The 257,288-nt window shown below is 39.4% G+C and overlaps 6 protein-coding genes, 1 long non-coding RNA gene, 249 other non-coding genes and 1 pseudogene across 266 annotated transcripts in view; 5 read left to right on the top strand and 252 right to left on the bottom strand.

Moving 5' to 3' along the window:
- Positions 1-7,543: 7,543 nt before the first annotated feature.
- On the bottom strand, positions 7,544-15,057 carry LOC103910762 (uncharacterized). Of its 2 annotated transcripts, none has more exons than XM_009300750.5 (3): positions 14,913-15,057; positions 13,299-13,449; positions 7,544-9,979 (listed from the first exon to the last, which is right to left on the bottom strand). In XM_009300750.5, exons 2-3 carry the CDS (start codon positions 13,381-13,383, stop codon positions 8,988-8,990), a joined length of 1,077 nt encoding a protein of 358 aa, XP_009299025.2. In that variant the 5' UTR covers positions 13,384-13,449; positions 14,913-15,057; the 3' UTR covers positions 7,544-8,987. The 2 variants fall into 2 exon arrangements, with proteins under 2 accessions (XP_009299025.2, XP_073803898.1); XM_073947797.1 differs by lacking the exon at positions 14,913-15,057 and adding an exon at positions 14,042-14,082.
- A 4,067-nt stretch (positions 15,058-19,124) lies between these two features.
- On the top strand, positions 19,125-26,571 carry LOC100537572 (uncharacterized). Its single transcript, XM_003198415.7, has 3 exons — positions 19,125-19,164; positions 19,484-19,628; positions 23,987-26,571. The coding sequence occupies exons 2-3, from the start codon at positions 19,544-19,546 to the stop codon at positions 25,048-25,050; spliced, it is 1,149 nt and encodes a 382-aa protein (XP_003198463.4). The 5' UTR covers positions 19,125-19,164; positions 19,484-19,543; the 3' UTR covers positions 25,051-26,571.
- A 3,711-nt stretch (positions 26,572-30,282) lies between these two features.
- On the top strand, positions 30,283-51,841 carry LOC110437841 (uncharacterized). The gene is made up of 4 exons (XM_021475648.3): positions 30,283-30,312; positions 30,871-31,020; positions 48,681-50,251; positions 51,142-51,841. The coding sequence occupies exons 2-3, from the start codon at positions 30,936-30,938 to the stop codon at positions 49,730-49,732; spliced, it is 1,137 nt and encodes a 378-aa protein (XP_021331323.2). The 5' UTR covers positions 30,283-30,312; positions 30,871-30,935; the 3' UTR covers positions 49,733-50,251; positions 51,142-51,841.
- A 13,199-nt stretch (positions 51,842-65,040) lies between these two features.
- Positions 65,041-65,122, bottom strand: trnas-uga (transfer RNA serine (anticodon UGA)). Its single transcript has one exon. It is a non-coding gene; the product is annotated as a tRNA-Ser (tRNA).
- A 4,554-nt stretch (positions 65,123-69,676) lies between these two features.
- On the bottom strand, positions 69,677-69,795 carry LOC137493836 (5S ribosomal RNA). The gene has a single exon (XR_011013810.1). It is a non-coding gene; the product is annotated as a 5S ribosomal RNA (ribosomal RNA).
- A 58-nt stretch (positions 69,796-69,853) lies between these two features.
- On the bottom strand, positions 69,854-69,972 carry LOC137492131 (5S ribosomal RNA). The gene has a single exon (XR_011012103.2). It is a non-coding gene; the product is annotated as a 5S ribosomal RNA (ribosomal RNA).
- Positions 69,973-70,030: 58 nt separating this feature from the next.
- LOC137492130 (5S ribosomal RNA) lies at positions 70,031-70,149 on the bottom strand. Its single transcript, XR_011012102.1, has one exon. It is a non-coding gene; the product is annotated as a 5S ribosomal RNA (ribosomal RNA).
- Positions 70,150-70,207: 58 nt separating this feature from the next.
- Positions 70,208-70,326, bottom strand: LOC137492129 (5S ribosomal RNA). Its single transcript, XR_011012101.1, has one exon. It is a non-coding gene; the product is annotated as a 5S ribosomal RNA (ribosomal RNA).
- A 58-nt stretch (positions 70,327-70,384) lies between these two features.
- LOC137492128 (5S ribosomal RNA) lies at positions 70,385-70,503 on the bottom strand. The gene has a single exon (XR_011012100.2). It is a non-coding gene; the product is annotated as a 5S ribosomal RNA (ribosomal RNA).
- A 58-nt stretch (positions 70,504-70,561) lies between these two features.
- LOC137494127 (5S ribosomal RNA) lies at positions 70,562-70,680 on the bottom strand. Its single transcript, XR_011014102.2, has one exon. It is a non-coding gene; the product is annotated as a 5S ribosomal RNA (ribosomal RNA).
- Positions 70,681-70,738: 58 nt separating this feature from the next.
- On the bottom strand, positions 70,739-70,857 carry LOC141383544 (5S ribosomal RNA). Its single transcript, XR_012404567.1, has one exon. It is a non-coding gene; the product is annotated as a 5S ribosomal RNA (ribosomal RNA).
- A 58-nt stretch (positions 70,858-70,915) lies between these two features.
- Positions 70,916-71,034, bottom strand: LOC141382300 (5S ribosomal RNA). The gene has a single exon (XR_012403228.1). It is a non-coding gene; the product is annotated as a 5S ribosomal RNA (ribosomal RNA).
- A 58-nt stretch (positions 71,035-71,092) lies between these two features.
- On the bottom strand, positions 71,093-71,211 carry LOC141383341 (5S ribosomal RNA). The gene has a single exon (XR_012404355.1). It is a non-coding gene; the product is annotated as a 5S ribosomal RNA (ribosomal RNA).
- A 58-nt stretch (positions 71,212-71,269) lies between these two features.
- Positions 71,270-71,388, bottom strand: LOC141383425 (5S ribosomal RNA). Its single transcript, XR_012404442.1, has one exon. It is a non-coding gene; the product is annotated as a 5S ribosomal RNA (ribosomal RNA).
- Positions 71,389-71,446: 58 nt separating this feature from the next.
- LOC141382299 (5S ribosomal RNA) lies at positions 71,447-71,565 on the bottom strand. The gene has a single exon (XR_012403227.1). It is a non-coding gene; the product is annotated as a 5S ribosomal RNA (ribosomal RNA).
- A 58-nt stretch (positions 71,566-71,623) lies between these two features.
- Positions 71,624-71,742, bottom strand: LOC141382297 (5S ribosomal RNA). Its single transcript, XR_012403225.1, has one exon. It is a non-coding gene; the product is annotated as a 5S ribosomal RNA (ribosomal RNA).
- Positions 71,743-71,800: 58 nt separating this feature from the next.
- On the bottom strand, positions 71,801-71,919 carry LOC141383340 (5S ribosomal RNA). The gene has a single exon (XR_012404354.1). It is a non-coding gene; the product is annotated as a 5S ribosomal RNA (ribosomal RNA).
- A 58-nt stretch (positions 71,920-71,977) lies between these two features.
- Positions 71,978-72,096, bottom strand: LOC141383336 (5S ribosomal RNA). The gene has a single exon (XR_012404350.1). It is a non-coding gene; the product is annotated as a 5S ribosomal RNA (ribosomal RNA).
- Positions 72,097-72,154: 58 nt separating this feature from the next.
- Positions 72,155-72,273, bottom strand: LOC141383768 (5S ribosomal RNA). Its single transcript, XR_012404804.1, has one exon. It is a non-coding gene; the product is annotated as a 5S ribosomal RNA (ribosomal RNA).
- A 58-nt stretch (positions 72,274-72,331) lies between these two features.
- On the bottom strand, positions 72,332-72,450 carry LOC141382296 (5S ribosomal RNA). The gene has a single exon (XR_012403224.1). It is a non-coding gene; the product is annotated as a 5S ribosomal RNA (ribosomal RNA).
- A 58-nt stretch (positions 72,451-72,508) lies between these two features.
- Positions 72,509-72,627, bottom strand: LOC141383759 (5S ribosomal RNA). The gene has a single exon (XR_012404795.1). It is a non-coding gene; the product is annotated as a 5S ribosomal RNA (ribosomal RNA).
- Positions 72,628-72,685: 58 nt separating this feature from the next.
- LOC141382295 (5S ribosomal RNA) lies at positions 72,686-72,804 on the bottom strand. The gene has a single exon (XR_012403223.1). It is a non-coding gene; the product is annotated as a 5S ribosomal RNA (ribosomal RNA).
- A 58-nt stretch (positions 72,805-72,862) lies between these two features.
- On the bottom strand, positions 72,863-72,981 carry LOC141382294 (5S ribosomal RNA). Its single transcript, XR_012403222.1, has one exon. It is a non-coding gene; the product is annotated as a 5S ribosomal RNA (ribosomal RNA).
- Positions 72,982-73,039: 58 nt separating this feature from the next.
- LOC141383545 (5S ribosomal RNA) lies at positions 73,040-73,158 on the bottom strand. Its single transcript, XR_012404568.1, has one exon. It is a non-coding gene; the product is annotated as a 5S ribosomal RNA (ribosomal RNA).
- A 58-nt stretch (positions 73,159-73,216) lies between these two features.
- LOC141383302 (5S ribosomal RNA) lies at positions 73,217-73,335 on the bottom strand. Its single transcript, XR_012404315.1, has one exon. It is a non-coding gene; the product is annotated as a 5S ribosomal RNA (ribosomal RNA).
- Positions 73,336-73,393: 58 nt separating this feature from the next.
- Positions 73,394-73,512, bottom strand: LOC141383624 (5S ribosomal RNA). The gene has a single exon (XR_012404650.1). It is a non-coding gene; the product is annotated as a 5S ribosomal RNA (ribosomal RNA).
- Positions 73,513-73,570: 58 nt separating this feature from the next.
- Positions 73,571-73,689, bottom strand: LOC141383655 (5S ribosomal RNA). Its single transcript, XR_012404685.1, has one exon. It is a non-coding gene; the product is annotated as a 5S ribosomal RNA (ribosomal RNA).
- A 58-nt stretch (positions 73,690-73,747) lies between these two features.
- LOC141383654 (5S ribosomal RNA) lies at positions 73,748-73,866 on the bottom strand. The gene has a single exon (XR_012404684.1). It is a non-coding gene; the product is annotated as a 5S ribosomal RNA (ribosomal RNA).
- A 58-nt stretch (positions 73,867-73,924) lies between these two features.
- LOC137492211 (5S ribosomal RNA) lies at positions 73,925-74,043 on the bottom strand. Its single transcript, XR_011012183.2, has one exon. It is a non-coding gene; the product is annotated as a 5S ribosomal RNA (ribosomal RNA).
- A 58-nt stretch (positions 74,044-74,101) lies between these two features.
- LOC137492126 (5S ribosomal RNA) lies at positions 74,102-74,220 on the bottom strand. Its single transcript, XR_011012098.1, has one exon. It is a non-coding gene; the product is annotated as a 5S ribosomal RNA (ribosomal RNA).
- Positions 74,221-80,031: 5,811 nt separating this feature from the next.
- Positions 80,032-80,150, bottom strand: LOC137492125 (5S ribosomal RNA). The gene has a single exon (XR_011012097.1). It is a non-coding gene; the product is annotated as a 5S ribosomal RNA (ribosomal RNA).
- A 58-nt stretch (positions 80,151-80,208) lies between these two features.
- Positions 80,209-80,327, bottom strand: LOC137494014 (5S ribosomal RNA). The gene has a single exon (XR_011013989.1). It is a non-coding gene; the product is annotated as a 5S ribosomal RNA (ribosomal RNA).
- Positions 80,328-80,385: 58 nt separating this feature from the next.
- Positions 80,386-80,504, bottom strand: LOC137493961 (5S ribosomal RNA). The gene has a single exon (XR_011013936.1). It is a non-coding gene; the product is annotated as a 5S ribosomal RNA (ribosomal RNA).
- A 58-nt stretch (positions 80,505-80,562) lies between these two features.
- Positions 80,563-80,681, bottom strand: LOC137493442 (5S ribosomal RNA). The gene has a single exon (XR_011013415.1). It is a non-coding gene; the product is annotated as a 5S ribosomal RNA (ribosomal RNA).
- A 6,346-nt stretch (positions 80,682-87,027) lies between these two features.
- On the bottom strand, positions 87,028-87,146 carry LOC141383665 (5S ribosomal RNA). Its single transcript, XR_012404696.1, has one exon. It is a non-coding gene; the product is annotated as a 5S ribosomal RNA (ribosomal RNA).
- Positions 87,147-87,204: 58 nt separating this feature from the next.
- LOC141383151 (5S ribosomal RNA) lies at positions 87,205-87,323 on the bottom strand. The gene has a single exon (XR_012404127.1). It is a non-coding gene; the product is annotated as a 5S ribosomal RNA (ribosomal RNA).
- A 58-nt stretch (positions 87,324-87,381) lies between these two features.
- LOC141382866 (5S ribosomal RNA) lies at positions 87,382-87,500 on the bottom strand. The gene has a single exon (XR_012403809.1). It is a non-coding gene; the product is annotated as a 5S ribosomal RNA (ribosomal RNA).
- Positions 87,501-87,558: 58 nt separating this feature from the next.
- On the bottom strand, positions 87,559-87,677 carry LOC141383631 (5S ribosomal RNA). Its single transcript, XR_012404659.1, has one exon. It is a non-coding gene; the product is annotated as a 5S ribosomal RNA (ribosomal RNA).
- A 58-nt stretch (positions 87,678-87,735) lies between these two features.
- Positions 87,736-87,854, bottom strand: LOC141383883 (5S ribosomal RNA). The gene has a single exon (XR_012404942.1). It is a non-coding gene; the product is annotated as a 5S ribosomal RNA (ribosomal RNA).
- Positions 87,855-87,912: 58 nt separating this feature from the next.
- Positions 87,913-88,031, bottom strand: LOC141383849 (5S ribosomal RNA). Its single transcript, XR_012404906.1, has one exon. It is a non-coding gene; the product is annotated as a 5S ribosomal RNA (ribosomal RNA).
- A 58-nt stretch (positions 88,032-88,089) lies between these two features.
- On the bottom strand, positions 88,090-88,208 carry LOC141383742 (5S ribosomal RNA). Its single transcript, XR_012404778.1, has one exon. It is a non-coding gene; the product is annotated as a 5S ribosomal RNA (ribosomal RNA).
- A 58-nt stretch (positions 88,209-88,266) lies between these two features.
- Positions 88,267-88,385, bottom strand: LOC137494851 (5S ribosomal RNA). Its single transcript, XR_011014795.1, has one exon. It is a non-coding gene; the product is annotated as a 5S ribosomal RNA (ribosomal RNA).
- A 58-nt stretch (positions 88,386-88,443) lies between these two features.
- On the bottom strand, positions 88,444-88,562 carry LOC137493934 (5S ribosomal RNA). The gene has a single exon (XR_011013909.2). It is a non-coding gene; the product is annotated as a 5S ribosomal RNA (ribosomal RNA).
- Positions 88,563-88,620: 58 nt separating this feature from the next.
- Positions 88,621-88,739, bottom strand: LOC141383879 (5S ribosomal RNA). The gene has a single exon (XR_012404937.1). It is a non-coding gene; the product is annotated as a 5S ribosomal RNA (ribosomal RNA).
- Positions 88,740-88,797: 58 nt separating this feature from the next.
- Positions 88,798-88,916, bottom strand: LOC141383695 (5S ribosomal RNA). The gene has a single exon (XR_012404729.1). It is a non-coding gene; the product is annotated as a 5S ribosomal RNA (ribosomal RNA).
- Positions 88,917-88,974: 58 nt separating this feature from the next.
- LOC137494884 (5S ribosomal RNA) lies at positions 88,975-89,093 on the bottom strand. The gene has a single exon (XR_011014828.2). It is a non-coding gene; the product is annotated as a 5S ribosomal RNA (ribosomal RNA).
- Positions 89,094-89,151: 58 nt separating this feature from the next.
- LOC137494895 (5S ribosomal RNA) lies at positions 89,152-89,270 on the bottom strand. The gene has a single exon (XR_011014839.1). It is a non-coding gene; the product is annotated as a 5S ribosomal RNA (ribosomal RNA).
- Positions 89,271-89,328: 58 nt separating this feature from the next.
- On the bottom strand, positions 89,329-89,447 carry LOC141383653 (5S ribosomal RNA). The gene has a single exon (XR_012404683.1). It is a non-coding gene; the product is annotated as a 5S ribosomal RNA (ribosomal RNA).
- A 58-nt stretch (positions 89,448-89,505) lies between these two features.
- Positions 89,506-89,624, bottom strand: LOC141383824 (5S ribosomal RNA). The gene has a single exon (XR_012404878.1). It is a non-coding gene; the product is annotated as a 5S ribosomal RNA (ribosomal RNA).
- A 6,618-nt stretch (positions 89,625-96,242) lies between these two features.
- LOC137491096 (uncharacterized) lies at positions 96,243-120,882 on the bottom strand. The gene is made up of 3 exons (XM_068220184.2): positions 120,833-120,882; positions 120,338-120,480; positions 96,243-99,686 (listed from the first exon to the last, which is right to left on the bottom strand). The coding sequence occupies exon 3, from the start codon at positions 99,520-99,522 to the stop codon at positions 98,389-98,391; it is 1,134 nt and encodes a 377-aa protein (XP_068076285.1). The 5' UTR covers positions 99,523-99,686; positions 120,338-120,480; positions 120,833-120,882; the 3' UTR covers positions 96,243-98,388.
- Positions 120,883-122,865: 1,983 nt separating this feature from the next.
- On the bottom strand, positions 122,866-128,780 carry LOC110439537 (uncharacterized). Of its 6 annotated transcripts, none has more exons than XR_011011094.2 (9): positions 128,710-128,780; positions 128,206-128,296; positions 127,488-127,537; positions 126,804-127,102; positions 126,436-126,566; positions 126,024-126,154; positions 124,737-124,808; positions 124,189-124,276; positions 122,866-123,066 (listed from the first exon to the last, which is right to left on the bottom strand). It is a non-coding gene; the product is annotated as an uncharacterized lncRNA (long non-coding RNA). The 6 variants fall into 6 exon arrangements; XR_002458495.3 differs by having other exon boundaries at positions 122,867-123,066; positions 124,633-124,808; positions 126,804-126,911; XR_012402287.1 differs by lacking the exon at positions 128,710-128,780 and adding an exon at positions 128,071-128,101 and having other exon boundaries at positions 122,867-123,066; positions 124,633-124,808; positions 126,804-126,911; positions 128,206-128,288.
- A 9,794-nt stretch (positions 128,781-138,574) lies between these two features.
- Positions 138,575-152,688, bottom strand: si:dkey-65l23.2. 4 transcript variants are annotated; one of them, NM_001100052.1, is made up of 15 exons: positions 152,580-152,630; positions 151,828-151,848; positions 151,651-151,695; positions 149,469-149,492; positions 147,267-147,301; positions 144,306-144,503; positions 144,070-144,184; positions 143,895-143,995; positions 143,659-143,712; positions 142,362-142,426; positions 141,302-141,563; positions 141,094-141,147; positions 140,214-140,425; positions 139,010-139,169; positions 138,769-138,889 (listed from the first exon to the last, which is right to left on the bottom strand). In NM_001100052.1, coding segments are annotated over exons 5-15 (1,338 nt in total). In that variant the 5' UTR covers positions 147,268-147,301; positions 149,469-149,492; positions 151,651-151,695; positions 151,828-151,848; positions 152,580-152,630; the 3' UTR covers positions 138,769-138,773. The 4 variants fall into 4 exon arrangements, with proteins under 4 accessions (XP_073802802.1, XP_073802801.1, XP_068072036.1 ...); XM_073946701.1 differs by lacking the exons at positions 144,070-144,184; positions 144,306-144,503 and having other exon boundaries at positions 138,575-138,889; positions 149,469-149,489; positions 152,580-152,688; XM_073946700.1 differs by lacking the exons at positions 144,070-144,184; positions 144,306-144,503 and having other exon boundaries at positions 138,575-138,889; positions 152,580-152,668.
- Positions 152,689-165,374: 12,686 nt separating this feature from the next.
- LOC101886494 (uncharacterized) lies at positions 165,375-180,610 on the top strand. Of its 2 annotated transcripts, XM_073947516.1 has the most exons (4): positions 165,375-165,414; positions 166,381-166,530; positions 175,653-175,712; positions 177,709-180,610. In XM_073947516.1, the coding sequence occupies exon 4, from the start codon at positions 177,873-177,875 to the stop codon at positions 179,586-179,588; it is 1,716 nt and encodes a 571-aa protein (XP_073803617.1). In that variant the 5' UTR covers positions 165,375-165,414; positions 166,381-166,530; positions 175,653-175,712; positions 177,709-177,872; the 3' UTR covers positions 179,589-180,610. The 2 variants fall into 2 exon arrangements, with proteins under 2 accessions (XP_073803617.1, XP_021331301.3); XM_021475626.3 differs by lacking the exon at positions 175,653-175,712.
- Positions 180,611-199,362: 18,752 nt separating this feature from the next.
- Positions 199,363-199,436, top strand: trnai-aau (transfer RNA isoleucine (anticodon AAU)). The gene has a single exon. It is a non-coding gene; the product is annotated as a tRNA-Ile (tRNA).
- Positions 199,437-199,869: 433 nt separating this feature from the next.
- On the top strand, positions 199,870-199,958 carry trnar-ucu (transfer RNA arginine (anticodon UCU)). The gene is given in 2 exon segments: positions 199,870-199,906; positions 199,923-199,958. It is a non-coding gene; the product is annotated as a tRNA-Arg (tRNA).
- A 14,769-nt stretch (positions 199,959-214,727) lies between these two features.
- Positions 214,728-214,846, bottom strand: LOC137492109 (5S ribosomal RNA). Its single transcript, XR_011012081.1, has one exon. It is a non-coding gene; the product is annotated as a 5S ribosomal RNA (ribosomal RNA).
- Positions 214,847-214,904: 58 nt separating this feature from the next.
- LOC137492108 (5S ribosomal RNA) lies at positions 214,905-215,023 on the bottom strand. Its single transcript, XR_011012080.1, has one exon. It is a non-coding gene; the product is annotated as a 5S ribosomal RNA (ribosomal RNA).
- A 58-nt stretch (positions 215,024-215,081) lies between these two features.
- Positions 215,082-215,200, bottom strand: LOC137492107 (5S ribosomal RNA). The gene has a single exon (XR_011012079.1). It is a non-coding gene; the product is annotated as a 5S ribosomal RNA (ribosomal RNA).
- A 58-nt stretch (positions 215,201-215,258) lies between these two features.
- LOC137492106 (5S ribosomal RNA) lies at positions 215,259-215,377 on the bottom strand. Its single transcript, XR_011012078.1, has one exon. It is a non-coding gene; the product is annotated as a 5S ribosomal RNA (ribosomal RNA).
- Positions 215,378-215,435: 58 nt separating this feature from the next.
- LOC137492104 (5S ribosomal RNA) lies at positions 215,436-215,554 on the bottom strand. The gene has a single exon (XR_011012076.1). It is a non-coding gene; the product is annotated as a 5S ribosomal RNA (ribosomal RNA).
- A 58-nt stretch (positions 215,555-215,612) lies between these two features.
- Positions 215,613-215,731, bottom strand: LOC137493649 (5S ribosomal RNA). The gene has a single exon (XR_011013624.2). It is a non-coding gene; the product is annotated as a 5S ribosomal RNA (ribosomal RNA).
- Positions 215,732-215,789: 58 nt separating this feature from the next.
- On the bottom strand, positions 215,790-215,908 carry LOC137492103 (5S ribosomal RNA). Its single transcript, XR_011012075.1, has one exon. It is a non-coding gene; the product is annotated as a 5S ribosomal RNA (ribosomal RNA).
- A 58-nt stretch (positions 215,909-215,966) lies between these two features.
- Positions 215,967-216,085, bottom strand: LOC137492102 (5S ribosomal RNA). The gene has a single exon (XR_011012074.1). It is a non-coding gene; the product is annotated as a 5S ribosomal RNA (ribosomal RNA).
- Positions 216,086-216,143: 58 nt separating this feature from the next.
- LOC137492101 (5S ribosomal RNA) lies at positions 216,144-216,262 on the bottom strand. Its single transcript, XR_011012073.1, has one exon. It is a non-coding gene; the product is annotated as a 5S ribosomal RNA (ribosomal RNA).
- Positions 216,263-216,320: 58 nt separating this feature from the next.
- LOC137492100 (5S ribosomal RNA) lies at positions 216,321-216,439 on the bottom strand. Its single transcript, XR_011012072.1, has one exon. It is a non-coding gene; the product is annotated as a 5S ribosomal RNA (ribosomal RNA).
- Positions 216,440-216,497: 58 nt separating this feature from the next.
- On the bottom strand, positions 216,498-216,616 carry LOC137492099 (5S ribosomal RNA). Its single transcript, XR_011012071.1, has one exon. It is a non-coding gene; the product is annotated as a 5S ribosomal RNA (ribosomal RNA).
- A 58-nt stretch (positions 216,617-216,674) lies between these two features.
- Positions 216,675-216,793, bottom strand: LOC137492098 (5S ribosomal RNA). The gene has a single exon (XR_011012070.1). It is a non-coding gene; the product is annotated as a 5S ribosomal RNA (ribosomal RNA).
- A 58-nt stretch (positions 216,794-216,851) lies between these two features.
- Positions 216,852-216,970, bottom strand: LOC137492097 (5S ribosomal RNA). The gene has a single exon (XR_011012069.1). It is a non-coding gene; the product is annotated as a 5S ribosomal RNA (ribosomal RNA).
- A 58-nt stretch (positions 216,971-217,028) lies between these two features.
- Positions 217,029-217,147, bottom strand: LOC137492096 (5S ribosomal RNA). Its single transcript, XR_011012068.1, has one exon. It is a non-coding gene; the product is annotated as a 5S ribosomal RNA (ribosomal RNA).
- A 58-nt stretch (positions 217,148-217,205) lies between these two features.
- Positions 217,206-217,324, bottom strand: LOC137492095 (5S ribosomal RNA). Its single transcript, XR_011012067.1, has one exon. It is a non-coding gene; the product is annotated as a 5S ribosomal RNA (ribosomal RNA).
- A 58-nt stretch (positions 217,325-217,382) lies between these two features.
- On the bottom strand, positions 217,383-217,501 carry LOC137492093 (5S ribosomal RNA). The gene has a single exon (XR_011012065.1). It is a non-coding gene; the product is annotated as a 5S ribosomal RNA (ribosomal RNA).
- Positions 217,502-217,559: 58 nt separating this feature from the next.
- Positions 217,560-217,678, bottom strand: LOC137492092 (5S ribosomal RNA). Its single transcript, XR_011012064.1, has one exon. It is a non-coding gene; the product is annotated as a 5S ribosomal RNA (ribosomal RNA).
- A 58-nt stretch (positions 217,679-217,736) lies between these two features.
- Positions 217,737-217,855, bottom strand: LOC137493648 (5S ribosomal RNA). Its single transcript, XR_011013623.2, has one exon. It is a non-coding gene; the product is annotated as a 5S ribosomal RNA (ribosomal RNA).
- A 58-nt stretch (positions 217,856-217,913) lies between these two features.
- On the bottom strand, positions 217,914-218,032 carry LOC137492091 (5S ribosomal RNA). The gene has a single exon (XR_011009257.2). It is a non-coding gene; the product is annotated as a 5S ribosomal RNA (ribosomal RNA).
- Positions 218,033-218,090: 58 nt separating this feature from the next.
- LOC137489902 (5S ribosomal RNA) lies at positions 218,091-218,209 on the bottom strand. Its single transcript, XR_011009264.2, has one exon. It is a non-coding gene; the product is annotated as a 5S ribosomal RNA (ribosomal RNA).
- Positions 218,210-218,267: 58 nt separating this feature from the next.
- Positions 218,268-218,386, bottom strand: LOC137489899 (5S ribosomal RNA). The gene has a single exon (XR_011009261.2). It is a non-coding gene; the product is annotated as a 5S ribosomal RNA (ribosomal RNA).
- A 58-nt stretch (positions 218,387-218,444) lies between these two features.
- On the bottom strand, positions 218,445-218,563 carry LOC137489896 (5S ribosomal RNA). Its single transcript, XR_011009258.2, has one exon. It is a non-coding gene; the product is annotated as a 5S ribosomal RNA (ribosomal RNA).
- A 58-nt stretch (positions 218,564-218,621) lies between these two features.
- Positions 218,622-218,740, bottom strand: LOC137492086 (5S ribosomal RNA). Its single transcript, XR_011012058.1, has one exon. It is a non-coding gene; the product is annotated as a 5S ribosomal RNA (ribosomal RNA).
- Positions 218,741-218,798: 58 nt separating this feature from the next.
- Positions 218,799-218,917, bottom strand: LOC137492085 (5S ribosomal RNA). Its single transcript, XR_011012057.1, has one exon. It is a non-coding gene; the product is annotated as a 5S ribosomal RNA (ribosomal RNA).
- A 58-nt stretch (positions 218,918-218,975) lies between these two features.
- Positions 218,976-219,094, bottom strand: LOC137492084 (5S ribosomal RNA). Its single transcript, XR_011012056.1, has one exon. It is a non-coding gene; the product is annotated as a 5S ribosomal RNA (ribosomal RNA).
- A 58-nt stretch (positions 219,095-219,152) lies between these two features.
- LOC137492083 (5S ribosomal RNA) lies at positions 219,153-219,271 on the bottom strand. Its single transcript, XR_011012055.1, has one exon. It is a non-coding gene; the product is annotated as a 5S ribosomal RNA (ribosomal RNA).
- A 5,809-nt stretch (positions 219,272-225,080) lies between these two features.
- On the bottom strand, positions 225,081-225,199 carry LOC137492081 (5S ribosomal RNA). Its single transcript, XR_011012053.1, has one exon. It is a non-coding gene; the product is annotated as a 5S ribosomal RNA (ribosomal RNA).
- A 58-nt stretch (positions 225,200-225,257) lies between these two features.
- Positions 225,258-225,376, bottom strand: LOC137492080 (5S ribosomal RNA). The gene has a single exon (XR_011012052.1). It is a non-coding gene; the product is annotated as a 5S ribosomal RNA (ribosomal RNA).
- A 58-nt stretch (positions 225,377-225,434) lies between these two features.
- LOC141382290 (5S ribosomal RNA) lies at positions 225,435-225,553 on the bottom strand. The gene has a single exon (XR_012403218.1). It is a non-coding gene; the product is annotated as a 5S ribosomal RNA (ribosomal RNA).
- Positions 225,554-225,611: 58 nt separating this feature from the next.
- On the bottom strand, positions 225,612-225,730 carry LOC137492078 (5S ribosomal RNA). Its single transcript, XR_011012050.1, has one exon. It is a non-coding gene; the product is annotated as a 5S ribosomal RNA (ribosomal RNA).
- A 58-nt stretch (positions 225,731-225,788) lies between these two features.
- Positions 225,789-225,907, bottom strand: LOC137492077 (5S ribosomal RNA). The gene has a single exon (XR_011012049.1). It is a non-coding gene; the product is annotated as a 5S ribosomal RNA (ribosomal RNA).
- A 58-nt stretch (positions 225,908-225,965) lies between these two features.
- LOC137492076 (5S ribosomal RNA) lies at positions 225,966-226,084 on the bottom strand. The gene has a single exon (XR_011012048.1). It is a non-coding gene; the product is annotated as a 5S ribosomal RNA (ribosomal RNA).
- A 58-nt stretch (positions 226,085-226,142) lies between these two features.
- LOC137492075 (5S ribosomal RNA) lies at positions 226,143-226,261 on the bottom strand. Its single transcript, XR_011012047.2, has one exon. It is a non-coding gene; the product is annotated as a 5S ribosomal RNA (ribosomal RNA).
- Positions 226,262-226,319: 58 nt separating this feature from the next.
- On the bottom strand, positions 226,320-226,438 carry LOC137492074 (5S ribosomal RNA). Its single transcript, XR_011012046.1, has one exon. It is a non-coding gene; the product is annotated as a 5S ribosomal RNA (ribosomal RNA).
- Positions 226,439-226,496: 58 nt separating this feature from the next.
- LOC137492073 (5S ribosomal RNA) lies at positions 226,497-226,615 on the bottom strand. Its single transcript, XR_011012045.1, has one exon. It is a non-coding gene; the product is annotated as a 5S ribosomal RNA (ribosomal RNA).
- Positions 226,616-226,673: 58 nt separating this feature from the next.
- LOC137492072 (5S ribosomal RNA) lies at positions 226,674-226,792 on the bottom strand. The gene has a single exon (XR_011012044.1). It is a non-coding gene; the product is annotated as a 5S ribosomal RNA (ribosomal RNA).
- Positions 226,793-226,850: 58 nt separating this feature from the next.
- On the bottom strand, positions 226,851-226,969 carry LOC137492070 (5S ribosomal RNA). The gene has a single exon (XR_011012042.1). It is a non-coding gene; the product is annotated as a 5S ribosomal RNA (ribosomal RNA).
- Positions 226,970-227,027: 58 nt separating this feature from the next.
- Positions 227,028-227,146, bottom strand: LOC137492069 (5S ribosomal RNA). The gene has a single exon (XR_011012041.1). It is a non-coding gene; the product is annotated as a 5S ribosomal RNA (ribosomal RNA).
- A 58-nt stretch (positions 227,147-227,204) lies between these two features.
- LOC137492068 (5S ribosomal RNA) lies at positions 227,205-227,323 on the bottom strand. Its single transcript, XR_011012040.1, has one exon. It is a non-coding gene; the product is annotated as a 5S ribosomal RNA (ribosomal RNA).
- A 58-nt stretch (positions 227,324-227,381) lies between these two features.
- On the bottom strand, positions 227,382-227,500 carry LOC137492067 (5S ribosomal RNA). The gene has a single exon (XR_011012039.1). It is a non-coding gene; the product is annotated as a 5S ribosomal RNA (ribosomal RNA).
- Positions 227,501-227,558: 58 nt separating this feature from the next.
- LOC137492066 (5S ribosomal RNA) lies at positions 227,559-227,677 on the bottom strand. The gene has a single exon (XR_011012038.1). It is a non-coding gene; the product is annotated as a 5S ribosomal RNA (ribosomal RNA).
- Positions 227,678-227,735: 58 nt separating this feature from the next.
- On the bottom strand, positions 227,736-227,854 carry LOC137493510 (5S ribosomal RNA). The gene has a single exon (XR_011013482.2). It is a non-coding gene; the product is annotated as a 5S ribosomal RNA (ribosomal RNA).
- Positions 227,855-227,912: 58 nt separating this feature from the next.
- On the bottom strand, positions 227,913-228,031 carry LOC137492065 (5S ribosomal RNA). Its single transcript, XR_011012037.1, has one exon. It is a non-coding gene; the product is annotated as a 5S ribosomal RNA (ribosomal RNA).
- A 58-nt stretch (positions 228,032-228,089) lies between these two features.
- On the bottom strand, positions 228,090-228,208 carry LOC137493926 (5S ribosomal RNA). The gene has a single exon (XR_011013901.2). It is a non-coding gene; the product is annotated as a 5S ribosomal RNA (ribosomal RNA).
- Positions 228,209-228,266: 58 nt separating this feature from the next.
- LOC137492064 (5S ribosomal RNA) lies at positions 228,267-228,385 on the bottom strand. The gene has a single exon (XR_011012036.1). It is a non-coding gene; the product is annotated as a 5S ribosomal RNA (ribosomal RNA).
- A 58-nt stretch (positions 228,386-228,443) lies between these two features.
- On the bottom strand, positions 228,444-228,562 carry LOC137492063 (5S ribosomal RNA). Its single transcript, XR_011012035.1, has one exon. It is a non-coding gene; the product is annotated as a 5S ribosomal RNA (ribosomal RNA).
- A 58-nt stretch (positions 228,563-228,620) lies between these two features.
- On the bottom strand, positions 228,621-228,739 carry LOC137492062 (5S ribosomal RNA). Its single transcript, XR_011012034.1, has one exon. It is a non-coding gene; the product is annotated as a 5S ribosomal RNA (ribosomal RNA).
- Positions 228,740-228,797: 58 nt separating this feature from the next.
- LOC137492750 (5S ribosomal RNA) lies at positions 228,798-228,916 on the bottom strand. The gene has a single exon (XR_011012723.2). It is a non-coding gene; the product is annotated as a 5S ribosomal RNA (ribosomal RNA).
- Positions 228,917-228,974: 58 nt separating this feature from the next.
- Positions 228,975-229,093, bottom strand: LOC137492061 (5S ribosomal RNA). The gene has a single exon (XR_011012033.1). It is a non-coding gene; the product is annotated as a 5S ribosomal RNA (ribosomal RNA).
- A 58-nt stretch (positions 229,094-229,151) lies between these two features.
- LOC137492059 (5S ribosomal RNA) lies at positions 229,152-229,270 on the bottom strand. The gene has a single exon (XR_011012031.1). It is a non-coding gene; the product is annotated as a 5S ribosomal RNA (ribosomal RNA).
- Positions 229,271-229,328: 58 nt separating this feature from the next.
- Positions 229,329-229,447, bottom strand: LOC137493607 (5S ribosomal RNA). Its single transcript, XR_011013582.2, has one exon. It is a non-coding gene; the product is annotated as a 5S ribosomal RNA (ribosomal RNA).
- Positions 229,448-229,505: 58 nt separating this feature from the next.
- LOC137492058 (5S ribosomal RNA) lies at positions 229,506-229,624 on the bottom strand. The gene has a single exon (XR_011012030.1). It is a non-coding gene; the product is annotated as a 5S ribosomal RNA (ribosomal RNA).
- A 58-nt stretch (positions 229,625-229,682) lies between these two features.
- LOC137492057 (5S ribosomal RNA) lies at positions 229,683-229,801 on the bottom strand. Its single transcript, XR_011012029.1, has one exon. It is a non-coding gene; the product is annotated as a 5S ribosomal RNA (ribosomal RNA).
- Positions 229,802-229,859: 58 nt separating this feature from the next.
- LOC137492056 (5S ribosomal RNA) lies at positions 229,860-229,978 on the bottom strand. The gene has a single exon (XR_011012028.2). It is a non-coding gene; the product is annotated as a 5S ribosomal RNA (ribosomal RNA).
- A 58-nt stretch (positions 229,979-230,036) lies between these two features.
- LOC137492055 (5S ribosomal RNA) lies at positions 230,037-230,155 on the bottom strand. Its single transcript, XR_011012027.1, has one exon. It is a non-coding gene; the product is annotated as a 5S ribosomal RNA (ribosomal RNA).
- Positions 230,156-230,213: 58 nt separating this feature from the next.
- Positions 230,214-230,332, bottom strand: LOC137492054 (5S ribosomal RNA). Its single transcript, XR_011012026.1, has one exon. It is a non-coding gene; the product is annotated as a 5S ribosomal RNA (ribosomal RNA).
- A 58-nt stretch (positions 230,333-230,390) lies between these two features.
- LOC137492053 (5S ribosomal RNA) lies at positions 230,391-230,509 on the bottom strand. The gene has a single exon (XR_011012025.1). It is a non-coding gene; the product is annotated as a 5S ribosomal RNA (ribosomal RNA).
- A 58-nt stretch (positions 230,510-230,567) lies between these two features.
- On the bottom strand, positions 230,568-230,686 carry LOC137492052 (5S ribosomal RNA). Its single transcript, XR_011012024.1, has one exon. It is a non-coding gene; the product is annotated as a 5S ribosomal RNA (ribosomal RNA).
- Positions 230,687-230,744: 58 nt separating this feature from the next.
- LOC137492051 (5S ribosomal RNA) lies at positions 230,745-230,863 on the bottom strand. The gene has a single exon (XR_011012023.1). It is a non-coding gene; the product is annotated as a 5S ribosomal RNA (ribosomal RNA).
- Positions 230,864-230,921: 58 nt separating this feature from the next.
- On the bottom strand, positions 230,922-231,040 carry LOC137492050 (5S ribosomal RNA). The gene has a single exon (XR_011012022.1). It is a non-coding gene; the product is annotated as a 5S ribosomal RNA (ribosomal RNA).
- Positions 231,041-231,098: 58 nt separating this feature from the next.
- Positions 231,099-231,217, bottom strand: LOC137492048 (5S ribosomal RNA). Its single transcript, XR_011012020.1, has one exon. It is a non-coding gene; the product is annotated as a 5S ribosomal RNA (ribosomal RNA).
- A 58-nt stretch (positions 231,218-231,275) lies between these two features.
- LOC137492047 (5S ribosomal RNA) lies at positions 231,276-231,394 on the bottom strand. Its single transcript, XR_011012019.2, has one exon. It is a non-coding gene; the product is annotated as a 5S ribosomal RNA (ribosomal RNA).
- A 58-nt stretch (positions 231,395-231,452) lies between these two features.
- On the bottom strand, positions 231,453-231,571 carry LOC137492046 (5S ribosomal RNA). Its single transcript, XR_011012018.1, has one exon. It is a non-coding gene; the product is annotated as a 5S ribosomal RNA (ribosomal RNA).
- A 58-nt stretch (positions 231,572-231,629) lies between these two features.
- On the bottom strand, positions 231,630-231,748 carry LOC137492045 (5S ribosomal RNA). The gene has a single exon (XR_011012017.1). It is a non-coding gene; the product is annotated as a 5S ribosomal RNA (ribosomal RNA).
- A 58-nt stretch (positions 231,749-231,806) lies between these two features.
- LOC137492044 (5S ribosomal RNA) lies at positions 231,807-231,925 on the bottom strand. Its single transcript, XR_011012016.1, has one exon. It is a non-coding gene; the product is annotated as a 5S ribosomal RNA (ribosomal RNA).
- Positions 231,926-231,983: 58 nt separating this feature from the next.
- Positions 231,984-232,102, bottom strand: LOC137492043 (5S ribosomal RNA). Its single transcript, XR_011012015.1, has one exon. It is a non-coding gene; the product is annotated as a 5S ribosomal RNA (ribosomal RNA).
- A 58-nt stretch (positions 232,103-232,160) lies between these two features.
- Positions 232,161-232,279, bottom strand: LOC141382285 (5S ribosomal RNA). Its single transcript, XR_012403213.1, has one exon. It is a non-coding gene; the product is annotated as a 5S ribosomal RNA (ribosomal RNA).
- Positions 232,280-232,337: 58 nt separating this feature from the next.
- On the bottom strand, positions 232,338-232,456 carry LOC137493965 (5S ribosomal RNA). The gene has a single exon (XR_011013940.2). It is a non-coding gene; the product is annotated as a 5S ribosomal RNA (ribosomal RNA).
- Positions 232,457-232,514: 58 nt separating this feature from the next.
- Positions 232,515-232,633, bottom strand: LOC137492179 (5S ribosomal RNA). The gene has a single exon (XR_011012151.1). It is a non-coding gene; the product is annotated as a 5S ribosomal RNA (ribosomal RNA).
- A 58-nt stretch (positions 232,634-232,691) lies between these two features.
- Positions 232,692-232,810, bottom strand: LOC141382284 (5S ribosomal RNA). Its single transcript, XR_012403212.1, has one exon. It is a non-coding gene; the product is annotated as a 5S ribosomal RNA (ribosomal RNA).
- A 58-nt stretch (positions 232,811-232,868) lies between these two features.
- Positions 232,869-232,987, bottom strand: LOC137494157 (5S ribosomal RNA). Its single transcript, XR_012403211.1, has one exon. It is a non-coding gene; the product is annotated as a 5S ribosomal RNA (ribosomal RNA).
- A 58-nt stretch (positions 232,988-233,045) lies between these two features.
- On the bottom strand, positions 233,046-233,164 carry LOC137492177 (5S ribosomal RNA). Its single transcript, XR_011012149.1, has one exon. It is a non-coding gene; the product is annotated as a 5S ribosomal RNA (ribosomal RNA).
- Positions 233,165-233,222: 58 nt separating this feature from the next.
- Positions 233,223-233,341, bottom strand: LOC137492176 (5S ribosomal RNA). Its single transcript, XR_011012148.1, has one exon. It is a non-coding gene; the product is annotated as a 5S ribosomal RNA (ribosomal RNA).
- A 58-nt stretch (positions 233,342-233,399) lies between these two features.
- Positions 233,400-233,518, bottom strand: LOC137492175 (5S ribosomal RNA). The gene has a single exon (XR_011012147.1). It is a non-coding gene; the product is annotated as a 5S ribosomal RNA (ribosomal RNA).
- A 58-nt stretch (positions 233,519-233,576) lies between these two features.
- LOC137493854 (5S ribosomal RNA) lies at positions 233,577-233,695 on the bottom strand. The gene has a single exon (XR_011013829.2). It is a non-coding gene; the product is annotated as a 5S ribosomal RNA (ribosomal RNA).
- Positions 233,696-233,753: 58 nt separating this feature from the next.
- Positions 233,754-233,872, bottom strand: LOC137493819 (5S ribosomal RNA). Its single transcript, XR_011013793.2, has one exon. It is a non-coding gene; the product is annotated as a 5S ribosomal RNA (ribosomal RNA).
- Positions 233,873-233,930: 58 nt separating this feature from the next.
- Positions 233,931-234,049, bottom strand: LOC141382282 (5S ribosomal RNA). The gene has a single exon (XR_012403209.1). It is a non-coding gene; the product is annotated as a 5S ribosomal RNA (ribosomal RNA).
- Positions 234,050-234,107: 58 nt separating this feature from the next.
- On the bottom strand, positions 234,108-234,226 carry LOC137492173 (5S ribosomal RNA). The gene has a single exon (XR_011012145.1). It is a non-coding gene; the product is annotated as a 5S ribosomal RNA (ribosomal RNA).
- Positions 234,227-234,284: 58 nt separating this feature from the next.
- On the bottom strand, positions 234,285-234,403 carry LOC137492172 (5S ribosomal RNA). The gene has a single exon (XR_011012144.1). It is a non-coding gene; the product is annotated as a 5S ribosomal RNA (ribosomal RNA).
- A 58-nt stretch (positions 234,404-234,461) lies between these two features.
- Positions 234,462-234,580, bottom strand: LOC137492170 (5S ribosomal RNA). The gene has a single exon (XR_011012142.1). It is a non-coding gene; the product is annotated as a 5S ribosomal RNA (ribosomal RNA).
- A 58-nt stretch (positions 234,581-234,638) lies between these two features.
- Positions 234,639-234,757, bottom strand: LOC137492169 (5S ribosomal RNA). Its single transcript, XR_011012141.1, has one exon. It is a non-coding gene; the product is annotated as a 5S ribosomal RNA (ribosomal RNA).
- Positions 234,758-234,815: 58 nt separating this feature from the next.
- Positions 234,816-234,934, bottom strand: LOC137492168 (5S ribosomal RNA). Its single transcript, XR_011012140.1, has one exon. It is a non-coding gene; the product is annotated as a 5S ribosomal RNA (ribosomal RNA).
- Positions 234,935-234,992: 58 nt separating this feature from the next.
- LOC137492167 (5S ribosomal RNA) lies at positions 234,993-235,111 on the bottom strand. The gene has a single exon (XR_011012139.1). It is a non-coding gene; the product is annotated as a 5S ribosomal RNA (ribosomal RNA).
- Positions 235,112-235,169: 58 nt separating this feature from the next.
- Positions 235,170-235,288, bottom strand: LOC137492166 (5S ribosomal RNA). The gene has a single exon (XR_011012138.1). It is a non-coding gene; the product is annotated as a 5S ribosomal RNA (ribosomal RNA).
- Positions 235,289-235,346: 58 nt separating this feature from the next.
- LOC137492165 (5S ribosomal RNA) lies at positions 235,347-235,465 on the bottom strand. Its single transcript, XR_011012137.1, has one exon. It is a non-coding gene; the product is annotated as a 5S ribosomal RNA (ribosomal RNA).
- Positions 235,466-235,523: 58 nt separating this feature from the next.
- LOC137493769 (5S ribosomal RNA) lies at positions 235,524-235,642 on the bottom strand. Its single transcript, XR_011013744.2, has one exon. It is a non-coding gene; the product is annotated as a 5S ribosomal RNA (ribosomal RNA).
- A 58-nt stretch (positions 235,643-235,700) lies between these two features.
- LOC141382280 (5S ribosomal RNA) lies at positions 235,701-235,819 on the bottom strand. The gene has a single exon (XR_012403207.1). It is a non-coding gene; the product is annotated as a 5S ribosomal RNA (ribosomal RNA).
- Positions 235,820-235,877: 58 nt separating this feature from the next.
- LOC137492164 (5S ribosomal RNA) lies at positions 235,878-235,996 on the bottom strand. The gene has a single exon (XR_011012136.1). It is a non-coding gene; the product is annotated as a 5S ribosomal RNA (ribosomal RNA).
- A 58-nt stretch (positions 235,997-236,054) lies between these two features.
- Positions 236,055-236,173, bottom strand: LOC137492163 (5S ribosomal RNA). The gene has a single exon (XR_011012135.1). It is a non-coding gene; the product is annotated as a 5S ribosomal RNA (ribosomal RNA).
- Positions 236,174-236,231: 58 nt separating this feature from the next.
- LOC137492162 (5S ribosomal RNA) lies at positions 236,232-236,350 on the bottom strand. Its single transcript, XR_011012134.1, has one exon. It is a non-coding gene; the product is annotated as a 5S ribosomal RNA (ribosomal RNA).
- Positions 236,351-236,408: 58 nt separating this feature from the next.
- Positions 236,409-236,527, bottom strand: LOC137493541 (5S ribosomal RNA). Its single transcript, XR_011013514.2, has one exon. It is a non-coding gene; the product is annotated as a 5S ribosomal RNA (ribosomal RNA).
- A 58-nt stretch (positions 236,528-236,585) lies between these two features.
- On the bottom strand, positions 236,586-236,704 carry LOC137492161 (5S ribosomal RNA). The gene has a single exon (XR_011012133.1). It is a non-coding gene; the product is annotated as a 5S ribosomal RNA (ribosomal RNA).
- A 58-nt stretch (positions 236,705-236,762) lies between these two features.
- LOC137492159 (5S ribosomal RNA) lies at positions 236,763-236,881 on the bottom strand. Its single transcript, XR_011012131.1, has one exon. It is a non-coding gene; the product is annotated as a 5S ribosomal RNA (ribosomal RNA).
- Positions 236,882-236,939: 58 nt separating this feature from the next.
- Positions 236,940-237,058, bottom strand: LOC137492158 (5S ribosomal RNA). Its single transcript, XR_011012130.1, has one exon. It is a non-coding gene; the product is annotated as a 5S ribosomal RNA (ribosomal RNA).
- A 58-nt stretch (positions 237,059-237,116) lies between these two features.
- Positions 237,117-237,235, bottom strand: LOC137493889 (5S ribosomal RNA). Its single transcript, XR_011013864.2, has one exon. It is a non-coding gene; the product is annotated as a 5S ribosomal RNA (ribosomal RNA).
- Positions 237,236-237,293: 58 nt separating this feature from the next.
- LOC137493878 (5S ribosomal RNA) lies at positions 237,294-237,412 on the bottom strand. Its single transcript, XR_011013853.2, has one exon. It is a non-coding gene; the product is annotated as a 5S ribosomal RNA (ribosomal RNA).
- A 58-nt stretch (positions 237,413-237,470) lies between these two features.
- On the bottom strand, positions 237,471-237,589 carry LOC141383396 (5S ribosomal RNA). The gene has a single exon (XR_012404413.1). It is a non-coding gene; the product is annotated as a 5S ribosomal RNA (ribosomal RNA).
- Positions 237,590-237,647: 58 nt separating this feature from the next.
- On the bottom strand, positions 237,648-237,766 carry LOC137492157 (5S ribosomal RNA). Its single transcript, XR_011012129.1, has one exon. It is a non-coding gene; the product is annotated as a 5S ribosomal RNA (ribosomal RNA).
- Positions 237,767-237,824: 58 nt separating this feature from the next.
- Positions 237,825-237,943, bottom strand: LOC137492156 (5S ribosomal RNA). Its single transcript, XR_011012128.1, has one exon. It is a non-coding gene; the product is annotated as a 5S ribosomal RNA (ribosomal RNA).
- Positions 237,944-238,001: 58 nt separating this feature from the next.
- On the bottom strand, positions 238,002-238,120 carry LOC137493615 (5S ribosomal RNA). Its single transcript, XR_011013590.2, has one exon. It is a non-coding gene; the product is annotated as a 5S ribosomal RNA (ribosomal RNA).
- Positions 238,121-238,178: 58 nt separating this feature from the next.
- LOC137493964 (5S ribosomal RNA) lies at positions 238,179-238,297 on the bottom strand. Its single transcript, XR_011013939.2, has one exon. It is a non-coding gene; the product is annotated as a 5S ribosomal RNA (ribosomal RNA).
- Positions 238,298-238,355: 58 nt separating this feature from the next.
- Positions 238,356-238,474, bottom strand: LOC137492155 (5S ribosomal RNA). Its single transcript, XR_011012127.1, has one exon. It is a non-coding gene; the product is annotated as a 5S ribosomal RNA (ribosomal RNA).
- Positions 238,475-238,532: 58 nt separating this feature from the next.
- On the bottom strand, positions 238,533-238,651 carry LOC137492154 (5S ribosomal RNA). The gene has a single exon (XR_011012126.1). It is a non-coding gene; the product is annotated as a 5S ribosomal RNA (ribosomal RNA).
- A 58-nt stretch (positions 238,652-238,709) lies between these two features.
- LOC137492153 (5S ribosomal RNA) lies at positions 238,710-238,828 on the bottom strand. Its single transcript, XR_011012125.1, has one exon. It is a non-coding gene; the product is annotated as a 5S ribosomal RNA (ribosomal RNA).
- Positions 238,829-238,886: 58 nt separating this feature from the next.
- LOC137493888 (5S ribosomal RNA) lies at positions 238,887-239,005 on the bottom strand. The gene has a single exon (XR_011013863.2). It is a non-coding gene; the product is annotated as a 5S ribosomal RNA (ribosomal RNA).
- A 58-nt stretch (positions 239,006-239,063) lies between these two features.
- On the bottom strand, positions 239,064-239,182 carry LOC137492152 (5S ribosomal RNA). Its single transcript, XR_011012124.1, has one exon. It is a non-coding gene; the product is annotated as a 5S ribosomal RNA (ribosomal RNA).
- A 58-nt stretch (positions 239,183-239,240) lies between these two features.
- LOC137492151 (5S ribosomal RNA) lies at positions 239,241-239,359 on the bottom strand. Its single transcript, XR_011012123.1, has one exon. It is a non-coding gene; the product is annotated as a 5S ribosomal RNA (ribosomal RNA).
- A 58-nt stretch (positions 239,360-239,417) lies between these two features.
- Positions 239,418-239,536, bottom strand: LOC137492150 (5S ribosomal RNA). The gene has a single exon (XR_011012122.1). It is a non-coding gene; the product is annotated as a 5S ribosomal RNA (ribosomal RNA).
- A 58-nt stretch (positions 239,537-239,594) lies between these two features.
- Positions 239,595-239,713, bottom strand: LOC141383939 (5S ribosomal RNA; annotated as a pseudogene).
- Positions 239,714-239,754: 41 nt separating this feature from the next.
- On the bottom strand, positions 239,755-239,873 carry LOC137493718 (5S ribosomal RNA). Its single transcript, XR_011013693.2, has one exon. It is a non-coding gene; the product is annotated as a 5S ribosomal RNA (ribosomal RNA).
- A 58-nt stretch (positions 239,874-239,931) lies between these two features.
- LOC137492147 (5S ribosomal RNA) lies at positions 239,932-240,050 on the bottom strand. Its single transcript, XR_011012119.1, has one exon. It is a non-coding gene; the product is annotated as a 5S ribosomal RNA (ribosomal RNA).
- A 58-nt stretch (positions 240,051-240,108) lies between these two features.
- Positions 240,109-240,227, bottom strand: LOC137493670 (5S ribosomal RNA). The gene has a single exon (XR_011013645.2). It is a non-coding gene; the product is annotated as a 5S ribosomal RNA (ribosomal RNA).
- A 58-nt stretch (positions 240,228-240,285) lies between these two features.
- LOC137492146 (5S ribosomal RNA) lies at positions 240,286-240,404 on the bottom strand. Its single transcript, XR_011012118.1, has one exon. It is a non-coding gene; the product is annotated as a 5S ribosomal RNA (ribosomal RNA).
- Positions 240,405-240,462: 58 nt separating this feature from the next.
- Positions 240,463-240,581, bottom strand: LOC141382277 (5S ribosomal RNA). The gene has a single exon (XR_012403204.1). It is a non-coding gene; the product is annotated as a 5S ribosomal RNA (ribosomal RNA).
- Positions 240,582-240,639: 58 nt separating this feature from the next.
- Positions 240,640-240,758, bottom strand: LOC141382276 (5S ribosomal RNA). Its single transcript, XR_012403203.1, has one exon. It is a non-coding gene; the product is annotated as a 5S ribosomal RNA (ribosomal RNA).
- Positions 240,759-240,816: 58 nt separating this feature from the next.
- LOC141382275 (5S ribosomal RNA) lies at positions 240,817-240,935 on the bottom strand. Its single transcript, XR_012403202.1, has one exon. It is a non-coding gene; the product is annotated as a 5S ribosomal RNA (ribosomal RNA).
- Positions 240,936-240,993: 58 nt separating this feature from the next.
- Positions 240,994-241,112, bottom strand: LOC141382274 (5S ribosomal RNA). Its single transcript, XR_012403201.1, has one exon. It is a non-coding gene; the product is annotated as a 5S ribosomal RNA (ribosomal RNA).
- A 58-nt stretch (positions 241,113-241,170) lies between these two features.
- Positions 241,171-241,289, bottom strand: LOC141382272 (5S ribosomal RNA). The gene has a single exon (XR_012403199.1). It is a non-coding gene; the product is annotated as a 5S ribosomal RNA (ribosomal RNA).
- Positions 241,290-241,347: 58 nt separating this feature from the next.
- LOC141382271 (5S ribosomal RNA) lies at positions 241,348-241,466 on the bottom strand. The gene has a single exon (XR_012403198.1). It is a non-coding gene; the product is annotated as a 5S ribosomal RNA (ribosomal RNA).
- A 58-nt stretch (positions 241,467-241,524) lies between these two features.
- Positions 241,525-241,643, bottom strand: LOC141382270 (5S ribosomal RNA). Its single transcript, XR_012403197.1, has one exon. It is a non-coding gene; the product is annotated as a 5S ribosomal RNA (ribosomal RNA).
- Positions 241,644-241,701: 58 nt separating this feature from the next.
- Positions 241,702-241,820, bottom strand: LOC141382269 (5S ribosomal RNA). Its single transcript, XR_012403196.1, has one exon. It is a non-coding gene; the product is annotated as a 5S ribosomal RNA (ribosomal RNA).
- Positions 241,821-241,878: 58 nt separating this feature from the next.
- LOC141382268 (5S ribosomal RNA) lies at positions 241,879-241,997 on the bottom strand. Its single transcript, XR_012403195.1, has one exon. It is a non-coding gene; the product is annotated as a 5S ribosomal RNA (ribosomal RNA).
- Positions 241,998-242,055: 58 nt separating this feature from the next.
- Positions 242,056-242,174, bottom strand: LOC141382267 (5S ribosomal RNA). The gene has a single exon (XR_012403194.1). It is a non-coding gene; the product is annotated as a 5S ribosomal RNA (ribosomal RNA).
- Positions 242,175-242,232: 58 nt separating this feature from the next.
- On the bottom strand, positions 242,233-242,351 carry LOC141382266 (5S ribosomal RNA). Its single transcript, XR_012403193.1, has one exon. It is a non-coding gene; the product is annotated as a 5S ribosomal RNA (ribosomal RNA).
- Positions 242,352-242,409: 58 nt separating this feature from the next.
- On the bottom strand, positions 242,410-242,528 carry LOC141382265 (5S ribosomal RNA). The gene has a single exon (XR_012403192.1). It is a non-coding gene; the product is annotated as a 5S ribosomal RNA (ribosomal RNA).
- Positions 242,529-242,586: 58 nt separating this feature from the next.
- On the bottom strand, positions 242,587-242,705 carry LOC141382264 (5S ribosomal RNA). Its single transcript, XR_012403191.1, has one exon. It is a non-coding gene; the product is annotated as a 5S ribosomal RNA (ribosomal RNA).
- Positions 242,706-242,763: 58 nt separating this feature from the next.
- Positions 242,764-242,882, bottom strand: LOC141382263 (5S ribosomal RNA). Its single transcript, XR_012403190.1, has one exon. It is a non-coding gene; the product is annotated as a 5S ribosomal RNA (ribosomal RNA).
- A 58-nt stretch (positions 242,883-242,940) lies between these two features.
- Positions 242,941-243,059, bottom strand: LOC141382261 (5S ribosomal RNA). Its single transcript, XR_012403188.1, has one exon. It is a non-coding gene; the product is annotated as a 5S ribosomal RNA (ribosomal RNA).
- A 58-nt stretch (positions 243,060-243,117) lies between these two features.
- Positions 243,118-243,236, bottom strand: LOC141382260 (5S ribosomal RNA). Its single transcript, XR_012403187.1, has one exon. It is a non-coding gene; the product is annotated as a 5S ribosomal RNA (ribosomal RNA).
- A 58-nt stretch (positions 243,237-243,294) lies between these two features.
- On the bottom strand, positions 243,295-243,413 carry LOC141382259 (5S ribosomal RNA). Its single transcript, XR_012403186.1, has one exon. It is a non-coding gene; the product is annotated as a 5S ribosomal RNA (ribosomal RNA).
- Positions 243,414-243,471: 58 nt separating this feature from the next.
- LOC141382258 (5S ribosomal RNA) lies at positions 243,472-243,590 on the bottom strand. Its single transcript, XR_012403185.1, has one exon. It is a non-coding gene; the product is annotated as a 5S ribosomal RNA (ribosomal RNA).
- A 58-nt stretch (positions 243,591-243,648) lies between these two features.
- On the bottom strand, positions 243,649-243,767 carry LOC141382257 (5S ribosomal RNA). Its single transcript, XR_012403184.1, has one exon. It is a non-coding gene; the product is annotated as a 5S ribosomal RNA (ribosomal RNA).
- Positions 243,768-243,825: 58 nt separating this feature from the next.
- Positions 243,826-243,944, bottom strand: LOC141382256 (5S ribosomal RNA). Its single transcript, XR_012403183.1, has one exon. It is a non-coding gene; the product is annotated as a 5S ribosomal RNA (ribosomal RNA).
- Positions 243,945-244,002: 58 nt separating this feature from the next.
- On the bottom strand, positions 244,003-244,121 carry LOC141382255 (5S ribosomal RNA). Its single transcript, XR_012403182.1, has one exon. It is a non-coding gene; the product is annotated as a 5S ribosomal RNA (ribosomal RNA).
- A 58-nt stretch (positions 244,122-244,179) lies between these two features.
- LOC141382254 (5S ribosomal RNA) lies at positions 244,180-244,298 on the bottom strand. Its single transcript, XR_012403181.1, has one exon. It is a non-coding gene; the product is annotated as a 5S ribosomal RNA (ribosomal RNA).
- A 58-nt stretch (positions 244,299-244,356) lies between these two features.
- Positions 244,357-244,475, bottom strand: LOC141382253 (5S ribosomal RNA). Its single transcript, XR_012403180.1, has one exon. It is a non-coding gene; the product is annotated as a 5S ribosomal RNA (ribosomal RNA).
- A 58-nt stretch (positions 244,476-244,533) lies between these two features.
- On the bottom strand, positions 244,534-244,652 carry LOC141382252 (5S ribosomal RNA). Its single transcript, XR_012403179.1, has one exon. It is a non-coding gene; the product is annotated as a 5S ribosomal RNA (ribosomal RNA).
- A 58-nt stretch (positions 244,653-244,710) lies between these two features.
- Positions 244,711-244,829, bottom strand: LOC141382250 (5S ribosomal RNA). The gene has a single exon (XR_012403177.1). It is a non-coding gene; the product is annotated as a 5S ribosomal RNA (ribosomal RNA).
- Positions 244,830-244,887: 58 nt separating this feature from the next.
- On the bottom strand, positions 244,888-245,006 carry LOC141382249 (5S ribosomal RNA). Its single transcript, XR_012403176.1, has one exon. It is a non-coding gene; the product is annotated as a 5S ribosomal RNA (ribosomal RNA).
- A 58-nt stretch (positions 245,007-245,064) lies between these two features.
- LOC141382248 (5S ribosomal RNA) lies at positions 245,065-245,183 on the bottom strand. Its single transcript, XR_012403175.1, has one exon. It is a non-coding gene; the product is annotated as a 5S ribosomal RNA (ribosomal RNA).
- Positions 245,184-245,241: 58 nt separating this feature from the next.
- Positions 245,242-245,360, bottom strand: LOC141382247 (5S ribosomal RNA). The gene has a single exon (XR_012403174.1). It is a non-coding gene; the product is annotated as a 5S ribosomal RNA (ribosomal RNA).
- Positions 245,361-245,418: 58 nt separating this feature from the next.
- Positions 245,419-245,537, bottom strand: LOC141382246 (5S ribosomal RNA). The gene has a single exon (XR_012403173.1). It is a non-coding gene; the product is annotated as a 5S ribosomal RNA (ribosomal RNA).
- A 58-nt stretch (positions 245,538-245,595) lies between these two features.
- LOC141382245 (5S ribosomal RNA) lies at positions 245,596-245,714 on the bottom strand. Its single transcript, XR_012403172.1, has one exon. It is a non-coding gene; the product is annotated as a 5S ribosomal RNA (ribosomal RNA).
- A 58-nt stretch (positions 245,715-245,772) lies between these two features.
- On the bottom strand, positions 245,773-245,891 carry LOC141382244 (5S ribosomal RNA). Its single transcript, XR_012403171.1, has one exon. It is a non-coding gene; the product is annotated as a 5S ribosomal RNA (ribosomal RNA).
- Positions 245,892-245,949: 58 nt separating this feature from the next.
- Positions 245,950-246,068, bottom strand: LOC141382243 (5S ribosomal RNA). The gene has a single exon (XR_012403170.1). It is a non-coding gene; the product is annotated as a 5S ribosomal RNA (ribosomal RNA).
- A 58-nt stretch (positions 246,069-246,126) lies between these two features.
- Positions 246,127-246,245, bottom strand: LOC141382242 (5S ribosomal RNA). Its single transcript, XR_012403169.1, has one exon. It is a non-coding gene; the product is annotated as a 5S ribosomal RNA (ribosomal RNA).
- Positions 246,246-246,303: 58 nt separating this feature from the next.
- Positions 246,304-246,422, bottom strand: LOC141382241 (5S ribosomal RNA). Its single transcript, XR_012403168.1, has one exon. It is a non-coding gene; the product is annotated as a 5S ribosomal RNA (ribosomal RNA).
- Positions 246,423-246,480: 58 nt separating this feature from the next.
- On the bottom strand, positions 246,481-246,599 carry LOC141382239 (5S ribosomal RNA). The gene has a single exon (XR_012403166.1). It is a non-coding gene; the product is annotated as a 5S ribosomal RNA (ribosomal RNA).
- Positions 246,600-246,657: 58 nt separating this feature from the next.
- Positions 246,658-246,776, bottom strand: LOC141382238 (5S ribosomal RNA). The gene has a single exon (XR_012403165.1). It is a non-coding gene; the product is annotated as a 5S ribosomal RNA (ribosomal RNA).
- Positions 246,777-246,834: 58 nt separating this feature from the next.
- LOC141382237 (5S ribosomal RNA) lies at positions 246,835-246,953 on the bottom strand. Its single transcript, XR_012403164.1, has one exon. It is a non-coding gene; the product is annotated as a 5S ribosomal RNA (ribosomal RNA).
- Positions 246,954-247,011: 58 nt separating this feature from the next.
- Positions 247,012-247,130, bottom strand: LOC141382236 (5S ribosomal RNA). The gene has a single exon (XR_012403163.1). It is a non-coding gene; the product is annotated as a 5S ribosomal RNA (ribosomal RNA).
- Positions 247,131-247,188: 58 nt separating this feature from the next.
- On the bottom strand, positions 247,189-247,307 carry LOC141382235 (5S ribosomal RNA). Its single transcript, XR_012403162.1, has one exon. It is a non-coding gene; the product is annotated as a 5S ribosomal RNA (ribosomal RNA).
- A 58-nt stretch (positions 247,308-247,365) lies between these two features.
- On the bottom strand, positions 247,366-247,484 carry LOC141382234 (5S ribosomal RNA). The gene has a single exon (XR_012403161.1). It is a non-coding gene; the product is annotated as a 5S ribosomal RNA (ribosomal RNA).
- A 58-nt stretch (positions 247,485-247,542) lies between these two features.
- On the bottom strand, positions 247,543-247,661 carry LOC141382233 (5S ribosomal RNA). Its single transcript, XR_012403160.1, has one exon. It is a non-coding gene; the product is annotated as a 5S ribosomal RNA (ribosomal RNA).
- Positions 247,662-247,719: 58 nt separating this feature from the next.
- On the bottom strand, positions 247,720-247,838 carry LOC141382232 (5S ribosomal RNA). Its single transcript, XR_012403159.1, has one exon. It is a non-coding gene; the product is annotated as a 5S ribosomal RNA (ribosomal RNA).
- Positions 247,839-247,896: 58 nt separating this feature from the next.
- On the bottom strand, positions 247,897-248,015 carry LOC141382231 (5S ribosomal RNA). Its single transcript, XR_012403158.1, has one exon. It is a non-coding gene; the product is annotated as a 5S ribosomal RNA (ribosomal RNA).
- A 58-nt stretch (positions 248,016-248,073) lies between these two features.
- Positions 248,074-248,192, bottom strand: LOC141382230 (5S ribosomal RNA). The gene has a single exon (XR_012403157.1). It is a non-coding gene; the product is annotated as a 5S ribosomal RNA (ribosomal RNA).
- Positions 248,193-248,250: 58 nt separating this feature from the next.
- On the bottom strand, positions 248,251-248,369 carry LOC137493770 (5S ribosomal RNA). Its single transcript, XR_011013745.2, has one exon. It is a non-coding gene; the product is annotated as a 5S ribosomal RNA (ribosomal RNA).
- A 58-nt stretch (positions 248,370-248,427) lies between these two features.
- On the bottom strand, positions 248,428-248,546 carry LOC137493421 (5S ribosomal RNA). Its single transcript, XR_011013394.2, has one exon. It is a non-coding gene; the product is annotated as a 5S ribosomal RNA (ribosomal RNA).
- A 58-nt stretch (positions 248,547-248,604) lies between these two features.
- LOC137493542 (5S ribosomal RNA) lies at positions 248,605-248,723 on the bottom strand. Its single transcript, XR_011013515.2, has one exon. It is a non-coding gene; the product is annotated as a 5S ribosomal RNA (ribosomal RNA).
- A 58-nt stretch (positions 248,724-248,781) lies between these two features.
- LOC137492235 (5S ribosomal RNA) lies at positions 248,782-248,900 on the bottom strand. The gene has a single exon (XR_011012207.1). It is a non-coding gene; the product is annotated as a 5S ribosomal RNA (ribosomal RNA).
- A 58-nt stretch (positions 248,901-248,958) lies between these two features.
- On the bottom strand, positions 248,959-249,077 carry LOC141383306 (5S ribosomal RNA). The gene has a single exon (XR_012404318.1). It is a non-coding gene; the product is annotated as a 5S ribosomal RNA (ribosomal RNA).
- Positions 249,078-249,135: 58 nt separating this feature from the next.
- On the bottom strand, positions 249,136-249,254 carry LOC141382228 (5S ribosomal RNA). Its single transcript, XR_012403155.1, has one exon. It is a non-coding gene; the product is annotated as a 5S ribosomal RNA (ribosomal RNA).
- A 58-nt stretch (positions 249,255-249,312) lies between these two features.
- LOC141382227 (5S ribosomal RNA) lies at positions 249,313-249,431 on the bottom strand. The gene has a single exon (XR_012403154.1). It is a non-coding gene; the product is annotated as a 5S ribosomal RNA (ribosomal RNA).
- Positions 249,432-249,489: 58 nt separating this feature from the next.
- On the bottom strand, positions 249,490-249,608 carry LOC141382226 (5S ribosomal RNA). Its single transcript, XR_012403153.1, has one exon. It is a non-coding gene; the product is annotated as a 5S ribosomal RNA (ribosomal RNA).
- A 58-nt stretch (positions 249,609-249,666) lies between these two features.
- On the bottom strand, positions 249,667-249,785 carry LOC141382225 (5S ribosomal RNA). Its single transcript, XR_012403152.1, has one exon. It is a non-coding gene; the product is annotated as a 5S ribosomal RNA (ribosomal RNA).
- A 58-nt stretch (positions 249,786-249,843) lies between these two features.
- On the bottom strand, positions 249,844-249,962 carry LOC141383146 (5S ribosomal RNA). Its single transcript, XR_012404120.1, has one exon. It is a non-coding gene; the product is annotated as a 5S ribosomal RNA (ribosomal RNA).
- A 58-nt stretch (positions 249,963-250,020) lies between these two features.
- On the bottom strand, positions 250,021-250,139 carry LOC141382224 (5S ribosomal RNA). Its single transcript, XR_012403151.1, has one exon. It is a non-coding gene; the product is annotated as a 5S ribosomal RNA (ribosomal RNA).
- A 58-nt stretch (positions 250,140-250,197) lies between these two features.
- LOC141382223 (5S ribosomal RNA) lies at positions 250,198-250,316 on the bottom strand. The gene has a single exon (XR_012403150.1). It is a non-coding gene; the product is annotated as a 5S ribosomal RNA (ribosomal RNA).
- A 58-nt stretch (positions 250,317-250,374) lies between these two features.
- On the bottom strand, positions 250,375-250,493 carry LOC141382221 (5S ribosomal RNA). The gene has a single exon (XR_012403148.1). It is a non-coding gene; the product is annotated as a 5S ribosomal RNA (ribosomal RNA).
- A 58-nt stretch (positions 250,494-250,551) lies between these two features.
- Positions 250,552-250,670, bottom strand: LOC141382220 (5S ribosomal RNA). Its single transcript, XR_012403147.1, has one exon. It is a non-coding gene; the product is annotated as a 5S ribosomal RNA (ribosomal RNA).
- Positions 250,671-250,728: 58 nt separating this feature from the next.
- Positions 250,729-250,847, bottom strand: LOC141382219 (5S ribosomal RNA). Its single transcript, XR_012403146.1, has one exon. It is a non-coding gene; the product is annotated as a 5S ribosomal RNA (ribosomal RNA).
- Positions 250,848-250,905: 58 nt separating this feature from the next.
- Positions 250,906-251,024, bottom strand: LOC137492222 (5S ribosomal RNA). The gene has a single exon (XR_011012194.1). It is a non-coding gene; the product is annotated as a 5S ribosomal RNA (ribosomal RNA).
- A 58-nt stretch (positions 251,025-251,082) lies between these two features.
- LOC137492221 (5S ribosomal RNA) lies at positions 251,083-251,201 on the bottom strand. Its single transcript, XR_011012193.1, has one exon. It is a non-coding gene; the product is annotated as a 5S ribosomal RNA (ribosomal RNA).
- A 58-nt stretch (positions 251,202-251,259) lies between these two features.
- Positions 251,260-251,378, bottom strand: LOC137492220 (5S ribosomal RNA). The gene has a single exon (XR_011012192.1). It is a non-coding gene; the product is annotated as a 5S ribosomal RNA (ribosomal RNA).
- A 58-nt stretch (positions 251,379-251,436) lies between these two features.
- LOC137492219 (5S ribosomal RNA) lies at positions 251,437-251,555 on the bottom strand. Its single transcript, XR_011012191.1, has one exon. It is a non-coding gene; the product is annotated as a 5S ribosomal RNA (ribosomal RNA).
- Positions 251,556-251,613: 58 nt separating this feature from the next.
- LOC137492218 (5S ribosomal RNA) lies at positions 251,614-251,732 on the bottom strand. The gene has a single exon (XR_011012190.1). It is a non-coding gene; the product is annotated as a 5S ribosomal RNA (ribosomal RNA).
- A 58-nt stretch (positions 251,733-251,790) lies between these two features.
- Positions 251,791-251,909, bottom strand: LOC141383550 (5S ribosomal RNA). The gene has a single exon (XR_012404573.1). It is a non-coding gene; the product is annotated as a 5S ribosomal RNA (ribosomal RNA).
- Positions 251,910-251,967: 58 nt separating this feature from the next.
- On the bottom strand, positions 251,968-252,086 carry LOC137492215 (5S ribosomal RNA). Its single transcript, XR_011012187.1, has one exon. It is a non-coding gene; the product is annotated as a 5S ribosomal RNA (ribosomal RNA).
- A 58-nt stretch (positions 252,087-252,144) lies between these two features.
- On the bottom strand, positions 252,145-252,263 carry LOC137492214 (5S ribosomal RNA). Its single transcript, XR_011012186.1, has one exon. It is a non-coding gene; the product is annotated as a 5S ribosomal RNA (ribosomal RNA).
- A 58-nt stretch (positions 252,264-252,321) lies between these two features.
- LOC137492213 (5S ribosomal RNA) lies at positions 252,322-252,440 on the bottom strand. Its single transcript, XR_011012185.1, has one exon. It is a non-coding gene; the product is annotated as a 5S ribosomal RNA (ribosomal RNA).
- Positions 252,441-253,646: 1,206 nt separating this feature from the next.
- On the bottom strand, positions 253,647-253,765 carry LOC141383920 (5S ribosomal RNA). The gene has a single exon (XR_012404988.1). It is a non-coding gene; the product is annotated as a 5S ribosomal RNA (ribosomal RNA).
- A 58-nt stretch (positions 253,766-253,823) lies between these two features.
- Positions 253,824-253,942, bottom strand: LOC141382217 (5S ribosomal RNA). The gene has a single exon (XR_012403144.1). It is a non-coding gene; the product is annotated as a 5S ribosomal RNA (ribosomal RNA).
- A 58-nt stretch (positions 253,943-254,000) lies between these two features.
- LOC141382216 (5S ribosomal RNA) lies at positions 254,001-254,119 on the bottom strand. Its single transcript, XR_012403143.1, has one exon. It is a non-coding gene; the product is annotated as a 5S ribosomal RNA (ribosomal RNA).
- A 58-nt stretch (positions 254,120-254,177) lies between these two features.
- LOC141382215 (5S ribosomal RNA) lies at positions 254,178-254,296 on the bottom strand. Its single transcript, XR_012403142.1, has one exon. It is a non-coding gene; the product is annotated as a 5S ribosomal RNA (ribosomal RNA).
- A 58-nt stretch (positions 254,297-254,354) lies between these two features.
- Positions 254,355-254,473, bottom strand: LOC141382214 (5S ribosomal RNA). The gene has a single exon (XR_012403141.1). It is a non-coding gene; the product is annotated as a 5S ribosomal RNA (ribosomal RNA).
- A 58-nt stretch (positions 254,474-254,531) lies between these two features.
- LOC141382213 (5S ribosomal RNA) lies at positions 254,532-254,650 on the bottom strand. Its single transcript, XR_012403140.1, has one exon. It is a non-coding gene; the product is annotated as a 5S ribosomal RNA (ribosomal RNA).
- Positions 254,651-254,708: 58 nt separating this feature from the next.
- On the bottom strand, positions 254,709-254,827 carry LOC141382212 (5S ribosomal RNA). Its single transcript, XR_012403139.1, has one exon. It is a non-coding gene; the product is annotated as a 5S ribosomal RNA (ribosomal RNA).
- A 58-nt stretch (positions 254,828-254,885) lies between these two features.
- On the bottom strand, positions 254,886-255,004 carry LOC141382211 (5S ribosomal RNA). Its single transcript, XR_012403138.1, has one exon. It is a non-coding gene; the product is annotated as a 5S ribosomal RNA (ribosomal RNA).
- Positions 255,005-255,062: 58 nt separating this feature from the next.
- On the bottom strand, positions 255,063-255,181 carry LOC141382210 (5S ribosomal RNA). Its single transcript, XR_012403137.1, has one exon. It is a non-coding gene; the product is annotated as a 5S ribosomal RNA (ribosomal RNA).
- Positions 255,182-255,239: 58 nt separating this feature from the next.
- Positions 255,240-255,358, bottom strand: LOC141383029 (5S ribosomal RNA). Its single transcript, XR_012403994.1, has one exon. It is a non-coding gene; the product is annotated as a 5S ribosomal RNA (ribosomal RNA).
- A 58-nt stretch (positions 255,359-255,416) lies between these two features.
- Positions 255,417-255,535, bottom strand: LOC141382209 (5S ribosomal RNA). Its single transcript, XR_012403136.1, has one exon. It is a non-coding gene; the product is annotated as a 5S ribosomal RNA (ribosomal RNA).
- A 58-nt stretch (positions 255,536-255,593) lies between these two features.
- Positions 255,594-255,712, bottom strand: LOC141382207 (5S ribosomal RNA). The gene has a single exon (XR_012403134.1). It is a non-coding gene; the product is annotated as a 5S ribosomal RNA (ribosomal RNA).
- A 58-nt stretch (positions 255,713-255,770) lies between these two features.
- Positions 255,771-255,889, bottom strand: LOC141382206 (5S ribosomal RNA). Its single transcript, XR_012403133.1, has one exon. It is a non-coding gene; the product is annotated as a 5S ribosomal RNA (ribosomal RNA).
- A 58-nt stretch (positions 255,890-255,947) lies between these two features.
- On the bottom strand, positions 255,948-256,066 carry LOC141382205 (5S ribosomal RNA). Its single transcript, XR_012403132.1, has one exon. It is a non-coding gene; the product is annotated as a 5S ribosomal RNA (ribosomal RNA).
- A 58-nt stretch (positions 256,067-256,124) lies between these two features.
- Positions 256,125-256,243, bottom strand: LOC141382204 (5S ribosomal RNA). The gene has a single exon (XR_012403131.1). It is a non-coding gene; the product is annotated as a 5S ribosomal RNA (ribosomal RNA).
- Positions 256,244-256,301: 58 nt separating this feature from the next.
- LOC141382203 (5S ribosomal RNA) lies at positions 256,302-256,420 on the bottom strand. The gene has a single exon (XR_012403130.1). It is a non-coding gene; the product is annotated as a 5S ribosomal RNA (ribosomal RNA).
- A 58-nt stretch (positions 256,421-256,478) lies between these two features.
- On the bottom strand, positions 256,479-256,597 carry LOC141382202 (5S ribosomal RNA). Its single transcript, XR_012403129.1, has one exon. It is a non-coding gene; the product is annotated as a 5S ribosomal RNA (ribosomal RNA).
- A 58-nt stretch (positions 256,598-256,655) lies between these two features.
- Positions 256,656-256,774, bottom strand: LOC141382128 (5S ribosomal RNA). The gene has a single exon (XR_012403055.1). It is a non-coding gene; the product is annotated as a 5S ribosomal RNA (ribosomal RNA).
- Positions 256,775-256,832: 58 nt separating this feature from the next.
- LOC141382201 (5S ribosomal RNA) lies at positions 256,833-256,951 on the bottom strand. Its single transcript, XR_012403128.1, has one exon. It is a non-coding gene; the product is annotated as a 5S ribosomal RNA (ribosomal RNA).
- Positions 256,952-257,009: 58 nt separating this feature from the next.
- On the bottom strand, positions 257,010-257,128 carry LOC141382200 (5S ribosomal RNA). Its single transcript, XR_012403127.1, has one exon. It is a non-coding gene; the product is annotated as a 5S ribosomal RNA (ribosomal RNA).
- Positions 257,129-257,186: 58 nt separating this feature from the next.
- Positions 257,187-257,288, bottom strand: part of LOC141382199 (5S ribosomal RNA) — a 119-nt gene continuing 17 nt past the window's right edge. Inside the window, exon 1 of the ribosomal RNA XR_012403126.1 lies at positions 257,187-257,288. This exon is cut by the window's right edge and continues 17 nt beyond it. This is a non-coding gene — a ribosomal RNA (5S ribosomal RNA).

The raw sequence follows: 257,288 nt of genomic DNA, 5'->3' as shown, positions 1-257,288 counted from the left end.
AGATGCTGAAAAGGAAAATGAAAGGCACTGAAGAAGAGACTACAAAAAAGTAAGATCTGAAGACAGTTTCAAATGTGGGTTCTCCTCTTTTTTATACTATATGCAATGTGTGACTTGCTGAAAATTGCCTGTTTGAACTGCAATGGACTAAGAGAAATGGAAAAGTTTGAGAGGGTGATTAGAAAGTTCAAAACAGATGTAATTTGTTTGCAAGAAACACATTGGTCAAATGATAAAATGAGTGATATAAAAAAAGTTTGGGGAGAAGAGATTTATGTAAATCATGGAAGTCAGAGAGCATGCGGTGTGGCGATTTTGCTTAAAAAGGGAGGAATACATAATGTAAAGCAAATACATAACGATGGTAATGGTAGATTGTTGGGAATAGACTTCATGTATTACAATGAATCCTTTAGATTGCTTAATTTATATGCTCCTAACATAGAAACTGAAAGAAAAGAGGTTTTTAAAACAATGAAACCACTGTGCACAGGCAACTGCATAGTAGTTGGAGATTTTAATGTTTGGTGCACAAGGCTTGATGTGTCAAAAAGTATTAATTTTAAATCAGATGCATCCAGAAGATACTTAAATGAATTAATGCAAAGTGAGAACATGGTGGATGCCTGGAGGGAGGAGAACCCATTCAAGAGGGAATTCTCAAGAAGGCAAATAGTATTAGGGGTTTTAAAACAAAGTCGTATAGACTTATGTTTAGTAAAAAGGGAAATATTGCAGTATGTGAAAAATGTAAGTTATAAGTTTATTGAAATAGGAGATCATGCTGCTATGATGGTAAAGATGAGTTTAAATTTAGAATCAAGGGGTGGGGGGATGTGGTGCCTAAATGCAAGTTTATTAAAAGAAGAGGCATATAGGGAGAGCATTGAAAGATGTATAAGGTATGAAATGGAAAATCCATTATTTGAAAATAATGTATGCGAGTGGTGGGAGGATTTGAAAGAGAAAATAAAAATAAGAAGTATACGATATTCCAAACAGAGGAACTTTAAGAGAAAAATGGAGATGGAAAACATGAGAAATAATTTAGAGAAAGAAGCAGAGAAAATAGAAAACAACCCTGAGTACACAAAAGAAAACTTTCTGAGGATAAAAGGGGTATTGGAGATGTATGAAACAGAAAAATGTGAAGGTGCAAAAGTGAGAAGCAGGGCAAAGTATGCACTTGAAGGGGAGAGGTGTACAAAATACTTTCTAAATTTGGAAAAGGGAAAGCAGAGGAAAAATTACATTACAGAACTTAAAAATGAAAATGGTGAAAAGATAACAGATTATGTAAAAATATTGGAAACAGTACAATTATTTTATGAAAGACTTTTTTAGAAAGAGAATACAAAACAGGAATATGTGGACAAAGTTTTAAATACTGTAAACGTTAAGTTAAGTGATGAAGAAAGGGAGACATGTGAAGGAGATATAAACATAGAAGAAATAAAACAAGCAATAAAAGAAACAAAAGTGAATAAAAGTCCAGGGTCAGATGGGTTAACGCATGAGTTTTATAAAACTTTTGAAGAGATATTAACACCGATACTGATGAAATTATTTAAACATATGGAAGAAAGAAGAGAGATACCAGAATCAACAGGTTTGGGAGTAATCACCATACTTTACAAGAATAAAGGCAGTCCGCTAGATTTGGAAAATTATAGACCTTTAAGTCTTTTAAACACAGATTATAAGATTCTAACAAAAATTTTAGCTAATAGAATAAAAAGAGTAGTGCGAAGCATAATATCACCTAATCAAGCTTATGGCATACCAGGGAGGGACATCACTGACACAATATGCACAATTAGAGATGTTGTGAGCAGCATGGACAAAGATGGAGAAGGAGGATTAATGCTATGCATTGACCTAAATAAAGCATTTGACAGGGTAGAACACAATTTCATGGAACAAGCAATGAGAAGATATGGGTTTGGAGAGAAGATTTTAAATTGGATAAAGCTGTTGTATAAAAATGCAAAAAGTTGTGTAAAAGTGAATGGAGTTTTAACAAACACCTTTCCATTGGAAAGATCAGTGAGGCAGGGATGTCCGTTGTCAGCGATGCTATACTCAATATCTATAGAATCGCTGGCAACACTAGTAAAGCAAGATAAGGAAATAAGAGGAATTCAAATACCATATGGTGGTGTGAGTTTAATTCATCAGTACGCAGATGATACAACGTTCACAGTAAGGGACATGAGAAGTATAAAACGAATAATGAATCATATAGAAGTATATGGGAAAGCATCAGGAGCTAAAATCAATATAGAAAAATCTGAAATAATGAGTATAGGTGGGGTGGGGTTGAGTGGGTGTGATATACCTTTCAAAGTTGCAAAAGAACAAACAGTGATTCTTGGAGTTAATATAGGAGTGAATACAAAAGAAGCAACAAATGCCACATGGACGGGTATCTTAAATAAAATTAAAAAAGTTTTAGGATACTGGAAATTAAGAGAATTAAGACTAAAGGGCAAAATCACAGTTGTGAATTCATTGCTTCTAACTAAATGTAACTATATTTTAGGTGCAGTTGACTTACCGGTGTGGGTTTTAAATGAGATAAAAGAGGTTCTGAATAATTTCATATGGGGAGGGAAAGGAGTCAAAATATCCAACAAAACATTAATAGCAGACTACAAAGAAGGAGGTTTAAAGCTGATTGATCTTAATATTAAAAAGAAAGCATTAAGAGTGAAAATAATGAAAAAACTCCTATATGGTAATGAGAAATTTGGGTGGAAAGGTTTTATGAGAGAATATTTGAGTAAAAGTAGTGGATGTGGAGAAGAAGGGGTTTTCATGTCTTTAAAGAAACCAATGTATGAAAACATACCTGTATTTTATCAAGAAGTATGCAGTGCTTGGTCTGAATTTGTAATGGAAGTGGGATATGAGTGTGAAAATATAAATCAAATACATAAGCAGCCAGTATTTCTGAATCCAAAGATACAGATGAGAGGGAGGATGTTTTATAATAGACTGTATATGAAAGCTGGAATAAGACAAGTAAAAGACATGGTATATGAATTTGTCAAAGGTTTTTTACCAAACAGAGCTATTTATGACTCTGTGGTGGAGTGGGATGATGAAATAAAAAAATCACAAGTAGACTCTGTTTGTGAAAACATCAGAGTTAGCTTACCAAAGAGATGGGTTGAAATGATTGAGAGAGAAAGTGCCAAACCAGGAAATTGGGGAATGCCAGAAATGTTTATTGTCAAAAATGGTAAAAAGATATGTTTATCTGATGTAATAACAAAAACTATATATGGAATATTTGTGGAAAAGGAAATCAAACTGCCTGCATCTGAAAATGTATGGCCAAAATTGTTCCCAAATTTAAATGTTAAAACAATTTGGAAAAATTTAAATGTGAAATATAACAGCTTAGACTGTGAAAATTTGGATTTTAAGTTACGGCATAATAGAATATACACAAAGGTTGTGATTCATCAAATAAACAGAAATGTAAACAGGGAGTGTGATGTATGTAAGTCTGATCCAGAGACCCTGATGCACATTTTCTTTGAATGTAGGGAGCTGGGATTTTTTCATGAAAAACTGAAACAACTGATAAAAGACAATGGGGGAAAAAATGCACAAGGAAATGAATGGAAACAACTGTTCTTATTTGGAGAAAATACAAATTGCAAAGAAAAAAATGTAAATTTATGTAATTTTTTTCTGAGTCATGCAAGGTATGCAATATGGGCAAGGAGGAATATGGCATATTTTGAAGCAAAAATAATAGACGTGAATGTCATGTTTAAAAGTGTAGTTAGAAAGAATGTGTATTTAATGTGGAAATATCTAAGAAAAGATGTTTTTGAGGAAGCTTTTATTCATGAAAATGAGCTTATAACGGTAGACCACAAAAAGGGATTGATGCTTAATTTTTAAGTTGATTGGAAAAAATAAGATGTCTGATATGCTAGATATAAGTGAATGTGAAATGTCATGTTTATGATGATTTGGTATCAATGCATAATGTACAGATTAATCTTTGTATATGATTTATGAACTGTTTACATATGATATATTTTATTTTTAAGCTTTTTTAATAAAAAAAAAAAAAAAAAGGAAATGCCCGATCTCATCTGAACTCGGAAGTAAAGCAGGGTCGGGCCTGGTTAGTACTTGGATGGGAGACCGCCTGGGAATACCAGGTGCTGTAAGCTTTTCGAAGTCCTTCATTTGGCAGCTGATACACCTCCCCATGTCACAGCTTCGCTGCCATTATTTTTTCTCGCCTTCAAGGGCATTGTTTCTGTCGTTGCTGTGTCGATGCCAGCTGAGCTCCCTGGTGCTGCGCCTGTTTTAAATAGCCAACTCTTGACAGCCTCTCTCGCTTACGGCCATACCACCCTGTGCATGTGTGATAGTGGTACATTCCAGGAAGTGTTTGGCTGCAGTTGGTGAGAGAGGCTCACCAGATTTTCTTTGTTTATTTTTGTTTTTGTCTTAAATACATTTTTGTTAAACTTTTTTTGTTTGTTTAGTTTGTCCTCCCAGCAGCGTGAGCTGTTCGGGAGGAGTGTTTTTTATTTAGTTTTTTTTTTGCAATGGACGGATCTACGGTGACAGACCTGGCAATGGCGGACGGAGTTGAGAAGGCAAATGACAATGGACTGGACAGACGACAACGAAAAACAAACCAATCGGAGAAGGAAGCAAGGAAAAGGATTTATCTAAAAGAAGCAACTGTAACAGTGGACATAGGACAAGCAACAGAGGTGAGAGCAATGGATGTAATAAAAGCAGTGACGGAGAGGATTGGGGATGGAAAGATTTTGGCCGTAAGACCAAAACACAACAAGGAATATGAAGTAACACTTGAAAGAGAGGAAGATGCTGATGAGTTAACGGACGAATTGACTATTAAAGGGATAAACTGTGCAGTTAAGAGGCTACAAAACCGTGATTATGTTGTCTCCTTCATGCATCTGCCTGTCTATGTTGCTGATAAAGATATTTTAGACAAATTGGATCATTGGGGAGTTTGTCCCATTTCAAAAATTAAAAGAAGGTTTTATCCGGGCACAAATATTGAAGATGGGACGAGGTTTGTGAAAACCAGATTCCCCAAAGAAGTGGCGTCCCTCCCGTACAGCACAAGAATAGAGACAGCAGAAGGTCCACAATACTTTAGGGTGATGCACAGTCATCAGGTGAAAACGTGCAGGCTGTGCATGAGCCCAGATCATGTGGTAAAAGACTGTCCTGATTTTAGGTGCTACAAGTGCGAGGAAAGGGGGCACTTCGCAAAGTTTTGCACTGCTGTGAAGTGCCCGGATTGTAATAAGGTTTTAAATAAATGTGAATGTTGGATGGGGGAAGAGGAGGAGGAGGTAGAGCAGCAGGTAGGCAGGCAGATGTATGAAGGAGACAATATCCAGTCAGAGGACAAAACAACAACACAAGAAAAAAGAACAGAATCTGAAAGTGAAAAACTACAAGAGAATGAGACTAATGGAATAGACAGAGTCACGGAACAGGAAGGGACAACATGGACACAAATGGATATGACTGACAGTTTAAAGAGTGTTTTGGAAGCAGCAGAATTGAGAGATTCGAATAATAAAGACTTAAATCAAGGACAACAGGAAGACACATTTTGGACACAAATGGACATGACAGACAGTTTTCAAAAGGCATTGGACACAGAGGAGACAAAAGGCCAAAGTATTGACGAGCAAGCCGATTTAGAGGGACATTTACAAAACGATGGAAACAAAGAGACACAGGGGAAATCAGCAAAAAGAAGAAGATCGTTAAAGATAAAGCCTAATTTAGAGATTGCAAGAAAAAAACTGCTAAAAGATGAAGAAATAGAATGCGCAACTAAGTATGAGTTGCTAAAAGGGCTTGGAAGATATGGACTGAGATGATGTTTTTTATGAATGTTTTTATGTCTTTTATGAATGTTTTTATATTTTTTATGGTTTTAGGAATTGTGTCTTTTAATGCAAGAGGGCTTTTAGACATCAGGAAATTTGAAAAAGTGAAAGAAATGTGTAAACGAGAAGATGTGATTTTACTACAAGAGACAAACTGGAGGGAAGAATGTATGAACGAAATAAGAAAAAGGTGGAGTGGGGAAATGTTATACAATAATGGGGATGGGAGACTAGGGAGAGGAGTTGCAATTTTATTAAAAGAAAACAGTGGGGTTTTATGTAAAACAATCTATAATGACAAAGAGGGGAAGTGTATGATATGTGAAATGGAGTATGAAAAGAAAAAAGTAATTATGGTGAATGTTCACGCCCCAACAGAGGAGAACAAAAAGAAAGAGTATTTTAATGTACTTAGAGATTATTTGAAGAAACACGAAAGAGTTATTATCATGGGTGATTTTAACACTGTTTTTAGTAAATTAGAAATGGCTGAGGGAATGGTTTTTAAAACGGATAAGGGGAGAAAAGAACTAAAAATATTGATGGAGGAAATTAATTTAATTGATGTGTGGAGAGAAAGGAATGAACAGACAAAAGAGTACTCAAGAAGACAGATAGTGGGGAATTTTTTTTGTCAAACAAGAATAGATTTTATTTTATGCACAAGAAATGTTGAAGGGTTTATAAACAAGATTAAATATGAAGAAACAAGTCTGAGTGACCATAAGCCACTTTTTATGAATCTAGACTGGAGTAATGTGAAAAGAGGGCCAGGGGTATGGGTTTTAAACACAGCGGTTTTAAAGAATGAAGACTATGTTTTAAGTGTAAAGGAAATTATTCAAAAGGAAAAAGGGAATGAAATTTATAATGAAGACAAAAGAATGTGGTGGGAGAATGTGAAGTATTTAGTTAAAAAGTTTACGATAAAATATTGTAGACAATTACAAAATTGTAAAAAATATAAGGAAAAGGAGCTGAAAGAAAAACTAGAAAACGAATTGAAAAATGAGAATGGAAAAAAATATACAAAAGATAAAAGAACTGCAAGAAAGATTGAAAGAAATGGAGGAGGAGAAATTTGAAGGTGCAAGATTAAGAAGCAAAGCAAAATTTACAGTAGAGGGGGAAAAGTGCACTAAATTTTTCTTTGATCTAGAGAAGAGAAGAGGGAAGTTAGAAATGATTAGAGAAATAAGGAGCAAAAATGGGAACATAGTAGAACAACATGAGGAGATTTTGGAAGAAATAAGATCATATTATGAGAAATTGTTTTGCACAGAGGGAATAAAAGAAAAAGAAAAAGGGGAATTACTAAATCTAATAAAATCAAGAGTAGAAGAAGGGGAAAAAAGAGAATGTGACGAGGAGATAAGAGAAGAAGAAATAAAAAGAGCAATTAGTGGATTGAACAAAAAGAAAAGTCCAGGAATAGATGGGTTGGGTAGTGAATTTTATATTGTTTTTAAAGATATTTTATCTAGTATTTTAAAGGAAGTATATGATGAAATTTGAGAAATCATTAAATGTTACGGTTTAATTAAGTTGTCCGGGGAAAATAAACGTAACACTTATAATATTAAATTATTTCTGAGTAGATGGATGGAAAATACACCAGGACACCAAAATTTACATTCAATTCATTTATTCCTTTTATGAGGAGAAGAAAAATGAAGCCAACAAAAGAGAGGCTTACATGTGTGCGCTTTGTACAATGTATATATAATAATAATAAGAAGAAGAAGAAGAAGAAGAAAAAAAGAAGAAATACAATCAAAAGTTATAGGGGAAAAAGGAACTAGAGTGGCGCCAAAGCAAAGAACTAAACAAAACCAAAAGCCACCTAAACTAGAACACAAGATCCCCCTCTAAACTTACTAATAAAAATCAAAATGTGAAAAAGAAACTGAAATCTTCAGCGTTTGCGAAGCAACACCTAAACTCCCTGAAATAATAAGCAAAAATACAAAATGTGGCGCTCACCCACTTACCTAGTGTTTCTGAACATTGAAGTTACCTACGGGCAAAATGTATGTGAAGTGGCTTAGTAAACTATTCCCTTTTCCCCAAAAAGGAATGATAAACTCTTTAACCATGACTTAATTTACATTGATGTAGTTATTCAGAAACACAGAACAGAGCATACATTATGAACAGCAGCAAGGGAACACAAACCAACACGCACACACATAGCACTCTGAAAAACAAGGCGGGCTGGTCGAATTTAAAGTCCGTGGAACGAAATCCAATTGGTCCACGAGGAAACGCCCTAATGAGGAGTGACAGGCTCGGGATCCAATCAGCAGGTACCTAGTAGAGAAAAAGTAGCGGAACAAAAGGTGATAGGGCGAGACAAAGAGCGAATGACAGTCGAGGAGATGCGAAGAGAGCGAAGGGAGATAAGCAAAACAGAGAGGGAGAAGGCACTAAAATACAAACTCCCACGGACCGTAACAATCATCCTCCAGCCCTGGGCTACCTCTCGTAAGCAGGGTAAGAGAGGAGTTTGAGCTCAGGTAGATCTTGATGAACTCCCCCGACTTGTTTCTGTTCTAATGACAGATATCCAGATGGCTATAGGGAGATATATGGCTTCTAAGAGCTTGACTACGGTGCCAATTTAGAATGTTCAGTTTACTTAGGTTACGTGTTTTTGGGCTGTGGAAGGAAACTGGGGAAAACCCATGTGAGCATGGGGAGAATAAGCAAACTCTCCACAAATATCAACCAGTTCAGTGAGGGCTCTTCTTGCTGTGACATTCTTGCTGTGAGGCAACAATACTAATCACTGGGCTGCTGTATTGCCCATTCTAGAAAGGAGGAGGAGTAGGGGTGGGAGGGGAATTCTTCAAGATAAAGATAACTAAGGTTAGAAACTCTGGTTATTAATAGTGAGTTAGGAATCGTCTGATTGGTGAATCATGTGTTGGTTAATGTGGAACCAGCCGTGGACAATAATAAGCATGTGATCCTCTCGAAAGTAGTTTATAAATAAACCTCACGTCAATGAACAGCCAAACTACATGAAAAGGCTGCTGTTATGAATATACTCATGTTTGTGTGGACAAGGCCTTAATTTTGAGGACTCTGCTCTCCATTGTGAAGCTCCATGTGATTGCTGAGGCTTCTTTTATGTTTAAAGCCCTTTCCACACTCAATGCATATAAAACGCTCTCCTGAGTGAGTCTTCATGTGGTTCTTTATGGAGTATTTGTGTGTGAGACTCTTTCCACACAGATCACATGTGAACACTATGGTTCCAGTGTGACCATTCATGTGGTTCCTGAGGTTAGCATTATATGTGAAGCTCTTTCCACACTGCGCACATGCAAACGGCTTCTCTCCGGTGTGAACTATCATGTGGTGTTTGAGTGTGCTTTTATATGGGAAACTTTTACCACACTCTGTGCATGTGTAAGGTTTCTCTCCAGTGTGAATCCTCATGTGGAGGTCAAGATTTTGTTTTTTAACAAAACTTTTACCACACTGTGTGCAAACAAAAGTTCTTCCTCCATTGTGAGTTCTCATGTGGACTTCAAGGTTGCTATTTTGACTATAACTTTTTCCACACTGAGGGCAAGAGTAAGGCTTCTCCCCAGTGTGAATTCTCATGTGCACTGTTAAGTTTCCTGTAGTTTGAAAGCTTTTCCCACACTGTTGGCATGTGTATGGCCTCTCTCCAGTGTGAATTCGCATGTGCACTGTTAAGTTTCCTGTTTTATGGAAGCTTTTCCCACACTGTTGGCATGTGTACGGCCTTTCTCCAGTGTGAATTCTCATGTGCACTGTTAGGTTTCTTGTATTATAGAAGCTCTTTCCACACTGTTTGCAAGTATAAGCTTTCTCCCTAGTGTGATCTCTTATGTGAACATCAAGCTTTGGCTTCTGACTGAAACTTTTTCCACACTGTTTACAGCTGAAATTACACCTAAGTTTGGATTTCCGAGGTCTTCCACATGACAAAGTCTTTTTCGTCAGTGTGGGTTTTTCATCAGTCGTCATGTCTTGCTGTATCTCTTCCATTTCATTCTGTTGATGAGTCTTTTCTTTCAGCAACATCAGGTCTTAAAAAAAAAAAAGAAGAAGTTAACTTTAGTATGAAGACTCAAAGCGATAAGCATGAAATGGATGTTTCACCCACAAATATAAATGACCATACCATTTACTCTCTCATTTGCTTTTAAACAATTCCTTTCTTCTGGAACACAAAGAAAGCTAACATTTGTTTTCACAATATCTTCTTTTGTGTTCAACAGAATGAACAAACCCCATAAAGGTTAAAAACCACAAGAGGTACAGTAAATGGTGAGGCTATTTTCATTTCTGTTTCATAAATATCTTTAAAGGGTTCCTATTATGAACCTTTATTATTATTATTATTTTTTTTTTTAAAGAAAAACTTATTAATATTATTTTTTTTATTTTTTTGAAAATAAGTCTTTGGTGTTCCCAGAATGTGTCTGAGGTTTTGGCTCAAAATCAGATCATATTTCTTTGAGAATATTTAATTTTGGTGGTCTGGAGGAAAACCAAGCTCTTTTTGCGCCTGTGGCTTTAAATGCAACTGATCAAATGCACTCGCTCTGGATTACTCGTGTTAAGTTCCCTCATGTGTATCTTCCACATGATTTAAACATTTTAAACTTGCTTGGAAAACCCGATTGGAGCAAATCCTGCATGTTCATAGCAAGTGCGCATAATTTACTCTTCTATTTGTGAGTTTGGATTATTGTATATAACTTATGCAAATATTTCCTAGTACTGAGTTGAAGCTGGTTTAAAACATATGCTGGATAAGTTGGTAGTTCATTCAGCTGTGGCGACCCTTGATGAATAAAGAGACTAAGCCAAAGAAGCTTAGCTGAAGACCTGCGTCGTGACATTTTATATACCTGCCAAGATGCAGAAATGCCATCTCAAAAGGTTACCTGCTGTTTGTCCAATCAGGGACAGTGGCATCTTAAATATACAAATAATAATGTTAACCCAGGGTTTGCCAATGTGAAACGTCTGTTAATGAAAACCCAGGATTATTTTATAACCCCTAGGGGCTTAAATTGGTTCTATAACAGTAAGTAGTTGCCATGGTAGCACACAACATAATCAATGCATCTGTGCTCAACCTTCAGGGTTTCATGACAGTAACGTGCACAAGCAAGTTATCTGGATTATTTTGACTGAACTCAGATTAGTTACATCAAATGATTTTCGAATTTCTGTTATGGAACCAATTTAAGTGTGGACGATTAGTTCGGCTCACTGAAGCCAGGTTTTCAACTTTAATCTCCACTTTTCTAAACCACTTTCATGAAACAGCCCCTGATCTCACATGCTATTGTTTTAGTGCTTCAGTTGCCTATTGGAGAAATGACCAGGAATAACGGTAAAAAAAGGGTCACACTACTTGCTCTACAAACAAGTGTATTCATGTTTATTCATACAAAGAAAAATAATAAAATAATAAAATATGACTTTGCAACATCAAGCAGCATTAGGCATGGGCAGTATAAGATTCTGACGTATGATAACCTTGAATAAAAATATCATGCTTTCACAGTATTGTGATTACTGCTCTAAAATATATTCTTTTAAATGTCTAGGTATAAAACAAACACTTTTTTTCCCCTTTAAGCACAAAATATTTTCTTTCGAGAAATATTTATTTATTATATTTTGGAGCAGTAATCATGTCAGGCTAAATCATTCAAATGAATCATTGACATCTGTTGTTTTCATTAGTTTCAAAAACAGATTGCTTTACGATTTGAAATGACATCTTTAGATATCTTTTCTGCTGGAGATACTATCTTAAAATGTAAAAAAAAAAAAAAAAAAAAAAACACTTGCATCCAGTTGAAGACAGAATTCAGAAGGGGCTAATAATTCTGTCCTTAAAATGGTGTTTAAAAAAACTGAAAATTTCCTTACTCTGTTAAAAACAATTTGGCAAATATTTAAAAAAGAAAAAAAAATCAATGGGGGTGTGGGCTAATAATTCTGACTTAAATTTTGGCGGTTTTAAAACCTTGACTTTTCCAAACCAGGCTACACCATGAAAGGAGTTATCATCCCTTGCGTAAGCAGCATAACAATGATTTTAGGATCTAAAAATTATTTCTTTAAAAAAAGTGTCAAACGCAAAAATTCAATGGCTGCGCCTGCTGGTACACAAAGAATATGGTCAATACTGACGAACTTCACACTCAAATGTTTGCATATCATCAGCATGCTGTAATCCATTTCTTAAGCAGAAAAAGTCATTTTTAGACTAGTTTGTTGGCCAGTTGTAGTCAGTGCAATGCTAAACGTTTTAGTTCCACTATAATTTGTTCCTTTTGTCTCACGTCGTCCCACAACAACATAAATATAGTTTAGAATACTGTACAATGTTTTAAAATAATTATTTTAGTATTTATTTAATTCCGCATATTTAAAATTGGGGGCATCCATGACACACTTTTTACACAATAGCTGGTAATTAAGTATTAAGAGTATAATAATGATGTAATTCTAACTCAGATACTTTCAGTGAGAACTAGTAACATCTACTAAAATCCAAGTTTAACCCAGAAAGAAGTTGAGAAAAAAGGGAATTGTGATCAATGTGACATATGCAAATGAAAAATACTAAGCCAACACTATCACTGTAATAGCAGATATCTTCTTAGGAATATTGTAGGTCAAATATCGTCAGCTCAGTTAAACTTTTTTTATATAGCGCCAGTGCTCAAGGATGCTTAGAAGAACAAGAAAAGCAAAATGAACAAAACAATTAAAATGTCCTGTTTAAAATAAATAAACAGAAACAAAATAACTTCTATTTAACACTTGCTTCAAAAGTTTCTTTATATGAAAGTAATAACAAAAAGAAATCAAAGTAAGTCTGAGCAAGAAACAATTGCCACAAATGACCTGATTAAAACTAGTATTCCATTTCTTATAGTGATGTATTGTTAGAATGGAATGACATTATGCTATTTAATAAATTAAACCTTCGGTAATACAATTATTACACACTTTTCTGTTACTTTTTAAAATCTTTATATTGTCAGCTCAGTTAAACCTTTTATTAATTTATTGTTTTTATTTATTTTATATAGCGCCAGTGCTCATGTATGCTTTACAAACAGTAAAAGAGCAAGAAAAGCAATAACATTAAGAAGATAGAGAAAATGGAAAACTAATAACACATAAAAGAATGACAAAAGACACGAGAACAAGTGACGAAAGAAACTGATTCCTGTCTTTCAATGAGTGCTTATGTGCATTTAGGAGAACTAGGCAGCACACTCAGGGCTGCAAGAATGGATTTAATTTAGTATTCTTATTATTAAAATATATCTGAATGAGGATCAGATTTGGTGTTTGAGAAAGAAAATCAACCTGTTTGTTCCTGCAGATCTTCCTGCTTGACTGTGAATGTTTCTTCAATCTTCACATCTTCACTCTCCTCTTTAATAAACGCCATCTTTATAACAGTGTGGAGATCAGTCGCTTCAGCAGGAAATTTTCCTCTGCTTTTGGACAATTTATCCTGTTTAAAATGAATAAAACAAAAAAAAAAAGTCCTGTTTAAAATTAATAAAACAATGAACAGAAACAAAATAACTTCTCTTTAACACTTTCTTTATATGAAAGTAATTAACAAAAAATCAGGTAAAATAGTAAGTCTGAGCAAGAAACAATAGCCACAAATGACCTGATTAAAACTAGTACTCAATTTCTCATATACAGTGATGTTTACTTTGAACAGAATGACATTATGCCTATTTAATAAATTTAACCTTCATTAAAACACTTATTACACACTTTACTGTAACTTTATTCAAACTTTATTCAGGTATGTTCTTAATTGTTTTGTTTGTTTGTTTTTTTATTTTATTGTCCGCTTACAGCAATGTGTAGAACTTTTTTTTTGCACAAGACAAATTTCCTCTTGTGGACAAATAAAGTTTATCCTATCTTTATTCAAATAATAGTCCTCATCACTGTGATTAAGATAGAACAACGTTGTATAAAAGGTTAAAATAATATTGTTAACAGCAGGTACATCATTTATCGTTGAATGAAAAACCTGAAACTTTAATCAATCAGTTTTTTATCTGTGCAAAAGCTTTGACACAAACCTTTCTCCAGTTGAATCACAGTGCGGTAGCGGCACAGTCTTATGACATCACACACCACACCAAAATAAAAGTCTTTTTTGTTTTGCTTAGTCATGACTTATTGATACATTTCTCACACCTTTTCTTTTCGATTTTACCTCATAACATTCTGGCTTTTCTATGAAATGTCACACTCTATTGGTGCATGTAAATATGCTGCTTTTACATCCATGTCATGAACAATCAGATTTTCTTTGCTTTAACACTCTTACACTAGTCATGTTAGCAGTTGGAGAAAAGACTTATCATAGTTCTCTTTGGCAACATACATTGTTTTTGCAAAAACCCATTTACCCACTAGACCTTTGCCTTCAGGTAGGTTGGTGAGAGCAAAAGTTGCATTCTTTTAACAATTGCATTTCTTCATCCATAGCTTTAACCTATTCACTTGCATTTACTGATGTAACCACGTCTTTGTATCTTTGTGGTACATTACAAACAAGTAAATAACAATAATCTATGTTGATCACATCACCTTCAAAACCACAAGCATAATCGCTTAAATAAGCTCGCAGGATTCTAACTTCTGGTTTATCTTCCACCGGTTTGTCTAAAATGAGCTCTTCCTTGGCACTTTGTGGGCTCAACTCTGGGTCTAATTTCACAGACACTCCAGGACTTCCTGATCTCAAAATCCTCCTCTACAACTGGAATCTTTGATTCAGAATTTTTATCAGATACAAACTGAACAAGTCTGTGTTTCTGTACTTTTTTCATGTATGCTGGACTAAATACAACGTTGAACAGTGCATCCACGCATGTATAGATTTTACATTTTATAATGTTAGCATTCAGATATTATTTGAGTGTAAATTCAGCATGTGCAACTTACGTTTCCAGTCCTCAATGAAGAAGTGGGATGAAAAAATGGCCTCAGTGGGCTTTTCTTTGTAGGTATTTGGTAATAATCGCAATGTAGAAGTCAACAATCGTAGTTTGTCCTCAAAAGTTGTTCTCTTTTAGCTAAATAAGCTAATGAAGCCTCTGTTAGGAACCTGGAATATATAGGTACAACCCTGCTGAGCTACTGGATCTGGAATGTGATTGGATAAGACTCAATTGGCCCCCATTAATGCTGGCATAAAGATGCAAATGAGCAGTGGAGAGCAGTGAAGACTCAAGACACATTACAGTGGGGGATGGGAAGTTCAGCAGCTTTACAAACCAGTTTTACAGAGACATAATGATGTATTGGGAAAATAAGTTGAATTTAGCCATCATCATTTGTTTTGTTGCTGTTGCTTTATAGGACTATTGACTATTGAAGCTTATTTTTCAGTTTGGCTGCTGCATTTTGTAGTTAATGTTGATACACTTATGTTGAGGTACTTTGATATGAAACACATTTCAATTATTTTTTTTCCCAAGCCTGGTTAAAAGGTAATGCAAGAGTTGTGTGTTGTTTTTGTAGAAGCTTCTCAGAGTTGCTTGGTTGAAGTCTTTGTGTACTTGGTGAAGACCAATGACTGTAAAAAATATGGACGACGCGACAGCCCTTTTTCCCATTGAACGCCTTGAGGGCAAAACGCCTGCTTGACGGGCACAAACTGTCGCAAAAGACTGCTGAAATTGGAGCCAGACATGCGCAGAAGGATTGTCTGATGGAGCCAGAGGAGGAGCCGCGAAAATGAGCAGAGTCGAGCTTCCAATCAAACGCTTTATGTAAAATCAACTACGCCCCCCGAACTTCTCAGCATGCGTTTGCTGTCATATCAACACAAATGGATGTAATAACGTTAACAAATATGAGGGTTTTATATATTCAATCGCGCCAGCTCCAGGCCGCAGCGCATAACTTACTCGCGGCGTCGCGGGCTGATTCCGGCTCGCATGCGGCAGCGCCGGCTCGCTCGGCCGCCGCATCTGGCTCGATTGACTCGGACTGGAATCGGGCAGTGAGTCCAGGCATCCGGAGTAGGTCCAGCAGAGGTAACATTAGTCAGTCTGAGCTCTAAGAGATAAGTCTCCGGCAGGCGAGAATCTAGCCGGAACTGTGTTTTGCTATCTGGGTGGCTAGGCGTGTATCAGCAAACTAATAAAGCCCGAAAAAAAGCCCTGAACTTAGCGAATAAACAGTGTTCCACCAGGATCATGTATGTCAGAAACTATAGTTTACTGCTGAACTCATTTTGTCATGGTAAAATAACACAGAAATCGAATAATAACATTTCAGTCTACTTCAGTCTCCTGCCGAAGCTCAGACGCCACGCTTTGAGAAACTGTCAATCACAGCTGTGTATCACGATGACACGCCCAGCATTAAATTACTGCTAAAAACAAACTGTTTACAAAAATGAAGATCTGCACCTATTTCAGCACAATAACCAGTGCCTTAATCGACCAGAACTATCTTTCGGGACATTTTATTGCAAGTGTAATATTTTTTTTTATTTGGGCTCAAGTCTCCTTCATTAACACGGAGGAGGCGGGCTTTATGACTTGTACTGCAGCCAGCCCCCAGGGGGCGATCTAACGGCCGAAACCTTCACTCAAACGTAGGCTTGCGGCACACTTGGTGAAGACTCAAACCACACTGATGTCTCAATACACACAACTACATTCACTTATATAATAGTTATGTGAGTCTTATACTATTATACTGTGATATATTATCATTCGTTAAAAGAAACAATTTCTGAACTTCAGATTGAGGTTTTATTTGTGTAAAGGTCAGTCAATATATTGACATGAGCTAATATTAGCAATGTTTTAGTTATTTATCTATCACTGAACTTGTTCTTTATGTGAGTTTAGAGTCCTTTATTTCTCTTAAAGCACATGCAGCTCATTACTGGTTTCTGTAAGACTGTCAACACACTCTTAACAGATCAATTATTTCTTCCAAAAGTCTCTATAGATTGTAACAATTAAAATGTAGCTTGTTTCTGTGCCAATTTTGTTTTCTTTTCTTCGTTTTTAGGTTGAAAAGAACATGTGTGAGCAGCTTAGCTCTCTCGAAAGCCTCTTATTCACCTGGTATGTAACAAAGATGTTTTTCGCTCTAATTATTCCTTGTGTTTGTGCATACATATGCATAGACATTCACAAAAGCATATATAAGATACTCTGTGACAACTTTTTCCTTTTAACACAGTAAAGTGATCACATACTGTCCATTTTTTTTTATCTATCATGCATCTAAATATTTATAATCACAAAATAATTATATAACAAGTTAATTTATTGTATAGGCAGTGTATACAGAGTAATTCAATGACAAGAGTTCACTTTCATATCTACACAATGCAGAACTTTTAATGTGATTAACCTGCTCCACCTACACCAACTACAGCATTTCTCAGACGTCTGTTTGACTATGGTATAATAACAGTGGTGAACATCACATACAACAACAACTGCACTTACTCCTGTAACTTGTTTGCAACAATGAATTTTAAATATCTGTCACATATTCATTTAAATAAATGGATCATCATCATGTGCAGTCATCTTTATTAATAGCCGCCTAATAGGCCAGACCATTAACTGAATAGGATCGTTTTACATATATGAAACCTGTTAACAGGTATAGCTGTTCATGCCAATATCAACTTGATAGCCTAAAGCAAATTATATGAACAGGACCTGCCTTACATCTCTTAAGACAAATAATCAAAGGTGTCTATAACAATACATGCTTGATTGCCCAGATCATTACAATCGCTTTATCTGATTGGTGCCTTTTCACACATTTAAATATAACAACCATTTGTAAGCATAGTTCTTCACCAATATCAGTTTAATACCTCAAATAATTATACATGAAGGCATCACAGTGGTGCAGTGGGTAGCTGGTTCGAGCCTCAGATGGATCAGTTGGCATTTCTGTGTGGAGTTTGCATGTTCTCCCCGTGTTCGCATAAGTTTCTTCCGGATTCTCAGGTTTCCCCAAAGTCCATAGACATGCGGTCTGTGTGAATGAGTATGTATGCATGCTTCCCAGTAACGGGTTGCTGCTGGAAGGGCATCTGCTGTGTAAAGTATGTGCTGTATAAGTTAGCGGTTCATTCCACTATGGTGATAATTATTACTATGGTAATAAAGGGACTGAGCCGTAAATGAATGGATATATGAGTAATATCATCACACGAGTATCAGTGCTATCAGTTTTTGTATTTCTATTTGTTGTAATGACCTGTTGTTATTGCAATGAAAAAAATAAAATAAAAATAAATAAATAAATAAATAAATGTGGCTGTATAATAGCAGTGGTGGAATGCGTGTGCTATAGTGTACACTAGGCACTCGAGAATGATTGTCTGAAACCTGTTGTTTCAATCTCCTGAGAACTCTGCTCATCTTCAGAACGCAAATGAAGACACTTTAAAAGAAATCAGAGAGCTCCTTCATCAGTCATAGACAGCAAGAGATCTGAGATGCTCAAAGTCCAGAAAAGGAACCAAAAACGATGTCAAAACACGTGACTTTTGTGGTTCAATTGTAATCGAGCTCCAAGAACATTTTGTGTGCAGGAAAATGTGGAAAAAAGCAGCCATTTTCAAAGTAGGAACTGTTGAACCATATAGTGTTTTTTTGTAGTTTTTTGCCCATGTATTCTCTTTATTTGCATTCAGCAGCAGAAACTCAAACAGATTTGGAACTAGAAGATGAGTAAATGACAGAATTGTATTTTTTTTGTGAACTACACCTTTAATGCTTCTGTAAGTAAAGGTAAATTAAATTTTACTGAAGATATTGCTAAAGAATGGCAGGAAACATGGAACACAGATAATAAGTGACGACAATTCATGTGGAAAAAAAGAAACCCTATATAGGCCTATAAAGTTGTAGAAATAGAAAAGAAGAGGTCATAATTATGAGGATGAGATTTGTACTCAGATATTAAGAAGTAATGTTGTTGTAGACATACAAGTCATCATAAAGTGGATTAAAAAAGTTAAGAAAATGTTTGGATTAAAGGTTTGTGTGAGAGAGAGAGCAGATATAGTGTAAAGTGAAAACCATGGGAGTAATGTATCAATAGGAAAGTGTCAAAAAAGCTTTAAAAAAAGACTTTTATTTTGGCGTGGCGCATGACGTCATCAGGCAGCGCCGCTTCACCGCTGTGATTCAACTGGTCAAAGGTTTGTTTGAAAACGTTTACACAGATATAAACCAATTTAAAGTTAAAGTTCTAAAGTTTTAAGTTTTTTATATGGTGCTAAATTATATTCCTGCTTTTGGAAATATTATTTTAACCCTTTATACAACGTAGTACTATTTTATTCTGAGTAACTGATGGCTATTGTTTGAATAAAGTAACAGCAAAAGTGTGTAATAAGTGTTTTAAAGAAACATTTTACCTGATTTATTTTTGTTAATTACTCCCATAAAAAAACATTGAAGCAAGTGTTGAAAAGAAGTTATTTTGTTTCTGTTCATTGTTTTGTTCATTTTAAACAGGATAAAGTGTCACAGAGAAAAACTCCTGCTGAAGCGACTGATCTCTACACTGTTATAAAGATGGCGTTTATTAAAGAGGAGAGTGAAGATATGAAGATTGAAGAGACATTCACAGTCAATCAGGAAGATCTGCAAGACCAAACAGGTTGATTTTCATTCTCAAATACCAACGCAGTCATTTGATCCTCATTCAGATATATTTTAATAATAAGAATACTAAATTAAATCCATCTTGCAGCCCTGAGTGTGCTGCCTAGTTCTCCTAAATGCACATAAACACTGATTGAAAAACAGGAATGAGTTTCTTTTGTCACTTTTCTTATTGGTTTTGTCATTCTTTTTATGTATTATTAGTCTCCCATTTTCTCTACCTTCTTAAGGTTATCAGAATCAGAAAGAGCTTTATTGCTTTTCTTTTTCTCCTGCTGTTGGTAAGCGTCCTTGAGCGCTGGCGCTATATACAATAAACAAAAACAGTAAATTAAAAAAAGTTCAACTGAGCTGACGATGTTTGACCTACAGCAGGGGCGGACTGGCCATCTGGCAATTCTGGCAAATGCCAGAAGGGCCGGACCATTTTTTAAATGTGGGCCGGTCAGGTTTTTTTTTTTTTTTTTTTAATATGTATTGTTTTTACATGCTTTTACAAGCTTTTATCTCTTACAAGATGTGATATTATGATGATATAATAACAATAATAATAATAATTAGAACAATAATAATAATAATAAATGTTGCGCATTTGGTCCAATCGGCGACGGCCGGCTGGTTTCGAGAGGGGCCGACCCAATCTGAGGTTACGCGGCCGTAATCAAAATCTAGCAAGAATGTAAAACAAACAATAAGTGCCACACAAGCTAATTGTCAGAGATGTGCCGTAAAAAGAAAAGGCGGTGCCGAAAAGCTCAGAGAAAGAGCGCAAAAGGGCTCTAAAATCAGACGCTGCCAAATGCATATTACTAAAATATTCTCGAACATTCGGCTGCTGCATCGGAGGACAGTAGCGCGGTAGAGGAGGTAAGAAAACAGAAAATGTACGTCTAAGTCATTATACTAAAACATACCAAGTAAATGTCTCGCCATTCACGCTACTTCTGACAGTTTGTGACAGTGCATTAAACACAGTGACTACATTGTGTTTAACAGTTGTCAGCTTAGTGTAGAACTCCCCCACATTTTAATAGGTCATTATCAGCAGATAACGTGATTTCTGGTATACAGACTGCTGTATGCTACTAGGAATATATTCTAACATGCTAAAGAACCTAAAGCTATAGCCACAGTACTGTATGCATTTGTTGTGAACTCTGAATACATAGCTAGACTTTAAACTAATACATTAAATACATGCATAGGTTACAGTACATAATCATCTCATTGTCAGGGAAAATGAGATTCAATCTATCCAGAATTATTTTGACTCTTTATTCTTTCCACAAAGTTTCCAACAAGTACTGAGTATGCAAGTGCTAGCAATCACTTTGGGTATCCTTGTGGGTTGGTGTGGTCTACAACAAATTAAAATAAACAAATTAAGGAATCAGAAAAAATAATAATACAAATAAAGATCCTAAAACACTTCCATGTACAATCAACAAGGGGTATGAGATCCCTGGTTGCTAGACACACTTCAAAATAGAAGCTCATGTGAGCCATTTTAACACTGTGGCTCTATTTAAAAATAAATTAACCCTATGATAGGAGCCTGTGAATGTGTATCACACACAGACACACACACACACACACACACACACACAAATGGAGATGCAGCACTAGCAACACTTCAGCATGATTTCACAAATAACTATATATCATGAAGGATTAAAAATGTACAAATCTGCTGGTACACACAAATATTGCTGCTTTTTTTCAGTTTTGCTTTATATTCTATTCATTTCGGTGCTATTGTTATTACTTAATTGTATTAATTTGTATACAGGGTTTCCGCAGGGTCTTAAAAAGTCTTAAATTTAAAAAAATATATATATATTAGGCCTTAAAAAGTTCACTGAAATATTGTGTTGTATGTCTTAAATCATTTTAAACTGTTCTTAATTTCCCTCTATCCAAGTAAAGCTACCCAATCTGGCCAAATCATTTTTTTTTATTGCAAAGAGATTCAGTTTATAACAGCTGTTACATTATTTTCAGCAAATTCTCCAAATTAAATTCCCTAATCATGGAAGGAAAAATAAAGCAACACATCCCTTTACATTATCTTCAATTAATACAAAAACTATTTACTAAAGTTACCAGACCATTAGAAAAAATCCTTTGTGTTTAGCCCTGTATAAGTCTAAAATTGTATTTATAATGGTCTTAAAAGGGTCTTGAAATGTTTTAAATTTGATTTGAATAAACCTGCAGAAACCCTGGTATTCAAATGTTCAGAGCAGTCAGTAAGAAAACATTTTGCTGCAATCTTTACATCCTATACAGTGTTTATTAACTAGGGTGTTGCCAATACCAGTGCTGTGAGAAAGGATGCTACGGTAGGCCTAGCAGAGACAGGGAGGAGTGTGGTAGAGGTAGAAAAAAAACAAAAACATTACACACTGTACTTTGGGTTTGTAGTTAACTCTACAGTAGAGGTGAACACATGACAAAAAAATGGAGTTAAGTCTACATAGTTACATTTGAACTTAACTGTAGAACAGGCCATAATTGTAAATATTTATTCTTTAGGTCACCTGTAATTGTTTCATAAGCACATGTTTATTCAAAACTAGAATGAGTCAAGCCTAGCAAAAGCAGTGATTCAAATAATGATGACACAGTGACTGTAGAGACCAGCAAAAAGCATGGACACAATAAGAGTCAGGCAAGGGTGAGGAACAAGTATAATCTCAGACAGCCATACAGGCATATTAAAATTGCAGAGTCACAGAGTTAAAATGGATGAGAAGATGTAGAATCAGACAATGTGTTTACTGTCAACATAGAAACAAGGAGAAGCCAACATAGTCTATTGACCGTGCCAATAAACAACAACACTTCAGAGAATGACAAGTATTTGTGAATAAAAGTATTCTGAATGTAGTGCTGCATGTCCATTTGTGTGTAAAGGTGTGTGTGTGTGATACACTTGGTTACTCCTATCATAAATAGCAGACAAATGGTAAACAGACAGCACAGGGATTTGAAATTATTTTAATTTAGTTTTACTGTATGTATGAATTTGTTATAAACGGGTTGTTTTTCTTCCAGTCACATACATTAAATGTTTAAATATCTATTACATATATGGTACTGCTTATATTATTTCACTATCTGTACACCAGTATAAGTAGTGAATGTGCGTGTCTATCGGTGGGGCTGTGTCGGTGTGGTCATGCGGGCTGGTGTGGCTACAGTGCCAGGGCTGAATTTTTGTCCCAGTCCGCCCCTGTCTCCCGGTGCTCACGTGGGTTTCTTCCAGGTTCCCCGGTTTCCTTCCACTGTCAAAAAACATGCAACTTAAGTTAATTGACTAATCCAAATCGGCACCATAGACATGCTCTTAGTAAGTAATTATCTCTTAAAAGCAATTACTTTCTGTTTATTAGCTACTACAGCAGACGAGTTCTCGAGATCTACCCGAGCTCAAACTTCCCTTTCGCCTTGCAAATGGGAGAGAGCCTCAGGCTCGAGGATCATTAAGTGTAAACACTTAAAATGAATGAAAACAAGTTGCAAAGTATGTCATCTTGCCATCTCCTCATCACTCCAGTTTACAGCAAACCTGACATTAATCATTTGCATATGTCCATTCATTAATTTTCCTTCGGCTTAGTCCCTTTATTCGTTAGGGGTCATCACAGCCGAATGAACAACCAACTTATCCAGCATTTATTTTAAACAGTGGATGCCCCTCCAGCGGCAACCCAGTACTGGGAAACATTTGTTATATAAGTTATTTACAAGAATGCAAACTCACAAAAATAAGCGTAATTTATGCGTACTTGCCATGAACATGCAGGAATTGTCTCAATCGGGTCTTCCAAGCAATTTACAAATGTTTAAATCCAGTGGAAAATGCACAACACACAGCATGAGTAATCCAGAGCGAGTGCATTTGATAATTTACATTTAAAGCCACAGGCACAAAAACAGCTTGGTTTTCCTCTGACCCCCAAAATTAAATCTTCTGTAAGGTATATGATCTGATTTTGAGCTGAAACCTCAGACACATTCTGGGAAGACTTATTTTACATCTTGTAAAAAAGGTTTTATAATGGGAATTCTTTAAAGAGATTGTTGACGCAGAAATTAAAATAGCCTCACTATTTACTTTCCCTCATGTAGTTTTAAATCTTTACGAGTTTCTTGGTCCTGTTAAACACAAAAGAAGATCTTATGGAAAAAACGCTGGCTTTCTTTGTGTTCCAGAAGAAAGGAAATGTTTAAAACCACATGACACAGAGTAAATGATAAGGTCATTTTTATTTGTGGGTGAAACATCCATTTCATGCTTGTCGCTTTGTGGCTTCATTCTAAAAGTTCATTTTTTTTTTTTTTTTTAAGACCTGATGGTGCTGAAAGAAGAGACTCATCAATGGAATGAAATGGAAGACAAACATCAAGACATATTGACTGATGAAAAACCCACACTCACTAAAAAGACTTCATCACACGGAAGACCTCGGAAATCCAAATCTATGTGTAATTTCAGCAGTAACCAGTGTAGAAAGAGTTTCAGTCAAAAGCCAAAGCTTGATGTTCACAATAGGGAGAAACTTTACACCTGCAATAAGTGTGGAATGAGTTTTCCTAAAATTCATGGCTTTAAAGCCCACATGAGAGTTCACATTGGAGTAAGGCCGTACAAATGCCAACAGTGTGGAAAGAGTTTTACGCAAAATAGCAACCTTGAAGTTCACATGAGAACTCACAATGAAGGAAGAATTTTTACTTGCACACAGTGTGGGAAAGGTTTTGCTAAAAAACACAACCTTAACATCCACATGAGGATTCACGCTGGAGAGAAACCTTACACATGCACAGAATGTGGTCAAAGTTTCCCATATAAAACCACATTCAATAGCCACAGGAGAATTCACACTGGAGAGAAACCTTACAGATGCACAGAGTGTGGTAAAAGTTTCACACATAAAAGCACATTCAATAACCACAGGAGAATTCACACTGGAGAGAAACCTTACACATGCACAGAATGTGGTAAAAGCTTCACGCATAAAAACACACTCGATAACCATAAGAAAACTCACACTGGAGAGAAACCTTACAGATGCACTGATTGTGGTAAATGTTTCCCATATAAAAGCACATTCAATAACCACATGAGAACTCACACTGGAGAGAAGCCGTTTGCATGTGCTCAGTGTGGAAAGAGCTTCAGAGCCAAAGCTAGCCTCATGAATCACATGAATGGTCACACTGGAACCATAGTGTTCACATGTGATCAGTGTGGAAAGAGTCTCACACACAAAGACTCCATTAAGAACCACATGAAGACTCATTTGGTAGAGCGTTTAAGATGCAGTGAGTGTGGAAAGGGCTTTAATTGTAAAAGAAGCCTCAACACTCACATGAAGCTTCACAATGGAGAGCAGAGTCCTCAACATTGAGGCCTTGTCCACACAAACACGGGTATATTCTAAACGGCAGCTTGTTCATGTAGTTTGGCTGTTCATTGACATGGTTTATTTATAAACTACTTTTGAGAGGATCATGTGCTATGATTGTCCACAGCTGGTCCTGCATTAGCTAACACACCAACCAGATGATTTCTAAACCACTATAAATAACCAAAGTTTCTTATCTTAGTTATTTTCCACCTATCCACACAAGTGGATAAGTTTATCTATCCACACAAGTCCCACAATGATAGTAACCTGTTTAGCAGAATATATTGACAGTTCTGATGTTGTTCTTTTTTTAGAAAATACTTCCAAATCAGGAACACATGCTCCTATTCTTGTAACCCCTTATCTGGGTCTTTAGATCCATCAGTATACATTTGTGTATTTTCCAGCTATAAGCTTATACACATTTGGCTTATAGTACCTGATTCCTCCCATTCATTTCTTTTGTCCAAGATCTCAAGATTGATTTCAACTTCAGGTATTATCCATAAGGGGACTTCACTCCATACTGGGCTTTTATTACCCACTATATTAAATACTTGGTGTTTTATTTATTTATTTATTTTTTGCTATATTATGTATATTCCATCCAAATCCTCTTCCTCTATTATTAGTATACTCCCAACAATCTATTAAAGATTCTTTTACAATGTTATCTCCAGCATAGCTTTTAATAGATGACCAATACGCCAGCGCCAATTTCTCCCTACGCAGATATAATGGTTATTAATTTGTTTCCACAATCAAAGCTTTAATCTGTGTTGATTTTACAGCTCCTATACACATTCGAAGTGCTCTATATTGGATCCTATCTAGTCTTTTTAAAATGGTCTTTGATGCTGCCGCATATATTATACACCCAAAATTAAGTACCAATCTTATTAAAGCCTGATACACTGTGAGCATTAATGATCTCTCTGCTCCCCCTTCTTTGCCTGCTAATGCCCTCATTGCATTTAATGTTTTCCTACACTTCTTTTCCACTTTCTCAATATGATTTTTCCATGTGTACCTGCTAGATATTTAAATTCTTTAACCTCTCTCCGCCCCGGACAGAGCACCATGGGTGGGATATTTGCCTGAACGCTGATCAGCGAAAGCTGATTGGCTGCCTGTATGTGGCTTAGAGAAAGCTGATTGACTGCCTGTAGGCGCTCGGTGATAGCTGATTGGCTGCCTGTTCCTTAAACAGTCTCTTGACAACAGAGGGAAACATTTGTGGACAGAAGATTCATTTGTCTTCTTCAGTCTCTTCAGAGTAATATAACATTGTTTCTGTGCAATCCCTGATTGTATAATACCTTTAGTCAAGACCGGCCCCGAAGTTTTTTTTTTTACATTAATTTATATTTGACTGCACAAATCTTCTCAGTACATGTCAAACAAAGACATTCCCTCAATTACTAATAGATCTCGGATTTCTTTACCTGTTTGCGTGAGCTTTTGGAATATATTTAAGTGACAGAATGGTATGAGTTTTAAATAAATTCCTCTTATAATAAAGTTGGTGAAGTCTCTACTCATAATTGCTCTCCACTAAATCACAACTTGTTCAATCTAATAATAATATTTCCTCAAATGCTCTTTACTGTATTCAGTCTGAAGAAAGTCATTTGCTTTGGGAGTATACTTACTATCAAGTGTTTTGCGTTGACTTTTCCAGTTCTCCTAAAAATGCTATCATCCAAACTTTTGTATCCTTTAAAATTGTATTTTTAGTTACTCTTTGAAACTAGCCTTCTTACTATACATGCATTTATAGCGTCTTTCTACATTTGGCATCCAGAGATTTTGATATGTATGTGAACTCTATTAATTACTCAAAAACATCAGAATGTTATTGTGCATTATGTCCATATAGGACTGCTTCAATCTTGTGGGACATCAAAGGCACTTTATAGTGATAATGACCCAGTTAGTGAAACTAAAACATGTAGTAGTAATGGGTACTTTTTACTTAAAGGGCACCTATTTTACCCCTTTTCAAGATTTAAGATGAGTCTTTTGTGTTTCCAGAATGTGTCTGTAAAGTTTCAGCTCAAAACACTCATCAGATTATTTGTTATACATTTTAGAATTTTGGGATTTTCTGCTTTAAACACTTAGTCTTAGTTTATTATATAAATTTTAAAATTGTGTTCAAATGTTCATATTAAAAGTTTTGATCAACTTCAAATACTGAAAGTCTTTGTATGTGAGAGAGATAGCAGATGTTGTGTGAAGTGGAAAACGAAGGAGAAATGTCTCATGTCATGACTGCAAATGTGAGTAGCAAAAAAACTAAACAAAAAAAGACTTTGCCAACAGATTAAAAACAAATCTTGATTCTATTATTTCTGAAACTCAGTCTGGGTTTATAAAAGGCCGCCATGTTTCTAATAACATAACATTAGTTTTGGATTTGCTTGATTATGCTGATTCTATTCATTCAGATGGTCTCATTCTTTTACTTGATTTTTATAAAGCCTTTGATACGGTTGACCACCAGTTTCTGTTTAAAGCATTGAGGTTTTTTGGATTTGGGGAAACTTTTGTTAACACTATGGGTATGTTTTATAAAGTATCAATAGTTCAGTGATTGTTAATTTTAATACTTCTAATGGATTTGATATTTTGTGTGGTATTAGACAGGACGGCCCAATCTCTTCCTTTTTATTTTTATTAGTGACAGAGTTGCTATCCTTAAGCATTGTGCAAAATCAAGATTTGTAAGAAATTTCTGTTTTTGAGAGGAAGATTAAGATTTCACAATTGGCAGATGACACCACTTTATTTCTAAAAGATGACTCAAACGTATCAAAGGCTTTAAATTTAATTTCTGACATCTCAAGTGTTTCTGGTCTAAAGCTGAATATCTCCAAATGTGACATAATGCCTGTTCATAATTTGAATTATGAATATATAGAAGATATCCCTGATAAATCCACAATTAAATATTTCTTTATTTTTGTTATTAAAAATCTTTTAGTGAGACAGCACTTGAATTTTTGTTACAATGGGACCTGTCATTATATGGAAGAGCTCAAGGCAGAGGGTCTTTCTCATTTTGTATATGCGACTTTATCTTTATTTGTTGAGAACAAAGTGGCCAAATAAATTAATACTGTTATCTTAAAATTTATCTGGAAGAACAAACCTCATAAATTGAAAAAGGAAGTTCTTTCTAATAGTAAAGCAGAGGGAGTGTAAATTTATTAGATTTTTCTGACACCATAAACATTTTTAAATTAATTGGTAAGAGATGCCTAACCAATCCAACGTCTATTTGTTTTTTTATTCCCAACAATTTTTTGGACAAAATCTGTAGTCTTTAGTTTCTTCTTAAATGTAACTATCTTCCCTACAAGCTATCTTTAGCTTTGTCTAAATTCCACCAGCAATGTCTGCTTGTTTGGAAGCTTGGTTATGTTCACAATTTTTCTCTCTACCGATTTTTCTTATGGAATAACCGAGATATTACAATCAAAAACAAATAATTATTTTTCCAAAGTTGGTTTCAAAATAATATTAATTGGATCCTTTGGTAGGTTATAAATGGTTCACTAAAGAATGTTTTCTGCATCATCAAACAAGAACTTTGTTTAGCTTTGTGCGTCAAATTTTCCAATTTAAAAGGAAAATTTCTTCTAGAGGAAAGGTTTACTGGAAGTCTTTGGTTAAGGATATAGACTGGAATAGAACCTGGCTTTTACCTGGGTAATATTGCATTTCCAACGAGACAAAATAAATACATTTTAAAATTTTTGCATAAAATCTACCCTGTAAATTCTAGTATTTACAATTTTTTGGACATCGACAGCTTCTGTTCTTTCTGCAAACAAGCAGAGGAGACACTACTATAGTGATGGCCAACCCTGTTCCTGGAGAGCCACCTTCATGCAGATTTCAGTTGCTACCAATATCAAACACACCTGAACCAATTAATTAGGACCTGAACACCACGAGATAATTACAGGCAGGTGTTTGATTTGGGTTGCAACTGAAACCTGCAGGAAGGTAGATCTCCAGGAACAGGGTTGGCCACCCCTGCACTACATATGTTTATTGATTGTCCAATATCCAAGCAATTTCGGTCACTTCTGAATTCTCATATATCTGCTTCTGCCAATGCTGTGAATTGCTTTAATCTAAAAGACAATTTTTATTATAATAACCCAAAAGCTAAATATCTGGAACACATCATATATATATTTTTAATCTTATATGGCAAATTTTACATTCACAAACAAAAATTCACAAATAATTACCAATCCTTTGTTCATTTTAGAATAGAATTTATTTCCCTCCTAAAATCACTTTATCTTATTAAGAATTAAAAAAATCTAAGATTCCTGAAATATTATGCAGATGTATTTAAAGAAGATTCTCGATTTTATTTGCTTTCCTTACAGTTATTTGTTAATGTGTCATTCTAATTTCATTCATTTGTTTAATTTAGTAATTTTATTATTATTATTAATAATAATACTTTAATTGTATTAATATTTTTCCCTTTCTTTCTAATGGTATTATTTGTATTTGTATGTGGTTTTAGATATTTTTTCTCATGACTATGTAAATTATTGCTCTTTTCAAAGATCTGTCTGACTTTGTTATGATGTTCTTGTATTGTCAGTTCAAGCATTAATTGTTAAAAAAAAAAAGTGAATCAACTGGAGAAAGGTTTGTTTTAAAGCTCTTACACAGATATAAAGCGATTGATTAAAGTTTCAGGTTTTTCATCTAATGATGTACCTGCTGTTGACAATATTATTTTAACCCTTTATACAACGTAATACTATTTTACTCAAAGTAAAAAGAACTATTGAACAACGTACGTGTATTAAGTGTCTTAATGAAGGTTTAATTGATTAAATAACATAATTTCACTTCATTCTAAGTATACATCACTTTATATAAGAAATGGAGTACTAGTTTTAATCAGCTCATTTATAGCTGTTGTTTCTTGCTCGGACTTACTGGATTTATTTTTGTTAATTACTCTCATATAAAGAAACTGTTGAAGAGAAGCTATTTTGTTACTATTTATAGTTTAATTTATTTTAAACAGAACATTTTTATTGCTTTGTTAACTTTTAACAGAATAAAATGCCCAAACGCAGAGAAAAACTATATATAATAAGTCTTGACTCATGACTAAGAGTAAGTGGCAAAAAAGGTTGAAAAAAAAAGACTTTTATTTTGGCGTGACTTGTGACGTCATAAGCCTGCGCCGCTCTCGCGCTGTGATTCAACTGGAGAAAGGTTTGTTTTAAAGCATTTAGCTATATATAAAGCGTTTGATTAAAGTTTAAGTGTTTTCATTCAGTGCTAAATTATGTACTTGTTGACAATATTATTTTAACCCTTATACAACGTAGTACTATTTACTAAAACTTACAGAAATGAGGTCTATTTTTTGAATAAAGATAGGATAAACTTTTTATTCCGGAGAGCACAATTTGTCTTGTGCAAAAAAGTTCTATAAACAGACAATAAGATAAATAAAAAAAAAAACAATTAAGAAGATACTTGAATAAAGTAAAAGTGTGTAATAAGTGTTTTAATGAAAGTTTAATTGATTGAATAGCATAATGTCATTCCATTATAAATATACATCACTATATATAAGAAATGGAGTACTAGTTTTAATCAGCTGATCAGTGGCTATTGTTTCTTGATCAGACTTATCTGATTTCTGTTTGTTAATGACTCTCATATAAAGAAACTGTTGAAGCAAGTGTTGAAGAGAAGTTATTTAGTTTCTGTCCATTGTTTTATTTATTTTAAACAACATTTTATTGCTTTGTTCATTTTAAACAGGATAAAGTGTCCAAACACAGAGAAAAACTCCTGCTGAAGCGACTGATCTCCACACTGTTATAAAGATGGCGTTTATTAAAGAGGAGAGTGAAGATGTGAAGATTGAAGAAACATTCACAGTCAAACAGGAAGATCTGCAGGAACAAACAGGTTGGATATCTTAATAATATATACTGATTTTCACTCTCAAAGACCAACTCAGTCATTTCTTCCTCATTCAGATTAATAATAAGAATAGTAAATTAAATCCATCTTACAGCCCTGAGTGTGCTGCCTAGTTCTCTTATATGCACATTAGCACTCATTGAAAGAGGAATGAGTTTATTTCTTGTTACTTGTTCTCATGTTTTTTTTTATCATTATTTGTATGTATTATTAGTCTTCCATTTTATCTACCTTCTTAAGGTTATTGCTTTTCTAGTTCTCCTTCTGTTTGTAAAGCATCCTTGAGCACTGGCGCTATATAAAATAAACAAAAACAGTACATTTAGAGAAGTTTAATTGAGCTGACGATATTTGACCTACAGTATTCTCATAGAAGATATCTGCTATTACAGTGATAATGTTGGCTTAGTACTTTGTACTAATATGTCACTGTGATCACAATTCCCTTTTTTTCATCAACTTTATGGGTTTAAACTTTTTTCTAGTAGTTGTTACTAGTTCTCACAGATAGTATCTGAGTTAGAATTACATCATTATTATAATAACTAATTACCAGGGCTATTGTGTCTAAACAGGGTTTCTGCTGGGCCTTAAAACGGTGTAAATTCCAAAATCCAAATTTCAGGCCTTAAAAAGTATTAAATTTACTGAAATGTTGTGTTGTAGGTCTTAAACCTTTTCTTTTTAAAGGTCTTAATTTTTCTTTGTTCATGTTTTCCTACTCAATCTGGCCAAAACCCATACAATCACCAACAATCCATCTCAATACAACTTTAAACTTTTCATTCAAAAAGGTCATTTTAACTCTATTTCTCAAAAAGGTTTAATTAATCTAACTTGGTGAAACCTGCAGAAACCCTGGTTTAAAATATGTCAAAAATCGTGGAAGCCCCCAATTTTAAATATGCTAAATTTGCTAAGTTTGTATTGTTTTGTTTTTGCTATTATTTTTATTGTGTTTTTACCTGAACTGATTGTTCTAGCTGTCCTGTACGGTGACCTTGAGCGTCATGAAAGGCGCCTTTAAATAAAATGCATTTTTATTGTCTGCAAGTTGTTTATTGAGATTAAAATAATATTTAAAAAACAAACAAATTGAAAATGAGATAAAAAATATATATATTTATATACACACACACACAGTTGAAGTCAGAATTTTTAGCCCCCCTGAATTATTAGCGCCCCTGTTTATTTTTTTCCCTAAATTTCTGTGTAATGGAGGGAAGATTGTTTCAGCACATTTCTTAGCATAATAGTTTTAAAAACTTATTTCTAATAACTGATTTATTTTATCTTTGTCATGATGACAGTAAATAATATTTTACTAGATATTTTTCAAGACACTTCTATACAGCTTAAAGTGACATTTAAAGGCTTAACTAAGTTAATTAGGTTAACTAGGCAGGTTAGGGTAATTAGGCAAGTTATTGTATAATGATGGTTTGTTCTGTAGATTGTCGGAAAAAAAAATTGCTTAAAGGAGCTAATAATTTTGTCCCAAAAATGGGTTTTAAAAAATTAATAATTGCTTTCATTCTAGCCGAAATAAAGAAAAAAAGAAGAAAAAATATTATCAGACATACTGTGAAAATTTCCTTGCTGTTAAAAATCATTTTGGTAATATTTAAAAGAGAAAAAAAAATTAAAAGGGGGCTAATAATTCTGACTTCAACTGTGTGTGTGTGTGTGTGTGTGTGTATATATATATATATATATATATATATATATATATATATATATATATATATATATATATATATATATATATATATATTGTTATAGCAACCTATGTGACTGCTTTGGGAAATAACCATCATTGTAGACATCACAGGATGACTGATTGTGAAGGAACGTGTAGTCTGGCACATTTGCTACCCACGACAAGTCAAGATTTAAAAAGAAAAAAAAAATTGCATGATCTGACGTAGTGACTTTCATAAACGACAGTAAAAAAATCATGTGATCTGACCGGGGCTTTAGCTGTTGTATTGGAGCCGAAAGAATTTATAAAGTAAAATGTTTGTCCTTTTGCAAAATGTCATTTCTTTTCTGCAAATTAGATTTTTTTTTTAAATCAGCTTGATTCTTTAAAAACCAAAAGCAGTCCCCGTCAATTGTTTTTTTTTTCCATAAGATACACCTTTGTGACTGTTTTATTTTATGTGTATAGTCTTTAATGTGCTTTTTAATAATTTTATTCTTTTCAAAGCAGCACACAGACGCAAATTTATCCTTTAAAACGTGGCATGAGAGCAATGCACATGCAATCAATTCCTGATCCTTTGCACACATTTTTAAAACAAAAGACAAGATAATTTAATTACTTTCAATGTGCTAAATATTTGTTAAACGATTATTTAAAAAAAAGCTTGTACACTTATTTAAACTGTAAAACTGTCGGCGCCAAAAGCCTAGTGGTTAGTGCTTTGAAACATAGCACCAAGGTGCTCACGGCGACCGAGTTTGATTCCTGGCTTGTGGTCCTTTGCCGATCCTTTCCCTATCTATAATTACCACACTTTCCTGTTTGTAAAATCTCCACTGTCCTATCCAAATAAAGGTGAAAACCCCTAAGAAATAATTATATATATTAAAAAAAAAAAAAAACTAAAACTGAATAAAGTGCATGGTAATCGGAAATAAAGGAAATTAGTAAATTAATCTATTTCATTATTTAATGCATAAAATAGGCAAGTCTTTTTATAAATTGAGGTAATTCTGAAACTTTAAATTGCATTTTCTTTTCTTATAAATAATAAAAGCTAACCTGAATACCCGCGTGAACAGGGCCACAGTGACTTTTTTATTTTTCATTGAAACAATTGGATAGTGTCTTCTGTCTACATGACTGGCAAACGCGCCAGGAAAAAACTGCTAAATATCTGCAAATATTTTGTTAACAAATGTTTAGTAATGTTAGTAATGCATAGAAAAATGTGAAACAGATTTGTCCTGAGCTCATTAACCTACTGATGACAGCCACTTTAAGATGGTTTTTAAGGTGATTAATGAGGTTTGTTGTGTTACCTTGGGAAGTTTGGACTGAACATGAGCAAAGGCTACCTGATCACCATTACATTCCTCAAAAAAAATACTTGCAATCTAGATGCAGTCACCTCATGCTTGTGTTGCAGTACAATCCGTAAACTCCACTCATTGAAATAATGGCTTGGTGTTTAAACTGTAAAATCATGACAATATTTAAATCATTGATGGTGGGCCAAAAATATCATTATCGTGATGATAATACTTTATTTATTTGTTTGTTTATTTGGCTGGGACAGTGTACATTAATTAGCATTTCTACCAATGCACCAGAATTAGCCCGAAGGCTATTTTTCATCTTTTGTCCCAAAACAACCTAAAAAAAAAAACAATACAAGAATTAAACAATTAATCAAAAATAGTTAAAAAGTACTAAAATAGACATGGTTATATAGATGTTAAAAAATAATATTTAAAAATTAAAGAGCCCATATTATTCAATTCAATTCAATTCAATTCAGCTTTATTTGTATAGCGCTTTTACAATGTAGATTGTGTCAAAGCAGCTTCACATAAATGGTCATAGTAACTGGAACAGTGTGGTTCAGGTTTTAGTGTTTAAGTTCAGTTCAGTTCAGTTTAGCTCTGTTCAGTGTGATTTAATCATTACTGAGAGTTCAAACACTGAAGAGCAAATTCATCGATGCGTAGCTCTACCAGTCCTGAACCATGCGAGGCAGTGGCGACAGCGGAGAGGGAAAAAAAACTTCACCTGATGGGAGTGAAGAAAAAAAACCTTGAGAGAACCAGACTCAGTTGGGCACGACCATTTTAATTTCTCCGCTGGCCAAAAGTCTTGTGCAGAACTTCATTCGCCGTGGTTTATGCTGGAAGATGGCCTCAATGAAGACTCGTCTGTCCCTGGAGCGTCGCTGGAATCAGACTCATGTTCTCCACTCCCCACGACCATCAGCGCAGCAGCAGCTCAGGATATGGCCTGGTCCCGGATATGGAATCCTTGGTATCATCACGTCGCTGGTCTTGGATCCAATCAGTGACTCCGCCTGATCTGAGGACCTCGGGATGAGTATCCCCAGGTGAAAATAGAGAATAAAGAGAATAATTAGCATAGCTGCTGTTCATAGTTTATATAAGCAAGATGTAGAAGCCAGTGTGGAACCCGCTAGGTGATGCATTGAGTGTATGCTTTACTAAACAGATAGGTCTTTAATCTAGTTTTGAACTGGGAGAGTGTGTCTGAGCCTCGGACATTACCAGGAAGGTTATTCCAGAGTGTAGGAGCCATGAAAGAGAAGGCTCGACCTCCTTTACTTGATTTTGCTATTCTAGGTACTACCAGAAGCCCTGAATTTTGAGATCTTAAAGAGCGAGTTGGTTCGTAGCGAGACAGAAGGTTGGTTAGATAAACAGGAGCTAGATTATTTAGAGCTTTATAGGTGAGAAGTAATATTTTAAATTCAATACGAAATTTAACAGGCAGCTAGTGTAAGGAGGATAAGATTGGGGTCATATGATCATATTTTCTAGACCTGGTCAGAACTCTGGCTGCTGCATTTTGTACTAATTGAAGTTTGTTAATAGAGGATGCTGGGCAGCCAGCAAATAGAGCATTACAGTAATCCAGTCTCGAACTGAAATATACATGAAATAGGGTCATATCTTGGTTGTAAGGGTCTCCAACAACAGTTTAATATGCATGCAAGGTCAAAAAACACTTTCATGGTCTTATAATCTGCATTTATTTTTACCTAATTATCCCAGCGACTCCTGTATGAATCGTTCAGGGATTCATTTGTTCCCAAACCCCTCCTTAGCGCGAAGCTAATCTGCGCTGATTGGACCGATGACAGTCTGTTGCGATTGGTCGACTGCCTTCAGTCAGAGAATGAAATGCCAAACAGCTAATCAGCAATATAAAAGTAATCACAGTTCATACACGCTCGATAGTGTAGGCGTGGATTTTAGCTGCCAGTGGGTCAATGTAAATACAGACTATGGACTTGAAAATACAGACGACTGACTATTTTATTGAGCAAAAACTCCAAAAACAGTTGAGGAGATCTCCTAGCTTCTCACTCTGCTCTTTTCACAGACACACACACACACACACTCACACACACACACACACACACATACGCACTTAACCCTGCTCCGGACGACAACACGCGCACACACACACACACACACACAAACACACACACCTCCGGACGACAGCGCGCGCACGCACACACAGACACACACACTAACGTTACTCCCCGTCTACGGAGCTCCGTTAACGCAGCACGCGTCGCGTTTTTAACGTGACTTTGCACACGATAAGAGAATATAGCCAGTTAACCTGATACAGTACACGCAGTTACAAGTAACAAATCACAACTAAATACATTTGCAAGCTAGAGTAAACGAGGCAACTTTAATCGCACGTACTTACACTTGAGAAATGGAGGAAGAAACCCATCCTGACGTCTATCAGTAAGTTACTGATCCTTCCTTTAACAAACGCTGATGAAGTATTCTTTGTAGCATGTAGCTTCCAGAAGTTTCCAGTAGTTTCCAACTGCTTGGCTATAATGCTGAGGTTTCATCTTTGGGTAGAGACTCAATATATCCATCTGCAGTGTGACTTCAATCGACCGGCATGTTTGTGTGTGTGTGTGTGTGTGTGTGTCTCGGTTTCTGCGTCAGAGGGCGGGGCCTCAGGTTTGAAATCTCCCGGGTTTGCGCGTGCACGTGAATAACTTGGTTTCGTTCGTACGTCATGGCGAAACACCTAATGAATCCGTATCAAGGCGACTCGTTTGAAGCACTATGAGTCGACTCTTTTTTTAGATGAATCAACCGTTTTTAACACTGTACACTAACAGATTTAAGCCTTAGCTGGATACTCCACTTCACTTAGAGCTGTGTTACACACTACATGGAGGGGAATTTTCAAAAACCCATAATATGGGCTCTTTAAACTAAAACCCCATTATTTTGTAATAGAGATAAAAATAGTTGAAACACATTTAAACAACAGATCATTAAGATGGTAGGCACAAATGGAAACATGATTCTCTATAAACCAAGCTGAAGAATCTGAGTTAATAAAAAATTATTGAAGACCTCTGCAATTTTGCAATCATTATTTGAGATTTGACCATCTATCATAATTTCCCACATTTTTTTGTTTTTTGTATCCTGTCCAACAACTTTTTTTAATTGGTTCCAGATTGTTTTAGAATCGCCTTTTGCTTTTTCTTTTAATGTTAGGAAATACTCAGCTTTGGCCTTTCGTATGTTTTTTACTACTCTATTTCTTAATGTTGTAAACATGTTTCTATCACTAGCCGATTTACTCTTGATTACTTTTTTTAATGCAACATCTCTCTCTTTCATTAGTTTTAGTATGTCAGAGTTAATCCAGGGTAGTATATATTTTTATTGTGTTTGCATTTAGGTTTAGTGCTGAATTCTGTTTTCTCGATTGTTCCTGCAAAAGATCCACAGTCCTTACCCAGATCCCAAGATCAATACCCAGTAATATTCTGTCCCAGTCAATTTGCTCTACAGCATTTTTAAATCCTTCCCTTCTATTTCTTGGTATTCCTATAAATTCATGTTCTCTGGCAGAAAATGTAAATCTCTTTTTAGAGAGTTTTCTGGCCACAAGTGTCAAATTGTGGTCAGAAATGCCAGCTAACATATTATAGGATTTAATTATCTCAGGTCGGTTGGTAAATATTAGATCAATCTGAGTACTACTTGAAGTGGTGATTCTTGTGGGCCCTGTTATCATTTGAACAAGGTGAAATTTGTCAGTTATTTTTTAAAGTTTGTTTCTACAAGATGTATTCTCCCAGTTTATGTTAAAATCCCCTAAAATAACAGTCTACGATTAATCTCGCGGTCTATATACTTTTTCGTTATGTTCTTGGCTGTTTTTGAGCCATTGACTTCCATTATAACCACATTTTTTAACCGTAAAGCCATGACACCAAATTATCATGCATTCTAGATTGTTGGTGTTTTCCCTGTTGGGAAGAGGTCAAAAGTGTCATTTTTACTGTTGATCATCAGTTGGCAGTATTAACCCTCTAGATGGGCCTGTTCAAAAAAGTAAAACAGCAGATTAAAGTGTTCGTTCATAAATACATTTTGTAGGGGGACCAACAGTTTAACCCAAAAATGACCAGTCTATCAGATGAAGAAGAGCAGGAGTCAGAGATTCAATTAAAAGTAAGTTTACTGTAGATAGTTTGCAGTTTCATCAGCAGAGGCCAGCTTAAACACTCACAATTAGTTTGTAGACTGCTTTACATACAATCTCAGAACAACAACAATCAGATGTCTAGAATTCTCTTTTCTCTCTATTCAAACTGTTTTAAGAAATGTGTCAGTAAAGTGCACTGAAACTTCACAAAAACAAAACACTGATAACTGTAAGGGAAAATTTGAACCTATCAGTTTACAATATACTGAAGCCTGTTTTTCTAGGCTTTATTGGTGATAATGGTCAGAAACGTTGGACCATGAGAGAAACTAGCCAGACAGTAATGTGTGAATTGTGGAGCGGGCTAAATCTAAAGAAACATTTATTTTTTAGTAAGTGAACTTTTTTTTTTTTTTTTTGCTTTTATTCTTGCCATAATAAAAATATGTATTTGTAGAGCAACCCATGTTCTGTTGTCATTAATATTCTAAGAAATTATAATGTTTAGAACTGTCTGAGATATGAACAAAAGCAGGTGATGCACCAAAGTTGAATGGTCTTAAAAATCCTTATAATCATTAAAATAATTTATAAAAACAAAAAAATCAATTTAGTTTAAAAACATTGAACGATATTAATGAAATGACATAGTTTCAGAAACATTCTACTTCGCTGTTTATCCGTCTGACTTTACAGTGGGTTTCTTTTGACCGCCCCCTGTTGTTTTAAAGAAGCCTCGTCCTTTTTGCGTGATGCGCGCGCAGCTGACTCCAAGTTATCTGCAGAAATCCTGATCTCACTGGCATTATGTCAAATTTAAGACTTTTTAAGACCATTAAGTATTAAATTTAAGACCTATATCACAATATCAAAAACAAGCGAGAGAAAATGTAAAATCCCAAAATTACGGGTAAAAAAATGTATTTAAATTGAACAGTACTAAAGACAGGTTAAAAGTATTATTGAACTACAGAAAAAAACAAACATCTTAATGCTGATATATACTTTTGCCTGGTGCCGCATCGCACACCTCACGTAACAGATGAGGCTTTTATACTGGCTTTTATACTTGACGCGTTCACCATTGAGATATTCTTTTTAAATGACGGGGGGTGGTCAAAAGAAACCGACAGTAAAATCAGACGAATAAAAAGAGAATCATTAATATCACTGAAGATGTTTTGGGGGGCATCTTTTATTTTGTTTTAACAAACTTATCCTTCAGGTTTTTTCAGGTTTGACGTCAAATTCGCCACGCGCTAGGCTTGGGCGGTATTATGGTATACCGCGGGATCTAAAAATAGCAACGGTGTCAGTTTCAATACCGTTATACCGTCATAAAATATGAAATATCCTTTATTTAATGCCTACAAAAACGTATGTGTGATTGTCATCACGGGACAGTGTGGAGGAGAGAGAGAGGAGGGGATGGGGAGAGGTGAGGTGACGAGTCGAGCTATAAAGTGACCTGCAGTTTGGCGGTTTATTTATTTCCGGTTTAGACTGGATGAGAAGGGAGGCTTGGTAAATATGAACTAGAGGTCTGCATTAGAGCTGAAGATCTTTTCCCGAACCCGGCGGGACCCGTAAAAATCCAAATCCCTGCATTAAAATCCATCCCTGCAAAGGTGAAACAAATGATGACGAAGAAGTTAAAAAAGCTAATTTTGACGGCAGTCAAGCCAGTCACTAGCTCAGAAGGAACAGTCATTCTAGCCGCCAAGGTATTTCGGCAGTCGCTCATACACTGCGTATTACGGTAGAGCACAAGCCGCAAGCTGACAGGTAAAAAGACGGGGTGACTCGCTTTATTGAAACTGCTGTCATGGAAAATGAAATGGATGTTCCTGGCTGGTAGAAGATAATCAAACAATCTTACCCAAAACTTGCAAAATTAGCCAGATCACAACTCTGCATCTCGGCCTGTAGCAGCAGGAAAGGGTGTTGGTGCTGCTGTGGCGCACCATCAGTCCTGAGAGCAGGACTGCGCTAAAGCCAGTGGATTTAATAATGTTCTTCCACAAAAACACGTAGCCGAATCTTGGTGAATAAAGGGTTTTTTTCAATTATAAATGAATATTAATGAAACCATATAATCATAATGTAGACAGTATATGTTGTGGTTTTCGTTTTTTCTCTTAATGAATCAAACTTAGACTGGGGGTTATGAATATCAGAAGAATATACTTTATTGGAATATCTTCCAAAAAAGCAGAGACGTTCGTAAGCAGACCCATCCCTAGTCTCACTCCAGGACAATCTGATGTCCCTCACATTTGCTATCCCCTTTATCCTGGCTTCCTCCCACCTTTGTGTTTTCACAGCTGTTTACTGGTTCCACAGGCCTCTTCCAGCTCCTACTTCTTTACGACCCCTATTTAAAGCCTCTTCTTCTTGGTGGCCCTCTTAATGTAAAGATCTAATATATTCATAACTGTTTTTAAACAAACAGTTCACATTTGGTAATCATGACTAGTATCTATGTTTCAAACATCTAAACTGGACTCTTCTCTCCCATACAGTATGTGTCTTTTCAAACATACATGACAGTTTCCACATATGTTGTATGCATTTCATGCTTTTCTGACACAGATGGTTCTCATTGTATCTCCAAGTTCTCTCTCCTGCTCTTTTATGACCCCTTTGCCTTAACCTGTCACCTGTTTCCAAAGACATATAATGGCAGATTCATAGGGCTCTCCACTCTTCATATAGTCTAGGTTTAGTAAATAAAAATCTTCATCATATACAGGCTAATGTTGGCATTATTCTTTTAATATTCAGCTTCACCGTCGCCTTAATGCCAGATTGTGAAGAGAAGTGGCGAAACAAATTTTGCAGAGCCTTTATCTTAATTTCTTATTGATAAAATACCCATCATCATTAAGAGTTTATTTTAGTTTGATTTGTTAAGCAAGACTTCTTTTCATTGGTGTATTGGCCAATTTAAATGGTAAGTGCATGTACATAGACCTATAGTACTGAAATGTTACGATGTTGCAGAGGACTTATTTTATTTTTTTGTTCCAACTTCCAAGTGGCATATAGTATACGTTTTTATGAATAAATTATGTTAAAACATAAATGACTCATTCTTGAAAAAAATACAAAAGAGCTGTGTGCATGAGCACATTTGTATAATGTCGGGCTGTAAACAGGTTCGGGCTATAAATCTGCATTCCCGTTGCTATACCGCGGGAGCCGACTAGATTTCTTACGGTGTGGGAGTAAATTTCTGAATAAATCGCGGGAGCGATGTGTGTGTGTGTGTGTGTGTGTGTGTGTGTGAGCGAGAGAGATCGGTGCTGTACGTCGCTTGGCGCTCCCTCTCTCTTTCTCTGTGTGTGTGTCTGTGTGCGAATGAGAGGAGTGTCCCGCGCAGAAGAATACAAACAAGACTAAGGTCGTATATAAGGTATTCAGTTTCTGAATGGTTAAGGCTCAAGCCAACAGTTTAGTGACGATGTCTGAGCGTTACGGTAATACCGGATACCGGGGTAAAATAAAGAGGCGGTTTGACGGTATCAAAATTTGGATACCGGCCAAGCCTACCGCGCGCACTGACTTTATTAACAGAAAGCTGATTGGCTATTGCAAGTTGACCTTTTTGTAGTTGTAAAAACGCAAATTACAATTGGACTAGTGAAATAAAGAACTACAACATCCCAAAAACCTATTTTTACATGTAGCGTTACAAGGATATCACAAAAATAAGACCTGTGCAAAAATAGTTAAGACCCAGAACAGCGAATTTAAGACTTTTTAAGGCCTAAATTTCGATTTTTAAATTTTAGACTTTTTAAGACCCCGTGGGAACCCTGGAGATAAATCAGTAAATTGATTTTGTTCAGGACCCACTGCACTGAAGTCTTTAGTGACGCACTAATTTACAGATGTCACGAGCACTTGAGTAACAAGACAGCGGCCTTTGCTCTGTTGCTTCAATACATACTTTCACTTACATACATACTTAAATACATACTTCCGCTTTTTGCTTCTCACAGCCAGTCGTTAAGTTTACACTGCTCATCTCGACCCGATTTCTCTACTCGTTTCCCCGCACTGCAACAGTTCAGCCAACTTCTCTTTTATCTACACACCACATAATGCTGCCTTCTTTAACTCTCCTCCTCCTCCTTCTTTATTCTCTCACCCATTTCCTTTTTGCCGTCTCATGGGTGTAGACCAATTAAACAATGTTGACTGTCGTCACAGAAAACACCAACAATCATAAATTCATGAATATGTGCTGTCATGGCTTTGCAATCAAAAAATGTTCTTATAATAGAGGTCAATGGAGAAAAAAACAGCCATGAATATAATGAAAATGGAGTAAATTTGCCCAGAGTGTATTGAGGTTTTTACATTTTTTAAGCATTTTTCCAGTGATGGGAAATTCATTGTGTCTTAATGAATTTATTACTCTCATTTAAATGCTTATTTGAGTGATTTCCATGTTGTTGTTGTTATTATCTATTGTATTTTATTTGCACTCAAAAAAAATTATAATAGAGGCCAATGGAGCATTTTTCCAGAATATGTCAAAATAAGATTTCCCCAAATATCAGAATCACCCCAGAATGGATAAAAATGACCCAACAACAAACAAAGGGAAAGGTGCCCATTCCAGCCTTTATGCAGATGCTGTACAGGTATGTCTCATATCTGCGAGGCACATATTCAGCTGTTACCCCAGAACTTTTTTTCTGATACGTTTACCAGTCAGACACACAATGAACAAGTATTCCCTTTCCGCTTTACAAATTGTAGAAATCTTATCAATGTCTTATCAATATAACCAAAATGACCTTTATGAAAAACTCTGAAAACTGGACTAAAACTGTTTAAATTTACTATAACTTCTATGTTAAGTTTATTTGACACAATTTACATTGTAAAAGCACTAGATAAATAAAGATGAATTGAATTGAATCTGCTTAAATGTGTACACGTTAATGGACCAAACAAAATATGATCTGATTTATTCTACATTTAATGTGCATCAGAAATACAGTGTGTGTAGCCAATGTTCCCCTCTGGGGGGAACTCCAGCACTATAAGTGGATTTGATGTTCTAAATCCACGTATGGGAGGATTCGGTTCAGAAGGCGCTCGTCTGAAAGAGTATTGAACGGGCCAATGAAAGCAATGAATTGGCAGCGCAAGCCTGCGCAGGTGTGCTGCATAGCCAATTAACTGAGCATATAAGCACACCTGGCGCCAGCAGATGCTATCCTTTTCGCTTCAGAGACTTTTCTGATCGAGTTCATGAGGGTTCCTCCTGCTGATCTACACTTCGAGCCACTTCGAGCGAACGAGTGTCTCCCGGTCCAGAGCGAGTCCACGCAGTGGCAGACGGTCGAGCTGGGTTTCTCCCTTGCCTGGCGTCCCTTTGGGTCCGGTCCTCCAAGAGCGGTGTGTATTGCTGCAAAGCATCCTAAAAGAGCAACACAGTCGTGCAGCACGTCCTTTTCAGGATGACGCTCCGACTGTGCGTTTCTGGTTGCGGGGGTTTCCTGGCTCCGGATGATAGGCACGATCACTGCATTACATGTTTGGGGGTCCAGCATGTTAATGTGGTGCTCGGGGGGGCAGTTCATGTCGTCACTGCGATGCCATGAACGTCACGCAGTTGAGATCGCGATTAGCTTTCGTAAGAGAGTGAGCCACCCCTGTCGCCTCCTGCTCTGCAACGGGCGCTCGGGCAGATCTGAGGGCTCCAGCGAGAGACGACCCGCCGCCTAAGGGCTCGCGGACCTCTCGCTCCTCCAATCGCTCCATCCAAGCTTCGGGTACTGGGAGTGATCCGTCTACTCAGATTGTAGCTCTCACGCTCGCTGACACCGGAGATCAGATGTCCTCCGCGGCATCGGAGGGTGGGCTTTCATTGTCCGACGATGATCCAGACCCGCTCACCCTCTCTGGGCAAGCGAACGTCGTCAAAACAGATCCTGAAGCGGACATGTTGGCCGTGCTTACTCGGGCTGCTTCTGCCGTCGGGTTGGAGATGGTTCATCCCCCAGCCCCGCGGCTGGACCGACTAGATGGGTGTTATGTAGAGGACCAAAAGGCGAAGCCTTCGAAGCCTCTCGTCCCCTTCTTCCCGGAAGTGCACAGTAGGCTCACGCATTCCTTGAGGGCACCTTTCTCTGCCCGCACTGCGTCCGCCTCCGCCCTTACCACCCTGGATGGTGGAGCTGCCAGGGGGTATGAGGCGATCCCGCTGGTGGAGTGCGCCATTGCAGTCAATCTTTGCCCGCGTGACGCCCCCGCTTTGCGCGGTCTGCCCGGTCTCCCGTCCAAAGCCTGTAGGTTATCTGCCTCCCTCGGAGCTAGAGCTTACAAGGCTGAGGGCCAGGCAGCTTCCGCCTTGCACGCGATGGCCACCTACCAGTGCTACCAAGCGCAGGCGCTGGCTGAGCTGCACGAGGGTGGGTCTAACCCAGGCTTGTTACACGAGCTGCGCACGGCGACCGACTATGCTCTCCGGACCACTAAGTCCGCTGCGTGCGCACTGGGGAAGACGATGTCCACACTTGTGGTCCAGGAACGCCACCTCTGGCTAAGCCTGGCAGACATGCGCGAGGTTGACAAAGTTCGCTTTCTTGACTCGCCCATATCCCAGGCTGGCCTGTTCGGCGACACTGTCTGTGAATTCACCCAGGAGTTCAAGGCGGTGAAGGAGCAGTCGGATGCGATGGGCAATGTCATCTATCGGCGGGGCCTTAAGCCCGCTCCATCCTTGGCCGAGCCATCCACCTCCGCTGCTCCTCGCCGGGGGCGAAGCGGGCGCGTCGAGCACGCCGAAAGCCGGTAGCCCCTCCTGCCCAGGGCACCGCTAAGTCCAGTAAACGGACCGCGAAGGGTCTCGCAGGGTCTGCATGCTCCGCCAGCGCCCCCTCTCAGGAGTCAGGGTGCGGAGCCAGAGCAAATCGCTCTCCTCCAGCTCTTCTGCGGGTCCCTCGCGCTTCCCGGATCAGCACACCCGCTCCGCGCTGCCCCTCCGCGGATACGTCAACGATTGTCGCGATGACGTCATTAGCGAGGGCTCTGCCTGCCTGGTTAGCGTGGGCCAGCCCCTCGCAGTGGCTCATACGCACGATCAGACTCGGCTACGAACTACAGTTCTCGAAACGGCCTCCCAGGTTCACGGGCGTGTATTTCACCAGGGTCAATCCCCTGTCCGCCTCTGTCTTGCGAGAGGAGATTGCTGCCCTCCTGGCGAAGGGTGCAATCGAGCCGGTACCTCCAGCTGAGATGGAGAGCGGGTTTTACAGCCCGTACTTCATCGTACCCAAAAAGAGCGGTGAGTCACGGGCAATCCAAGATCTGCGCGTTTTGAATCGCTGCCTTCACAAGCTGTCGTTCAAAATGCTTACGCAGAGGCGCATCCTCGGATGCGTTCGTCCTCAGGATTGGTTTGCAGCCATAGACCTGAAGGACACGTATTTTCATGTCTCCATTCTTCCACTCCACCGTCAGTTTCTGCGGTTTGCGTTCGAAGGTCGTGCATGGCAGTACAAGGTCTTCGCCTTCGGGCTCTCTCTGTCTCCTGCGGCTCGCGGGCATCCGCGTACTCAATTATCTCGACGACTGGCTGATTTTAGCCCACTCTCGGGAGCAATTGACTGCGCACAGAGACGACAGCAAGTTAGTGGTCCCACTGAAATATTTTCAGAGGCTCCTGGGGCATATGGCTTCCGCTGCAGCTGTCGGATTGCTCCATATGAGACCACTTCAGCACTGGCTTCAAGATCGAGTTCCAAGACGCGCATGGCATGCGGGCACACACCGAGTCTCTGTTACTGCGCTGTGTCGCCGCACCCTCAGCCCCTGGAACGACCCCTCATTCCTGCAGGCCGGTGTGCCTCTGGGATAGGCGTCCAGTCATGTTGTTGTCTCAACAGATGCTTCCAGCACACGCTGGGGAGCCGTGTGTCGCGGGCATGCAGCTGCGGGCCTGTGGGTAGGTACCCAGCTGCATTGGCATATCAATCGCCAAGAGCTGTTGGCAGTGTTCCTTGCTTTTCGCCGTTTTTCTCCGGTGCTGGAGCAGCAACACCTGCTGGTCAGGACGGACAGTACGGCGGCGCAGCGTATATCAACCGCATGGGGGGTATGCGCTCTCGCCGCATGTCTCAGCTCGTCCGCCGTCTGCTCCTCTGGAGTCACCCGCGGCTAAAGTCGCTGCGCGCCATTCACATCCCAGGTATGCTCAACCGTGCAGCCGATGTGCTCTCACGGCAGCAGATTCACTCTGGAGAATGGAGACTCCACCCCGAGTCTGTCCAGCTGATATGGGCGCGATTCGGGGAGGCCCAGATCGATCTGTTTGCTTCCCCCGAGAACGCTCATTGCCAGTTGTTTTATTCCCTGACCGATGGCTCTCTTGGCACGGATGCACTGGCCCACAGCTGGCCTCGGGGCATACGCAAGTATGCGTTTCCCCTAGTGAGCCTGATCGCGCAGTTAATGTGCAAGGTCAGGGAGGACGAGGAACAGGTTCTGTTAGTTGCGCCCCTCTGGCCCAACCGGACCTGGATATCAGAGTGGTTGGCGGCACCGTGGGAAAGCATAACCTCATCATTCAGTTCCTCAGAGGCGCTAGACGAATTAATCCAACTCGCCCCCCTCTCACGCCCTCTTGGGATCTCGCCCTCGTTCTCACGAGCCTGCGATTTGATCCCTTCGAGCCACTCCATACAGTATCTTTAAGATTTCTGTCCCTGAAGACAGCTCTGCTGGTCGCGTTGGCCTTCATTAAGAGGGTCGGGGACCTGGAGGCATTTTCGGTCAGTGACTCGTGCCTGGAATTCGGGCCGGATTTTTCTCACGTTATCCTTAGACCCCACCCGGGTTATGTGCCCAAAGTTCCTACCACTCCCTTTAGAGATCAGGTAGTAACCCTGCAAGCGCTGCCCCTGGAGGAGGCAGACCCAGCCCTGTCCTTACTTTGTCCAGTTCACGCCCTGCGCATTTATGTGGACCGTACTCAGAACTTTAGATCTTCTGAGCAGCTCTTTGTGTGTTATGGCGGACGGCAGCAGGGAAGTGCCGTGTCTAAACAACGTTTATCCCACTGGATTGTGGAGGCCATTTCATGTGCTTATTTGAGCAGAGGTCAGCCATTCCCCCCTGGAGTGCGTGCGCACTCCACTCGGAGCATTGCATCCTCTTGGGCGTGTGCGCGCGGCGCTTCTTTAACAGACATTTGTAGAGATGCGGGCTGGGCGACACCCAACACATTTGCAAGGTTTTATAATCTGCGAGTGGAGCCGGTTTCCTCAAGGGTGTTAGGGACCTTTGGTGATTGAGGAAACAACTCGGTAGGTGTTGTAGCATGCTTGTGGTGCCTTTTTTTCCCGAACACGGAGAGATGTGCACCCTCCTGTCTGTCAGTAAAGTTCCCCATTCGGTGAGCCCTGCAGATTCCTCCGAGGCCCCCAGCACTGACTCAGCAGAGGAGTCACTTGCTGGCCCACTACGTTTTAGGTCTGCCCGCTGGTCAGTCCGTGTTTTGGGTATAGGTGCCTGCTATGGCTGATCCCCGCTGGTGATCCCCATATGCTTTTCTGCCACGGTTAAGTTCCCCCCCCTGGGTGGACCCGTGCTTTCCCTATCTGCTAACCACCTTCTTATGCGCACTCCTCCTTCTCAGGGTTAGTCCATATCTAATTCCATTTGTTTCCCTATTGGGTGCGGATGGTCTCCACAGCGTCCTCCCTACTGGGATGACATGCTTCCCAACGTACTGTTGTATATTCCTAGAATTATCTAGACGCTAGCAACTCCCAAAAAAATATACCTATTCCGTAAAGCTTCTTTTGAAGTGGGATAAGTTAGGGCCAAGGGCACGTTGGAGGACCGCGCCTCTCATGATCTGGGTGCGTCACGCTTGCCTGACTGCCCTCTCATGATGGGTGTTGGTAAGGTGCAGTCATTATGGCGCTTTCAATGGGCTCCCATACGTGGATTTAGAACATCAAATCCACTTAGTGCTGGAGTTTCCCCCGAAGGGGAACGTTCGAGGTTACTAAAGTAACCCTTCGTTCCCCAAGGAGGGGAACGGAAGCACTATACTCCGTCGCCATAATGACTGTCCCTTAGCTGTTAAAAGTCTCTTCAGCTTAAAAAGGATAGCGTCTGCTGCCGCCAGGTGTGCTTATATGCTCAGTTAATTGGCTATGCAGTACACCTGCGCAGGCTTGCGCTGCCAATTCATTGCTTTCATTGGCCCGTTCAATACTCTTTCAGACGAGCGGCTTCTGAACCGAATCCTCCCATACGTGGATTTAGAACATCAAATCCACTTATAGTGCTTCCGTTCCCCTCCTCGGGGAACGAAGGGTTACTTTAGTAACCTCGAACGTTTCCAGTGTCTTTTCACTTTTCAGCTTTTGATGAGAGTTTTAAGACTTAATGAAAACTAATGTTTTATTTATTTCAGGCCTAATTGAAGAGAATGAGGGGAGTAAAGAGGAGAAACATTATGTCAAAATTGAGGAAAAAACTCATTTACAGACTGATGGTGTTTTAAAAAGGAGAGACAAGAATCGTTTCACCTGCACTCAGTGTGGAAAGAGTTTGGCAAGCAAATGCAAACTTAAGATTCACATGATGATCCACACTGGAGAGAAACCATTCACATGCACTCAATGTGGGAAGAGTTTCAACCAATCATCAAACCTTAATCACCACATGATGATCCACACTGGAGCTAAACCATTCACATGCACTCAGTGTGGGAAGAGTTTCAACAGATCATCACACCTTAATTATCACATGAGGATCCACACTGGAGAGAAACCATTCACATGCACTCAGTGTGGGAAGAGTTTCAACCAATCATCAAACCTTAATCACCACATGAGGATCCACACTGGAGCTAAACCATTCACATGCACTCAGTGTGGGAAGAGTTTCAACAGATTATCACACCTTAATTATCACATGATGATCCACACTGGAGAGAAACCATTTACATGCACTCAGTGTGGGAAGAGTTTCAACAGATCATCACACCTTAATTATCACATGATGATCCACACTGGAGAGAAACCATTCACATGCACTCAGTGTGGGAAGACTTTTAACTGCTCATCACACCTTAATCAACACATGAAGATCCACACTGGAGAGAAACCATTCACATGCACTCAGTGCGGGAAGAGTTTCATCCAGTCATCATCCCTTAATCAACACATGAGGGTCCACACTGGAGAGAAACCATTCACATGCACTCATTGTGGAAAAAGTTTTAACTGCTCATCACACCTTAATCAACACATAAAGATCCACACTGGAGAGAAACCATTCACATGCACTCAGTGCGGGAAGAGTTTCATCCAATCATCATCCTTTAATTATCACATGATGATCCACACTGGAGAGAAACCATTCACATGCACTCAGTGTGGGGAGAGTTTTAGCAAATCATCATTCTTTTATAAACACGTTGAAGGAACTCATGGGCATATTGCAGTGGTCAACACGAGTTGAATCTGAAATCTTGGGCATCTGCAAATTGTCTCAGTCATTGAACTGGCTTAAGGGCTTAAACCATCACGATAACAAAGCACCAATTGATTTTGGGTTATTCTGACCAATACTTTGGCCGCAAATGTTCCAGGTACCCTTCAGCAAAATTAGTAAATGATTTAAACTAAATAAAGGGGCTTTACAGGATTTTCAGCAGAAACCGCCTCACGAGACTTTTGAATGACTCCTCTACATGGTCATGTGCTTTGGGCACATCCTGTCAGATGCACAATTTTGTAGAGACAAAAAATCTCTAGAAACATTAATGCATACAAATGAAAGACAATCTCTTAAAATGTTAGAACTAAGGCAGATGTATCTTTAAATAATAAACCATAATGTTCCTCATATGCTGTGGTTATTTCAATCAACCAGGTTAATCGATGTGTTGTTTTAACCCTTAAAGCAGAATAAATTGATCTGTATTTGTCTGAAATGTATGATATCTGGTCTTGAATGAAAGGTAGTGACATTTGCAATCTGTTGATGTAAGGCTGGGCGATTTTTCAAATTTTTTTTCAGATTAATTCGAATTTACGTTTTCAGACGATTTAATTTTGAATCAAATTGAGAAATTGCGATTTTAAAAAAAAAAATATATATATATATATTTAATACATTATAATGGCAATGCGCTTTGGTTCACTCTGTATGAAGCTGGAAGCACACCAGAAGCGCCTCTCGGTGACTCGCCGCACCACGATTCAGGACGCAGGTCATATTTCAGCCGCGCCACAGAGCGCCATCTGATTAGTTTCATGTTAAACATTATGCGAATGTGCGCGTCTGGGGTGTGATACTTTAAACTGTCATGTGTCGCGGTGCTTCTGGTGTCCGACCTGCTTGACTTTCTGTTAAAACGTGATGTCATGTAGGATTTTACTTGTTGCATTAGTCTGAGTCACGTCTGTGTGTATTGTCAAGACATATTACCTTATCAAGTCGATAAACTAGATCTCAACATGTTTGAAGGATGTAAAAGCCTGCCATGTGAAAAACTGCGCCGATCTTTTGGTTTGAACACAAGCAGAGGTGAGGGCCAGTAAAACATGCAAAAAATCCCTTTGTATTCCTGCAAAAACAATATTTACACAAATATTTCTTATTTAAATCGTCAGCAACCCTATTTAACTCGTTAATTTGTTTAACATTTATTTACACCTTGACCGATTTTTGTATGACATGGCCATTAAAAATACAATGTTCCTTAACCAGATGGTTAAAGTTACTTTTAAAGAGAGTGTTACTTCAGTCATGTTGTTGTAATGTTTTGAGAAGGCTAGTAACACAATAAAAAAAAAAAATCGAAATCGTGAATCGGTCAAACTTTATAAAAAAACCTAGATTTTTTTTTTGCCAAATCGCCCAGCCCTATGTTGGTGTAAATGAGAACTAGTAGTACAAACAGTATTTGTCTTGTAACATTTGATGTAAGATAGTTTCAATCTTGCAAGAGTTTTACCATGTAAAATCTACATGCAGTCTGTTAATGATTGACCTTTTCTACGTGGGCACGCGGTGTGGCCCCGCCCTTCATGGCAACTGCTCATTGGCAGACAGTGTCATAGGGATGGATCAGACCAGGTCACTTAAAAACACCCTGCAACAAAGAAACTTTGCTTTGAAACCGCACGAACTTCCGCAAACCGACTTTCAGCAGTCCGTCACCTCAGTAACCCAGAACTACCCACCCACGAGCGGGGGAATTCCAAGGACGTCACAGAAGCCACCAGCCAATCAGGAGCACCGTGTTTCCCCAAGGCCAGCTGGCGAGGGAGATTCATCTTCAGCAAAAGTGCAAGTAACAAACAAACGTTGTCTCTTACTGATCTGGTGCAGATTGATCGTAAACAGTTAAAGATAAGCCATATCTCTGCTTTTGTGGTTTCTCAGGTGTTATTCTAAGATCTTGTTAGAGGTATTAGAATTAATTTAGGATGTTTGTCAAATCATTTTATATCCTCTAACCTGCCTCTGTGTGTGCGAGTTTGTTTGTTGTTTGCTTATTACGTAGTTAGTTTCATGTATCGTAGTGTAGCTCAATAAATTTTTTTTCTCATTTTGTAAGAACTGTGTTCTTGTTTATGTGTTTCTAAGTCATTGCCTCGAGCTGTAGATCTTGTTACCTTGCTAAAAGTTAACTCAATACTGTGTTATGTTATTATCGTTGGCCACGTAAATAATATTAACAAGATTGGTAAGATACGATGACTTCTATTTGCAGGACAAATGGTAAATAAAGTGTGAATCTTTTAACCTGATTCAGTCTGACTCAATTGAGTCAAATCAATGATTCAAATCTTTAAGATCCGGTACATTGAAATAAGCTAATAAACCCTGATCGATCTTAAAATGTAGGTTGATTCCCTAAAACATGATGAGCCGTACTGTAGAGAAACCATTCACTTGCACTTAAGCCACGGTCACACTGGACTTTTCTCCCCATAGATTTCCATTCATACGCACACAAATGCGTCAGACCGGAAATGCAAGTTTGTGCAGTTTTGCAGTTCACTGCATTGCAAAGTTCAAGCTTGGTGAACTCTGACCTGCGAAATCACATCACTTGACAGTGTGAGACCTATCGAAGATTAAAACATGACTTCTCTGGACAGAAATATAAAATATGGACCAAACGCTCACCTTTTTAATGTCTAAAAATCTTGTTTAATCCCGCCCCTTTTTGCTGTGCCGTACAACAGAATTTTCCATGCTCAAACTCTAATGTGACCGCAGCTTCGGTGTGGAAAGAGTTTCAGCAACTCCTCAGACCTTAATAAACGCATGAAGACCCACACTGGAGAAAAACAATTGACATCTAGTCAGTGTGGAAAGAGTTTCAACCAATCAGCAAACTTTAATGACCACATGAAGATCCACACTGGTGTGAAAGAGTATATGTGCTTTGAGTGTGAGAAGACTTTTATTACAGCTCCAAAATTTTAACTGCACGAGACGATTCACACTGGAGAGACCGTACAAGTGTTTACAATGTGACAAGAGGTTTAAGCACTTAACACATCTGAAAACACAATAGAGGATTCACACTGGAGAGAAACCGTACAGGTCTGATCAGTGTCTACAGAGTTTCGCTCATTCGATGCAGCTTAAGAGATGTTTCATAAACTAATTTCGAGAGGAGCACGTGATATGATTGAGCACTGCTGGCCACACATCCGTAATCAGTAATAATCCAATCAGAGTGATCCTAGCTTAATATAAATGGATCACTTTCTCCTTATTGCTCTATCTTCGTTTTGGAAGAATGCTTCCCACTACAAATGCTCCAGCATTTAACCTACGGTTCAGCATCATTTAACCTTCCGACATGAAAAACAAACAAACAAACAACAACTCCTCCAGCCAGAACCCCGCTCTCCTCAAAACTTCACCCGATGCCTCGCCTGCAATCGAGCCTGAATTCCCGCAAGACGCTGGCACATCAGGGGCCTCATGTACGAAGACTTGCGTGGAAATCATACTAAAACGTTGCGTACGCACAAAGCTGTAAATGTGTACATTTTTCAGAAGTATGAAATTCAGTATGAAACACTGCGTACGCTAAATCCCACGCATATTCTTTTGTACATCCAAATGAACGTAAAACTGAGCGCAACATGCACGAGCGCAAAACCCCTCCCTGCCTCCTGAATATGCTAATGACTCTACTTTGGCAAAACCAAAGGAAAAAGCAATGGCAAAAGCATGCGAAAAGAGAAACTTTGAACAGAATGTGAATTAGAGGTGCTCCTTTCGGAGGTAGACCGGAGAAAAATGGTGTTATTTGGTGTTATTTGTTTGTCCACCGGAATTAATAACAAAAGAAGAAAAAAATTGAGTGGGAGAGTTTAGCTGATGCGGTTAACACAGTTGGGTCTGAACATCGCACTGAGTGAAGTAAACAGGAAAAGTGTGATTTATATGTGTAAAATGTTGCAGTACTCCTAACAGTCTCTGTGGCGCAGCTCATAAAATGCAAGAGCATGAACTCAGTTCGAATCCAGCGTCTGATGAACTCATTTTCCTTCTTTTCCCCCACTGCATATCAGATTTTGCCTACTATTTATCACGAAGAAGACAAGTAGGAATCATTAATAAGTCTGTGCATCATATTTTATTTGCACATTTATTGAATGGAAATGTTTCTGATTCACGTATGCAAATTCATCTTCAGCCCACACCCTTAATGCCATATTCACTCTAGACTTTGATTTTGAGATGTTCTGAGCTAACATTTAAATTTCATCCAACATTATACCACAGCATAGCTGATCTAACTTTGCAGGATGAAAAACTCCCTTCCGCCCCCCCACCACCACCAAACACACACACACACCCATTTCAAACCCTCAAGAGAGTAAAACCTTATCAGGGAAGCCCAGCTGATCCTCTCCAGCAGACCTCCACCTACATGCATTTTCTAGGCCTCTTTCCCTCTTCCTTTAATTTTCCCTCCAAACTCCAATTGTTCCTTACTTCCATTCACTCTTATTCACCAGCTCTGACCCATTTAGGGGTCACCCAAATTTCAATTGCCGTAGCAGCAATGCTCTAATCAAGCTCATATATAAGCTTGCTATACCAGTATCATCACACTCCCCTGCATAAATACAGCAGCATATGCTTATGCAGGAGCACACATTGCCTCCACACTGACCCACTGCACCTGTGCAGCAGCAGAGACGCTCAGCTGAGCTACAATCCCATATAGCCCAACTGCAGCGATGCTCAAGCCGACCTTATATTCACTCTCACCTCTACATATCACTAACGACAGGACTTTACGTTCTTACGGGAACATGCATGACTATACTACTCTGACTACCAGTGCACCTCTGCAACAGTAGAGGAGACGCCCTGCCAAGTTACATTCACCCATAGCACCACTGCAGCGGCGCTATAGCTGAGCCCCTCTTTTATTTACTCTTCATATCACTATTGACTATATTTATCACTCATAATGCTCCAATGCTGACTACCATTGCACCTCTGCAACAGCAAAATTGCTCTGACGCGCATTATTCTCCCTCTGCACCCCCCCCCCCCCCACACACACACACCCTTCTCTATTTATAGATGACACAAAGTAACACAATTCTGATTTAGAGATGCTTTATAGCAGTTCTATGCCACACAGGCTTCTCCCAGTCAGTCATACACAGGGCATCTGTGGGGTCTTAGAGGGTGTTGGGAGTTGATAAGTCAATGTAGAGAAGTTTAGGGGCCTTTAAAGTATTAGAAAATCTTAGATTCCTTTGGAAGGTAATAAATAATTTATTTTTGTACAAGGTATCATTGTATGCTAAAGTTTGACTGTATTCAAGTTGTGAATATCAGAACACTAGGTAGTTATGTAATCAGTAGAATTCTACTAAGATTTGACAGCTTGCTGCTTGTTTACTGCAACCATTATTCTGCTGCTCTATACGTGACAACCTGTCGAATCGGCTAGATTTTAATATACATGTTTTCCGTTTACGAATGTTTTAGTTTGGATTAATTTCTTACATTTAATATTTAGTAAATATTCTATAAGATAAATCTCGCCAGCATTTCTGGTTGAAAAGCGGTTTAAAGGTCTTTAAATGTGTGGAGTCTTAAAAAAGGTATTAATGGTGTTGAATTACTTTCTCTCATTCCTGTATACTATGTTTCAGAATATGAGCAGCTATCACAGATGCACAAAGGGCTTTTACAGCAACAAATCCAGACTCTAGGAAGGTGATCACCTGATGCCTTCAAGACACGTCCTAGCCAAAGGCACTCCAAAGAAGCCCAGATGACTCGCCAGCCATCAACCCACATCAACTCAAGGGCGAGGGCATGACCCAGCCACCTTTTCTTTTCCTTTGTGCTAGCCTAATTAACAGTCAGTCAGTCTCTATCTATATATGCTCTATATGATAAACTACGACTGCAACGCAAACAAACATAGTTTATATGCATGTGTTAGCTTATATAATATAAGCTAGTAAACATCTGGATACTCGTTTCTCGCTATTTCAGTTGTGACGAACACAAACAACAACAAAAGCCAGCGCACGAGGCGCAGTGTGCGATAATGGAAAAAAGGCATCTAGCAAGCGTGATCATGAACAATACATTATGATACAAATAAATATATTGTATATAATATATTAATATGTATATTAAAACATTTGGATTGGGTAAACATGTACTTACTTGTCCAGGTCATAATCCTTTCCATCAACAAAAGCAGCTTCCCTTATCGTAACAAAACTTGAGTCACTTTCAGAGTCTGAATCATCTCGATCTAATTCCTCCAAAACTTCCTCTGCCCCAACAAAAAACTTTTTTTGAGGTTCCTTTCCTTTTTTAGAAGCCATTTGGAACGAGTCTGCATGCTAAGGTATTGTGCGTCTGACCTGTGGCTTTTACGCACTCTTGTTTTGGACACCTCTCTTCCCATTCGTCATGCAATATCTCAGTCACTGAATGGCTGATCAAGGCTACATCAGTGTAAAGCCGAGAATCTCATCTTTGCAATGATATATAGTACATCTGGATAGGTTAAATTTATCATTTTCCCAAATTTTGGAATATCATGACCCTAATTTGTTGCGTTTGGCACTTACAAGACACAGCAGGGGTTTACTGATGCACACTTCCTCAGAAATGCTGAAAATGGACTCATTTTGCAGAGGATAACCTAAGGTAAAAGATGATGTAACTTGTTTACCTATCTGTGCTATATCTGGCAGCTCACGGAGCAAATAAGCAATAATTTCTCTTGTATGTTTACAAAAAACAAGTTTATACTTTGATTCATTCAAAGAGTGTTGGATATGTGATTGTAAATTAATAAAAAATAGCAATGGATCATTATTACTGGGAATAAGAGCTTTAATTTGATGTATTACTTGCCAATCTGTGTTTAATATTAGCGATGTGAAAAATATGCATACTGAACAATGTACAAAATAGTGGGGGCTTGAGATAGTGTAAATTAATTGTAAATTAAGTGTAAATAACTTCTTTACAGTACAACAAATATCAAAGTGACGTGTAATAGTTGAAAATAGACATTCTAAGCTTTCACCCAGTAGGTCATATGGTGTTATTGATAGATGCAGGCAGACCTCTTAAATCTATAGTTATTCTCCTGATGACGTCATTTTGTCCCTGGTACCGGGCACGCAGAGTTTAAGTGGTTAATGAACTTACTACTTGTTTGCTGTTTTTATATCCTAGATCAATGTAAAGGTACTTATTAAATCCTGTTAGAAGGGAGTGGTCAATGGAGTGCTTATTGTAAAAGCCTTTTTTGACCACTTCCACCCTCACGGAAGAGGTAAACATCAGTCCACCAGTGCTGAAATAGAAAAGCAGGTGAGCAAAATGACTTTGTATATTAAAGAGAAATCATTTCCACAGTGTACATTTAATTTCTGGGAATGCCGATTTGAAACTGTACCTCTGGTAGTACTCTCCAGAGCTCTTGTCAGATAAGGGCTCATTTGGAGGCTCCAATGGACTTTCTGCACCTTCTCCAGAGCTTTGAGGCACAGAAGATGTAGTCGATAGAGCTGATTCTGGGAGGACTGAAGGTAAGTTATTAATCATCAACCCCCTTGACTGCATCTCCGCAATCATCCTAAAACAAGGATCATAAATAGGGTCAAATAAACAATAGCAATAATTTATATTTATGTCTAAATATGTGCAGATGTTTAATTTGAAGCCAGATTCATCAAATCAGAGAAGCATAACAGAGTTACAAACTTGGCAAGAGGATTAGTAGAGTCCAATATGTCACAAATTTTTCCAAACTCCCAGAAACGTCCTCTGTGACAAAATTCGGACAACTCCTTCATGGCCTCTATGACGACAGCCTTGATCTCTGTCTCTGTCCCAGCCAGCAATGACATGTGGGGCCCAAATGAGGGCTTCATGGGCGTCAAATGTGGGCCCCATTATGGGCTTGCACCTGGGAACCACATTGGGGCCAGCCGGGGGAAGCCCAGACGTACTAAAAGTGGGACCTGTAATGGTACTGCATGAGTCCTAACTGGGCAATTCATGCCAAACCCATTTGGGCCCCACCTGCCCAAAGGGGTTTTAAGTGGGTTTCCACCCGGGATCTACATGGTGGCCAGCCGTGGATGCCTAGATGGGTTTTAAGTGGGATCTATGAGAATCTTATGAGTGTCTTAACCGGGCAATTCATGAAAGACCCAATTGGACCCCACCTGCTTAAAGGGTTTTAAATGGGCTTGCACTTGGGATTCACATAGGGGCCAGCCATGATGCCCAGATGGGTTTTAGGTGGGATCTGTAAGGGTCTTATCTGTGTAGTTCATGTCAGACCCATTTGGTCCCCACCTGCCTAAAGAGGTTTAAAGTGGGCTTGCACCAGGATTCAACCGTGGATGCCCAAATGGGCTTGAAGTGGGCTCTGTAAGCAACTTATGTTTGTCCTAACTGGGCAATTCATGAAAGGCCTATTTAAGCTCAATCATGCCAAATGGTTTAAGGAAACAATCTAAGAAAAAAAAATTAAAAGGAAGATAAACACAAAACACTTGATGTGTTGGACTCCAAGAAATATATTAAATTGAACAACAAAACTTATTTTTTATAAAGCAATGTCACAACTTACACGTAAACTAAAAAATATATTTAAAAAATATTTTAAAAATCTCTGAAAAAAAAACTCCAAAAAAATACAACACAAAACACACTCATGATACAGTGAACAACAAACATGGCACAAAAAGCTTGTACACTCATGCACGAGTCCACAGATGTATATCTGTAACCAGAAACGTGACACTGACAACAGAGATGCGGATCCACATGCAGGTTTATTAAAATGGTCAGGCAAGCAGTGGTCCATACAATGGCTAACAGATGTATAAGGGCAATCCAGAGTTGTAGTCAAAAGACAGGCAGATGGTCACAAGGCTTGCAAAACACAAGATTTAACAAATAAACAAGGCGAGGATCAAAATCACAGAAAAACAAGACAAAGGAAACCGCATTGTAATGTCATTAAACAGATAACAAGACTCAGAAATGAGTGTCTCAAAGTGAGCTGTATATATGTGTGTGTAATCAGTACTTAAGCAGCATCAGCTGTGTGTATGCAATCACTCAGGATCTGGAACTGGATGTGTGTGTAAAGCATGACTGGTTCTTGTAGTCCATTTACCAGCAGATTTGTAGTCCTATGTGATCTTCAGCTACTAGATTGCTGGTGATTATGACAATAGCACACACACACACGCAAAAGAAAAGCTAAATAACAGTAGCCATCAATGTACATGGTTCACACTCACAGAAATTATGCTCTCTATTATTTTACTTTTTAATGTTTTTTCTGCACTTTAATGCTTGTAATGTTTTATGTATAGCACTTTGAATTGTTTTGTATCATGAATTGTGCTATACAAATAAACGTGCCTTGCCTTTACGCATTGTTTCTTGACGCAGTGATAGTGTCAACATGCAGAATATGAGGGGTGAAGCGTGTTCAGTTATGTGTGATAGTGCAAGTGTAACAGTATGTTGCACACAGAACAGGCGGAGATTTCTGGTGGCACCATAATATTGTTTTTATTGTTGTCACACTGCACAATCTGTAATATGAACAAACACAGACATTGAGAAGATACTGTGAACAATGTTTCAGTGCTGGCAGTGTGACTTCTTCATGAATGCGTGAAACCTCCTGCGGCTCACGTATTGCTCACTAATCGTCCCCTAGCGTCACTCGCCAGGACATACAGATTGAAATGATGGCCATCAACACATTATAACTAACCTGAACTTAATAGAACACTAATAATGAATGATGATTAATCAATGCATAACAGCTATAAAAAATTAAATGAAACACGGGACTGTCATAACTCTATACTTCTGTACGTATCCCAGGAAGGCCAGGAAACCCAGTACCCTGGCCAGCAGCAGCAACCCCACGGCACATGTTCCCTACCACCAAGCCACATAGATGGACATGCTTCCACCCAGGTGGTGGAAGACAAAGCCCCCCGCCAGAGCCCCTCACAGCTGCATAGGGCAGGCCCCATCGGGCCGAAAATGGCAACCGCTGACAACACCATGCAGCCAGCCGCCTGGGACAGGCAGGGTGTGGAGCCAAGGGCCTTACGGGCCCAAGAGCAGCCCTTCCCCCAGTGCATTTCCAGTTCAAACCCAATGCCACTTTGCTCATAAATATGCCATGTACGACCCATATTTGTGTTCTCAGTTCAAACCCATGCCCACTTGGCCCATAAATATGCCATGCAGGACCCATATATGCATTCCCAGTTCAAACCCAAGCCCACTTGGCCCATAAATATGCCATGCAGGACCCATATATGCATTCCCAGTTCAAACCCATGCCCAGTTGGCCCATACATATGTCATGCAGGACCCATATGTGCGTTCCCAGTTCAAACCCATGCCCAGTTGGCCCATAAATATGCCATGCAGGGCCCATATATGCATTCCCAGTTCAAACCCATGCCCAGTTGGCCCATACATATGTCATGCAGGACCCATATGTGCGTTCCCAGTTCAAACCCATGCCCAGTTGGCCCATAAATATGCCATGCAGGGCCCATATATGCATTCCCAGTTCAAACCCATGCCCAGTTGGCCCATAAATATGCCATGTAGGACCCATATTTGTGTTCCCAGTTCAAACCCACACTGTTAAAAATTGTCCCGTTAAAAAACAGGAAAATACTGGCAGCTGCAGTTGCCAGCAATGTACTGTTATTTTACAGTATGTTGCTGTAAAAATACATGGACTACATTGATTTACACAATACTCAAGTGAACTCATTTTGCTCACTGAAAGCAACTGCCTCAACTTGGTCAACTGCTGAATGAGTTTATGAAGTAATGTGCTTTATATGCTTAGAAGCATACTTATAATGATAACTTATTTTAGTTAATTAGAAAAGTTTGGTTTAATTCTAATGTCTTATTTTTCACAACAGCACACATACATGTAAATCTGGAACTACCAGAGAGATTCTGACTGCATCAGCAACTAAACAGCCGCTTTCTTTAAATAGAGAAACATGCAGAATAACATCAGCAGTTCATTGTTCATCTTTAACTCATACACTGGCTCTACTCTCCTCCACAACGGTGACAGACAGAAGAAATTAGCTTCAGGTTTTACAGTAAAATACAGTTTTTTCCTTGATTTAACAGTAATCTACTGGCAGCTGTGGTTGCCAGCAATATACTGTTTTTTTACAGTCTACTTCCGTTGTGTAAATTAACAGTATATTACTGTTAAAATACATTTTTACACTGTGTTTTTACCTCTCACACCTTTAACCCTTTAAACCCCAGAGCCTATACTTCAGTTTTAATTGAAGTGTCCACACTACTGAGTGTTTAAGAAACATGGAGCAAAGCTGAAGTAAATTCATTAATTAACTGACTAATTAAATGATAATTGAGGATTAACAATGAACAAATGAAGAAATACTGAAGGGAAAAAACAAGAACAGAACATACAAAGCTTTAGTCACAGCTTTATAATGAAATAACCTGAAGAACAACAAATGATTAAATCATTTAAATGATCAGCGGATGATTAAACAACTCTACAAACATCATCACCAGCTACACTTATTACTTAATACATGTATTTTTGTATAACATCTACTAAAGTTCTTCTTGAGAAAAAGTTAAAGTTTTACGTCACCATCATGGAGAACAGAGTTTGCTTTAGTTGGGCTCTTAGCCCTGTCATTTTTAACATTTACATATCTTGGCTGCTGCAATTGTTAAGAACTTTGTTTAAAAAGCTCCTTTGTTGTGGCAAGCCAGCCAAAAACCTATATAAAATCTGGTAATGTTCATGTTGCTAATAAATGGCAGAGTCTGTTCTCATTTTGTATACTAAAATTTACTGCTCCTATTCAATGTTAAATCTATTGTTTTACATTATATGTATATATATATGGCAATGATTTCTGGAAGTTTTTAAGAATATCTTGGACAATAACACTGCTCTATGGTGTAAATCGCACTCATAGAGACATCAATAATCAGCATATGAACCTCAATAATGGTGAAAACAAATTTGACAAAATTAACAGTTTAACTCACAAACAGGAAACTGAAAGTCTAAACATAAACAACAGCAGAATCAAACATAAATAAAGAAAACTGTAAGACCATTATACAACATTTATTTATACCGCAATGCATGCTGGGATATTTGTACAGTGCCACTCCCAGCATGCATTGCAGCATGAAACATTTGAGATGTTACCATTGTTGAGATACAAGGTCAGATTCATGAGGTCTGAGTGTGTATTTGTCATAACTGAACTGTTTTTGTATGTTATTTCTTAACTGTTAAGTAATTACAGAGGTATCTTTTCTGGTTCCACTTCTCATTAATTAAATTAATACCTGCAAGTAAGCATAAAATCTATTGAATGTGGCCCTTCTTCTAGATTTATATCAAAACATTTATCAGAACTAATTACAGATAAATATATATCTCTATTTATTGACTTCCCAACTTTATTGCTATAGTACAAACGTTTTGTAAACTCTGTATTCAAGCAGATGGAAAGTCTTCTTAAAAGAGTTCAAGGGTGAAGAGCCCAACTAAACCAGCCCCTCACTCCATTACGGTGACACAAAAAACACCTTAATTTCTGTTGGATCTCAATGAGAATAGTATGGAAGTCAAATCAGTCAGTAATAAGTGTGTCTGCTGTTGTTTGTGGAGTTGTTTAATAATCCTCTGCTGAGACTGAAGCTGTTTTATTTTATTTTATTTTATTTAATGTTGTAACTCAAGTGTTGTTTGTGTTTCTTGTTTTGTTTTCTTCAGTAATTGTAATTATTAACAGCAGGTGTTCATCAGTGTCTGAATTCACTCATTAGTGTTCATTAAAACTGTCAGGTGAACTATATTAGTTAACTAGTATATGAAATAGTGAACAAGGACACAAAGCGTGATTTCAAACACAGACTTCAAAACATCGAATCTGAACTCTGTTAGCTCACAGTTTTCAGCAGTTGGTTACTTTCTCGAAAACAAAAATGTTACCCAGAAAGCACTGTTTTTAACAGAATATTACTGTTTTAGTGAAAAAACGTTATTTTACCGTAGAATCTGACCGTTTTTTAACAGCAATTTTTTACAGTGCATGCTCAGTTGGCCCATAATTAGGCCATGCAGCACCCATAAATGTGTTCTCAGATCAAACCTATGCCCACTTGGCTCATAAATATGGCATGCAGGACCCATATATTAATTCCCAGTTCAAACCCATGCCCACTTGGCCCATAAATATGCCATGCAGGACGTATATATGCATTCCCAGTTCAAACCCATGCCCACTTGGCCCATAAATATGCCATGCAGGACGTATATATGCATTCCCAGTTCAAACCCATGCCCACTTGGCCCATAAATATGCCATGCAGGACGTATATATGCATTCCCAGTTCAAACCCATGCCCACTTGGCCCATAAATATGTCATGCAGGACCCATATGTGGGTCCCCAGTTCAAACCCATGCTCAGTTGGCCCATAATTATGCCATGTAGGACCCATATTTGTGTTCCCAGATCAAACCCATGCCCACTTGGCCCATAAATATTCCATGAAAGACCCATATATGTGTTCCCAGATCAAACCCATGCCCAATTGGCCCATGCCTGTCCCTTATGGCGCCCATGTAATTAGCTCATATGGGCTTCCTTTGTGGGACTCATTCTAGAAAACCTACATGGGACCTTCTGATTTCACCCAGCCAAAGCCCATGCCCACACAGTTCCCATGGAACCCGTAGTTAGTCCATCTGGGCCCGACATATCGTTGCTGGCTGGGCACCTTCCTGAGATGCCCAGGAAGAGAATGAGGAGCCTTTTTGCACACAGGGCAGAGGGACAACATCCTGCTGTGGAAGGATCTGTGTGGATAATAAAATCAACATGTTATAGAATGAAGACACCGAGAGCAGCTTTGTGAAGGTTTGGGGTCCACCACACCCCACCCCCACTCCAGGTAAAGAAACAAAGGAATGAGCACACAAACACACACAGCAAAAACTGCCTGACATTTTGATTGGAGTTTTAAGAAAAAAGCTTAATTTCATATTAATATAATACTGTTACTAAACATATTATTTTAAAAGTATTTAATAATATGACATTTATTATGAGAAGATTAAAATTGTCTCAATTATTTCTTAAACCAAGATTATACCAGCAGATAGGATTTACATGTCAAATTTAAAATAACACAATTAATGTACAAACTGCTCTCCTCTCACAAACATCTGTGCTCTTCAGAGGTTTTCTAAACTTCTCAATCTAAATTTTTTTTTTATCTAGAAGTACTAAGTTCTAGAAGACTCTTTAGATTTTTAAAGATTTGACTTCCACAAACTTAACTAACTCCACTGATAAATTGATACAAGCTAAACTGAGTTTAAGAAACCTGCTGCATAACGGGTACTGACTAAATCTATTTACTGTTCAGAAGTCATTTCTGATGTTGAAATGTGAGTTCTGTCCACTGGTCAAAATCAGCAAGCTGTAGCTGAAAGTGAGACAACTGTTCAATGATTGAGATGAGATGGGCCTCTTTAACCTGAGCTGGCAGCAGGTCAACAGCATATCAGTATGCAGCATCCTTGACTTGAACCCTGGAACGTCAGATGATAAGTCTGATGCTCTACCGACTGAGTTAACTGGGATCATTGGGGCATTTGCTTAGATTTAATTACTTGTAACGTGTCAGAGTTGCAGCGTGCACTAAAAAGTGGGCTATACAAAACAGGTGGCAAGAGGAGGGCGTGATGTCATTGTCACCGTAAGGAATCCTGCCGTGACCCGAATTCACCTTAACCACTACTACAAGACTGACTGTACTGCCATGTCCTCATGGCCTTAGCCATTAGCACAGCCTGCACTAAAAGGAGGCTGGAGATTATGAATGACAACACAGAGTGCAACGCCAATGCCACCTTGAAAAACCTGCCATGACACGGATTCCAACCAGACTTGCTGCGGCTACAACGCAGAGTACTAACCCCTAAACGATCACGGCGAGCTATGGGACAGCCATTAGACATTCACTCTCTGTCATATGGCTTTGAAAATGGAGGGCCCCAAGGCAGTTAGCTAGCCTGCGCAGCCGTTTTATATATATATATTGCTTTTCCCTACCAGCACATCCCTTTTCCTAAAAAACAATAGAATTGCAAACAATCATGGAAGGTCGCAAACTAAGTCCTGCGCACTGCCTGGACGTAGTCGGCAGGATTCGAACCTGCGCAGGGAGACCAAAATGGATTTCAAGTCCATCACCTTAACCACTCAGCCACGACTACAAGACTGCCTATACAGCCATGTCCTCATTCCCAGTACATGTGTTGTGCACCCAGATATAACTCTCAGCAAGCGATAGCTCAACGGCAAAAGCTGTGGCTCCACAAAAAGTCTTAAACCCTGAACAGGGACTTGAACCCTGGACCCTCAGATTAAAAGTCTGATGCTCTACCGACTGAGCTATCCATGCTCCATGGCAAGGCATTTGCAAGTAGGTAATGTTTATGGTTGTGGTCGGCGCAGACCTTCACGGTACACAAAAGTTTACCGTGAGGTGGGGTTTAGGCTTATGGTTGGTGTAGATGTTGCTAAAACACAACAGATTACTGTGAGGTTGGGTTTATGGTTGTTGTTGGTGTAGACATCAGTACAACACAATAGATAGGACTCCATGTCATGTAGGAGACATTAAATGGATCAATAGCAACTGCAGAAGGTCTCTGTTGTTGTGGCAATGAATGGAGACTTAATAATTGAAAAGATTCCTTCCATGCCTTAGAAGCGTGACTTGATCAATGCTTATCCACAAAGCATGCTGGCATCAAATGTCCCGTTGCTCATATCAAATCCCTAGTCTTCCATACTTTAGGAAACATTCAGGACGTTCCAGTAGCACAGCCTGCACTAAAAGGAGGCTGGAGATAAAGGATGGCGACACAGAGTACAACGCCAATGTCGCCTTGAAAAACCTGCCATGACCCAGATTCGAACCGGGGTTGCTGCGGCCACAACGCAGAGTACTAACCACTATACGATCTCGGCAAGCTACAGGAAGGTCGTTGGACATTCAGTCTCTGTCATATGTCTTTAAAAATGGAAAGCCCCCAGGGCAGCTAGCTGGCATCTGCTGCCGTTTTGCTTTTCCCTTCTAGCACATCCCTTTTCCCAAGAAACAATGGAATTGCAAACAATCATGGAAGGTCGCAAACTAAGCCCTGCGCACTGCCTGGACGTAGTCGGCAGGATTCGAACCTGCGCAGGGAGACCCCAATGGATTTCAAGTCCATTTTATGGTTGTGGTCGGCGCAGACCTTCACGGTACACAAAAGTTTATCGTGAGGTGGGGTTTAGGCTTATGGTTGGTGTAGATGTTGCTAAAACACAACAGGTTACTGTAAGGTTGGGTTTATGGTTGTTGTTAGTGTAGACATCAGTACAACACAATAGATAGGACTCCTTGTCATGTAGGAGACATTAAATTGATCAATAGCAACTGCAGAAGGTCTCTCTGTTGTTGTGGCAATGAATGGAGACTTAACAATTGAAAAGATTCCTTCCATGCCTTAGAAGCGTGACTTGATCAATGCTTATCCACAAAGCACGCTGGCATCAAAGGTCCCATTGCTCATATCGAATCCCTAGTCTTCCACACTTTAGGAAACATTCAGGACGTTCCAGTAGCACAGCCTGCACTAAAAGGAGGCTGGAGATTAAGGATGGCGACAGAGAGTGCAACGCCAATGTCACCTTGAAAAACCTGCCGTGACCAGGATTCGAACTGGGGTTGCTGCGGCCACAACGCAGAGTACTAACCACTATATATACATATATTTTTTTTTTAATTGAAAAAACTTTCAATTAAAAATGAAATACATCATATGTAAACATTTCATGAAACATATACAAAGAACAATCTGTACATTATACATTGATACCAAATCATCATAAACATGACATTTCACATTCACTTATATCTAGCATATCAGTCATCTTATTTTTCCAATCAACTTAAAAATTAAGCATCAATCCCTTTTTGTGGTCTACCGTTATAAGCTCATTTTCATGAATAAAAGCTTCCTCAAAAACATCTTTTCTTAGATATTTCCACATTAAATACACATTCTTTCTAACTACACTTTTAAACATGACATTCACGTCTATTATTTTTGCTTCAAAATATGCCATATTCCTCCTTGCCCATATTGCATACCTTGCATGACTCAGAAAAAAATTACATAAATTTACATTTTTGTCTTTGCAATTTGTATTTTCTCCAAATAAGAACAGTTGTTTCCATTCATTTCCTTGTGCATTTTTCCCCCAATTGTCTTTTATCAGTTGTTTCAGTTTTTCATGAAAAAATCCCAGCTCCCTACATTCAAAGAAAATGTGCATCAGGGTCTCTGGATCAGACTTGCATACATCACACTCCCTGTTTACATTTCTGTTTATTTGATGAATCACAACCTTTGTGTATATTCTATTATGCCGTAACTTAAAATCTAAATTTTCACAGTCTAAGCTGTTATATTTCACATTTAAATTTTTCCAAATTGTTTTAACATTTAAATTTGGGAACAATTTTGGCCACACATTTTCAGATGCAGGCAGTTTGATTTCCTTTTCCACAAATATTCCATATATAGTTTTTGTTATTACATCAGATAAACACATCTTTTTACCATTTTTGACAATAAACATTTCTGGCATTCCCCAATTTCCTGGTTTGGCACTTTCTCTCTCAATCATTTCAACCCATCTCTTTGGTAAGCTAACTCTGATGTTTTCACAAACAGAGTCTACTTGTGATTTTTTTATTTCATCATCCCACTCCACCACAGAGTCATAAATAGCTCTGTTTGGTAAAAAACCTTTGACAAATTCATATACCATGTCTTTTACTTGTCTTATTCCAGCTTTTATATACAGTCTATTATAAAACATCCTCCCTCTCATCTGTATCTTTGGATGAATTAAACTCACACCACCATATGGTATTTGAATTCCTCTTATTTCCTTATCTTGCTTTACTAGTGTTGCCAGCGATTCTATAGATATTGAGTATAGCATCGCTGACAACGGACATCCCTGCCTCACTGATCTTTCCAATGGAAAGGTGTTTGTTAAAACTCCATTCACTTTTACACAACTTTTTGCATTTTTATACAACAGCTTTATCCAATTTAAAATCTTCTCTCCAAACCCATATCTTCTCATTGCTTGTTCCATGAAATTGTGTTCTACCCTGTCAAATGCTTTATTTAGGTCAATGCATAGCATTAATCCTCCTTCTCCATCTTTGTCCATGCTGCTCACAACATCTCTAATTGTGCATATTGTGTCAGTGATGTCCCTCCCTGGTATGCCATAAGCTTGATTAGGTGATATTATGCTTCGCACTACTCTTTTTATTCTATTAGCAAAAATTTTTGTTAGAATCTTATAATCTGTGTTTAAAAGACTTAAAGGTCTATAATTTTCCAAATTTAGCGGACTGCCTTTATTCTTGTAAAGTATGGTGATTACTCCCAAACCTGTTGATTCTGGTATCTCTCTTCTTTCTTCCATATGTTTAAATAATTTCATCAGTATCGGTGTTAATATCTCTTCAAAAGTTTTATAAAACTCATGCGTTAACCCATCTGACCCTGGACTTTTATTCACTTTTGTTTCTTTTATTGCTTGTTTTATTTCTTCTATGTTTATATCTCTTTCACATGTTTCCCTTTCTTCATCACTTAACTTAACGTTTACAGTATTTAAAACTTTGTCCACATATTTCTGTTTTGTATTCTCTTTCTTAAAAAGTCTTTCATAAAATAATTGTACTGTTTCCAATATTTTTACATAATCTGTTATCTTTTCACCATTTTTATTTTTTAGTTCTGTAATGTAATTTTTCCTCTGCTTTCCCTTTTCCAAATTTAGAAAGTATTTTGTACACCTCTCCCCTTCAAGTGCATACTTTGCCCTGCTTCTCACTTTTGCACCTTCACATTTTTCTGTTTCATACATCTCCAATACCCCTTTTATCCTCAGAAAGTTTTCTTTTGTGTACTCAGGGTTGTTTTCTATTTTCTCTGCTTCTTTCTCTAAATTATTTCTCATGCTTTCCATCTCCATTTTTCTCTTAAAGTTCCTCTGTTTGGAATATCGTATACTTCTTATTTTTATTTACTCTTTCAAATCCTCCCACCACTCGCATACATTATTTTCAAATAATGGATTTTCCATTTCATACCTTATACATCTTTCAGTGCTCTCCCTATATGCCTCTTCTTTTAATAAACTTGCATTTAGGCACCACATCCCCCCACCCCTTGATTCTAAATTTAAACTCATATTTACAATCATAGCAGCATGATCTCCTATTTCAATAAACTTATAACTTACATTTTTCACATACTGCAATATTTCCCTTTTTACTAAACATAAGTCTATACGACTTTGTTTTAAAACCCCTAATACTATTTGCCTTCTTGAGAATTCCCTCTTGAATGGGTTCTCCTCCCTCCAGGCATCCACCATGTTCTCACTTTGCATTAATTCATTTAAGTATCTTCTGGATGCATCTGATTTAAAATTAATACTTTTTGACACATCAAGCCTTGTGCACCAAACATTAAAATCTCCAACCACTATGCAGTTGCCTGTGCACAGTGGTTTCATTGTTTTAAAAACCTCTTTTCTTTCAGTTTCTATGTTAGGAGCATATAAATTAAGCAATCTAAAGGATTCATTGTAATACATGAAGTCTATTCCCAACAATCTACCATTACCATCGTTATGTATTTGCTTTACATTATGTAGTCCTCCCTTTTTAAGCAAAATCGAAAAGCTTACAGAACCTGGTATTCCCAGGCGGTCTCCCATCCAAGTACTAACCAGGCCCGACCCTGCTTTACTTCCGAGTTCAGATGAGATCGGGCATTTCCAGGGTGGTATGGCCGTAAGCGAAAGAGGCTGTCAAGCGTTGGCTATTTAAATCAGCTGCCAAACGAAGCACTTCGAAAAGCTTACAGCACCTGGTATTCCCAGGCGGTCTCCCATGCAAGTACTAACCAGGCCCGACCCTGCTTTACTTCCGAGTTCAGATGAGATCGGGCATTTCCAGGGTGGTATGGCCGTAAGCGAAAGAGGCTGTCAAGCGTTGGCTATTTAAATCAGCTGCCAAATGAAGCACTATGAAAAGCTTACAGCACCTGGTATTCCCAGGCGGTCTCCCATCCAAGTACTAACCAGGCCCGACCCTGCTTTACTTCCGAGTTCAGATGAGATCGGGCATTTCCAGGGTGGTATGGCCGTAAGCGAAAGAGGCTGTCAAGCGTTGGCTATTTAAATCAGCTGCCAAATGAAGCACTTCGAAAAGCTTACAGCACCTGGTATTCCCAGGCGGTCTCCCATCCAAGTACTAACCAGGCCCGACCCTGCTTTACTTCCGAGTTCAGATGAGATCGGGCATTTCCAGGGTGGTATGGCCGTAAGCAAAAGAGGCTGTCAAGCGTTGGCTATTTAAATCAGCTGCAAAATGAAGCACTTCGAAAAGCTTACAGCACCTGGCATTCCCAGGCGGTCTCCCATCCAAGTACTAACCAGGCCCGACCCTGCTTTACTTCCGAGTTCAGATGAGATCGGGCATTTCCAGGGTGGTATGGCCGTAAGCGAAAGAGGCTGTCAAGCGTTGGCTATTTAAATCAGCTGCCAAATGAAGCACTTCGAAAAGCTTACAGCACCTGGTATTCCCAGGCGGTCTCCCATCCAAGTACTTACCAGGCCCGACCCTGCTTTACTTCCGAGTTCAGATGAGATCGGGCATTTCCAGGGTGGTATGGCCGTAAGCGAAAGAGGCTGTCAAGCGTTGGCTATTTAAATCAGCTGCCAAATGAAGCACTTCGAAAAGCTTACAGCACCTGGTATTCCCAGACGGTCTCCCATCCAAGTACTAACCAGGCCCGACCCTGCTTTACTTCCGAGTTCAGATGAGATCGGGCATTTCCAGAGTGGTATGGCCGTAAGCGAAAGAGGCTGTCAAGCGTTGGCTATTTAAATCAGCTGCCAAATGAAGCACTTCGAAAAGCTTACAGCACCTGGTATTCCCAGGCGGTCTCCCATCCAAGTACTAACCAGGCCCGACCCTGCTTTACTTCCGAGTTCAGATGAGATCGGGCATTTCCAGGGTGGTATGGCCGTAAGCGAAAGAGGCTGTCAAGCGTTGGCTATTTAAATCAGCTGCCAAATGAAGCACTTCGAAAAGCTTACAGCACCTGGCATTCCCAGGCGGTCTCCCATCCAAGTACTAACCAGGCCCGACCCTGCTTTACTTCCGAGTTCAGATGAGATCGGGCATTTCCAGGGTGGTATGGCCGTAAGCGAAAGAGGCTGTCAAGCGTTGGCTATTTAAATCAGCTGCCAAATGAAGCACTTCGAAAAGCTTACAGCACCTGGCATTCCCAAGCGGTCTCCCATCCAAGTACTAACCAGGCCCGACCCTGCTTTACTTCCGAGTTCAGATGAGATCGGGCATTTCCAGGGTGGTATGGCCGTAAGCGAAAGAGGCTGTCAAGCGTTGGCTATTTAAATCAGCTGCCAAATGAAGCACTTCGAAAAGCTTACAGCACCTGGTATTCCCAGGCGGTCTCCCATCCAAGTACTAACCAGGCCCGACCCTGCTTTACTTCCGAGTTCAGATGAGATCGGGCATTTCCAGGGTGGTATGGCCGTAAGCGAAAGAGGCTGTCAAGCGTTGGCTATTTAAATCAGCTGCCAAATGAAGCACTTCGAAAAGCTTACAGCACCTGGTATTCCCAGGCGGTCTCCCATCCAAGTACTAACCAGGCCCGACCCTGCTTTACTTCCGAGTTCAGATGAGATCGGGCATTTCCAGGGTGGTATGGCCGTAAGCGAAAGAGGGTGTCAAGCGTTGGCTATTTAAATCAGCTGCCAAATGAAGCACTTCGAAAAGCTTACAGCACCTGGCATTCCCAGGCGGTCTCCCATCCAAGTACTAACCAGGCCCGACCCTGCTTTACTTCCGAGTTCAGATGAGATCGGGCATTTCCAGGGTGGTATGGCCGTAAGCGAAAGAGGCTGTCAAGCGTTGGCTATTTAAATCAGCTGCCAAATGAAGCACTTCGAAAAGCTTACAGCACCTGGCATTCCCAGGCGGTCTCCCATCCAAGTACTAACCAGGCCCGACCCTGCTTTACTTCCGAGTTCAGATGAGATCGGGCATTTTCAGGGTGGTATGGCCGTAAGCGAAAGAGGCTGTCAAGCGTTGGCTATTTAAATCAGCTGCCAAATGAAGCACTTCGAAAAGCTTACAGCACCTGGTATTGCCAGGCGGTCTCCCATCCAAGTACTAACCAGGCCCGACCCTGCTTTACTTCCGAGTTCAGATGAGATCGGGCATTTCCAGGGTGGTATGGCCGTAAGCGAAAGAGGCTGTCAAGCGTTCGCTATTTAAATCAGCTGCCAAATGAAGCACTTCGAAAAGCTTACAGCACCTGGTATTCCCAGGCGGTCTCCCATCCAAGTACTAACCAGGCCCGACCCTGCTTTACTTCCGAGTTCAGATGAGATCGGGCATTTCCAGGGTGGTATGGCCGTAAGCGAAAGAGGCTGTCAAGCGTTGGCTATTTAAATCAGCTGCCAAATGAAGCACTTCGAAAAGCTTACAGCACCTGGTATTCCCAGGCGGTCTCCCATCCAAGTACTAAGCAGGCCCGACCCTGCTTTACTTCCGAGTTCAGATGAGATCGGGCATTTCCAGGATGGTATGGCCGTAAGCGAAAGAGGCTGTCAAGCGTTGGCTATTTAAATCAGCTGCCAAATGAAGCACTTCGAAAAGCTTACAGCACCTGGTATTCCCAGGCGGTCTCCCATCCAAGTACTAACCAGGCCCGACCCTGCTTTACTTCCGAGTTCAGATGAGATCGGGCATTTCCAGGGTGGTATGGCCGTAAGCGAAAGAGACTGTCAAGCGTTGGCTATTTAAATCAGCTGCCAAATGAAGCACTTCGAAAAGCTTACAGCACCTGGTATTCCCAGGCGGTCTCCCATCCAAGTACTAACCAGGCCCGACCCTGCTTTACTTCCGAGTTCAGATGAGATCGGGCATTTCCAGGGTGGTATGGCCGTAAGCGAAAGAGGCTGTCAAGCGTTGGCTATTTAAATCAGCTGCCAAATGAAGCACTTCGAAAAGCTTACAGCACCTGGTATTCCCAGGCGGTCTCCCTTCCAAGTACTAACCAGGCCCGACCCTGCTTTACTTCCGAGTTCAGATGAGATCGGGCATTTCCAGGGTGGTATGGCCGTAAGCGAAAGAGGCTGTCAAGCGTTGGCCATTTAAATCAGCTGCCAAATGAAGCACTTCGAAAAGCTTACAGCACCTGGTATTCCCAGGCGGTCTCCCATCCAAGTACTTACCAGGCCCGACCCTGCTTTACTTCCGAGTTCAGATGAGATCGGGCATTTCCAGGGTGGTATGGCCGTAAGCGAAAGAGGCTGTCAAGCGTTGGCTATTTAAATCAGCTGCCAAATGAAGCACTTCGAAAAGCTTACCGCACCTGGTATTCCCAGGCGGTCTCCCATCCAAGTACTAACCAGGCCCGACCCTGCTTTACTTCCGAGTTCAGATGAGATCGGGCATTTCCAGGGTGGTATGGCCGTAAGCGAAAGAAGCTGTCAAGCGTTGGCTATTTAAATCAGCTGCCAAATGAAGCACTTCGAAAAGCTTACAGCACCTGGTATTCCCAGGCGGTCTCCCATCCAAGTACTAACCAGGCCCGACCCTGCTTTACTTCTGAGTTCAGATGAGATCGGGCATTTCCAGGGTGGTATGGCCGTAAGCGAAAGAGGCTGTCAAGCGTTGGCTATTTAAATCAGCTGCCAAATGAAGCACTTCGAAAAGCTTACAGCACCTGGTATTCCCAGGCGGTCTCCCATCCAAGTACTAACCAGGCCCGACCCTGCTTTACTTCTGAGTTCAGATGAGATCGGGCATTTCCAGGGTGGTATGGCCGTAAGCGAAAGAGGCTGTCAAGCGTTGGCTATTTAAATCAGCTGCCAAATGAAGCACTTCGAAAAGCTTACAGCACCTGGTATTCCCAGGCGGTCTCCCATCCAAGTACTAACCAGGCCCGACCCTGCTTTACTTCCGAGTTCAGATGAGATCGGGCATTTCCAGGGTTGTATGGCCGTAAGCGAGAGAGGCTGTCAAGCGTTGGCTATTTAAATCAGCTGCCAAATGAAACACTTCGAAAAGCTTACAGCACCTGGTATTCCCAGGCGGTCTCCCATCCAAGTACTAACCAGGCCCGACCCTGCTTTACTTCCGAGTTCAGATGAGATCGGGCATTTCCAGGGTGGTATGGCCGTAAGCGAAAGAGACTGTCAAGCGTTGGCTATTTAAATCAGCTGCCAAATGAAGCACTTCGAAAAGCTTACTGCACCTGGTATTCCCAGGCGGTCTCCCATCCAAGTTCTAACCAGGCCCGACCCTGCTTTACTTCCGAGTTGAGATGAGATCGGGCATTTCTTTTTTTTTTTTTTTTTTTTTTTTTTTTTTCTTTTCTTTATTTTATATCAAAAATTAAAAACAGTTACATTCAGGTAATAATACATTTACATTATATAAAGCCATTTGAACATATGTATTCCCATTTAAAAAGTCTTTTTCAAATACATCAATCTTGTCATTCATGTTACAGTAATAGAAAAGAGTATTAAGCAGTTCAGACATTTTTCTTTGAAACAATTTACACACAGACAATTTGCCATTATTTTGTTTAACAATATTCCTTCTATTCCATATCACATTTCTTGCAACTGTTAAAAAGAAGTTTATGAACCTTGTGTTTTTACCTTCTGTTTTACAACCAAATAAAAATAATGTTTCCCATTCCTCATCAACAACTTCATTTTCAATCCCCATTTCATTTAGCATTTCTTTAATTTTTCCAATAAAACATTTTAACTCTTTGCATTTAAAAAACAAATGTAGTATACCTTCATCTTCTTCATTACAAACTTTACATCTTGCATCATTTGCCAAACCTATTTTACACAATCTCATTTCACTTAATATACAGTTTTGTCTTAAAATGTAATCAAAATTCTCTAAAACGGGACTTTTCCACCAAGCTCTTACATGTTGCCATATTTCCTTCTTTTCAATATTGGGATATAATCTCTTCCAGTACTCTTCTGCTTTGGGTGTAACAAAAACATCTTTACGTAAACAAGAATAGAACATTTTCAGTATACCATCTTTAAAAGCATATTGATTTTCTTTAAAGTTTATCACCCTTCCTTCATCGCTGTGCATTTCAAATTTATTTTCTATAATTTCTTTCCATTCTTTTGGTATATTTTTTTTCAAGTTGTTAAGCTGCTTTTCAATAACTCTTTTAGTTTCGTTTTCATAGTTTTCTATTATTGCATCTTTTATTACGTGCGCCTGTACATAACCAGGTATCACTTCATATAAAATATCTTTAATTTGCTTTATTCCTGCATTAAACCATTTCTTATAAAAAATAGTATTATTCCCTTCTTTAATATATTCATTTAAAAACAGCGGTTGCTTTAAAATCTCGTCTTTACTAAATGAACAATCAATATGCTTTCTAAAATCTCCCCATGCTTTAATAACCTCTTTATAGAATTCTGGAACTTTATTCATCATATTCTCTTTGGGCTTCATCCATAATATATATTCTTGCATTTCCCCACATTTATTTAAAAAATACCTCATCACATCTTTCCATACATGTTTTTCTTCTTTCCAATATTTATTTACAGTTTTAATTCTTATGCTTTTCATTCTGATTAGAGGATCAATTAAACCTAAGCCTCCTTCTTCAACTTTACCAATTATGGTGTCATAAGCTATTTTGGAAGGTTTTCCATCCCATAAGAAATCTAAAACAATAGCTTTTATCTTTTTATACACACTCATTGGCAAACTCACTGTACCTAAAACATACCACATTTTTGATAAAAATAAGGAATTTAAAACTAAAACTTTCCCCTTTAAAAACAAACCTCTTAATTTCCAGAAATGTAATCTTTTCTCCATTCCCTTTAAAACTTCCTCCCACATTAAATTCCTTGTTTCATTTTCATTTTCACCAATTCTTATACCTAAAATTTTCATATCAACTTTCTCCTCTTTAAATTTGATTTTTTCTGGTAAAACATTTATTTTTCCCAGTCTCATGTATTTAGTTTTTTCCTTATTAATTTTTGCTCCTGTTCCATTGCAATATCTGTTTAAAATTTCCTCTGCTTTTTCAATACTTTTAATATCTTTTACTATTAAAGTAGTATCATCAGCATACTGAAATATTTTGTGTTCTAAGTCTGTTCCTTTTATACATAATCCTCGTATTTGCGTTTCATTATCAATTGCTAATCCTAATGTTTCAGATACAAGTGTGTATAATAGTGCTGACATTGGACATCCTTGTCTTATTGATCTTGTTATTTTAAAATCTTTAGTTAAAAAACCATTTACTTTTATACAGCTTGTTATATCTGCATATAAACATTTTATCCATTGTAAGTATCTTTCTCCAAAACCAAATCTCTCCATTACATCCATCATATATTTGTGTTCCACTCTATCAAAAGCTTTTTCTAAATCGACACTGATTATATATCCTGTTTCTTTTTCCTCTCTCATATACCATATTATATCTCTTATATTGTTTATGACATCAGTTATGTCTCTTTTTAAAACTGCATATGCTTGATTTGTTTTGATTATGTTAGGTACAACTACTTTCAATCTATTAGCTAAAACCTTTGCTAAAATTTTATAGTCCGTGTTCAGCATGCTTAAGGGTCGATAATTTTTTAAGTCTCCTTTGTCTCCATTTCTTTTATAAATCATTTTCACCATTCCTTTCTTCATACTATTAGTTAACTCCCCTTTTTCATAAATATCACTGTATATTTCATTTAAAATAGGAATTAAAACATTTTTAAAAACTTTATAAAACTCAACTGGTAGTCCATCTATTCCTGGACTTTTCCCATTTCTCGACTGATCAATAGCTGTTTCTATTTCTAAATCTGTTATCTCACTCTCACACATTTCCTTGTCCTCTTTATTTAATTTTGCTGTTATTTTTTCTAATAAAAAATGTTCATCATTTAAATTAACTCCATTTTCTGTAAATAATTCCTTATAAAATCGTCTAGTTTCATTTAAAATTCCCTCTTTGTCTTCTACAGTTTTCCCATCTTGTGTTTTTATACATTTTATTATAGCTGCTCTCTGTCTTGTTTTTTCTAATTCATAAAAGTATTTTGTACTTCTTTCTCCTTCTACAATGTCTTTAGCTCTGCTTCTAATAATTACTCCTTTACACTTTTCTTCTTCAATTTTCTTCAGCTTTTCCTGTAATTCAATTATTTTGTCAACATTTATCCCATTTACTTTACTCATTTCTTCATTCCATTCTTTTCTAATTTTATTTTCTTTAAATTTTTTGGCCTTTTGTATTTTTTCTGATATATTTATTGAGTATTCTTTTATTCTATTTTTCAGATTATCCCACCATAAACCTGTTTCTGTTTCAAACATTTCATCATTTACACTATTAATTATTATATTTTCTATATTCATTTTATAACTTTCTATTTTTAACAGCTCAGTGTTGAGTATCCACACTCCGGGTCCTTTTTCAATCTCATTAAAATTCATTGTTATCCATAAAAAATCATGATCACTCTCACTATAGGTTTTATATAAAATTGTGTTAACATATTGTACTTCTTTTTTTTTACATAAAAACAAGTCAATTCTACTTTGCTTTAAAATCCTATTTGCAATTTCTCTTCTTGAATACTCTCTTTTCATACCATTCCGCTCTCTCCATACATCTACCAAATCACATTTTCTCATCAAATTTTGTAGTTCATTCCTCCCTCTGTCTGTTCTAAAATTCATTGAGTCATCTATATCTATTCTTTGCATGGCAATATTAAAATCTCCTAAAATAAATATGTTTTCATTCTTTTCTATTAGCTTATCTATTTCCTTATAAAAGTTATATTTGTCCTTTTCCTCATTTGGTGCATGTATGTTGCATACTCTAAAACTTTTCCCACCATACAGAACTTTTACAATTATTATTCTTCCATTTGTGTCTTTATAGTCTAATTCTACTTTCTCAAAAATCCCTCTTTTTATTAAAATTGCTACTCCTCTATTCTTTTCTATATTCCCATTACTAAATATTTCACCATTCCATAATTTTCTCATTTCATTTTTAATCTCATTTTCCCACTTTGTCTCTTGTAAACATAATATATCACACTTTTTTGTTAAACACGTTAATCTTTCAAACTTTTCACATTTGGACAATCCTCTTACATTCAATGATACCACACATACATTACTCATTAGTATAATTATTGGATAAACCAATAACCACCATTCATTCTGAGTCACTGTCACTTAAACAAATGTTTCTTGCATCTCCCTTTTCAAATTTCTTCCTTTCCATTCTTTCTTTTATCTCTTCTCTTCTTATTTTTTGCCGTTGTAGAACCATTTCAATGTTTAAGCCACTTTTAGATCTTGATTTTAAATCTTTTATCTTTTTTCCTTTTTCTTTTTTTTCCAGTCCATAATTCCCCCTTTCAAAATCCATTCCTCTTACCTCATTTATTGCTCTTATTTCATTGTCCTCAGTCCTTGTTTTCTCCTGTCTCTCTTCAATGTTCAGTTCTGTAGTGTCCTCATCATATTGTTCGTCAGCAAATTGTCTATTATTTGGTTCTCCTTCTTCCTTGTTTGCTCCTTCTCCCAGTTCCATTTCTTTATCCTCTTGCTCATTTCTGTTCTCTTCTGTGTTTTTTTCTTCTCCTGTTTTGTCCTCCTTCCTTTCTGTTGCCGTATTTTCAAGTGATGCTTGTATTTCCATCCTTTCAACTTCCTCCTCTTTTTCACAGTTACATCTTGTCAATGCCCTCTCGCAGCCCTGGCACTGCGGAACTTCGCAGTCCCGCACATAATGCCCCTGCTGAAGACATCTCCTGCATGTGAAATTTGGGCAGTCTTTCTTCTCATGCTCTGTACTGGAGCAGAGTCTGCACATTTTCAGTTGATTATCATGAATCACTCTGAAATATTGCATCCCTTCTTCCGTCATGAAGCCAACATTGTACGGTAAAGATTTCACTTCTTTGGGAAATTTTACTCTGACAAAGCGTGTTCCATCTGCCACCATTGTTCCCGGATGATATTTTCTTCTTATTGGAAGTATCGGAGTTACTCCCCAATTACTTAGTTTTTGTTGTATCTCCTCATCCTGTATATAACTGGGCAAGTTCAGGAAAGATACCATTTTTTCTGTTGCACACAGCTTTTTCATCTCACATTCTTCTCCATTAATCATCAGTCCGTTTAACAATATCTCGCATTCTTTTTCACTTTCCATTGTCAGTTCAAATTCATTGTTGTTTTTTCTTCTCAGTCCAAGTAATTTGCCAATCCCGACTTTGTCTTCCACTGCTTTGATTATGTTGTTTATAGTAGAGTTTTCAATGTCTCTTACCATCATTGTTAGTGTGGCTTCCTTCTTGTACTCTCTTTGATATCTTGCTTGCTTCTTTATTTTGTTCAGCATCTGTTGTTTTTGACTTAAAGCATTCCTTTGTCCTTCAGTATTCTTTACACTTTCAATACTTGCAGTTGATTGTAGATCCCCTTTCTTTTCTTGATCGCCTCCTTTTCCTTCTTTTTTCTTTGAAACAACTGTTGCCCATGTCTCATTGCTGTTTTCTCTGGCATCTTCATTTTGAGTCCTTTCAAGCATGTTAGTAGCATTTCCTTGTTCTCTGTTCCTTTTTCCATTTGTGTCCTGTCCATTCTCTTTCTCCATAGTGTCCATTTTGTTGTTTTACCAACCCCAAAACAGTGTTACTGTTTGGGGTTAGTTAAAAATAATCTTTAACTGAAAAAACAATTAAAGTAAACTTTGTAATACAAAAACTAAAAATAAAAAACAAAACTGCCAAAATTGAAGAGCCTCTCTCTTCCTTCTGCCACCTCACACTTCCTGCAGTGCACCAACTCTAACTCACACTAGAGGGCGTGTCCAGGGTGGTATGGCCGTAAGCGAAAGAGGCTGTCAAGTGTTGGCTATTTAAATCAGCTGCCAAATGAAGCACTTCGAAAAGCTTACAGCACCTGGTATTCCCAGGCGGTCTCCCATCCAAGTACTAACCAGGCCCGACCCTGCTTTACTTCCGAGTTCAGATGAGATCGGGCATTTCCAGGGTGGTATGGCCGTAAGCGAAAGAGGCTGTCAAGCGTTGGCTATTTAAATCAGCTGCCAAATGAAGCACTTCGAAAAGCTTACAGCACCTGGTATTCCCAGGCGGTCTCCCATCCAAGTACTAACCAGGCCCGACCCTGCTATACTTCCGAGTTCAGATGAGATCGGGCATTTACAGGGTGGTATGGCCGCAAGCGAAAGAGGCTGTCAAGCGTTGGCTATTTAAATCAGCTGCCAAATGAAGCACTTCGAAAAGCTTACCGCACCTGGTATTCCCAGGCGGTCTCCCATCCAAGTACCAACCAGGCCCGACCCTGCTTTACTTCCGAGTTCAGATGAGATCGGGCATTTCCAGGGTGGTATGGCCGTAAGCGAAAGAGGCTGTCAAGCGTTGGCTATTTAAATCAGCTGCCAAATGAAGCACTTCGAAAAGCTTACAGCACCTGGTATTCCCAGTCGGTCTCCCATCCAAGTACTAACCAGGCCCAACCCTGCTTTACTTCCGAGTTCAGATGAGATCGGGCATTTCCAGGGTGGTATGGCCGTAAGCGAAAGAGGCTGTCAAGCGTTGGCTATTTAAATCAGCTGCCAAATGAAGCACTTCGAAAAGCTTACAGCACCTGGTATTCCCAGGCGGTCTCCCATCCAAGTACTAACCAGGCCCGACCCTGCTTTACTTCTGAGTTCAGATGAGATCGGGCATTTCTTTTTTTTTTTTTTTTTTTTTGCACTTCGAAAAGCTTACAGCACCTGGTATTCCCAGGCGGTCTCCCATCCAAGTACTAACCAGGCCCGACCCTGCTTTACTTCCGAGTTCAGATGAGATTGGGCATTTCTTTTTTTATTTTTTTTGCACCTGGTATTCCCAGGCGGTCTCCCATCCAAGTACTAACCAGGCCCGACCCTGCTTTACTTCTGAGTTCAGATGAGATCGGGCATTTCTTTTTTTTTTTTTTTTTTTTTGCACTTCGAAAAGCTTACAGCACCTGGTATTCCCAGGCGGTCTCCCATCCAAGTACTAACCAGGCCCGACCCTGCTTTACTTCCGAGTTCAGATGAGATCGGGCATTTCTTTTTTTTTTTTTTTGCACCTGGTATTCCCAGGCGGTCTCCCATCCAAGTACTAACCAGGCCTGACCCTGCTTTACTTCCGAGTTCAGATGAGATCGGGCATTTCTTTTTTTTTTTTTTTTTTTTTTTTTTTCTTTATTCAAAAACTTATCACATTAACATTCAAATACTTCAAGAAATTTCACAAAACAAATACATTAAAATCAACATTCTTCATAACATAACATCCTCTTTTGGCATTTTCCACTTTAAACCATTTAAAACATTATACACTTCATCATTAAACACATCATAAAAGCTTGGTAACATATCTTCTCCTTTAAAATACCAGTACAGACTTTTTATGTAACTTTCCATTTTTCGTTTTAGTATATTCCACACATTTAAAACAACTTTTTCCTGTTTTGCTACATTTCTTCTTTCCCACACACATTTTTTAATCATCATTATAAGAAGATTTACAAACTTTTTGTTTTTGTTTTCCATATTCCATCCGAACATCACTAGAGTATTCCATTCAAATTGTTCTTCATCCCAATCTTTTAATAAATCTTTTAGCATTTTTTGGCATTTCATGTAAAAACATTCTAATTCTTTACAGTATAAAAACAGGTGTAAAATTCCTTCATCTTCTTGAAAACATACCTTACATGTTGCATTTGGTTCTCTCTGTATCTTTGTTAAAATGCACTCAGTAAAAATTGCCTTGTGTCTTATAAAATATTCAAAACATTCCAATCTTGTTTCTATTATTTCCCCTCTCATGTTTTTCCATATATTTTCCTTTTTCACACTATTCAATCTTTGTACCCAAAAGTTATTTGCTATTGGTTCTTGAAATACACTATCTCTAAAATACACATAAAAGTCTTTCAGTAAACAATCTTTAAAATCACAAAGCTTTCCTTTTAAATTGACATGTATGATTTTTTCATTCCCACCTTCTTCCATATTTTCTATTCTTGTAATCCATTCTTTTGGTATGGCACCTTTGACCGTTTCAAGTTTATTTTCTATTTCCTTTACACTGTATTCCTCTTTAGCTTCTTCCATTAAGTCGACTATATATTGCTTAGTTAAAAATCCCTTTTTGAATTCATAAAGAACATCCCTTATTCTTAAAATCCCTACATCCATCCATTTTTTAAAAAATAGTTCCTTCCCTTCTTTTAAAATACTTTTATTTAAAAACAAAGGTTGATTTAACAAGTTTTCTCTTCCCTTTACTTGATAAAATACTCCGTCTAAAAATTTCCCCCATCCACTTAAAATTTCTTGATAAAACCCTGGTAACTTTTCCGTCATCCAGTTTTTTGTTTTTAACCAAAGAATGTCTTCTCCTAAGTTAAAATTGCCAACTTTGTTTAAAAAATATTTCATAACTTTTTTCCATTCTGTTGAGTTCTCCTCTTGTAAAAGCTTTTTAACTATTTTGATTCTAAGACAATTTTTCCTTTGTTTAATATCCATCAATCCTATCCCTCCTTCTTCTGTTGCTCCAATTATTGTATTGTACGCAATTCTTGGGGGTTTCCCCTCCCATAAAAAATCTTGAACACACTTTTTCAATCTCCCTTCTATCCAACATGGCATTTCTGTTACATATAATTTATACCATAGCTTTGATGTCATTAAAACATTTAAAATTAAGGCTTTCCCCTTTAAGCAAAGTTCTCTCGTCCTCCAGAAATTTAATCTTGATTCTATTCCTCTTATTAGATCATCCCACATCTTTTCTGTTGCTTTTCTTTCATTTTTACCAATTAAAATTCCTAAAATTTTCAGCTCTTCTACTTCTCTAAATTGAAAACAATCTGTTAAAATATCTGCTTTACCAAACCTCATATATTGTGTTTTATTTTCATTTATTTTGCTTCCTGTTCCCTTACAAAACTCCTGTACTTTTTTCATGGCTTCTTTTACACTCTTTTTCTCCTTCACTATTATTGTTGTATCATCAGCATACTGGTATATTTTTCCTTCATCCTCCTCTTCTTCTATTTTTATTCCTTTAATTTTAGTTTCTTGTTTTATTGCTAACCCTAAAGGTTCTGCGACTAGGGAATATAATAGCGCTGAAAGAGGACATCCTTGTCTAATTGATCTTGTAATTTTAAAACAATCTGTTAAAAAACCATTACATTTTACTTTTGTAAAAGCCCCTTTATATAAAATTTTAATCCAATTAATAAAATTCTCTCCAAATCCAAATGTTTTGAGTACATCAAATAAGTAAGTATGTTCGACTCTGTCAAAAGCCTTTTCAAAATCTACACTAATTAAAAAACCATTCATCTTCTTTTCTTGTATATAGTCTATTGTGCTTTTAATACTCATTGTTACATCTGCTATATCTCTCCCTTTTATTGCATATGCTTGGTTTGATTTAATTAATTTAGGCATAACTTCCTTTAATCTATTCGCTAAAACTTTTGCTAAAATCTTTAAATCTGTATTTAACATTGTTATTGGTCTATAATTTTGTAATTCAGTTTTTGCTCCTTTTCTTTTATATATTAACTTCATTAATCTCATCCCCATTCTTTCATTCATCTCTTTACATTTAAAAATTTCTTTAAAAACTTCTTTTAGTATTCCTTTTAAAATATCTTTAAAAACAATATAAAATTCATTTCCTATTCCATCTATACCTGGACTTTTCTTTTTATTTAGTTGATTTATTGCAATTTCAATCTCTTCTTCATCTATTTCTCTGTCACATTCTTTGTTGTCATCTTTTTCTAATTTTACTTTTATATAATTTAGAATCTTCCTTTCTTTTTCTTCATCAATACCTTTTGCTTCAAAAAGATCTTCATAAAAATGTTTGATTTCTTCTAGTATTTCTATGTTTCCTTTCACAATTTTTCCATTTCTCCCTTTAATTTCCTTTAGTATTCCTGCTTTACCTCTTTGCTTCTCTAAATCAAAAAAGAATTTCGTGCATTTTTCCCCTTCTACTGTGTATTTAGATCTGCTCCTCAACATTGCCCCCTTATATTTGTCTTCTTCTAAATCTCTTAATTTTTGCTCTATTTCTTTTATTTTTTCAATATCTTTATTTTCTTTGTTTAATTCTTTTTCTAAGGATTTTTTAACTTCTTTTTCTGTATACTTTTTACATCTTTGTAGTACTGCGCAATATTTGATTGTGTATTTTCTTATTTGGTATTTTGTGTTTTCCCACCATATCCTTTTATCTTCATCATACATTCTATTTTCTTTTTCTTTCTCTATTATTTCTTTGACTTTTTGAACATAATCTTCATTTTTTAAAATGGTTGTGTTTAAAATCCAAGTTCCTGGTCCTTTTTGTATGTTATCTACATTCACTTTAAAATGCAAGAGCTTATGATCACTAAAACTGTTCTCTTCATACTGTATGTTTTCTATAAAATTCTCAATATTCCTAGTACATAATATAAAATCTATTCTTGTTTGACATATAAAATCTCCAACTATTTGTCTCCTTGAAAACTCTCTTTTTTCTTTGTTATTTTCCCTCCATATGTCTATTAAATTATTTTCTTTTATTAGCTCCTTTAGTTCTTTCCTTGCTGTGTCAGATTTAAAAACCATTCCATCTGCCATGTCTTGTTTATTAAAAACTGTATTAAAATCTCCTACCATTATTATTTTTTTATGTCTCTCAATTACCTTATTTAAAATCTTAAAAAACTCTTTTTTATCTTTCTCTTCCGTAGGTGCATGTATATTGGCTATAATCATTTCTTGTCCTTCATAGTTTACTTCTATCACTAAACACTTTCCATTATTGTCTTTATACACGATTTTTTTAATATTAAAAACATCTTTTTTTAATAAAAATGCCACCCCTCTTCCAGATTTGCCATCACCATTGTTATATAAGATATCCCCCTCCCACTTCTTTTTAAAATCTTCCATTACATAATCTTTCCAGTTTGTTTCTTGTAATACTATCATGTCCTTATTTTTACATTTTTCTCTTATTTTCTCGAATTTCCCTTTTTCCATCATACCTCTTGCATTAAAAGATACACATTTTAAAACCATTAAAAGAAATAAAGATAAAATTAAAAACCTAAAAATCATTATTACTCATCATCTCCCTCCATTTCCTTTAACACTTCATATCTGTTCATGTTTTTCATTCTTGTAGTCAATTTTCTCTTTGTACTTTCTAGATTAGGTTTAATCTTTAATGTCCTTCTTCGAATTGTTCTTCTCTCCTCTCTGTCCATTTTAATTTCTTCTTCTCTTCCAATTTCATTACTTTTTTCTTCATTTCTTTGTCCAGTCTTCACCTCATTGTCTCCATACATCTGAGAATTGTCCATTGTTTCCATTTCTATGTTTTCATTATCCTCTTCTTCTCTTTTTTCCTTTTCTTTGAAAAGCGTTTGCCTCTCCCTTTCTTCCAATATCAGTCTTTCATTTGCTTCATTTTGCATTTTTCCTCTCTCTTCTTCATGTCTTTCTTCACAAAAAATGTCATCTTCATTATTCCTCTCATGCATTTTCTTATCCTCTTGAATTTCTTTTCCATTTTGTTTCTCTTTCGGTAAGTCTTTTGGTTGTAAAACTCCAGCTTGTTCTTCTCCTTCATTTTGTTCTACATTGTTTACTTTATGCACTTGCCTGCTTATCTGGTTTCTTTCTTCTCCTTCCTCTGCCTCCATCCAACATTCACATTTTGCTAAAATTTGGAGGCATTCCGGGCATTTAATTGCATCACAGTTTCTTGCAAAATGTCCTCTTTCTTCGCACTTAAAGCACCTAAAGTCTGGGCAGTCCTTCATCACATGCTCCGGGCTCATACACAGCCTACAAGTCTTAACTTGGTGGCTGTGCATCACCCGGAAATATTGTGGTCCTTCTGCCGTTTCAAACTTCGTGCTATATGGAAGCGAAGCCACCTCCTTGGGAAACCGTGTCTTAATGAACCTTGTCCCATCCTCAATCTCAGTGCCCGGATATGTCCTCCTTTTAATTTTTGATAAGGGGCTAACACCCCATCCATCCAATTTTTCTAATATTACACTATCCTCCAGATAAACAGGCAAGTGCATAAAGGAGACAACATAGTCTCTGTTTTGTAACATTTTAACTTCACAGTTCTCTTCATTTATTGTTAGTCCATCAATCAGTTTGTCACAAGTTTCTTCCTCTTCTAAAGTTATTTCATATTCTTTGTCCTTTCTCGGTCTTATTGCCAAAATTCTCCCATGTCCACATTTTTCTGTTAACGCCTTAATAATGTCTGAAACTCTCACCTCTTTTACTTTGTCCACGTTTAGTATTACAGTTGCTTCCTTCAAGTACTTCTTTCCTCTCCTTTCATGTTGTCTTTCCTGTTGCTGATTTTCTTGTCGTTCCATGTTAGCCATGTTTGTTTCTCCTCCTCGTGCTGTGTTGTTTCCCATCTGTTTTCCCTCTCGTACTCCCGTGTCGTCTCCTCTTTGCTTTTCACCATCCATCTCTGTGTTATTTTCTCCTCTTGTTTTGCCCGAAAGTCCAGTGATTTTGTCCTTTGTGCTTTCCATTGTCCCAAAAAAATCCAAGCAAAAAAAGTGAATAACCACCTTCCAGCTAGCACATGTGCTGCTGTCAGGTGGTTTAAACTCCAAAAATAAAAATAATAACTCCTTAAACTATATTAAACACCCAAAAAAACTAAATAAAACAACAAAAGAAAGGGAGAGCCTTTCTCTCCCGTCTGCAGCCTTTCACTTCCTGTTTGCACACTAACTCCCTCTAGCGTACCCAGGGTGGTATGGCCGTAAGCGAAAGAGGCTGTCAAGCGTTGGCTATTTAAATCAGCTGCCAAATGAAGCACTTCGAAAAGCTTACAGCACCTGGTATTCCCAGGCGGTCTCCCATCCAAGTACTAACCGGGCCCGACTCTGCTTTACTTCCGAGTTCAGATGAGATCGGGCATTTCCAGGGTGGTATGGCCGTAAGCGAAAGAGGCTGTCAAGCGTTGGCTATTTAAATCAGCTGCCAAATGAAGCACTTCGAAAAGCTTACAGCACCTGGTATTCCCAGGCGGTCTCCCATCGAAGTACTAACCAGGCCCGACCCTGCTTTACTTCCGAGTTCAGATGAGATCGGGCATTTCCAGGGTGGTATGGCCGTAAGCGAAAGAGGCTGTCAAGCGTTGGCTATATAAATCAGCTGCCAAATGAAGCACTTCGAAAAGCTTACAGCACCTGGTATTCCCAGGCGGTCTCCCACCCAAGTACTAACCAGGCCCAACCCTGCTTTACTTCCGAGTTCAGATGAGATCGGGCATTTCCAGGGTGGTATGGCCGTAAGCGAAAGAGGCTGTCAAGCGTTGGCTATTTAAATCAGCTGGCAAATGAAGCACTTCGAAAAGCTTACTGCACCTGGTATTCCCAGGCGGTCTCCCATCCAAGTACTAACCAGGCCCGACCCTGCTTTACTTCCGAGTTCAGATGAGATCGGGCATTTCCAGGGTGGTATGGCCGTAAGCGAAAGAGGCTGTCAAGCGTTGGAAATTTAAATCAGCTTCCAAATGAAGCACTTCGAAAAGCTTACCGCACCTGGTATTCCCAGGCGGTCTCCCATCCAAGTACTAACCAGGCCCGACCCTGCTTTACTTCCGAGTTCAGATGACATCGGGCATTTCCAGGGTGGTATGGCCGTAAGCGAAAGAGGCTGTCAAGCGTTGGCTATTTAAATCAGCTGCCAAATGAAGCACTTCGAAAAGCTTACAGGACCTGGTATTCCCAGGCGGTCTCCCATCCAAGTACTAACCAGGCCCGACCCTGCTTTACTTCTGAGTTCAGATGAGATCGGGCATTTCCAGGGTGGTATGGCCGTAAGCGAAAGAGGCTGTCAAGCGTTGGCTATTTAAATCAGCTGCCAAATGAAGCACTTCGAAAAGCTTACAGCACCTGGTATTCCCAGGCGGTCTCCCATCCAAGTACTAACCAGGCCCGACCCTGCTTTACTTCCGAGTTCAGATGAGATCGGGCATTTCCAGGGTTGTATGGCCGTAAGCGAGAGAGGCTGTCAAGCGTTGGCTATTTAAATCAGCTGCCAAATAAAGCACTTCGAAAAGCTTACAGCACCTGGTATTCCCAGGCGGTCTCCCATCCAAGTACTAACCAGGCCCGACCCTGCTTTACTTCCGAGTTCAGATGAGATCGGGCATTTCCAGGGTGGTATGGCCGTAAGCGAAAGAGGCTGTCAAGCGTTGGCTATTTAAATCAGCTGCCAAATGAAGCACTTCGAAAAGCTTACAGCACCTGGTATTCCCAGGCGGTCTCCCATCCAAGTACTAACCAGGCCCGACCCTGCTTTACTTCCGAGTTCAGATGAGATCGGGCATTTCCAGGGTGGTATGGCCGTAAGCGAAAGAGACTGTCAAGCGTTGGCTATTTAAATCAGCTGCCAAATGAAGCACTTCGAAAAGCTTACTGCACCTGGTATTCCCAGGCGGTCTCCCATCCAAGTTCTAACCAGGCCCGACCCTGCTTTACTTCCGAGTTCAGATGAGATCGGGCATTTCCAGGGTGGTATGGCCGTAAGCGAAAGAGGCTGTCAAGCGTTGGCTATTTAAATCAGCTGCCAAATGAAGCACTTCGAAAAGCTTACAGCACCTGGTATTCCCAGGCGGTCTCCCATCCAAGTACTAACCAGGCCCGACCCTGCTATACTTCCGAGTTCAGATGAGATCGGGCATTTCCAGGGTGGTATGGCCGTAAGCGAAAGAGGCTGTCAAGCGTTGGCTATTTAAATCAGCTGCCAAATGAAGCACTTCGAAAAGCTTACAGCACCTGGTATTCCCAGGCGGTCTCCCATCCAAGTACTAACCAGGCCCAACCCTGCTTTACTTCCGAGTTCAGATGAGATCGGGCATTTCCAGGGTGGTATGGCCGTAAGCGAAAGAGGCTGTCAAGCGTTGGCTATTTAAATCAGCTGACAAATGAAGCACTTCGAAAAGCTTACAGCACCTGGTATTCCCAGGCGGTCTCCCATCCAAGTACTAACCAGGCCCGACCCTGCTTTACTTCCGAGTTCAGATGAGATCGGGCATTTCCAGGGTGGTATGGCCGTAAGCGAAAGAGGCTGTCAAGCGTTGGCTATTTAAATCAGCTGCCAAATGAAGCACTTCGAAAAGCTTACAGCACCTGGTATTCCCAGGCGGTCTCCCATCCAAGTACTAACCAGGCCCGACCCTGCTTTACTTCTGAGTTCAGATGAGATCGGGCATTTCCAGGGTGGTATGGCCGTAAGCGAAAGAGGCTGTCAAGCGTTGGCTATTTAAATCAGCTGCCAAATGAAGCACTTCGAAAAGCTTACAGCACCTGGTATTCCCAGGCGGTCTCCCATCCAAGTACTAACCAGGACCGACCCTGCTTTACTTCCGAGTTCAGATGAGATCGTGCATTTCCAGGGTGGTATGGCCGTAAGCGAAAGAGGCTGTCAAGCGTTGGCTATTTAAATCAGCTGCCAAATGAAGCACTTCGAAAAGCTTACAGCACCTGGTATTCTCAGGCGGTCTCCCATCCAAGTACTAACCAGGCCCGACCCTGCTTTACTTCCGAGTTCAGATGAGATCGGGCATTTCTTTATTATTTTTTTTTTTATTAAAAAATAATCACATTACATTAACATTTAAATACTTCAAGAAATTTCACAAAACAATTACATTAAAATCAACATTCTTCATAACATAACATCCTCTTTGGGCATTTTCCACTTTAAACCATTTAAAACATTATACACTTCATCATTAAACACATCATAAAAGCTTGGTAACATATCTTCTCCTTTAAAATACCAGTACAGTCTTTCTATGTATCTTTCCATTTTTCGTTTTAGTACATTCCACACATTTAAAACAACTTTTTCCTGTTTTGCTACATTTCTTCTTTCCCACACACATTTTTTAATCATCATTATAAGAAGATTTACAAACTTTTTGTTTTTGTTTTCCATATTCCATCCGAACATCACTAGAGTATTCCATTCCAATTGTTCTTCATCCCAATCGTTCAATAAATCTTTAAGCATTTTTTGGCATTTCATGTAAAAACCTTCTAATTCTTTACAGTATAAAAACAGGTGTAAAATTCCTTCATCTTCTTGAAAACAAACCTTACATGTTGCATTTTGTTCTCTCTGTATCTTTGTTAAAATGCACTCAGTAAAAATTGCTTTGTGTCTTATAAAATATTCAAAACATTCCAATCTTGTTTCTATTATTTTCCCTCTCATGTTTTTCCATATATTTTCCTTTTTCACACTATTCAATCTTTGTACCCAAAAGTTATTTGCTATAGGTTCTTGAAATACATTATCTCTAAAATAAACATAAAAGTCTTTCAGTATACAATCTTTAAAATTACAAAGCTTTCCTTTTAAACTGACATGTATGACTTTTTCATTCCCACCTTCTTCCATATTTTCTATTCTTGTAATCCATTCTTTTGGTATGGCACATTTGACCGTTTCAAGTTTATTTTCTATTTCCTTTACACTGTATTCCTCTTTAGCTTCTTCCATTAAGTCTACTATATATTGCTTAGGTAAAAATCCCTTTTTGAATTTATAAAGCACATCCCTTATTCTTAAAATCCCGACATCCATCCATTTTTAAAAAAATAGTTCCTTCCCTTCTTTTAAAATACTTTTATTTAAAAACAAAGGTTGATTTAACAAGTTTTCTCTTCCCTTTACTCGGTAAAATACTCCGTCTAAAAATTTCCCCCATCCACTTAAAATTTCTTGATAAAACCCTGGTAACTTTTCCGTCATCCAGTTTTTTGTTTTTAACCAAAGAATGTCTTCTCCTAAGTTAAAATTGCCAACTTTGTTTAAAAAATATTTCATAACCTTTTTCCATTCTGTTGAGTTCTCCTCTTGTAAAAGCTTTTTAACTATTTTCACTCTAAGACAATTCTTCCTTTGTTTAATATCAATCAATCCTATCCCTCCTTCTTCTGTTGCTCCTATTATTGTATTGTACGCAATTCTTGGGGGTTTCCCCTCCCATAAAAAATCTTGAACACACTTTTTCAATCTCCCTTCTATCCAACATGGCATTTCTGTTACATATAATTTATACCATAGCTTTGATGTCATTAAAACATTTATTATTAAGGCTTTACCCTTTAAGCAAAGTTCTCTCATCCTTCAAAAATTTAATTTTGATTCTATTCCTCTTATTAGATCATCCCACATCTTTTCTGTTGCTTTTCTTTCATTTTTACCAATTAAAATTCCTAAAATTTTCAGTTCTTCTACTTCTCTAAATTGGAAACAATCTGTTAAAATATCTGCTTTACCAAACCTCATATATTGTGTTTTATTTTCATTTATTTTGCTTCCTGTTCCCTTACAAAACTCTTGTACTTTTTTCATGGCTTCTTTTACACTCTTTTTATCCTTCACTTTTATTGTTGTATTATCAGCATACTGGTATATTTTTCCTTCATCCTCGTCTTCTTCTATTTTTATTCCTTTAATTTTAGTTTCTTGTTTTATTGCTAACCCTAAAGGTTCTGCGATTAGGGAATATAATAGTGCTGAAAGAGGTCATCCTTGTCTAATTGATCTTGTAATTTTAAAACAATCTGTTAAAAAACCATTGCATTTTACTTTTGTTAAAGCCCCTTTATATAAAATAAAATAATAAAATTCTCTCCAAATCCAAATGTTTTGAGTACATCAAATAAGTAAGTATGTTCTACTCTGTCAAAAGCCTTTTCAAAATCTAAACTAATTAAATACCCATTCATCTTCTTTTCTTGTATATATTCTTATGTGCTTTTAATACTCATTGTTACATCTGCTATATCTCTCCCTTTTATTGCATATGCTTGGTTTGATTTAATTAATTTAGTAAAACTTCCTTTAATCTATTCGCTAAAACTTTTGCTAAAATCTTTAAATCTGTATTCAACATTGTTATTGGTCTATAATTTTGTAATTCAGTTTTTGCTCCTTTTCTTTTATATATTAACTTCATTAATCCCATCCCCATTCTTTCATTCATCTCTTTACATTTAAAAATTTCTTTATAAACTTCTTTAAGTATTCCTTTTAAAATATCTTTAAAAACAATATAAAATTCATTTCCTATTCCATCTATACCTGGACTTTTCTTTTTATTTAGCTGATTTATTGCAATTTCAATCTCTTCTTCATCTAATTCTCTGTCACATTCTTTGTTGTCATCTTTTTCTAATTTTACTTTTATATAATTTAGAATCTTCCTTTCTTTTTCTTCATCAATACATTTTTCTTTAAAAAGATCTACATAAAAAATGTTTGATTTCTTCTAGTATTTCTGTTTCCTTTTGCAATTTTAAAATTTTTACTTTTAATTTCCTTTAGTATTCCTGCTTTACCTCTTTGCTTCTCCAAATCAAAAAAAAAAAAAGAATTTTGTGCATTTTTTCCCTTCTACTGTGTATTTAGATCTGCTCCTCAACATTGCCCCCTTATATTTGTCCTTTTCAAAATCTAGTAATTTTTTATTTAAAATGAAGGAATTCAATTTATTAGATTTTTTAAAATCTTTATTTTTCTTGTTTAATTCTTTTTTTTTTTTTGGATCTTTTAACTTCTTTTTCTGTATACTTTTTACATCTTTGTAGTACTGAACAATATTTGATTGTGTATTTTCTTATTTGATATTTTGCATTTTCCCCACCATATCCTTTTATCTTCATCCTACATTCTATTTTATTTTCTTTCTCTATCAATTTTTTTATTTTTTTTAAACATACTCTAAAATGATTGTATTTAAAATCCAAGTCCCTGGTCCCCTTTGAACATTCTCCCATTCTATTTTAAATGTTAAAGCTTGTGATCACTAAAATTGTTTTCTTTATATTTCAGATTTTCTATAAAATTCTCAATATTCCAAGTACATAAAATAAAATCTATTCTTGTTTGACATAAAATTCCCCACTATTTTTGTCTCCTTGAAAACTTTTTTTCTCTATTCCTCTCCCTCTATATATATACTCAGTTATTTTCTATTATTAACTAATTTAGTTCCTTTCTTCCTATATCAGATTTAAAAACGATTCCATCTGCCATATCTATGTTGGGTGGTTGCTAAGGTGTTGCTAAGGCGTTGCTAGGGGGTTGTTAAGCAGTTGATAGGCGGTTGCTAGGTGGTTGCTAAGGTGTTGCTATGTGAGATTACGGCATCCTAAGAAAACTCTGTTGTGAAGATCAGTATCCATGGCCCCCCAGTAGGGATACTGATTAACTGAGTAACATGAATAGTGCATTTTGCAGAAAACAATTTGTGGTGCGTGTAAAAATGTGTTTCCTCATAGGAGATGGCCATAGGAGGTGGGTGCTTGGTTAAGTGAAGGGGGGGCCGTGTGGAAGAAAGGTGAGTAGGGAGGGTTAACTGTTGGGGAGGGTTAGTAATGGATGGAGGTGGGTGCTTAGTGAAGGGATGTAGAGGAGAAAAAGGTGGGGATACTGGAGGAGGGGAAAAGAGTAGGGAGAGGAAGAGCGTAAGGACTTGTAGAGAAAGACTGAGCAGAGATTTTATTCCTGTCCATGTTGCTGTTGATGAAGAGAGAGTAGTTTTAATGCTGCTGTTTTGTTATTTCCACTGTTTTTGTAATGCTGCTGCTGTTATTGTTGATTTTTCGTAGTCAGATGATGGTAGTAGAATTGCTGATGGGTTGTAGAGGGATGTTGAATTTTAGAAGCTTGTAAAGGAGCTGGAGCAGTCCTGTCAACAGCTTTCATGGGAAAACGAAGATAAGGAAGTCATTTTTGCTAGGCTTCCTATAGAACAGCACCCAGGGCAATAGAGAGATGGACTAAGAAAATGGTTAGTGTTAGGGTTAGGGCATGTTCTGAGATAACACTGAACAGCACCCAGGGCAACAGAGAGATGGACTGAGAAAATGGTTAGTGTTAGGGCATGTTCTGAGATAACATCGAACAGCACCCAGGGCAACAGAGAGTGCATGGCACAAATAAAAGGCCTCCAGTGACCTTAGCAGGTACCAAACCCAGCTGGCATCATTAGCCTCCCAGCTCCATTTGGCCAAAACCTCATACTACCATAATAAAATTAACACCACTTCAGACATACGCAAACTATTTAGGACATTTAATACCCTGCTCTGTCCTCCTCCCTCAACTACTTATCAGCTGGCCTCCTTCTTTACACACAAACACTCAAATTTAAATCTCCATCAAACAACACTCTCTGAAGAAAAATTCAGTCTCTTCCTTCACTTCATACTGGCACATTCTCAACCAGCTTTAAGTAGGTGTACCGAAGGCCAGCTAGTGAAGTGCTGTGCAGGTAAACCTCATTCCTCTGACCTCTAAAGGTGCTCTAGTGACAGACACTAGAGGCCATGGTCTTTAGCCTACTTGTTAGAGCAACTGCCATGCAAAAGGTCGCCGGTTCGATCTTAGCTCAGAGCGGGTTGGGTGGTGTAGGGCCATGGGTGTTACACAGGCCTGGGTAACCTCACTGTTCAAAAAAACATCATTCAACACCTCATTGGATGAAAAATACAGACCAGTCTCTCTCTCCTTCTATATATTGTCAAAACACTACAAAGGGCTGCTTTCAACTAAATTTCCAGATTTTTAACTCACATCAAACTGCCTAAAGGATATTGGTTTGGAAAAACACTTCACCAACTGCTCAATCATCTGCTTACATCACCTTTCCTGCAACTCCACACATTCAACACAATTTCTCAATCCAGCTGGGATAATCAACCATTACCCCATGTAGTTCGATAAGAAATCTTAGGGTGATTCTGGATGATCAGTTGTCCTTCAAAGAGGAGATTGCTAACAAAGCTCCATCATCTAGATCTGCACTTTTTAACGACAGAAAAATCAGACTCTTCTTAACAGATCATGCTGCACAACTTTTGATGCAAACTCTTGTCATTTCAAGGCTGGACTCCAACAGTGCTCTTCTTGCTGGATTCCCATCCTGCACCCTTAATCCTCTACAGATGATCCAGAATGCTGCAGCTTATCTGGTCTTCAATGAGAGCCCATGTAACTCCTCTCTTTATCTCTCTGCATTGGTTACCGCTCGAGGCTCATATCAAGTTCAAATCACTCGCACTGCACAGCCTCTTACCTCCAACTACTGCTGAAGGTCTACATCCCCTCCAGAAGCCTCTAATCTGGGAGTGAGCGAAGGCTAAAAATCACTTTAAAAAAAACTTTTCATTGTCATGCTGGAGGAATGTTTTCCCATTACTAACTAAATGTAAATGTAAGACTCTCAAATGTAAGATTCTCAGTCTCAAATAATGAAATAAAATAATAAACAAAATAACATTAATCCATGCACAAAAATTGTGTGCTATTTTGTGCAGCAGTGTTTTTTTTGAACATTACATGTGCTTATTGCAACCAAGTTAATTAATGGTTTTTAACCCTCATAGCAGATAAAACCTTCAGTTTGTGTCTGAAATGTATTATGTCTGGTGCCCTCCATGGCAACTGCTCATTGGAAGACAGTAAAACTTTGCTTTTTGCATTAGCTTGCTCATACTCTCTGCTGCTCTCTGCCCCCTCTCTCCTTGCTCACGGACACTACACCACCACGCCATAGGGTCGCAAAGAACTTTCCATGCAATCTCTTAAAGTTTAGGAACCTCTCAGACTCTCAGCAGAGTCTGTCACCCCAGTAATCCAGGACAACTTCCACTCAAGCAAGTGAATCCCAAAAATATCACTGTAACTGATTCACCAACCATACAGGAACGTTGTGTTTCATCGGGGCCAGTTGGCGAAGAAAACTCAAACAAATGTTGTCTCTTGCTGATCTGGTGCATCTTAATGTTAAGCGGTTAAAGATAAGCCAAATCTCTGCTTTTGTGGTTTCTCAGGTGTGATTCTAAGATCTATTAATAAAAGGTAAAATTATTTTGGGACGGCTGTTCCCAAAAAAACTCATTTTGCACAAGCACCAGAATTGAGAACCACTGCTCTGAGGTACTCAAAATAACAAACTATCCTACTCAAAATTAACTGTCGCAACATAAAAGAAAAATGAACCAACAAAATAGCCTGAATGCAAATTATTTATTATAGAATATAACTCATAGAACAATTAATAAAAGCAACAAACAAATGTCTATGGATAATAATGAAGATAAAGAACTTAGGATATAATCACAACAACATGTTAACTACATGATATAAGTAATGCAAAACAAAACCTTAAAGTTAAAGAGTCTATGAAATATACATATGTCATACCATAAAGTTGACTTGATTTCAACTCTCCTCGACACCCACACAGGAGAAGACGCACCGTGCGGTTCCTTGACGCCAGTTCTCATTAATAATTAATGACTTCTGGCTACTTTGATGCTCTCGCTGCTTTCGGTTTGTGATCGCTCCTCAGTTTGTGAAGGTTTCCCTGCGCTGTCGCTCCACCTCGCTCCCTTATCCCGCTCCTCAGTTTGTGATCGTTCCTCAGTTTGTGAAGGCTTCCCCGCTTTGTCGCTCCACCCCGCCTCCCTTCCCCCCTCCTCAATTTGTGATCGCTTCCCCGCGTTGTCCCCCCCATCCCCCCCACCGGGGGCCCCGTCAGTGATCCCTGCAGGGGGGCCTCCGCAATTTGCGCTACGCTACTTGTCCTTATGTGTTTATTAAGGTCTGAGGAGTTGCTGAAATTCATCCCACACTGAAGCTGCGGTTACACTAGAGTTTGAGCATGCAAAATTCTGTTGTTCGGAGCTGCGAAAAGGGGCGGGATTAAACAAGATGTAACGTACAGTCAGATAAAATTACGTATCGATTTTATAAAAGGGTTTAAAAAAAAGTTTCCTCTGCGTAGGTTTATGACTCTTGGTGCCACAAAGTCTGAGCCTGTGTGACACCACTTATCTAGAGGTAAGCCAAAGATGGTTGCCAAACTTTTAAAAACATTCAAAGACATTTACATTTTACAAAATATTTCTGTTAATAACACATTCCACAGTCTGTATTTTTCATCGAACACATAGAAAGGACACTAAAGGACTCCATCTAACGCATCATAGAGAATACTCGCAAAAAGAGAGAAAAAAACTCTTTCTAAAGGTATTTATGTTATGCATTAAAGCTGTGCCCCTTATCAAAAAGGTGTTTTCTTTGCAATCCTAATGGTCCTGAATAGTTGTGTGGAACTGAGGTAGATTTGCCATTCTTTAATCTAAACTCTCTATTTCCTCGCTTTTCTGTTTCTTTCTTTTTATTATAGGTTTCATAGATCCCTATATAGCCTATCTATATTCAGTTTATGTTTGTTCTATGTTTGATGTTATGTTTGTGCGTTTTTTCGTTACATGTCAGACTAGTCAATAAATCCCATTATAATCAAATGGATTGTATTGTTTGCCTCACAGAAAAAGTCACTAAAACGATTGATTCCTTTGCTACAAGCTGTTATTAAGTTAATCAAACTCATAAATGATTAATCTACTTCACAAGGAGTAGTAATAATTTGCTTTCTAAATAAACAGATCATCACAGAGTCCACTCAGACAAGCAGGTGAGGTCTGGTTATATTTATTTCATCAAATTAACAATAAGTTAATCCAGAATATTAAGGATGAATAATAATATGTTGTTATTGATAATTGATACTCATAATCTGAGAGTCTGCTTGAACGAGCGAGCGGAATCGTGTTATATATCCGTTTAGCCAAATTGACAGTAGGTTAAACCGCAATAAAAATATTTAATAATAACTTGTTATTATTGATCGTTAATATTCATAAACTGAGCTAATTTCGCTACAAAGATGATTAGATATTTTAAAAAAAGTGAGCAATTGGTCTATATTTTAAATTTCTGTCCAGAGAGGTCATGTTTTGATCTTTGATTGGTCTCACACAGTCAAGTGATGCAATTTCTCAGGTAAGAGTTCACCAAGATTGAACTTTGCAAGGCAGTGAACTACGAAACTTGACACAAGAACTTGCATTTCCGGTCGTACTCATTCGCATGCGTATGAATGGAAGTCTATGGGGAAAAAATTCAAGTGTGACCGCGGCTTAAGTGTAAGTGAATGGTTTTTCTCCGGTGTGGCTCAACATGTGTTTATTAAGGTGTGACGATTGGCTAAAACTCTTCCCACACTGAGTGCAAGTGAATGGTTTCTCTCCAGTGTGGATCCTCATGTGTAGTTTTAAGTGTGATGATATGCTAAAACTCTTCTCACACTAAGTGCATGTGAATGGTCTTTCTCCACTGTGGATCCTCATGTGTCGATTAAGGGAGGATGAGCAGGTAAAACTCTTACTACACTGAGTGCAAGTGAAGGATTTCTTTCCAGTGTGGATCTTCATGTGATTATAAAGACTTGATGAGCGGCTGAAACTCTTCCCACACTGAGAGCAAGTGTATGGTTTCTTTCCAGTGTGCATCATCATGTGTTGATTAAGCTGTGATGATTGGTTAAAACTCTTCCCACACTGAGCGCAAGTGAAGGATTTCTTTCCAGTGTGGATCTTCATGTGTGTATTAAGACTTGATGATTGGTTGAAACTCTTTCCACACTGAGGGCATATGAATGGTTTCTCTCCAGTGTGGATCCTCATGTGAATTGTAAGACTGCCTTGTAATCCAAAACTCTTTCCACACTGAGGGCATGTGAATGGTTTCTCTTCAGTGTGGATTACCATGTGATTATTAAGGTTTGATAATTTGTTAAAACCCCTCCCACACTGAGTGCATGTGAATAGTTTCTCTCCAGTGTGGATCCTCATGTGAATTGTAAGACTGCCTTGTAATCCAAAACTCTTTCCACACTGAGGGCATGTGAATGGTTTCTCTCCAGTGTGGGTCATCATGTGATTATTAAGGTTTGATGATTTGTTGAAACCCCTCCCACACTGAGTGCATGTGAATAGTTTCTCTCCAGTGTGGATCCTCATGTGATTTGTAAGACTATATTGTAATCTAAAACTCTTTTCACACTGAGTGCATGTGAATGGTTTCTCTCCAGTGTGGATCTTCATGTGATTTTTAAGGTGTGATGATTGGTTGAAACTCCTCCCACACTGAGTGCATGTGAATAGTTTCTCTCCAGTGTGGATCCTCATGTGATTTGTAAGACTATATTGTAATCTAAAACTCTTTCCACACTGAGGGCATGTGAATGGTTTCTCTCCACTGTGGATCTTCATGTGATTATTAAGGTTTGATGATTGGTTGAATTTCCTCCCACACTGAGTGCAAGTGAATGGTTTCTTTCCAGTGTGGATCTTCATGTGATTTGTAAGACTAATTTGTAATTCAAAACTCTTTCCACACTGAGTGCATGTGAATGGTTTCTCTCTAGTGTGGATCCTCATGTGATTCTTAAGTTTGGTTTTGTTTGCCAAACTCTTCCCACACTGAGTGCAGGTGAAACGATTGTCTCTCCTCTTCAAAATACCATCAGTCTGTAAATGAGTTTTGTCCTCAATTTTGACATGATGTTCCTACTCCTTACTCCCCTCATACTCTTCAATTAGGTCTAAAATAAATAAAAAATCATTAGTTTTCATTGAGTATTAAAAACTCTCATTGAAAGCTGAAAAGTGAGAAGACACTAGAAACATTGGCTACACACACTAACTTTGATGCACATTAAATGTAAAATAAATCAGATATTTTGTTTGGTCCATTAATGTGTACCCATTTAAGCAGATTTCATTCAATTCATCTTTATTTATCTAGTGCTTTTACATTGACTTATAGTAAATGGGCTCTATGCACAAACTCTGCTAACATGTTTCAGGTAGAATATCAGTCAGGCTCTTCCGCATAGCGAAATCTGATGGCGGTGAAACCTAAACGCATCAGAGCATGGCAAAGAAGGAAGATTTAGTCTTAAACTGGTAAGGCCATGTGGCAGTGGATGTCCAGCATCTGGAACATCATTACTGTTCAGTTCCAGAAGCCACGATAGTTGATTAATACACCAGATCTGGCTGACAATCTCTGTGAAGAGGTGGAGTGTCTGAAAGGAGACTGCTATGATGCTGCTTTTGGTGGTAATATAAGGTTCTAAAGGTACAGTTAAAAAATTATGTACAAGAATATAACCCAGATAAAAGTAGTAACAAGTTGCAATTGTATTTTATATTAAATAATATTACATTTTTAACCGTACTATAGTAAATTCTATTATACTGTATATACTGTATACATGCATACACACACACACACACATACACACACACACACAAACACAACTACATTCTAGTGTCATGTAAGAGGCAAATACCAAACTAAAACAAATGTGTTAGGCACAAATACTTACATGCAAAACCTAATGCATTTCTATCTGATTTATACATCTACATCCTGCAAAACCTAGAGCAACGTGTCCAGAGTAAAAGCAACTGTGAGGGAGATGCCATCCATCACAAGGCTGAGGGTCCACACTGAGCATCTCATCTGCCGGGTGAAGCAACAAGCTGGACAGTCATCATCTCTTTCTATTACAGCAAGCATCAACCTGTTTTACACAATGGCTTGCCTTCTGCCCATCAGTAAAAGCTTAAACTAAAGATTAAGGAGTAGATAATGAAGCTAAATTTATTCATGTAAAAAAAAATATATATAAACACAAACTGAACATAATTTCTATGTTGTTAACAGCAACAATATAAAGTTGTCAATATAATAAACATTCATTTTCAATGCATTATAGTAAACGTAAACATAAATAACAGAACAATTTGAGTGAACATTTGCTCTGCACTAATGTAAACATAAAAAACTTTAGATACTTGCACTGCACTAATGTACATATGCAGCATTTATGGTGTAGAATTATGCGAGGGTTACCTTCATCAAATGTACCCTCTCCGCCTTCTACCAAAAATCAGGCAGGCAACTTCTGTCAGACCCCCTGTTGATGCTCAATGCAAAATGCATTTGTTTTAATTAGCAAAAATGTAACGAATGTGATACCACCTCCAACTAATTTTCAACAAGGAAATCTCAAAACTATGTAAATATAAGTAACTAGACATTTGCACTGCAGTTATGCAAAAAAATACATTAAGACATTTCCGCTGCAGCATAAATATAAATGTATTTTTTTGACACGTGTAAAAATGACACAATTTTAAACAGAGTAGTTCCGGTGAGCCCGGCCGACCTGTCATATCTCCTTCTGGACGGCCTGAAGATACAAATACTGGCTTTTCAGAGGATAAAGACGGACATTCTCTGCTCCTTAAGTGCGGACATATCATCTGTAAAAAGAGTTGAAGAATGCAGTGGCCAAAGATTTTGATGCACTTAAATCTGAACTACAGGCTATGAGAACCGAAATCGCGAATAATGCCACCGCTGTGCGTTCTGAAATTGACCAAATAAAAGAGAACATCTCCAGGCAACGGTAACTAAGCTCACAAGACATGTCGGCGACTTAAAAGAAAAATGTGAAGATATGGAAGGGTGCATGAGAAAGGGAAATATTTGCATTACGGGAATCCCCGAGCTCCTGGGATCAAGTTCAACTACAGCGGTATCCAAACTGCTAAAAGAAGGGCTTCAAATGGACAGAGATGTCAAAATTGACAGCTCACATCGTAGCCTTGTTCCAAGGAGGCCAGGGGACAAGCCTCGTACCATAAACACAAAGTTACAATTACGATGGAGATGCCATGGAGATCTTACGAAAAGCCAGAGAACGTACACGGCTCATTTACAACGGTAATCAAATCACCATCTTTCCGGATTACACCGCCAATGTTGCAAGGGCAAGAGCAGCCTTTACTGATGTCAGGAGAGCTCTTTGGGGGTGACAGGACGTGCGATATGGACAGCTTTTCTTGGCCAGGTTCCGAATTTCACACAATGGAGAAGAAAAGCGGTTTCAGATTGCGACCGAGGCAATGGATTATGTGAAAAAGAAAATCATATCTGACAATCAATAGTTGACACTCATTCTACCTGAGGATTAAAACACTTAACAATTAGTATCCTGCCTTCAAACTTATTTGGTAATAATCCGCTCCTGACTCCTTACGTTGGATTTGACTGATTATTACAATTGATTTCCCTGAGGTATTTGTTTTCTTCCATGGAATGAACGGATTAGCTAACTTTATACAGCAGTTTATACGCTTGGAAAAACACGTCTGTTTATGAAGCTGTTAATTTTAAGTTTCAAAAATTATGGTTCTGTAGGAGTCTGTGTGGAGATTATTCATGTAACATATTGTAACCTGCATTCTGGAGATAAACATTCCATTTAACATTCCACGAAAACGATCTGGGTTCGCCAGGACAATAAAATCACTTTTGGTGACATAAAGTCTGGCTTAGAAATCCCTGGTGACATGTTAACAAGTCTGGGAGACTTCACAGAACCACTCTCTGCCGACTTCAAAAAAACATGACAGATAAGATAAGAGAAGAAAAAAAAACCTCTTTAGCCAACGTTCTGCTCACAGTCAAGACATTCCTCAAAAAAGAACCCAAATCTCTTGTTTTATTACATTTAACTTTTGTAATGTGTACAATCCCTGATATAGACTATACACATTTATACTTTCAGGCCTTTTTAAAAGCATCAATGATGTAAAGGTATGGGAACTATGTTGATGTACTTTTAATGTTGATGTACTTGTAGAGTGTTTGGTGTCAATAGAATGCCCTGGACATTTTACAACACATGATGCATAGAGCATGATAATAACAGGAACGGCCTGCATTTTTTTATGCCCTGAATTAAAAACCGTCCTCAGGGGTGATAGCGTTCCGGCACCACGCCGGATTTCCGGCGTACTGTGGCTGCGGGGGAAAAAAAATCAGGTTCACGGATATTGATCTGTCATTTCTCTAGATTCTGCTGAAAGCGCCGGACTGGTTTTTATTAAGTGCCATTTTGTGTGCTCGTGAATCATCTTTTGAGTGTAGACGCCATGTAAATAAAAGATTGTGTATTTTAGAGAGCTTTATAAATTATAACGGATCTTTGTGAGATCTCTATGAACTAAGATTAGTGACGCTTTTTAGTGATAATAAGAGGAGCGTGCTTTGCACTTTCCAGGCTATAATCCATTCAGAATTTGTATGAAACTTTCGTTTTCGGCACGCTGATATGTTTTGGGAATGGCATCTGCATATTTACGCTGGGTTTATTCTCGAAATAACGGTGAAGCAATAGACGGGACAAAAATATATTTCCCCCTTCTCCTTAAACAACTTAGTGTTTCAGCTATAAAATAGTTCAGTTTTGAATGTAGCCTAATGGCAAAGTGTTTATATTTAGTTTCGTTTTTTATTCAGCTTATTTAAAACGTTTGGAGCATTTTTATTCGTTAAAAATAAGTTTTTTTTTTTTTTTTAACGAACAGTGCCCAGCGGAAGACCATCATTGTCTGTTTGATCAGTTTGCCTTCTCAGATCATCACGACTTGCCTAAAATAAAAGATATAAAACAGTTCAAGTATAAAACAATGGTTTAAACGTTAAAGAATGTGTGCTATTAGGCGCATAGTTTGCTTAATAAAAGCTTGCAGGACATCGAGGCGCCAGAGCAATCACTTGCATTTTTTCAGTGGGAGCAATTTAAAGTTATCCGTCATTTTTGCTCACAAAGTACGAGTAATACATCAAAAAACGTTACAGCGTTTTTATAAAATAGAGAAAACCAAAATTATGCGCTTTCTGTCGTCTGGTTTTTGAACAGGAGCGCTTAACAAAATGAAGCAAAATGTATATGCCTCACAGACATAATAAATATATTTATAGAAAGCTTTAAATTATTACTTAACGAAATAAAACAAATCGAAAACAAAAAAACTCCATCATGTAATCCGTAAAGATGAATTTCTCTCTGAAGGCGAGTCCAAGAGGAGATTGCCAGTCAGGATCTTTGAGACACTGACTCAGAATAAGTTTATTAATAAATAATTAAGATATGTCCTTACTCTTTCCTTGACACATTCATTGTTATTTGTTTTTGCCGGTGCTTGGGGCGAGTTTTAGCTTTATTGTGTGCGCTTGAACGCGGATTCACAGTAGCAGTTTTAACATGGAGTGACACGACATCTGACGTACAGATGACACTGGCACATGCCACTGAGTGTAGTGACACTTCCGGTGGCACGTCCGGTTTTCCACTGTCATGTGTCACTCGCTAGTGGCTTGTGTAGTGACCTGTGTCACTCAGAGTGTCGCGCTGCATGTCACTGCAGTGACATCGACACCCGGCGAAGCTTATGACATTAATTAACACAAGCAAAACCATATTTAATCATTACGCGACTTTTAACCTAATTTATCGCGTCGCAAGTTTATTTGCTGAGCTACTCCACGATGTTTTAATTTAAACGCATTTATTTTATGTATTCGTAGTCATACTTCCGTACGTAATATAGTCATTTGACAGTACATGTCAGTCAAATTTATTGTGGCATGCTTATGTATGGGAGGGGTTACACTTATCTGTTGTACTGTATATTGCATCCTGGCAGTTCCTTTGTTCCCTACAATATGGACTTCTCTATGTTTTTAATTCATTCATTTATTTTATTATTTAACTTATTTTCATTTTAAGGTATTTTAAATAATATCCTTTAAAAAGTTATAATAAAATGCATGTTAAAAACTCATAACATATATGCATGTAAGATAGCAGGTGTCATTTGCCTAATGATTTTTAAATATTAAAACAGAGACTTATAAGATTAATGTGCTTATAACGTGCTTATACTGACACCTACTGGCACATGTCACAAGATCACTGACACTGGCATGTGTCACTGACATTACTGACATACATAAGCATGCCACAATAAATTTGACTGACATGTACTGTCAAATGACTATATTACGTACGGAAGTATGACTACGAATACATAAAATAAATGCGTTTAAATTAAAACATCAGCAAGGAAAAAAAGTTCAGGCTCAGGAATTTTTTCCACTATCAGCCCTGCGTCCTTAGGCTGCAGGAGGACCCAAAATTTGCATACAAACAGCCTTGAGACAAAGAGAGGTTTCGCGCTCAAAACTTTGTCCTAAAATCATTGGTCGAGAAGGCTGAACGGGTCGTCACGTGACCCGCAGGTATAACTCATTCTGCCCCCCAACATCTGGGCAGAAGCAGAAAAAAACCCTCGGATAAACTTCTCCGCAGAGAACCTTCTTCTGTCCCCGTTTCTTTGTTTTCCGACTTTTGAACTCAGTTTAATCTCGCGCCTCGTGGGACCATTCAACTTGGACCAAGCTGAACAGGACACACAAACTCCTACTGAATCTCTGACGTCCCCCGCGCATCAACCAAAGCTCGCACGACACAAGAGAAAGTAAATGCAAGTTTATTTTTCATATGCGTTTTAAGCTGTGCCCCTTTTTAAGGTGTTTATGATCAACTGGTGGTTCTCGTTATATGTGGTTGAACTGAGCGAAATTTGTCATTCTGTACCTAATTTCTGTATTTCCTCACTTTTATGTCTCTTTCGGTTTTATTATATGTTCCATATATCCGTTTATAACCTATTTAGAATTAGTATGCGTTTGTCCGTTATATGTTATGCCCATATATTCCTATACTCAGTTTACGTTTGTTTGATATGTATTAGATTAGTCAATAAACCTTATTATAATCGCATTGGATTGTTTTTGTTTGCCTCACAGAAAAAGGTCACTGAAATGATAGATCTTTTGCTACCGGCTGCTATTTAAGTTAATCAAAACTTAAGAATGATTAAGCTACCTCACAAGGAGTAGTAAGTATTCCCTTTCTAAATAAATATATCCGTACGGAGTCCGCTCGGATGAGCGGCGAGGTCTGGGTATATTTATTTGGTCAAATTAACAATAAGTTAATGCAGAATATTAATGATTAACAATAATTCGTTATTGTTGATAATTAATATTCATAATCTGAGAGTCCGCTTGGCCGAGCGGCGGGATCAGATACAATTATGTATTTGTTTAACCCAATTGACCAAAGGTTAAACCTGAATGTTAATATTTAATAATAACTCGTTGTTAGGGTCAGTAACAAAACAGGTTTAAAAATCTTTTACAAAGTTGATTTAAAAGCATCCGTTAGATATTTTAAAATGTACAGATTGTATTCATGTTGATTTTATGTCATTAAAAATAACATTTACACCATTTTTTACAAACATTAAGACTGAATCCAACTGAAAATGTCAAATGGTGTAACTGCCAAACATTGTGAAATATTAAATAATTTACTCCTAGATGATATGCAAGTGTACACACTGAAATAAATACTTCATTTTAAAATACCACAATAACATTTATTTTATTCGCATTATCTCTAAATGTACATTTTAATGATTTTAATACACTAAACTGGGTGTTTTAATTTTAATTTCACATTATTTCCATGTACATAATTATATTTTTATGTAAAATACTGGTTACACTAATTGACAAAAACCAGTTACACCACCTGACAGTGTTGCTTCTACAGCCAAAGATTTTGAAATTGACAATTAAAATCAATTCAAATTAAGAATGATAGTCAACAATTTCAGCTGAAGTGATTTTAATTTGTTTTATTGTTAACCAAAATGTCTGGCAAAAAGAAATCATCATGGCGCATGAACGGTGTATCCATGTCTCATATTGTAATGACAGTTGATGAACAATTTCTGAGGGGGGTGGGATTGTCATTGACAAATGTGTTTAGAACAATGAAACCAAGTTGCTGAACTTTTAACACACCAAGTAACTAAAGAAACATGTTTAACATTTAACACCTTTTCCATCACTGTTTCTTTTCAGTTGGCTTAAGTAAAATGAAACTAAGTAGATGATATTAGAAAAAAAATCCACTATTTTACTTCTAAGCTATTTAGAAACAATTTGCCAAACACTGTACGTAAAACACTAGTACGTAAGAACTGCTGCTTACTTGTTGTTGCCTTGGTGCTGGGATTAAAGGCCAATTTTTGTAAGCATACACGACTGACTGACAACAAATAATTTCATGAGTGTATCCACAACTTATCCACAAACTATTTTATACAATTAACTTCAGAATTACGCAGAATTATTATTAGTCCCCCTGAGCTATTAGCTCCCCTGTTATTTTTTCCCCAATTTCGGTTTAACAAAGAGAAGATTTTTTCAACACATTTTCAACACATAATAGTTTTAATAACTCATCTCTAATAACTGATTTATTTTCTCTTTGCCATGATGACAGTAAATAATATTAGACTAGATATTCTTCAAGACACTTCTATACAGCTTAAAGTAGCATTTAAAGGCTTAATTAGGTTAACTAGGCAGGTTAGAGTAATTAGATAAGTTATTGTATATCCATGGTTTGTTCTGTTGACTATCGCGGGGAAAAAGCTTAAAAGGGCTAATAATTTTTACCTTAAAATGGCTTTTAAAAAATGCTTTTATTCTAGCCGAAATAAAACAAATAAGACTTTCTCCAGAAGAAAAAAATATTATCAGACATGCTGTAAAAAAAACAAACAAAACTGATTTCAACTGCAATTCATTTGTTTAGCAACTTCTGACTTGTTCTTCACAACTTTTCATCATTAAAGTTCCTCCGAGTCACCTCCAGTTGTTAATAATAATAGTACAACAGCGAGCGCATCAAGTATGAAAACCTCCAAAACTTAAGGCTGTGTGCACTCAACCAAGGCTTGTCAACCTTGTTTCTTTTCCCATGTTATTTTTTTCTTTTATTTAAAAAAGAAATTCCCAAGGGCTCTTTAACAGAGAGAATATTATTGTCAACACATTTCTAAACAAAATAGTTTAAATGACTAAATTCTAATAACTGATTTCTTCCGTAGTCTTTGCCATGATGACAGCACATAATATTTGACTAGATCATTTGTAAGACATTAGTATTCAGCCTAAAGTGACATTTAAAAATGTAATTAGGTTAATTAGGCAAGTAAGATCTATTGGCCAAGTCATTGGGTAACTGTGGTTTGTTCTGTATTTAAGAAGGCTAACAATATTGACCTTAAAAACTGCATTAACATTTTAAAAACTGCTTTTATTCTATCCAAACTAAAAGAAATAAGACTTTCTCAAGAAGAAAAAAAAATACATACAACATTTCAAAGGAGGGTGATACAGTGGCTAATGTGGTTAGCACAGTTGTCTCACAGCAAGAAGGTTGCTGGTTTGAGTCCAAGATGGACCAGGATGGCTTACTGTGTGGAGTTGACATGGGTTTCCTTTGGGAGCTCCAGTTTCCCCCACAGTCCAAAGACTTGCGGTATAGGTGAATTAGAAAAACTAAATTGACTGTAGTGTATGAATGTGTGTGTGATAGGGATGGGAAGATTAATCGATATGTATCGATACGCGGTCATGCGCGTGCACGATGCGAGTGCATCGGTAGAGCAGCAGAGGATGAATGAAATTTGGAAGCAAATCGAGATGCATCGGTTTTTGCGAGATGCATCGGTTTACCAAGATACAGCTTATATTTTTAATATAGAATGTATTTTTTATTTATTAACAAGTGTTGTCAACCTGTTTTTGGCGCATAATTTAATCGACCTACATAAAGTATGCCTTAGCAACGGACTTGCGGATGTGTACACTTACACTACAACTCAGTGTATCAGGTGTGCGGATGAAGCTAGTGGTGCGCCCTCAGAAAGCGCGAGAAGCAAAACAAACATTTTATTCCCCACTGAGTTTTAAATCTAAAGTATGGCAACATTATGGATTTAAGGATGGACGACTTGACAGGACAGATGCCATTTGCGAAATGTGCCGCGCATCTGTAAAATACGTGGGCAGTACGACTAATCTGAAATCTCACTTGAAGCGGCGCCACGGTGTTGTTGTGAAAGCATCTTCCAGTGTTCCTGCATCCCCGGGTTCCTGCACTGCTTTAACTGTAGCTACCAGCTCCAAAAGTGGTGAGAAAAGCATTGCAAGTTTTTTTTTTTCCATGCGCAACAGTTTTGTGCGCTCTACGCCAATAACGGATGTTATTGCATTGTTTATCTGCAAAGATATTCAGCCTAGTGTCACGAAGAACGAAGGTTTTAAACACCTCCTCCTGTTAATTTTTATTTAATTATAATAATATTAATAATAATATTAATAATAATAATGATAAAAATAATGGGTGTCACGGTGGCACAGTGGGTAGTATGACCACCCCACAGCAAGAAGATTGCTGGTTTGTTATATTTTTATTAGCCTGTTGTTTACAGTGACAGTGATGTTTCAAAGCAGCATAACACTGCTAGTTCACGACCTTAAGTTTTGAATATTCAGTGGCAAAATATATCTTTGTAAAACTTGTTTTCATAGTTGAAAAGTTAAATCACAATTCTTGTTGTGCAATGCTAAACCTTTATGTTGAAAGAGTGCAAATATATATAATTTAACATATATTGCACTTATACACAGCAAATTTTAGATAGTAGATTTAACTACCTTGGAGTTAAAATTAACACTCCCTCAGAGTTTATATGGGAACTACTATAAGTGTTAAAAATAACACTTTTGAAAGTGTTAACATTGTCAACACCAAGAGAGTGTTAATTAGCAAACTCTTATTGTGTAAAATATGTTAAATTTCCGATAAAATACCAGCAGCTGTGGTTGCCAGAATCTTTCTGTGAAAAACATGGAAGTTTTATATAACTGTATAAATTTACAAAAAATAACCATATTTCATGAACTAATACATTGTTCATTTTACAAAATCATAGCTTAGTGCAAAAAATGTAAAGTCTTTAGATGCAATAATGTTTTCATGTGTGATTGCAAGTAGCAGACAGATTTTGACTGCATTAGTAACTACACAGTTACCTTTAAACAAAAGAAGATGCAGCATAACATCAAATATTCTCAGTTCATCTTGGACTGGAACAGAGACGCTATTATCCTCCACAATGGTGACACAAAAACCGTTTTGCTGTTTTTCTTTCTTTTTTTCATTTTTAGATTTTACGTAAAAATACCAGCAGCTGTGGTCGCCAGTAATCTGCTGTTTTTAACATTCATAAATTCAGTTTACAGAATATTTCTGTTAAAAGCACATTCAACAGTCTGTATTTTTTATCGATCTCACGCTGCAAATTTTAGATTTGGTAGATTTAACTACCTTAGAGTTAAAATTAACACTCCCTCAGTGTTTATATGGGAACCACTATAAGTGTTAAAATAACATTTTTGAAAGTGTTAAATTTTTTTACACCCAGAGTGTTAATTAGCAAACTCTTATTGTGTAAAATATCTGTTAAATGTATGTCAAAATACTGGCAGCAGTGGTTGCCAGTAATCTGCTGTTTTCAACATTTTACATTCGTAAATTCAGTTTCCAGAATATTTCTGTTAAAAACAAATCCCATAGTCTGTATTTTTCATTCGAACACACGTAAGCCTTAAATTCCAGGGCAAAATCCTCACTAGTGTCCTCACTACAGAGGGCTGAACACTCAGACAGTGATGAAGTTAATGAGACAATTAAGTGTCTAATTAAAGGAGGATTGAGAATTATTGATGAACAACTGTTAACAAGCAGAATCACTGAAGGACAGAAAAACACAAGCCAAAACCAAAGATGAAATCAACTGAGGAAAAAAAAAACTCTAAATAAAATAATAATCAATAAAAATAAAACAAATTACACAATAAAAAATGTTATTTTTCAACATCTTTAAAAAAACTCATCAAATTAAACAACTTATCATGGAGCTTCACCTATTACTGACCAGTGATTTTATTTCTGTCATGTGAACAAAAGCTCTTAATAAAATTTCTGTTCATTTAAAGTCACCATGATGGAGGACAGAGTCTGCTTTAGTCAGGCTCTTCAACTTCTTGCTAAAAATGACTTTTATTTTGGCTGTTATAGATAGTGTTAATTACACTATTTAAACATATAGCATGGAAAAGTTGAAAGAAACTTAAAGTGTTGGTCTGAAGAGATTATTTATGATATCATAGCCATCCTTTCCTGCTTGTTTTCTAATTAAGTATCATATTAGTTATGTGTGAGAAATAAATAATATACATAAATGAAACCACTGAAACTCCAATTAATTAATAACAATATTTACAATGAGAATGTTTGATCTATGGCAGAACTCAAAAACACCCAGACATCAATAATTAGTCTTTGATTCTCAATAATGGTGACAAACAAAAAAATAAAATCAAGTAAAAAAAAAACACTACTGAAATATCACCTCCCAAAAACAACACAAAATAAAGGAAAAGAAAGAGATTGTAAGAACATAAAGCTGCATAATTTATTCATGCTGCAATGCATGCTGGGAGCTTTGTACTATGCTGGCACCCAGCATGCATTGCGGCATGAACTATGCAGCTCTTTTTTTTTTTTCTTAGCAACCACGGTTGAGGTTCATGTCCTGATTCTTGATGCCTGTGTGTCATAAAGAGCAAGCTGGAGCTTGAATGTTAAGTGCATGACATTCTAATTATTAATTGTATCCTAATTGTTTGTTGAATCTTCTATGAAGAGCAGCAGACCACCAGTAGTATTGTCCCATGCAGCTTTAATACAATTATATTTGCATATCTTTATGAATCAACTTAATAAACACCTGAAATTAAATCTATAACAATTAAGCATAAACAGTATAGTTTCTCTTGACCTTTCTTGCTATAGCTAATGAGTTTTAGAAACATGGCTATAGCAGTCAGAGAACCATTAGGATATAAGAGTAAAGCTTCAAGAGCTCAAATAAGCAGCCTCTGATCTCTATGATGGTGAGGTCAAATGAAATATTTTTAATAAAAAAATATATAAACCTCTGTTCATTGTCAAATATTCTTACAGAAATGAAGTCAAACTGTAATCAGTGAAGCTGCTTATGCTATTATTTAATGGAGTTGTTTAATCCTCTGTTTTAATTCAGTTGGTTTGGTGTGAGGCTGTGTCTGTAGATTTATTTCTTCCTTCAATTTCTTATTCCTTCAGTGATTGTGCTTGTTAACAGCAGGTGTTCAACAGCAGGTGTCTGAATTCACTTATTTGTGGTCATTCACTCTGTCTAGTGGACTAAACTAATTGACTAATTTAAGGGCCAGGTGAATGAGGGTGTGGTGAGATTTCAGACACTCTGATTAGTTTCTCAAATTCAAGGGTTTTCTACAAAGGTAGATACATGTTACTCTGTATTACAAGGAGGCAAATCAGCTTCTAATGCCGAGAGGGTTATTTTACCTTTATCTAACTCTAGAATTTTAACACTTTACTCTGAATTACCACAACACTTCTTTTTATCTTGAAAATACTTAAATAGGACTTCCGGTGTGGCGGCGAAGCTGATGGCTGTGTGAAAGAACCTCTCTTAATCGGTTGATTCAAAATCCCCTAGAAGATTCACGCAAGAAAACGAAGACAAACTGAAAATTAACATGGAAGGGGAGAAGCACAAAAGGGGTAAAAACAAGGTAGGCTCGAAGCGGGAAAAAGGAGAAATAACCGATGATACTGACGGCGGTGAAGAGAGCCGCGAAAATAATGGCGGTGCTGGTAAGGCCAACGTGGAAGCAGCTAACTCGGATATAAGTGCTATTAGAGATGACATCCGAGCATTCAGAGCGGATCTTAAAAATTATATGGATGACTTTCGACTCTCTCTTCGGGAAGATATGCGTAAGGAGCTGATTGAATTTACGGGGGAAATTAATCAGAAACTTAAAAATCTCTCAGACGATCTACAAGCCGCCAACTCCAGAATGACTGAAGCAGAAGAACGTATAACTGATATTGAGGAATGGGACGCGGCGGCTGGTGACGCTCTCTTTAGAATGTTAGAGAGTCAGAAAGAGTTGCAAACAAAGTTAACCGATTTAGAAGCTCGCTCGAGGCGCAATAACCTCCGTATCTACGGAATCCCGGAGGGATTCGAGGGAAGCAACCTGATGGAGTTCGTAACGAGACTTATTAAAACGGAGCTCGACCTGCCACTAACAGACTTGGAGATCGGTATACAGCGATGCCACAGAGCACTTGCCCCGAAGCCCCCCCGCGATGCACCGCCGAGATCACTGGTAATTTGCTTTCTACAACACAGAGTAAAAGAACAGGTGCTACACACTGCATGGAAAAAGAAAGAAGTCCGACTTGAAGGAAAGAGGATTTATTTTGACCACGATTATCCTCCGGAGATATTAAAGAAAAGAAAGGCATACGCGGGGATATTAAAAGAGCTCAAAATAAAAGGGATTCGGTTCCAAACTCCACACCCGGCCAAACTGAAAGTTTTCTTTGGAGATGGCACCCAGATCTACGAGAGCGCGGCAGAAGCTGCAAAAGATTTGAAGAAAAGAGGATTTTCTGTGGGAAATGTGGAACAAGACCCCGAAGAACCGAAACGCCGAAGTCTCCCTAACGTTACCTGGGAAAGAGCAAGCACAAAACGTCATCGCAAATCAGTGGACCAAGAACGGATTAGGGAGAAGTTACAGAACTTTCATCGCGTCGCACATGAATCGTCTGAAAAGTGAATATATTATTCTCACCGAGAAATAACGTAAGTGACTGCATAAAAGACATTTGGACGATACTATTACTAAGCCTTTAACCGAACACTGAGGAGCTGAATGCTTATTAAGGCATATGACGCGTTACTCCCTTCGGACGATAACATATTTTGATTAAAAATAAGCAATCGATGGAGCAGTTATTTTATCTCCTATATTTTCTTTTAAGTTTGATTATATTATTGAGCCTACCAAGGATGAATAGAGAAACCGATTAAGCAAGAGCAGATTTTTCTGATAAACTTTTCTTTTGCACCAAAGAGAGGCCCTTGACGGTCACAGGGACATTCTCTCAACTAGAAGGTTATAACTATAACCTGGGACATGGAAGCCCTTTTTTCTCATACAGTTTGTCTTGTTATGAATGTTCATACTTTGTTTGTTAGGTTGTTGTTGGAAATGTTTTATAAAAGTGAGCGGTTTAAAATGAATATATATGCGTGGTCAGGAATATAAATTAGTCACGTTGAATGTCAATGGCATACATAGTCCAATTAAAAGAAGTAAGATAATTGCGAAAATGAAACAAGAAAAAATACAAATAATTAATTGGCAGGAGACACACCTATCACCTCAGGAACACGAGAAATTAAAGAGATTTGGCTTTCAAAATACTTTCTATTCATCGCATAAATCAGGACGTAAGAGGGGGGTAGCTATTCTGATTCCTAATTCAGTGAACTTTGAACTTATATCAGAAATTAAAGATAAAGAGGGTAGATATATTTTAGTTAGGGGGAAATTAGATAATAAAGAAATTACATTATTTAATGTGTATGCTCCACCAGGAAGTACCAAAACATTCTTTAAGAAAATATTTAATTTGATAGTCACAGAGTCACACGGTACTTTGATAGTAGGTGGGGACCTAAATGTTCACATTGAACCCAGACTTGATGCAACTGGTCTCAACAGAAAGAAAACTTCAAATGCTAAAATGATACAAAGACTGCTTAAAGAACTTGGCATGTTCGATATATGGAGAGAGTTTCACCCTAAGGAAAAACAGTTTACCTTCTATTCAACATGTCATGCAATGTACTCAAGAATTGATTATTTATTCATGAATAATTCAGATAGACATAGAATTAAAAACTGTAGTATAGGGATTAGAGATATTTCTGACCACTCCGGGGTATATCTAACCTTATATTTAGATAACCAGCAAAAAGAGACACACTGGAGACTTAACACAGCAATTTTGAATGATAAAACTATACAGAAACAAATTCAGACTGAGTTTGATCTATATATCCAAAGCAATGACAATAGAGAAGTGTCTCCGAGTACCTTATGGGATGCTGCGAAGGCAGTAATTCGTGGTAAAATTATTTCCCTCACTGCTTATCGTAAAAGAGAAAAACAGAAAAAATTATTAAACCTCCAAAAGGAAATAAAAAATCTGGAAACAAAACATATTAAACAAAAAGACCCACAAATATTGATAAGATTAAATAAAATTAAACAAGACCTAAATAAAATATATGATGAAGAAATAGAAAAACAATGTAAATTCGCTAAACAAAGATATTATGAGATAGGACCTAAAGCAATGAAATTATTATCCTGGAGGATACGAAAACAACAGTCTAAAAACACAATCTATAAAATAAGGAATCCTAAAACTCAAAAGGTGTGTACTGAGTTAAAAGACATTCAGAAATCTTTTGAACTATATTACAAAGACTTATACACCCAACCAACTAGAGCAGAAACTGGGATTATAAAGAGTTTTTTGGATTCACTAGACCTACCGTCAATAGGGGAACAACAGAATAAAGCATTGTTAACTGAAATAACTATAGAAGAATTGGATAGTGCTATATCAAAACTGAAAGCAAATAAAACACCAGGAACTGATGGATATCCATCAGAGATGTATAAAACATTCAAACCTCAAATAACACCCATGCTCCTCAAATGCTTTAATTATGTACTAAGAGGTGGAGAAATTCCACAATCTTGGCAGGAAGCTGTGATTTCAATTATTCCAAAGCAGGGAAAGGATAAGAATGAATGTAGCTCATACAGACCAATTTCTGTCTTAAATGTGGACTACAAGCTATTTGCTTCTATATTATCTAAGAGACTGGAGGTTGTCATTTCTGAATAAGTAGATTTAGACCAAACTGGTTTTATACAAAACAGACAGACGCAGGATAACTTAAGGAGAACATTACAAATAATGAGTCATATTACAACAGAAAATATAAGTGCAATGTTGTTAAGCCTAGATGCTGAAAAAGCATTTGATTCTGTTGGATGGGATTACTTGTATCAGGTTCTGGCAAGATTTGGCTTTAACAATAAATTTATTGAATGCATTAAAGGGCTATATCTATCACCAAAAGCTAAAATAAAAATTAATGGCCATCTGTCCAAAACTATTTACTTGGAAAGAGGGACACGCCAGGGCTGCCCTTTAAGTCCTACTTTATTTGCATTGTTTATCGAACCCCTGGCCCAAGCAATAAGAGAAGAGCCAGAAATAAAAGGGATCGTAATTAAAAAAGAGGAACATAAGATCTGTATGTATGCAGACGATGTTCTCCTGTTTTTGGCAAATCCTAAATCTAGTATTCCTAAATTAATGTCCCTCCTAAACACAATTAACTTCTATTCTGGATATAAGATAAATATTCAAAAAACGCAAACTCTTACTTACAATTTTAGACCAAATTTAGAAATGAAAAAACAATATAATTTTAAATGGAATTCTATTTCACTAAAATATTTGGGAATAAACTTAACAAAAGACTTGTCAACACTTTTTGACAGTAACTACGGCCCCATTTATAAAGAGATAAAATCTGATATTGCAAAATGGACTCTCCTACCATTAGACATGAGCAGCCGGATAGAAGCAATTAAAATGAACGTGGTTCCACGGTTACTTTATCTTTTTCAATCATTGCCTCTGGAAATACCCCAAAAACAATTTAATGAATGGGATAGGATGATCTCAAGGTTTATCTGGAATAGTAGAAGACCTAGGATAAAGTTCAAGACACTGCAATTGAGAAAAGAAAATGGTGGAAGAGCCCTTCCATGTCTTCAGGACTATTTTTTTGCTGCACAATTAAAACCTTTACTATGTTGGTGTATACAAAGCTATGAGTCTAAATGGAAAACACTAGAAACTACACAAATAGATCAACCTTTACAATCCTTACTTGGTAATAAAAATCAAGCAGAAAAGTACTACAGTAGATTGAGTACTTGGACCGTGTTTTCTTTGAAGTTATGGTTTAGAATACTGAAGAAATTACAATTAGAAAAGCATAATGGGATATTAAGTTGGATAGCATTCGACCCGGACTTTCAACCGTGTACACTAGATAAGAGATTTAAACAGTGGGTTTGGAGAGGAATCACATCATTCAGTTCGGTGACCTCTAATGGACACTTTATGAGTTATCAGACCTTATCAGATACATTTGGCCTGGACAAGCAGGACTTTTACAGATACTTGCAAGTTAGAGATTACTTTAATAAAAAAATTAAAAATAAAATTAAGGATGATTCTAATTTGATCACAGTATTTGCGGACGCATACATAAAAGAAGAAAACAAAAAACTGGTCTCTAAATTATATGAATGCATACAAAACAGTAAGACTCATTCATCAATTTACATAAAACAAAAATGGGAGAAAGAGTCAAACCAACAAATAACAGAAGAAGACTGGACAGATATGTGTGTCACACATGCAAAAACCACAAACTCGAGAGCTTGGAGAGAGTTTGGATGGAAAAATTTGATGAGGTTCTTCATAACTCCTAGACTGTCTGCATTGCGTACAGGTGTTGAAAGTTTGGGCTCTTGTTGGAGACAATGTGGAACCTCAATGGCTAACCATTTTCATGTTTTTTGGGCTTGCCCAAAAATACAAACCTTCTGGAGTGAAATAGCGACTGAAATAAAAAAGATAATCGGAGAAGAATTGGACTACTCATTTATAACATTATACCTTGGGAAAATACCAGAAGTTTTTCCAACTATTGACAAGTACCTAATTCAAATCCTTTTGGTAAGTAGCAGAAAAGCCATAACTCGAAAATGGTTGCATGCTGACCCTCCGACAAGGGCTCAATGGATAGGAATTGTAAAGGAAATACACTGTATGGAGAGACTCACTTTTAATCTAAGATTTGACTTAAAAAAGTATACCAAGTACTGGAAAAAATGGTCTGAATATGTCATTGTAAATAATCTGTGATAATGTATGTCAAACGTATCATGACTTGATTTTGTAACTCTTCCAACAACCACTTTTGTTCTGTTTTTTTTTATTATTATTATTATTTTTTATTATTTATCTATTTATTTTGATGAGGTTAATTTAATATTTTTATACATGTGTGTATGTAGATATACATGGGTTGTATTGGCCTATATAAGTTTGTATACATATGTATATTTATGTATATATGTATTTTTTTTATTTGTTTTGTTCCTACTGGTTATGTTCCTAAAAAATCAATAAAAACTAAGTAAAAAAAAAAAGAAAATACTTAAATAATATGTGCTTTATGTTCTAAAATGGCTCTCTACTGTAAATTGACACTGGCTCTGAGAGAAAAGCCAGTTTGTAAAAAAAGTCTTGGTTTTGCTTGGTTAATAAATAATTAAACTCATTCAATGGCACAGCATCCTCTTTCACATAATCTCATAAACTTGAACTAATTAGCTAGTGCTGAATTATCGCATCGTATCGTGATATGGGTGTGAATCGTATCGTGTTGCATCGCAATGTCACAAATGTATCGCTAATATTTCGGATCGTATTCTTTGTATCGAGATGCGTATCGGATCGGCATTATAGCTTAGATGCCCAACCCTAGTGTGTGAATGAGAGAGTGTGTACATTTTATTGTGTGAATATTGTGTAAACATGGATTAACATAAAAAAATACATTCATGTTGTGCAGTAAAATAACTTTATCCTAGGTTGACAGAGCTTTAATAGTAAGGTTGTGGATTAAGCACCTATTTCTCAAACAAAAATAAATAAATAATCTACACTATGAACACAAATAGTTCCAAATAGTAGTCTAATTTATGTCGCATTTTTGATCAGCATCGTGAACTAATGATATTTGACTAAATTGACCCCCAACAGAAAGACTCCTGCTATATGAGTCAAATGGTGTAACCAGTTACACCCCTTGACATTTCAACTTAAAATGAAATTTGACAGGCATTATCAATAACATCTATGTAAGCACATGGGCTTGGTGGGAATATTTCAAATTTAACTTTTAAATATAATACTTATTTTTATAATATTGAACTATTATCAGTGCATTTCTGGGGTCTTACCATTTGACATGCATATCTAAGAATAGCTGACCATACCTTAAAAAGGTCAAAGTATCTCATATTTTAAAAAGAGTTACTAACCTTTGCATGCAGCAATTAGTCTTATCAAGAGTTCTTCTCTGTGATCCAATTTCCTGTCTAACTGTCTTGTGCACAATATTAACAAAATGGCTCAATAAATGGTGGTTACACCATCTTGACATTTCAGAAATTTGAGGTGACAGACAAAATTCCCCAAATGAATTATAATATTTAAAACAATTGTGCTATTTTTACCTTTATTTACTATTAAATATGTCTAATGTAAAATTATGCCAGACTAGCCGATACAATGTTTCATTGAGGCTTTCACATTTTTTAAACAAGGTAAACTATTTGGTACCAATTTTTTTTGGTTACACCACATTGACATTCTTGCAATAATCCCCTAAAAATTTTCTTAAAATGGATTAAAACCAAAAAATTAAACTTGGTCCTCAAAATAGAGAATGTATGCAAGTAATTTGCTCATTTATTTTGAAACTGTAACCTACTTGAATTTATTTAAAAGACATGGACACAAAAAAAATGAGTGTCACGTCATTGACCCATATATATATATATATATATATATATATATATATATATATATATATATATATATATATATATATATATATATATAAACAATAATAAATAAATAATTTTTTATATGTATTTTAGATATTTCTAGCTAAAGATTTTAAATTTTGTGTTTGATTTTGGATCTTAAGACATTTTATGACGCAGCGGAAACCCTGTTTAAACACAATAGCCCTGGTAATTAGTTATTATAATAATGATCTACTTCTAACTCAGATATTATCTGTGAGAACTAGTAACAACTACTAGAAACAACATTAAACTCATAAAGAAGTTGATGAAAAAAGGGGAATTGTGATCAACGTGACGTATGCAAATGGATAGTACTAAGCCAACACTATCAATGTAATAGCTGATATCTACTAGGAGAATACTGTAGGTCAAATATCTTCAGCTCAGTTAAACTTCTTAAATTTATTTTATAAAGCGCCGGTGCTCAAGGACGCTTCACAAACAGCAGGAGAACAAGAAAAGCAATAACCTTAAGAAGGTAGAGAAAATGGGAGACTAATAATACATAAAATAATGACAAAAGACATGAGAACAAGTAACAAGAAAGAAACTCATTCTGTCTTTTAATGAGTGCTTATGTGCATTTAGAAGAACTAGGCAGCCCACTTTGGGCTGCAAGATGGATTTAATTTAGTATTCTTATTATTAAAATATATCTGAATAAGGATCAAATGACTGAGTTGGTATTTGAGAATGAAAATCAACCTGTTTGTTTCTGCAGATCTTCCTGTTTGACTGTGAATGTTTCTTCAATCTTCACATCTTCATTCTCCTCTTTAATAAACACCATCTTTATAACAGTGTGGAGATCAGTCGCTTCAGCAGGAGTTTTTCTCTGACACTTTATCCTGTTTAAAATGAACAAAACAATAAAAATGTTCTGTTTAAAATAAATAAAACAATGAACAGAAATAAAATACCTTCTCTTCAACACTTGCTTCAACAGTTTATTTTAATCAGCATAATTAACAAAAATAAATCAGGTAAAACGTTTCATTAAAACACGTATTACACACTTTTCTGTTACTTTATTCAAACAATAGCCCTCGATTACTGAGAATATAATAGTACTACGTTGTATAAAGGGTTAAAATAATATTTCCAACAGCAGGAACATAATTTTGCATCGTATAAACAATCCTGAAACTTTAGTACTTTAACTTTAAATCGGGTTATATCTGTAAAACTTTTAAAGCAAACCTTTCTCCATTGAATCACCGCGCTTTAGCGGCGCCGCCTGATGACGTCACGTTACGCCAAAATAAAAGTCTTTTGTTTAGCTTTTTTGCCACTCTAGGCAGGGCAAACTTTATTTATAGAGCACAATTCTACACAACCGTGGTTGATCCAAAGTACTTTACAATAAAATAAACTACACAATAAAATTTTAAATACTAGAATTTAAAATACAGGAAAATGTATGTTTAAAAGTAATACTAAAATACAAATAAAAATAACTTGAATTTGTCACTCAAAGGAAAGTCTTTAAGTTAGATTTAAAAGCATCCAATGATGTAGCAATCCCGATGTTCAGAGGGAGACTTTTCCAGAGCCTTGAGGCCGCAACACAGAAACCTCTATCACCTTTTGATTTGCAGCAAGACCAAGGGACAGACAAAAAAAAAAAAAAAAAACGAGATCGAGACAGACAAAAACTGGTCATGGAAGCTTAACTGTCTACAAGCTGAATAAAGTCTAATAAGTTCACTTCACTGACATAGGCCGGGGCAGAATTGTGCACAGCTTTTAATTAACAAAAAGAAATCGGGTAAAATCCCAAACAGCACACATACGTTGGGCCGACGTCGTGCCGACTTTCAAAATTCCATCGGCGCGATGTCGCTCAGGGAGCGTTTGCTAATTGGCAAAATGTCGCCGCGACGTCGGCAAATGATCGGAAACGCTGTCCGGCCGATGTTAGGACGACGCAACCGGAAATGCCGGCCGCTCCGCGGAGGCGCTGTTCTCAGGCGTTTTGCTCCATACTTATGGACCACTAGCTGCAGCAGCTGCTTATTTATAATAAACACGACACACCACTCTCAATAACAGTTGAAGATTTATTAATATTTTTCACAAACATACAAATAGATTAACATACTTTTATCACACATAACCATGTTTTACTACGTTTAAAACAAAACCAACAAGTTGTACTATAACCATGGCTGAAATACTGTGCAATAAAGATTTTAAATGCAAAGTCCATTGCAGCATTTACATTAAGACCATAGGAATATTTACAAGTACTTCAAAACATGTACACTAAGGGTGACTATAGTTTACTATAGTAAAAACACAAATCACTTGTGTAAGCACATGTTATAATGCTTATAATTTCTTAAATAGTGTTAAAGAAAATGCATGTTTCCAAGACTATAATTTTAAAATACAAGATAATACCAGTCATGTGTTCAGTATCCAAAAGACTTTCTTCAGGGAGTTACAATAAAAAAAGAGTACACAAACACAAAATAAATACCAAGCAAACAATATTTACAGTAGTAAATAAAATCATACAAATTAAAATAATTGTCTGATAAAATTTTATTAAAGTCTGTAGTCAATTTTTTTTACATTTTTTTTTATAAATGGCATTCAACAATTTGCAATCTCCTCTGAACTAATAACACACCAATAATATAAAATAATACTTTCTCAGAGTTAACCAGTTTTTTTAAGCAAACTCTAATGCACGACACAAAACAGATTTTGTCATTCTATATATATATATATATATATATATATATATATATATATATATATATATATATATATATATATATATATATATATAAAATCCCTTAATTTCTGTTTAGCGGAAATATTTTTTAACACATTTCTAATCACAATAGTTTTAATAACTCATTTCTAATAACCGAGTAAATAATATTTGACTAGATATTTTCTAGACACTTCTATACAGCTTAAAGAGACATTTAAAGGCTTAATAAGGTTAATTAGCTTAACTAGACAGGTTAGGGTAATTAGGCAAGTTATTGTATATCGATGGTTTGTTCTGTAGACAGTCGAAAAAAATTGCTTAAAGGGGCTAATAATATTGACCTTAAAATGTTTTTTAAAAAATTCAAAACTGTTTTTATTCTAGCCGAAATAAAAGAAATAAGACTTTCTCCAGAAGAAAACATAACATTTTCTTGCTCTGACCTATATTTATATGAATAAAACTGGTTGTAAATTGTGTACAATGTTCCAAGAAAACAGACAAAATTAAAAGAAATAACCTGTCATTTACTTTTGTTTTATCTTGTGGAATGTTGCTTACACATAAAAGGGGATATATAGGTGGAATAAAAAGTGTGTCGCCATCCTCTAAATTGTTCTTGTATGTTGTCTTCATCTTTAGTCTTCACAAGTGAGGCTGGCCCAAACCGGGACTGCAGTAGCCAAATCTAATCCTTGTAGTGGGAACCCTTAAATAAAGCAAGAAACCAAAAGGAGAAAGATTAGCATTTGGGCAGTTCATATTACCACAAATACAAATTATTTGTTTCATGACATATAACTGGAGTATGTGTTATGCAAGTGACTAGCTAAAATGTGTAATTTAATTTAAACTTAAAGAGTGTGTCTGAGCACTTATTTTCAGAAAAGCCATTTGAAAGTTAAATTCCTTGTGAAATCATAATGAATGTTTTTTTTTGGTTTTTAGTATCATTGTGTTAGTATAAATGTGTCTCTAAATATATGTCAAATCTTCAGATACCACATTACATGCAAATTAAACTAAGTTTCGTCAACTAAAATGTCACACTGTACACCACATTTAATTTATCATAGCTAGGGCCAGGAGGAATCTGCAGATGTTTTTTGCTATTTCTGCTGAAAATGTTGGTGGAAGTCTGCGGATTTCTGCGGAATTATTTTGGGAGTATCATAACTAAAACCTTAATATATGAAATAAAAAATAATATGTTTTAAAGTTTTATTTAATGTTTAAAATGCAAATCCAATTAGATTCATTTTATTTGGTAAATAAAGGTTTTTCAGCAAACGACTTCTATTATATGTAGGCTATAGAGGAGGAAATTAAAATATATGAAGAAATTATAAATTCAACTCTCTAATTAAATGCACCTGATGCCGCTAATCAAGTCTTTTAGGCTTATTTGAAAACTTAAATGACGTGTTGGACCACAGTTGAACAACGCTCAGTGAGAATACTTTTTTGCACAAATTCTTTTTGTTCTAAAGAAACATGTCTGATTGTTAGCAATCATCAAAGAGCCAACTTTTTTTTTCAAATAAATACTATGCTCTTAAAAATAAACTTTTCATACATCAAGAATACTAAAAATATGTTTATTTAAAATGTTTTATATTTTTAAAAAAAACAGCTTGAGGAGAGAATCAGTACATTGGAATACTATTTTATCAGAAGGATCATGTGACACTATTAATTATATACATTGTATTAAATTCAAAGTATTACTGCTTGACTGTATTAATTAAATAAAGGTGACACTATCAGAAGAGAATTTACCATACCAACCTAAAAGCTTTAAACAGTAGTGTATGTTTAAGATGTTACTTACTAGTCCTATTGTACTTTGGAGAGGTTGTCTGACAGGAGGATCCCTTCAACTCAGCAGAATTCTCAGCAATCCATCAGCGTACACCAATCTAAGAATAAAATAAGCAATTTGTTAAAAACCAAAAATATATATTTTATATTTCCAGGTTTATAGGAAAGAAGAAAGCTAAAGCAGATTTAAAATGTAGAAAAAAATAAAACCTATTGACAATTTAATGACACAACATACCCTAAACTAAGCACACTCAAATGGTTAATTTTAACTGTTAAGGATTCATTCATTCATTGTCTTTTGGGCTTAGTCCCTTTATTAATCTGGGGTCACCACAGCGGAATGAAAGGCCAACTTAGCCAGCCTATGTTTTACGCAGCGGATGCCCTTCCAGCAGCAACCAATACACACTCATTCACACACACTTATACACTATGGTCAATTTTAGCATACCCAATTCACCTATGTCTTTGGACTTGGGAAAACCGGAGCACCCGGAGGAAACCCACGCCAACACGGGGAGAGCATGCAAACTTCACACAGAAACGCCAACTGACCCAGCCGAAGCTTGAAGCAGCAACCTTCTTGCTGTGAGGCAAACGTGCTACCCTCTGCGCCACCGTGCTGCCCTGTTAAGGAATCAGATTAATATAAATGAATTGACATGTTTATTTAGTGTCTGACACATTAAATATTGCATTTTTAAATATTGTTTCATTATAAGATTTATTTCAGAATTAACTATAGAACCTGGATATATCGTCACATTTTCATGCACAGCAGCATTTCCAAGAACATAGAAAAACAGAATATAGGCCAACTGAAAAAAAAAAAAATTAAAAAATTCTGAGGGTATAATCTTGGATAAAAATATCACAGTTTCACAGTATTGTGATTACTGCTCTGAAATGTGTTTTTTTTTTATCTCTGTGTAAAAAACAGCTACTTTTTCCCCATTGAACACAATATGTTTTGTTTTAAGAAACATTTAAAATATTTTGTAACAGTAAACGTGCCAGGCTAAACAATAATTTAATAAAATAGTACTATCTTCATTAGACTCAAAAACACTGATTTCTTGTGAAGGCATAATAAGCTATTTGTTTTTCAGATGTTTGCTGAATCGTGAGCTGACCAGTAGCTTTTGATGTGGATGGTCTTTTGCTGCTGTAAATAATGTTGGACTATTTTTTTAAGTCTTTGATAACGCGCTAAAAACCATATACAATGCATCCGGAAAGTATTGATACTTTACTTTTTCCACATTTTTAATGTTTCAGTCTTATTTCAAAATGGATTAAATTCATTAATTTCCTCAAAATTCTACACACAATCCCCATAATGTGTGTTGACCCGATTTTAGTTAATCATTTACAAGTCAATATTGCCTATATGGATTGTAATTTAAAAAAAAATTAACATGTAAAATTGCAGTGTTAATTGCAATGCCATCAAACATTTTAGACGCACCAGTGCAAAAAGCTAGTCTAGAGCACTTGGAATGCTGGTGTAGTTCTAGTTAAATTCAGTTTAGTTAAAGCTGTATATGCAACAGGTCTCAAGTAGAGGATATAGTATTTAACTAATCTTAACAACTAAACATTTACGAGTCTGTATTAGCCAGCTCATGTACTACAATGTAACAGATACTGTATATTGCCACCTTGATACTTAAGCTTTCTTTAAAATATTTTGTGTTCAACCGATTAATTAATTCTTTCATTTAATTTTTTCAGTGTAATAGTATAGCTTACACTGGTGTATTTGTATGGACCCCCCAAAATAGCGGAGGCCACTTTCTGGCCACCCAAGTATAAACTTCTAGCCTAGCCACTGTGAACTACCTGTCTGTCCTGCTCCAGAACTCTTTGTCGGCTGCTTGTATGTCTGGATACAGCTGCACAAGTCTTTTAACACTGACAAATACAGCCTCTGCACATCCTCACAACCAGGAGAACAGAATGATCAGGAGGACCTGAAAAATATAACCAACTGAAATCAGTTGAAATGTATTTTGTCTTGTGATGATGGCACAAAAATAAATTATTTTTCACAAAGGATGTGCTGTTACCTATGAAACATTCTATAATGAATGATCTTTTTGATCCTGTTTCCTTTATGTCATTCACATAGTACACTTCAAAAAGTATGGTATTTTTACAACAATGAAACTGCAAACAACGTAACTATAAGGGGGTAAGCAGTGAGCATCTTTTATTATAAGCAATTTACTGAATACTTTGTCACTGGTATTACCTAAAAACCAAACGTCCCAAGTTTGGCTCATAGCTGTCCACACATCTGCCCAGTAGCTTGTGGTAATACTGAAGACACTGATCAGCTGGTCCAACTGAGTTTGGAGTTGAACTGCAATCAGGCATCCAATACTGCAAAAAAAAGAGAAACTCACTTTGGGTTAACAAATAATGTAATCCCACACATTTCAAGTAATTGTGCAGTTAATTCTCTTAAAATGAAAGAATGAATTCTCTTATTGAATTTTCTGAGAGCTTATGAATATATTTTGCCTTCCCAAAATAGCATGTACTGAAACACAAAATTATATAAATATAATTTAATAAGAGCGTGACGTGGTGGCACAATAGGTAGTGCTGTCGCCTTACAGCAAGGATGCTGACTCGAGCCGCAGCTGGATCTGCAGGCATTTCTGTGTGTAGTTTGCAAATTCTCTCTGCGTTTGCGTGGGTTTTCTCTGGGTGCTCCGGTTTTGCCTACAAGTCCAAAGACATGGGGTACAGGTGAATTGGGTAGGCTAAATTGTCTGTAGTGTATAAGTGAGAATAAGCGTATATGGTTGTTTCCTAGTGATGGCTTGCAGCTGGAAGGGCATCCACTGCGTAAAACATATGCTGGATAAGTTGACAGTTCATTCCGCTGTGGTTACCCCAGATTAATAAAGGGACTAAGCAGAAAAGAAAATGAATGAATGAATGAATTTAATAAGAGTTAAACTGATCTGTTAACATGTCTGTCAGGAGCTGATCTACCTGTTGTCAAACTGATGAAAATGTTTTCTCAATTTACTTTAACATTTTTGTGTTTGTTTATGTTTTTATAACTTGCAGCCATTGTTAAATTTAAAAGTATTTTAAACATGCATGGACATCTAAATGCATATAGGGCACATATCTCAAAACATTATGAAATATTTACAGATAAATCAATTTTGAATTAAAATGTATATTAATCTCCAGACTTGCATCTCCCTGATCTTTTTAAAAGAACGGCCCCTCGTTTGCTCATCACTGTTTGACAAGTGTCTGGCAGTCAGTCAAAAATATACTTACATATAAAGATGTTCATCAGCAACACGGCACTTAGGTTAAACTTAGACCTCCTTTTCAGTTGATGTGGAAAACAAAAGCAAAAGAAAGAAAAAACAAAACGACTGAATACAAGTTGCATATCATGCCTGTACAAATCAAAATTTATTCATTTAGGGCTTAAATTGACTTGTTTGAGGATGAGTTAAGGTGTAAGGGATGGGTGAACAGTGTAAATATACATGTAATTCATAGCTATGATGTAAAGCTAAATTTTCAGCATCATTACTCAAGTCTTCAGTGTCACTTGATCTTTCAGAAATCTTTTTTTAAGATGTTGATTTAGTGCTTGAGGTTAAACTAATATAATGGTGATTATCAAATGGTGCTGATTTGCTGCTCAAGAAACATTTCGGATTGCTATCAATGCTAAAAACAGATGTGATGACAAATAATTTAGTGTAAACTTTTTTCTAAGATTTAATAAATCAATTAATCATAAAAAATTAAACAAAATGAAAATCACAAATATTACTTCATTAGCAGCAAATCTATATATTTACTAAGTTCTGAAGAATCATGTGATGTGAAATTTAATACCACTCACATGTTTCAATGTCAAAACTTTCTTAAAATAACTGCAATAAAGACAAGTAACAGATGCATAATATATAGACATGTAACATGTGCATAATAATGTGCAATGGAAATTCATATGAATTAATCCTCTGCTTAAAGTTACCTGTCTTTCCTGCATCTCTGTGATCAGCTCCCTTCAGAAATTTAGGAATCTTGTGTTATATTTTCTGTAGCAGGAGGTTATTCTCTCACTCCTGAAACCACAGAACACTTTTTTTACTTAACATTTAGTTTAAGATACCATGAAATATCAAAACACGATTGAACTTTTGATTCACGGTCCTTTACAGTAACGTTACAATGCGTATTTTAGACTACATATGGAGTGCATTCAATAAAACATTGACAAAACCTCTCATCTACACATAAAGAATAAATAAAAGCCAAAACTTTAACAAACAAGTTTAACAAGAGCTAACATTAAGTAAGTTAACGTAATATTACCCCGACGCTAACGTTACCAGTGCTAATATGCTAACGGACTTTTACGAAGACTTACCACTCTTATATAACATAATATTCAACTGAATATTCATCAATTGCCAATAATAAATGTGTGAGGAACAGTTTTATGTAGTATTTGCTTTGTTTTAGGGACTAAACTTACCTGAAAACAGTCAAAACGGCAGCTTGAGAGAAGTCGTGTTGTGTCTTTCAGGTGGTGTCGTGTCGTGTTGTAGCTTTGTTTCCCATAGCAACATCCCCTCCGCTCCAGTGTTGGAAGCAAGACGCGCGCGCGCGCACATTAAAGTCTTGAAGTATTGCATTTATAAACATGATCACTCCATAGACAATTTAAATAATAACCTTGTATTTTAAATCTTGAATTTAAAATGTATTTAGCAGTTTTATATACGCTATTATCTTTAAGACGAGCTTTATAGCCTACTAAACTGTTACAACACTTTATTTGTGCATTCACTGTCAAAAATAAATAACCAATATATATAAATGCAAGTATATATAAAACAAAGATGTCACTCTGTAAAAAGGTGTTTATTTTAATTAAACAGCCGAAATGCAGAACATACTTGATTTTTACACTGGGAAAAATGTATTAGAAAAAGCCACAATAAAAAAAGCAAACAGCAGTTAACACCAGAAAAAAACAACTTTTTCATTATTAAAGCATAACAATAAAACTTTTTATATTTTAATGAATTGAAATCATGTATTGTAGGCATTTTGGTCAGTTTTACTGCATTAATGTAGGCTATTTAAAGCTGGACCGACCGACGCAGTTCACATGATGCATGTCGCGTTTGTCTAATTTATTATGCACGCAAAAACTTACTTGTAAACCAAATATGTTGCCGGATACTTTCATGGGCATGAGAGATCAAGTGCTTATGAAGTGCTTCGTCGGCCTCTGGTCGTTAACCGACGCAGAGCCGACGTTTGTTGAGCTGGAACAATAGAACACACGACCGAACGATCATGCGTATGTTTGGCCGACCATATACCGATGTTAGAATTAAAGGGGCCGACGTGTTGACCTTCGGCCGACGTCGGCCCAACGTATGTGTGCTGTCTGGGAATGTTGATATTTTCTATAGTAAATGTAACAACAAGGTTATTTACAAAGAATTTAAACACGCCTTATCATGGGTGATTTTAAGTGATATCATCTAGGAGTTGTTTAACCCTTAGTAGAGGACAAAGCTTTTACCTTTTATCCTAAATATCCTGTAGCACCTAAGGTTGAGGAAACTCATTACAGAATTGTACCCAGATAGCAAAATGACATAATTTCAACCTAAAATCAACGTTTTGTTTTGATATCGAATCCACGTTGATCACCGACGTTGATTCAGCATCGTTTTGCTCATCGGGGTAATGTTGAAACGACGTCAGGCACTCCATTCAAATCTAACCTGAAATCGACGCAATTGGTTACTTACCCAACGTTGAATCGATGTTGACTTTCAGTCGATCGAAACGACGTTATAGAATCCACACATTTTCAACAGATAATCGACTTAATTGGTTTGTCTATCTAACGTTGAAATGATGTTGATTTTAAGTCGATTGGAACAGCATAGAATCCACACATATTCAACATACAATCTATCCAAATGATTTAACGTCGAAATGAATGCTTAAACAACATTTTCAACGTGAATAAATACATAATACAGTTTTAAAGGATACATATTATAATTTAATCTGCATATATGACAAAACACACCACAATCTGTCATCATTTTTTTTATTTAAACAAATATACAGCAGTAATCATTCGTTGAGAGCATACATTCATTCAAAACTTCTATGCACGCAGTACAAAGTCAAAACCATTTACTCAAACTGTAGAATATTAAATACATTTGTCTATTTGTGTTCTAATTCAACATGTATTTTAAGATAATTTAGGTATTGCAGTATATATGACAAATTAAACACCACAATCTGTCATAATTTCTTCATTTTACATATATTAGTTCTGTACACGCAGTACACTCAAACATACACAGAGAGAACATTTGAATTATAGGTTGAATTCGATATATAGACAAACAATTTTCTCAAGAAAAACATATTTTTAAGATGTGCATAATAAAATGTACTATGTGTGTGTGTGTGTGTGTGTGTGTGTGCGTGCGTGCGTGCGTGTATATATGTGTGTGTGTGTGTGTGTGTGTGTGTGTGTGTGTGTGTGTGTGTGTGTGTGTGTAAAGTACATCAATTGTATTTAGCATTATTGTAGCAAAACTGAGCACCAGTGACAATGAAATTTGTGTACAATATTTCAGTAAAGTCATGAAGAAAATATTTTTAAAGTTGCAAACTTTTACTTGATTCTTTCTCTCAATAATAAGTAATAAGTCACAATAATAAGTAATAAGTCACACCTTCCATGAATACAATTGCACAAATCAAAAAATAAGAAATAAACTCAAAGTTTCATTTTATTTATTGTACAGAAGATCAGTAACCTTGTTGACATGTATATTATTGTTGTGCAAACAAAATATGCAATAGTTGCATATTGCCTGAAAATGTCATACGAAATAAAATGTTGAAAATAAGCTCGTTACATTAATAAAAAAAACACTATTTATTTATTTTTACATTTCCTTCAACAATTTTCGTTTACACCTTGCATCTAAATGTGTTTCTTTTATCCACTTTCAACCGCTTATCTAACGAGGGAGAATAGCTTTTTTTATCTTGTATTTAAAGCCGGGCTCAAATACTGGAGTTTTAGCCCGATTTATACCTCCGGGAATCGAAGAGGAAGTATATATATAGCATTATTTTACCGTGGTAAAGTGGGACATTTCTTGGCAAATTCGTAATGCTTCAATTTGTTTAGTAATTAAATTTCAGTTATAAAATACATTTAAAGAATAATTTGACACTTTCTATTAGTGTCTGCGCCCGCTCCGTCTCCCACAACCAAGTAATTTGAATTAGTGTATAACAAATACCTAAAATACCTTAGAAATAAAAAGAAGCAGGTTTTACGATCAGACATATTTTCAAACCAGTGAACCCCTGTAAACCTTTCAGTCTAAGGATCCAGTAAACGAATGCATTCAGTTAAGTTAAAAACGTCCGGGATACAGAGAAAGATTTTAGATTGTGTGTGCTATCTGAAAATAAGTATCCTGTGAATGATCGAGGGGCACGTTTTACTTCATAATATTTTCACGATACACGTGGCTCACCCAGTTTTTCTGATGCAGGCAGAGTCTCTTTTCTGCCTACTGCTTTTTAATACTAAGATATTTTCTTTGAACTCTAAATGTATATTTTCCTGCCATGGGTTTCTTCATAAACACTCCCTCGCCTGAACTTGCTGTGATCGAGAGACTGAGAAATGAAAGCATGCAGCAGCAAGGAAAAATCAGATGCTAAAGACATAATCTTAAAAATAATAACTTATTAAATTGTTTACAAATATAAAACTGAGATTTGTGATACAATTACAGTGGAGCATTCATTAAATCCTTATTTTTCTAAATTATAAGTATAATTAGTGGAGGGGTACAAACAAAAATATAATTTGTGAATTTTTTCTTGGAAAAAATATATTTTTGAAACTAACTTCGTTTGCTATAATTTTTTATTTATTTTTAATGTATCTTTCGTTGATCAGTTATCAATAAACAAGGATAATTAATAACACTTGAGATGATGTGCTTAAAAACAAGTCTGCTATATATGTGCCAAAACAAGAATTGCAGTGAGATTGTGTTGGTTTGTTAAATAAATTATTGAACTAGCCTGAATAAAATGAAAGTGAAACATTCACTGTTTCAGAGAAGCCTATAATAAAGCCTATAATAGTTTTCACTATTAATGACAAATCTGAATAAGCAGGAGATGCTTTGCAATGTATTTGCAGCACTGAGCCCATTACCTCGGCAGAATGTGTTGGCAAAACAAACTCTGTTGAAAGAACAGAAAACTTAGAAACTCTGTGTGAGAATGGAGATATAAATAAATAGCTTAAAGCCCTTTAATATTCTAGAAAAGGTAGTTAAAATTTGCAGAACCAATGATTGATCTTATCCGTCTGTGACCCACCCATAATTAAATATGAAGCCTATTTTTTTATTACCTGGCCTGTGCATTAACAGCAGCCACTGATATAACCTAGAAATGATGAGCTCATATTACACAGTGCATCCACTTGAGGGGAATTGGTCATTAAGATGGGGGAAAATTAAACATACATTTGCAATGGTGCAGTGAGGTGTAACAGATATTGATTGTCATGAACTATGCCAATTATTAACCCACAGTCAGATCACACGAGAACATGCAATTTTTTTCTTGATAAAAACCTTTATTTGTCATAAATGTGCCAGACTACACGATCTGTCATCCTGTGACGTCTACAACGAGCATTATTTCAAAGCAGTCACAAATATTACTATAACAGTATTTTTATCTCAAATTAAATTTGTTGTTTTTTTTTTATCTTATTTTAATTTCAATTAACACTGATGCTTGCAGACAACTTACTACATTATTTAAAGGCATTCGTTAGAATAGGATCAAACTTATGATTCCTTTTTAACTGGGGCGTAGCCACACCTAAAAAAAGATGCAGAATTATATGTGTATAGCCTTTTCCGCACTCAAGCGCGTGCACAAAATTTGCACCAGCAAAAGTAATGATTATATATTTGTTTGTGATGTAAAAGTTTATTTAGGCCAGTAGGCCTACTAAATGCAACATGCAATTTGAAATAGATTTTTACAAAAAAAAAATTCCTGCAAGTTGTATGTAAACTTATAACTTAAAATGACTTAACTTAAAATTGTCAGAGTGAGTGTCGAAGTGTTTATTAAATGAAGAGTCATGGTGTCTTTAAAGTTTTCTGATAAACTTTTATGTTTCCTTTTTAAAATTAATATATTTTCTTTGAAATCTAAATGTATACTTTTCTGCTAATGTTGCTATTCCCTTGCCTGAACATGAAATGAAAGAACATCAGCAACTGTGAAGCAGTGTGAAGCAGAATAATTAATTAAATCCTTATTTTCCACAGAACAGAACAAATCATCCCCGCACAGTTAATAATTTAGCTAGAAAATATAATTCATATGTTTCTTGGAAAAATATATATTTTTTAAATAAATTTCGTTAGCTAAAATTTGTATCTTAATTTTTATGTATTTTCCATTGGTCAGTTAACTACTAGATAAAAAAGAATAACGTATAACCTTTGAAGTGAAGTGCTTCAAAACAAGTCTGCTATAGTCCTATGCTTCAGCGCCAAAACACTAGTTGCCGTAAGATTATGTTGGTTTGGTAAATTAAATAATAATCTAGCCTAAATTAAAGTTACATATTTACAGTTTCAGAGAAGCCATATTAAACTGTTACTATTAATGACACATTTAAATAAGCAGAACAGGCTTTTATTAGAACAAACTCTGTTGGAAAGATGAGAGCAGTGTCGCCTGCAGCCTTACGACTGTACATTGCACATGTGCATACCAACCATGACAGGGCGCAAATTAACACCGCTTATTTATTTATTTATTTATTTATTTATTTATTTATTTATTTATTTATTTATTTATTTATTTATTTATAAATAATGTAAATTGATTATTAAACGGTATACACTACGATATATTAATAAAGCAAGAAAGAATGAGAATAAATAGTGTGTGTTTGTGTGTTTTAAAGTGTGTATGTACTTGCATGGTGGGAGATGTAAAAAACATACTTGATTAAACGAATTAAATTGTAATTGACATGTGCAACGGATGGTTTTGTCACAAACAGTAACAAACAGTTGAATATAGGCTTCTTTGAAACTAAATATTTCACTTAATTTTATTTAGGCTAGATTATATTTTATTGAACAAACCTGGGGTGCGTTTCCCAAAACCATCGTAAGCCAACTAGACTCAAGTTCCGTCGTTACAACCATAGTTTGTTTATTAGCCGTTTCCCAAATCCGCCGCTCCAACGAACACTCGCAAACAGCGTCGCAAACTTGAGGACACGCAACTACAGCTCTGGAGCTAGTTCGCGACACAGTTACTGGCTGTGTTCTATTGCCACTTTTCCGCCATATGTCCTATTTATTTAGAACACTCTAACATTCAAAGTTGCCATTATGAAAAGTAAAAAAGCATTAAGGGCATCTCTCTAAGGTGTAATTTGCTTTCAACCTATTCTTACAGTTCAGTTTTAGCGATCTTCATGTTTACATTTGTGCTGTCTTCGCTGTGCACTTTGAAAACATTGATGTCATTTTGAACACAGCCTCATGGCGAAAGCTAAAGGTGACCTATTTAAAAGCGGAATTTATGTTACGTTTTCAAAGCTTGTGAAAACAAAAAGCATAAGTTAATTATTTTCATTTATAGTAGGTTGTTTATTGAGTTTCTAGATGACATGAGCCTGCTGGTTAGAAATTTCTGCAGTGGTTAACGTGTTAAATTGTAAAAGTAGACTTTTCAAAAAAATAAATAAACAAAATCCTACTTATTAATATTAATAAGAATTATCATCATAATCATAATCATCATCGTCATCATCATCAATAAAATTATTAAAGTCTGATTTTTGTCATTTCTAATAAATAATAAATATTACATTTCATTTCATAATAAATAGACTCATTATTTGTTTTTATGATTTATATGATATTAGAAAACGTGTTAGCTTTTGTGCGTGATATGTTTTGGAATAGAATATAACTAATGTTCAACTTCTCAATAATATTAGTAAAGCAAACCCTATATGTGTATGTGCCATTTACATATATTTCAGTTAATATGGAAAGCTAGTGCATGTTTTTACCAAATCTAATATTAGATTGTATTTTAAATGTGTGTGCGTGTAAAACAATAATTTTCACAAAGAAGTTATGGGTTCTTCTCTAAAGAAGCAGTTACTTCACCCAGTTTAGAGCATCATTATGGGGGTTTTACGTTATAACTAACATGGTTCAAGCCATGGATCTGCAACAGAGAAACTATGCGTTTTGGGAAACACTCGTTGTTACATTATTCTTTTTCTAAACTATGCATACTATGATAGTTCAGCCGCGAGTTATGATGTTATTTGGGAAATGCACCCAAGCTCAACAGTAATTTTCAAGATTTGTGCCATGTTGTTTAAATAGCAAATCCATTTACACTGCTTTGTGGACTCATAGGTGTGCCATTCTAAAAAGGTAGCGTGTTAAGGTGTTGTTAACGCCCTGCTATTTTGAGGAACTAAAAAAAGACTTTTCAATAGACCAGCTGAGAGCAGATCTAAAGTCCAGCAAAGTCTGTTTGTTGTGCGCCTTAATTGCATACACATTGTTTTATAGGATTTAGAGCACTATGCAAATATCTTTATATGAAAACAATTAAAGGAATAAAATATTACAACTATTACATAAAAAACACTGTCACCATGCTTTCATTTCTGGGTCTTTTTTCAGTTTATTTACTTGCTTTTGTATAATGTTATTATTAGTAGTAGTAGTATTATTTATATGCATATTCATATACGTTTTATTAAAACAAAGCTTAGATTTGTCCACCTGTCGGGTTTTGGACCATAGGACGTGTGTTTGGATAAAACTCATTTTTTGAGCACACTTCCTTATAATTGTTCACTTGTTCGTTTGCTGGAAATTAGAATTGAATTTAGAAATAGTTTTGAAACAAATATTAGAGCTTAACAAACAAAACGAATTATGTAAGCTATAATGGATGTCTTCAATTGAGTGCGTACAACACCGCTCCTTATCCACGAAAAAAAGGAGTAAAGGAAAGAGTTAAAGTAAAGTAAAAAGCCTAAATGGAGGAAGCTTGTTCTTTATCAGATGGTTCAGATGGTTTATTTAACTGTTAATATGACAACATGTGGAAAGGTTCAAGGGGTATGAATATATTTAGGGCACTGTAGCCCAGGCTGACTGCAAAGCAATTTTTTAGACACTTTGAATAAGTAAACTAATATTCTTTTTTTTCTGCAGCCAGTATAGAAAATTTAACAAATCCACTACCATAGCTACACGAAAGTAAATATATTATTGTGCATTTAATTATCTACAGTTTTACAATAAGGCACGTTCAGTGCTGGCACGTCCATAGAGGTGACCTTGGCAGAATAGGCAAAATAGTGAGGGCGGCGTCCGCAACAAGTCGTTTGCCTGGAGCGCCAATGCAGCTTGCTCCGGCCGTGGCTACGTTTCAAAGAGGTATATGATCCCTGTTAAACCACACAGGACAGACAAGTAGCCTACTGTATGTGGAAGGCTTAAAATGTGAAGTATTAGCAAAAACAAAAATAAATAAAAAACGGTTTCTTATTTGAAGTTTTTTATTTGTTTATTCTTAAATTTCAGTTTATTCTTCTTTAATGTATTATTATAATAAGATTTAACTAGTTTTGGTTTTGATATGGTTTTATTTTTTATTATAGGTTAATCCTATTCATCAATTGAAGAAATATAAAGTCTTTTTTTTTGTCTGCATAAGGTAAAGTAAAAGACGTTTTGAATGGAAAAGTCCACAAAAGAAAAGAAAAAAAAAAAAAACATGCAGACCATAAATATTGAAAAAGTAGTAAGAACAAATATGAAAGTTTTATAATTAGAAGGTTATGTGTTTAGCATAAAATACCTATATTCATATTTTTTTAAATATATGCATAATGCATTACAAATATAGATTTTCATGGAAAGTGTTACTGACTATTTGTTGCTACTACATATTCCACTATTATGGGTGCTCGTTTTTGCCATATTAATACCTTCATAGGACATGAAAAAGCATAGTTCAGTTTGGTGTTGGTACATCTGTCCAGTCAAAAATCTGATGTCTTCAACTGGAGATCACAGAAATCCTGCATTAAACACAGTTAAAATGCAATAATTACATGCTCGTTACATCTAGTGCATTGTTTTATAAAGTATCATTCCATATTTACTGAAGGTTAACAAGTTTAAACAATATATATATATAAACCATATATATATATATATATATATATATATATATATATATATATATATATATATATATATATATATATATATATATATATATATATATATATATATATATGTAATTTTCCAAAAAGATTAATGGTACAAATGATCAAAACATACATGCATAGGAAAATTTCACTCAATAGTGATAATATTAAAAATAAAATGTTCTCTGCAATTTGTTATTTCTAGTCATTTCTGAATGAACTAACTGAATCGGAAGTTCTAAAACAATCACAAAAACGAGCACAGAGTATAAGGACAATATTACAAAAAATGTTGTAAAAGTTTATTTAAAAAAAAAATTACTTTGTTCACAATTTTACTGCTTGCCATGATTTTACTAAACTTATTGTAAAATAACAGATCCTTAGCTGGCATGTAAATTAACTTTGAGAATAGAAAACAAGAAAATGTAGGCTAACTAAACCCTAATATGATTTTTTTTAACTAAGACAGAGGATCTTGGTCTCTGGATTTGTGACTGGCAGAAGTTGTGAAACTCACATTCTCATCGTACAAGTGTGGATAGCGTTAAGATCTTCTCCTGTTGGTTGAATCGCATGCAGCAACAAACACAATGCTTCTGTGAAAAGGAGCATGTAAAAACACCAATGATAAATGTAAAAACATTAAAGATACTTTTACAATATCTATTAGATATTGTTCTGGGGATATACATTTAAACATTGTAGAAGCTAAGAGTCTGTAAAAAATAATAGCACACACAAACTCCCATGTTCAGTGTTTATAATAAACATATGTAGCGGTAAAAATGCACAAACTTACATTTCAGTGGAATGCACGTACTGTATGGTCTTGACGGCAAACACGCCACATACTGACCTACATATAAAATAAAATATATATATTAATTACTACAATATTACTACTCAATTAATCATTCTAATTACAAGCATTAAAACAATATAATTGTAGCCTACCTCATATAGCTGAATGTTACAGGCCTACAGGAATTTTAATGGAAATCTCACCAAAACAATCTAATATTATTAATTTTATTATGTTTAAAACTGAACACCTAAAAGACTTACACCTTTATTGACAATAAGATGCTAATACACTTTTTTATTTAAAAATTTTCTTAAATTTAATGTCATTTAAAAATTTTGAAAATTAGATGAAACTGTCAACAGTCAACACAACAAAACAAAACAAACTGATTAGCAAGATCTCATTTTGGAACTTATTGTCGTCCACTGCCACCATCTCTGTCTGGAGCGTAACGTAACCATTTTTTTACTACTTCGCTAAAGTCTGTTTTTGATGCTTCTTTCCCCTGGGAAGTATTTCTTAATGCACCTGAAAGTAAAAAAAGAACAAAAACTAACATTGTGTTATTTTTTTCACATTTATCTAATATATTTAATCATGTCTACATTTTTTAGAGATTGTTTGTATAGAAAACCAACTATTACTTACGGAACATTGTCTTTTGCAAATTTGAGGCTTCAAAGCTCCTTTTCTTTCCACGTCCAGCCCAATTAAAATGGGATGCCAACCTGTTTGTTAAAACATGGCTTAACATGCGTCTCACAGTGTCCTGCAAGTTGAGTCCACCAAGTAGTGACAGCTGGCAAATCTAATGAGAATCAACATCAGCATTAACATAAATGTTCATCTAAATCCACACAAAACCAGACAAAACATTCAGTTAAGTTATCTAGATGGAATATTGCAAATTTTGATTGATATCTGAGAGGTTGCTTGACATTTTTATTTTTTATTTTTGGCATTATCTGTTGACTTCAATCATCAATAACTTTTGTTCACAAATTTACCAAAAGAATCTAGATAAACAAACCATAATTTTAATGCAAATATATCAAAACAGGTTTCTTAGATGCTTTATGGTGTAGTAGTGTAGATTATGATGAAGATAAAACTTAGCATTTGATTAAGGATCAAATGGCTATTAAATATAAAATGTTTACTAATCCCATGAGCCTATTAGTTCCTCTGTCCCATGCCACCACATTAACAAAATCCTAAGAGCACTCTTGCTGTAGTGATGAGGAACTAATAGGCTAATGGGATTAGTAAACTTTTGTTTTTACTAATGTAACATTTACTAATGTTATTATATGTTCAAATCTTAAACTATTATTTAAAAATGTATTAACATTTTCAAATAATATTTAAAGATATGAACATCATGTGCAAGGATTACCAATCTCGTTACTGAAGATCCGGTGCCCTGCAGGGTGAGAGGGGTCTGAATGCAGAACTGGTGCAGTGCAATCTGAGCTGCATCAATGCTTTTTAATGTGCTCACCTAACCCCACTCTTAACCCTACCTGTCACAGTGACGTCACTCACTCCATTGAGTGCATTGTGTCTGACATTGCATCGCTAAGTGATGCAATCTCAACTTACATCATAAAAAGCTGCATCCAGATACTATTGTGCAAGGTTTAGCTCCAACTTGCCTCAACACACCTGCCTGGATGTTTCAAGTATACCTAGTAAGACCTTGATTTGCTTGTTCAGGTGTGTTTAATTATAGGGTTGGAGTTCAAATCTGCTGGACACCGGACCTCCAGGAACAAGTTTGGTTATCCCTGATCTAGTGTGTCCTAGACCTAAAAAAAGTGAAACATAATTGTAACTACATTACTAGACATACCAATCTGTTTGTCTCAGCATCATTTTGCAGCATCTTCTCAAGGGCATCAAAGTCATCCAGTGACTGTGCTGGGAAAGCAAAGCTGCTTTCGGCTTGAAGTGGAATGGGTATTGGCGCTCCCTGTAATTGCTGTATCATTGCCCTCTGTTCTCGTTGCTCATTTTTTATTTCCAATAAAATTTTCAAAACGTTCCTTTTAAAAGGAGACAACTCTGCAAAGAAAACAATTAATCAATTAGTTAATAAATATTGTAGAGGGAGAAACTCAAGCTAATTTCTGTCATTAGTAATTGAAAGACTAAGATTAAACAAACAAACCAAAACACTACATACATACACACATATACACACACATATATATATATATATATATACATACAGTTAAAGACAGAATTTTTAGGCCCTTTGATTTTTTTTTCTTTTTTTAAATATTTCCCAAATTATGTTTTACAGATTCAGGATATTTTCACAGTATAATATATAAACAGTATAAAATAATATTTTTTTTATTCTGGAAAAAGTCTTATTTGTTTTATTTGGCTAGAATAAAAGCAGTTTAAAAAAAAAACATTTTAAGGTCAATATTATTAGCCCCTTTAAGCTAATTTTTGATAGTCTACTGAACAAACCATCACACATTAACTTGCCTAATTACCCTAACCTGCCTAGTTAACCTAATTAACCTAGTTAAGCTAGTAAATGTCACTTTAAGCTGTATAGAAGTGTCTTGAAAAATATCTAATGAAAAATGATGAACTGTCATCATGATAAAGATAAAATAAATCAGTTATTAGAAATGAGTTATTAAAACTATTATGATTAGAAATGTGGTGAAACAATCTCTAATAAACTTTGAGGGGTTACACTTAGAAAAACATACCACTGGGAACAAGGGCGGAGGCAGTCTGACTTGAGGTTTGGTCCATGTATCGCTCTTTAAAAATGCAAGGAACATGGATGTCAAGATGTATTAGTGGATACAGTTTAGCCTGTTTAAGTCCAAACTAAATAAAATGCATTACAAAGTGAGGAATGAGCATGAAATTAACATAAAGGTGTAGTGTAGATGTATTTGCTTAAATCATTACCATTAACCAGTTCACTCAGTGTTCCCTGGTGATCTCTGTAGTATGTACTTTGGTGAGCTCTGTACTGTGGGTCCAAGTGAGGACTATATCTTGTGTCCAGCTGAGCTCTATATGTGTCCTGGTGGGATTGGTGGTGTCTGTCCTGGTGTGCTTGATGGTGTCTGTCCTGGTGTCCTTCGTGAGTGTCTTCATGTGCTCGGTAGGCTGTGACCTGGTGTGTTTCATTATATTGTGTGTTCTGGTGTGCAAGGTAGGCTGGGTCCTGGTGAGTTTGGTGCAATTGCAAAGTAATTAGTGACTATAATTATTTCATTTAAAGGCTGAGAAAATGAAGATTACTATTAATTTTGTAGAAATTTTATTGCAGTTACTTATAATATACCTGCCTAAAATATTGCAAATAAATTTGACAGTAGTTTTTTATATAAGTATGCTTCACAGAATTATCTTATTTTCATATGAAAAAACATTTTTATATGAAAAACATAAAAAGTTACAAATTTGATATTGGAAATATAGCAGAGTAAAAACTAAATAATTTTCTTTTTTATTATTTTAAATAAATTAATTTGATTTAGAAATTTAAGAATGAACACACATTTTAAGTATGGAATATGAAGTCATTGTTTCGAAAAAATTTGTTGTTTTGATATATTTATATATAAAAAAAAAATATATATATATACCCTATGTATGTATATATATATATATATATATATATATATATATATATATATATATATATATATATATATATATACATACATTATATATATATATATATATATATATATATATATATATATATATATATATATATATATATATACATACATTACTTTTTTGCATAGTAATTCTGTTTGCTAGCTAAATATTGTTATGTGTGCTATTAAAAAAACTTAATTTTTAAAGATATAAGACTATGTTTGACTGAATAATACAATTAATTTCTAATTAATTCATAGAAAATTAATCAAAATAACAACGAAAATAATGTGAAACCAATTTTAATAATGCAATTAGTAATAAAAAATATATACATTTTAAGTAACTTACTTACCCAACACTCTTGGTGTTGTACATGGCTTGTCCCATGGTGCTCAATATGTCCTCTTTTTGGATTGACTAAAAACAAATGAAAGTTTTTTTAGTTCTAAAAAATAAAAATGCATGTTTTTTTCTGGACAAGATCCCACAAATATTAACCAATCATTGATATGTTCCACCCAATAATTTAATCGCATTCAAAATAAAATAATACTCTGTTAACAATTAAGATAAAAAGGTTCCAAAAGGGTTAACCGACGGGAGTACTCCCCTTCCCAAACACTGAGACAATGCGATTGGTTGCTTTTACCTGCCTCAAGTGACTGACGCCAAAACTTCCAGGACATTCATTAGAGCTACTTGTGCAAGACTTGGATGTAGGGAGAAACGTTTCAAAGTGTAAGTCATTTAAAGTTAAGTTAGTTACGACTTCGCCATAATAGCTAATATTACAGGACTGTGCAATTAATCAAAAGTAATTTTCAATTTCGGCCTCCAATGATTATGAAAAATCAATAGGCTAATAGAGAAAATAGGTTAAAAGGTAAAAAAAAAGAGTGTTTAAGGTTTATTGATGGTTTTAAATATCACGAAAGAGAACTTGTGGTGTTCAATGCATGCGCTCATGTTTTAACTTATGGTAGGGGTGCCCAAACCCCTAAAGGGCCGGTGTTCTGCAGATTGTAGCTCCAACTTGCCTCAACACACCTGCACTGATATTTTTAGAAAGCCTTGCTGTGGTCACACTAGAGTTTGAGCATGCAAAATGTTGTCGTACGGCGCTGTGAAAAGGGGCAGTAGCTATTAAACTAGATGATTAGACATTTAAAAAAGCAAGCCATTGGTCAATGTTTAAAATTTATGTTTAGAGAAAAACAATCAAAAGATCAAAGCATGACATCCCTGGACAGAATTTTAAAACATGAAGCAATCGCTCGCTTTTTTTTAAAATGTCTAATAAACTTGTTTAATCCCGTCCCTTTTCGCAGTGCCGCACGACAGAATTTGGCATGCTCAATCTCTAATGTGACCGTAGCTTTAATCCTCGATTGGTCTCACGCAGTCAAGTGATGCGATTTCGCAGGTCAGAGTTCACCAAGCTTGAACTTTGCACCGCAGCAACCTGCGAAACTTAACGCATGACCCTGCGTTTCCGGTCTGACGCATTCGCGTGCGTATGAATGGGAGTCTATGCGAGGAAAAGCCCAATGTGACTGCAGCTTAAAGAGGAAAAGATGCCTAAACTGGGGAATAACTTGTGGAGTATTCAGAAAATTAGTGAATTTACTGGGGGGAATGTGCATTTTTACCATGGCAGCCTGAATCAGTCTGTCCTGAAGCCAGATTTGCTGAAGCATTCATAGCTACAAAAATGTCAGAATGAGCAGGATGTTAAAAAGACTAAAACAGAAATGCTACTATATTATTACTAGCAATGTAACTTTAATGTAACTTTTTCTATTATAATTACTTTATCACCCTTAACAAGATATTGTTACTTCTGAAAAAAGTAACAATTAATAGTTACAATAAAAAAGTTCATTACCTGTAAAATCTATTGGGGGTGCTGCAGCAAGCCTCAATTTATGTGATGTTATGTCCTGATCAGAATCGTTTTCTGAGAAGTCAATAAATCGTGGATTAGGCCTGTGAAGTGAAACACTCAAATTAGTTATCAATAAGACATCACTTTAATAGTTTTTTTAGTATATAAAGTTAACCTTTTCTTTCTTTTTATTTTGTTTCCACTTCCCTCTTCATCAGAAGTTAATTCAGATGTAGGGAGATTGGACTCCACATACATTTTTAGCATCTTCTGTGCTTTCTCTAAGGTATCTAATAATATATAGACAATAAATAATATTTATTTAAAATAAATAAAAATCTTCAGTGAATCTTGAATAGTAACAAGTTCATGGAGATAATAAATAATTTAATATTTGCATACAACTCTTACCACACTTTTTAAGTAGACGAACAGGCTCAAATAGTTTCCATCCGTCTTTGACAGCTTCTTTTTTCTTCACAGCTGTCTTTATTTTTGTAGGATTGTAATTTGGCCAATAACATTTTTGACCCAAAAGCCAATTTTCAGGGACAACATCTGTTCCCTTGTCAGGGAATTCTACCAGTGCATAACACTGGTTATCCATCACTGTTTAGGACAGGAAAAAAAGTAACTAAAAGATCTCTTATCTCTAGATCTCAGTGTGAATCAATATGTGTGGTTTGTTATGGGTTGCTGCGTGTTCAGCTCCCATACCCATTACAAACCTGTGATGTGTGATATGTAAAAGGGATGTGTAAATGCATTTATCTTTATGTAATGTCAGTATGGGAAAATAACAGGAATAGAAAAAAAACTGTTTACATACATACACTTTTAGAAATAAAGGTATGAAAGCTGTCACTGGGGCAGTACCTTTTAAGGTCTGAGGGTATAAATATTATATAAGATCTGTGTATGTGTATATATTTAGTATAATAAACATAACTATTTATATATAAAATATGTATTGTATGTTTAGTATTGTAATAAATTCAATTGATAAAAAATATTGTAATAGTGCAAAATATACATACAGACATACATACAGGTGTGTGTATATATATATATATATATATATAGGCACATGTATGATATGTGTATTATAATGTGCACACACATAAATTACGCAATACAGACTGTTACTTTTGATGCAATTAGTCTGTGGTTAGCATTATTAAAAAAATCCCAAAAGAAGCTGACACTACATGTAAGTATTTACTGTGTTTTCTATGCTTAGGGAACTTTATCTACAATGGATGAGGGGTAGCGCAAAAAAACTGTTTTCATTTTCTGGAAGAAGGACATATTTTTGTTTTACACTAGACAAAGGTACCAAATCAGTCTTTTCTTGCAAGACAGAGACTCTGTGACAGCCATTTGCAGAGGAGTCGCACGGGTAAGTGTAAAAAGATTCCATTTTCTTGAACGTCTGACACACTAAATGGACAGTTTCACCCTGTTTCATTATGTTCTTAATTACAGCAATGCCTGTGTCAATTTGAATGCAGTTGTCTCCTTGGTTTGGTGATAAAACACAATCAGAGAAATGCACCAGCTTTGGGTCTTTTGTACTTGAAGAGAGATGTGATTCTTGATTTGATTTGTGAGATTGTTTTGTGGGCATTTCTGATAGTCTTCTGACAACCTGCTGCAAAGGTTGATCTGGTTTTCTAACCAACCGTTTCAGTGTTCCTAAGTAGTTCTCATATGGAAATGCAGATATGTTGTCAAGAGGGCCAAATGCTTTATACTCTTCTGCAAGATGAATCACTTGGTGAACATTGTAAACAACTTCATCTGTGCCGTAAAGCTGGCTGTAATGTTTTACAAATGATGACAGAATCTTGTTGGCAATTTCTATCATTGAACCAGGAAGGCCAGGGCTGAGGAGCAGAAACATGCCAGCAGAAAAGAGCATAAAATTGTCGTAAATTTCATTTTCGACAAATCCTTTTAAAACAATCGGCCCAGTATAGATCATAAATTGACGGAACTCTGTGGCCTTCCATCTATCCACATCTCTCAACGAACGAGGCTTTCTGGCAAATTCTTTAGGCATAAAAGGACGGAGAGCAACAAGCCTGTCTGAGATCTTTTGAATTTGCTGTGAAGACAACCTTGTTCTGAGCTGTTTGCCTTTCATCCACATTTGAATCAGTCTTCTTGTCACTCCGAGACAGCAGGTGTGCATGTAATCAATTGGAAACTGGGTTATCATTTTTACTACTCCAGTCAAGGGGCCTAAACTGTTACCCAAATGGTGTTCTTCATTTTTCATTTTTTCAAAGTCATCGTCCGTACGTAAAGGTGCGTCAGTTTCAGGATACGTCATTTTATTGGACCAAACTCCAGTCTGGGAACACTTGTCACAGCCATAGTAGCCATTGTGAGACTTGACATGTTTGACAAATGCCCTTGCAGGGGCATCACATATGAAGGAGGAGACTACAACCTTAAACCGAGTTCCATTCCTCACAATACCTTCACGCAGAACTATCCTCAGTTCTGCAATGAAGTCTCTCAAGTATTCCCAGACTGAGCTTGGTTTGCTATTGCCACAAAATAAACCAATTATAAATGGCGATCGTGTTTTGTCACAGTCAATCGTTCCGAGAATTGGCCAAAATTGAGTTTTGGAGCTTTTGAAAAGGGGAATTCCATCAATGTTAAATTGCAAAGCAAGAGTTGTTATTTTTGGCAAACTGGCAATATGGTCCAATGTCTTCAGTAGACAACTGACCAGGCCAAAATGGTAATATTCCCCATTACATATCTTAGTTACAGGTACCTTTGTCTGTGTGCCAAGAAGAGTCCTTGCATCCTTGGGCAAATCAGGAAATTCGGACCTCAAGATTGCCAGTAGTGCTGTTAGAGCTATGAGAGGTATGCAAAAAGATGCTGCCCATGTTTGCAGTTTTTTTTGCAACTGATTAACTGAATCGTTGCTACTGCTGTCAGATTCTGCATTTGGTTGGTCTGTATCAGAGATACTACCACTGTCAGAAAGAGATTCAGAATCAGAATCAAGCCAACATGGGTTATCGTGGTCGGTCGCAAGAGAGGAAACTATATTGCAAGAAGGCAATTCATCTCTATTTTCAAAGTTTTGAGATGCGTTAACTTGTGCAGTAGATTCGGGATTGTTTTCTGTTTGTATTTTGTATTCATTCAAAATCTCCTGTTCTATCTCTTGCACAGTGGCCAAAGTCTTTCTTCTTTTTGTCCAGTAGGACATTGTGATGTGTGTAAATGTGTGCTATTGTCAATATTTTGTACATGTACTGCACATGTATTAAGCTATATTTGTATTTCTATACGAGCTAGGTCTATACATGTTTAGGTTCTAATGTATTGTGTATGTATTATTACTTGGATCTTGTGATGTTGTTGCTTTGGAAATTCTCCTGAAAGACAAAAAAATGTATGAATAAAAGAAGAATTAAAACCACATAGAAAATATATGTAATTGCCTTTAATCTATTATCTCCCTGAATAATTAGTTTACTAATCGCATGCAACCTTTTTTACTTTATTTCAGAATTCAACAACAACAAAAACCTCTTCATTTACACACCCTAAAGGGGTTCCACACCCCTTTGTATTTTTTTTTCACAAATGAAAATATTTTTAAAAAATTTAAACCAGTAGCCATTGATATCCAGTTGAAACTTAAAGTCCTATAGAAGTCAATGGCTTCTGGATTTTCAAATTTTCAAAATATCTTCTTTTGTGTTTAGCAAAAGAAACAAATTTTTGGGGACAATCTCCTAAAATTATCTTATTTTATGTTCAATAGGACAACCACATACATACATACTAAAACACACACACACACACACACACACACACACACACACACACACACACACACACACACACACACACACACACAGTGTAACCCCCAGTTTATTTTTCCCCCCAATTTCTGTTTAACAGAGAGAAGAATTTTCTAACACATTTCTAATCATAATAGTGTTAATAACTCATTTCTAATAACTGATTTATTTTATCTTTGCTATGATGACAGTAAATAATATTAGACTAGATATATTTTAAGACACTTCTATACAGCTTAAAGTGACATTTACAGGATTAACTAGGTTAATTAGGTTAACTATATGCAGGTTAGGGTAATTAGACAAGTCATTGTATAATGATGGCTAATAATTTTATTTAAAAATATATAGTAGATGTCAGAATTATTTTTATTATTTTTTAAATATTTACCAGCGTTGTTTAACAAAGCAAGGGAATTTTTACTGTATGTCTGATAATGTTTTCTTTTTCTTCTGGAGAAAGTCTTATTTGTTTTATTTTGGCTAGAATAAAAGACATTTCTATTAAAAAAAACATTTTAAGGACAAAATTATTAGCTTCTTTAAGCTATATATATATCTTTTTTTTTTTCGATATTCTACAGTTCGTCGTTATACATCATTATAATCATCGTTATACAATAGCTTGCCTAATTACCCTAACCTGTTAACGTAATTACCTAGTTAAGCCTTTATATGTAACTTTAAGCTGTATAGAAGTGTCTTGAAGAATATCTAGTCTAATATTTTTTACTCTCATCATGACAAAGATAAAATAAATCAGTTAAATGAGGTATTAAAACTATTATGATAACAAATGTGCTGAAAAAATATTTTCTCCGTTAACCAGAAATTGGGGAAGAAATGAACAGGCGGCAAATAATTTAGGGGGGCTAATAATTCTGACTTCAACTGTGTGTGTGTGTGTGTGTGTGTGTGTGTGTGTGTGTGTGTGTGTGTGTGTGTGTGTGTGTGTGTGTATAAGAACATTTTCAACACATTTCTAAACATAATAGTTGTAATATCTATTTTCTAATAACTGATTTATTTTATAACTGATTTATTTTGTCATGATGACAGCACATAATATTCTAATAGATATTTTTCAAGACATAACTCTTTTTTAATAACTGATTTATTTTATCTTTGCCGTGATGACAGTTAATAATATTTATTAACTAATATATGGCTAACACATGGCTAATATATTAAAAAGCAAACTCATGTGCATGTGCATGTGTATGCATTATGACATTGATACTGATAAAGGCATGTTTTGCCAAAGCTTATAGGTGCACATGAGTATTTTCCTGAAGGTACAAAAGTTATATTTAATTTAGCTAGAGTGATATTTTGATTATATCTGTGTTTCCTAAAGTGTACTCTATCCAACACTACTTTTATGTCATCTAAGAATTTTTACATTTTATGTTCAACATAAAGTGATAGAAGACTTGATGCAAACATCTTTCAATCAGTTTAACTTTTAAGCTTTTATCATTGCCTTTATGTACCATGTATTTAAAACTGTGTGACGTGTTTAACTACCAAAAGTTATATATATATATATATATATATATATATATATATATATATATATATATATATAAGACCATCATGGACCAGCCAGGCATTTGTTAAATGCGTTGTTAAAGTCAGAACATGAGACTGGGATGATGGTTGCCGGTTTTTTGTACATACAACATTATGTAGCTTTAATTAATCTAACAGTATTATACAGTTAAAACATACTTACAAAGCTCAGATGTTCTGTGTTCTGCTGAAAAAAAGAAAAACATCACTGAATGCACTAGATATTACATGTCTGCAAATTAAAAATATATTTATTTAATTTTAATATAATTAATATTTATGACAAGTCAGAGATGCAGGATGACTGCGAAAATAGGCATTTAACAATTAAACACAGTTCTTAAACAAATCTTTTGTGTTATATGTTAATATGTAAAATAACATCTGAAATTGCATAAAGATATTAGCAAAGAATGTGAAACACAATGCCAGTGATAAGACCTTCCAATCCAGTAACAAACAAGAAGCCATGAGTAGACTTTACATTTTTATTCTTAAAGATGTTTAATTTCACCTATGACTTTTTTCTTGTATGCTGATTTTTAGCGGGCCAACAGCATCATCGACATTTGCAGTGCCCTCCATAATTATTAACAATCCTGGTTAAGATGTGAAAACTAATATTTGCACCTTTTGTGAAGTTGTTTTGGAGTAATTATGAAAAGTGCTATACAAATAAAATTTTATTGGATTATCATTATTAGGAAGTGTTTATTTAGTTATTTCCTAGGGACACTTTTGGTCTTGGAGTAAATTACCATTTTTCCGTTAGGCGGCGGTATAAACTAGCAGTGTGTCGTTCGCCAAAAACGTGCTAAAGAAAAAATTCCCGCCGAGATTCTCGCATGCTTCGGGGATTCGCAGTATCGTAGTTGCATTTGTTGTGGGCATTGTTAATGTTTTCAAACACCTAAAGGCTGACTAGGTAAGTATTTTATTGTCATTACTATATTCTAATGTGTTACAAATCAAGAAAATATGGACATCATATGAAGTCTGTGTAGGCTAACGTTGGCGAAAATATTTTACTTCATTCTTGCATAGGAATTAGCAATGTCAGTTTCTACATGTCCATGCGCTGGGTATTAGGGTTAAAAGCGAGTGATAAAACGTAAGGAAACGTTAACGTTAGTAAATAAATTTAGCGTTGCGTTGTAGTTTGTCAGATGATGAAGTAACGTTAGGTGGGACACTGAACTGTGGCTTCCGTGAGGCGTCGGTCATGCGCTTGCCATTATAGATTAAAAGAGAAATAAATCATAAGGTGATAAATAAATATTGCATTGTTTGGTGTGTAAATGGTGACAAATAATCAGCCTGACGCAAATTGCGCTCGCATTAGCGGACAGGTGAAAGTTTTATTTAGGGACATTCTATAAAAGTGGGAAAAAATGCTTTACATGGCTTCATGTAACGTTAACTATACATAAACTTAGAAAACCCACATTTGTCAAACTTTCTGCGTTTTCTCTCATCAAATAGTTCTCTGATTTGTGAAAACCTTCTTTTTACACGTGATCACATAATTCATTTCCGCTAAACGGTTTTCAACTTAAAATTAACTTGATAACGTCGACTGAAGCGTCAAATATAGGCCAGACTTTAGTGCATATTATATAAATGATATTTACATGAAGGAGATGGTTTAAGCTTTGGTAACCTGATGGTAACCTGCACACCCCACGGTTCAGTGTCACTGACTATGTCGCGATGCGTCACTTATGTCACATAATGTTCTTCGTGTGTTCAAGCTACATTAAACTTCGACAGGTGTCATAACTGCATGACATTGTAAAACACTTACTGGGTTAATGCATTAATTAAACAGTTAAGGATATTTTCGGTTTTTAATTTAAATAAATGTTTTCTGCATATGCAAAAGTGATCCCAGGCTAGGTTCTACGCAGAGATACATTACATTTAGAGACAGACTATTAAAAATATACAAAGATGTGTTAACTTAAAATGTTATAAAAATGTGAAAAACACATAGTCCAACTTTGCTGCTACTAAGCCTGTCGGATAAATACTGGATGAATCAACAAATTCACTTGACAACTAATTATTTCAAAATGATACCAAGCAACTAAACAGTGTCTCACCACAAACCTTTCAATGTCCTTCCCGGGTTTTGCCTACTTATCTTGATTTAAAAAACGATTTCAATTCATAATCAGTTCAATTTATAATTTATAATAATGATAAACGTTTTAAAAATTATAAAAATATATAAGATTATAATTTTAATTTGATGATAATAATAATTAAAGGTCCCGGGTCAAAACGGGTCTAAATTGTCTAAACCTAAATATTGAGACGTGTAAATATTGTCAGTTAAAACTTACATTTCCAAAGATATTTTTCGGCCCTTAAAAGAGCCTTTGGGGTAGCTGATGTTAACAAAATAAGGGAAAAAACAAGACAAAATTAGGTTTTATTGCAAATGTCTAAATTTAAAGTATTTGTAGTTTTAAATGTTTTTTTTTTAATTGATTAAAGTGTATAAAATCAATGGTACTTACAAGAAGCAGGGGCAGTCGGCACTGAAAAGAAAACAGATTACACAGTTAATAAAGACTGAAAACATAGCCTAAAATTGCACTTATAAGATAAGCAAAACGCAGAGTGCACTCTATCCGACTGAGACCTTACAGCTTATTATATTAATTTAAAAGTGTAACGTTAGCGTTTCTTGGTCTCATAGCCTGGCTGTAATGAATGAATGAGCTGGCGCTCTTTTTACACACACAGACGCACAGGCACTGTAATACACGCACATTGATTCAGTCAAACCAAATGTGGGACAACCTGCTGTTTGTTTGTAGTATTGTTTTGCTTTTTTAATCTAACAAATAATATGACGGACTCTAAATTAAAGTCTCAGTCGGATTTGTGTTACCACTAACGTTAGTTACCGTAAAATGCTTCATACTTGCTAAACGGCTTTTACCGTTTAAACCGTTAGCGGCGTAAGATAGCCTACATATAGCGATTGTAGAGAAAACACGGAAAAAATACGAGAATACTGTTTTTGAATAGTAAATGTAGTACATTTACTAGAAGCGACATTTTTCTGACATTGTATATAACGTTATTGTTATTAACACGAAAACAAGCGCCAAATACCCCTCATCTTTATTAATGAATAACGTACTCGATATAATAACCATTATTCTTGATATTTAAAACACCATTTTATTCGTAGGTACTTGTATGAACAAGTTATAACCAATTTATAATAAAATATAACGATAAAGTTAAAAAAGACGTTTACCTCAGGAAAACTGGCAGTTATGTTCGTTAGGAATGTCCACTTAAATGACCCAGGCTGTGTCCGCGATGGGCACAGACCTCAACTTATATAATGCCCACCGCCTGGTTTCGCGGGCTAGTCACGGAGTAAAAAGTGACAAATTAAAAGGTTTATTAATGAATAATTGAAGATTAAAATGTGTTATTGTTTGTGTTATAATCGTCATTAGATATGAATAAAAAGTGCTGTGTAGGGTTATTAAATTATTATTGATTTTATTATTTAATCGCATTTTTGTATTTGTCTAAATTATTCATATATAGGCCTATTCACTCAATTCCTATATTCAATTCCTAATAAATAATTAAAACAATGATGTTTAAAAAAAATAATAACTGTATTATAATTGTTAAGTAATTAATAAATTAATGTGAATATTACAGTTAAAATAATATACATGTATATTGATTATATTTATATATTCAATTATGTTCTTTGATTTAATGGTGCCTATATCTTTTAAAATGCTCTCAAGTTAATATTTTCCCCATAGAGTGAATTTTAGAAACTCAAAGGTCAAACAAATCTTTTAAAACTTTTCTTTTAAAAACTAGCCAACTCTAAAATGTTGTAATTATTATAAAAAATATATATTTTCATTGCCAATACCTATTTTTACCAAGTAGCATAGGTCCTGTATTTATTCATCTTATGTAATTTTATTTAAATTTGCTTAAGTCTTTTCTTTTAGGCCTCACATAAATTACATCTAAACATTTTATGCTAGTATTAATAAATGTGTATCCAGGAAACGTCTTTATATTTTAAGAGATCATACATTGGGAAAGGAAAGAACAGATTATGATGGATTAATTAATGATGATTGACCTTCGAAAATGTGTGATTTCATGTAAATATGTTCTTTTTGTTTTTTAAATGTATAATACTGATGGTGATGATGATGATAACTGGCATTTTTATTATTAATATGTAATATCTTACCTGTTTCATCATTTTGTTTTGTAGTTTGAGGTACATCCGTTATCTTCAACCAGAATGAAGGCAGTGTTTCATCTTTGTGGCCCTCGCATATGAGCTTATGTAGAATTTGAATTTTCCATAAGCTGTTTGTCTGTCTACTTGGATTCACTCAGGGTTTCAAGATGGCTCTCAAAAAGGAGTGTACTACAAGGTGCAGGCGAAAATCATCGCTTATGCTGTTAGATAGTAGGTAGGTAGGGTTATTTGTCTAGTTTGTATATTTGTTTAGTTGTTATTGATTTGCAGAATTATTTAGCAGGCATCACACCAAACAACATGCCAAAGACAACATGTTCACATTCAACAGTATATAAAATAAATAAATAGAATAAAACACAATAAGCAGTCCAGCTGACTAGTCTGTTTTTGACACCACAGGGAGACAGTAGCCGCATTTCCACTATCAGGCCAGTGCGAGCCAGGGCTTATATCGGGCCAGGCCGGGCCAATCGCCCGGGAGGTTGAGCAGTGAGGCCGAAATCATGTCGCGTTTCCACTGTGGGGCTAGTAGCTCGCAGCGCGTCACGCAAACCCCGCCTCCAGAACATCCCCCGAATCGAACGTCACTCAAACCGCCCACTTCAGCGAGAATCATGCAGATAAAGCCCACCATCACATCATCACGAAACTATTAAAATTAGGACAACCAAAACAAACAAATGACACGTTACTGTACAGCAGTACAACGCATGTCTATACGCACATGCCTGTGTGTTTTCATTCATTTACTCGCCGACCGACTGGCATCGAAATCCAGTGGTCTTGCCACCAACGGAGGGACCCGGAGCGCAGGGAGCGCACACATCCATAATATAACACCACATATATAAAATTCTCAGTTAATAACTCGATATAAAATGTATTTTATAACATCTTCTAGACAGAATCTGTCCAACATTCATCCCAAATGCTCCGGAGAGAACTGAAACATGATTATTTTCCCCCTATAGGCTTTATGACACTAGGTTAGGTGATTTACCCTTTATTTAAAGATGTTGCTTATTATATCTTAAGTAAAGGAAAGTGTTCAGTGTTTCAGCACAGCACGTAATAAAATATTGCCTATATTTCGTTGCGCTCAGCAGCTATGCACTAACAAAGCTCTTTATGTATTTAAAATTCCCTTTTTTAATTTTACCACGTCATATAAAAACATACACACTTGTTTGAGGACACAGAACACATTTTGAACTTGCAGTTTTCCCCGTCAAAAAAGTGCTGCGCAACTGCAGACAGAAAAAAAGTTCGCCTATTTCTGCTTTCACTCACCCCGAAAATGCTCTGTTTGCATGATTTGATTAATTTCATCGTATCCAAATACTTTATAAATAATATTTAAAACATTTTCCGGTGTTTATTTATTTTTATTTTTTTAGAAAATATCTAAAATCTTTTTTTCAAAGAGGCTTTTGAAAAATGAAAGTTTAATATAAATTTGAAACAGTTTGATATAGTACCTAATTGTTATAGCTATAGCTTTTGTTAGTTTTATATTGGTTTATTTATTTAATGTGATTTTATTATAGGCCTATCTAATATTTGTAATTCTTTAAATTATTTCAATATAGGGCTATTTTATCTAGATATGACACTATTGTTTTGAGCCTACAAAAGTGGACATGAAATTTGTAAAGTTTAATGTCCTACTGTTCTATATATAGTGTATTATCCCCGAAATAAATTAAAACAATAAAAATAAAAGAAAAAAGCCGCTCGCGGCATCAACAGAGCTATGAATGGAGCGCTCTTTTTTTCGGTCTCACACACACACACAGGCATCTAAACGCGCAAAAACACACTTACAGTATTAAACTTGACAAAACCTCTTGAAAACCTTTACTGTCTGCTGTGTCTTTAATATGGTGTAAAGATTATTATGCGTTATTGAAACATCAAAGATGCAGCAAAGAAAAGTGACTTATTAAAACTATCATTTTATGCAACAGCCTTACATTTAAAAGAGAAATTAAGGGCGATCATATGCAAAAAAGACCCAGCCTATAATTTGTTCCAGATGTTTTCTTTCCCTTATTTATTTATTTGTTTGGCACATGTACTCGAGTGCGATCGGAAAACTGTGCCCGCCTCTCCTTTCACTCCGCCCCGAAGCCCCGGCTGGCCCTCCTTGGCCCAAGGTATTCGGCGGGCCGAAAAAGGCTGGCCGTTGGCCCCGAGAAAGCCCCGCTTTGGCCCGATTAGGCCCCGGAAGTGACAGTGGAAACGCCACTGGCCTTGGCTCGCCCTGGCTCGCTCGCTTTAGGCGCGATAGTGGAAACGCGGCTAGTATCTCTGCTCAGATGGCAAATAGTCAGATGAGGAACTAAATGGGTGCATTGAATCAGCCACAATACTGATTGCCTTTATGACCACTCCATCTTTGTAAATGTATTCCAGTTTACTAGAAGTGGTGACTATTTTCCTTAAACACTTTTCTTGACTCTCAGTAGCATTGCCATACCAGCAAATACTGCAAACAAGTCAATATACTTTTAATAAAAGCAGAGTAAAATATCTTAAGCATTTTATTGCTGATTCAAAAGGACATCAAAAAACAATGTCTCTGCTTAGCTTGAGTGTTAATACACTTAACCCACGAGTCCTATCTCTAAAACCAGGTCAAAAAACTTTTCTGTATGCTCTCCATTAATGAATGTAGGTGCAATATATTATATTATATTATATTTTATTTTTTTCTCAAGTCTATACACATTTCTTTATGTTTTTTTATTCAACACGTTTAGAATCATTACATCACTTTATGAAAAAAATCCAAGAATGGCCATGTTTCTCTTTTCTGCCATAAAAGAGGCTCATAAAGACTGAATCATCAGCATATTTATTGCCTGTTCCATACGTTTAATAAGATGCTTGTTTTATATTTGGCTTTTTTTTTTTTTTTACCAAAATCTTAAATTCTGCCTTCATTTACTCATCCTTAAATGGTTACAAACCTGTTTAAGTTTGTTTTTGTTCCAAACAAATAAATTTATTTAGAAAAATGTTAAAAACCTTTACCCATTGACTTCCATAAATGATAAGTGGTTACTGTTATTTTTTTTGTCCAACAGATTAACGAAACCCTTGAAGGTTTCTTGAGGGCCGCTGTGGTGCTGAGTTTAGCTCTAACTTGCTTCAACACACCTGCCCTGGGGTTTCTAGTATATCTAGTAAGAACTTGATTAGCTGCTTCAGGTGTGTTTGATTAGGGTGACCCGAGTTTGGACACCCCTGCATTAGAGGGAGAGTAAATAGTGAGTAAATTTCACTTTTTGGTGAACAATCACTTTTTAAATCTATAAAATTAAAGTATATGTGCAGCTTTTACAATGTTAGTGAAGATATTTTTCTTGTTTTCCAGGATGGCCTGATGCCTGTAGTCAGTTGGATGATTATATACACTAGATGCCTTGATTCTGCATGAATGGGGGATTAACCACTAGGTAGGTCTGTCAACCATATGTTCATAATAACAGAATGAGCTTATTACATTTACATAATGAAAATTGAAAAACACAACAAACAGTTTTGTTTTATTATATGTAATACAATGGGCCCTATCATACACTCAGCCCAATAAGGCTCAAGACGCGTTTCTATTTTTAGACCAGTGCAACACTAGTTTTGCCGTTTCCACCATGTTGTTTAAATAGTAAATCCATTTGCATGTGTATATTTGTTTTTTTTTTTAAACAAGCTTAGATTTGTCCACTTGTCAGGTTTTGGACCATATGGGGCATAGCATACGTGTTTGGAAATAACTCAGTTGTTTGAGCACACTTCCTTATAATTGTTCACTTATTCGTTTGCTGGAAATTAGAATTGAATTTAGAAATAGATTTTGAATTTAGAAATAGATTTAGAAATAGATAGAGAACAAATCTTTGCAATCAAACTAAATTAGTTCGGTATAGGCTAATTGATTTGTGTGTACAACATGTTTTCTTATCTACAAAAGATAGTGAAAGTAAAAAATGAGGAGGCTCATTCTCTCATTTTCACACTGCAGATATTTAACTGTTTTCTTGGTAATGAAGCGTTTAGTTTTTCACCTTTAAAGTCCGCCATGTAAATAGCTAATGCGCCAAGGCGCGACACAACAGTCTCTTAAAGTGAATAGGAGATGAAACTCTGATTGGTTTATTCTTAAAACACACCTATAACTCATTAAGAGAATAAGCTCAACCCTGTTAGATCATGCGCTATGAGGCAGAGTGGATTTTTTCGTCCTTAAAATAGCAAAAGTGGATTCAGACACGCCCTTAATGCTTTTGTGCCCTGTGCTTTGAACTTTACGCCTAGATCGTTAAAATAGAGCCCAATGTGTTTGTGTTTAAAGTTCAAACATAAACCGTTGCTCGTCTCTGCCCCTTATTTCTAAAAAGAGCTGCAGCACATTGATGCTCAAACTGGGGTCTGTTTCAGAAAGGTGGTTCAACCAACTCTGAGTTTAATCTTGAACTCAGAAGGGAAACGTATTTGGGGTTTCAGATCAACTGAATAGTGTTAGTTTATCACAGTCTTGTGTAGTTTTATGTGAAATGTAAGGACGGGCAAATGCCTTTCTCTGTTGTAAGGACTTAAAAAAATGATTTTTAAAAAACAAATGATTAATTGGCATAATGCTTTTCAAATGTTTTTACCATAGAGATGTCTGTTATTGTTTTCTTATTCCGGCCATTCTGACCGAATCACATTTCAGACTTTTTTTGTCTAACAGCAACTGACTCTCCTCCTGTCAGTCACTCTTCTAAATACAATTTGAATTTTGACGAGGGAATGCAGGTATTGTGCATTCAATCATTTCTGCAAATGTTGCAAGTAAACAACAAGGCTCTTAAAACACTGCTTCAAAAATTTTAGTGTTGTCATATTTCAAATACAGAAGTCATTTGTTTTTTTTTATTTCATTACTGACAGTGTACTTATTTGTAAAATCATTTTAGTTTAAAATCAAGTGTAAAACAATTTTCATGTGCTGTAAAGCTATATATTCAACAAATTTGCCATATTGCAAAGCAGTGAGCAAATAAGTAAAATAGTGTAAAATGTGTAAATAAAAGACTATTTCAATCTTTTCTTCATATACTTTAATTAAACATTTCAAAGTAGAAAATATTGTTTAATAAAATGGACATCAAATATATCTATGGCCTTATAGTTCTGCCAGTGGTATTGAAAAATTCATTATGGTGAAGGAAAAAGCAACCACACTTCCTTTGGTAGTGCAAATTCCCATATATATAGCCTTGTGATTAAACACTTGAACCATTCTATCAAGTTTACACTTGAAAAGGGCCTTAATGAAAATCAGTTTTTTTATTAAACTAACTAATTGCTTATTTTAAGTATTTTTTTAAAAAAAGAGTACTTTTTTTACTTTTACTTGTACACTTAATATTAGTATTAGTTACTAGTAGTATTACTTTACCAATGTAGTAGTATTTTTACTTGGGTACAAATTTTCAGTTCTCTTTCCATCTTTGAGAGAACATAAACAAATACATTACTTTATTTTTTATTTTACAAGCACATTTATTGTAGGTTTATTATATTTTTATTTATGAATATATTATTAATTACTACATTACTAATGTATTTTATTTGAATAAATTGGAGAGTTCTTATTGAATTTAAAGTGCATTGCTGAGAATACATTTCAGGTGTTCAGTACGCTGCATGTCAGTCTTGAATAAAAAAAATAAGTACTGGAAAAAGTGTTTAAAAATCCTTGTTTTTTTTAAAATCTGGGTTTATACAGTTCTGCCTATATATACCCTGAATGGGGCACCAATATTACGATTCATTTTGAAAAAAGCAACCCAACAAAAAGACACCTGCAATTGAGACAATAAACGTTTAATACTTATCACTTTTATAATATAGCAGGAGAAAGCAGAATGGTATGTTAATGAACTAATAGGCTATTTATTTTTATAGTATGCCATGGGAAAAACGTTTATTTGGAAAATATTAGCCAACAGAATAAGAAAATGGCAATGGCTATTTACATTAAGTGCAAATAGCATATTTTCTTACCATGATCTATTAACAGTAAATGCCAATAGATCTAAATACAATGAATCTAGTTTAATTACTTGTTAGTTCATGTTTGTTTTTACATAAGCTAAATGTGACTAACATAAACTTGTTTTCTTTGTCAGGATGATTTTACTTGGGGCACATTATCCTTAACTCATTTCTAATTATTCTGGAACTCCTGTGTTTAAATGTAATGGTTGATCTAATACGTGTTTACACTGAAAAGCAGTAGAAATGTGTTCCGTTTCCATCAAAATAAACAGTTTAAACAGGAGTTCAAGAGTAGTTGAAAATTGTATTACATTAGCAAACAATGAACTAACAACTAACTAAGGTAGTGATATTCACATATGAACTCATGTGACTCGTATGTTGTTTTTAAAGCTAGTTCATAAACAGCACATGCCTTAAAGAGCATATTGTAGGTTAGACACCCCAGTGAGTCAATGTGCATGAGAGTAAAGTAGGAACTACATTTTCTTTAAAATACACCATAAAGTTTATTTTTAAGCCATCTGTAGTCGTTTTAGTCACATAAATGTTCTTCCGCATGTGAAAAATCACCAGATTGTAAGTGACGTTGAACTAGGAAGATCGCACATATAAACAGTATGAAGACAACTGATCGCGGTGCACGTTTGGATGCCAAAATAAGATATTCTGAGACATTCACACAAACGATGCATCACAGCCATACAATTATGAGCCTGTGGACAGACCAACAGACATAACAGCAGTTAGAGAAGAGTAATTGTGTTGTAATGTGAGGAGAACAGAGCAGTGTGAGACCAATGTTACCTTACAGACAGATATGTTAGATAACGAAATCGTATCAGGCAGTAGCAAAGGTAGTATTGATCATCTAAATATTTATATTTACCAGTAACAGAAACTAAGCATTTAACAGAGTTATGCCACATTGTCACTATTTTTAATTGTAGATAAGTGAATAAGTGACTAATAACATAGTACATCTGTAATAATGCAGAAACATGTGAACAAGGTTCTTGAAAATCTTTTCTCTTAGAGCTTTTGTAATGAAATAAAAAAGCACCAAAATATTAAAACTATTAAAATAAGTTTTAAAATGTTTTTTTATTTGTATTTTTTTTTAACATTTCAAATAACATTTCATTAACAGATCTGGGGTGCAACGACAAACAAGGAAAAAACAAACAATGACATAACTTGCAGCTGCACAATCATAGTACGATGCATTGTTTGGGAAAAAAACGATGTAGTCACGAGTGTTTTCCCAAAACCCGCAGTTTCTCAGTCACAGATCCATCGTCTAAACCATGTCAGTTATAGCGTAAAACGTCCATTATGACGCTCTAAACAGCCATAATCAACTTCTTCAGAGAAGAACCCCATAATTTCTTTGTGCAAATTATATTGTTTTACACAAAACCTGTTAAAAATTCAATTTTAGTTATGGTAAAAACATCCACTCGCTTTCCATATTAATTGAAATGTATGTAAATGGAACATATAGGATTATTAGGAAATTTGAAAAAATCCTACATTAATATTAATAATAATAATGATGATGATGATTATTTAGGATATTGCTTATAAATTTAAATTTTTTGGAAAAGTCTACTTTTATAATTTGACATGCAAACCACTGCAGAAATGTTCTGACCCACAGGCACATGTGTTATACAGTACAGATACTTAATAAATAACCCACTATAAATGAAAATAATTAACGTATGCTATGTGTTTTCTGTTTTTTTTTTTGGTTTCACAAGCTTTGGAGACGTAACGTAAATTCAGCTTTTTAAATAATAGGTCCCCTATAGCTTTCGTCATGAGGCATAACTGTAAAATGCACTGTGAAGGGAGCACAATTATAAACATGAAGATCGGTAAAACTGAACTGTACGAATACTTTGAAAGCAAATTACACCTAAGAGAGATGACCTTAATGCTTTTTTAAAAATCATTCCAAGTTTAAATGTTAGAATGTTCTAAATGAAAATTAATAGGGCATAGGGGGAATAAGTGGGAATAGAGCACAGTTAGGAACTTTGTTTTTGACTACAGCTCTAGAGGTATAGTTGCAAGCATACAAGTTTGCGACCCTGTTTGAATGTTCCTTGGAATGATGGATTTTATATATGCATACATACATACATACATACATACATACTGTACATACATATACAGTTGAAGTCAGAATTATTAGCCCCCTGAATTATTTGCCACCCTGTTTAATTTTTTCCTCCATTTCTGTTTACTTATCCCTAACTGATTTATATTATCTTTGCCATGATGACAGTAAATAGTAAAAATTTGACTATATATTTTTCAAGATACTAGTATTCTGCTTAAAGTGACATTGAGGGTAATTAGGCAAATTATTGTATAATGATGGATTGTTTTGTAGACAATCAAAAATATTACTTAATAAAAATATTATTATTAAATAATGTTGACCTTGAAATGGTTAAAAAAAATTAACTGTTTTTATTCTAGCTGAAATTAAACAAAAGACTTTTTCCTGAAGAAAGAATATTATAGAAAATACTTTGGAAAAATATACAGTATTGTTAAACATGATTTGGGAATATATACAGTTGCAATGTCAAAATGAATGTATCAAAGACATTGTACTATATATAATATTTGAGACTCTTAAGTTATACATTTTTGTCCTTACTTTTATTCTACAGTTATAACTAATAAATAATAAAAAAACTCATCTTTTGTCTGAAAAAATATATAAATGGAATCTATGTTAATTTGTGTACTTATGCTTTCCTGTTTCTGTCCTAGAAGGTCCATTCAAAGGATTCTAGAAATTGTACCAATTCCAGTCTGGATCCAGCCTACCTGGTGAACACCACAGAAGACATCAAAGCTAATGAGTTTAGATAACTAGAACTGGACAAACAGAGTTGGCAAAAATCAAAGCAAACACCACTACATTACTATATTATTATTAAAACAATAAAAATATAAAAGAGATAGATGGACTTGGTGAGATTTACCTGTTTTGTGATGATTTTGTTTAGCTGTAGATTTAAATATCCATTGAGGAAAAATATTTGCACCATTAAGAACTGATCATATTGATCTCTGTTGCTATCTTATGGCGGAACAATGTAACGCCAAACTGCCAAAGAATTTCCATTAAATATTACTACAATTTATAATCAAATGTCATTTGTTGAACAACAACATGTAACAAACAAGAATATAAAGATGCCAAATAAATAAGTCAAATTGTTAATGGATGGCAACATTTTGTCTGTTTAACTGAGCACAATGCTTTTTATGCATCTGACTCCGCAACAGGAGAGTCATAACACTTATTAAAACATGCTTAAATCTATTAAACTGTTTTGTTGAATTATGTTTGTGTGTGTGTGAGAGAGAGAGAAGGTGTTTATTGGGTTATTCTATAAAATGTTTTTTTTTTTTTTTTTGACTATGTCTGTTAATGTGTCTAATTGAATGTTGAAATATATTGTCTTTCGCATGCTGTGTATGTGTCTAAGGTGTGACAAAAGTAGCCTAAACGCTATTTCTCGAAGAAATACTGAAATGAATTCTTTATTTACCCAAACCATAAAGTATTACATTTTCATGTAATTTCATGTAATGTTGACAAACATTTAAATTAATGTCATGATGTGGGAACATGTTGCAATTATCCATATTTTGGCACGATAAAAATTGCTGCTAAAGCAATTATATTTTTCAACAGAAAGCTATAAATAAACAATAAAAATTTTAATGTACACCTTTTAAATGTATAATACAAGCCGTTTTAAATATGGCAAATTTGATTTACCAAACAAATAAACTTAAAGTGTTAATTATTTTCTAATAAAAATTGTCACGTTTTAGACACGCAGGATAAAAATAAGCTCTTTAAATAATTTCTGGTTCGAGAAATAGCCTAATATGAAAGAAAAAGATGTCACCGAAAAAAATTGTAACCGTTCACACATAAAATTAATTGGTTGTAATTTAATTTAGCTTATACTAGTTTTTAGTTACAAATGCTGGCCTATATCTGATAAAATGTATACTAAAAAAATGTTTCTACAAAGTTGTTACAAACAATTTATATGGGTTGAATTAAAACAAATTAAATGTAGCCTATTTTCAACTTAAATAGTTTAAATTCAGAACTAAATTATTTAGAACTACTTAAAAATCTAATTAATCATCTTGCATGTTTTATATGTTCGCTGATAAATATGTGCCGGTATTAATGAGTAGAAATCTATTCAGTTTGTGTGTGCAGTTATTTTTGTAATAATATAGTGATTGTCGTGGTAAAACAGATTACTGGTGAACATCTATTTATTAGGCCTAAACCATATGGTTATATAGGGGAAGAGATCACATTAACTGAATAAAATGAATTTCAAATATCCAGTTTAGCCTACACCACTGATGTACTTATGAAATATCAAAATGCATTTTTATTGCAAAATAAATGTAAACAGTCCTACTGCCATATATCACGGGATTAAGAAACTTGAATAATATTCCGAAGGAAAACAAGATAATTAAAGTAAAACAAAATAAAAGTGAAATCAAATTCTTGACATACTAGCCTGTGCAAATAACTAACTTGCATATTTGTCTTCCCAAAACAGCTTAAAATACATAGTATAAGGCAAGATTAAGGGCACTCGCTGTTGTATTTCTCTACTTACACTGATGCAAACGGCATTTTACCGACCAAATAATGAATATTGATTCATATTTAAATATTGAAATAATGAACGTTGATTCAATGTCGAAATTTCGACGTTGAATCAATATCTTTTTTTCAACGTAAAATCCTTCCGATGTACCGACCAAATAATGAACGTTGGTTCAATGTTGAAATTTGATCGCCGACTGATACTGACTATTATAACCAATATTCGACGTTGAATCAACATCGGTTTGCTATCTGGGTATTCAGGATATATCCTGTGAATGAGTTTATTCAAAAAAGATTTAACTTTGATGTTGACAAGTGTAGATCTGCTCAAATCTTCCAGAAACACTCGATCACTCTTTTTTTTTTTATTGTGAATTTACTTTTAAATTCTGGTTTGACATCCATACTTGGCTTTCATTAAAGATGATTTCAGTCCCCCTATTGTTCTAGAAGACATTTTATTTTACAAATGGGATTTACGTTTTTCTTTCTCTGATGTTGTGAACTTTATTTTACTAATGGGTAAATATCATATTCATTGTTGTCAGTGGAAAAAGTGCAGTACCTCCTTCAGATGTTTTCTTTCTGAGGTAGAGAAAGTGGCTCACAGCTTCAAATACTTCAGAAATCACAGTAAAATAACTGAAGCTCTCTGAACTTCATATTTATTGTTTTTTTCATTTAACAATGTTTTGTTTTTCCTTTGATGTAGATCTTTTGTACAGCTCCTTGTTGCAGTTGTAACAATTTTAATTTATTTTATTTATTTTAATAGTAAATATGCCTTGCGATGTTGATTGTTCCCTGTGTTGTGATGTAAACGTTTCGCAACAATAAACACTTAGTGGATTAAACAAGTTTTTAAAAATTGTGTAAAAATGTTTGGATTAAAAGTTTTGATCAACTGCCAATACTGAATGTCTGTGTATGTGAAAGAGATAGCAGATATGTTGAGTGAGGTGGAAAACGAGGGAGAAATTTATCATGTCCCCAATGCAACAGTGAGTGGCAAAAAAAAGCTGAACAAAAAAGACTTTTATTTTGGCGTGATGTGTGACGTCACAAGGCTGCGCCGCTTCCGCGCTGCAGTTCAACCAGAGGAAGGTTTGTTTCACAACTTTACACAAATATAAACCGATTGATTAAAGTTTTAGGTTTTTCTTCTGATATTATATACCTGCTGTTGACTATTATTTTAATCCTTTATACAACGAAGTACTATTTTAATCACAGTAAACGAGGGCAATTGTTTGAACAGAAATGTGTGTAATAAGTGTTTTAAGGAAGGTTTAATTTTTTTAAAATAGCATAATGTCATTCCAGTATAAGTATACATTGTCGAATATATTTAAAAAAATATAGTTTTTATCAGGTCATTTGTGGCTTTTGTTTCTTGTTTAGACTTACCTGATTTATTTTTGTTAATCACTCTCATATAAACAAACTGTTGAAGCAAGTGTTGAAAAGATAGAGGTAAAGTTGGTTTTATAGTCGCACATTCTGACTTTCCCTTTGATAATATAGTTTTATAAAAGTATTATTTGCAAACTCTAAACAGTGAAATCATATTAGCAGCCAATGACTATCAAAGTACAACATTGTTCACAGTCAAATAAACAGTGTTAATGTTGTTTTCAAGTCACACTTGCATGCTAATTCTGATCATAGAGGTAAAGTTGATTTTATATTCGCACATTCGTTCATTTAGAAGTCTCTATGTTGTTTATAATGTTACTTTGAATATTCGATCTGAATTAGCATGCAAATATGACTTGAAAATAACATTAACACTGTTTATTTGACTGTGAACAATGTTGTACTTTGATAGTCATTTGCTGCTAATATTATTTCGCTATTTAGAGTTTGCAAATAATACTTTTCTGAAATTATATTATTAAGGGGAAAGTCAGAATGTGTGAATATTAAACCAACTTTACTTTTATATTGTTTCTTGCTCAGAATTACCCGATTCATTTTTTTTAATGACTATATAAGAAGTTATTTTGTTTCTGTTCATTGTTTTATTATTTTAAACGGGACATTTTGTATTGTTTTGTCCATTTTAAACAGGATAAAGTGTCCAAACGCAGAGAAAAACTCCTGCTGAAGCGACTGATCTCCACACTGTTATAAAGATGGCGTTTATTAAAGAGGAGAGTGAAGATGTGAAGATTGAAGAAACATTCACAGTCAAACAGGAAGATCTGCAGGAACAAACAGGTTGGTTTTCATACCGATATATTTTTAATATTAAGAATGCTAAATAAAATCCATATTGCAGCCCTTGTAATATGATTTCGCTATTTAGAGTTTGCAAATAATACTGTTATGAAATTATATTATTAAGGGGAAAGTCTGAATGTGCGAATATAAAACCAACTTTACCTCTATGCCCTGAGTGTGCTGATAGAGGTAAAGTTGGTTTTATATTTGGGTATTCAGACATTCCCCTTAATAATATAATTTCATAAAAGTATTATTTGCAAACTCTAAATAGCGAAATCATATTAGTAGCCAATGACTATCATAGTACAACATTGTTCACAGTCAAATAAACTGTTAATGTTGTTTTCAAGTCATACTTGAATGCTAATTGTAATTGAATATTCAAAGTAACATGGTAAACAATACAGACTTCTAAATGAATGAATGTGTGAATATAAAACCAACTTTACCTGTATAATGTGCTGCCTAGTTCTCCTAATCCACATAAGCTCTCATTGAAAGACAGGAATGAGTTTCTTTCTTGTTACTTGTTCTAATTTATTTTGTCATTATTTTCTGTATTATTAGTCTCCAATTTTCACTACCTTCTTAAGGATATTGATTCTGTTCTTCTCCTACTGTTTGTAGAGTCCTTGAGCACTGGCGCTATATAAAATAAATAATAACAATCAATTTAAAAAGTTTAACTGAGCTGACGATATTTGACCTACAGTATTCTCATAGAAGGTATCTGCTATTACAGTGATAGTGTTGGATTAGTACTTTCCATTTGCATATGTCACGTTGATCACAATTCCCTTTTTTATCAACTTCTTTAGGGGTTTAATCTTGTTTTTGTAGTTGTTACTAGTTCTCACAGATAGTAACTGAGTTAGAATTGCATCATTATAATAACTAATTATCAGGGCTATTGTGTTTAAACAGGGTTTCTGCAGGGTCTTAAAATGTCTTAAATTCCAAAATCTAACTTTTAGGCCTTAAAAAGTCTTAAATTTACTGTAATATTGTGTTGTAGGTCTTAAATCTTTTTAAACAAGTCTTAAGTTTCCTTTGTTGATGTTTTGTTACCCAATCTGGTCAAAACCCTTACGATCACCAACAATCCATCTCAATAAAACTTTTAACTTTTTATTCAAAAAGGACATTTTAACTCTATTTATCATAATAGTAAGGACCGCTGAGGACATCGACCTGGACAGATTGCTGTGCATAGATTTAGTTTAATATAGTTTTTAAAACTTTTAAAACATTTGTTCACTTGTTTTTTTATTTTAAAGAAAGTTTATTTTGGAAAAAAAAATTGTGGATCCAAGTAGAGCTCTCGTGTTTTTACACAATATTTAAGATCTTTTACTAAGAAATATCTAAAATATTTTAATGTTATTATTATTATTATTGATTTATTTTTGTATTATTAAATATTGAATATGAAATATTTTTTGATAGGACAAATAAAAAAACTTTTTCTTCTGGGCCATTTGAAAAATTCCTTAATCTAAAATTTCATTCATAATGGTCTTAAAAATGTCTTTAAAAGTCTTAAATTTAACTTAAATTTATCTGTAGAAACCCTGATTTAAAGTATGTCAGAAAACGTGGATGACTCTAACTTTAAATATGCTGAATGAAATAGACACTAAAATAATTATTATAAAACATTGTACAGTATTCTTAACTATATAATGTTGCTGTGGGACGATGTGAGACAAAACAAATTAAAGTGAAACAATAACGTTTAGCATTGCACTGACTACAACTGGCCAACAAACTAGTCTAAAAAAGACTTTTGGTGCTTAAGAACTGTATTACAGCATGCTGATGATGTGCAAACATTTGAGTGTAGAGCTCGTCAGTATTGATCATATTCTTCACGTACCAGCAGGTGCCGCTATTGGAATCTTTTTGCTTTTTAAAGAATACATTTTTAGATCCTTAAAACAGTGTAATGCTGCCTGTCTTTGATCTTGTGGGGAAAACCGGAGCACCCAGAGAAAACCCACGCCAGCTCGGGGAGAACATGCAAACTCCACACAGAAATGCCAACTGACCCAGCCGAGGCTCGAACCAGCAACCTTCTTGCTGTGAGGCGGCAGCACCACCTACTGTGCCTCCTCGTCGCCCGACAACACTGATTTATTTGCATATTTATTATGCGATATTCCAGTTTTGCAAAGAAATTTAAATGTCATTTTTGGAATGAAACATAGCTGTAAGGCTTGGAGCTTACACTGCTATTCTGAACAAATAGTCGGAAACAGATAGCAATTGAAGGATGGTGTGTTTAAATCCATTATTTATCAGACTCCATCAAAGTTGTTATCATCATTGATAAAGAGAAAGAATCTCAAAGCTTAAAGCAAGTAAAGTTGTTTATTAAGTTACATGTTTGAATATACAGACAGTAGAATGAAACAAACTAACATACTGTATAAAGAAATTAGCTGTAACATATGCACTGCTGAGCAACAAAGACAGTGAAATGAGGGAGATGCAGAGTAAAAGCCATTCTCCCAGATCAACACTTACCACTCCTTATTATACCCTGAGCAAAGCAATCCCAGGTGAAAAAAAATATGTAATTAAATGCAATTAAAATACACTAAAATACCCGCAAACAAATTTTTAGTGCATAGTTTTTTTTTTGTGTAAAATAAAAGTTTGATGGTTTTACACTATAAATATACTAATTAAAAGTATGTTTATACTTCAGTAGGACTTTAGTACACTTGACAAAAGTATATACTAAATACCAGTAATACTTAAATAAATTTTATTAATGTGTTTTTTAAAAGTGTGCTTTAAATGCTTTAAACATTAGTTGATTTTTAGTACACTGTTTACATACTAATCCTAAGTTTAAAATAAGTTAAAATATAGAAAATCTATTAGTAATGTATTGTAGAAGTACATTTTCCCAAAATACTTTTAATACTATAATTTTATAGTATATAATTCAATTTTATAATTTGTATATTCTTTTAATATATTACTATTATACTTTAAATTAGTCATAAATATATTTAAATGTTTAAAAGTAGGGTTCAAGTGTATTTCTAGTTGTAACTAAATATATATATTTTTAAAATACAGATTTAGTATGTTAAAAGCACATTTTAGTTCAATTTCAGGGTGTCTCAAAATAGCACAGTTGAGTGCACTTAGATGGTATTAAGTTTATCTTAACATATACTTAATACTATATTTTAGTACATTAGGTACAAAATTAGTGTGCGAAAATAGAGCACTTATAGTGCATTACTGAAAAGTGTACTAAGTATACTTAAATAAATTGCCTACATTTCAGTCACACAAAGAACAAAGTCACGTACAAGAATGTCTTGTCCTTCTTTAATTAATAACTAGCTACAATTCACAGACCTTCGACAGGGACATGTACTGTAACTAGATTAATGGGATTATTACTCTCCTTAAAACTGTTTTAGTACTGCTTGCATTCTTATTATTCAACTATTTTATTGATTTTTTTAAAAGTCTTCAATTTTTCTACAACACACATATTGAACAACAAATTAACATGGTGCATAGCTACAGACATACTCAAACCCCATATAGAAAAAGGGAGAAAAATAAAAATAAATTAATAAAAATAGATCAAATAAATTAGGAAATTAGGATAAACTCTCACCAAGGATATAATAACCTCTGAGCATTCAATGTAGGAGAGGAAAGGCTGCCAAACCTCTAAAACCTTTTTGTAGAGTCTCGGATGATGTACTTAAGGAGCTCGAGTTTAAGATGTGATAACAATTCTAATATCCAATGTTTGTGGGATGGTGGGTTTGTTTTTTCCATCTTAGGAGAATCAGGTGTCTGGCCAATAAAGAAGAAAAGGCAATGATCTCTATTACATATAGATGAAAATGATCTAAAAATATTGGCCCAAAATTTATGTAATCTAGGGCATCGCCAGAACATCAGATCTGCTGGCTCCAAACCACATCTGGGGCAAGATGAATCTGACCCTGGATACATTTTTGCCAGCTTGCTCCTAGATAGGTGAAGCCTAAGAAGCACCTTAAACTGAAGAAGACCATGTCTAATAAATGCAGGGGATGAGTGTACCAGTTCTATGGCATATTGCCAGGCTGTATCTGATATTTCTAGTCCCAGTCTGTCTTCCCATTTTTGTTTTATACAATTTAGGCAAGGGGAGGCAGTTCTTTAGACCACTTCATACAACATGGACATCATACCCCTTTGATATGAGTCCATATTTACCAATTCATCTATCCAACATGCTTATGGTTGGTTCAGTGAAGGAGAGAAGTGTTTTTTTTCGAAACTATGGACTTGTAAGTACCTGAACAAATTGTCTCCAAAACAAGAGCTTCATCAAATACCTTGCACAACAGTGGTGGTAGCTTGGCAGTAAACTTCTTATAAAACTCGGCCGGAAGCCATCAAGCCACCAAGGGCCTGGTGCTTTTCCGGTTTTCAATTTTTTTAATTGCATTTTCAATTTCAGAAGGTGTTATATTTCATTCTAATGCCAACTGATCTGAATCACAAAGGTATGGTAATTCTAAATAATTAAAGCTCTCAATACGTCCAATTTCGTTTACCTCAGAGATGCAAAGGGTTTTATAAAAGTGTTTAAATTGATCATTAATTCCCTGTTAATCAGTAATAATACTGCCGTCTTCCTTACTAACTGCTGCTATAAAACCAGCTGCTGAGGATTGTTTCAGTTGGTAACACAATAACCTGGCAGCTCGTTCACCATGTTCATAATGAATCTAGCGTGATCTTATGTGGAGATCCTCTGCATTTTCACTTGTCAGGGAGTCTTATTGCGCTTGCAGAAGGAGTCTTTTCTAATGGAGCTCTTCGGAAGGTGATGTTGAGTGTAGCTGATCAATTGTATTATTTAGTTAGCCGTTTTGACATTCTTTTATTTGCGCTAGCTTAATATTAAATAATCTGTGCTTTTATAAATGCTTTCAGAGTATACCATAGGATGCTCAAACTTATCTCTGGGGATTCGTTTATCTCAAGGAAGAAATAAATTTAAGCATCAATAACTTTTACAAAATCGTCGTCTGCCTAGAGTCTTGAGTTAAACCGCCATGTATGTTGGAGGATTCCATTGCCTGAAAACATAGCTTTAGAGAGACTGGACAATGGTCCGAAATAACAATACTACCATACTCTACTGCTGAAATTAATGCCCCATTCACATGGGGCTTCAGCATCAACGCTTGACAGAGGGCGTGTCTGAAGTTGGGGCTGACGTGATCGTCCTAGCAGCGTTAGCCAATGAATTTAGTCAGCAATAGGCCACAGTCTGAGCTGATGTATTTGCATACAGCGATCTGTTGGCTGATGCTTCCATCGCCGCTTGAAAAGTTGATCAAGTCCCAACTTTTGCAGCGAACAATGCCTCTGAACAGCGTCGACGAATCCACAATGCAGTTTGGCAACGCCTGACGTCACCCATTCAAAGTGAACGGGAAGCGTTGACTCTGATGCCCCTTGTGAATGGGGCGTAAGGGACGTAACTGCTTGTCCAGGAGAAAATGGTCAATCCTGGAATAGGTTTGATGCACAGGTGAATAAAATTCAGGAGGTTCGCCTCCTAAAATTAAATTGTGTGTGTCAAGACTAGGCAAAATTGAAAATCAATCACTGAAAATTTGTACATTGTCCCAATTAGGAGCATACACATAGGCCAGAACCACAGACATGTTAAAAGTTTGGATTATTATGTATCTGCCATTTTTATCCAGCACATTTGACTCAATGACAAACTGTACATTCTTATGTATGAGTACAGCAACGACCCTACTTTTGCTATTGAAGTTTGAATAATATATTTGTGTATAGCCTCCTCTATTAAGTTTAGAATAGTCATTTTTCAACAGATGTGTCTCCTGTAAATATACAATATCAGATTTGAACTGATTTTAATTGTTTCGTTTCACTGGGTGATTTAGCCTCCGCACATTCCAACTGGTAAAGTTTGTCTTTACTCCACCCATTTTATGGGCTGTTGAAAACATTTATCAGAAGCATCCGAAGCACCCGAAAGGTATCTGTGGGTTTTGTATGTAGGGGGATGTGTGGGGGAGAGAGAGGAAAGAAAAAAAAAGGAAAAAAAAAGGTGTGATCGCACATACACTTTTATAAACACGAAACAACACAAGATTGAAACCTTGGTGTAAACTTACACACACTTCCACCTACTTACACTCTTAGCTAGCTGACCATGTGGGACCTCACGTATAAAACAAAACCATTTGAACAGCGCTTGATGTTTTACGACAAAACGACCTCATTACTGACAAAATATACTTGGGAACTAGAAATAACAACAACCAACATGTGCTATAGTGGTTATTTAAAAGTTAACCGGAGAGCGACATTAACATTTGTATTGTCATTCACAGCCCAGTGTACTGTTGTCTTTATTTTAGTGGCTTTCTTCAAAATATCCTCTTTTTCGGAAAAGTAGTGGCATTTAATCACGAAGGCGCTTGGCGGTTCCTTGTCATCCACTGTTTTGCTGCATAGAGTGTGGTGTGCCTGGTCCAGAAAAGGAGTCTTCTCGAGGTTTAGTGTATCTTTTAGAAGTATCTTGCATGATTATATGCTGTCATGGCTATAATATATATATATATATATATATATATATATATATTATTATGCTATAATATATATATTATTATGCTATAATAAAGGCCAATGAAGAAAAAATGGCCATGAATATCAAATCACTTTTATTGTCACATCATCAGCAGCACTTGTGCTATGATGAGGGAAAAGCTTAGGTGCTGGCTCTACACAGTACAAAATACAGACAGTGCAAATATAACGACTGTGCAAAATACAGATAGTACAAAATAATTTGGCAGCATTATAATTGTTGACAGCAATATGTATAATGAATATGTGTACCCATAGTTGTAGGCAGTATTGTTTTAGGTATGTATTGGTTAAAGTGCAGTGCATGCTACACATTAGGGCTGTGACGATACACGATATAAAATCGAAATCGCGACACTCAGATCTACGATCCTGTGTCGCGGTGTGATAAGGGAGAATCGCGACACACCCCGTACCTTTCCAATAACGTCACGCGTGCCTGCAAAAGTTGAGCTAGTTGAAGAAGAACGTGAGGAAACACTTTTTTTTCCGCTCGACATTATGAGCACTGCTCCGTTTAAGCCCTCGCAATTAGCGTTTAACCGGGAGAGCTCGCACAGAGCTCTTAGTAAGGGACTGTCTGAATGTGTCAGGAATATCAAAAACAAAACCAACTTAACCCCTCTTGACAACAGACAACGGCAGAAACATTGCCAGTGCTGTCAAAGCATTGTTGTTAATGTGGCTGCGCAGAGAGGGATGGGCGTTCACCAGATGCCCCGACTACTCTGCAGAGGAAACTTGTCTGTAACCATGCTGTGCGCTTTCTGTTTGAACCTTTGAGAGTTAACGTTACGTGCTGACTGACAGCGCGATGCATGAGGCCAGGAAACAGGACGAAGCTTTCAGTTAAGATGAACACAGTTTCTATAGTTATACTTTATTTAGAGATAAAGGTATATGACTGTATATAATCACTTTATCTTGCTGGAGGTTATAGCCGTTTCGCTTTACTTCAGGACGCATAATGCTGCTCTGAAGGTCTAATAGCTGTTTTAAGTTATCCAGAGCTGTATGAATGTACAAATCCTGTATATCACAATATTATTAAATATTACAATTGTAACAACACAGACAGCAACACTTATGCACAATCGATACCCAGCTGATTCAGTCATTTCATAAGAGGACCGCGCTTCTTCTCTTCTTTTTTCCTTGTCAACATAAAGGCAGTGAGATGCGCCTTGTTTTTGGCTTATAAAGCATGTATGCACATTAATGCAATATCATATTTAAACAACAAAACTGTTTACAAAAAGTCTACATAATCGCGCGTTGTTGTCTTTTCATCACGCAGCACGCGTACTTGACCCGCGAGGGAGAGAGAGGAAACCATCAGGACATATTCTTTAAAATAATGATTTCTATTAAAATGTAAAAGGTTTTGTGATTATAATAATAACAGCGGGGCATTAAATAAATGCATATTTTCCGTGGAGCGGGCAATTTGAGGAAGTCTGCTATTTTTATTTGACGGAAGAAAAAACATGATTGGAAAAAAACAGCCTATGCCGGTTGTTAAAAAGAATCAGTCAGTATTTTCGTTTTGTAATATAAATTAATTATTTAAATGAAAATAATTTAGGGCAGTCCTATTTATTTTATTTAGATTATTCTGCTCTTCTGTGCTAAACACTGGAGGTGCGTGAAGATGCTCTGTTGTTCTGTTCTGTTATTAATATGCTAACATATAAAAATAAATCAGTATTTTAAAATGCAATATTTAATGTGTCGGACACAAAATTGACACGTCAATTTGTTTAATATAAAATTAATAGTAATCTGACCAGTTAACCGTTAATAACCGATTAATGAGCGGCGGTTGTCTGTTAGCAACATTAACCGAAATGAGCATCCCTAGTAGCCATTTAATTTACTTTTTCTATGTAAGAGAACTTGATTGAAAAATAATTTTTAACATGCTGTGAGCAGTCCATGTCAAATCCTCAGCAATGTGTACTCCAAGAAACTTGAAAGCGCTGACTCTCTCCACTGGTGTCCCGTTGATGGTGATGGGGGTGTGTTCTCTCTTCTCCCAGCTCCTTGGTTTTGCTGATGTTGAGTGAGAGGTGGTTTTCCTCACACCACTGAGTCAGAGTGTAAACCTCCTCTCTGTAGGCCATCTCATCATTATCTGTGATTAGGCCCACCACTGTCATCAGCAAATTTAACGATGACGTTGGAGCTGTGTTTGGCTGTACAGTCGCGTGTGTACAGGGAGTACAGGAGTGGACTGAGAACACAGCTCTGTGGATCATCAGTGTGGATCAGGTCATGTTGTTCATTCTGACCACCTGGCGTCTGCTTGACAGGAAGTCCAGGATCTAGATGCACATAGAGCTGTGTAGACCCAGAGCTTGGAGCTTCACCCCTAGTTTGGCAGGCACTATAGTGTTGAATACTGAGCTGTAGTCCACAAACAGCATTCTCACATATGTGTTTTTGTTTTCCAGGTGAGACAGAGCAGTGTGCAAGGTGAAAGCAATTGCAACATCAGTGGAGCGATTATTCCTGTAAGCAAATTGCAGAGGGTCAGTGTGAGCAGGCAGTACAGAGCAGATGTGCTTTTTAAACAGCTTCTCAAAGCACTTGCTGAAGATGGGTGTCAGAGCAACTGGACACCAGTCATTTAAGCATGTGGTTTTAGATTATTTCGGTATGGGCACAATAGTAGCTGTCTTAAAGCATGTGGGAACCACAGACCGAGAGAGCGAGAGGTTAACGATGTCCGTGAAAACCCCCGCTAGCTGGTGTGCGCATGCTTTAAGTACACGTCCAGGGATGCCATCTGGGCCGTAGCTTTCCGGATGTTCCGGAAAGATCTCGTTACGTCTGCTACAGAAACAGAGTGTGCTGGCGGTTTTGGTATCGGCTGCGGGAGCGCACAGTGTGTAGGTGCTGTCCTGGGCTTTAAAGCAGGTGTAGAACAAGTTGAGCTCGTCCAGGAGAGATGCAGAAATGTTTACAGTGGCGGGTTTGTTACTTTTAAAGTTTATGATGTAATTAAGTCCCTGCCACATACTCCTCCCCTCTACCTTGTACCTCTGTATTGATGTTTTGCTGCTTTGATAGTTTACCTGAGGTTGTAGTTTGCTTGTTTTTGTTCCTCAGCATTTCTGGATTTATAGGCAGAGGTTCACACTGATAGGGCTGTTCGAACTTTGCCATCAATCCATGGTTTTGGGTTGGGGTAGATACGAACAGTATTTGTTGGGACCATGTCTTCTATACACTTTCTGATGAAGCATGTAACGGTGTCTTGAGTAAACTTTAATGTCGTCATCAGAAGCTGCACGGAACATCTCCCAGTCCACATGATCAAAACATTCTTGAAGTATGGAACTCGATTGGTCCGTCCAGCTTTGAAACGTCTTGAGGGTGGGTGGTTTCAGTTTCTGTCTGTAAGCAGGCAAGAGCAGAACAAAAGAGTCATCTGATTTGCTTAGCGGTGGGCGGGGGAGGGATTTGTTGGCTTCCCGGAACGGAGAATAGCAGTGGTCCAAAATTCGGTCACCATGCATGTTTGTGGTGATATGGTGATAGTATTTTGGAGTGATTTTCCTGAGATTGACATTGTTAAAGTCCCCTGTAACAATAAATGCTGCCTCTGGGTGTGTGGTTTCCTGCTCGCTTATGCTCCCATTCAGTTCCCTAAGCGCCTGCTCTGTGTTGGCTTGAGGGTGGATGCAAACATCTGTAATTATAACAGCTGTGACCTCTCTTGGTGGCCAGTGTGGTTGGCACCGAAGCATAAGGTATTCCAGATCAAGAGAACAAAATGATCTAACTGGATGTATCTAACTGGACCCCCTTGTTCGAGTTGCAACATAAAAGAGCTTAGACAACAAAAAAATTATATATGCAACTTATTTAATATACACAACTAATAAAACAACAAATCAAGAAACAAACAAATGTCTAGGGGAAAATGAAGAAAATAACTAACTTTAACTACACATATAAATAATGCCAAACAAAACCATAAGGTTGCCAAAATAAAGAGATGGTCTTGATGCAAGGACGGCCAGTAGCCACACTATCCTACAGAAGCTAGCTCACTCTCGCATTTATATGCTTTGAACCAATTGGGGAGCTACCATGGCACCTTAACAGGATCTGCCACATCCAAACTGGAATACCAGGGTCGTCACACCATTTACACCTTTCAAATCTGTGTCGTATTAATGTGACCAAAATTACTTTTATGATCAATTATGTAAGAAACTCTGAAAACTAGACTGAAAGCGTTTCAATTTACAATGACTTCTATGTTAGGCGACTATGACACAATTTACATTGTAAAAGCTGTAGATAAATAAAGATGAATTGAATCTGCTTAAATGTGTACATGTTAATGACTGAACAAAATATGATCCGATTTTATTTTACATTTAACATGCATCAAAATAAGTGTGTGTAGCCAATGTTTCCAGTGTCTTTTTACTTTTCAGCTTTTGATGAGAGATTTTTAGACTTGATGAAAACTAATCTTTTATTTATTTATTTCAGACCTAATTGAAGAGAATGAGAGGAAAGAGGAGGAACATCATGTCAAAATTGAGGAAAAAACTCATTTACAGACTGATGGTATTTTGAAAAGGAGAGACAAGAATTGTTTCACCTGCACTCAGTGTGGAAAGATTTTGGCAAGCAAAAGCAAACTTAAGATTCACATGATAATCCACACTGGAGAGAAACCATTCACGTGCACTCAGTGTGGAAAGAGTTTCCGCCAAGCATCATCACTTAATAAACACATGAGGATCCACACTGGAGAGAAACCATTCACATGCACTCAGTGTGGAATAAGTTTTAACTGCTCATCATACCTTAAACAACACATGAGGATCCACACTGGAGAGAAACCATTCATTTGCACTCAGTGTGGGAGGAGTTTCAACCGCTCATCACACCTTAATCACCACATGAGGATCCACACTGGAGAGAAACCATTTACTTGCACTCAGTGTGGGAAGAGTTTTAACCGCTCATCAAACCTTGATCAACACATAAGGATCCACACTGGAGAGAAACCAATAACGTGCACTCTATGTGGGAAGAGTTTTCGCCAATCATCATCCCTTTCTAAACACATGAGGACCCACACTGGAGAGAAACCATTTACTTGCACTCAGTGTGGGAAGAGTTTCAGCCAATCATCAAACTTTAATCTACACATGAGGATCCACACTGGAGAGAAACCATTTACGTGCACTCAGTGTGGGAAGAGTTTCCGCCAAGCATCATCACTTAATAAACACATGAGGACCCACACTGGAGAGAAACCATTTACTTGCACTCAGTGTGGGAAGAGTTTCAACCGCTCATCACATCTTAATCAACACATAAGGATCCACACTGGAGAGAAACCAATAACGTGCACTCAGTGTGGGAAGAGTTTTCGCCAATCATCATCCCTTTATAGACACATGAGGATCCACACTGGAGAGAAACCATTCACATGCACTCAGTGTGGGAAGAGTTTCAGCCAATCATCAAACTTTAATCTACACATGAGGATCCACACTGGAGAGAAACCAATAACGTGCACTCAGTGTGGGAAGAGTTTTCACCAATCATCATCCCTTTATAAACACATGAGGATCCACACTGGAGAGAAACCATTCACATGCACTCAGTGTGGGAAGAGTTTCAGCCGATTATCACACCTTAATCGACACATGATGATCCACACTGGAGAGAAACCATTCACATGCAATCAGTGTGGGAAGAGTTTCAGCCGATTATCACACCTTATTCGACACATGATGATCCACACTGGAGAGAAACCATTCACATGCTCTCAGTGTAGAAAGAGTTTCAGCATCTTATCATCGCTTTACAGACACATGAGGATCCACACTGGAGAAAAACCATTCACATGCACTCAGTGTGGGAAAAGTTTTCGCCAATCATCAAATCTTAATCTACACATGATGATCCACACTGGAGAGAAACCATTCAAATGCACTCAGTGTGGGAAGAGTTTCAGCCAATCATCACACCTTAATCAACACATCATGATCCACACTGGAGAGAAACCATTCAAATGCACTCAGTGTGGGAAGAGTTTCATCCAATCATCATCCCTTAATCAACACATGATGATCCACACTGGAGAGAAACCATTCACATGCCCTAAGTGTGGGAAGAGTTTCAGGAAATCATCGTCCCTTAATGAACACATGATGATCCACACCGGAGAGAAACCATTCACATGCCCTAAGTGTGAGATGAGTTTCAGCCAATCATCATCCCTTAATAAACACATGAGGATCCACACTGGAGAGAAACCATTCACATGCACTCAGTGTGGGAAGAGTTTCAACCAATCATCACACCTTAATCACCACATGAGGATCCACACTGGAGAGAAACCATTTACTTAAACTCAGTGTGGAAAGAGTTTCAGCCGACCATCATCCCTTAATAAACACATGAAGATCCACACTGGTGTGAGAGCGTATATGTGCTTGAAGTGTAAGAAGACTTTTATTACAGCTGAAGATTTGAAACGGCACCAGAGAATTCACACTGGGTAAAAAAAACCTACAAGTGTTCACAGTGCAGTAAGAGGTTTACTCACTCACAAACCCTGAAAACACATGAGAGGATTCACACTGGAGGTAAACCATAGACATGATCAGTGTGTACAGAGTTTCACAAATTTGGGGAAGCTTAAGACATGGGATGGTTTCCGGTATGGCATCAACAGGTGTAGCAGAATAGAAAGAGCGCTCCCATACACACTGGTATTAATCCTTTTTTTACATCATATATGATAACCTAAACCATGTTTAAATAACATGGAGGGGGACAAAAACAAAAAGGCTTGGACAAAACAACCATTGAAACCTAAAAAAAAAACTAGAAATCAACAGATGAAAAATCAGAGACAGACGGGATAGCTGATAGCCTGTAAGCTAGCATTCCAGCAATACATACAGACATCAAAGTATTCCAGATGGATATTAAATTTGATTTAACCGCCTTCCAAGATTCTCTCGCAAAAGATGTGAAAATAGAACTAAGTAACTTTAAATAAGAAGTCAATTAAAAACCGGATGGCCTGATCACGGACCTAAACGCAACAGCAGAAAAGGTCAACGAAGTGAGGAAGCGAGTTGGAGAATTGGAGAACGTTGCTTAGATAAAAGAAATTCTTGGTCAAACCATACAAATTAAGACATGAAGAAAACTATTAAGAGAAACTGTTATATCTAGAAGCACGCTCCCGTAGAAATAATATTCAGATTTTTTCAATCCCGGAAGGAAGCAAAGGGAATAATATCCAAGATCCAAGTGGAAATGTTTATCAAATCGAACTGTCACTTGACGAAATAGATCTTAAAATCCGACAATGTCAACAGAGGCATCAAGAGATCTGAAAGAAAAAGGACTAATAAACAGCAAAGAAGAAACTATTATAGGAGTCGTTCGAGGTTACAGAAGTAACCCTTCGTTCCCCGAGGAGGGGAACGGAAGTGCCATAAAGTGGATGAAATCCACGAATGGGAGGATTCGGATCAGAAGCCGCTTGTCTGGAGAGTATTGAACGGGCCAATGAATGAAATTAATTGGCAGCGTAAGCTTGCGCAGGTGTGCGGCATCTGCAATTATCTCAGCATATAAGCACACCTGAAGCTAGCAAACGCCATCCTTTTAAGCTGAAGAGACTTTCAAACAGCTAAGGGACAGTCATTATGGCGACGGAGTATGGCACTTCCGTTCCCCTCCTCGGGGAACGAAGGGTTACTTCTGTAACCTCGAACGTTCCCCTTCGGTTGGGGAACTTCAGTGCCATAAAGTGGATGAAATCCACGAATGGGAGAAGTATGGAAAGCGCCATAATGACTGCACCTTACCAACGCCCCCGATGAGGAGATAGTCAAGCAAGCGTGACGCACTCACATCATGGGAGGCGCGGTCCTCCAACGTGTCCCTGGCCCTAATTTATCCTACTTCAACAGAAGTTTTACGGATTTAGATATATTTTTTAGGAAGTCGTGAGCATCTAGATAATTCTAGGAAATACGACAGTACGTTGGGAAGCGTGCAATCCCGATAGGGAGGACGCTGCGGAGGCCATCCGTTACTCAAGGGGGGGATAGATGGCAGAATTTACATATGGACTAGCCCTAAAAAGGGGGAGTAAGCATAGCAAAGAGTGGTTAGCAGAGAGGGAAGAGACTGGTCCGCCCAGGGGGGGAACTTAACCGTGGCGGAATAAGCATATGGGATTGCCTAGTGGGGATCACGCATAGCTGGCACCTATACCCAAAACGCAGGCTGACCAGCGGGCAGACCTACAACGTAGTGGGCCAGCAAGTGACTCCTCCGCTGAGTCAGTGCTGGGGGCCACGGAGGAATCTGCAGGGCTCACCTGACGGGGAACTTTACTGACAGATAAAAAAGGCGCACGCACCTCCGTGTTAGGGAGAATGGCGCAGCAAGCGTGTTTCAACACCCTACCGAGTTGTTTCCTCAATCACCAAAGGGATACCTAATACCCTTGAGGAAACCGGCTCCACTCGCAGATTGTAAAACCTTGCAAATGTGTTGGGTGTCGCCCAGCCCGCAGCTCTACAGATGTCTGTTAGAGAGGCGCCACGTGCACGCGCCCAAGAGGATGCAACGCTCCGACACGGCTGACCTCGACTCGAATAAGCGAGTGAAATGGCATCCACAATCCAGTGGGATAATCTTTGTTTCGATACGGCACTTCCCTGCTGCCGACCGCCATAACAGACAAAGAGCTGCTCAGATGATCTAAAATTCTGAGTACGGTCCACATAAATGCGCAGAGCGCGAACTGGACAAAGTAAAGAAAGGGCTGGGTCTGCCTCCTCCGGGGGCAGCGCTTGCAGGTTCACTACCTGATCTCTAAAGGGGGTGGTAGGAACCTTGGGCACATAACCGGGGCGGGGTCTCAGGGTGACGTGAGAGTAATCCGGCCTGAATTCCAGGCACGAGTCACTGACCGAAAATGCCTCCAGGTCCCTGACCCTCTTGATGGAGGCCAACGCAACCAGCAGAGCTGTCTTCAGGGACAGAAATCTTAGAGATACTGATTCGAGTGGCTCAAAGGGATCGGATCGCAAACTCGTGAGAACGAGGGCGAGATCCCAAGAGGGCATGAGAGGGGGGCGAGATGGATTAATTCGCCTAGCACCCCTAAGGAACTGGATGACAAGGTTATGCTTTCCCACGGTGCCGCCAGCTACCGCGCTATGATAGCGGAGATGGCGGCCACGTAAACCTTGAGAGTGGAGGGCGACAGCCTGCTGTCCAACTTCTCTTGAAGGAAAGAGAGCACAACACTAATCTGGCAATTTCGGGGGTCTTCTCTGCGAGAGACGCACCATTCAGTGAATAGACTCCACTTCAGGGCGTAGGCGCGCCTTGTGGAGGGGGCTCTAGCCTGAGTGATGGTATTAACCACCGCAGTCGGTAGGTTACATAAGTCTTCCTCGCGTCTAGGGACCACACGTGGAGGTTCCAAAGATCGGGGCGAGGGTGCCAGATGGTGCCCTGTCCCTGAGAGAGTAGGTCCTCTCTCAAAGGGATCCGCCAGGGGAGGGCCGTCGCGAGGAGTGAGAGCTTTGATATCCAGGTCCGGTTGGGCCAAAGGGGCGCAACTAGCAGAACCTGTTCCTCGTCCTCCCTGACCTTGCACAGAAACTGCGCGAGCAAGCTCACTGGGGGAAACGCATACTTGCGCATGCCCCGAGGCCAGCTGTGGGCCAGTGCATCCGTGCCGAGAGAGCCCTGAGTCAGGGAATAAAACAACTGGCAGTGAGCGTTCTCGGGGGAAGTAAACAGATCGATCTGGGCCTCCCCGAATCGCGCCCATATCAGCTGAACAGACTCGAGGTGGAGTCTCCATTCTCCAGGGCGTAACAGCTGTCGTGAGAGCGCATCGGCTGCACGATTGAGCGTGCCTGGAACGTGAATGGCGCGCAGCGATTTCAGCCGCGGGTGACTCCAGAGGAGCAGACGGCGGGCGAGCTGAGACATGCGACGAGAGCGCATACCCCCCATGCGGTTGATATATGCCGCCGCCGCCATACTGTCCGTCCTGACCAGCACGTGTTGCCGCTCCAGCACCGGTAAAAAGCGGTGGAGAGCGAGGAACACTGCCATCAGATCTAGGCGATTGATATGCCAATGCAACTGGGCACCCTTCCACAGGCCCGCAGCCGCATGCCCGCGACACACGGCCCCCCAACCCGTGTTGGAAGCATCTGTTGAAACAACAACATGGCTGGAAGCCTGTCCTAGAGGCACACCGGCCTGTAGGAACGAGGGGTCGTTCCAAGGGCTGAGGGCGCGGCGACACAGCGCAGTAACCGAGAACCGGTGTGTGCCCACGTGCCATGCGCGTCTGGGGACCCGATCGTGAAGCCAGTGCTGAAGTGGTCTCATATGGAGCAACCCGAGCGGCGTGACGGCGGCTGCGGATGCCATATGCCCCAGGAACCTCTGAAAGAACTTCAGTGGGACCACTAGTTTGCTGTCGAGCTCCCTCAGACAGTTCAGCAACAGGCGAGCGCGTTCCTCGGAGAGGTGCGCTACCATGGTGATCGAGTCCAGCTCCATCCCGAGAAAGAAATCCTCTGCACGGGGGCGAGTTTGCTCTTTTCTCGGTTGACCTGAAGCCCTAGTAGGTGGAGATGCCGAAGCACCTTGTCCCTGTGCATAATCAATTGCTCCCGCGAGTGGGCTAAAATCAGCCAGTCGTCGAAATAATTGAGTATGCGAATGCCCGCGAGCCGAAGGGGCGCTAGGGCACCCTCCGCGAGTTTGGTGAAGACCCGCGGAGACAGAGAGAGCCCGAAGGGGAGGACCTTGTACTGCCACGCTCGACCCTCGAACGCAAACCGCAGAAATTGGCGGTGGCGTGGAAGAATGGAGACATGGAAATACGCGTCCTTCAGGTCTATAGCTCCAAACCAATCCTGAGGACGAACGCATTGGAGAATGCGCATCTGCGTGAGCATTCTGAACGGCAGCCTGTGCAGACAGCGGTTCAAAACGCGCAGATCTAGGATTGGCTGTGACCCACCGCTCTTTTTGGGTACGATGAAGTATAGGCTGTAAAACCCGCTCTCCATCTCGGCTGGAGGAACCGGCTCGATTGCACCCTTCGCCAGGAGGGCAGCAATCTCCTCTCGCAAGACAAGGGCGGACAGGGGGTTGACCCTGGAGAAATACACGCCCGTAAACTTGGGGGGCCGTTTCGCGAACTGAATCGCGTAACCGAGTCTGATTGTGCGTATGAGCCACCGCGAGGGGCTGGCCCGCGTTAACCAGACAGACAGAGCCCTCGCTAATGGAGTCATCGCTACAATCGCTGACGTACCAGCGGTGGGGCAGCGCGGAGTGGGTGTGCTGATCCGGGAAGCACGAGGGTCCCGCGGAAGAGCTGGAGGAGAGCGATTCGCTCTGGCTTCGCACCCTGACTCCGGAGAGGGGGCTGGAGGGCTGAGGGAAGGGACCGTCCCCCCAGCGCTCGTGAGCCACTGGCGAAGCACGTAGAGTTTGTGAGCCGGAAGGCAGCGCGTCCCGGACTGGCAGAACTCGTGCAGTCACATCCGGGGAAGGGAAAAAGTGCTCTTTTACTCATGTTTTGGTGGCACTGAAAAGTACCGTTGTTATCGGGGCCCCGCCCTCCAGCGGGGAAAGAGCAAGTTTCCTCTTCTCCGGATGGCCTGTCTCAGGGATGCTTCACGGTCCGTTTACCGGACTTAACGGCGCCCTGGGCAGGAGGGGCTGCCTGCTTTCGAGGTGTAGGCCGCGCCCGCTTGGCCAGAGGCGCAGGCGGGGGCAGGGCAGCACTCGTTGGCGGGCGCCCTCGGCGGTGGATGGCTCGGCGGGCGGAGCGGGCTTAAGGCCACGCCGATAGATGACATTGCCCATCGCAGTTGACTGCCCCGCCACGTAGAGGTGCCGCGCGGAAAAAGATTGACCGCGATAGCGCGCTCCACTGACGGGATCACCTCATACCCCCTGGCAGCTCCGCCGTCAAGGGCGGTGAGGGCGGAGGTACACGCAGCACGGGCAGAGAAAGGTGCCCTCCAAGACTGCGTGAGCCTACTGTGCACTTCCGGGAAGAAGGGGACGAGAGGTTTCGAAGGCTTCGCCTTCTGGTCCTCTAGGTAGCACCCATCTAGTCGGTCCGGCCGCGGAGCTGGGGGATAAACCATCTCCAACCCCACGGCCGAAGCAGCCCGGGAAAGCACGGCTAACATGTCCGCTTCAGGATCCGATTTGACAGCGCTCACCTGCCCGGAGGGGGCGAGTGGGTCCGGATCTTCATCAGACAGTGAAAGCCCACCCTCCGATGCCGCGGAGGACATCTGATCTTCGGTGTCAGCGAGTGTGAGAGCTACCATCTGGTTAGACGGATCACTCCCACTACCCGAAGCTTGGATGGAGCGCCGTGAGGAGCGAGAGGTCCGCGAGCCCGTGGGCGGCGGATTATCTCCCGCTGGAACCCTCAGATCTGCCCGAGCGCCCGCTGCTTTTTTAGAACAGGAGGCAACTGGGGTGGCTCGCTCTCTTGCGAAAGTTAGCCGCGATCTTAGCTGTGCAACGGTCATGGCATCGCAATGACGACATGAACCGCCTGCGAGCACCGCATTAACATGCTGGACCCCCAAACATGCAATGCAGTGATAGTGTCCGTCATCCGGAGCCAGGAAACCCCCGCATCCAGAAACGCACAGTCGGAGCGCCATCCTGAAAAGGACGTGCTGCACGACTGTGTTGCTCTTTTAGGAAAGTTTGCAACAATACGCACCGCTCTGGAGGACCGGACCCAAAGAACCGCAGGCAAGGGAGAAACCCAGCTCGACCGTCTGCCACCGCGAAGACCCACTCTGGACCGGGAGACACACTCGTTCGCTCTGAAGTGCTGAACAGCAAGAGGAACCCTCATCGACTCATTTAGAAAGGATCTGAAGCAAAAAGGATGGCGTTTGCTAGTTTCAGGTGTGCTTATATGCTGAGATAATTGCAGATGCCGCACACCTGCGCAAGCTTACGCTGCCAATTAATTTCATTCATTGGCCCGTTCAATACTCTCCAGACAAGCGGCTTCTGATCCGAATCCTCCCATTCGTGGATTTCATCCACTTTATGGCACTGAAGTTCCCCAACCGAAGGGGAACTCTGGAAAAGAGAAACAAAGATCTTGACAAAGTTTGGAGTGACATCAAAGAAAAGAATTTGAAATTGAATTTTAAAGAGACAACACTAGCTCCATTTGAAAGAAGGGTAAAACCTGACAGATCCTAACAAAGAACTCTGAGAGACTGGTAAAACTTCTTGACTTGATTCAAAGATAATCGACATTTAAATCGTTTGAAGGAAGAATGGTATTTAACCGAACTGACCAACGACACAAGATGAACGATTAAAGCACACCAAGACTTGAGTCATTGAGTAACATACTGGTAGGAAGACATAAAGGGATTCTATTTTATACATTTAAAATTCCTTGCTATAAATAGAAATATTTCACTTGAAAACCTAACCAAAAATACAAGAATATAATATTGCCAGATATGGGTGCTGAATATATTTGTTAACATTTTTTGTGCAATAGGCACAGCAAGGAGGGGCTCTTTAAAGAAGGAAGGCTTTCACGTCACATTCAGAAGTTATTTAAGACTTCAAGGTTTGGAGACCTTTTTCGTAATGTTTTTTTTTTGTGGTTCAGGATATTCATATTTGTGTTTTTTTTTTCGTTCCGGTCACCGTGATCTTCGCAATAACATCTGATTATAGTATATGCAAAAACAGGAATATAGAGTAATTACTTTGAATATTAATAGGTTACTAAATCCAATTAAAAGAAGCAAACGTGGCTGAAATGAAAAGAGAAAAGCAACAGATAATCTTCTGGCAAGAGACACATCTTTCTGATACAGAACATAAGAAATTAAATAAAATGATTTTGTGTTTTCTTTTCCTCATATAATAATGGTCGTATTATGGTATTATGTATTATGGTCGCGTCTGCTAAATGACTAAATGTAAATGTAAACTATCAATCAAAACTAATAATAACCATAGAAGAAATAAGCAACGCTATATCAAAACTTAAAACATCTAAAGTACCAGGCATAGATGGGTTCTCTGCAGAATGGTATAAAATATTCAAAGAACTATTGATGTGAATGCTTTTTGAATGCTTTAATCATACCTTACATGAGGGTGACCCCACCCACCCCCCAGATCCTGGAGAAAAGCTATTATATCTGTGATCCCAAAAGAAGGAAAAGATCCACTAGAGTGTAATTCATATAGACCTATTTCAGTACTAAATATTGACTATAGACTCTATGCATCTGTACTAGCTAAACGATTAGAGGACATTCTTCCAGACCTAATAGATACTGATCAAACAGGTTTAGGTTAAAGGGTCATGAAACCCCCCATTTCAGCAGGATGTTTTCACACCTCTAGTTTGGAAAAAGTTAGGAAAGTGGGGGTGTCTGGCTTTGTTTGGGTTGGAGTGTCGGGGGAGGAAAAATGGGCAGGGTTTGAATAAAAATGGGAGTTGCCATTTGGGCATGCGCTTCTGACCGAGTACAAACAAACACACACGCAGGGGAGACGTGTGTTTAATGACGGTGGGATGTTTGATACCGCACGTCATATAAGAGAAAAAAAAGCCTTTGCCTTTCTCTGTAACTCAGATGCACTCAGGAGGTCAGAAAGCCGTGTGTGTGTGTAGACTATCCTATCACAAAATGAGGCGAAAATTCAACACGACGGTCGGCAAAAGTTTGCTTAGTGTTCACGTTTAGTGTTTACACACAGAGAGCAGCATTTACAGATCCTTCAATATTTTAGTGATATTAACGTACTGTAAACTAAGTAACTTAGAAATCTTTTTGACTAAGGTCTGTCTTTAAACACTGAAAGAGCACAGCTGACTATACGAACTATAACTTTGCCATCTGAATGAACAAAGAAAGGGCGCTGATCGCATACACTTAATCTTGAATGATAAACTTGAATGATACTGTAGATTTTGTTAATAATTTCTATACATACAAATGAATCTGTAGACAGGATAATCACCACATGCTGAAGCTGCGTCTTTTTTAAAGGAGACAAGCAGCAAATCCGGATCTCGCCATAGATGAGAAATGCTCTCGAGTAAAAAATGTTCCAAACAAACACATTTCTGCCGCGCGTCACATCTACGGATCCACGCGCGAGTCTAACAGTACTCGCATAGAGAGAAAATGAAAACAAAACCTTCACATTACGAAAGCAACACTGGCGACCCGTATCTCCAAACAATTCTTATTCTTTTCCCACAACTTTTGGCAACACGATGTGTGTTGTCTCTCTGCCGTCTGAACACTGTTTCAGGTACAGTCTAAGAAAGCTAGCATGCATATTAATGATAATCATAATAGAGCGCTGATTGGTTTGAACCAAGCCATACTCATGAATGAATGCAATGCACTCAGAGAAATAATACGGGACGCCTTGGTACAGATGTCCAGTCCACACGCTGGAATACACGCTATTATGTCATGGCCGTGACGCAGCTTCAAAAATTAGTTTCAAACCGGTAGTACGAATTTGCTCGAAATATCGCAAAAACAACCAATTGTCACTTTTTTGTGAAATATATGTGTCCTAATAGTGTTTTTAGCAGTGTGGGACACATATACAACTGTCAACAGCTCAAAAAATTTGTTTTGGTGTTTCGTGACTCTAAATGGTTGAGAAGAAAAGTCCCGTTTTAGTTTCATTGTTGTGCTTTTATTTTATATATGTTTGGAGCCTGTTGATCTTTGACACGTAACCCTTAACAAAATTTTCTACAGCAACATTTTATCAACGATTAAGCCCAGATTGTATTTGGTGACCTTTGACACTTGTATGTCTTTTTTGTTTCCATTTTCCTTTAAAAATGTCTGTTTGTCAGTTTGCTTGTTTTTTTGTTGCGGTTTTGTTTGTTTTGATCTAAACTGTTTTGAAAAAATAAAAAAAATTAAAGTCAGCTCATGTATCATCATCATCCTGACGCAAACTCACAGCGTTCAGCGTGTAGTTTTGCTGCTGTTAGATAAAAAATAACAGCTGGTATTCATGTTCAAACACTCTAAAAATAATTCTATAGGCCGGTCTGTCTTTATAAATAATGTCTTACATTTTACAATGAATTCTGTCCAAAATAAATTGACCTTTTTTCTCTTTTGCTAAAATAAATTCTTATTGTATTTGACTGCGTACTGTCTTGTTTTAATTAGCCTTAATTGCCTTATTCTTTTCAAAGAGCAGCTTTCATACAGAGCCTGTTATTTTAGTGTTTTTTCCAGGAAATTGTGGATATTTGTAGATTCTTTCTTTCTTGTCCTCGGCTGATTACATGGAAAAATGAAAATGACAGGGAAAAATTTGGAAGTTGATCATTGAGTTGTTTTTTCCTGTCATTTTCCTTTTCTTATTTATTTAAACTATCACATCACTTTTCAGGTGAAGGGGAAACAGTGTTGTACTTATCTGAAAAAGCTTTAAGTTTTAATTAATGTAGTGTATTTTTACTTTTAAATGATTGCATGTTTTTAAATGGAATATATAGTTTAAATGATTGTTAATTATATCCCAACACTGTGTCTGGGTTTACACTTTTATTTAGTTTAAAAAGCATATGAATCCACTGAAACAGAACTTTGTGACTCTGCGTCATTTCTGCAACTTTTAAGAAGAATGTGAAATAACAGCACAGTTGAACTGACTGTATAGACTGACCGTATAGACTGTATATATAATAGTAATATCAAATAGTAACTACACTTAAGAAAATAAACAACTTCCAGTACATACAAGTGCAACCAAATGAACAAAATCTGAACATTAATCAAACAACATAAATAAACATAGGTAATGTCTTAAATTAAAAATTAATCCTAGGATGAATATACTATAGCTTTGAAGAATTAACATGCCTGGTTAATTCTCGGCAGGGAGGTCCATGGCAGCTGACCTTAAAAGCCTTGATAATCTGAAACAAAAAGAAGACGACAACCAGAAAGTGCACAATAATTTGGTTGAAACTTAAAGATGGGTGGAAGGGAGGGTTACGAGCAGTTTGAGCGTACTTACCAGGCTGTAATTCCACATGTTGTAGAGAATCCAGAGAAAGCAGAGAATATAGAGTAGCCTACTCACACTTTCACTATTGCATAAAGGAAACTTACAGTTCTCTGCAAGTAAAGGTGAATGGTTTGTAAGGCCCACTCATTCAGCCTATTACAACCAAGTCTCTATTTGCAGAGCAGTGTTTGTGCTTTTCAGTGCAGAAAGAGTACTTCAGGGTGAGAAGAGCAGTGATGGTTGTCCAGAGAGAGAGGAGAGAATATGGCCACAGGTGGAAACTTGGAGTTGGACTTGTTAGAAGTGAGTGAGTACACAGCAAATTCATTGGTGTTAAATTTCTAGTGTTGTGGTAATTCAGAGTAAAGTGTTAAAATTCTAGAGTTAGATAAAGGTAAAATAACCCTCTCGGCGTTAGAAGTAGGGATGGCTGACGTGAAACTGACGTTTCGACACAGTGTCGAGATCCCGAAGCGCAAGTGTTTCGAAACACTGCACCGAAGCATGCTCCGAAACACCCAGGTCACGTGACTAAAGTGTTTCGAAACACTTGGTCACGTGACTAAAGCGATTCAAAGCATTGATCATTTCAGAGGAGTTTCAAGACCCAGAGAATCTGCATTTGACTGGCATGATCAATATTATGAGTCTGTCTTGTATGGCCTTGTGGACCGTGTGTGTGCACATTAGTACTGTGTTACAAATTGGTTTTGAGTTCGAATCCCAAATATTCCAAAATCATGATTTTATATATTTTAATCATGTTTCTGTTTTATGGTGTAGTCTAGATAGGATACAGCTGCGGATATGCCATCAATTTAGCATCATTTTTGTAACACTGTAAAACAATAATTCATATTTTTACAGTACAGTGATGGGTTTAGGTTTTGGATAGACGTTAATAAAATACAATGGGAAATTTAATTAATAATATAAATAATTATTGTTAACTTCTGGCCACAACTGTATCTGATCTAGCAACAACCCTGTTTTATGAACAAAACAATACAAATTTATTTACAAGGCGTTTATTCGGATGTCAGAGCAATGTTGAAACAAAACGATACAATAACAAAGCATTACCAACTGGCATTAAAGCATTTCAAAATCACTTAATCAGTCTGGATTCGAACCCATTATTCCCACATGGTGATCACGAACTCTAACCGCTCGACTAAATCATTTTTAGAATCTAGGCTACAAAGTGGGGTTTCATACCTTAATTTGCTCAACTGTTCTTTGCTGAAGCTTTTTCAGTGAAATACAAATAAAATGACCACTAGGTGTCACCGTAGAGTGGTGTTTCGAAACGTTTCGAAGCTTCAACACATTTGCTTCGATAGTTTCAGTGTTTCACGAAGCCTCGCTTTGCCCACCACTAGTTAGAAGCTGATTTGCCTCCTTGTCACACAGAGTAACATGTATCTACCTTTGTAGAAAACCCTTATATTTGAGAAACTAATCAGAGTGTCTGAAATCTCACCACACCCTCATTCACCTGGCCCTTAAATTAGTCAATTAGTTTAGTCCACTAGACAGAGTGAATGACCACAAATAAGTGAATTCAGACACCTGCTGTTAAACACCTGCTGTTAACAAGCACAATCACTGAAGGAATAAGAAATTGAAGGAAGAAATAAAACTACAGACACAGCGTCACACCAAACCAACTGAATTAAAACAGAGGATTAAACAACTCCATTAAATAATAGCATAAGCAGCTTCACTGATTACAGTTTGACTTCATTTCTGTAAGAATATTTGACAATGAACAGAGGTTTATATTTTTTTATTAAAAATATTTCATTTGACCTCACCATCATAGAGATCAGAGGCTGCTTATTTGAGCTCTTGAAGCTTTATAGTTATAGCTGTGTTTCTAAAACTCATCAGCTATAGCAAAAAATGTCAAGAGAAACTATACTGTTTATGCTTAATTGTTAGAGATATAATTTCAGGTGTTTAATAAGTTGATTCATAAAAATATGCAAATATAGTTGTATTAAAACTGCATGGGACAATACTTCTGGCAGTCTGCTGCTCTTCATAGAAAATTCAACAAACAATTAGGATGCAATTAATAATTAGAGTGTCATGCACTGAACATTCAAGCTCCAGCTAGCTCTATATGACACACAGGCATTAAGAATCAGGATATGAACCTCAACCGTGGTTGCTAAAAAAAAAAGCTGCATAGTTCATGCCGCAATGCATGCTGGGTGCCAGCATAGTACAAAGCTCCCAGCATGCATTGCAGCATGAATAAATTATGCAGCTTTACGTTTTTACAATCTCTTTCTTTTCCTTTATTTTGTGTTGTTTTTGGGAGGTGATAGTTCAGTAGTGTTTTTTTTTTTACTTGATTTTTATTTTTTTGTTTGTAACCATCATTGAGATTCAAAGACTAATTGTTGATGTCTGTGTGTTTTTAAGTTCTGCCATAGATCAAACATTCTCATTATAAATAGTGGTTTTATTTTATATAATTGGAGCTTCAGCGGTTTCTTTTATGTATATTATTTATTTCTCACACATAACTAATATGATACTGAATTAGAAAACAAGCAGGAAAGGAAGGCTATGTTATCATTAATAATCTCTTCAGACTGACACTTTAATTTTCTTTCAGCTTTCCATGCTATATGTTTAAATAGTGTAATTAATACTATCTATAGCAGCCAAAATAAAAGACATTTATAGTAAGAAGTTGAAGAGCTTGACTAAAGCAGACTCTGTCCTCCATCATGGTGACTTCAAATGAACAACAGAAATTTCATTAAGAGCTTTTGTTCACATGACAGAAATAAAGTCACAGGTCAGTAATAGGTGAAGCTCCATGATAAGTTGTTTAATGTGATGAGTTTTTTTTTTTAAGATGTTGAAAAAAAATTTTTTGTGTGTGTAATTTGTTTTATTTTTATTGATTATTATTTTATTTAGAGTTTTATTCTCAGTTGATTTCATCTTTGGTTTTGGCTTGTGTTTTTCTTTCCTTCAATGATTCTGCTTGTTAACAGTTGTTCATCAATATTTCTCAATCCTTCTTTAGACACTTAATTGTCTCATTAACTTCATCACTGTCTGAGTGTTCAGCCCTCTGTAGTGAGGACACTAGTTAGGATTTTGCTCTGGAATTTAAGGCTTAAGTGTGTTCGAATAAAAAATACAGACTATGGGATGTATTTATTTATTATTATTTTTTTTTTTAAATTTATTTATGACTTTTATGGCAAATTACAGCAAAAAAGAAGACAAAACAGAATTACATTTCAAAAAGTATAGACAGTATCAACTTTGGCACGTACAATAAGAGAAAAAGGAAAAAAATAATAATATAATAAAAATAAATAAATAAATAAATAAATAAAATAAATAAATAAATAGAAAAATAAAAATAAATAGTGTGGCTTAAATGAAACTACAGTTGTGCAATCTGAAGCACACAATACACTCTGATTTCGCATTTAGGAAAGAAAAAATAGATAAATCAATTTGCTGGAACAAGGATTTGGTCTGTAGTTGACAATAAAACATGTTCTTGGATATATTTCCTAAATGGGTCCCAAGTTTTTTTAAACTGATTAGATGAACCTCTAGACAGTCTAATTTTTTCCAACTTAACAAAAAATAAGACATCACGAATCCACTGTGTTGGGGTTGGAGGCTTCTGATCCTTCCACTTAAGCAATATTAGTCGTTTGGCCAGGAGCACAATAAAAGCTATGCTATCAGATTGTATTTTTGTAAGATTGTATGTTGTAGGCAAAATTCCAAACATGGCTATCAGTGGGCAAGGGGAGATGGATATACCCAAAAAAAACAGATATAATTTTAAAAATAGTGTCCCAAAAGTAATTAAGTTTATACAAGACCAAAACATATGTGCATGAGTGGCTGGGGTGAAATTACAGCGATTGCAGGCCGGGTCTATATGCTGAAAGTGTTTTGAGAGCTTTAGGTTTGTCCAGTGTACACGATGCACAATTTTGCACTGCAGAAGTCCATGCTTTGCGCAGACAGAGGACTTGTGAATTCTGTATAAGACTGATTCCCAATCCTCATCTGAAATTGTGATTCCCAGATCATCTTCCCACACAGATTTTATTTGGGAATGGGATATATTAGTTGGTGCCATAATTTTATAGTAGAGTGATGATATAATCCCTTTCCAAATTGTGGGCCTCTCCAGTAAATTATCAAATGAGGAGCTAGGAGGCAATACTGGAAAATGAGGGAACATTTTATGCACAAAATCGCGAATTTGGAGATAATGGAAAAAGTTTTTATTTGGAATATTAAATTTTTCACATATCTGTTGAAATGAAGAGAAAATTCCCTCATGGTATAAGTCGTTTATTTCCTTAACACCTCTAGTATGCCAGGAAGCAAATGATTTATCAATTATTGATGGACTAAAAACCGGATTAGAATGAATGGGAGATTTTGAAGATATAGTTTGCCAACCAAATTGACGTCTAATTTGTTTCCAAATTTTAAGTGTGGATCTTACCATCAAGTTTTTTGTATATTTGTCATAAGGGAAGGAAAGAGGAGCATAAACTAATGCTGCTAGGGAGGAGGGCAAGCATGAGGTAGATTCAATGGCTATCCATGATAAAGCATCAGCCCCAGGATCTTCGTAGAGCCAGTGAAGTATAGGACGAATATTTGAGGCCCAGTAGTAACATCTGAAATTAGGTAAAGACATTCCACCTCTAGACTTAGGATGTTGCAAAAGACTTTTACGCATTCTAGCAGGTTTACCATTCCATATAAATAAAGTGAGAGCACTGTCCAGCCTACGGAAAAAGGAATTAGGGATAAACACTGGGATACATTGAAATAAATAAATGAACTTGGGTAGCACATTCATTTTAATTGAGTTTATTCGACCTGCAACTGATAATGGAAGAGAGGCCCAACGCTTTAAATCTTGTTCAACTCGCTCCAGTAGGGGGAGGAAGTTTTCAGCAAAGAGCTTAAAATAAGCGTTAGATAAATGTATGCCGAGGTATATAAATGAATTTGATATCTTGAATGGGAAGGATGTAAAGGAAAACTCACGGGCAGCATTATTGATGGGAAATATTTCACTTTTCTGTAAATTCAATTTATAGCCAGATAGCCTGCCAAATGTATCAAACGTTTTGAAAATATGAGGCAAGGATTTAGATGGATCAGAAACGTATAGCAGCAAGTCATCTGCATATAGAGACACTTTATGCTCTTGTCCTCCTCTTATTATACCAGCTATATTTGTGTTTTGACGCAGAGCAATGGCCAAAGGCTCTATTGCAACTGCAAATAAAAGAGGAGAGGGCAGCCCTGTCTTGTGCCTCGATTAATCTGAAAATATGCAGAAGAAATGTTATTGGTACGAACAGAGGCAAGTGGGGCTTTGTACAATAATCTGATCCAGGATATAAAATTTGCTCCAAAGCCAAAACTCTTAAGAGCATAAATTAAATAATCCCATTCCACTCTATCAAAAGCCTTCTCTGCATCAAGTGAAATCAAGACTTCAGGTACAGATGAAGACATAGGATGATAAATGATATTGAATAATCGTCTGATATTAAAGAATGAAAATCTGTTTTTAACAAAGCACGTTTGGTCAGAGGAAATTATTTTGGGAAGAAGAGTTTCTAATCGTAGAGCAAAAATTTTGGCTAAGATTTTTACATCAGCATTTAAAAGTGATATTGGTCGATATGAACTGCACAACTGAGGGTCTTTGCCCTTTTTCAAAATTAAAGAAATTGAGGCTTCTCGCAAAGTCTGAGGAAGACAGGTTAAATCAAATGATTCGTTGTACATATTTAGTAAAAGAGGAGCTAGTTGTCCAGAAAAAGTCTTTAAAAATTCAGCTGGCAGACCATCTGGCCCAGGACTTTTGCCACTCTGCATTGCTGATATAGCATTGTGAACCTCATCTAAAGAAATAGGGCTGTCCAGAAGTTTCATATCTTCAGAACTAATGCGAGGTATGGAAAGATCTTGGAAAAAGTTATGAAAGTCCACCTGATCAGAAATTTGTTCAGAAGAATACAATGACTGATAAAATTCTAAAAATGCGTTATTGATTTCACAGTGATCTGACAGTAGGATATCGTTTGCTTTAATAGTAGAGATTATATGGGAGGCAGAGGACTGTCTAAGCTGGTGGGCTAAAAGTCTATGTGCCTTCTCTCCACATTCATAATAAGCATGCCTTGATTTTATTAACATCTCCTCTGCTGTAACAGTAGAAAGTGTGTCAAAATCAGCTTTTAAGAGGAGATATTCTTTAAGTATGTTTGGAGAAGGGCTATTTACATATTGATTTTCTAATTGGGAGATTTGATCTGTCAGATCTGCAATAGATTTTTTATATTTGTTCCTTTCAAATGATACATAAGATATAATTTGACCTCTAATGTAGACTTTAAATGCTTCCCAAAGAGTGCTATGTGTGATGTCTGGAGAAGAATTAACCTGAACAAAAAAGTCTATTTGGGAGGAAATAATCTGGACAAAATCCTCAGTGGTTAATAGACGAACATTTAACCTCCAAAGTGGACGTTGAACATTTTTACACTCAAATATAAGTCCTAAAGTGAGAGGAGAATGATCCGAAATGACTATTGCAATGTAAGTGCAATGCTGAACACATGGTAAGAGTTTGTTGTCAATTAAAAAATAATCAATCCGAGAAAAAGTCTGATGAGCATAAGAGAAGAAGGAATAACCACGTGTAAGTGGATTCAAGAATCGCCATACGTCTGTAACTGCATAATCATTAAGAAAGGAATTTATAATTTTAGCTGACTTTGAGAGAGCTGTTCCCCTTAGAGATGCTCTGTCAAGTTGAGGGTTCAAGCAGAGATTGAAATCTCCCCCAATAATCAAATATCTTGAATGTAAATTTGGTAAGAGGGAGAGAAATTTAATAAAAAAATTATCATCATCAAAATTTGGTGCGTAAATATTAGCCAATACAACCGGAGTATTAAAAAGTGATCCAGAGACAATGATATATCTACCATTACGGTCAGCCAGCACGTCTGATGTATTAAAAGGAATATCTTTATGAATAAGAATAGCCACTCCCCTTGCTCTACTGGTAAATAAGGAATGAAAAGATTGTGAGACCCATTTTCTACGTAACTTGGTGTGATCTATTTTAGCTTGTAAATTATCCAAATGATTGATCACTTTGTTAAGCTTAGTGGGACGACCAAGTCCTTTCACATTCCAGCTTACAAAATTTATGATTTTACTTATTGATATACATTTTAAATAAATTATTGAAGATATCTTGAGATATTTTAAAACTTAACAGACAGAATGGATTGTGTAAAATACCAGTAGCCACAAGAAAAAAGAAACAGGGGAAAAAAAATAAATAAATAAAATAAAACAAAATTCTGAACTATAACACATTGATATCCCCCACCCACTTTAACACCTCCCTTAACTAGGTGTATATAAAACCCCATAAGACAAAAAGCACAGACGATAAACTTGTCGTCTAGGATGCGCTACGGAAAAGACAAGCGCGTCATCAGGTGAGAAAAAAAAAATAAGCACGCAGACCACAAAGTGCAGTATGTGTCTAGATAGTGCTTAAAATTAAGGCAATAACCAAAGATTTTAAATCTGGTTATTAGGCTAATAAACAGTCAGATGCAGTGTTCTGTTTTTTAGAGAATGAAATAATAGTAGAACAATGGACTGGTCCAAGTAAAATGCAATCAGTTCTCCTTATTCCAAAGATAAAGTACCTTGCAAGAAAATCTGGAATGGACAGTCATCTCAGAAGGTAGCCGACAAGTGATTTTCAGTTATTTCGGCATAACACTGGTCTTTGTTCCAATCGCGTCAGCTGCAAGGGTGTTTTTCACATATTCCATCGCTTTGAGGGGGTCCGTAAATAGCTGCTCTGTATTACCCGGCAAGGTAATTCGGAATCTGGCGGGATGACGAAAGCCAAATCGAGCCCCTTCAACGTTTCATATGAATTTGCGCACTTCCCCAAAAGCCGCTCTTTTCTTGGCTTCGTTAGCCGTGAGATCAGGAAAGAGAAAGACGGGCTTTCCCTTGTATGTCAGCCTTCCTTCTTGACGCGCCGCTTGGAGAATCTGTTCACGAATATGGAAGAAGTGGACTCTAATGATGAAGTGCCTGGGTGGTTGACCCGGTTTGGGCTTTGGTTGAAGTGACCTGTGAGCTCGATCAAGCAGCGGCTTCTCCTCCATGTTCAACAGGTCGCGGAGAAAGTTTGAAACAAACTCCGTTGGACGGTTGCCTTCTTCTCCCTCGCTTATTCCGATCAGTCTGATGTTATTCCTCCTTGATCTGCTTTCAAGATCTTCACACTTTAAAGACAGAGCCGTAACCTCAGTCTGAAGTTTAGCCACGGTAGTTTCAAGGTACCTTAAAGAATTGCTCGTTGCTGTCGCCGAATCCTCGACAGCTCTCAGCCGCTCCTCCTGCGAGCCAAGCGATTGTTGAATTGTGGCTACAGCTGAAGTCAACTCTTCCTTCACTCCGTTGATGTCTGATTGTAGACCGCTGATCGCACTTTCAATTTTAATGCAAATGTCATTTTTTATAGACTCCAGCGATTGTTTAAACATTTCAGCTGAAAGTGGTTCTCCCTCGTGGGTACCTCGTGAGTCACCCGAGCTAATGTTAGCCGTATTAGCTCGTGTCTCTTTGCCACCTCGTTTGTTGCCAGGAGCAGCCATTCTACACACGATATCCACAAATTTACTGTCCGAACGTATGTATAAGCCGAGTCAAAGCACACTAAAGTTTGAAATTAACTTCTAGGTCTGATTATTTCTTAAATGAAATGTCACCTGTGAGGAGCTCACTGTGAACGCGTCTACATCGTATTCGCGCGACAGCGCCCCCCTATAAAATTGTATTGCTTTGAGGCGTAATGAATAGTGCGACAAATAGAGTTAAACAACCTCTTTGCTTGCCATTTTTAGACTTACTGTCTTTTTTTGTCTCTGTGTGCATAAACGTCTTTCTTCAGTTTTTAGCATTGGTGCTGTGGCTTAGTTGGTCAAAGCGGCTGTCTAATAAACTGGAGATCCTGGGTTCAAATCCCAGCTGTGCCGAATGTACTGGTGCCAGGGTTGCTTTTTGTTAATAAATACGAGTGTTTACGCAGCGAGATGTTTAGCAGTCGGTTTCTTAACAAAACTCAAATCCTTAAGAACGATGCTCGTTCAAGAGGGCTTTGGACGATGGCTTTATATAGCATAGTGTGGTAATGCCTAACCAATTGGACTTTAATATTTCAAGTCCAGACATTCACACATACAGCGCTACCGTTGTTAGTTTTTTTCTTCTTTTTTCGAATTAAACAATTAGCCCCTGTCGAGGTCCTTCGGCGCTGTGACTTAGTTGGTCAAAGCGCCTGTCTAGTAAACAGGAGATCCCGCGTCGAATCCCAGCAGTGCCTTGTCCGCAGTTGGCTGTTCTTTCATGGGCCAGAGAGAACCAAAAAGTGTTTTCTGTGCAACAGTGCCAGAGGCAGCAAAGCATTCAGGCTCTGTGGCGCAATGGATAGCGCATTGGACTTCTAGGCTGTCAGCTGAGCCATTCAAAGGTTGTGGGTTCAAGTCCCACTAGAGTCAAAAGCTTTGCTCTTTTTCTTCACTGACTTAAGCCTGGTTAATACTTCTGCGTCAAGTAACCGGCGTAATCCACGGCGCATGCAACGCGCGTAGCTGTGCATTTATACTTCTGCGCGCTGTCTCTGTTGGTCTGCATTAACACTTCCAAAACGCTAGTTGGCAGTGAGGTGTAAATGTTCCTTTGTGTCAAGTTTTTTTTGCTAATTTTTGGCTTTTCCTGAACAATTCCGGGATGTACAAGTGGTTAATGAAAAAATAAAAAAATATAAAAAATACAGACTGTGAAATTTGTTTTTAACAGAAATATTCTGTAAACTGAATTTATGAATTTAAAATGTTAAAAACAGTAAATTACTGGCAACCACAGCTGCCGGTATTTTTCCGTAAAATCAAAAAAGGAAAAAGAAAAATAGCATAACGGTTTTTGTGTCACCATTGTGAAGGATAGTAGCGTCTGTGTTCAAGTCCAAGATGAACTGAAAGTGTTTGATGTTATGCTGCATTTTTTTTTTTTTGTTTAAAGGTAACTGTGTAGTTACTAATGCAGTCAAAATCTGTTTTCTAGTTGCAATCACACATGAACACATTATTGCATATAATGACTTTACATTTTTGTGCACTAAGCTATGATTATGTAAAGTAAACATTGTTTGAGTTCATGAAATATGGTTATTTTCGTACATTTATACAGTTCTATAAAACTTCCATATTTTTCACAGAATTTTTTCAGAAATTTAACAGATATTTTATATCTATATATTATTATTAATTATTATTAATAAGATTAATAATATATTATATATATATATATATATATATATATATATATATATATATATATATATATATATATATATATTTATATATATATTTATATATTAATAAGAGTTTGCTAATTAACACTCTCTTGATGTTGATAATGTTAACACTTTTATAGTGGTTTCCATATTAACTCTGAGGGAGTGTTAATTTGAACTTCAATCTAAAATTTGCAGTGTGGTGGCCAGGATTTTTCTGTTACAAATACTGAAGTTTTATAGAAATGCTTAAACTTACAGAAAATCACTATATTTCATCAACTGATACAGTGTTCAGTTCACTAAAACATAGCTCAGTGCTCAACAATGTAAAGTCATTAAATGCAATAATGTGTGTTAACAATTAGCAAACAGATTGAGACACTGCAAGCTGCAGAGCCACTTGGGCTCCAATGAGAGGGAGTTTGAGCTCCAACTCCTCTTCTTATAAGCTTTTTAAATGTGTACACCCCCCAAAAAAATCCTCACTAGTGTCTGTTAAGTCATTAATATGTACACTATAACCTTTCTAGGAGGCACAACAAAAGGACCACACAGAAGCTGCGTCCCAAATGGCACACTATACACTATGCACTCATGCACTATGTACTCATGCACTTACACACTCAACAGGATAGTACATGTATGTAGTGTTGTCCCAAATGGCACACTAATGTTTTTTTACTAAGCGGAAATTCAAACCGTTTCCCTGATGACGTTTGACTGTTGCCAAATCAGTGAAATAAACGATTGAATTATCAGGTAATACCTGCCGTGTGTATAACCGCATTCACCATCGGGAGGCGCTATAATCACTCTCGTAGGAGAATTTTGCTTTCACCATCCAAAATAAATAAAGTTATTCAACATGTGCGTGCGATCGCTCCGCCCCTTCCGCTACGTAAGCAAACCTGCGGTCGTTGAGTGCGTGAAGTGTCCATCATAACACACTTCATTTTAGCAGCTGAATGAGTGCATCATCCGGGTAATTAAAGTGCACTTATTATTTTGAGAGTTTTCAATGTGAACACACTACTTACACTATTTATACTACAAAATGGCGTAAAATAGTGCATAAGTATGCGATTTGGGACGCAGCTACAATGTCTATTGAACCCACGGCTTTAATGCTCCCCCCTTCAACAAAACCTACACAAGATTCCTACCTCAGTAGTTAACCTGATACTACATCGCCCTTTCAAAGCAAAGGATAAACTATGTGCAGATGCAGAAACAGAAATAACCTTTAGAGTGTTTCTAAACTTTAACAGGAGGCTCTTCCGATTAATTTTACTTAAGTTATAACTCGTAACATAACTAAATGACAATCAACATCAGTAATACCTGTAATCGCATTTATGGCTCTTATTTTTTTCCAATTTGGCTAAGAGTACCATGAACATGAGCTTTAGTTAACACTGTCAACAACATAAATTAGAGGCGACAAACTCGAATTCCATTCCTAGGAGCGAACAAAGTCTTTTAAAGAAAGAAGGAGGATTCCTTATTCAGGCTGGGAAACTTCTTTCACACACAGGAGACTGCTGACTGGCTGCACTCTGTGCTCCGGGTGTGACAGGAGTGTGTGTGTCATCAAGAACTATGCTCTCAAGTGCTGGCTCAGTTAAGTTAGCAGGTTCTCCTGGAGCCACAGGGGTCGGTGAAAGATGGTATCTGCTCCTTCGTATAGTGCCCCCAGGTGTCTCAATGATGTATGACCTCCAGGCACGTGCACACATAGGGCTCAACCTGTGCAGTGCACATGCCCTTAGTAGTCTTGGATAGAAAGTGCCCTTCCAAAATGATCAAAAGTGCCCCCGCGACGCAGTAGGCGCGCGACAACACCGGTCTTGAGTACGCGCGCGACAACACCGCTCTTGAGTACGCGCGCGATAACACAGCTGATCAGAGTGCGCGCGACAACACCGCTCTTCAGTACGCGCGCAACACCCCCCCCCCCCCCTTCAAAAAATTTATCCTGCACATGCCCTTCGGACGGTCTCTACACGGGCCTGATGACCTCGGTGTGCTGGCAGTAGACACCACCGTGCCTCTTTCCACTGTATCTTTGACCCACACATGATCACCAGGCTGAAGGTGCAGCATGTTTTGTGCTCTATGTCTATGGTTATAATACTGTCGCAGTTTTTGTCTGTATCTCCTCTCTGTCCTTTCCAGGTTATCCAGGTCTACACACCCTGGGATGAGCTTGGACGAAATGACAGGAACTGGCGTTCTTATTTTCCTCCCTATCAGAAGTTCAGTGGGACTGTACCTATTCGCCAGGGGAGCGGCACGATATGCTATCAGAGCGAGATAAGGGTCGCCGGATTTCTTGAGGAGACATTTGATTGTCCTCACAGCACGCTCCGCCTCCAATGGGGGCTGGATGTCACATGACTAAAACCCCAATCCCTTGTGAACTGTCTGAAGATCTCAGATGCAAACTGTGGGCCATTGTCTGAGAGGACCACTTCATGTTTGACATGACGAGCGAAGATAGACTTGATGTGATTAATCACAGCTTCAGATGTAGTAGACGTCAGTTTGGCTACTTCAAAATATCTGGAGAAATAGTCCACGATGACTAGGTATTGTTTGTTGTCTATCTGGAATAAATCCGCTCCTACAGTAGACCATGGTCTTGGCGGAAATTCAGTAGACATCATCTTTTCTTTGAAATTGACTCTTTTATGGCTGCACACATCACATTTCTCTATCATGTTGGTCAGCTCTCTGCTGAGCCCTGGCCACCATACTGAATGCTCAGCCCGCTTTCAGCATTTTTTTATTCCCAGATGGCCCTCATGCAACTTGGACAGGATGTCAGCCCTGAGTGACACTGGGATGACTATTCTGCTGCCGTACAATAGTAGACCATCTTGGATTGTGAGCTCACCTTTGAATGGGAGAAATGGCTAGAATAGAAATAGAATAGAAAAATTATCTGGCCATCCTTCGACACAGAATTTCTTCAAGTGATGGAGTGTAGAGTCATTGTCCTGGTGTCTCTGAATTTCTCTTAGCCTCTTTTCTGTAGCTGGGAGGCTCGCTACCACAGAGTCAACATAGAGGTTGATTTCCTCCTCCTGCAATCCTTCTGCAGTATGACTGACAGGAGCTCGGGACAGCACATCTGCAGTTGCGATGTCCTTGCCAGCCACATGCGATATGGTGTAGGCAAACCGCATTAGTTGCATGCGCAGGCGCTGTATGTGTGGGGGAAGTTCATCTAATCTTTTTGAGCCTAGTAGAAATCAGGGGCTTGTGGTTCGTTTCAATGTAGAAACTCTTCCCAACAAGGAACTCTGCGAACCTCTCACAGGCCCATGTTGATGCTAGTGTCTCCTTCTCAATCTGGGCGTATCGCTGGTCAGTGCTGCTGAGGGCTCTCCAGGTATACACCACAGGTTTCCACTCTGTGTCTGTTTGCCGCTGGAGAGGAACGGGAAGAGTCAGCGGAGACGAGTGTTTTAGCATAAGGATCATACAACGCAAGCCCTGGGGGTGTCGTCAGTTTATCTTTGATATTATCGAAGTCCTGCTGTTCTTGAGGCCCCCAGGCCCACATACTGGACTTCCTCAGCAGGTCTCTGAGCAGTCGTGTTCTCACAGCTAAGTGAGGCAGGAATTTCCCCAGGTGGTTTGTCATTCCCTGGAAGCGCCTTACCTCGCTAACATTACTTGGCGCTGGCATGGGTTTTACAGCGCTCACTTTGTCAGGATCAGTGCTGACACCTGATGCCTCTGTAACCTGCCCCAGGAACTTTATCCTGCTCTTAGAAAACTCACACTTATCATTGAGTGCAGTGCCACCGCAGCGAGCCCACCTAGCAGTGGTGTACACAGCCCCTCCACAACGTAAATTTCCCCCTTAGTACTTTTACTGTTTTTTTCAGGGAGTTGCGGTGAACTTGCCCTTCACATTCAGACGAGACCCTCCTGGTCCCAGTAGAACCCTTGTTGACCTCTCCAGCCTACTGAATTGGCCCTGGTTATACAGCATTTCTGATATAGCGGTGACGTCTGCGCCAGTGTCAATTTTAAAGCGTGCATTTAGATTCTCCACATGCATGTCTGTCATCCATGGGCTGTCATTAGCATCTGCTGACAGTGAACCCAAAAATGCAACTTTCTCAGCAGTGTCCTCAATCACTGTAGCTACATGCATTTCACACATTCTTTTGGTTTTACACACCCTGGCGTAATGTCCTTTTTTCCTGCAGTTATTGCATATTACATCTTTGGCTGGACATTGTTGTTGGCTATGCCATCTTGAGTCAACACATCTGCTGCATTGTGCCTGTCTTTCCTTCTGTTGTTTTTGTTCTGTGTGTTTGTATTGTGGCTTGAGTTGTTTAGCGCGTGCCCTGTTTCGCTGTCTTGTGTGCACGCTGTCAAGCTGAGCATTAGAGATATCAGCTTTAAAGTTAATTTTTAGCATTTCTTGTTGCTTCTTCACCTGCTCGCTTTGTCTAGCTCTGGTAATTGCTTTCTCTATAGTCAGTTCAGGATCGAGTTTTAGCTGTTCTGACAAGCGTTTATCTCTCAAACCCACCACAAGTCTGTCTCTCACTATTTCGTCATGCAAAGCCCCGTATCCGGTGTGTTCCGCTAGGCAGTGCAGCACTGTGTGAAAGCTGTTGGGCGACTCGCCCGTTTCTTGCTGCCTCAGGTTAAACTTTGCCCTCTCAAAGATCACATTTCTGCGTGTTACAAAGTGAGCATCCAACTTTGTCTTAACTGTGTCGTACTCAATCGCTTCCACTGGGCTGAGGTGCAGGGAAAACAATATATCCACAGCCTCCTCCCCCATTGTTTGAATTAGTGCATTTACTTGATTTTTATCCGCTTGCGTCTCCAATCCAGATGTGATGCGGAATCTGTTAAAGCGTATAATACATTTAGTCAAGTCTTCTGCTTTAAATATAAACTTCTCTGGTGGAGAAACTTGAAACTGATTCATTTTGCAGTCCGTGAGCTCGCTAGCATTAGCCCCGAGCTTTCAGTAAACGGCAGAGAGAAACAAATAGCCTGCGTACTGTGTTGTCTCTTATTTGTTCGACATCCGTTAATATTACGTTTTTGCTTCTGACACAATGTTAAGTGGTTAATATGTACACTATAACCTTTCTAGGAGGCACATCAGAAGGACCACACAGTATGTCTATTAAACCCACGGCTTTAATGCTCCCCCTTCAACAAACACCTACACAAGGTTCCTACCTCAGTAGTTAACCTGATACTACAGTGTTTGGGTGGACTCCAGGCTATCTGATGAAGGCAGTAAGGTTAGACAAATTAGACCACCAATGGTTTAACTATGGTTTAACAAGAGCCGATGGAGCCCTAAAGCAAAGGGAGGGGGCGGGAATAATCATATTCTGCTCCGGGTCACCAGCAGCTCTTGGTTCACCCAGCTAAACCAGCCACGTCAGTCTGCCCTCCCTTCAGACTGACGTGGCTGGTTTAACCAAAAGCTGTTGGTGGCCTAAAGCAAAGGGGAAATAAGAACACCAATTTCTGCTCCAGGTCACCAGCAGCTCTTTTGGTAACCCAGTTAAACCAGCCACGTCAGCCCGCTCCTCTTATTCCATTTGGGGGGGGAAGGGGGGGCTGGCTGACGTGGCTGATTTAACCAAGAGCTGCTGGTGCCTTGGAGCAGAAACGGAGAAACAAAAAGGTGGAAATGCTGACCGGCGGATAGATCACTTACTTAGGAGGGCAGGGATGTTCCTTCCAGCGGTCTGGGGACAGCGTACCAGGCTGGCCTTAGAGATTAGTCTGCTTTCCTTCGCCTGCTTGGTTCTGACCTTGTACACGATGAAATGCCAGCATTTGCCGCAAATGAGAGCTCTGACCTCCCTGCGAATCAGTACCAGGGCCATGCTGGAGAGGCGGCAGGAGGCCGGCGGGGTTTCTGAGAGGTAGTCTAGAAACTGGGCTTGGTTTTTTAGATAGTGCTGTCTCATTGGCTCGGTCATCCGCGTGCGGCCCAGCAGGGCAGGCCAAGCTCGGATTCGGGCTGGCTGATTGAGAAAAAGGAAGTACTCTGGCTCCGCGGTGCCTTTTGCCATGTATCCCAAAAAAGTCTTGATCCTGCCCAGCTTGGAAGTGACGTTGTTCCGTAGGCGGGCGGTAGGCTCGCTGCCCAGTTGGAAGCCTTCAAATTCCCCCAAAAGCAGGTCTGCAGAAAGGGGACAACCAAGAGTCAGCAGAAATGACGACATAACCCCACCAGCCCAACAGCAAAGTGCTATAAAAATACTTAACTCAGTGTGAGGACGTGGTCCGCGAATGGGTAGGCTTGCGGGTTCAAGGCTTCCAAAGGCTCGGGGGGCGTCGGACCTCCGGCCGCTCCTCGTCTGGGGGCCTAGTGTCGATGGTGCAGGAGGCGACCTGGTTCTCCTCTTCCTCCTCCTCTCTTCCCCCCTCCTCAACTCCCGGTAGAGGTGCGTGAATTGGACCAGGGTAGACCTCATCTTGTCCACTTGCTTGCCGAGGTCTGTGAGCTGGGCCTGTATGTGCTTTGTAGCACGCCTGCAGCCGGGGTTGGCGAAAGGACAGCTAGCCTCTAGGCCGTCCGAGTCCCGCTCCTCCTCGGAGGACGACGCTAGCTGAGACATGACGGGAACCGCCGGCTGGGTGGACAGCAGCCATTGCAATTTCCGAGCCACTTTCTGACAATTGGCTCTTACCATAGCCTCTATCCAGCCCGAGGCCGAGAACTCTGCATGCCGCTTCAAGTGCCTGTCTAGGCGGGCTGGCATTCTGCGACAGCCGGGCATGGGGTCCTCCGCATGTCCACGCGACCAGCACGAGTAATAGCCCCTTCTCATCCGAGTTGGTCAACTTGTGGACGGGCTGTAAGGTGAGGCGAGAGGCGGCTGTAGTCGTTGAGGCACAGCTCACATTCGGACATGACCATGCAAGACCAAAGCTGAAGGGGAAAGAGACCCACACGCCACGTGCAGCGGTTCAAAAGAGGGCGGAGCCGGCATCCACTTTTGCGTCATGGATCTTTCTCTTAAAGGGGAAAGACACCCCCCCCCGCGGGGTGGAAACCGATGCCTACGAGATCCATTTGGTTCAATGCCTCTCTTGTTACGACTCAAGGGGGAGGGGGGTGTCCAGGGGGGCGAGCTGGCGGGCTGAGCGGCAGACATGCTCTGGGTCAAAGCCAGACGGGCCATCTGAGTCCTCACCCACGGATAGAGGCGGGAAGGGGGGGAAGTTGTGTGCGGAGGGACACCCCCACACCTCCCTGAAAGCATGCCCTGGACAGGGAGGAAACAACCACACCCATAGAGGCTGACCCATTGGTGCTTGGGGGCCGGGGTGGGGGCCTAACCCCTGGGGCGTCACACGAGCTCCTATCGCTCAGTATCAGAGGGGTTCAGCAGCAAGACTGTCAGAAACTAAGTCCGGGATTTCTCACGTTCCCTGAAAACCTGACGGCAGGTCAGAGAATTTTGGCATCGGGCAAATATCTCCAGGCGCGGGACGTCCCCACTGGTAACCCGGGAAGGGTGGTCTCTTGTCGGACATGACTTGGTGGGCTTGGGCCTGGGTCTAATCAACGCCCCCTGTGAGCACCTGCTGGCACGTTTTCTCTTTTGGAACTTTCTCACTCCAGATGCATAAATGGTGCCGCTGGTGACCAATGCTGGAGCCACTGGCCTCCAAGGCCCCATGTCACACGCTCTGCCCAGGGACCCCCCACCCAGGGACACGCCTCCTGGGGCTGCTGGCCTGCCCTTAGACCCCTGGTTTGTTCAACCTGTAAAGCCAAAATTATTCCAAGTCTTGTTTTTTTCACCTTCACCGAAAACAGAGCGGCAGGTCAGAGAAACTCAGCATTGCACATGCATCTCCAGGCGCGGGACATGCCGGGAAAGCTCATTTCAGCAATGGCTTGGTGAGCTGGGGCCTGGGTTTCATTAACTCCACCGAAAAGCGCATTGTTTCCACCTGCCGTTCCACAGACAGAACGAGTTCCCGCCGGAGCTTAAGCCATATGCATAAACGGTGCCACTGGTAACCCTACAGGGGCCACACAGCACGCACCTGTCTTGCCTAGGCTCGGGCACTCCGACCTGGGGCTGCGTTTGATGCCTTTGGACCCTGGTTCCTCGCCTGCACCAGGGTCATAGCACGCACCTGCCTTGCCCAGGCTTAGGCACTCCTACCTGGGGCTGCGTTTGATGCCTTTTGGCCCTGGTTCTTCACCTGCACCAGGGTCATAGTGCGCACCTGCCTTGCCCAGGCTCGGGTACTCCTACCTGGGGCTACGTTTGATGCCTTTTGCCCCTGGTTCCTTGCCTGCACAAGGGTCATAGCACGCACCTGCCTTGCCCGGGCTCGGGCACTCCTACCTGGCAGCGTTTGATACCTTTGGACCCTGGTTCCTTGCCTGCACAAGGGTCATAGCGCGCACCTGCCTTGCCCGGGTGCGCCTCTGGGGGCTGCTGGCCTGCCCTTAGACCCCTGTTTCGTTTAACAGCTAAAGCCAAAATTATTTTAAGTCCCGTTTTTTTCACCTTCACTGAAAACCTAACGGCAGGTCAGAGAACCCCAGCGTCGCGCATGCATTTCCAGGCGGGGGACATGCTGAGAAAGGTGGTCTCTATTCGGGAAGGTCATGGTGGGCTTGGGCCTGGGTCTAACCAACTTCCCCGGTGATCGCATCCATAAGTTTGCCAGCGGTTGTTCCAAAGACCCACCATCCCCCTCAAACTGACTTTGTCGTGCTAGTGACCCACCATCCCCTCAAACTGACTTTGTCGTGCTAGAGACCCACCATCCCCCTCAAACTGACTTTGTCGTGCTAGAGACCCACCATCCTCCTCAAACTGACTTTGTCGTGCTAGAGACCCACCATCCCCCTCAAACTGACTTTGTCATGCTAGTGACCCACCATCCCCTCAAACAGACTTTGTCATGCTAGAGACCCACCATCCCCCTCAAACTGACTTTGTCGTGCTAGTGACCCACCATCCCCTCAAACTGACTTTGTCGTGCTAGAGACCCACCATCCCCCTCAAACTGACTTTGTCGTGCTAGAGACCCACCATCCCCCTCAAACTGACTTTTGTAGTGCTAGTGACCCACCATTCCCTCAAATTGACTTTGTCGTGCTAGAGACCCACCATCCCCCTCAAACTGACTTTGTCGTGCTAGAGACCCACCATCCCTCAAATGAGTGTTCTATTCCAAACAGAAAAAATGCATGTCGTATACCAAATTGAATTTTTTTACGAATTTTTAAAACTTTTTTTACTCAAAATAGCAACGCACCAACAATGCGCCTTAACACACTAATCAAACATTTTTGTTTAATAAGTTTTCTTGTATTACCCATGTTTCCTCCATCTATGTGATCAGCTAGTTCCCATCAGGTTTTTAGAAATCTCTTCTATTCTGTTGTGAGAGTAATTGTGTCAGTCCTGAAATCACAAAGTACTTTTTAAAAGCTGTATTAGTTTGACGATACAGTGAAAGTATGTACTAATGTTCCTGCTGAAAAACACAGCTTAAAATTGTCTAAACTGGTTGGCAGGTTTAAGCTGTTTTTCCACAAGGGGTTTCAATTCGTGTTTGACAGTACAGTAGATATTTTAGGCTATTTACTACACGACCTCCTAATAAACATTGATAACAAAACATTGTCATTAAAAGCTAAAAATTTTATAAACAAAAGCCCATTACTATGCCAAGGCGCTAACAGAGTTTTTACACACTCTAACCATCACTATAAAATAAATATTCAACACAAATGTCAATTACCAGTAAGAAAAGAGTCGGGAACAGCTGTATGTAATATTCAAGTACTTTTAAGGACTAAACTTACCTGAAATTGGCGAAAGCAGCCGCATGAGCAGCTTTGTTGACAGCCAGATTGAGTGCCGTTGCTTAGGGATTAGAGTGTCGACTCCAAAATATTCCAACGTATCTATTCCTCAATGGACATTGTGCTGGAATTGACTTGAAGACAAGAATCGACTCCCAGAGACGAGTCTGTTTTTTTTTTTAACCCTCCAGAATGAAGCAGTTACACGCTACACTACAGTTGTAACGCTCATTCAGAGCACGATGAACATCGAAGACAAGTTTTATGCATTTGCTTTTCTACAGAATGTTAGGCTTACACACATCAACAAATTACATGTAAATGTATCAACTTATAACAGCATAATACTCAGTATTCACTACTCATGAGTACTTTTAAAAGGGCTACTTTTTACTCCTACTTTGAGTAATATTTACAACAGGTACATTTACTCTACTCTCACTATATTTTTTTATGCAAGTAATGGTACTTTTACTTAAGTATGCTTTCTCAGTACTCTTTCCACCACTGCCGGTGGGAAACAATCTTTCCTGACCAACCTGTCGAGATGTCCTGCGCCTGGAAGTACGTGCCTGATGCCAAATGCCTTAGACCTGCCATCAGGATTTTGGGGACGGCGTGAAATTGTGGACTTTGTTTGTTGATAGTTGTGCGGTTAAACAAACCAGGGGGTTCTAAGGCCAGGCTGGTCTGCCTGAACAGGTGTGTCCATTTCCCGTGAGCCTTCGGCCGCACCTCTTGGCACGATTGGGAAAAAAGCAGGGGCTCTAAGGCCAGGCTGATCTGCCCAAGCAGGTGCATCTGTTTCCCGCGAGCCTTTGGTTGCGCATCCTGGCTCAATGGGAAAGAAGCAGGGGTCTATGGCCAAGCCATCTGCCCGAGCAGTTGCATCCGTTTCTGGCGAGCATTTGGTCGTGCATCCCGGCATGGTTGGGAAAGAACCAAGGGGTCTGTACGTAGACTAGCTGCCCCAGCAAACACGTTCGAACCCTGCCAACCGAGCAAGGTTAACACAGAACTCCTATATCCTCTGTTGCTAGAACTACGCGTCATTGGTGCACCCCAGCCACCTCAAAATTTGAGCACTGCCATAGGTAGTGGAACTTGGAAAGGCTGGTGCACCCCTGCTGTCTGAACCACAGTATATTAAGGTGGTGGAGAGGGTGGTGCCCCAGAGCCAGGTGGGTCACCAACAGAACAACTAGCACATGCTTTTTCTCTAAGTCCATATTCCCGGGCTTAAAAGTGGGGTGCTTGGGCACTGCTGGAGAACAGGTGTCAATCACGAGAACCCTGTGGGGCTGGCGATGGCCCCAGAAAGGGTGTGGGTCCCTAGGCAGAAGGGGTGTGATTTGTGGGATATTGAGCTCAGTGGTTCCAGCCCCCCTAACGTGGACCCTGGCTCCCTGGGAAGGGTGTGGGTCCCCGGGCAAGCTTTGGTCAAGTGAGAGCTAGTTCAGTGAGTTTGCAGGGTGGTGGGTCTTTCTAGCAAGCGTCTGGAACGACTAGGCCAGTTTGTGGGATTGTTGGTCTTTCTAGCGAGCTATCATGGTCCAGTTGGAAGATGGCTGGTCTAATGACTGGTGGGCACAATGACGCCCACTAAATGTCCTGAAAAAGTGCATGTTCGATCAGGTTCTACGATTCTTTTTGAAAAAGGGAAAAGCCGTGCAAAAGCTCCCATGGCTGGCGCAGTAAAGCTGCCCAAAAAGGTGTGTGTGTTTGGTGGGGTTCTACTAAACCCTTTGAAAAAGGAAAAGCAGTGCTCAAGCTTCAGCGGCTGGTGCAGTAAAGCTGCCCAAAACGGTGCGTGTTCGATAGGGCTCATACCATCCCTTTGTGGAAAAGAGAAGGAAAAAAAGCTGTGCAAAAGCTCCCATGGCTGGCACAGTAAAGCTGCCAAAATAGTGCGTGTTCGATGGGGCTCATACCATCCCTTTGTGGGAAAGAGAAAGAAAAAGGCTGTGTAAAAGCTCCGACGGCTGGCGCAGTAAAGCTGCCCAAACGGTGCGTTGTTCCTTGGACACACATGGTTCCGTTGAAAGAGGAATGGGGAAATCCCCCAAAAGTAGTTACAGCTTATCCATGCATTGGACCAAGGGGATCTTGAAGGTATCGGTTTATACCCCTGGTTCAGGGGTGGATGTTTTCCCCTTTAAGAAGTGTCACCAGCGTCATGACTCGGAAGTGGATGCCTCTGCCGCCTCCTTTTAAACCATTCCCCTCAGTGTGTAAGTCTTTCCCTGCAGCATTGATCTTGGATGGTCATGGCTGAATGTACGCTCTGCTTCAGTCTACAGCCGGCTCTTGTCGCACCTGTTAGCGGTTGACAAGGTGACAAACTCGGAAGAGAAGAGGCTTTTGCTCTCGCTCAGCGCTGGCAATAAGGACACACGTAAGATGCTGTGCCGGGTGCCCAGCTGTTGCAGAACACCGGCCCGTCTAGACAGACACCTGAAGCAGCACACAGAGCTCTCTGCCTCTGGCCGGAAAAAGGCCATGGGAAGAGCAAAGCATCGAAAAGTGACTCAGGAGTTGTTGCTCAGGAGTAGTTGCGTGGTTGCAATCGAATTAATGGGCGGTTCCTGTGGTGTCTCGGTTACCGTGGTCGGAAGACGATGATTGGGAACCAGTTGGCCCAGAAGCCGAGCGTCTGTGTGCTGAACCTTGCTGCATGCTTACTACAGAGTGCATCCAGTCCCAGCTCAAAGATCTCAGCAAGCTGGTGGGGGGGGGGGAGAGGAGGAGAAGGTAGTCTCCTGCTCAGCCGGCACCACTTCCCCGACCCGGCCCCCAGGCAAGGGGTGGCCAAAGATCCTACACCCCCCAGACCTCTGGAAGCCTACGTCTCACAAAAGTACTCCTACCCGGACCATGTTCCCGCCCTGAGTTGAGTATAGTTATGGCACTTTTCTGTTGGGCTGGTGGGGGTATATCATCAAGGCTGACTTTTGACTTTCGTCCCATTTCTTCAGACCTGCTCTTGGAAGAGATTGAGGGTTATAAACTGGAAAGTGAGTCCACTGGCCGTCTGCAAAACGTCTCATCCAAACTGACGAGAATCGAGTCAAGTCAAGAGTTTTATTTGTCACATAAATAATAATATAAAGTATGACCAGCAGTGAATGAAGGTCATGTCCGCTCCAGAGGCAAGTATAGATAAACAAAAATTAAATAATAAGAAGAAAAATATGTGCAAAAAATAATGATAAAATTATACAAAGTAATAAGAATAGCAGCAATATGAGGTAGCTTATAGATATGACTAATACAGTGATATATACGTAGAGTCAAGTGATGTATAACACCGGGTTAGAATTTAGAAGCCTGATGGCCTGGGGAAAGAAGCTCCTCCTAAGTCTCTCAGTTTTTGCCATCAAGCTACGGAAAAGCTTACCAGATGGAAGCAAAGTGGATAGGTAATTACCAGGGTGATTTAAGTCCTTACAGATTTTAACAGTTCTATTTTTACAGCGTTTGAGATGGATGTCCTGCTAGGAGGGGAGAGCAGACATTGAGATGCGCTCAGCTAATCGCACAACTCTTTGAAGTGCTTTGCGGTCCTGGTTTGAGCTGTTTCCATACCACATTGAGATACATTGAGCCAATACGCTTTCTATGGTCCCTGAATAGAAAGTTTTTAGGATTGATCAAGGCGTTCCTAGGGTATATGGAAAGGCTAAGTGGATCTAGAGAACTTCTTTTTTCTCAACGAGCCAGTGGGAATCCGAGCTTGGTACACAGCAGATTTTAAGCTCTCTTTTACAGAATATGCTGGCACATTGTGGTGCACGAGGTGAGAACCAAGCAGGTGAAAGAAGGCAGACTGATCTCCAAGGCCAGCCTGGTAGCCAGCCGCTGACACCAGACTGCTGGAAGAAAAATCCCTGCCCTTCAAGGTGAATAATGAGACCCCCGGTGGAAACTGACTTTTTTTTTTTTTTTTTTTTTTTAGCACACCAACAGCTTAAGACAGCTATTTAAAACAGGCGCAGCACCAGGGAAGGACGCAGCTCAGCTGGCATCGACACAGCATCGACAGAAACAATGCCCTTGAAGGCGAGAAAAAATAATGGCAGCGAAGCTGTGACACGGGGAAGTCTATCAGCAAGCACTTCGAAAAGCTTACAGCACCTGGTATTCCCAGGCGGTCTCCCATCCAAGTACTAACCAGGCCCGACCCTGCTTTACTTCCGAGTTCAGATGAGATCGGGCATTTCCAGGGTGGTATGGCCGTAAGCGAAAGAGGCTGTCAAGCGTTGGCTATTTAAATCAGCTGCCAAATGAAGCACTTCGAAAAGCTTACAGCACCTGGTATTCCCAGGCGGTCTCCCATCCAAGTACTAACCAGGCCCGACCCTGCTTTACTTCCGAGTTCAGATGAGATCGGGCATTTCCAGGGTGGTATGGCCGTAAGCGAAAGAGGCTGTCAAGCGTTGGCTATTTAAATCAGCTGCCAAATGAAGCACTTCAAAAAGCTTACAGCACCTGGTATTCCCAGGCGGTCTCCCATCCAAGTACTAACCAGGCCCGACCCTGCTTTACTTCCGAGTTCAGATGAGATCGGGCATTTCCAGGGTGGTATGGCCGTAAGCGAAAGAGGCTGTCAAGCGTTGGCTATTTAAATCAGCTGCCAAATGAAGCACTTCGAAAAGCTTACAGCACCTGGTATTCCCAGGCGGTCTCCCATCCAAGTACTAACCAGGCCCGACCCTGCTTTACTTCCGAGTTCAGATGAGATCGGGCATTTCCAGGGTGGTATGGCCGTAAGCGAAAGAGGCTGTCAAGCGTTGGCTATTTAAATCAGCTGCCAAATGAAGCACTTCAAAAAGCTTACAGCACCTGGTATTCCCAGGCGGTCTCCCATCCAAGTACTAACCAGGCCCGACCCTGCTTTACTTCCGAGTTCAGATGAGATCGGGCATTTCCAGGGTGGTATGGCCGTAAGCGAAAGAGGCTGTCAAGCGTTGGCTATTTAAATCAGCTGCCAAATGAAGCACTTCGAAAAGCTTACAGCACCTGGTATTCCCAGGCGGTCTCCCATCCAAGTACTAACCAGGCCCGACCCTGCTTTACTTCCGAGTTCAGATGAGATCGGGCATTTCCAGGGTGGTATGGCCGTAAGCGAAAGAGGCTGTCAAGCGTTGGCTATTTAAATCAGCTGCCAAATGAAGCACTTCAAAAAGCTTACAGCACCTGGTATTCCCAGGCGGTCTCCCATCCAAGTACTAACCAGGCCCGACCCTGCTTTACTTCCGAGTTCAGATGAGATCGGGCATTTCCAGGGTGGTATGGCCGTAAGCGAAAGAGGCTGTCAAGCGTTGGCTATTTAAATCAGCTGCCAAATGAAGCACTTCGAAAAGCTTACAGCACCTGGTATTCCCAGGCGGTCTCCCATCCAAGTACTAACCAGGCCCGACCCTGCTTTACTTCCGAGTTCAGATGAGATCGGGCATTTCCAGGGTGGTATGGCCGTAAGCGAAAGAAGCTGTCAAGCGTTGGCTATTTAAATCAGCTGCCAAATGAAGCACTTCAAAAAGCTTACAGCACCTGGTATTCCCAGGCGGTCTCCCATCCAAGTACTAACCAGGCCCGACCCTGCTTTACTTCCGAGTTCAGATGAGATCGGGCATTTCCAGGGTGGTATGGCCGTAAGCGAAAGAGGCTGTCAAGCGTTGGCTATTTAAATCAGCTGCCAAATGAAGCACTTCGAAAAGCTTACAGCACCTGGTATTCCCAGGCGGTCTCCCATCCAAGTACTAACCAGGCCCGACCCTGCTTTACTTCCGAGTTCAGATGAGATCGGGCATTTCCAGGGTGGTATGGCCGTAAGCGAAAGAGGCTGTCAAGCGTTGGCTATTTAAATCAGCTGCCAAATGAAGCACTTCGAAAAGCTTACAGCACCTGGTATTCCCAGGCGGTCTCCCATCCAAGTACTAACCAGGCCCGACCCTGCTTTACTTCCGAGTTCAGATGAGATCGGGCATTTCCAGGGTGGTATGGCCGTAAGCGAAAGAGGCTGTCAAGCGTTGGCTATTTAAATCAGCTGCCAAATGAAGCACTTCAAAAAGCTTACAGCACCTGGTATTCCCAGGCGGTCTCCCATCCAAGTACTAACCAGGCCCGACCCTGCTTTACTTCCGAGTTCAGATGAGATCGGGCATTTCCAGGGTGGTATGGCCGTAAGCGAAAGAGGCTGTCAAGCGTTGGCTATTTAAATCAGCTGCCAAATGAAGCACTTCGAAAAGCTTACAGCACCTGGTATTCCCAGGCGGTCTCCCATCCAAGTACTAACCAGGCCCGACCCTGCTTTACTTCCGAGTTCAGATGAGATCGGGCATTTCCAGGGTGGTATGGCCGTAAGCGAAAGAGGCTGTCAAGCGTTGGCTATTTAAATCAGCTGCCAAATGAAGCACTTCAAAAAGCTTACAGCACCTGGTATTCCCAGGCGGTCTCCCATCCAAGTACTAACCAGGCCCGACCCTGCTTTACTTCCGAGTTCAGATGAGATCGGGCATTTCCAGGGTGGTATGGCCGTAAGCGAAAGAGGCTGTCAAGCGTTGGCTATTTAAATCAGCTGCCAAATGAAGCACTTCGAAAAGCTTACAGCACCTGGTATTCCCAGGCGGTCTCCCATCCAAGTACTAACCAGGCCCGACCCTGCTTTACTTCCGAGTTCAGATGAGATCGGGCATTTCCAGGGTGGTATGGCCGTAAGCGAAAGAGGCTGTCAAGCGTTGGCTATTTAAATCAGCTGCCAAATGAAGCACTTCAAAAAGCTTACAGCACCTGGTATTCCCAGGCGGTCTCCCATCCAAGTACTAACCAGGCCCGACCCTGCTTTACTTCCGAGTTCAGATGAGATCGGGCATTTCCAGGGTGGTATGGCCGTAAGCGAAAGAGGCTGTCAAGCGTTGGCTATTTAAATCAGCTGCCAAATGAAGCACTTCGAAAAGCTTACAGCACCTGGTATTCCCAGGCGGTCTCCCATCCAAGTACTAACCAGGCCCGACCCTGCTTTACTTCCGAGTTCAGATGAGATCGGGCATTTCCAGGGTGGTATGGCCGTAAGCGAAAGAGGCTGTCAAGCGTTGGCTATTTAAATCAGCTGCCAAATGAAGCACTTCAAAAAGCTTACAGCACCTGGTATTCCCAGGCGGTCTCCCATCCAAGTACTAACCAGGCCCGACCCTGCTTTACTTCCGAGTTCAGATGAGATCGGGCATTTCCAGGGTGGTATGGCCGTAAGCGAAAGAGGCTGTCAAGCGTTGGCTATTTAAATCAGCTGCCAAATGAAGCACTTCGAAAAGCTTACAGCACCTGGTATTCCCAGGCGGTCTCCCATCCAAGTACTAACCAGGCCCGACCCTGCTTTACTTCCGAGTTCAGATGAGATCGGGCATTTCCAGGGTGGTATGGCCGTAAGCGAAAGAAGCTGTCAAGCGTTGGCTATTTAAATCAGCTGCCAAATGAAGCACTTCAAAAAGCTTACAGCACCTGGTATTCCCAGGCGGTCTCCCATCCAAGTACTAACCAGGCCCGACCCTGCTTTACTTCCGAGTTCAGATGAGATCGGGCATTTCCAGGGTGGTATGGCCGTAAGCGAAAGAGGCTGTCAAGCGTTGGCTATTTAAATCAGCTGCCAAATGAAGCACTTCGAAAAGCTTACAGCACCTGGTATTCCCAGGCGGTCTCCCATCCAAGTACTAACCAGGCCCGACCCTGCTTTACTTCCGAGTTCAGATGAGATCGGGCATTTCCAGGGTGGTATGGCCGTAAGCGAAAGAGGCTGTCAAGCGTTGGCTATTTAAATCAGCTGCCAAATGAAGCACTTCGAAAAGCTTACAGCACCTGGTATTCCCAGGCGGTCTCCCATCCAAGTACTAACCAGGCCCGACCCTGCTTTACTTCCGAGTTCAGATGAGATCGGGCATTTCCAGGGTGGTATGGCCGTAAGCGAAAGAGGCTGTCAAGCGTTGGCTATTTAAATCAGCTGCCAAATGAAGCACTTCAAAAAGCTTACAGCACCTGGTATTCCCAGGCGGTCTCCCATCCAAGTACTAACCAGGCCCGACCCTGCTTTACTTCCGAGTTCAGATGAGATCGGGCATTTCCAGGGTGGTATGGCCGTAAGCGAAAGAGGCTGTCAAGCGTTGGCTATTTAAATCAGCTGCCAAATGAAGCACTTCGAAAAGCTTACAGCACCTGGTATTCCCAGGCGGTCTCCCATCCAAGTACTAACCAGGCCCGACCCTGCTTTACTTCCGAGTTCAGATGAGATCGGGCATTTCCAGGGTGGTATGGCCGTAAGCGAAAGAGGCTGTCAAGCGTTGGCTATTTAAATCAGCTGCCAAATGAAGCACTTCAAAAAGCTTACAGCACCTGGTATTCCCAGGCGGTCTCCCATCCAAGTACTAACCAGGCCCGACCCTGCTTTACTTCCGAGTTCAGATGAGATCGGGCATTTCCAGGGTGGTATGGCCGTAAGCGAAAGAGGCTGTCAAGCGTTGGCTATTTAAATCAGCTGCCAAATGAAGCACTTCGAAAAGCTTACAGCACCTGGTATTCCCAGGCGGTCTCCCATCCAAGTACTAACCAGGCCCGACCCTGCTTTACTTCCGAGTTCAGATGAGATCGGGCATTTCCAGGGTGGTATGGCCGTAAGCGAAAGAGGCTGTCAAGCGTTGGCTATTTAAATCAGCTGCCAAATGAAGCACTTCAAAAAGCTTACAGCACCTGGTATTCCCAGGCGGTCTCCCATCCAAGTACTAACCAGGCCCGACCCTGCTTTACTTCCGAGTTCAGATGAGATCGGGCATTTCTTTTTTTTTTTTTTTTTTTTTTTTTTTTTTTTTTTTTTTTTTATATCAAAAATTAAAAACAGTTACATTCAGGTAATAATACATTTACATTATATAAAGCCATTTGAACATATGTATTCCCATTTAAAAAGTCTTTTTCAAATACATCAATCTTGTCATTCATGTTACAGTAATAGAAAAGAGTATTAAGCAGTTCAGACATTTTTCTTTGAAACAATTTACACACAGACAATTTGCCATTCTTTTGTTTAACAATATTCCTTCTATTCCATATCACATTTCTTGCAACTGTTAAAAAGAAGTTTATGAACCTTGTGTTTTTACCTTCTGTTTTACAACCAAATAAAAATAATGTTTCCCATTCCTCATCAACAACTTCATTTTCAATCCCCATTTCATTTAGCATTTCTTTAATTTTTCCAATAAAACATTTTAACTCTTTGCATTTAAAAAACAAATGTAGTATACCTTCATCTTCTTCATTACAAACTTTACATCTTGCATCATTTGCCAAACCTATTTTACACAATCTCATTTCACTTAATATACAGTTTTGTCTTAAAATGTAATCAAAATTCTCTAAAACGGGACTTTTCCACCAAGCTCTTACATGTTGCCATATTTCCTTCTTTTCAATATTGGGATATAATCTTTTCCAGTACTCTTCTGCTTTGGGTGTAACAAAAACATCTTTACGTAAACAAGAATAGAACATTTTCAGTATACCATCTTTAAAAGCATATTGATTTTCTTTAAAGTTTATCACCCTTCCTTCATCGCTGTGCATTTCAAATTTATTTTCTATAATTTCTTTCCATTCTTTTGGTATATTTTTTTTCAAGTTGTTAAGCTGCTTTTCAATAACTCTTTTAGTTTCGTTTTCATAGTTTTCTATTATTGCATCTTTTATTACGTGCGCCTGTACATAACCAGGTATCACTTCATATAAAATATCTTTAATTTGCTTTATTCCTGCATTAAACCATTTCTTATAAAAAATAGTATTATTCCCTTCTTTAATGTATTCATTTAAAAACAGTGGCTGCTTTAAAATCTCTTCTTTACTAAATGAACAATCAATATGCTTTCTAAAATCTCCCCATGCTTTAATAACCTCTTTATAGAATTCTGGAACTTTATTCATCATATTCTCTTTGGGCTTCATCCATAATATATATTCTTGCATTTCCCCACATTTATTTAAAAAATACCTCATCACATCTTTCCATACATGTTTTTCTTCTTTCCAATATTTATTTACAGTTTTAATTCTTATGCTTTTCATTCTGATTAGAGGATCAATTAAACCTAAGCCTCCTTCTTCAACTTTACCAATTATGGTGTCATAAGCTATTTTGGAAGGTTTTCCATCCCATAAGAAATCTAAAACAATAGCTTTTATCTTTTTATACACACTCATTGGCAAACTCACTGTACCTAAAACATACCACATTTTTGATAAAAATAAGGAATTTAAAACTAAAACTTTCCCCTTTAAAAACAAACCTCTTAATTTCCAGAAATGTAATCTTTTCTCCATTCCCTTTAAAACTTCCTCCCACATTAAATTCCTTGTTTCATTTTCATTTTCACCAACCCTTATACCTAAAATTTTCATATCAACTTTCTCCTCTTTAAATTTGATTTTTTCTGGTAAAACATTTATTTTTCCCAGTCTCATGTATTTAGTTTTTTCCTTATTAATTTTTGCTCCTGTTCCATTGCAATATCTGTTTAAAATTTCCTCTGCTTTTTCAATACTTTTAATATCTTTTACTATTAAAGTAGTATCATCAGCATACTGAAATATTTTGTGTTCTAAGTCTGTTCCTTTTATACATAATCCTCGTATTTGCGTTTCATTATCAATTGCTAATCCTAATGTTTCAGATACAAGTGTGTATAATAGTGCTGACATTGGACATCCTTGTCTTATTGATCTTGTTATTTTAAAATCTTTAGTTAAAAAACCATTTACTTTTATACAGCTTGTTATATCTGCATATAAACATTTTATCCATTGTAAGTATCTTTCTCCAAAACCAAATCTCTCCATTACATCCATCATATATTTGTGTTCCACTCTATCAAAAGCTTTTTCTAAATCGACACTGATTATATATCCTGTTTCTTTTTCCTCTCTCATATACCATATTATATCTCTTATATTGTTTATGACATCAGTTATGTCTCTTTTTAGAACTGCATATGCTTGATTTGTTTTGATTATGTTAGGTACAACTACTTTCAATCTATTAGCTAAAACCTTTGCTAAAATTTTATAGTCCGTGTTCAGCATGCTTAAGGGTCGATAATTTTTTAAGTCTCCTTTGTCTCCATTTCTTTTATAAATCATTTTCACCATTCCTTTCTTCATACTATTAGTTAACTCCCCTTTTTCATAAATATCACTGTATATTTCATTTAAAATAGGAATTAAAACATTTTTAAAAACTTTATAAAACTCAACTGGTAGTCCATCTATTCCTGGACTTTTCCCATTTCTCGACTGATCAATAGCTGTTTCTATTTCTAAATCTGTTATCTCACTCTCACACATTTCCTTGTCCTCTTTATTTAATTTTGCTGTTATTTTTTCTAATAAAAAATGTTCATCATTTAAATTAACTCCATTTTCTGTAAATAATTCCTTATAAAATCGTCTAGTTTCATTTAAAATTCCCTCTTTGTCTTCTACAGTTTTCCCATCTTGTGTTTTTATACATTTTATTACAGCTGCTCTCTGTCTTGTTTTTTCTAATTCATAAAAGTATTTTGTACTTCTTTCTCCTTCTACAATGTCTTTAGCTCTGCTTCTAATAATTACTCCTTTACACTTTTCTTCTTCAATTTTCTTCAGCTTTTCCTGTAATTCAATTATTTTGTCAACATTTATCCCATTTACTTTACTCATTTCTTCATTCCATTCTTTTCTAATTTTATTTTCTTTGAATTTTTTGGCCTTTTGTATTTTTTCTGATATATTTATTGAGTATTCTTTTATTCTATTTTTCAGATTATCCCACCATAAACCTGTTTCTGTTTCAAACATTTCATCATTTACACTATTAATTATTATATTTTCTATATTCATTTTATAACTTTCTATTTTTAACAGCTCAGTGTTAAGTATCCACACTCCGGGTCCTTTTTCAATCTCATTAAAATTCATTGTTATCCATAAAAAATCATGATCACTCTCACTATAGGTTTTATATAAAATTGTGTTAACATATTGTACTTCATTTTTTTTACATAAAAACAAGTCAATTCTACTTTGCTTTAAAATCCTATTTGCAATTTCTCTTCTTGAATACTCTCTTTTCATACCATTCCGCTCTCTCCATACATCTACCAAATCACATTTTCTCATCAAATTTTGTAGTTCATTCCTCCCTCTGTCTGTTCTAAAATTCATTGAGTCATCTATATCTATTCTTTGCATGGCAATATTAAAATCTCCTAAAATAAATATGTTTTCATTCTTTTCTATTAGCTTATCTATTTCCTTATAAAAGTTATATTTGTCCTTTTCCTCATTTGGTGCATGTATGTTGCATACTCTAAAACTTTTCCCACCATACAGAACTTTTACAATTATTATTCTTCCATTAGTGTCTTTATAGTCTAATTCTACTTTCTCAAAAATCCCTCTTTTTATTAAAATTGCTACTCCTCTATTCTTTTCTATATTCCCATTACTAAATATTTCACCATTCCATAATTTTCTCATTTCATTTTTAATCTCATTTTCCCACTTTGTCTCTTGTAAACATAATATATCACACTTTTTTGTTAAACACGTTAATCTTTCAAACTTTTCACATTTGGACAATCCTCTTACATTCAATGATACCACACATACATTACTCATTAGTATAATTATTGAATAAACCAATAACCACCATTCATTCTGAGTCACTGTCACTTAAACAAATGTTTCTTGCATCTCCCTTTTCAAATTTCTTCCTTTCCATTCTTTCTTTAATCTCTTCTCTTCTTATTTTTTGCCGTTGTAGAACCATTTCAATGTTTAAGCCACTTTTAGATCTTGATTTTAAATCTTTTATCTTTTTTCCTTTTTCTTTTTTTTCCAGTCCATAATTCCCCCTTTCAAAATCCATTCCTCTTACCTCATTTATTGCTCTTATTTCATTGTCCTCAGTCCTTGTTTTCTCCTGTCTCTCTTCAATGTTCAGTTCTGTAGTGTCCTCATCATATTGTTCGTCAGCAAATTGTCTATTATTTGGTTCTCCTTCTTCCTTGTTTGCTCCTTCTCCCAGTTCCATTTCTTTATCCTCTTGCTCATTTCTGTTCTCTTCTGTGTTTTTTTCTTCTCCTGTTTTGTCCTCCTTCCTTTCTGTTGCCGTATTTTCAAGTGATGCTTGTATTTCCATCCTTTCAACTTCCTCCTCTTTTTCACAGTTACATCTTGTCAATGCCCTCTCGCAGCCCTGGCACTGCGGAACTTCGCAGTCCCGCACATAATGCCCCTGCTGAAGACATCTCCTGCATGTGAAATTTGGGCAGTCTTTCTTCTCATGCTCTGTACTGGAGCAGAGTCTGCACATTTTCAGTTGATTATCATGAATCACTCTGAAATATTGCATCCCTTCTTCCGTCATGAAGCCAACATTGTACGGTAAAGATTTCACTTCTTTGGGAAATTTTACTCTGACAAAGCGTGTTCCATCTGCCACCATTGTTCCCGGATGATATTTTCTTCTTATTGGAAGTATCGGAGTTACTCCCCAATTACTTAGTTTTTGTTGTATCTCCTCATCCTGTATATAACTGGGCAAGTTCAGGAAAGATACCATTTTTTCTGTTGCACACAGCTTTTTCATCTCACATTCTTCTCCATTAATCATCAGTCCGTTTAACAATATCTCGCATTCTTTTTCACTTTCCATTGTCAGTTCAAATTCATTGTTGTTTTTTCTTCTCAGTCCAAGTAATTTGCCAATCCCGACTTTGTCTTCCACTGCTTTGATTATGTTGTTTATAGTAGAGTTTTCAATGTCTCTTACCATCATTGTTAGTGTGGCTTCCTTCTTGTACTCTCTTTGATATCTTGCTTGCTTCTTTATTTTGTTCAGCATCTGTTGTTTTTGACTTAAAGCATTCCTTTGTCCTTCAGTATTCTTTACACTTTCAATAATTGCAGTTGATTGTAGATCCCCTTTCTTTTCTTGATCGCCTCCTTTTCCTTCTTTTTTCTTTGAAACAACTGTTGCCCATGTCTCATTGCTGTTTTCTCTGGCATCTTCATTTTGAGTCCTTTCAAGCATGTTAGTAGCATTTCCTTGTTCTCTGTTCCTTTTTCCATTTGTGTCCTGTCCATTCTCTTTCTCCATAGTGTCCATTTTGTTGTTTTACTAACCCCAAAACAGTGTTACTGTTTGGGGTTAGTTAAAAATAATCTTTAACTGAAAAAACAATTAAAGTAAACTTTGTAATACAAAAACTAAAAATAAAAAACAAAACTGCCAAAATGGAAGAGCCTCTCTCTTCCTTCTGCCACCTCACACTTCCTGCAGTGCACCAACTCTAACTCACACTAGAGGGCGTGTCCAGGGTGGTATGGCCGTAAGCGAAAGAGGCTGTCAAGCGTTGGCTATTTAAATCAGCTGCCAAATGAAGCACTTCGAAAAGCTTACAGCACCTGGTATTCCCAGGCGGTCTCCCATCCAAGTACTAACCAGGCCCGACCCTGCTTTACTTCCGAGTTCAGATGAGATCGGGCATTTCCAGGGTGGTATGGCCGTAAGCGAAAGAGGCTGTCAAGCGTTGGCTATTTAAATCAGCTGCCAAATGAAGCACTTCGAAAAGCTTACAGCACCTGGTATTCCCAGGCGGTCTCCCATCCAAGTACTAACCAGGCCCGACCCTGCTTTACTTCCGAGTTCAGATGAGATCGGGCATTTCCAGGGTGGTATGGCCGTAAGCGAAAGAGGCTGTCAAGCGTTGGCTATTTAAATCAGCTGCCAAATGAAGCACTTCAAAAAGCTTACAGCACCTGGTATTCCCAGGCGGTCTCCCATCCAAGTACTAACCAGGCCCGACCCTGCTTTACTTCCGAGTTCAGATGAGATCGGGCATTTCCAGGGTGGTATGGCCGTAAGCGAAAGAGGCTGTCAAGCGTTGGCTATTTAAATCAGCTGCCAAATGAAGCACTTCGAAAAGCTTACAGCACCTGGTATTCCCAGGCGGTCTCCCATCCAAGTACTAACCAGGCCCGACCCTGCTTTACTTCCGAGTTCAGATGAGATCGGGCATTTCCAGGGTGGTATGGCCGTAAGCGAAAGAAGCTGTCAAGCGTTGGCTATTTAAATCAGCTGCCAAATGAAGCACTTCAAAAAGCTTACAGCACCTGGTATTCCCAGGCGGTCTCCCATCCAAGTACTAACCAGGCCCGACCCTGCTTTACTTCCGAGTTCAGATGAGATCGGGCATTTCCAGGGTGGTATGGCCGTAAGCGAAAGAGGCTGTCAAGCGTTGGCTATTTAAATCAGCTGCCAAATGAAGCACTTCGAAAAGCTTACAGCACCTGGTATTCCCAGGCGGTCTCCCATCCAAGTACTAACCAGGCCCGACCCTGCTTTACTTCCGAGTTCAGATGAGATCGGGCATTTCCAGGGTGGTATGGCCGTAAGCGAAAGAGGCTGTCAAGCGTTGGCTATTTAAATCAGCTGCCAAATGAAGCACTTCAAAAAGCTTACAGCACCTGGTATTCCCAGGCGGTCTCCCATCCAAGTACTAACCAGGCCCGACCCTGCTTTACTTCCGAGTTCAGATGAGATCGGGCATTTCCAGGGTGGTATGGCCGTAAGSGAAAGAGGCTGTCAAGCGTTGGCTATTTAAATCAGCTGCCAAATGAAGCACTTCGAAAAGCTTACAGCACCTGGTATTCCCAGGCGGTCTCCCATCCAAGTACTAACCAGGCCCGACCCTGCTTTACTTCCGAGTTCAGATGAGATCGGGCATTTCCAGGGTGGTATGGCCGTAAGCGAAAGAGGCTGTCAAGCGTTGGCTATTTAAATCAGCTGCCAAATGAAGCACTTCAAAAAGCTTACAGCACCTGGTATTCCCAGGCGGTCTCCCATCCAAGTACTAACCAGGCCCGACCCTGCTTTACTTCCGAGTTCAGATGAGATCGGGCATTTCCAGGGTGGTATGGCCGTAAGCGAAAGAGGCTGTCAAGCGTTGGCTATTTAAATCAGCTGCCAAATGAAGCACTTCGAAAAGCTTACAGCACCTGGTATTCCCAGGCGGTCTCCCATCCAAGTACTAACCAGGCCCGACCCTGCTTTACTTCCGAGTTCAGATGAGATCGGGCATTTCCAGGGTGGTATGGCCGTAAGCGAAAGAGGCTGTCAAGCGTTGGCTATTTAAATCAGCTGCCAAATGAAGCACTTCAAAAAGCTTACAGCACCTGGTATTCCCAGGCGGTCTCCCATCCAAGTACTAACCAGGCCCGACCCTGCTTTACTTCCGAGTTCAGATGAGATCGGGCATTTCCAGGGTGGTATGGCCGTAAGCGAAAGAGGCTGTCAAGCGTTGGCTATTTAAATCAGCTGCCAAATGWAGCACTTCGAAAAGCTTACAGCACCTGGTATTCCCAGGCGGTCTCCCATCCAAGTACTAACCAGGCCCGACCCTGCTTTACTTCCGAGTTCAGATGAGATCGGGCATTTCCAGGGTGGTATGGCCGTAAGCGAAAGAGGCTGTCAAGCGTTGGCTATTTAAATCAGCTGCCAAATGAAGCACTTCGAAAAGCTTACAGCACCTGGTATTCCCAGGCGGTCTCCCATCCAAGTACTAACCAGGCCCGACCCTGCTTTACTTCCGAGTTCAGATGAGATCGGGCATTTCCAGGGTGGTATGGCCGTAAGCGAAAGAGGCTGTCAAGCGTTGGCTATTTAAATCAGCTGCCAAATGAAGCACTTCGAAAAGCTTACAGCACCTGGTATTCCCAGGCGGTCTCCCATCCAAGTACTAACCAGGCCCGACCCTGCTTTACTTCCGAGTTCAGATGAGATCGGGCATTTCCAGGGTGGTATGGCCGTAAGCGAAAGARGCTGTCAAGCGTTGGCTATTTAAATCAGCTGCCAAATGAAGCACTTCAAAAAGCTTACAGCACCTGGTATTCCCAGGCGGTCTCCCATCCAAGTACTAACCAGGCCCGACCCTGCTTTACTTCCGAGTTCAGATGAGATCGGGCATTTCCAGGGTGGTATGGCCGTAAGCGAAAGAGGCTGTCAAGCGTTGGCTATTTAAATCAGCTGCCAAATGAAGCACTTCGAAAAGCTTACAGCACCTGGTATTCCCAGGCGGTCTCCCATCCAAGTACTAACCAGGCCCGACCCTGCTTTACTTCCGAGTTCAGATGAGATCGGGCATTTCCAGGGTGGTATGGCCGTAAGCGAAAGAGGCTGTCAAGCGTTGGCTATTTAAATCAGCTGCCAAATGAAGCACTTCGAAAAGCTTACAGCACCTGGTATTCCCAGGCGGTCTCCCATCCAAGTACTAACCAGGCCCGACCCTGCTTTACTTCCGAGTTCAGATGAGATCGGGCATTTCCAGGGTGGTATGGCCGTAAGCGAAAGAGGCTGTCAAGCGTTGGCTATTTAAATCAGCTGCCAAATGAAGCACTTCGAAAAGCTTACAGCACCTGGTATTCCCAGGCGGTCTCCCATCCAAGTACTAACCAGGCCCGACCCTGCTTTACTTCCGAGTTCAGATGAGATCGGGCATTTCCAGGGTGGTATGGCCGTAAGCGAAAGAGGCTGTCAAGCGTTGGCTATTTAAATCAGCTGCCAAATGAAGCACTTCGAAAAGCTTACAGCACCTGGTATTCCCAGGCGGTCTCCCATCCAAGTACTAACCAGGCCCGACCCTGCTTTACTTCCGAGTTCAGATGAGATCGGGCATTTCCAGGGTGGTATGGCCGTAAGCGAAAGAGGCTGTCAAGCGTTGGCTATTTAAATCAGCTGCCAAATGAAGCACTTCAAAAAGCTTACAGCACCTGGTATTCCCAGGCGGTCTCCCATCCAAGTACTAACCAGGCCCGACCCTGCTTTACTTCCGAGTTCAGATGAGATCGGGCATTTCCAGGGTGGTATGGCCGTAAGCGAAAGAGGCTGTCAAGCGTTGGCTATTTAAATCAGCTGCCAAATGAAGCACTTCGAAAAGCTTACAGCACCTGGTATTCCCAGGCGGTCTCCCATCCAAGTACTAACCAGGCCCGACCCTGCTTTACTTCCGAGTTCAGATGAGATCGGGCATTTCCAGGGTGGTATGGCCGTAAGCGAAAGAGGCTGTCAAGCGTTGGCTATTTAAATCAGCTGCCAAATGAAGCACTTCAAAAAGCTTACAGCACCTGGTATTCCCAGGCGGTCTCCCATCCAAGTACTAACCAGGCCCGACCCTGCTTTACTTCCGAGTTCAGATGAGATCGGGCATTTCCAGGGTGGTATGGCCGTAAGCGAAAGAGGCTGTCAAGCGTTGGCTATTTAAATCAGCTGCCAAATGAAGCACTTCGAAAAGCTTACAGCACCTGGTATTCCCAGGCGGTCTCCCATCCAAGTACTAACCAGGCCCGACCCTGCTTTACTTCCGAGTTCAGATGAGATCGGGCATTTCCAGGGTGGTATGGCCGTAAGCGAAAGAGGCTGTCAAGCGTTGGCTATTTAAATCAGCTGCCAAATGAAGCACTTCAAAAAGCTTACAGCACCTGGTATTCCCAGGCGGTCTCCCATCCAAGTACTAACCAGGCCCGACCCTGCTTTACTTCCGAGTTCAGATGAGATCGGGCATTTCCAGGGTGGTATGGCCGTAAGCGAAAGAGGCTGTCAAGCGTTGGCTATTTAAATCAGCTGCCAAATGAAGCACTTCGAAAAGCTTACAGCACCTGGTATTCCCAGGCGGTCTCCCATCCAAGTACTAACCAGGCCCGACCCTGCTTTACTTCCGAGTTCAGATGAGATCGGGCATTTCCAGGGTGGTATGGCCGTAAGCGAAAGAGGCTGTCAAGCGTTGGCTATTTAAATCAGCTGCCAAATGAAGCACTTCAAAAAGCTTACAGCACCTGGTATTCCCAGGCGGTCTCCCATCCAAGTACTAACCAGGCCCGACCCTGCTTTACTTCCGAGTTCAGATGAGATCGGGCATTTCCAGGGTGGTATGGCCGTAAGCGAAAGAGGCTGTCAAGCGTTGGCTATTTAAATCAGCTGCCAAATGAAGCACTTCGAAAAGCTTACAGCACCTGGTATTCCCAGGCGGTCTCCCATCCAAGTACTAACCAGGCCCGACCCTGCTTTACTTCCGAGTTCAGATGAGATCGGGCATTTCCAGGGTGGTATGGCCGTAAGCGAAAGAGGCTGTCAAGCGTTGGCTATTTAAATCAGCTGCCAAATGAAGCACTTCAAAAAGCTTACAGCACCTGGTATTCCCAGGCGGTCTCCCATCCAAGTACTAACCAGGCCCGACCCTGCTTTACTTCCGAGTTCAGATGAGATCGGGCATTTCCAGGGTGGTATGGCCGTAAGSGAAAGAGGCTGTCAAGCGTTGGCTATTTAAATCAGCTGCCAAATGAAGCACTTCGAAAAGCTTACAGCACCTGGTATTCCCAGGCGGTCTCCCATCCAAGTACTAACCAGGCCCGACCCTGCTTTACTTCCGAGTTCAGATGAGATCGGGCATTTCCAGGGTGGTATGGCCGTAAGCGAAAGAGGCTGTCAAGCGTTGGCTATTTAAATCAGCTGCCAAATGAAGCACTTCGAAAAGCTTACAGCACCTGGTATTCCCAGGCGGTCTCCCATCCAAGTACTAACCAGGCCCGACCCTGCTTTACTTCCGAGTTCAGATGAGATCGGGCATTTCCAGGGTGGTATGGCCGTAAGCGAAAGAGGCTGTCAAGCGTTGGCTATTTAAATCAGCTGCCAAATGAAGCACTTCGAAAAGCTTACAGCACCTGGTATTCCCAGGCGGTCTCCCATCCAAGTACTAACCAGGCCCGACCCTGCTTTACTTCCGAGTTCAGATGAGATCGGGCATTTCCAGGGTGGTATGGCCGTAAGCGAAAGAGGCTGTCAAGCGTTGGCTATTTAAATCAGCTGCCAAATGAAGCACTTCAAAAAGCTTACAGCACCTGGTATTCCCAGGCGGTCTCCCATCCAAGTACTAACCAGGCCCGACCCTGCTTTACTTCCGAGTTCAGATGAGATCGGGCATTTCCAGGGTGGTATGGCCGTAAGCGAAAGAGGCTGTCAAGCGTTGGCTATTTAAATCAGCTGCCAAATGAAGCACTTCGAAAAGCTTACAGCACCTGGTATTCCCAGGCGGTCTCCCATCCAAGTACTAACCAGGCCCGACCCTGCTTTACTTCCGAGTTCAGATGAGATCGGGCATTTCCAGGGTGGTATGGCCGTAAGCGAAAGAGGCTGTCAAGCGTTGGCTATTTAAATCAGCTGCCAAATGAAGCACTTCAAAAAGCTTACAGCACCTGGTATTCCCAGGCGGTCTCCCATCCAAGTACTAACCAGGCCCGACCCTGCTTTACTTCCGAGTTCAGATGAGATCGGGCATTTCCAGGGTGGTATGGCCGTAAGCGAAAGAGGCTGTCAAGCGTTGGCTATTTAAATCAGCTGCCAAATGAAGCACTTCGAAAAGCTTACAGCACCTGGTATTCCCAGGCGGTCTCCCATCCAAGTACTAACCAGGCCCGACCCTGCTTTACTTCCGAGTTCAGATGAGATCGGGCATTTCCAGGGTGGTATGGCCGTAAGCGAAAGAGGCTGTCAAGCGTTGGCTATTTAAATCAGCTGCCAAATGAAGCACTTCAAAAAGCTTACAGCACCTGGTATTCCCAGGCGGTCTCCCATCCAAGTACTAACCAGGCCCGACCCTGCTTTACTTCCGAGTTCAGATGAGATCGGGCATTTCCAGGGTGGTATGGCYGTAAGCGAAAGAGGCTGTCAAGCGTTGGCTATTTAAATCAGCTGCCAAATGAAGCACTTCGAAAAGCTTACAGCACCTGGTATTCCCAGGCGGTCTCCCATCCAAGTACTAACCAGGCCCGACCCTGCTTTACTTCCGAGTTCAGATGAGATCGGGCATTTCCAGGGTGGTATGGCCGTAAGCGAAAGAGGCTGTCAAGCGTTGGCTATTTAAATCAGCTGCCAAATGAAGCACTTCAAAAAGCTTACAGCACCTGGTATTCCCAGGCGGTCTCCCATCCAAGTACTAACCAGGCCCGACCCTGCTTTACTTCCGAGTTCAGATGAGATCGGGCATTTCCAGGGTGGTATGGCCGTAAGCGAAAGAGGCTGTCAAGCGTTGGCTATTTAAATCAGCTGCCAAATGAAGCACTTCGAAAAGCTTACAGCACCTGGTATTCCCAGGCGGTCTCCCATCCAAGTACTAACCAGGCCCGACCCTGCTTTACTTCCGAGTTCAGATGAGATCGGGCATTTCCAGGGTGGTATGGCCGTAAGCGAAAGAGGCTGTCAAGCGTTGGCTATTTAAATCAGCTGCCAAATGAAGCACTTCAAAAAGCTTACAGCACCTGGTATTCCCAGGCGGTCTCCCATCCAAGTACTAACCAGGCCCGACCCTGCTTTACTTCCGAGTTCAGATGAGATCGGGCATTTCCAGGGTGGTATGGCCGTAAGCGAAAGAGGCTGTCAAGCGTTGGCTATTTAAATCAGCTGCCAAATGAAGCACTTCGAAAAGCTTACAGCACCTGGTATTCCCAGGCGGTCTCCCATCCAAGTACTAACCAGGCCCGACCCTGCTTTACTTCCGAGTTCAGATGAGATCGGGCATTTCCAGGGTGGTATGGCCGTAAGCGAAAGAGGCTGTCAAGCGTTGGCTATTTAAATCAGCTGCCAAATGAAGCACTTCAAAAAGCTTACAGCACCTGGTATTCCCAGGCGGTCTCCCATCCAAGTACTAACCAGGCCCGACCCTGCTTTACTTCCGAGTTCAGATGAGATCGGGCATTTCCAGGGTGGTATGGCCGTAAGCGAAAGAGGCTGTCAAGCGTTGGCTATTTAAATCAGCTGCCAAATGAAGCACTTCGAAAAGCTTACAGCACCTGGTATTCCCAGGCGGTCTCCCATCCAAGTACTAACCAGGCCCGACCCTGCTTTACTTCCGAGTTCAGATGAGATCGGGCATTTCCAGGGTGGTATGGCCGTAAGCGAAAGAGGCTGTCAAGCGTTGGCTATTTAAATCAGCTGCCAAATGAAGCACTTCGAAAAGCTTACAGCACCTGGTATTCCCAGGCGGTCTCCCATCCAAGTACTAACCAGGCCCGACCCTGCTTTACTTCCGAGTTCAGATGAGATCGGGCATTTCCAGGGTGGTATGGCCGTAAGCGAAAGAGGCTGTCAAGCGTTGGCTATTTAAATCAGCTGCCAAATGAAGCACTTCRAAAAGCTTACAGCACCTGGTATTCCCAGGCGGTCTCCCATCCAAGTACTAACCAGGCCCGACCCTGCTTTACTTCCGAGTTCAGATGAGATCGGGCATTTCCAGGGTGGTATGGCCGTAAGCGAAAGAGGCTGTCAAGCGTTGGCTATTTAAATCAGCTGCCAAATGAAGCACTTCGAAAAGCTTACAGCACCTGGTATTCCCAGGCGGTCTCCCATCCAAGTACTAACCAGGCCCGACCCTGCTTTACTTCCGAGTTCAGATGAGATCGGGCATTTCCAGGGTGGTATGGCCGTAAGCGAAAGAGGCTGTCAAGCGTTGGCTATTTAAATCAGCTGCCAAATGAAGCACTTCRAAAAGCTTACAGCACCTGGTATTCCCAGGCGGTCTCCCATCCAAGTACTAACCAGGCCCGACCCTGCTTTACTTCCGAGTTCAGATGAGATCGGGCATTTCCAGGGTGGTATGGCCGTAAGCGAAAGAGGCTGTCAAGCGTTGGCTATTTAAATCAGCTGCCAAATGAAGCACTTCGAAAAGCTTACAGCACCTGGTATTCCCAGGCGGTCTCCCATCCAAGTACTAACCAGGCCCGACCCTGCTTTACTTCCGAGTTCAGATGAGATCGGGCATTTCCAGGGTGGTATGGCCGTAAGCGAAAGAGGCTGTCAAGCGTTGGCTATTTAAATCAGCTGCCAAATGAAGCACTTCRAAAAGCTTACAGCACCTGGTATTCCCAGGCGGTCTCCCATCCAAGTACTAACCAGGCCCGACCCTGCTTTACTTCCGAGTTCAGATGAGATCRGGCATTTCCAGGGTGGTATGGCCGTAAGCGAAAGAGGCTGTCAAGCGTTGGCTATTTAAATCAGCTGCCAAATGAAGCACTTCGAAAAGCTTACAGCACCTGGTATTCCCAGGCGGTCTCCCATCCAAGTACTAACCAGGCCCGACCCTGCTTTACTTCCGAGTTCAGATGAGATCGGGCATTTCCAGGGTGGTATGGCCGTAAGCGAAAGAGGCTGTCAAGCGTTGGCTATTTAAATCAGCTGCCAAATGAAGCACTTCAAAAAGCTTACAGCACCTGGTATTCCCAGGCGGTCTCCCATCCAAGTACTAACCAGGCCCGACCCTGCTTTACTTCCGAGTTCAGATGAGATCGGGCATTTCCAGGGTGGTATGGCCGTAAGCGAAAGAGGCTGTCAAGCGTTGGCTATTTAAATCAGCTGCCAAATGAAGCACTTCGAAAAGCTTACAGCACCTGGTATTCCCAGGCGGTCTCCCATCCAAGTACTAACCAGGCCCGACCCTGCTTTACTTCCGAGTTCAGATGAGATCGGGCATTTCCAGGGTGGTATGGCCGTAAGCGAAAGAGGCTGTCAAGCGTTGGCTATTTAAATCAGCTGCCAAATGAAGCACTTCAAAAAGCTTACAGCACCTGGTATTCCCAGGCGGTCTCCCATCCAAGTACTAACCAGGCCCGACCCTGCTTTACTTCCGAGTTCAGATGAGATCGGGCATTTCCAGGGTGGTATGGCCGTAAGCGAAAGAGGCTGTCAAGCGTTGGCTATTTAAATCAGCTGCCAAATGAAGCACTTCGAAAAGCTTACAGCACCTGGTATTCCCAGGCGGTCTCCCATCCAAGTACTAACCAGGCCCGACCCTGCTTTACTTCCGAGTTCAGATGAGATCGGGCATTTCCAGGGTGGTATGGCCGTAAGCGAAAGAGGCTGTCAAGCGTTGGCTATTTAAATCAGCTGCCAAATGAAGCACTTCAAAAAGCTTACAGCACCTGGTATTCCCAGGCGGTCTCCCATCCAAGTACTAACCAGGCCCGACCCTGCTTTACTTCCGAGTTCAGATGAGATCGGGCATTTCCAGGGTGGTATGGCCGTAAGCGAAAGAGGCTGTCAAGCGTTGGCTATTTAAATCAGCTGCCAAATGAAGCACTTCGAAAAGCTTACAGCACCTGGTATTCCCAGGCGGTCTCCCATCCAAGTACTAACCAGGCCCGACCCTGCTTTACTTCCGAGTTCAGATGAGATCGGGCATTTCCAGGGTGGTATGGCCGTAAGCGAAAGAGGCTGTCAAGCGTTGGCTATTTAAATCAGCTGCCAAATGAAGCACTTCAAAAAGCTTACAGCACCTGGTATTCCCAGGCGGTCTCCCATCCAAGTACTAACCAGGCCCGACCCTGCTTTACTTCCGAGTTCAGATGAGATCGGGCATTTCCAGGGTGGTATGGCCGTAAGCGAAAGAGGCTGTCAAGCGTTGGCTATTTAAATCAGCTGCCAAATGAAGCACTTCGAAAAGCTTACAGCACCTGGTATTCCCAGGCGGTCTCCCATCCAAGTACTAACCAGGCCCGACCCTGCTTTACTTCCGAGTTCAGATGAGATCGGGCATTTCCAGGGTGGTATGGCCGTAAGCGAAAGAGGCTGTCAAGCGTTGGCTATTTAAATCAGCTGCCAAATGAAGCACTTCAAAAAGCTTACAGCACCTGGTATTCCCAGGCGGTCTCCCATCCAAGTACTAACCAGGCCCGACCCTGCTTTACTTCCGAGTTCAGATGAGATCGGGCATTTCCAGGGTGGTATGGCCGTAAGCGAAAGAGGCTGTCAAGCGTTGGCTATTTAAATCAGCTGCCAAATGAAGCACTTCGAAAAGCTTACAGCACCTGGTATTCCCAGGCGGTCTCCCATCCAAGTACTAACCAGGCCCGACCCTGCTTTACTTCCGAGTTCAGATGAGATCGGGCATTTCCAGGGTGGTATGGCCGTAAGCGAAAGAGGCTGTCAAGCGTTGGCTATTTAAATCAGCTGCCAAATGAAGCACTTCRAAAAGCTTACAGCACCTGGTATTCCCAGGCGGTCTCCCATCCAAGTACTAACCAGGCCCGACCCTGCTTTACTTCCGAGTTCAGATGAGATCGGGCATTTCCAGGGTGGTATGGCCGTAAGCGAAAGAGGCTGTCAAGCGTTGGCTATTTAAATCAGCTGCCAAATGAAGCACTTCGAAAAGCTTACAGCACCTGGTATTCCCAGGCGGTCTCCCATCCAAGTACTAACCAGGCCCGACCCTGCTTTACTTCCGAGTTCAGATGAGATCGGGCATTTCCAGGGTGGTATGGCCGTAAGCGAAAGAGGCTGTCAAGCGTTGGCTATTTAAATCAGCTGCCAAATGAAGCACTTCRAAAAGCTTACAGCACCTGGTATTCCCAGGCGGTCTCCCATCCAAGTACTAACCAGGCCCGACCCTGCTTTACTTCCGAGTTCAGATGAGATCGGGCATTTCCAGGGTGGTATGGCCGTAAGCGAAAGAGGCTGTCAAGCGTTGGCTATTTAAATCAGCTGCCAAATGAAGCACTTCGAAAAGCTTACAGCACCTGGTATTCCCAGGCGGTCTCCCATCCAAGTACTAACCAGGCCCGACCCTGCTTTACTTCCGAGTTCAGATGAGATCGGGCATTTCCAGGGTGGTATGGCCGTAAGCGAAAGAGGCTGTCAAGCGTTGGCTATTTAAATCAGCTGCCAAATGAAGCACTTCRAAAAGCTTACAGCACCTGGTATTCCCAGGCGGTCTCCCATCCAAGTACTAACCAGGCCCGACCCTGCTTTACTTCCGAGTTCAGATGAGATCGGGCATTTCCAGGGTGGTATGGCCGTAAGCGAAAGAGGCTGTCAAGCGTTGGCTATTTAAATCAGCTGCCAAATGAAGCACTTCGAAAAGCTTACAGCACCTGGTATTCCCAGGCGGTCTCCCATCCAAGTACTAACCAGGCCCGACCCTGCTTTACTTCCGAGTTCAGATGAGATCGGGCATTTCCAGGGTGGTATGGCCGTAAGCGAAAGAGGCTGTCAAGCGTTGGCTATTTAAATCAGCTGCCAAATGAAGCACTTCGAAAAGCTTACAGCACCTGGTATTCCCAGGCGGTCTCCCATCCAAGTACTAACCAGGCCCGACCCTGCTTTACTTCCGAGTTCAGATGAGATCGGGCATTTCCAGGGTGGTATGGCCGTAAGCGAAAGAGGCTGTCAAGCGTTGGCTATTTAAATCAGCTGCCAAATGAAGCACTTCGAAAAGCTTACAGCACCTGGTATTCCCAGGCGGTCTCCCATCCAAGTACTAACCAGGCCCGACCCTGCTTTACTTCCGAGTTCAGATGAGATCGGGCATTTCCAGGGTGGTATGGCCGTAAGCGAAAGAGGCTGTCAAGCGTTGGCTATTTAAATCAGCTGCCAAATGAAGCACTTCGAAAAGCTTACAGCACCTGGTATTCCCAGGCGGTCTCCCATCCAAGTACTAACCAGGCCCGACCCTGCTTTACTTCCGAGTTCAGATGAGATCGGGCATTTCCAGGGTGGTATGGCCGTAAGCGAAAGAGGCTGTCAAGCGTTGGCTATTTAAATCAGCTGCCAAATGAAGCACTTCRAAAAGCTTACAGCACCTGGTATTCCCAGGCGGTCTCCCATCCAAGTACTAACCAGGCCCGACCCTGCTTTACTTCCGAGTTCAGATGAGATCGGGCATTTCCAGGGTGGTATGGCCGTAAGCGAAAGAGGCTGTCAAGCGTTGGCTATTTAAATCAGCTGCCAAATGAAGCACTTCGAAAAGCTTACAGCACCTGGTATTCCCAGGCGGTCTCCCATCCAAGTACTAACCAGGCCCGACCCTGCTTTACTTCYGAGTTCAGATGAGATCGGGCATTTCCAGGGTGGTATGGCCGTAAGCGAAAGAGGCTGTCAAGCGTTGGCTATTTAAATCAGCTGCCAAATGAAGCACTTCRAAAAGCTTACAGCACCTGGTATTCCCAGGCGGTCTCCCATCCAAGTACTAACCAGGCCCGACCCTGCTTTACTTCCGAGTTCAGATGAGATCGGGCATTTCCAGGGTGGTATGGCCGTAAGCGAAAGAGGCTGTCAAGCGTTGGCTATTTAAATCAGCTGCCAAATGAAGCACTTCGAAAAGCTTACAGCACCTGGTATTCCCAGGCGGTCTCCCATCCAAGTACTAACCAGGCCCGACCCTGCTTTACTTCCGAGTTCAGATGAGATCGGGCATTTCCAGGGTGGTATGGCCGTAAGCGAAAGAGGCTGTCAAGCGTTGGCTATTTAAATCAGCTGCCAAATGAAGCACTTCGAAAAGCTTACAGCACCTGGTATTCCCAGGCGGTCTCCCATCCAAGTACTAACCAGGCCCGACCCTGCTTTACTTCCGAGTTCAGATGAGATCGGGCATTTCCAGGGTGGTATGGCCGTAAGCGAAAGAGGCTGTCAAGCGTTGGCTATTTAAATCAGCTGCCAAATGAAGCACTTCGAAAAGCTTACAGCACCTGGTATTCCCAGGCGGTCTCCCATCCAAGTACTAACCAGGCCCGACCCTGCTTTACTTCCGAGTTCAGATGAGATCGGGCATTTCCAGGGTGGTATGGCCGTAAGCGAAAGAGGCTGTCAAGCGTTGGCTATTTAAATCAGCTGCCAAATGAAGCACTTCGAAAAGCTTACAGCACCTGGTATTCCCAGGCGGTCTCCCATCCAAGTACTAACCAGGCCCGACCCTGCTTTACTTCCGAGTTCAGATGAGATCGGGCATTTCCAGGGTGGTATGGCCGTAAGCGAAAGAGGCTGTCAAGCGTTGGCTATTTAAATCAGCTGCCAAATGAAGCACTTCGAAAAGCTTACAGCACCTGGTATTCCCAGGCGGTCTCCCATCCAAGTACTAACCAGGCCCGACCCTGCTTTACTTCCGAGTTCAGATGAGATCGGGCATTTCCAGGGTGGTATGGCCGTAAGCGAAAGAGGCTGTCAAGCGTTGGCTATTTAAATCAGCTGCCAAATGAAGCACTTCGAAAAGCTTACAGCACCTGGTATTCCCAGGCGGTCTCCCATCCAAGTACTAACCAGGCCCGACCCTGCTTTACTTCCGAGTTCAGATGAGATCGGGCATTTCCAGGGTGGTATGGCCGTAAGCGAAAGAGGCTGTCAAGCGTTGGCTATTTAAATCAGCTGCCAAATGAAGCACTTCGAAAAGCTTACAGCACCTGGTATTCCCAGGCGGTCTCCCATCCAAGTACTAACCAGGCCCGACCCTGCTTTACTTCCGAGTTCAGATGAGATCGGGCATTTCCAGGGTGGTATGGCCGTAAGCGAAAGAGGCTGTCAAGCGTTGGCTATTTAAATCAGCTGCCAAATGAAGCACTTCRAAAAGCTTACAGCACCTGGTATTCCCAGGCGGTCTCCCATCCAAGTACTAACCAGGCCCGACCCTGCTTTACTTCCGAGTTCAGATGAGATCGGGCATTTCCAGGGTGGTATGGCCGTAAGCGAAAGAGGCTGTCAAGCGTTGGCTATTTAAATCAGCTGCCAAATGAAGCACTTCGAAAAGCTTACAGCACCTGGTATTCCCAGGCGGTCTCCCATCCAAGTACTAACCAGGCCCGACCCTGCTTTACTTCCGAGTTCAGATGAGATCGGGCATTTCCAGGGTGGTATGGCCGTAAGCGAAAGAGGCTGTCAAGCGTTGGCTATTTAAATCAGCTGCCAAATGAAGCACTTCRAAAAGCTTACAGCACCTGGTATTCCCAGGCGGTCTCCCATCCAAGTACTAACCAGGCCCGACCCTGCTTTACTTCCGAGTTCAGATGAGATCGGGCATTTCCAGGGTGGTATGGCCGTAAGCGAAAGAGGCTGTCAAGCGTTGGCTATTTAAATCAGCTGCCAAATGAAGCACTTCGAAAAGCTTACAGCACCTGGTATTCCCAGGCGGTCTCCCATCCAAGTACTAACCAGGCCCGACCCTGCTTTACTTCCGAGTTCAGATGAGATCGGGCATTTCCAGGGTGAGAGGCTGTCAAGCGTTGGCTATTTAAATCAGCTGCCAAATGAAGCACTTCAAAAAGCTTACAGCACCTGGTATTCCCAGGCGGTCTCCCATCCAAGTACTAACCAGGCCCGACCCTGCTTTACTTCCGAGTTCAGATGAGATCGGGCATTTCCAGGGTGGTATGGCCGTAAGCGAAAGAGGCTGTCAAGCGTTGGCTATTTAAATCAGCTGCCAAATGAAGCACTTCRAAAAGCTTACAGCACCTGGTATTCCCAGGCGGTCTCCCATCCAAGTACTAACCAGGCCCGACCCTGCTTTACTTCCGAGTTCAGATGAGATCGGGCATTTCCAGGGTGGTATGGCCGTAAGCGAAAGAGGCTGTCAAGCGTTGGCTATTTAAATCAGCTGCCAAATGAAGCACTTCGAAAAGCTTACAGCACCTGGTATTCCCAGGCGGTCTCCCATCCAAGTACTAACCAGGCCCGACCCTGCTTTACTTCCGAGTTCAGATGAGATCGGGCATTTCCAGGGTGGTATGGCCGTAAGCGAAAGAGGCTGTCAAGCGTTGGCTATTTAAATCAGCTGCCAAATGAAGCACTTCRAAAAGCTTACAGCACCTGGTATTCCCAGGCGGTCTCCCATCCAAGTACTAACCAGGCCCGACCCTGCTTTACTTCCGAGTTCAGATGAGATCGGGCATTTCCAGGGTGGTATGGCCGTAAGCGAAAGAGGCTGTCAAGCGTTGGCTATTTAAATCAGCTGCCAAATGAAGCACTTCGAAAAGCTTACAGCACCTGGTATTCCCAGGCGGTCTCCCATCCAAGTACTAACCAGGCCCGACCCTGCTTTACTTCCGAGTTCAGATGAGATCGGGCATTTCCAGGGTGGTATGGCCGTAAGCGAAAGAGGCTGTCAAGCGTTGGCTATTTAAATCAGCTGCCAAATGAAGCACTTCRAAAAGCTTACAGCACCTGGTATTCCCAGGCGGTCTCCCATCCAAGTACTAACCAGGCCCGACCCTGCTTTACTTCCGAGTTCAGATGAGATCGGGCATTTCCAGGGTGGTATGGCCGTAAGCGAAAGAGGCTGTCAAGCGTTGGCTATTTAAATCAGCTGCCAAATGAAGCACTTCGAAAAGCTTACAGCACCTGGTATTCCCAGGCGGTCTCCCATCCAAGTACTAACCAGGCCCGACCCTGCTTTACTTCCGAGTTCAGATGAGATCGGGCATTTCCAGGGTGGTATGGCCGTAAGCGAAAGAGGCTGTCAAGCGTTGGCTATTTAAATCAGCTGCCAAATGAAGCACTTCGAAAAGCTTACAGCACCTGGTATTCCCAGGCGGTCTCCCATCCAAGTACTAACCAGGCCCGACCCTGCTTTACTTCCGAGTTCAGATGAGATCGGGCATTTCCAGGGTGGTATGGCCGTAAGCGAAAGAGGCTGTCAAGCGTTGGCTATTTAAATCAGCTGCCAAATGAAGCACTTCRAAAAGCTTACAGCACCTGGTATTCCCAGGCGGTCTCCCATCCAAGTACTAACCAGGCCCGACCCTGCTTTACTTCCGAGTTCAGATGAGATCGGGCATTTCCAGGGTGGTATGGCCGTAAGCGAAAGAGGCTGTCAAGCGTTGGCTATTTAAATCAGCTGCCAAATGAAGCACTTCGAAAAGCTTACAGCACCTGGTATTCCCAGGCGGTCTCCCATCCAAGTACTAACCAGGCCCGACCCTGCTTTACTTCCGAGTTCAGATGAGATCGGGCATTTCCAGGGTGGTATGGCCGTAAGCGAAAGAGGCTGTCAAGCGTTGGCTATTTAAATCAGCTGCCAAATGAAGCACTTCRAAAAGCTTACAGCACCTGGTATTCCCAGGCGGTCTCCCATCCAAGTACTAACCAGGCCCGACCCTGCTTTACTTCCGAGTTCAGATGAGATCGGGCATTTCCAGGGTGGTATGGCCGTAAGCGAAAGAGGCTGTCAAGCGTTGGCTATTTAAATCAGCTGCCAAATGAAGCACTTCGAAAAGCTTACAGCACCTGGTATTCCCAGGCGGTCTCCCATCCAAGTACTAACCAGGCCCGACCCTGCTTTACTTCCGAGTTCAGATGAGATCGGGCATTTCCAGGGTGGTATGGCCGTAAGCGAAAGAGGCTGTCAAGCGTTGGCTATTTAAATCAGCTGCCAAATGAAGCACTTCGAAAAGCTTACAGCACCTGGTATTCCCAGGCGGTCTCCCATCCAAGTACTAACCAGGCCCGACCCTGCTTTACTTCCGAGTTCAGATGAGATCGGGCATTTCCAGGGTGGTATGGCCGTAAGCGAAAGAGGCTGTCAAGCGTTGGCTATTTAAATCAGCTGCCAAATGAAGCACTTCGAAAAGCTTACAGCACCTGGTATTCCCAGGCGGTCTCCCATCCAAGTACTAACCAGGCCCGACCCTGCTTTACTTCCGAGTTCAGATGAGATCGGGCATTTCCAGGGTGGTATGGCCGTAAGCGAAAGAGGCTGTCAAGCGTTGGCTATTTAAATCAGCTGCCAAATGAAGCACTTCGAAAAGCTTACAGCACCTGGTATTCCCAGGCGGTCTCCCATCCAAGTACTAACCAGGCCCGACCCTGCTTTACTTCCGAGTTCAGATGAGATCGGGCATTTCCAGGGTGGTATGGCCGTAAGCGAAAGAGGCTGTCAAGCGTTGGCTATTTAAATCAGCTGCCAAATGAAGCACTTCGAAAAGCTTACAGCACCTGGTATTCCCAGGCGGTCTCCCATCCAAGTACTAACCAGGCCCGACCCTGCTTTACTTCCGAGTTCAGATGAGATCGGGCATTTCCAGGGTGGTATGGCCGTAAGCGAAAGAGGCTGTCAAGCGTTGGCTATTTAAATCAGCTGCCAAATGAAGCACTTCGAAAAGCTTACAGCACCTGGTATTCCCAGGCGGTCTCCCATCCAAGTACTAACCAGGCCCGACCCTGCTTTACTTCCGAGTTCAGATGAGATCGGGCATTTCCAGGGTGGTATGGCCGTAAGCGAAAGAGGCTGTCAAGCGTTGGCTATTTAAATCAGCTGCCAAATGAAGCACTTCGAAAAGCTTACAGCACCTGGTATTCCCAGGCGGTCTCCCATCCAAGTACTAACCAGGCCCGACCCTGCTTTACTTCCGAGTTCAGATGAGATCGGGCATTTCCAGGGTGGTATGGCCGTAAGCGAAAGAGGCTGTCAAGCGTTGGCTATTTAAATCAGCTGCCAAATGAAGCACTTCGAAAAGCTTACAGCACCTGGTATTCCCAGGCGGTCTCCCATCCAAGTACTAACCAGGCCCGACCCTGCTTTACTTCCGAGTTCAGATGAGATCGGGCATTTCCAGGGTGGTATGGCCGTAAGCGAAAGAGGCTGTCAAGCGTTGGCTATTTAAATCAGCTGCCAAATGAAGCACTTCGAAAAGCTTACAGCACCTGGTATTCCCAGGCGGTCTCCCATCCAAGTACTAACCAGGCCCGACCCTGCTTTACTTCCGAGTTCAGATGAGATCGGGCATTTCCAGGGTGGTATGGCCGTAAGCGAAAGAGGCTGTCAAGCGTTGGCTATTTAAATCAGCTGCCAAATGAAGCACTTCGAAAAGCTTACAGCACCTGGTATTCCCAGGCGGTCTCCCATCCAAGTACTAACCAGGCCCGACCCTGCTTTACTTCCGAGTTCAGATGAGATCGGGCATTTCCAGGGTGGTATGGCCGTAAGCGAAAGAGGCTGTCAAGCGTTGGCTATTTAAATCAGCTGCCAAATGAAGCACTTCGAAAAGCTTACAGCACCTGGTATTCCCAGGCGGTCTCCCATCCAAGTACTAACCAGGCCCGACCCTGCTTTACTTCCGAGTTCAGATGAGATCGGGCATTTCCAGGGTGGTATGGCCGTAAGCGAAAGAGGCTGTCAAGCGTTGGCTATTTAAATCAGCTGCCAAATGAAGCACTTCGAAAAGCTTACAGCACCTGGTATTCCCAGGCGGTCTCCCATCCAAGTACTAACCAGGCCCGACCCTGCTTTACTTCCGAGTTCAGATGAGATCGGGCATTTCCAGGGTGGTATGGCCGTAAGCGAAAGAGGCTGTCAAGCGTTGGCTATTTAAATCAGCTGCCAAATGAAGCACTTCGAAAAGCTTACAGCACCTGGTATTCCCAGGCGGTCTCCCATCCAAGTACTAACCAGGCCCGACCCTGCTTTACTTCCGAGTTCAGATGAGATCGGGCATTTCCAGGGTGGTATGGCCGTAAGCGAAAGAGGCTGTCAAGCGTTGGCTATTTAAATCAGCTGCCAAATGAAGCACTTCGAAAAGCTTACAGCACCTGGTATTCCCAGGCGGTCTCCCATCCAAGTACTAACCAGGCCCGACCCTGCTTTACTTCCGAGTTCAGATGAGATCGGGCATTTCCAGGGTGGTATGGCCGTAAGCGAAAGAGGCTGTCAAGCGTTGGCTATTTAAATCAGCTGCCAAATGAAGCACTTCGAAAAGCTTACAGCACCTGGTATTCCCAGGCGGTCTCCCATCCAAGTACTAACCAGGCCCGACCCTGCTTTACTTCCGAGTTCAGATGAGATCGGGCATTTCCAGGGTGGTATGGCCGTAAGCGAAAGAGGCTGTCAAGCGTTGGCTATTTAAATCAGCTGCCAAATGAAGCACTTCGAAAAGCTTACAGCACCTGGTATTCCCAGGCGGTCTCCCATCCAAGTACTAACCAGGCCCGACCCTGCTTTACTTCCGAGTTCAGATGAGATCGGGCATTTCCAGGGTGGTATGGCCGTAAGCGAAAGAGGCTGTCAAGCGTTGGCTATTTAAATCAGCTGCCAAATGAAGCACTTCAAAAAGCTTACAGCACCTGGTATTCCCAGGCGGTCTCCCATCCAAGTACTAACCAGGCCCGACCCTGCTTTACTTCCGAGTTCAGATGAGATCGGGCATTTCCAGGGTGGTATGGCCGTAAGCGAAAGAGGCTGTCAAGCGTTGGCTATTTAAATCAGCTGCCAAATGAAGCACTTCGAAAAGCTTACAGCACCTGGTATTCCCAGGCGGTCTCCCATCCAAGTACTAACCAGGCCCGACCCTGCTTTACTTCCGAGTTCAGATGAGATCGGGCATTTCCAGGGTGGTATGGCCGTAAGCGAAAGAGGCTGTCAAGCGTTGGCTATTTAAATCAGCTGCCAAATGAAGCACTTCRAAAAGCTTACAGCACCTGGTATTCCCAGGCGGTCTCCCATCCAAGTACTAACCAGGCCCGACCCTGCTTTACTTCCGAGTTCAGATGAGATCGGGCATTTCCAGGGTGGTATGGCCGTAAGCGAAAGAGGCTGTCAAGCGTTGGCTATTTAAATCAGCTGCCAAATGAAGCACTTCGAAAAGCTTACAGCACCTGGTATTCCCAGGCGGTCTCCCATCCAAGTACTAACCAGGCCCGACCCTGCTTTACTTCCGAGTTCAGATGAGATCGGGCATTTCCAGGGTGGTATGGCCGTAAGCGAAAGAGGCTGTCAAGCGTTGGCTATTTAAATCAGCTGCCAAATGAAGCACTTCGAAAAGCTTACAGCACCTGGTATTCCCAGGCGGTCTCCCATCCAAGTACTAACCAGGCCCGACCCTGCTTTACTTCCGAGTTCAGATGAGATCGGGCATTTCCAGGGTGGTATGGCCGTAAGCGAAAGAGGCTGTCAAGCGTTGGCTATTTAAATCAGCTGCCAAATGAAGCACTTCGAAAAGCTTACAGCACCTGGTATTCCCAGGCGGTCTCCCATCCAAGTACTAACCAGGCCCGACCCTGCTTTACTTCCGAGTTCAGATGAGATCGGGCATTTCCAGGGTGGTATGGCCGTAAGCGAAAGAGGCTGTCAAGCGTTGGCTATTTAAATCAGCTGCCAAATGAAGCACTTCRAAAAGCTTACAGCACCTGGTATTCCCAGGCGGTCTCCCATCCAAGTACTAACCAGGCCCGACCCTGCTTTACTTCCGAGTTCAGATGAGATCGGGCATTTCCAGGGTGGTATGGCCGTAAGCGAAAGAGGCTGTCAAGCGTTGGCTATTTAAATCAGCTGCCAAATGAAGCACTTCGAAAAGCTTACAGCACCTGGTATTCCCAGGCGGTCTCCCATCCAAGTACTAACCAGGCCCGACCCTGCTTTACTTCCGAGTTCAGATGAGATCGGGCATTTCCAGGGTGGTATGGCCGTAAGCGAAAGAGGCTGTCAAGCGTTGGCTATTTAAATCAGCTGCCAAATGAAGCACTTCGAAAAGCTTACAGCACCTGGTATTCCCAGGCGGTCTCCCATCCAAGTACTAACCAGGCCCGACCCTGCTTTACTTCCGAGTTCAGATGAGATCGGGCATTTCCAGGGTGGTATGGCCGTAAGCGAAAGAGGCTGTCAAGCGTTGGCTATTTAAATCAGCTGCCAAATGAAGCACTTCGAAAAGCTTACAGCACCTGGTATTCCCAGGCGGTCTCCCATCCAAGTACTAACCAGGCCCGACCCTGCTTTACTTCCGAGTTCAGATGAGATCGGGCATTTCCAGGGTGGTATGGCCGTAAGCGAAAGAGGCTGTCAAGCGTTGGCTATTTAAATCAGCTGCCAAATGAAGCACTTCRAAAAGCTTACAGCACCTGGTATTCCCAGGCGGTCTCCCATCCAAGTACTAACCAGGCCCGACCCTGCTTTACTTCCGAGTTCAGATGAGATCGGGCATTTCCAGGGTGGTATGGCCGTAAGCGAAAGAGGCTGTCAAGCGTTGGCTATTTAAATCAGCTGCCAAATGAAGCACTTCGAAAAGCTTACAGCACCTGGTATTCCCAGGCGGTCTCCCATCCAAGTACTAACCAGGCCCGACCCTGCTTTACTTCCGAGTTCAGATGAGATCGGGCATTTCCAGGGTGGTATGGCCGTAAGCGAAAGAGGCTGTCAAGCGTTGGCTATTTAAATCAGCTGCCAAATGAAGCACTTCRAAAAGCTTACAGCACCTGGTATTCCCAGGCGGTCTCCCATCCAAGTACTAACCAGGCCCGACCCTGCTTTACTTCCGAGTTCAGATGAGATCGGGCATTTCCAGGGTGGTATGGCCGTAAGCGAAAGAGGCTGTCAAGCGTTGGCTATTTAAATCAGCTGCCAAATGAAGCACTTCGAAAAGCTTACAGCACCTGGTATTCCCAGGCGGTCTCCCATCCAAGTACTAACCAGGCCCGACCCTGCTTTACTTCCGAGTTCAGATGAGATCGGGCATTTCCAGGGTGGTATGGCCGTAAGCGAAAGAGGCTGTCAAGCGTTGGCTATTTAAATCAGCTGCCAAATGAAGCACTTCRAAAAGCTTACAGCACCTGGTATTCCCAGGCGGTCTCCCATCCAAGTACTAACCAGGCCCGACCCTGCTTTACTTCCGAGTTCAGATGAGATCGGGCATTTCCAGGGTGGTATGGCCGTAAGCGAAAGAGGCTGTCAAGCGTTGGCTATTTAAATCAGCTGCCAAATGAAGCACTTCGAAAAGCTTACAGCACCTGGTATTCCCAGGCGGTCTCCCATCCAAGTACTAACCAGGCCCGACCCTGCTTTACTTCCGAGTTCAGATGAGATCGGGCATTTCCAGGGTGGTATGGCCGTAAGCGAAAGAGGCTGTCAAGCGTTGGCTATTTAAATCAGCTGCCAAATGAAGCACTTCRAAAAGCTTACAGCACCTGGTATTCCCAGGCGGTCTCCCATCCAAGTACTAACCAGGCCCGACCCTGCTTTACTTCCGAGTTCAGATGAGATCGGGCATTTCCAGGGTGGTATGGCCGTAAGCGAAAGAGGCTGTCAAGCGTTGGCTATTTAAATCAGCTGCCAAATGAAGCACTTCRAAAAGCTTACAGCACCTGGTATTCCCAGGCGGTCTCCCATCCAAGTACTAACCAGGCCCGACCCTGCTTTACTTCCGAGTTCAGATGAGATCGGGCATTTCCAGGGTGGTATGGCCGTAAGCGAAAGAGGCTGTCAAGCGTTGGCTATTTAAATCAGCTGCCAAATGAAGCACTTCAAAAAGCTTACAGCACCTGGTATTCCCAGGCGGTCTCCCATCCAAGTACTAACCAGGCCCGACCCTGCTTTACTTCCGAGTTCAGATGAGATCGGGCATTTCCAGGGTGGTATGGCCGTAAGCGAAAGAGGCTGTCAAGCGTTGGCTATTTAAATCAGCTGCCAAATGAAGCACTTCGAAAAGCTTACAGCACCTGGTATTCCCAGGCGGTCTCCCATCCAAGTACTAACCAGGCCCGACCCTGCTTTACTTCCGAGTTCAGATGAGATCGGGCATTTCCAGGGTGGTATGGCCGTAAGCGAAAGAGGCTGTCAAGCGTTGGCTATTTAAATCAGCTGCCAAATGAAGCACTTCGAAAAGCTTACAGCACCTGGTATTCCCAGGCGGTCTCCCATCCAAGTACTAACCAGGCCCGACCCTGCTTTACTTCCGAGTTCAGATGAGATCGGGCATTTCCAGGGTGGTATGGCCGTAAGCGAAAGAGGCTGTCAAGCGTTGGCTATTTAAATCAGCTGCCAAATGAAGCACTTCGAAAAGCTTACAGCACCTGGTATTCCCAGGCGGTCTCCCATCCAAGTACTAACCAGGCCCGACCCTGCTTTACTTCCGAGTTCAGATGAGATCGGGCATTTCCAGGGTGGTATGGCCGTAAGCGAAAGAGGCTGTCAAGCGTTGGCTATTTAAATCAGCTGCCAAATGAAGCACTTCRAAAAGCTTACAGCACCTGGTATTCCCAGGCGGTCTCCCATCCAAGTACTAACCAGGCCCGACCCTGCTTTACTTCCGAGTTCAGATGAGATCGGGCATTTCCAGGGTGGTATGGCCGTAAGCGAAAGAGGCTGTCAAGCGTTGGCTATTTAAATCAGCTGCCAAATGAAGCACTTCRAAAAGCTTACAGCACCTGGTATTCCCAGGCGGTCTCCCATCCAAGTACTAACCAGGCCCGACCCTGCTTTACTTCCGAGTTCAGATGAGATCGGGCATTTCCAGGGTGGTATGGCCGTAAGCGAAAGAGGCTGTCAAGCGTTGGCTATTTAAATCAGCTGCCAAATGAAGCACTTCGAAAAGCTTACAGCACCTGGTATTCCCAGGCGGTCTCCCATCCAAGTACTAACCAGGCCCGACCCTGCTTTACTTCCGAGTTCAGATGAGATCGGGCATTTCCAGGGTGGTATGGCCGTAAGCGAAAGAGGCTGTCAAGCGTTGGCTATTTAAATCAGCTGCCAAATGAAGCACTTCAAAAAGCTTACAGCACCTGGTATTCCCAGGCGGTCTCCCATMCAAGTACTAACCAGGCCCGACCCTGCTTTACTTCCGAGTTCAGATGAGATCGGGCATTTCCAGGGTGGTATGGCCGTAAGCGAAAGAGGCTGTCAAGCGTTGGCTATTTAAATCAGCTGCCAAATGAAGCACTTCGAAAAGCTTACAGCACCTGGTATTCCCAGGCGGTCTCCCATCCAAGTACTAACCAGGCCCGACCCTGCTTTACTTCCGAGTTCAGATGAGATCGGGCATTTCCAGGGTGGTATGGCCGTAAGCGAAAGAGGCTGTCAAGCGTTGGCTATTTAAATCAGCTGCCAAATGAAGCACTTCAAAAAGCTTACAGCACCTGGTATTCCCAGGCGGTCTCCCATCCAAGTACTAACCAGGCCCGACCCTGCTTTACTTCCGAGTTCAGATGAGATCGGGCATTTCCAGGGTGGTATGGCCGTAAGCGAAAGAGGCTGTCAAGCGTTGGCTATTTAAATCAGCTGCCAAATGAAGCACTTCGAAAAGCTTACAGCACCTGGTATTCCCAGGCGGTCTCCCATCCAAGTACTAACCAGGCCCGACCCTGCTTTACTTCCGAGTTCAGATGAGATCGGGCATTTCCAGGGTGGTATGGCCGTAAGCGAAAGAGGCTGTCAAGCGTTGGCTATTTAAATCAGCTGCCAAATGAAGCACTTCAAAAAGCTTACAGCACCTGGTATTCCCAGGCGGTCTCCCATCCAAGTACTAACCAGGCCCGACCCTGCTTTACTTCCGAGTTCAGATGAGATCGGGCATTTCCAGGGTGGTATGGCCGTAAGCGAAAGAGGCTGTCAAGCGTTGGCTATTTAAATCAGCTGCCAAATGAAGCACTTCGAAAAGCTTACAGCACCTGGTATTCCCAGGCGGTCTCCCATCYRAGTACTAACCAGGCCCGACCCTGCTTTACTTCCGAGTTCAGATGAGATCGGGCATTTCCAGGGTGGTATGGCCGTAAGCGAAAGAGGCTGTCAAGCGTTGGCTATTTAAATCAGCTGCCAAATGAAGCACTTCAAAAAGCTTACAGCACCTGGTATTCCCAGGCGGTCTCCCATCCAAGTACTAACCAGGCCCGACCCTGCTTTACTTCCGAGTTCAGATGAGATCGGGCATTTCCAGGGTGGTATGGCCGTAAGCGAAAGAGGCTGTCAAGCGTTGGCTATTTAAATCAGCTGCCAAATGAAGCACTTCGAAAAGCTTACAGCACCTGGTATTCCCAGGCGGTCTCCCATCCAAGTACTAACCAGGCCCGACCCTGCTTTACTTCCGAGTTCAGATGAGATCGGGCATTTCCAGGGTGGTATGGCCGTAAGCGAAAGAGGCTGTCAAGCGTTGGCTATTTAAATCAGCTGCCAAATGAAGCACTTCAAAAAGCTTACAGCACCTGGTATTCCCAGGCGGTCTCCCATCCAAGTACTAACCAGGCCCGACCCTGCTTTACTTCCGAGTTCAGATGAGATCGGGCATTTCCAGGGTGGTATGGCCGTAAGCGAAAGAGGCTGTCAAGCGTTGGCTATTTAAATCAGCTGCCAAATGAAGCACTTCGAAAAGCTTACAGCACCTGGTATTCCCAGGCGGTCTCCCATCCAAGTACTAACCAGGCCCGACCCTGCTTTACTTCCGAGTTCAGATGAGATCGGGCATTTCCAGGGTGGTATGGCCGTAAGCGAAAGAGGCTGTCAAGCGTTGGCTATTTAAATCAGCTGCCAAATGAAGCACTTCAAAAAGCTTACAGCACCTGGTATTCCCAGGCGGTCTCCCATCCAAGTACTAACCAGGCCCGACCCTGCTTTACTTCCGAGTTCAGATGAGATCGGGCATTTCCAGGGTGGTATGGCCGTAAGCGAAAGAGGCTGTCAAGCGTTGGCTATTTAAATCAGCTGCCAAATGAAGCACTTCGAAAAGCTTACAGCACCTGGTATTCCCAGGCGGTCTCCCATCCAAGTACTAACCAGGCCCGACCCTGCTTTACTTCCGAGTTCAGATGAGATCGGGCATTTCCAGGGTGGTATGGCCGTAAGCGAAAGAGGCTGTCAAGCGTTGGCTATTTAAATCAGCTGCCAAATGAAGCACTTCGAAAAGCTTACAGCACCTGGTATTCCCAGGCGGTCTCCCATCCAAGTACTAACCAGGCCCGACCCTGCTTTACTTCCGAGTTCAGATGAGATCGGGCATTTCCAGGGTGGTATGGCCGTAAGCGAAAGAGACTGTCAAGCGTTGGCTATTTAAATCAGCTGCCAAATGAAGCACTTCAAAAAGCTTACAGCACCTGGTATTCCCAGGCGGTCTCCCATCCAAGTACTAACCAGGCCCGACCCTGCTTTACTTCCGAGTTCAGATGAGATCGGGCATTTCCAGGGTGGTATGGCCGTAAGCGAAAGAGGCTGTCAAGCGTTGGCTATTTAAATCAGCTGCCAAATGAAGCACTTCGAAAAGCTTACAGCACCTGGTATTCCCAGGCGGTCTCCCATCCAAGTACTAACCAGGCCCGACCCTGCTTTACTTCCGAGTTCAGATGAGATCGGGCATTTCCAGGGTGGTATGGCCGTAAGCGAAAGAGGCTGTCAAGCGTTGGCTATTTAAATCAGCTGCCAAATGAAGCACTTCAAAAAGCTTACAGCACCTGGTATTCCCAGGCGGTCTCCCATCCAAGTACTAACCAGGCCCGACCCTGCTTTACTTCCGAGTTCAGATGAGATCGGGCATTTCCAGGGTGGTATGGCCGTAAGCGAAAGAGGCTGTCAAGCGTTGGCTATTTAAATCAGCTGCCAAATGAAGCACTTCAAAAAGCTTACAGCACCTGGTATTCCCAGGCGGTCTCCCATCCAAGTACTAACCAGGCCCGACCCTGCTTTACTTTCGAGTTCAGATGAGATCGGGCATTTCCAGGGTGGTATGGCCGTAAGCGAAAGAGGCTGTCAAGCGTTGGCTATTTAAATCAGCTGCCAAATGAAGCACTTCGAAAAGCTTACAGCACCTGGTATTCCCAGGCGGTCTCCCATCCAAGTACTAACCAGGCCCGACCCTGCTTTACTTCCGAGTTCAGATGAGATCGGGCATTTCCAGGGTGGTATGGCCGTAAGCGAAAGAGGCTGTCAAGCGTTGGCTATTTAAATCAGCTGCCAAATGAAGCACTTCGAAAAGCTTACAGCACCTGGTATTCCCAGGCGGTCTCCCATCCAAGTACTAACCAGGCCCGACCCTGCTTTACTTCCGAGTTCAGATGAGATCGGGCATTTCCAGGGTGGTATGGCCGTAAGCGAAAGAGGCTGTCAAGCGTTGGCTATTTAAATCAGCTGCCAAATGAAGCACTTCAAAAAGCTTACAGCACCTGGTATTCCCAGGCGGTCTCCCATCCAAGTACTAACCAGGCCCGACCCTGCTTTACTTCCGAGTTCAGATGAGATCGGGCATTTCCAGGGTGGTATGGCCGTAAGCGAAAGAGGCTGTCAAGCGTTGGCTATTTAAATCAGCTGCCAAATGAAGCACTTCGAAAAGCTTACAGCACCTGGGGCCTCATGTACGAAGACTTGCGTGGAAATCTTACTAAAACATTGCGTACGCACAAAGCTGTAAATGTGCGTACGCAGAAAAAAATTCAGATGTATGAAACACTGCGTACGCCGAATCTCACGCATATTCTTTCGTACATCTGAATGAACGTGAAACTGAGCGCAACATGCACGAGCACAAAACCCCTCCCTGCCTCCTCCCCCGTATGAATATGCTAATGACTATGCTAATGGCAAAACCCAACGAAAAAGCAACGGCAAAATCAAACAAAAAGAGAAACTTTGAACAGAATGTGAATTGGAGGTGCTGCTTTCGGAGGTAGAACGGAGAAAAGCGGTGTTATTTGCAAGTTTGTTCTCCGGAATTAACAACAAAAGAAAAAAATAGAGTGGGAGAGTTTAGCTGATACGGTTAACACAGTTGGGTCTGAACATCGCACTGAGTACATTTAAAAAAGAAATAGTGTGGTTTATATCTGTAAACTGTTGCAGTTCCCCTAGCAGTCTCAGTGGCGCACCTCATAAGAAGCATATGATCATATGCTGACACGTTCGAGCACAAACTCGGTTCGAATCCAGCGTCTGATGAATTCTTTCTTCTTTTTTTTCCCGCTACATATCAGATTTTGCCCACTATTTATCACGAGAAAGACAAGTAGGAATCATTAATAAGTTTGTGCATCATATTTTATTTGCACATTTATTGAATGGAAATGTTTCTGATTCACGCATGCAAATTTATCTTCAGATAGTGTCTTTATAGCAATGTGCGTGCAGTAGATCACTCAGATTACATTGGGAAAACAGGCGACCGCTGCAGATTGTGCTTTAATGTTTAGCTGGTCAAATGTATGGTATGGAAACCTTATATACCTGCTAGATGAACCCGTCTCATACAGCTGCCATTGCAAGGATCAGACACTTTGTAGAGAAGAATTTAACACAACTGCCTCTAGGAGTCGCCAATGGAAATAAAACAGACACGCACAAAAAATGTGCGTACGCCTGCCAGAAAGCTGCCGTGAACCTGCGCACATTCCCACGTTCAGTTCATTGTTAGTAAATCCAAACGTGAGCGATTCTGAGCGTGAAACCTGGCGTACGCAAAGTTTTTGTGCGTACGCAGCGTTGATACATGAGGCCCCAGGTATTCCCAGGCGGTCTCCCATCCAAGTACTAACCAGGCCCGACCCTGCTTTACTTCCGAGTTCAGATGAGATCGGGCATTTCCAGGGTGGTATGGCCGTAAGCGAAAGAGGCTGTCAAGCGTTGGCTATTTAAATCAGCTGCCAAATGAAGCACTTCAAAAAGCTTACAGCACCTGGTATTCCCAGGCGGTCTCCCATCCAAGTACTAACCAGGCCCGACCCTGCTTTACTTCCGAGTTCAGATGAGATCGGGCATTTCCAGGGTGGTATGGCCGTAAGCGAAAGAGGCTGTCAAGCGTTGGCTATTTAAATCAGCTGCCAAATGAAGCACTTCGAAAAGCTTACAGCACCTGGTATTCCCAGGCGGTCTCCCATCCAAGTACTAACCAGGCCCGACCCTGCTTTACTTCCGAGTTCAGATGAGATCGGGCATTTCCAGGGTGGTATGGCCGTAAGCGAAAGAGGCTGTCAAGCGTTGGCTATTTAAATCAGCTGCCAAATGAAGCACTTCAAAAAGCTTACAGCACCTGGTATTCCCAGGCGGTCTCCCATCCAAGTACTAACCAGGCCCGACCCTGCTTTACTTCCGAGTTCAGATGAGATCGGGCATTTCCAGGGTGGTATGGCCGTAAGCGAAAGAGGCTGTCAAGCGTTGGCTATTTAAATCAGCTGCCAAATGAAGCACTTCGAAAAGCTTACAGCACCTGGTATTCCCAGGCGGTCTCCCATCCAAGTACTAACCAGGCCCGACCCTGCTTTACTTCCGAGTTCAGATGAGATCGGGCATTTCCAGGGTGGTATGGCCGTAAGCGAAAGAGGCTGTCAAGCGTTGGCTATTTAAATCAGCTGCCAAATGAAGCACTTCAAAAAGCTTACAGCACCTGGTATTCCCAGGCGGTCTCCCATCCAAGTACTAACCAGGCCCGACCCTGCTTTACTTCCGAGTTCAGATGAGATCGGGCATTTCCAGGGTGGTATGGCCGTAAGCGAAAGAGGCTGTCAAGCGTTGGCTATTTAAATCAGCTGCCAAATGAAGCACTTCGAAAAGCTTACAGCACCTGGTATTCCCAGGCGGTCTCCCATCCAAGTACTAACCAGGCCCGACCCTGCTTTACTTCCGAGTTCAGATGAGATCGGGCATTTCCAGGGTGGTATGGCCGTAAGCGAAAGAGGCTGTCAAGCGTTGGCTATTTAAATCAGCTGCCAAATGAAGCACTTCAAAAAGCTTACAGCACCTGGTATTCCCAGGCGGTCTCCCATCCAAGTACTAACCAGGCCCGACCCTGCTTTACTTCCGAGTTCAGATGAGATCGGGCATTTCCAGGGTGGTATGGCCGTAAGCGAAAGAGGCTGTCAAGCGTTGGCTATTTAAATCAGCTGCCAAATGAAGCACTTCGAATAGCTTACAGCACCTGGTATTCCCAGGCGGTCTCCCATCCAAGTACTAACCAGGCCCGACCCTGCTTTACTTCCGAGTTCAGATGAGATCGGGCATTTCCAGGGTGGTATGGCCGTAAGCGAAAGAGGCTGTCAAGCGTTGGCTATTTAAATCAGCTGCCAAATGAAGCACTTCGAAAAGCTTACAGCACCAGGTATTCCCAGGCGGTCTCCCATCCAAGTACTAACCAGGCCCGACCCTGCTTTACTTCCGAGTTCAGATGAGATCGGGCATTTCCAGGGTGGTATGGCCGTAAGCGAAAGAGGCTGTCAAGCGTTGGCTATTTAAATCAGCTGCCAAATGAAGCACTTCAAAAAGCTTACAGCACCTGGTATTCCCAGGCGGTCTCCCATCCAAGTACTAACCAGGCCCGACCCTGCTTTACTTCCGAGTTCAGATGAGATCGGGCATTTCCAGGGTGGTATGGCCGTAAGCGAAAGAGGCTGTCAAGCGTTGGCTATTTAAATCAGCTGCCAAATGAAGCACTTCAAAAAGCTTACAGCACCTGGTATTCCCAGGCGGTCTCCCATCCAAGTACTAACCAGGCCCGACCCTGCTTTACTTCCGAGTTCAGATGAGATCGGGCATTTCCAGGGTGGTATGGCCGTAAGCGAAAGAGGCTGTCAAGCGTTGGCTATTTAAATCAGCTGCCAAATGAAGCACTTCGAAAAGCTTACAGCACCTGGTATTCCCAGGCGGTCTCCCATCCAAGTACTAACCAGGCCCGACCCTGCTTTACTTCCGAGTTCAGATGAGATCGGGCATTTCCAGGGTGGTATGGCCGTAAGCGAAAGAGGCTGTCAAGCGTTGGCTATTTAAATCAGCTGCCAAATGAAGCACTTCAAAAAGCTTACAGCACCTGGTATTCCCAGGCGGTCTCCCATCCAAGTACTAACCAGGCCCGACCCTGCTTTACTTCCGAGTTCAGATGAGATCGGGCATTTCCAGGGTGGTATGGCCGTAAGCGAAAGAGGCTGTCAAGCGTTGGCTATTTAAATCAGCTGCCAAATGAAGCACTTCGAAAAGCTTACAGCACCTGGTATTCCCAGGCGGTCTCCCATCCAAGTACTAACCAGGCCCGACCCTGCTTTACTTCCGAGTTCAGATGAGATCGGGCATTTCCAGGGTGGTATGGCCGTAAGCGAAAGAGGCTGTCAAGCGTTGGCTATTTAAATCAGCTGCCAAATGAAGCACTTCAAAAAGCTTACAGCACCTGGTATTCCCAGGCGGTCTCCCATCCAAGTACTAACCAGGCCCGACCCTGCTTTACTTCCGAGTTCAGATGAGATCGGGCATTTCCAGGGTGGTATGGCCGTAAGCGAAAGAGGCTGTCAAGCGTTGGCTATTTAAATCAGCTGCCAAATGAAGCACTTCGAAAAGCTTACAGCACCTGGTATTCCCAGGCGGTCTCCCATCCAAGTACTAACCAGGCCCGACCCTGCTTTACTTCCGAGTTCAGATGAGATCGGGCATTTCCAGGGTGGTATGGCCGTAAGCGAAAGAGGCTGTCAAGCGTTGGCTATTTAAATCAGCTGCCAAATGAAGCACTTCAAAAAGCTTACAGCACCTGGTATTCCCAGGCGGTCTCCCATCCAAGTACTAACCAGGCCCAACCCTGCTTTACTTCCGAGTTCAGATGAGATCGGGCATTTCCAGGGTGGTATGGCCGTAAGCGAAAGAGGCTGTCAAGCGTTGGCTATTTAAATCAGCTGCCAAATGAAGCACTTCGAAAAGCTTACAGCACCTGGTATTCCCAGGCGGTCTCCCATCCAAGTACTAACCAGGCCCGACCCTGCTTTACTTCCGAGTTCAGATGAGATCGGGCATTTCCAGGGTGGTATGGCCGTAAGCGAAAGAGGCTGTCAAGCGTTGGCTATTTAAATCAGCTGCCAAATGAAGCACTTCAAAAAGCTTACAGCACCTGGTATTCCCAGGCGGTCTCCCATCCAAGTACTAACCAGGCCCGACCCTGCTTTACTTCCGAGTTCAGATGAGATCGGGCATTTCCAGGGTGGTATGGCCGTAAGCGAAAGAGGCTGTCAAGCGTTGGCTATTTAAATCAGCTGCCAAATGAAGCACTTCGAAAAGCTTACAGCACCTGGTATTCCCAGGCGGTCTCCCATCCAAGTACTAACCAGGCCCGACCCTGCTTTACTTCCGAGTTCAGATGAGATCGGGCATTTCCAGG

Source organism: Danio rerio, chromosome 4 (genome assembly GCF_049306965.1).
Source record: "Danio rerio strain Tuebingen ecotype United States chromosome 4, GRCz12tu, whole genome shotgun sequence".
In the NCBI taxonomy this organism is placed as follows: Eukaryota; Metazoa; Chordata; class Actinopteri; order Cypriniformes; family Danionidae; genus Danio; species Danio rerio.
This window is presented reverse-complemented; position numbering and strand designations above follow the sequence as displayed.

Excerpts from the sequence above, each read along its gene's own strand:
- LOC103910762 (XM_009300750.5), bottom strand. The coding sequence starts at position 13,383 with ATGGCGTTTATTAAAGAGGAGAGTGAAGATGTGAAGATTGAAGAAACA. Across the intron at positions 9,980-13,298 it reads AGATCTGCAGGAACAAACAG|ACCTGATGTTGCTGAAAGAA; the intron begins GTTGATTTTCTT and ends TTTTTTTTTAAG.
- LOC100537572 (XM_003198415.7), top strand. The coding sequence starts at position 19,544 with ATGGCGTTTATTAAAGAGGAGAGTGAAGATATGAAGATTGAAGAGACA. Across the intron at positions 19,629-23,986 it reads AGATCTGCAAGACCAAACAG|ACCTGATGGTGCTGAAAGAA; the intron begins GTTGATTTTCAT and ends TTTTTTTTTAAG.
- LOC110437841 (XM_021475648.3), top strand. The coding sequence starts at position 30,936 with ATGGCGTTTATTAAAGAGGAGAGTGAAGATGTGAAGATTGAAGAAACA. Across the intron at positions 31,021-48,680 it reads AGATCTGCAGGAACAAACAG|GCCTAATTGAAGAGAATGAG; the intron begins GTTGGATATCTT and ends TATTTATTTCAG.
- LOC137491096 (XM_068220184.2), bottom strand. The coding sequence starts at position 99,522 with ATGAGGATCCACACTAGAGAGAAACCATTCACATGCACTCAGTGTGGA.
- si:dkey-65l23.2 (NM_001100052.1), bottom strand. Across the intron at positions 143,996-144,069 it reads AAAATAAAAAGAAAGAAAAG|GCCTAATCCACGATTTATTG; the intron begins GTTAACTTTATA and ends TTCACTTCACAG. Across the intron at positions 139,170-140,213 it reads ATGCTGAGACAAACAGATTG|ATTTGCCAGCTGTCACTACT; the intron begins GTATGTCTAGTA and ends GATTCTCATTAG.
- LOC101886494 (XM_021475626.3), top strand. The coding sequence starts at position 166,446 with ATGGCGTTTATTAAAGAGGAGAGTGAAGATGTGAAGATTGAAGAAACA. Across the intron at positions 166,531-177,708 it reads AGATCTGCAGGAACAAACAG|ACCTAATTGAAGAGAATGAG; the intron begins GTTGGTTTTCAT and ends TATTTATTTCAG.